The sequence below is a fragment of the Cervus canadensis genome, chromosome 21 (assembly GCF_019320065.1).
Source record: "Cervus canadensis isolate Bull #8, Minnesota chromosome 21, ASM1932006v1, whole genome shotgun sequence".
NCBI classification, from domain to species: Eukaryota; Metazoa; Chordata; class Mammalia; order Artiodactyla; family Cervidae; genus Cervus; species Cervus canadensis.
Window position 1 is genome coordinate 33,482,887 of NC_057406.1, and position 288,358 is coordinate 33,771,244.

General features: G+C 39.7%; 2 protein-coding genes and 1 non-coding gene across 10 annotated transcripts in view; 2 read left to right on the forward strand and 1 right to left on the reverse strand.

Moving 5' to 3' along the window:
* Positions 1-5,029: 5,029 nt before the first annotated feature.
* BCAT1 (branched chain amino acid transaminase 1) lies at positions 5,030-129,035 on the reverse strand. Of its 5 annotated transcripts, none has more exons than XM_043440241.1 (11): positions 128,751-129,035; positions 82,760-82,831; positions 64,253-64,453; positions 55,301-55,411; positions 52,172-52,291; positions 31,241-31,404; positions 26,198-26,340; positions 20,234-20,319; positions 17,519-17,659; positions 14,773-14,847; positions 5,030-6,089 (listed from the first exon to the last, which is right to left on the reverse strand). In XM_043440241.1, exons 1-11 carry the CDS (start codon positions 128,754-128,756, stop codon positions 6,048-6,050), a joined length of 1,161 nt encoding a protein of 386 aa, XP_043296176.1. In that variant the 5' UTR covers positions 128,757-129,035; the 3' UTR covers positions 5,030-6,047. The 5 variants fall into 5 exon arrangements, with proteins under 5 accessions (XP_043296176.1, XP_043296174.1, XP_043296173.1 ...); XM_043440239.1 differs by lacking the exon at positions 128,751-129,035 and adding an exon at positions 86,919-86,970; XM_043440238.1 differs by lacking the exon at positions 128,751-129,035 and adding an exon at positions 83,933-84,612.
* A 69,982-nt stretch (positions 129,036-199,017) lies between these two features.
* IRAG2 (inositol 1,4,5-triphosphate receptor associated 2) overlaps positions 199,018-288,358 on the forward strand; it is a 96,246-nt gene continuing 6,905 nt past the window's right edge. The window contains exons 1-34 of one of the 4 annotated variants that reach the window (XM_043441320.1): positions 199,018-199,582; positions 201,469-201,582; positions 207,765-207,948; positions 209,749-209,828; positions 209,921-209,999; positions 212,574-212,732; positions 215,902-216,019; positions 217,184-217,234; positions 220,871-220,948; positions 223,291-223,347; positions 224,767-224,826; positions 224,931-224,995; positions 225,810-225,909; positions 228,055-228,189; positions 229,784-229,885; positions 230,901-231,064; positions 241,137-241,251; positions 241,682-241,844; positions 249,147-249,205; positions 250,302-250,384; positions 251,286-251,383; positions 253,291-253,438; positions 254,200-254,281; positions 266,180-266,226; positions 266,335-266,399; positions 266,903-267,010; positions 270,119-270,179; positions 271,090-271,099; positions 273,053-273,110; positions 276,366-276,420; positions 276,506-276,533; positions 276,796-276,936; positions 279,490-279,624; positions 287,787-287,934. In XM_043441320.1, coding sequence (XP_043297255.1) covers positions 199,018-199,582; positions 201,469-201,582; positions 207,765-207,948; positions 209,749-209,828; positions 209,921-209,999; positions 212,574-212,732; positions 215,902-216,019; positions 217,184-217,234; positions 220,871-220,948; positions 223,291-223,347; positions 224,767-224,826; positions 224,931-224,995; positions 225,810-225,909; positions 228,055-228,189; positions 229,784-229,885; positions 230,901-231,064; positions 241,137-241,251; positions 241,682-241,844; positions 249,147-249,205; positions 250,302-250,384; positions 251,286-251,383; positions 253,291-253,438; positions 254,200-254,281; positions 266,180-266,226; positions 266,335-266,399; positions 266,903-267,010; positions 270,119-270,179; positions 271,090-271,099; positions 273,053-273,110; positions 276,366-276,420; positions 276,506-276,533; positions 276,796-276,936; positions 279,490-279,624; positions 287,787-287,934 — 3,715 coding nt within the window. Of the gene's footprint in view, positions 199,583-201,468; positions 201,583-207,764; positions 207,949-209,748; positions 209,829-209,920; positions 210,000-212,573; positions 212,733-215,901; positions 216,020-217,183; positions 217,235-220,870; positions 220,949-223,290; positions 223,348-224,766; positions 224,827-224,930; positions 224,996-225,809; positions 225,910-228,054; positions 228,190-229,783; positions 229,886-230,900; positions 231,065-241,136; positions 241,252-241,340; positions 241,845-249,146; positions 249,206-250,301; positions 250,385-251,285; positions 251,384-253,290; positions 253,439-254,199; positions 254,282-262,670; positions 262,717-266,179; positions 266,227-266,334; positions 266,400-266,902; positions 267,011-270,118; positions 270,190-271,089; positions 271,100-273,052; positions 273,111-276,365; positions 276,421-276,505; positions 276,534-276,795; positions 276,937-279,489; positions 279,625-287,786; positions 287,935-288,358 lie in introns of those variants that run through there. The other 3 variants (XM_043441324.1, XM_043441321.1, XM_043441322.1) reach the window with 3 other exon arrangements.
* Positions 282,637-282,708, forward strand: TRNAY-GUA. Its single transcript has one exon. It is a non-coding gene; the product is annotated as a tRNA-Tyr (tRNA).

Sequence of the window (288,358 nt, forward strand, 5' to 3'; positions counted from 1 at the left end):
CCATTCAGTGATGTGTAACAAGGAATCTAGCCATTGCAATAGTGAGCGTGAGGAGAAATCTGTCAGTGAAAATACGTTTAAATTCATTGTCATATCACAGTTCACAATTTTTACCATCCCAACAGTGGATTCCATAGGTAAACATGATGTAACTCAAGTTTTAGACCTTATTAATTGGGCCTACTGTGGTATGAAAACTATACTTACTTACCTGAAACATCAATACTTGAATCCAGCAGACTCATTTGCTAAGACAACTTCATGCCTTTATCATTCACTAAAGCAAATATATTTACATGTATCTGAATTATTTACTCCAAACTCTTCATTATCATATCCTCAGATGAATATCTGGTACGTATGCTGAAGATGGAAAATAAATCACTTTCTTCTTACATTTTTAAATTTTTTTTCTTTTTTGTCTGTACAACTTTCAGGATCTTAGCTTCCCAACCAGGGACCAAACTCCAGCCCCTGCAGTTCACTGCACCAAGCTCAAACCACTGGACAGCCAGGGAATTCCCTACCTTTGTGTTTTTAAAACAGCTTTCTGGCAATGATTTTTTTAAAAGTAAAAAAATCTCCTTGCAATATTTTAAATGGTCTTTCTTTTAAAACCTCAAGCTGTGAAAAACTGTTGTGTTAAGTCCTCCACCTGCTATTTTCCGAGTAGCTGTAATCCATCATTTTCAAGCTAAGTCTAAACAGTTTGATTCATAATTGACATTTTCCAGAAAAACTCACTCTAGAAACATTTTGTTTATTTCAATAATACCTGACTTTGAGTTTAAGCAAGGATGCTGTACTTTGAAGTGTTCTTTTGTTAGATGTACCACAACAGCTTAACATTGCTCCAAAGGAATGCAGTTAATAAATATACCAAGTTGGTACAACAATTATACCAATATGCAGTATGCAGAATTGTGTGTGTGCTTGGTCTCATCCGACTCTTTGAGACCTCATAGATTCTAGCCCATCAGGCTTCTCTGTCTGTGGAATTTCCCAGGCAAGAATATTGGAGTGGGTTGCCATTTCCTACTCCAGGGGATCTTCCACCCAAGGATCGAACTCTTGGCAGATTCTTGAGTCACCTAGAGAGCCCAGTAAGCAGTAAACCAGGAGGTAATTCCTACCTCCTGCTAAGTACTAATCTACTATGCAGTTTCCCATGAGAGGAAAGAAAGGAATGGAAAAATAGGACATATTTCTTCTAAAAATGAGATGAAAATGTTCATTGTGATTTCTTGATAACAGATGTGCTCTGGCCTTTGCTTCATTATCTAACTGTATTATTAATAAATACTACTTTTATACCCAAAACTTTAAATAGGAGAGTACAAATGCCATGAGGGTAATGTCTATATACTACTTATTTTCTAATCCCTACTGTGAGTTGTTAGGCACATTAATCGCCAAATGAACTCATCATCAAATTAACTATAAGCTTTTGTGATCTTTATCAGTCAATACGTTAAGCTTATTGAAAGAGTGACTCCTTTTGTGGGGAGGTATTCAGAAAACAGACACCTGAACAAATTCTACCTGTGGCAAAACAAAATGTTAGGTGTTGTTGTTGTTTAGTCACTAAGTCATGTCCAGTTCTTTGTGACTCCATGGACTGTAGCCCACCAGGCTCCTCTGTCCATGGGATTTCCCAGGCAAGAATACTGGAGTGGGCTGACATTTCCTTCTCCTGTATCAAGGATCTTGCCAATCCAAGGATCAAACCAGTGTCTCCTGCACTAGCAGGATTCTTTACTGCTCAGCCACCAGGGAAGCCGGATAGGTGTTACATCTACTAAAATTACTTGCCAGGATTACTATTTACAACTTAGTTATCACACTCTCACAGAAGAAACCCACATTCCAGGAATATCAGGGATCCTCCTTATAATGTTTCTCTGGGCTGTGTACTGTGCTTAGTCGCTCAGCCAGATCTGACTCTTTGGACCCTATAGACTACAGGCCCCCAGGCTCTTCTGTCCATGGGGATGCTCCAGGCAAGAATAATGAAGTGAGTTGCCATGCTCTCCTCCAGGGATCTTCCCAACCCAAGGACTGAACCCAGGTCTCCCTCATTGCAGGCAGATTCTTTGCCATCTGAGCCACCAGGGAAGCCCAAGAATACTAGAGTGGGGAGCCTATCCCTTCTCCAGGGGATCTTCCCGACCCAGGAATTGAACCAGGGTCTCGTGCATTGCAGATGGATTCTTTACCAGCTGAGCTATCAGGGAAGCCCAACGTTTCTCTAACCCCTGTCTAAGCTTTAGTGCACCCCACGAATATTTATTGCTCTCAATATTATAAAAACTACCACTCACTGAAAGTAAACAAACATTGTTTTCTGCTTAAAATATTCTTTTCCCAATCATAAGGGTAAACTGAACATATAATTTTAAAAAGGAACTTTTTAAGGAAAAAGAATACAGTGATTGTGTGGGAATGGGGAAAATAAATAAGCTTATGTCAGCAACTGATTTTATAGCACCAACTCCCTAAAACAGAGCTGAAACTGCAGCTTTAATAAAAGGTTCCTACAATTCTTTTGACCAAGATATATTCATTAATTGCCTTCAAGTGGGCACCCAATGGGAAGAGCTGACTCAGAAAAAACCCTGGTGCTGGGAAAAATTGAAGGTAATAGGAGAAGGGGGCAGCAGAGGATGACACGGTTAGATAGATAGCATCACCAACTCAATGGACATGAATCAGAGCAAACTCTGGGAGATAGCAGAGGACAGAGGAGTCTCACATGCTGCAGTCCATGGGGTCACAGAGAGTCGGGCATGACAGAGAAACTGAACAAATGCCCCAAAGTGTTCTGATTTGAGGAATGCCAGACTCTAATACTTTGGCCACCTGATGCGAAGAACTGACTCATCAGAAAAGACCCAGATGCTGGGAAAAATTGAAGGCAGGAGGAGAAGGGGATGACAGAGGATGAGATGGTTGGATGGCATCACTGACTCGATGGACGTGAGTCTGGGCAAGTTCCAGCAGCTGGTGATGGACAGGGAGGCCTGGTGTACTGCAGTTCATGGGGTCACAAAGAGTCGGACACGACTGAGTGACTGATCTGAACTGAACTGAGACCACTTGTTTGGGTACAACTGTATCAAGCAACAAAACTGATATGATGAAGAGTTCTCATCCAGGGTATATAACGTACGTCACTCAGATCTTCAGAAGGCTAACACTGCCGAGTCATATAACCAGCGTGACTCTGCAATTTCTTGTAGCTACTGCAGATCTTTTTTTTTTTCTCCCTAGTGACAACCTTTTAAGAAAAGAATAAAGAGGGTTTACTAGGTAGGAAAAAAAAAAAGAGATTCTCGAACAATGTTTCCCAGGCATTTATTCCTTTTTCCCTTTTATTTTTCCTCTGTACTTTTGGAAGTAAAGGTTTTATTATGAGTGTATTCATTCCTGCAAGTTCTGGGAAGCACAGTACCTGTCCCTGAAATGGACCCATCTTTTGGTGTATTGTGAGCTGACTCCTTGATAAATGACTGCAACAGAGAAATTCCTAAAAGCAAACAGCTTTAGGAAATGTTCAGGTCACTTCTAATGCCTGAACACTTTGTTTTAAGATCTTGGTTTCTACTGATTTTGTTTTGAAAAAGGCTGATGAACTCGGTCTGAAATGTAAAAATGGGGGAAAAAAAATGGAAGGAAGAGAACATGCAAAATAAGTTAATCATTATCATTTTAAGTGCCACCAGTTCTGTTTATAATCATGCACATGTGAATTGCTGAATCTCATTTGATCAACCCAATTAAACATTAAATAATTGCAGCCAATTATGCAAATATCAGCAACAATATTAATTTGTTGATCTTTTTGAGCAGATTAGCCTCACATGTTCCTAATGCTAGACTATCTTATGCCTTAAATGATCAATTAGCGTTACGATAACTAAGTCTTGAAGAATGGATAATTGCCTAGTTATAATGCGTCACTCTTGCTGTATTAATCCACTGCAATTAAACAAACAGTGCACAAGGAAAAAAAGATGTGCAGATGTTCCTTTTAAATCTATTTAACAAGTTAGTGTCAAGGTCAATTTCCTGTCTTATTACTTAAATGAGAATGGCAGATTGTGTTCGCTGTTTTAGGAGACTTGGTTCCTTTAAATGTATATCCTTTGTCTTCATGAAGTCTGGTTTTTAAGGGCTTAAAATGCTCTTAAGGTTTGATGAAAGAAATCACACAGACATAATGTCAAGACATATTGTTCCCAACTTTTACGAGGAACATGTCTAGCCATACTAAATTTAGAGATGCAAAGTATAAAATGTATTTGTGGCAAACAAATGACTTCCATTTCTCATAGGAATGTTGAGTGTGATTATTATGTGCTACTTGACAGGTTAGAATTACCTTAGGTCATTTCTAGACTGCAACATTGAAAGCGAGGCCACAAGGTTTAGCAAAGGCAAACGCATAGCCTTAGAATGCTACTTGGTGAACGACGTGCAAGAAGGACAGTTAAAGCATGTCAGACCTGAAAAGAACAGACTCTCCCAAGACTTCAGATTGCCAATTAAGAGCCCCCTAAAAAAGATATTTTTACCATTCCTTTTCATCTTCTACTTTCCTCATTTTCATTTTACCATTCCTATCTAAAAAGACCCTATGGCCAAAAGTCTTGGAGAAGAATCAAAGCCCCATTTGCTATGTGCTGCTAAATGCCTTAAGGAAATTTTTCCAGCACGTCAAACTTTTAGAATTTTTTTCCTTGCTCTGAAAAGAGAATGAAATATGATCAGCAAGATGAAAGTTATTAGGACTGAAGGAAACCAAAATAAAATGTCTGAGAGTTGACCTTCCAAGGGTAAATGTTTTCTATCAAGATTTGACTTTCCCCTAGATAAACCAGGATACTACAATTTTAACTCACGGCTCCCGAACAAGGAAAATATCATCTATAATCACTCTCCCTATACCCTAACCATGTGCTTATCTAATCCCCTCAACAGGAAAGAGCACCTATAAAACCAGAGTATAAAATCCACAGTATATTCCTCTCTTTCTACCAAAAAACTAAATATGATTTATTTTGTATTTAACACTTAAACATTTATGTATTTAACATATAACATGTCATTTCCATTTGGTTGGTATGATATCACCATCTTTCTAGAACTATTACTTTAATTCCAAGACAGTCTTCAAATAAGAAATCATTCCTCCAACAAACTACAATCAGAGTATCTCTGATGACTTGGCAGTCCATGGAAGCTAAAGAGACATGAGGTAAATATAGATAAAATCAGAACCAATCACAAATTCTAATAAAGAGGTTTCATAATATAGAAACAAAGAAGGTACACTTCTATAGAAGCTAAATGTTCATTCATTCCTTACTATGGGCCAGGCTGGGGGTTGCAAAGATCTATAAGGCACAAGACCCTCAGTCCTGTAGTGAAGCCGGCCCACGAATTACAACACAGTGTGGAGACAGCAGGGGTGGTCTTGTAGACTACCAGTGGAGCCTGGTGCAGACTGTGATGTCAGGAAGGAGGAGAGATTCTCCCTAAGATGGACTTAGGGGACCGGGAAAGAAATCCAGTTTCTCTAAGTCTTGATTTATAAACAACAACAACAACAACACACTTTTCTGAGGATGGAGATGTGGCCCGGGAAATGGTACCTGTGAAATGTACTCAGATCAGCTTTCAAACACAAAGACACTCACTGGTTGAGAAGCAGGACATAACTTATGCTAAAGAATAAAGATTTTTTAAAAATCTGAGTGAAGCCCTAAGGGAGGCTCTAAGATTATGGAGGAAAATTCTACACTTAGATGGCTTCCATAATCAACTCTCTAGAGAAGGTAAGGAAAGCTTCTAGGAGCAAATTTAGAAACTACCATTGGATGATTGTGATTCATCTTCTCTGGCATGAGGAAACAATCGCCCTGGTAACACAGATAATATGAACAACATGATGCACAACTAAAATCAGGTAGCCAAAGACATTTCTCATAATTCAAATGCAACAGTCTGTCCCAAGCGCACCCAAATGATATCCTATTCTTTTCCATTCAGGCTACTGTGATTGTCCAGTCGCTCTCTTCTCTTCCGTACTACAAGAAAAGCAAGAAAACATGTTTCAGTGTTAAAGCTAACAGCACAGGAACAGCTTATAAATAAACTTAATGATATAACCAACGTTGAACAAAAGGTTCACTTCTGTTTTGTACATTAAAAGCAGGTCCATATTGAAAATAAGACTATGTATAAGGAACCAGTCAAATACCTGGGAAGAATCATAGATTTTATAATTATAGTTGAGCTCAAATTTATAGCTGGTATAGGTTCCTTACATATGCCTTTTCACTGCTATTCTGTATTTAGTTTCTCAGATCATGTACCATTTTCGCTTGAATCGCTTCTTTAGTACTAATATAACTTCAGTTGAAATAAATACAAAACATTAGAATTCCTGAATTGGAAAGAACATTACAAATTGTCTAGTCTGCAGAGAATGAGCCAAATAAGTATAGTTCTGGATTTCACTTCAGAGTAGTTCCACTTCTATTGGTTTCATATACTGGGATTCCAGGAAAGGTCTCTTTTGCAGAAAGTTCTAAGGCTTAAAAAATCAAGTGTGAAGAGCAATAAACTTTTAAGTCCAGCTTCTCATTTAAGGACACTAAGGCTCTAGCAAACTCTGTTTTTAAAATTTTCTTTTATTGAAGTATAGTTGATTTACAATGTAATGTTAAGTTCTGCTATATAAAGTGATTCATACATGCATATGCATACATATATACATGTGTGCATATATATACATATACATGTCTATATATACATATGTGTATATATACACACATATACATGTCTATATATACACATGTGCATATATATACACACATATACATGTCTATATATACATGTGTGTGCATATATATACACACATATACATGTCTATATATACATGCTGTTGTTCAGTTGCTAAGTCATGTTCTACTCTTCGCTACCCCCATGGGCTGCAGCACTCCAGGTTTCCCTGTCCTTCACTATCTCCTGGAGTTTGCTCAAACTCATGTCCATTGACCTGGTGATGCCATCCGACCATCTCATCCTGTCGCCCCCTTCTTACAGTCTTTTCCAGTGAGTTGGTTCTTTGCATCAGGAAGCCCAAGTACTGGAGCTTCAGCTTTAGCCTCAGCCCTTCCTATATATATATATGTGTATATATATATTCATCAGAAGGGCCTATGTATATAGGCTTCCCCGATAGCTCAGCTGGTAAAGAATCCACTTGCAATGTAGGAGACCCTCATTTGATTCCTGGGTCAGGAAGTTCCCCGAGAGAAGGAATAGGCTACCCACTCCAGTATTCTTGGGCTTCCCGGGTGGCTCAGAAGATAAAGTATCTGCCTGCAATGCTGGAGACCTGGGTTCAATCCTTGGGTTGTGAAGATCCTCTGGAGGAGGGCATGGCAACCAACTCCAGTATTCTTGTCTGGAAAATCCCACGGACAGAGGAGCCTGGCAGGCTACAGTCCATGGGGTCGCAAAGAGTTGGACACAAGTGAACAACTAAGCATTGCACAGCACATATATATGTGTAAATATATACATATATATGTTTCCATATTCTTTTCCATTATGGTTTATCACAGAATAGGAGCCTGCATGTACCACAACCGGAGGAAGCCCCCATGGCACAGTGAAGCACCATCACAGCCAAAAATGAATTAATTTAAAAAATTTAATTAACAAATTAATTTTTTAAATGGAAGAATATAGTACAAAAAGAAAATATTAGCAGGAGTCAGGGTAAAAAAATTAAAAAAAAGAAAGAAACATTACTAAGTATGTACTATGGCACAGATGCTGTGAGAATATTGGAATTACAAAAAGAGAATAAAATAACACCCACACTCAAACAACCATGGAACAAAGGTAAGTGTGTGACTAATCAGAAAAGACTTTAAAAGTCCTACGTGATCATCCAGAGGCTATGGAAAATGGGGAAGAAGCAGCAGTTAAGTGGGTGAATATATGTTTGTACTGAGGAAAGGGGATGTTATTCCAGAGATTTAAAAGATTCTTCAAGGAGATGCATCTTGAAGAAACAACCAACATCTTATCAAACAGGCAAACTGTAGAAGATACAGGAAGGCAGGAAGGACGAAAATAGAGCAGAGCATACTGGAGGACAGAGACCCCCAGATGGCAGAAGCTGATATGATGGTAACAGGAACAGCAAAGAGCAATGGGAGAGCGAGGGATATGGTCAGCATGGTGATGTTCTCCAAGTTCAAGTCTGGTTAAGTATGAACACAGAAGTGCTTTTTTTGGTTTTTTGTAACATTATTAAAAAAAAAAAAGAAGAGGAAGGGACTTCCCCGTTGGTCCTGTGGTTAACAATCCACACAATGGTTCAATCCTTGGTCAGGGAACTAAGATCCTACATGCCAAGGAGCAACTAAGCCCACAGGCTAGAACTAGACAGTCCATGTGCAATGAAAGATCCCGAATGGCAATGAAGATCCCACATGCCACAACTAAGACCCAACACATTCAAATAAATACTGAAAAAAAAAAAATCACAAAATCAGCCTGCATTCACTGATTAAAAAAATTGGAAAAGAAAAAGGGGAAAACTCTAAAACCTTGTCATTTGAAAAGTTTCCCCCCAAGAGGTAATTTGAAGAGCATTAAGACCCAGGGAACTATATGTCTAATTAGCCAAATGGGATGAACACTCAGCTCAGAGATTCTTGCTGATGTACAGAAATATACAAGTTAAATGAAAATCAGATCTGTGGTTAAGAAGGAATTCTCCCCCCAGAGAAAGAACTGGCAAGAATCTTGAGGATTCTTTGGTTGCTACTGCCGCTCCTTTTCAATTTCAGAGAACTTGGGAGGAAACGTCATGTTTCCATGTAAGTCAAAGAAATCAAATGTAAAACATGGTGCAATTCTATGCTTTTTCCTCAGTAATTACTTAAATTATTTTTCTTGGAGAGAAACAGACAATTTAGTAGCTTGGCTGACAGCATCAATTTGCCATCTTGTAAGAGAATAATTCTGAAACTGTAGGTTTATGCCCACAGGCACAAAATAATTGAAGAAGAAAGAGGTGGTCTTAGATTCCAAAGGGATGGTCCTGAGTTACTTAACAATTTGGAGCAGATTTGGTGCTTGGTTTGTGGTTTAATTCAGAATCTCATGTATTCCTGGGCTTCCCAGGTGGCTCAAGCGGTAAAGAATCTGCCTGCCAGGAAAAGCAAGAGACAAAGATTCGATCCCTGGGTCAGGAAGATCCCCTGGAGGAGGGCATGGCAATCCACTCCAGTATTCTTGCCTGAACAACTCCATGGACAGAGGGGCCTGTCAGGCTATAGTCCATGGGGTCGCAAAGAGTTGGACATGACTGATCAAATGCGTGCTTGCACCCCTTTGTTTCTTTGTTCAGTACAGAGCTCTTGAACTCATCATTAGTTTTTTAGTGTTATTACCATTATACTTTACCACCTAAGGTAAAAAGAGAAATTACTAACTTCTTAGCCAAGTTATAAAGAGAATACATACAAGTAAGAGAAAAATATTGTATTTCTCCTCCTTTTCTACTTCATATTAGCTTTTATTTTTAAACCTTTTGATATGGTCTCAAATTTAAATAGAATAAAAATGTCCTGCTATATCAGTTTGCTCTGACTTCTCCAATTTCCTGGTCACTTTCTCCACTACTCTATTCCCGGGCATCTGGACCAGCCTCTGGCATACAGTGTGTGTTCAATATAATTGTTGAATGAATGAATCAAAACCATTCACTTCTGTCACCTACATTCCTGCCTTCTGCAATCTTACTTCTAAATATGCTCTTTCTCACAGGGAACTCTGCTCAATTTTATGTGGCAGTCTGGAAGGGACTGCGTTTGGAGGAAAATGGATACAAGTATGGTTGTGTCTCTCTGCAATCCACCTGAAACTATCGCAATATTGTTAATTGGCTATACTCCAACATAAAGATTTGACATAGATACACTACCAAGGGTAAAATGGACAGTTAGTGGGAAGTTGCTACAGAGGGAATCCTTCCGGTGAATATTCAGGGTTCCCTTTAGGATTGACTGATGCTGAAGCTGAAGCTCTAGTGCTTTGGCCACCTGATGAGAAGAGCTGACTCATCGGAAAAGACCTTGACGCTGGGAAAGACTGAGGGCAGGAGGAGGCTATGACAGAGGATGAGATGGTTGGATGGCATCACTGACTCAATGGACATGAGTCTGAGCAAACTCCGGGAGATAACAAAGGACAGGGAAGCCTGGCATGCTGCAGTTCATGGAGTTGCAAAGCGTTGGACACAACTTAGCAACTGAGCAACAACAGGGAGTCCAGCCCAGTCCTCTGTGGTGACTTAGAGGGCTGGGGTTGGAGGGAGTAACAAGAGTGAGGGGATACACACACACACACACACCACACACACACACACAAACATGGCTGATATGCATTGTTGTATGGCAGAAACCAATACAACTTTGTAAAGCAATTATCCTCCAATAAATAAACAAATAAAAATGCTCTTTCTGAGACCTTTTGCAATGGCTTCCCATCTTGTCCCAAAGTTGCCTCTGGACTTCTTTTATTCATACCTTAGGGTTTTGGGGCATATATGTAGTCACCATCTCAATGGAGATGATACTCATTTCTGCTTTTGCCTTCCAAAGCTTCATGATAATGCTGGCTGAACACCGCTACTTAGCTTTTTCTTCTGATTCATATTTAATAGAATTTAATTTTCCCTCGGCCTTTTTGACTTTTTCTTCTAACACTTTACAACCAAATCCAATTAGTTTAAATTTTCTTATTTCATATCATTTCTAAGTGGTAGTACTGGAATCTATTTTGTGTGTTAACTGCTATAGACTGAAACGTGCTCTTCTGTACAATTTGTTCAAGAAAATTCTCCAAAGTAATCTTTCCTTATCACTGTAGCCACACTTCTTCCCCTCTTAAAAATCTTTTAAGTTCTGTTTTGGATAAAGGCTTTCACAACTCAATTATATATTTTTTTGTTCAATTTATGCTTTTTACTTGAGCAAACACTAATAACTTATCTACCTTCATCAGATTTACTCAGATAACTCTAAAAAACAAAAATATAAAACTATTCTAGCAGAGGGTTGGAAACACTAGGAATTTGGGATTAACATTAATACACACCACTATATATAAAACTGATAAACAACAAGGACCCATGGTATAGCATAAGCAACTACTAATGTACTCAATATCTTATAATAACCTGGGGGCTTCCCTATTGGCTCAGATGGTAAAGAATCTGCCTGCAATGCAGGAGACCTGGGTTCGATTCCGGGGTCAGGAAGATCCCCTGGAGTAGGAAATGGCTACCCATTCCAGTATTCATGCCTGGAGAATTCCATGGACAAAGAAGACTGGTGAACTACAGTCCATAGAATCACAAACAATCACATGACTGAGTGACTAACACTTTCACTTCCACTATAATAACCTAAATTGGAAAAAAAACAATTTGAGAAAGACATCTATTTCTGCTTTATTGACTATGCCAAAGCCTTTGACTGTGTGGATCACCACAAACTGTGGAAAATTCTGAAAGAGATGGGAATACCAGACCACCTGATCTGCCTCTTGAGAAACCTGTATGCAGGTCAGGAACAGTTAGAACTGTTAGAACTGGACATGGAAAAACAGACTGGTTCCAAATAGGAAAAGGAGTACATCAAAGCTGTATATTGTTACCATGCTTATTTAACTTATATGCAGAATACATCATGAGAAATGCCAGGCTGGATGAAGCACAAGCTGGAATCAAGAATGCCGGAAGAAATATCAAGAACCTCAGATATGCAGATGACACCACCCTTATGGCAGAAAGTGAAGAACGAAAGCGCCTCTTGATGAAAGTGAAAGAGGAGAGTGAAAAAGTTGGCTTAAAGCTCAACATTCAGAAAACTAAGATCATGGCATCTGGTCCCATCACTTCATGGGAAATAGATGGGGAAACAGTGGAAACAGTGTCAGACTTTATTTTTTTGGGCTCCAAAATCACTGCAGATGGTGACTGCAGCCATGAAATTAAAAGACACTTACTCCTTGGAAGGAAAGTTATGACCAACCTAGACAGCATATTAAAAAGCAGAGACACTAACTTTGCCAACAAAGGTCCATCCAGTCAAGGCCATGGTTTTTCCAGTGGTCATGTATGGATGTGAGAGTTGGACTGTGAAGAAAGCTGAGCGCTGAAAAATTGATGTTTTTGAAGTGCGGTGTTGGAGAAGACTCTTGAGAGTCCCTTGGCCTGCAAGGAGATCCAACCAGTCCATCCTAAAGGAGATCAGTCCTGGGTGTTCATTGGAGGGACTGATGCTGAAGCTGAAACTCCAATACTTTGGCCACCTCATGCGAAGAGTTGAGTCATTGGAAAAGACCCTGATGCTGGGAGGGATTAGGGGCAGGAGGAGAAGGGGGCGACAGAGGATGAGATGGCTGGATGGCATCACCGACTTGATGGACATGAGTTTGAATAAACTCCGGGAGTTGATGATGGACAGGGAGGCCTGGCATGCTGCGATTCATGGGGTCACAAAGAGTCGGACACGACTGAGAGACTGAACTGAACTGAACTGAAAGCTCAACATTCAGAAAACTAAGATCATGGCATCTGGTCCCATCACTTCATGGGAAATAGATGGGGAAACGGTGGAAATAGTGGCAGACTTAATTTTGGGGGGCTCCAAAACCACTGCAGACGGTGACTGCAGCCATGAAATTAAAAGACGCTTGCTCCTTGGAAGAAAAGTTATGACCAACCTAGACAGCATATTAAAAAGCAGAGACATTACTTTGCCAACAAAGGTCCGTCTTGTCAAGGCTATGGTTTTTCCAGTAGTCATGTATGGATATGAGGGTTGGACTATAAAGAAAGCTGAGCACTGAAGAATTGATGTTTTTTGAAGTGTGGTGTTGGAGAAGACTTTTGAGAGTCCCTTGGACTGCAAGGAGATCTAACCAGTCCATCCTAAAGGAGATCAGTCCTGAGTGTTCATTGGAAGGTCTGACATTGAAGGTGAAGCTCCAATACTTTGGCCACCTGATGCGAAGAACTGACTCATTGGAAAAGACCCTGATGCTGGGAAAGATTGAAGGCGAGAGGAAAAGGGGACGACAGAGGATGAGATGGTTGGATGGCATCACCAACTCAACAGACTTGAGTTTGGGTAAACTCCAGGAGTTGGTGATTGATAGGGAGGCCTGGCATGCTGCGGTCCATGGGGTCACAAAGAGTCAGACATGACTTAGTGACTGAATTGAACTGAACTGATATATATACAAAGCAGAATCACTTTGCTATACACCTGAAGCATCATGAATCAACCATACATCAATTTAAAAAAAGACTCACTAAAAGAGAAATACCTGAAAAGTTTTATTAAATTTCTTCAAATTACTTTTGACTGTTTTTACATAAAAAAGTAGAAAACAACTCTAAGTTTTAAGTCCTCTAATATTAAGATATTCCTTTAAGGTTATAGAAAATTCCTATAGACAACTTCTATTGAAGAGTAGAAGTAAGACAACTCATAAATTCAAAACCCACAATCTTTCTTTTATTGTTATAAATTTTGCACAAAAGTTGCTAAGTCTTCAAAAAATAACCTATTTTATCCAAAGTCTTCAATTGCTCTGTGGGGACCTGTTGCTTTCCCAATCAACTTTAATTATTTGCTTAGTTTTTAAGACCCCACACCATTTGATGTCACCCAAAATTAAACTTCACTTTACATTTCAATCTGAATCTCGGCTCACTTTTCACCAACTGGCAATGATGGCATCTAGGCTCCCCAAATTTTGAAAAAATATCTTTTACAGGTGAGCCAGGTTTACCGAGTATATTATCTGCCTACCTAGAAAGAGGCTTAACTGCCTGATGATATTACTGTAGATTATTTCTCAGAAAAATAAAGACAAAACAAAGTTAGCAGTACTAAAAAACAGGTGTGCATGCTCTTTGACACGATAATTACAATTTCAGGAATTTATCCTAAAGAAAAAAATTAAAAATACACTGTTCATAACAGTGAAAGAATTTCCAACAACATAAATGTTCAACAATAAGATTTCTTTAAAAATTTTTCGTTAGCAACATAGTGGAGTTCAATTAAACTTTATACATGAAATTTTAAAATTTACTGATATCAAAAAGCAAATGATTTATTAATTTAAAAAAGCAGGTTAACAAAATTATATGTGATCCCATTGTTAGAAAAACATCTATCTAAAAATATATAAATGCTTACAAAATATTGAAAATCAAGATATCAAAAATTAACAGTGCTTTTATCCTTGGTGGAATCACAGGTAATATTATTTTTTCTGTGCTTTCTTCCACTTTAAAGATTTTTTTTCTTTTATAAAAGTATGTTACACTTTTCAATGAGATTTTTAAGTGTTATCAAAATTTACTGAATATATTTATTTTTTAATGTTAAGTAATTGAGTCTCTGACTCTCTGACTGTGTATGTATATGTGTGTGTGTGTGTATCTTTTTCCCCCTTCTTTCCTTCCTTCCTCTTTTTTTTTAATATGCATCTTTTTTCTCATTTCCACTTTTCTCATGCCCACACATACTATCAGGAACATCTTCCTTAAATTTAGTTTGTTGACCTCAAATGACAGTACTTACTCTCTTCTCTCCACAGAGGTAAGATCTGGTTCTAGGCTTTGAAATAAATAAATAACATATTAAAAATAAATACTCTTACCTGAATATCAGTCAGTTTTTCTAAGATGCGGCTTGCAAGCTTAGGACCATTCTCCATAGTTGGAATGTGTATAGTCTATAAAAGAAAACCAGACATGAACTAATTAGAGGATATTCATGTAACAGCGACAACAAGTAAGTAACTAAGCAATTTTACCAAAATAGGGAATGGCACTATGATAACCTTGTTACATATGCTAACTTCTATGCCAAATATTCTTATTCTTAATTTGAATAAACACAATCTAGTCAATGCTAGGTTGTTCATCTCCTACCAGCTGATTTCAGGGCACAATGGTTTATATGCCAATCTCCAGGTTGATCTGAAGGACCAATGAGAAGCCAGGGGTACCCAGAACAGTGGCTAAACTTAAAGAACCCTACTTCCTCCAGCATCCTGAGAATCTACAAAGGTGAGATATTAGCCTCCACATCTAACCCTTTTGGCAGGGAATGAGAACTCAAAAGATATGCTGCCACGAATTAAAGCAAGCCATTTCAGGGACATAAGCTGCTTTTGTGGTTGTTGTTTGTCTTCTGGCCTTGTTGTTCGGCATACAGGATCTTAGTTCCCTGACCAGGGATCAAACCTGTGCCCCCTGCAGTGGAAGCATGGAGCCTTAACCACGAGACCACCAGGGAAGTCCATCAGTAACATAAATGCAAACAAGTCTATGTCTTCACAAAACAGGTTGCTAAATCTGTCGGTTCTAAGCCAAGCTTCCAAGGGCCACAAATTCCACAAAGTTGCACAGATGGCTAAAGTCAGGGCAAAGAGATTTTATGACCCTAATCTGTATTTCGAGTCATGCCTACTCATGCCTTGCTAGGCTCAGGCTTTTGATAGTTTGATTTTAGTAGACAGTCTATACTCCTACTTTTCTTATTATACTCTTTAGGATAACAAGATAATTAGATATGCCTTTTGGCTCTGATTGCTCCCCTAAAACAAGACCACAAAATGTGTTAAACTTTATAAACTTACTTCTAGAGATGAAGTACGGAGAAGGCAACGGCACCCCACTCCAGTACTCTTGCCTGGAAAATCCCATGGATGGAGGAGCCTGGTGGGTTGCAGTCCATGGGGTCTCTAAGAGTCAGACACGACTGAGCGACTTCACTTTCACTTTTCACTTTCATGCCTTGGAGAAGGAAATGGCAACCCACTCCAGTGTTCTTGCCTGGAGAATCCCAGGGACAGGGGAGCCTGGTGGGCTGCCATCTATGGCGTCGCACAGAGTCGGACATGACTGAAGCGACTTAGCAGCAGCAGCAGAGATGAACTAACAACTGGACTTTAAAAATCTGACCCATGGACATCCCTGATGGTCCAGTGACCAAGAATCCACCTTGCAGGGCAGGGGAAATGGGTTCGATCCCTGGTCATGGAACCAAGATCTCATATGCTGTGGAGCAGCTAAGCGTGTGTGTCACAACTAGAGAGACTCTGTATGCCGCAAGGAAAGAGCCTGCATGATGCCGCAAAGACCCCATACAGCCAAGTAAATAAATAAATATTAAAAGAAACATGTACTAAAAAAAAAAAACTGACCTAATGACAACTTTAGTTCATTTAAGTGTAGACCAATAATATATTATCTAGTTATTACCACGGTAAAATGTGAAACAGTAGCTTTATAACCAGTACAAGTATCCATATATAATAGAATAATCCTTTTCCCTTGAAATCATCTATCTGTTCACGCAATTATGTCAAGTTTTTGAAAATCCCAAGCAATGAAGCAACCACCATTTAAATCAGCAGAAAAAAAATCAGTTCACCCAGTTGAGGAAACATAATTATAATGTTGAATTTAAAAACCAATAGAATTTGCATTTACTATTATGAATAATTTAAGCCAATTATATTATAAAAACAATGCACCTATGCCTCTGAATTATGAAGTTAGATGAGGACGGAGCTATGTTGTTATAAAGAAGAAAGAAAAAATAACAACAACAACAAAAACACTGACAAGAAATGGAAATACAGCATATATAAACAAGATTAATTTAATAGGAGAAAATGTCTTCCAACTAAAGGCTTCTGGAAGTAAATGCATCATGTTTACCAAATGAAAATTTTTTACGAAGTGGTTTAATTAACGATGATGATGAGGATGAAAAAACTCACTCATCATTCAAACGAGTTTTCCTTAACAATTTGCTATTCCTCCTCCAGCAGTTAGGAAGTACTTTTGGAAACCAGAGACTGAAAGCGACTACTTGTAAATCCTCCCCTGTGGCTTCCCTGGTGACCCAGTGGTAAAGATGAACCTGCTCATGCAGGAGACTCATGTTTGACACCTAGTCTGGGAAGATTCCCTGGAGAAGGATATGGCAACCCACTCCAGTATTCTTGCCTGGAGAATCCCATGGACAGAGGAGCTTGGCAGGCTACAGCCCATGGGGTAGCAGAGTCAGACCCAACTTAGCGACTAAACAACAACAAGAAGACCTTCCTTAGCGAGATGCTAGATGAGTGTAAGCCTATTAGCATACTTAAGGCAGGCATGATAACCAAGGATGAAACTGTTGGAGCTTTCAGAAAACCACTGGAAAGATGAATAAGTCATTTGCTAACACAGGTTCATAAAGACAACTGCCTCAGTTAACAGAATATCAAGTTCTTTAAAAAATCCTTTGCATCCTGAGGCCAACTAGCATTTTGTCCATATATGTATCCAAAGAGTTAAGTTATAGGCAAATGTTTGAAAATGACAGGAAGTGAAGAAACAATGTCTTACCTCACCCTTGTACAGTATAGTCGAAACAGGGCAAACCACACAGGCGGTACCTGAACCAAACATCTCCCTCACCCGGTTCTCCTCCACAGCTGTGGTCAAGTCATCCATGGTGAGGTATCTCTCGGATACCTTAAATTCACCCTGTTTGGAATAGAAATAAAAACAAATATAATTCAAGAGGGAGGGGACAGATGTATACCTAGTGCTGATTCATGTTATTTGGCAGAAAAAAACAGCAAAATTCTGTAAAGCAATTATCCTTCAATTAAAAAATAGATTTTATATATATACACATACATATATATATACATTTAAGGAAAAAGACATGCAAAAAATGCCCTGAGGTACAGACCTTTCTACTTTACCTTCTGACTGAACTGAAATAATGTCATAATCATGTTTAGAAGAAAAGCTGCAAAGAGTGACATCATCTTTTGGGAAACACACCAAGATGCTAAGCAACCTACTCCAAGGTCACAGCATCTCTAAATGAGATGACCAGAATATAAAATATAAGATGAGCATGATAAAGTATACGGTATATTCTAACACTTGCTTTCTTTTCTGCCTTTTGTTTGTTATCATGGCCAAAGTTTCACAAGCTGATACACTCCAGTGTTACTTAATGTGTGTTCCAAACCTTCTTTATCATACAAAGTACATTATTATCTAATATTAGTAATTAGAGCCACTATTTAGTGAGCATCAGTTACACACCACGTTCTCTAATTTTTAAGGTGGGTACTATCACCCTATTCTACAGATGAGAAAATTAAGGTTCAAGGACATTGAATGACACCCCTGAGACCTCACAGCTAGGAAATGGCAGAAATTGGATTTGAACTCAGGTCTGATCTGACTGACTCCAACTCTAGTCCTCTTCCTACCGTGTCTTTTACAGAGTAGAACCAGGGGCTGAGTTTAAATATTTGAAATACTTCATTATTTTAAAACATACATAGATAGCATATTTGAGAAATTACACTTGGTGTTTTTTTTCCCCTAATTTCACTGATTCAGTTGACTTTACAGCAGTAATCCTCTTCTTTTTCTCTGATGCCATTTTAAGTTGAGTTTCATCACAGAATTATTGGTATACCCTTTCATCAACTTCCTCTGAATTATTTGAACATCTGCTCAAGGATAGGAAGTGGGAAAAAAAAAACACCTGATGCTTTTAAGCTGTGTTTAAACTAACTGTTTCATACTCATTCTTTAATCTGTTTAATTCTCATTCTTTGTTAGTAGTTAAAGCTGAAAAAAAAAAATAGCTGGTCAAGAGGCTATTTGAATTAAGGGCAGCAAAGCATGGATACTTCAAGTAAGAAGAGAGCATTTTTTTTTTAATGTACAAGTCCACAACAGATACAAATGGAAATCACAGCCCTTGGCAAGATTTAAAGCATTAGAAGAAGACTGCTTCATGCTATGAGTATATTCGGAAAGATAAGAAAAAAATATGCCTGCCATAGAAATTTGGCTTTTTGTAAGTTTCAATGTATCTCAGTCTGCAACTGCAATTAAGTCATACAAAGGTAAGTAAATAAATAAATGAATAAACTCCAGAAAATCAGCCAAGTTAAAGCTGAGTTCTGTGTTCTGGAAAAGAAAAAAAAAATAATCTCCTGTAAATAAACAGAATTGTTTTTCCTCTCCTCACCCTCCTTTATCTTTGGACAATTTCCCCCTGTCTGGCAAATACTGGTAACCCCCCACATGCCTCTTGGCGTGTATGTCTCACAGTTTTAAAAATAAATTATAGCTAAGGAGTCAAGAAAAAACTTCCTCCATAATAACCTATTTTTCATGCGAGCAAATCATTAGTGTGGGAAAGCATTTCCACTTGCAACTTGTCATCAAACCTTCTGTACTTGGTTGATTTTTCTCTTTAATGAAACAAAAATTACTGAGCTTGGAAAATACATCTTTCCAATTGCAAACATATTTAGGACAGGGCAAGCTGTTTGAAATTATACCAACAGTTTGTAAATGTCATGCCCAATGTGCCAGCCAGCATGTGGCAGTTGGGTCTTGTCTACTTCAGGGTTTTGTAGAATTATTTATAGCACATTTTCTCTACTTCCAAAGCCTTTTCCAAAGAAACTGTACTCTCCTAGATATGTGTATTTCTAAACATTTGTCCTATTAACACTGTTTGACCACAGTACGTTCAAAGCCTTTTCTTGTCCCCTGGAGACCATTTCAACACATGGGTCAAAAGTCCCATCCAAGAATCTTTGCCAGATTAACCAACTCATTCAATATTCATCTTGAATATGCGAAGTCATTTCCAATACCGAATGGTTTAACAGACTTGTCTGTGTCATGTGAATCAGAAGGGCTACTGAAAACAACTTTACATTTACTTGAGTGTTTAGATTTTAAAAGGCTGGCGAAAAGAAAGTACACGGAGGATAAACCAGGTGAATTGATAGGAGACACCTGGCATAAAGCTTGAGTCTAGTACTAGAATACTTCTTTAGTAGGACAACTTGCTAAACTGGTTTCTGCCTGCCCTTCCCTATAAACAGTACTTATTTGACAGTCTTGCCAAGACAGTCCTTCTAGAAGAGTTTTTTTCACTCAAGTTATGATTTAAAGATAAGATAATGTTAGTTGGAACTACAGGATATTATTTCAACACTAAGCTGGACTTATTCTGATTCCTTTTTATTTCATGCTTTTATAAAAGGGGTTCATGCCGAAGGTACCCACCCACTTGTGTGCCAAGTCCAGGATGCTCTGCCTCGTCACTCCTGGAAGAATGATGCCATCTAGCGGAGGAGTTGCCAGTTCTTCTTCTATCAATTAGAAATTGGAATAGTTTCAAACTTTATTAGATGCTTTTTTAAACAACAAACACTTCCTGTTATTTTTTAAAAACACTTCTTGTTATTTTTCTGGTAACAAACACGAAAAGGGGGGCACTGTTCTGTACTGTCAAAATTTCCAAATCAACTCATACTTCAGGTAGATCCTTATGTTTTCTTTAAAAAAAAAAAAAAGGCAGAAAAAAGAAAATGAAAGAAAATCAGTCATCCTTCTGCTGTTTAGTCACTAAGTTGTGTCCGACTCTTTGCAACACCATGGACTATAGCCCACCAGGCTCCTCAAGGTCCCTGGGATTTTTCAGGCAAGAATACTGGAGTGGGTTGCCATTTCCTTCTCCAGGGGATCTTCCTGCCCAGAGGTTGAATCTGCATCTCCTACATTGTCAGGTGGATTCTTTATCACTAAGCCATCAGGGAAGCCCAAGCAGTCGTCCTACCACCTTCAATTTATTCTTAACCAGTGAAAAATGAGATGGTTTCCCACTAACAAAGAATAAGACTTATAAAATACTCCAAAGAGCAACATTCCAAAAGTCAAAAAACATTCCAACCAAAGAGGAACAATCCAAAAGTCAAAAACATTACAAAGTCAAAAGATTAAGGCTGGTTGTGATTAGGAAAATGTAGGTAGACTCTTATCCAGAAACACTGGGCATTACCAAACCTTCTAAGAGTACTGTGGGGTAACCCTGTCCTAAGAGGTATGCATGCCCACTCAGGCTGTCACCGCGCCCACGCTGGCCTTGACAAGTCTATCCAGGGTGACATTCAGCCATGGAGGAGCATCACATCAAGTATGGAGATGTTGACTTCACCCTCTGAAATTCGAATGTAAGCATTCAGGGAGGGCTCAAGCATGTATATGCCTAATAAAGAAAACATAAAGAAAGAAGACAAAAAGAAATCCAAACAACAAAATAACACTCCAGGGGTGACCCACAGGGCCAAAGCCAAGACATTGGTCTACTAAGAGAATGACTGCAGACACTCCCAACCACAGTGCAAGCTGGCATGATGACCTGTCTACCAGACTCGGTGTGGGGCTTCCCTGGGGGCCTAGCAGTTGAGAATTTGCCTGCCAATGCAGGGAACATAGGTTCAATCCCTGGCTGGGGAAGATCCCACAAGCCATGGGACAATTAAACTAAGCCTATGTGCCATGACCACTGAGTCCGAGTGCCACAACCACTGAAGCTCATGAACCTAGAGCCCGTGCTCCACAACAAGAGAAGCCATCCCCTGCGAGAAGCCTGAGCACTGCAACAAACAACCCCCGCTGCAGCAACAAACAACCCCCGCTGCAGCAACAAAGACCCAGTACACCCAAAAATAAATAAATCTTACAAAGAAAAAAAAAATGTAGCACACCAGCCACACAGTCTCCTTACAAAAGGATGCCTCTGGTACTCAACATTCCTCCTCACCTCTGGCACCCAGCAAGCTGAATCTAGAGAGAAATTCGAGCCTTAAACCATCGCTTTATATAGATGTTGAACCTTAGAACAGATGTGTTGCTTGTCATGTGTCTGCAGAGGACGTCACAAGGGATGTTGGAAAGGACCGCTGGGTAGCAAAAGTTGGGTAGAAATCAGTCTTTGAGCTCCAGAGCCACTTGATGCAGCCTAAAAGGACTTTAGCAATCACCCAGCACAGTCCTGTTTTACAGAAGGAGAAACTGAGGCTGAAGAAACATGTGACTTCCCAAGGTTGGTGACACTGGGGAACACTGTCAGCACTCAAGCCTCTCAACACTGTGGCCACCGCCCTTTCCTTTTGTAGACTGTGCTCTGGACTCATCCACTCCACTGTGGCCATGTGAGACGTCCCCAACAACAACACAGCTCTCTGGAATGCCAAGACTCTGTGTTTATTCCTATGTCCCCAAAACTCAGCAACATGCCTGGCCCAGAGTGGTATGTAATACATACTCAATGTTTTTGAGTTAAAAAAAAAAAATCCTCTTTGCTAGGGTACGATTTCTTCTAATTTTGAATCAAAAAATCATCTGCTGAAAACCACTATTTCAAAAGTAAATTTGTTCTTGGCAATGTTTTGGGGGCTACTTTGATCTCAAAATAAACGTGTGTTTTGCAATAGCAAGCAAGCTGGATACACGGATGTACAGATCTATATGTGCATGCACACACACCCCTCACATATAAACAAACACTTCTAGTGCCCCCATACTGGACCTCCCCTAAAACTTGCTGGGCTCTAAGACTGCATGTGCTAAGTCACTTCAGTCGTATCCAACTCTTTGTGACCTCATGGACTGTAGCCCACCAGGCTCCTTTGTCCATGGTATTCTCCAGGCAAGAATACTGGAATGGGTTGCCATGCCCTCCTCCTAAGACTGCATAAAGTTCAATGAAAACAGTGGCCCCGCCTGTGCAAATGCAGTTTTGTGAAACATATGTAACACCCAAATCTGTAACCACTAGCCTGAGGTCAAGGAACAGAACATCTGCTTCTCTGGTTGCCAGACAGAGATGATGACATGACAACATTTGGGTGAGAAATATTCATTTTCCTCTGCAACCACAAACAAGCTTACAGGAGCCAGAATGAGCTCCAGATTGCTCAACAGGAGGAAAACAGAGCCTACGAACACAGCTTGTTTTTGACAGAGAAATCATTTGGGGGAGATGAAGAGTTTAGAAGCAGTAACAGCAGGATTCATCTGACTTCCCAAATTCAAGCACTAATGGGAACCAGGAATGTGGGTTTCTGTTAATGACCCAAACACCAACAGCACAATCATTCATTCATTCAACAATATATACTGAGCATCTATCAGTATCAGTGTCAGCATCAGTGCTGTTGGCCATTCTAAGTATGAAGGACACAGCAGTGAACAAAATCAATGTAACTCCTTGCTCACTTTCTAATGAGCAGAGGCAAACAATTATATTAAATAGCATGTTAGGTGATGAAAGGGGGGAAAAAGAAGGTGATGGGGAGTGTTGGGAGAGAGTTGAAGATTTGTATTAAGGTATCCAAGAAAAGCCTTACTGAGAATGGGGTGTGTGGCAAAGACTTGAAAGAGGTGAGTAAGCAGCCACCTAGCAAGGGTACTCTGAGCAGATCTGGTGTAAATGCATCCCAAACTCACTCTGAAACTCAGCCACGACAATCCCATCCTACTTTCACAGTAGTTCCAGTGTCTAGTGTTAGATAATACTGCTTTCTCAACAGTGAACAGCAAGTGTGTATGTCATATGACTCATCAATGAAATAAAGAAGAACTGGGGGCCATGTGATCTTACAATCAGGGCTGTGGTTATGGAATTAAAACCCACATGAAAAGACACTCAAAAAGGACCTACTGTATACACAAGGAACTCTACTCAGCGTTGTGATAACCTATAAGGGAAAAGAATTTCAAAAAGAATATAAACATACACATACACTGAATCACTTTGATATACACCTGAAACTAACACAACCTTGTAAATCAACTATACTTCAGTTTAAAAACAAAACCAAAAAAACCCATGAGTTCCAAGCCAAGTGCCACAAAATAGGGCACAGCACTGTGGCAGCAGCTACCTTGGCCCAAAGGAATGGGGAGAGTGGGTGCTCATGGAAAGAACTCTGCTTGTAACTCTTATTGGAAAGCTTTTTGGGGAAAAAACTCAACATTTTGCTGATTTTCAACACATTATTCTTTGTCTTTTCCTAAAGCCACACAGTATAAATCAAAGTTACTAGAGTTACTGCAATGTCTGTTTTCTTTTTAAGCCCAAAGATTATTCCTGACATTTCCCTCACTTCTCTCAGAGTACTGCTCAAACATTTGTTCCATTTCCTTTCTCCTTACTTTAAATTTTATCTGATCTGTCAGTGAACACCCTCAAACTGAAGGAGCATCTTCACATTAAAACTATACTTATCTCATAACCTGAATAGGAACTCTCAAGGTCTTGTATATTTTAGAAGAGCCAGAAGACAAATTCATTCAATTCTCTTCTGACCTTTAAAAGCCATGGAAATGGTTCATGATTATTGTTTGCATAAGGGGTCATTTTTCACCAGGACAGTTTCTGGTATTTCTGGTTAAATCATGTAGCTCTGATTCAGACTGTGCTTAAATTCTGACATCTCCCATCCATAAATAAGGATGGTGCCACTTCTGTCTGTATGATGTCACTGGTTTTGTTTGGGGTTGCGTGGGTTTTCTTGGCAATGGGGATGGCAGTGGGTAGATGGAAAGAATGAGCTGAATCAATTTATTATCTCCTATGTACAGAGTTCAACAGTGGCTGTCAACCTTCAGGCACAGCTTTTGATATATGTCATATGCAAAACTCCAAATTAGAAATCACAAATATTCCAGTACAAATTTTGTTTTTCAAGAGTGTCAATTACAACCAGCCAGGTATGGAAGGACAAACATAATCTATATCTGGCTTTTCATATGCCAAGAGTTACCAAGGATCAATCCCAGAACATGGTGTACTCACCACACCTTCTGTTTATTCTCGCTGTGACTGGAATATAAGGCTCATCTTGTAATTCTCTGAAAGCAATGCTCAAATTAGCTCTGAAGTCAGCCACATCTGAATCACCATTTCCCTCTAGTTGTAGCCAAATAACTAAAGAGCAATAGAGGCTACTGTATCTGCTTTAAAATTAAAATTTCATTTAACATCTGAATTAAAACCAATACCAAGATTTCAGCAGTATTGGGTTGGCCAAAAAATTGTTCAAACTCAACTCAATTTTTGGAAACTTATCATTTTACATTTGGGCTTTCCCTGGTGGCTCAGACTGTAAAGAATCTGCCTACAATGCAGGAGACTCGGGTTTGATCTCTGGCTTGGGAAGATCCCCTGGAGAAGGGAATGGCTACCCACTCCAGTATTCTTGCCTGGAGAATCCCATAGACAGAGGAGCCACATTTGGAAACTTAGCATTTTACATTTCTAGTCTGTGGTTTCTGCCAACTAATTTAAAAAAAAGAACTGCAAAGAAGGAAAGTGAGCATTCAGGATATTAAAGGTAATAAAGACGTACTGATTTTTGTAGTAGATATATGTTAATGGTCTTAAATGAACCACAATCTAAATACAATCCCCAAATAAGACCAATTTGTCCTAAAAATGGTGTCCTTTACTCAAATAGAGCTCCAGTGTAAATCTGGAAGGCTTCTAATGTATTATCAAAATATGTAGAAAGGGCAATGATTGTTAAATGAATTACAACAAGAGAGTGTACTAAATTTCGTATCAGTAAAAGCAGTAGACTATGTTTAACACTACAGTGTCTTATACATAGTATATGATAAACGACCACAGGCTTCCCCAGTGGCTCAGACGTAAAGAATCCACCTGCTATGGAGGAGAGGTGTGTTCAGTCCCTGGTTTGGGAAGAGTCCCTGGAGGAGAACATGGTAACCCACTCCAGTATTCTTGCCTGGGAAATGCCATGGGCAGAGAAGCCTAGTGGGCTTCATGGATGGTAATCCATGAGGTCACAAAGAGTCGGACACGGCTGAAGCAACTGAGCATGCATGCATGCATAGTAAATGACCACTGAAATAATCAGATAGGAAAAATGATAAGATAATAAAAAGGATAAGGCAGCACATTTTCAAATAGTGGAGATTTAAAGTCCTTAAGTTGACAACTCAAAAGTAAGTACATCTAAAGCCAAAAAACAAAGCCAAAAATCTTTGTAAATACTGTAAACTTAAACTCATGTATACCTGGACAGTGAAAGCACAGAAAATCTTAAGTTCTTGGAAGTGTGCTACTCGTTCTCTTGTTCTAAGGTTTTAGTTCTTTTCTCTCCAGTCCCACTGAAAATGATTGAAAAATAGCAGAGAGCTGAAATCTGAGTGGATTACCTCCATCTTCATTTATCCAATAAAGAAAAAGATTCATAGTTCCAACTTCAGTTATTTGATTATCTTCTCCATAGAGCCACAGAACCTGCTGACACGCATTTTCCACTGCTTCGCATTGGGCAAAAAGAGATGAGCCATAATTCCTTTTAAGAAAGAGGAAACACATGATTATGAATATACTTCAGCCCCTACCTCCCAGCAAGTCTTTAATTCAAGCATGGTTCTTAATTATACATCCTCTCCAGTTAACTGCATAATATTAGAGGAAACACATTAGAGAATCTAGATGGTCTAACTGCATTCATTTGAGAGAGAGCAAAGAAAAATTGCTGCAATTCTAACTTGAAAAGAGAGAACACAGGTGAAGAGCCAAGTTAACAACACTTAAAAGTTATTGAGTATTTTTTTCACTTGCCAATCAATTTTACATGAATTATTTCATTTTGGAGGTGTGCTACTTTTTCCCTTGTTCCAAGGTTCTAGTTCTTTTCACTGGAAAAGACCATGATGCTGGGAAAAGATTGAAGGCAAAAGAAGAAGAGGGCAGCAGAGGATGAGCTGGTTGGATAACATCACTGACTCAATGGACGTGAATCTGAGCAAATTCTCGGAGATAGTGAAGGACACAGAAGTCCAGTGTGGGCAAGCAACTAAGTTGCTCCTAAGTTCTTCTTTGAGTTTACTCACTCATTCATTTCAATGTACAAAAAAACAAACAAACAAACAAAAAAAAACCCTTTGAAAGATGTATTTTCTCCTTTTGAGAATGGTGGCAGCTTGTCTGCTATGATGCTGGGTCTCTTGTACCCATGATCACCAGCATTCAAAGGAGAAGACATCTGAAGTAGGAGAGCCTTAGGCTAACACATAGCCAGAAGTTTTGACAAGAGATGGGGGAAGGATGGAAAGAGAGGGAAAAGGAGGGAAGAGAGAGACTGGGGTGGAAGTAGCATGAGCAGGACATATTCAAAGGCAAAGCAACCTGGTGACAATGATTTGAGTTCTTATCAAGCTACCATCCTACTAACATGAGCCAGTCACTCCCTTCTCTGCTCAAGATGGATTGAGCTAGTCTTCTGACCCGTAACTCAAAGACTAGTGACTAATAACTGAAGTATTCTAGAAAGCTATGGGAAGTAGATATCATACAATCTGGGGAATGATGAGATTTACTTACAGCAAGGTGTTCAGATTCCTTTAAAAGACCCTCAACATGTATACTTCAAAACACAGGCAATGAAATGTAAGTTACTAGCCAGTCTGGAGATGACACAATTCTAATATTCAGGAGGCTTTCATTTTTAAGGACCATAAAACGTCAGACCACCCATATTCAGAACTAATGGCAAATGCGCAGTAACTGGGTTCAATTACGAAAACTTTTTAAGGAGTATACACCCAGGGGGAGTTTGGTAGACAGAGCCTGGCTGTGGAGCCAACAGGCCCAGATGCAGCTGTTTAATATCTATTTCTTGTTATTTAGTTGCTAAGTTATATGCGACTCTTTTTTGTGACACCATGGACTATAGTCCACCTGCCTCCTCTGTCCATGGGACTTCCCAAGCAAGAATACTGGAGTGGGTTGCCATCTCCTCTAGGGGATCTTCCTGACCCAGGGGTTGAACCTGCATCTGCCTCACTGACAAGTGGATTCTTTACCACTGAGCCCAGGGAAGTCCATTTATAGCTATGTTTTTCCCTGAATACAAATGTGTATCAAAATTCTCTCTCGGGTGATGTCCACTGGGTTATTGACACTTTGGTAATATACTTGGGCTTCCTTCCACATGCTGCCAATACTAAGAAGGAAAACACATGTCCTTGGAGGAAACAGGAAAATGAAAAAGTGGGAAAACTGTCTACATATAATTTTAACGTAGAATCTGGGAGACTAGGAATATTGAATACATCCCTCCAAAAGAGTAAATCCTATTGTGTGCAATCTGACTGATTGTTCCTAGGAGAGAGTCCAGGAGGTAAAACCAGAAAGAAAGAGAGCCTCATAATATAAACTATTTGTTGAGACAGTACCACCTACCAGGCAGGGTACTAGGTTCTGAACCCCATTATTCAACAAATTGTCTTAACACAACCCTAGATGTTATTATACTTTTGAGGACTTGTAGGGAGAAAGGACTTAATTGCATAAGACCATGCAGATATGTGCACGGTTTGTGGGTATCTCTGATTCCCAAGTCCACACTGGAAACTGCTAGGTTCTGATTCCATACTTGTTGAGAGCTCCCTAAGTGCCAGCCAGGATCCTAGGCACTTCACATTGTCCTCCTTCATCCTCACAGGTAAAGTGGGCATTATTACCCTCACTTTATCAATGAGCAAACTAAGGCTTAGAATTTAAATTAATCTAAGTTTAAAAGTTCTAAGATTAAAAATTTAATTTTAGAATTAAAAAAAAAAAAACATATATTCTCTCTCTTCCTCAGATTCACTTAGACAGAAAGCAGAAAATTCTTGAGCTTGTGAAAGTCAACAGACATTTAATAACTACCAATTGACTACAGGGATACTAAAAAAAGATTAGAAGGTAACTATTGAATAAGTTGGAGGAGGGCATGGCAACCCACTTCAGCATTCTTGCCTGGAGAATCCCCATGGACAGAGGAGCCTGGCGGGCTACCGTCCATGGGGTTGCAAAGAGTCAGACACGACTGAGCGACTAAGCATAGCACAGCATTGAATAAGTTAGGTCTAGGAAAAAACAATAATACATAAATCTAAGGTCGCCGCCAAATGCCTTTGTTAACTAAACTGAATGACGGTAGATGCAAAATCATTTGTTTCCCTGTGATCCTCCAGGTTGGGAGCACAGGAGCAGAGAGCTTTGAAACTCTTGGAAACCACAGGCGGGTGTGTGACAAATCCACCCTCTGCTTCACGCCTGCCCTCTTGCCAATTTTGTTTTTATGTATGAGGCTCAATATTCTCTTCTCTAAGAAATTTCAAGTCCACTGATTCTGGTCCACATGAGCCTAATGAGCCAAACTAGTAATTTATTTTCTAGTTCGCTTTATTTCTTAGAGAAGTTTCAGATTACAGAAAACCTGACCAAAAAACAGAGCTTCTATAACTCTTATTCCTCAATTTCTATTTCCCTTCTTATTAACGTCTCACACTAGTGGGGTACACTTGTTATAACTGATGAGACATTATTGAAATACTTGTTCGTAGTAACACCGGAGTTCAGTCTTTGCGTTGTACAGAAAGTATTGATTTTTAATTGTTTTTTAATGATTGTATATTCTATGAGACTGCCTCAATATCCTCTTTGTAACAAATAACCATCTGCCCAGACACCAAACTAAAGGATTCCCTGCAATTTCTGCATCCCCATATTATCTTTTCCCTAGGCAGGTAGGGGGAGCTAGAGAGTAAGATTTTTTTTTTTTCCCCTTCTTTTTTTTTTTATGGTTGGCATCTTTTTTTTTTTTTTTTTTTAATCAAGTGTGAAACAGATCGCCAGTCCAGGTTGGATGCATGAGACAAGTGCTCAGGGCTGGTGCACTGGGATGACCCTGAGGGATGGGATGGGGAGGGAGGTGGGAGGGGGGATCAGGATGGGGAACACATGTAAATCCATGGCTGATTCATGTCAGTGTATGGCAAAAACCACTACAATATTGTAAAGTAATTAGCCTCCAACTAATAAAAATAAATGAAAAAAAAAGAGATGATTTAAAGAAGAAAAAATTTTAAGTTATCTCTTCATCAAGACTGTTGCTTTACTGCAATGTGTACTCTGACAGAAGTCTTAATAGAGTAATACAGATATGCTCTGTGAATAAGTCTGAAAAAATAAAAAAGCCATCAAGAGAGCAAACAAAAAGTTTTCGACCTGGCTAGCCTAGGACTTAGGAACGAGATCTAACAGGGAAAAAAGTGACTTAGTTTATTTAATGAACTCCATCAGAAATTTTTTTTTTTCTGGGCTTCCCTCATAGCTCAGTCAGTAAAGAATCTGCCTGCAATGCAGGATACCTGGGTTTCATCCCTGGGTTGGGAAGATCCCCTGGAGGAGGAAATGGCAACCTATTCTAGTATTCTTGCCTGGAAAATTCCATGGACAGAAGAGCCTGGCATGCTACAGTCCATGGGGTTGCAAGAGTCGGACACAACCTAGTGACTAAGCCACCACCATCAGGATTTTTCTGACCCGATGAGGGACTGCAGTTAGTGAGTGAATGCCAGTAGGGATGACAGGACAGAGCATTTTACCACCACGCCTTTTTGCGGGTAGAAAAGTGAGAAATAGAGAAAGTCTATGGAGGGTTCAAAGCCAGCTGTCAAGATCTCTCTGGCATGTCAGCACCACATCCTTCCTCTCTCCCAGGGCTCTGAGACTCTACAGTTTGCACCAGGGCCCAGAAGACTGCCACTGAGTCAGCTTGCAGGCCAGCTGGTGCTCTTCCAAAGGAAGAGCCACGCTGGGTAACCCGGCTAGCCTTGTTCACCCGTCGGGGCATTCCCGATTCACGGCCAAGTCCACCCCTGAAATCGTCTAACGCTTTCAAATGCTCTTTTATTTCCAGCCAGCTACATATGGCCTATGAGACTGGCCTGACCGAGCCAAAGCAGGGCTGTCCCACAGCCAGTTGGCAGCAGATCGGGTTGCAATCTGCGGGAATGAAGACAGCACTTCAGTGAAGCAGCCACCTTCTCCAGACAGGACTCCTTGGAGCCGACTGAGAGCGTGGGCCCCGACACCAGATGCTCTCGAATGCCAACTGTCAGCCCGCGGCCAGGGACCAGCATCCCGGGCAGTTCATCCAAAGCGCTGATTTCATTCCTGGTGTAGTTACTTTAGTTCTTGCTTATGTGTAACGGTCAATGTTTCTCTCTTACAAAGGGCCGCAGAGGTTATCCTTCAAACAACTAGCACATTCAAACCACTGAAGACTAAACACAAAATAAAAATGAACATTCCAATGTGAATACTAATATATATATTTGTATTGAAGTGAAATGGCCATAACTAAATGGTCAGAAGGGACTCCATCCTTTAGAAAGAAACACAGACCAACTTACCCTCCCATTTTGCAGTCTCCGGTTCCACCTTTCCAGGCTCTGACATACTTCGGGTTGGCCCACAGGGACACAGGATTAAAGCTTCCACTGGAAAAATAAGGTCCCACTGGGCTCAAGATTACAAAGAGCAGGGCTCTAGTTGGCTTCTTGACTCCCAGAGAAGGCTGGAAGATAGTAAAAGTACACACAACTGTTAATCGAAAACACAGATGCCAGTCTCAAAGTCTAGAACAGATCAGTAACATCTCCCAGAAGCCATCAAATGACAGCTGTTACTCCTGAAGCTGAGTTACACAAAGCCTGATGGTCTCCTGAGAAGAAAACACCAAGACTTAGTTCCATTTTGCTTTGCTTTCAGAGTTATGATTTTAAAGGAAAGGCAAATTTGTCTATTGTTTTAGTGGTAGGTTTTTTATGCATGCTCAGTTGCTCGGTCGTCTGACTCTTTGTGACCTCATGGATGGTAGCCCGCCAGGCTCCTCCGTACATGGGATTATCCCAGGCAAGAATACAGGAGAGGGTTGCCATTTCCTCTTCCAGGGGATCTTCCTGACCCAGGGATCAAACCCACGTCTCCTGGGGCACCTGCATTGGCAGTGGATTCTTTACCACTGAGCTACCTGGGAAGACCAGTACATTGTCAACTAGCCATATATTTTTGACAACTAGCCATATAATACCTTTCAGGATTGCAGTGATTATGAACTGAAAAAGGAAAGAACCTAGACATGATTTCAGTCTTTGGGTTTGAAACCTAATATTTGCTTCTCTAACTTGCCCCTCTACTTCATTCAAAACACTCTGGTGCCAGCAGACTTGGGCTGGGGAACGTGCCATTAGCACATCCAACGGTGACAGATAACAGACACCAAGAGTGTAGCTTCACTAGAAGCAAAGACATCAGACAAAACAAATCCCCGCCACCCAGGCCCCTGCCCACCAAAAGACAGAGGATGAAGGACTCAGGAATTCATATAAGGAATGACAGGGAGAGAAAACGGCCTTCCCCACAAACACTGAGAAAATCACAAGCCAACAATGCAATCGTAAATTCCTTCAGCACAAAAGTAGTTACCCTCAGTTGTTTTTTAAAGAGGAAAATTGAGAGACTAAAAAGTTTTGAGGGTTACATATTCTAAAGGCATTAAAGGTTGCTGGGCTATCCTGTACAGTTTCAGGCCACGCAGGTAAGAAAACAAATTAAGACTATTATATTAAGTCATGGTCAATAAAATACATACGTTGAGTCTTCGAAAAAGAAGCCTAGTCTGCCTGGATGGGGTAGCAATCTGGTGTGAAAATAATGAGAAGAGACTCAAATTCAGCTAATTTGTGACTTTGGTAATATTTAATATTTAATGAAACTGGCTAAAAGTGGACCTGGGGCTATATTTTTTTCCCTGAATTTCAATTAAATCTCCTCTGCTACCTTTTAGCTCATGAGGCCTCACCCACTACTTATGCCCAGATGAAGAATGAGGTAGGTAATAAGCATAATAAAATGTGTTTGTATAAGAGGCTTAGGAAATGGGAAGCTGAGTCCGTTCACACAGCATGTGAACCCGAGGGTCACACAGGGCTTGGTTGGCCCCAAAGGAAAAGGATAAAGAGTGACAGGTACCAAGTTAAAGAAATGAGTCAGTTCACAGACTTAGAGAATACACTTATGGTTGCCAGGGGGGAAGGATGGGGTGAAAGGATAGTTTGTATGTTTAGGATTGACAAGAACACGCAACTGTATTCAACAAGGATCTAAAGCATAGCACAGGGAACTCTGCTCAACGTTATGTGGCAGCCTGGATGGGAGCGGAGTTTGGGGGACAATGGACACGTGTATATGTATGGCTGAGTCCCTCTGCAGTCCACCTGAAGCTGTCACAACATTGCTAACAGGCTATACTCCAATGCAAAATAAAAAGTTCAAATTAAAGAAAAAGATTAAAAAATGAGTCAGTGGTAGGGAAATTAAAGTCTTGTTTAGGCTTCAGAGACAAAGCAGCGCAGGCCTCCGACCTTGCTTCTGACCTACATGGATACAGCCCTGACTACTGCTGTGGGTGTCAGCCACACCTGCTGTGAGTGTGAGAAGAGAAACACAATAGATAGAGAGGCAGCAGATCTTGGAATTTGTCAAGTCCCTTGAGGAGGTCTGGCCTACCACTCCCAGGACTTAGTAACATTCCAAGGTTTGCATAACAAAGCAAGCGTTAGTTGCTCAGTCCTTTCAGCCTCTGTAGCCCACCAGGTTCCTTTGTCCAGGGGTTTCTCCAGGCAAGCCTACTAGAGTGGGTTGCCAATTCTTTTTCCAAAAAAGGAAACAGCATTGTAAAAAAATAACATAATACCAGAGCTGCAGTTTTGCTGACAGATTGATGATGATATATCAATAGCCTCAGATATGCAGATGACACCACCCTTATGGCAGAAAGGGAAGAAGAACGAGAGTCTCTTGGTGAAAGTGAAAGAGAAGAGTGAAAAAGCTGGCTTAAAACTCAACATTTAGAAAACTAAGATCATGGCATCCAGCCCCATCACTTCATGGCAAATAGATGGAGAAACAATGGGAACAGTGACAGACTTTATTTTCTTGGGCTCCAAAATCACCTCAGATGGTGACTGCAGCCATGAAGTTAAAAGACACTTACTCCTTGGGAGGAAAGTTATGACCAACCTAGACAGCATATTAAAAAGCAGAGACATTACTTTGCTGACAAAGATCCATCTAGTCAAAGCTATGGCTTTTCCAGTAGTCATGTATGGATGTGAGAGCTGGACCATAAAGAAAGCTGAGCGCGGAAGAATTGATGCTCTTGAACTGTGGTGTTGGAAAAGATTCTTGAGAGTCCTTTGGATTGCAAGGAGATCCAACCAGTCAATCCTAAAGGACATCAATCCTGAATGTTCATTGGAAGGACTGATGCTGAAGCTGAAGCTCCAATACTTTGGCCATCTGATGTGAAGAACTGACTCACTGGAAAAGACCCTGATGCTGGGAAAGACTGGAGGCCGGAGGAGGGGATGACAGAGGATGAGATGGTTGGATGGCATCACTGATTCGATAGACATGAGTTTGAGCAAGCTCTGGGAATTGGCGATGGACAGGGAAGCCTGGGGTACTGCAGTCCATGGTGTCTTAAAGAGTTGGACACGACTGAGCAACTGAACTGAACTGAACTGAACTGATGATGATATATCAATTTGCATCCTGGGATTATAAGTGGGAGAAATGCAGTCTTTGAAGTCTCACCCACAAAGCGGATGTGCTGCCTGGGACCTTTGCCTAGTTGGAACTCCAGACTGCTGTCACACGAGACATCCCAGTGCTGTTTAAGTCCGGATGCTGGCAAATCCAATTTGGCGATGTAGGTACTATTGCTCCCCTCTGCTGTTTCTATTTCTTTTTTCTTTTATGTTAGAATATTGAAAGTAGACTAGATAGTTCTGTTAGGGGAAGCACACTGGTTGAAACCACCCACCCTGGCCAGGTACCATAGTAACCATTTGCATGAGTTGTTTTATGATAGGAGATCCTGATAAGGAATAGGGAACTAATAAGTCACCACCAAATAAGCCACCACCCACCAGAAAAGAGTTCGGGAAAGGTCGAAAGGAGACACCACGTGTCCGTCCACTTGCCAGAATCCCTCTCACTAGCATCCATCTTGGCTGAGCGATGCGTGCGCCACCAGGAAAGACTCTGAATTAGAATGATTGGCCAAAGACCACCCGGAAACTAATCCCATCACCATAAAACCCAAGACTTCAAGCCATGTGGCAGAGCAGTTCTCCTGGGTTCCCTCACCCTCCTGCTCTCCACCCAGGCGCCCTTCCCCAATAAAATCTCTTTCTTTGTCAGCACATGTGTCTCCTCAGATACTTCATTTCCGAGTGTTAGACAAGAGCACAGTTTTGGGCCCTGGAAAGGGTCCCCCTTCCTGCAACAGTTCTCTAAGAAATATTTGTATTGTTTATTTGTATATAACGAGTGACTTATTTTGTTAACAAATCCTCTGGACCTGAGACAAAAGTGAAAACTTTCAGCAAAACAGCCAGCAAGCAACAACAGGTTTTGGTTTTTTTGCTCATTTGGGTTTGCTCTTTAGTGGGGGCTGAAGAGGACACCCCTACAAAGAATGAGGAGACTTAAACTCCATTTGCTTTTATTGGTTTCATTATTTGGAAAAAGAAATTCCCAGAATAACACACGCATCTGCTTTTCTTCCAAATTTTGATAAAAATTGACTATCTTATCTCTGTACTTTTATCTACTTGTCAGTTAATTAAGTACACTTCATATCAGGGGGGCTTTGAAGCTTTACATTAAAAAAAAAAATTATTGACCATTGTAATAAGGAATTAAGCTTCTCAACATAATTTAGAAATACAATATGCAGGACACAGTATCAATAATGTATCTAGCTTCTAATGTTCTAAATAAAATACCTTATTTATGGATAAGCTGATAAGCATTTTATTACTGACATCACATGAATGCCTGGACTTTTTTCACTCTTGTATTTTTTGCAACCTACACTACTAAAAAAAAAGTAACAATAACTCATCATCACAGATAAATCTCATGTTTTAATTTCCTTCCCTTGATTTTAATTAACAGGTAAACTTGCATTTAATCCACTAGATGGCAGTAGAGAGAAAACAGATGGAAAACAGAGGAACACTAAATCTATTTCTAGAGAAGGAGATCCTGATAAAAATCTTTAAACAATATCTTTATCCCTGGGTCAGGAAGATCCCCTCGAGGAGGAAATGGCAACCCCTTCCAGTATTCTTGCCTGGGAAATCCCATGGACAGAGAAGCCTAGTGGGCTCTACAGTCCATAAGGTCGCAAAGAATCAGACATGACTAAGGGATTAAACCACCACCACCATTCTTAGCAAGCAGGTAGATTACAGACTAGAATTTTTCAATGCTGAGAGAAAATGTGTTTATGTGTACTAACTTTCATTTCTGAAATTTAAGCAAGGTCAACTCATATTTTGCAAGGACTTTGAGTGTTGGTGTTAATCATAGCTCAGTCACCTTCATCCTTAAATAATTATTTATGTCAAATATCTTTCTATGAAAAGAACTATGACTTTACTGAAAATGATCACACTGTTTCATAAGTGAGAGTAAATAAAATGTAACTTTTTGGATCAGGAAGGGAACCTGGTGATTGGATCTGTTTCTCCCCTCTGAAACCAACATTTGTTCCTCAGTTCTCCCTTCTTTCCCGGAAAGCAATTTAAATTCTGCACTACTCCTACAGTAAAGAGTAGTTTATGATAGCATAATAATAATCAAATGGCAATAAACAACATTCTATGATCACAAGATCAGGAGTCTGGTTGAAATAAAATAAAAGCCACATACATAAAAAAAAAAATATGGATAGTAACAGCTGATAAGTTATGTAGACCAGTTTCAATGTCTTGTTTTGATTGATTTTTAAAAATACTTCTCTACTAGTTTCTTGGATTATTTCAATACATAAAGAACTGAAAGGGGCTTTTAAGAAATCCCTTGGAAAATGAGAAATACAAAATTATAGATGCAAAGTTTATAATGTCTCAAGGGACCACATTGACTTTGAAGTTGAAATTCTGTTATATTAAAAAATATACTCTTTTAAGTTATACTCCACGAACAACAAATAAATATATATATGAGCATTAAATGTGGGTACATTTTACACAAAGTAACAGGACAATTGAGTGTGATGGAAAATAAAGACACATTTCACAGTGGAAATGACCACTTCTGGGTCACTTAGAAAATTCCTTTATAGAAAGGCAGGACTTCTAGGGTGATCCGTCTGCAGCGGGCATTCAGCAAACTGAGAAATGTACTACTTAATAGTCCATGTTTTGGCCTGGAATGCAGAGAAGCACCGCAGCCATGTAAAGGCTTGAGAACGATTCTGCTGGGCAAGGCAATTAAGGGACAGAAGAAAAAATATAATTAGAAATAATTGGGGAACATTTTTCAAAAAGAAATTTTTAGGGTGCTCCAAATTATTTTTTTGATCCAAAGAGTAGACTAATTTAGAAAAAAAAAAATTCCGTCAGTTCTTAAAAAAGATTAGTTAAAGGGGACAATTGACAAAGAATACTGAACTGGGACTTCCCTAGTAGGCAGGTGGTTAAGAATCTGCTTTGCTGGGACTCTGTGGGAGAAGGCGAGGGCGGGATGTTCTGAGAGAATAGCATTGAAACAAATATACTATCAAGGGTGAAACAGATCACCAGCCCAGGTTGGATGCATGAGACAAGTGCTCAGGGCTGGTGCACTGGGATGACCCAGAGGGATGGCATGGGGAGGAGGCGGGAGGGGGGATCAGGATGGGGAACACATGTAAATCCATGGCTGATTCATGTCAATGTATGGCAAAAACCACTACAATATTGTAAAGTAATTAGCCCCCAACTAATAAAAATAAATGAAAAAAAAAAAAAAGAATCTGCTTTGCAATGCAGGGAACACAGGTTCGGTCCCTGGTTGGGGAACTAAGATCCCAGATGCTGTGGGGCAACTAAACCCTCACACCCCAACTAGAGAGTCCATCTGCCGCCATGAAAAGTCCCCATCGGCCTCAACTAAGACAGGTTAGCCAAGTTGGTTAATTAATGTTTTTTTGGTTAAGTTTCTATCTTTAAAAAAAAACAAGAACAATGAACTAAGGGGATACTGTAAGAAACACAGGACTGACCAGTGACCCATGTAGGGTTTCAGTGTGAGTCACATAGGCGAGGGACACCAAATTCATGGAATGTGTTTATAGGAAAAACTAGTTGGTCTGATTTAAGAGTAAAAACTAATTAGCAACCCTCAATAATTACACGGTACTTTCAGGTTTCCAAGACATTCGATAGCCATTATCTCAGAAAATTCAACAATCCGGGAAGTTAAGAGTTGTAATTCCTATTTCTAAGTTAAAGAAACTGAGGCTCAAATGATTCACCCAGAGTTTTCATTATTAAGTTCTGGACATCCTTCTACTTTTAGTCCAGAGCTCTTTTTCTGATATCAAAATTTGAGAGAGGGGAAAAGAAAAAAATTCGGTGAAATTCTCGAGATTTCCTAATGTGAAGAGAGTTCAAACCAGACCTTCCTTCCACCCTCAGCCTTCACCACAGTCTCATATTCTATGCACCCTCTGCTCAAACCATATGGAATCCTTTTAGATTCCTCCTTGCTTTCCTACTCAAAATATATAAGTAGAAGGCCTAACCCCTGATGTGAATGTATTTGGAGATAAAGCTTTAAAGGAGGTAAAGTTAAATGGGGTCAAAAGCCTGGCAGCATAGTCCCAATTCTGTTGGTTCTGTGGGGCTCTATGTGTGTTCGGTCATGTCTGACTCTTTGCCACCCCATGAACTGTAGCTCTCCAGGCTCCTCTGTCCATGGAATTTTCCAGGCAAGAATACTGGAGTGGGTTGCCATTTTCTCCTCCAGGGGATGTCCCTGACCCGCAGATCATACCCGAGTCTCTTGTGTCTCCTGTCTGGCAGGTGGATTCCTTACCACTGAGCCACGTGGGTAGTCCTGTTATCCTTCTAAGAAGAGACACCAGAGCATATGTGCCCTGCGACCTCCCACTACAGAGTGACAAAGTGGACCCCTGGAAGCGAGGAAGTGAGGCATCACCAGAGACCAACCCTGTTCGCACTTTGACTATGGGCTCCCAGCCTCCAAAACTGAGAAAATGAATTCTGGTGTTTAAGGCACCTAATCTTTGGGACTTCCGTGGTGGTCCAGTGATTAAGACTCTGCACTTCCACTGCAGGGGGCAAGTATTTGATACCTGGTTGGGAAACTAAGATCGCGAGTGCCTCATCTTTAAAATCCTGTTGTGGCACCAGGCTTCCCTGCTGACTCAGGTAGTAAAGAATCTGCCCATGATTCAGGAGATGTGGGTTCAATCCTTGAGTTGGGAAGATCCCCTGGAGGAGGAAATGGCAACCCACTCCACCAGTATTCTTGCCTGGAGAATTCCATGGACAGAGGAGCCTGGCGGACCACAGTCCAGGGGATTGCAAAGAACCGGACTTTGCAAAGTTTCTGTGGCAACTTTTGCAAACTTTGCAAACTTTCTGTGCCACTTTCTGTGGCAACACAAACCAATCAAAACATCCCCTCTCTCTAAGTAATACAAACCCTTAAATCTCTATTTATATGTCATCTAACTGTCACTTCAGGAAATGCGTTCCAGTTACAAGCCTAGGTGCTTGTGTTACACGGTATTATAGCATCCTCAAATGTAGATAAAATACCCATCATGCTTTCTTACAACTGCTTATTTAATTCTCCACCACTCAGTCATCTGTGCACTCCATGAAGTGCAGGACCTTTGCCTCCTACACAAAGCATCCTCTGTTGTTTGATATACCAGGTACTGATTAGACATCGGTTGAACTGTTGGCCATCTTAATAAGACATTTATGGAAAAGCGCTATGAAACTAACTTAGATGACTACTTAGGAAATTTGAATTATTTTATTTAAAAAAAGCTGATGTTAATCCTTATCTGTTGAGTTGATGCCATAGAGAAAATGTTCCTGTCTCCTGCTTCATTTCCTTTAGTGCTGGCCTTCAGACTAATGGGTAATTAATATATAGACACTGAAAGAATATCATGGGGAAAACAAAAGCCAAGCATTTTCTGAGACCTGCTATAAAACAGGTAGGGGACAGGGCTGAGTTTGTTTCTCAGTCCTGTTCAAAGAGAAAGACTATACATTTAACATTAGACAGAAAGGCTAACCACTCAGCTCTGTTTTTTTTTTTTAATTTTTCCAATAAAAATGATGTTAAAATTTAAAAAAGAAAAAGATGGTTAAAAGAAAACTAAAGCTCAGGTGAGAGCACTTTACAATCTAATATTATGTAAAAGCAGTGATAATGTACTGGGTTAGAATAAGGATTAAATTAGATATCTGTTCAAAGTTCCCAGGGTCTGATCTTTTTTATGCATCCAGTAAATACCAATTTTTACTATTTTTAAATAAATAATACCTGATAATAGTAATAATGGTAAATAAATTCAACATGTACCAATTTACGGGACATTCAGATGACATTAAAATGATTGTAGATCTGAGCACTGAACTAGTCAATACTCAGTGTTAGAACTGTGGAGAACGAGTTGGTCCTTGGAAAAAAGACGAGGATTCCTGTACTGATGATGTGGAACATATAGGTTGGTAAATGTGAAACATAAATAGAAATTTCAGCATGAATTATTAAGCAAATGGCTAAGAATATGAGATGAGGAAGTACCCAGGGAGAGCCAAAATGAATCACTCTTAGGAAAGCCATGCTTCATTTCCCTTCTAAAGTAACTCAGGATCAAGGGTCAGCAAATTTCAGCCTGCTGCCAGTTTTGTTTTTAAGTTTCACTGGAACATATTCTTTCATTCATGTGTGGCCTATCGCTGTTTTTGTGCTACAAAGGCAGAGGTGAATAGTTGCAAGGAACACAAAGCCAAAAATATTTAACTACCTGGCTTCCCAGGTGGCGCTAGTGGTAAAGAACCCACCCACCAATGCAGGAGACATCAAGAGACGTGGGTTCAAGCCCCGGGTCAGGAAGATCTGGAGGAGAGCGTGGTAAGCCAGTATCCTTGCCTGCAGAATCCCATAGAGGAACCTGGCAGGCCACGGTCCACAGGGTCACAAAGAATTGGACACAACTGAAGACACTCAGCATGTACACACACCTGGCCCTTAACAGACAATGTCTGCCAGCCCTTCCTCTGGATGCCAGGAAAATGCCACAGGCTGGTATCACCTTAGAACCAGGGTCTTCTCCCTGACCTAGCCTCAGTGCTCAGACCTGGACTGCGGGATTCCATCCAGATTGGTTCAATGAACTGGGCCAAACAAGCCTCTGGGCTTGGAGGAGAGCAACAGGTAAGACCAACACAGGCAGCTGGCAACTGCAGCAGTCTCAGCCTGTGAGCTGGGTGACGAAGGGGGAAGGATGCTACACTCACGAAGAGCCCTCTCTGTGACATGAATGTCAGGTGGAGAACCACAAGCCAAGGAGCAAGGCGGGGGTACTTGGATGTCCCTCCATCCCGTATATGTCACTGCCTGCTGACATTGTCACCTTCAGAAGTAGATGCATGATAGAAGTAGAATTTGGGAAATCTTGTGACTCTCTGATCAGTTTCCTCTTCCTTCTTAGACCATTGACATCAGCTTAGAAACACGCCATAACACCTCCAGTCTCAAAAAACCATTCTCCCTTTCTCACCCGCCCCACTCCAAGTACCCACTCATCTCTCTGTTCCACTGCAGAGCAGAATTCCTCACAAGATTAATGCATACTCACAATCACAACCTCCCTCCTCTCATCCTCTACTGAGTCCATGACATTCAGGCTGTCAGTCCCACTACTGATGTTTAAGATCACCAAGGACTCCACGTTGTCAAATCCAATAATCAAGTCTTGGGCTTCATGGCACTGGTCCTGTGGGTGGGACTTGCCACAGTTCATTGCGTCTCCATGTTCTCCATTTGGCTTCCAGGACACCAAGCCCTCTTGTTTTTCTTTCTACCTTCCAGGCTGCTACTTCTCAGACCCCTTAGCTGACTCCTCTTCCTCTCCCTTTCTCTACATGCTGGCCTGCCTCAGATCTCATTCCTTGCCTTCCTTTCATCTCTCTCTACAGCTATCTCCTTGATAACCTCATCCAAGCCCCAGACTATAAAGGCATTTTATACTAAAGACAGGAATGTAGCACTTAAACTCCCAAATCTCTCCTGAATTTCAGTCTGGTGTATCCACCCACCAACTTGATATCACGGGCTGAAATTCCCACAAGACTGAACTCTTCATTCTACCCATCGTCACTCCAACAAATAAAATCCTCTCCTTCACTTTCCCCCATCCCAACAAATGGTCACTAACCAGCAGTAATAACTCCAAAGCAAAACTAGACATCTTTCCTCTTACTCTCATAAAGATCTAAGCAAATTTTGTGAGCTGTAATAAATATCCTTGAATGTCTGTCTTTATGTGCACCCGGGGATATGTCTATAGCATAAATGCTGTAAAGAAAGTCTGCATTTTTTAAAGATCCAAATTCAATTTTTCCTACACTTCCCACTATATTAATTACAGTTCTTATGTCTGTTATATTGACAATATAATGGTTGATCAACAGGAGACTGGTTATATAAATGACACCATTCTTTCACAGATTCTAAAATGTCTACTTTTTCACATTTAATGTGTCCGAAATCTGGGCTCAGCATTTTATAATTGCTGTTGGCTAAGCAGCAATCATGGGAAAGTTGTTCAGACTTAGAAATGGCTGTTCATACTGATGGCAGTTCCAATAGTCTATGGGCAATGGTGAGGCTACAAATGTTGAGTAGGCCATATAGAATGTCTTCAAAAAACTACATTCTGATTTAGCACCAAAAAATTACTACAAGGAAAAAAGCAAAAACAGGAATGGGACATGTGTTTGTTATTAGTGAAACAAAAATGTGTATTAATATTAAACAAGTGCAATTCAATATTTTCTTGAAAAGCAATAACCAAGTCATCTAATGGGACCTATGGTCAGCAGAAATTCATAAGATAATGTTGTTAGCTTTTGTTATTAAGATACATGTAAAAATAAATATGCCTGTCACAAGTGGAGTAGTGCATCTGATGGCAGGAGAAACTACAGATATTCTCAGAGAAAAATATGCATTTCAAAAAATAAAAGACAGGTATGACTCATTCACAAGTCACTCAGGACTATCTAGAAAAGTGCTGTATCACGGTGTAATTGGCAATGTCTTTCCATATCAGTGAATAAAACAATGCTGCCTCATAATTTATGGTATCCTGTATTCAACTAAGTATGGCATAACATACAATGAAATAGCTTACAGTTAGGAAAACGAGGGCAAAAAGTGGACAAACTGATTTTTTAATGGTAAAAGACTCGTAAAGGCACTTCACAAAAGGATTTCTGACAGTCAGTATGTGAAAAGGTACTCAACATAATTTGGCCTCAGAGAAGAGAAAATTAAAACCACAAAGAGATAAGGCAAAATGGGCAAAATTAACAAGATAACACCAATGTTAGCATGAATATGAGGCAAATGGAACTTTCACACATTGCTGGTGGGAGTGAAATGGTACAAACACTTTAAAAAATGGCAGTATTTAGTAAAGATATAGATATATTTTTATATATCATATATAATTTCTATATATATGTGTATGATAGCACCTCTGGCCCAGCAATTCATCTCCGAGGTTAACACTGAAGAGAAGTATGTATGTAAGTCCACCTTAAGATACACGCAAAGATGTGCACAACAGCTTTAGTTAGAACAGTTGGAAATAACTCAAATGTCCATTTGTAGACATTTGGCCCCAGGGGAGGAGGGATGGGCGCGTGACTGTACTGGGGAGGGGAGGAGAGATGACAGGAAAGGATATAAAAGAGTGTCAAGTGTCCTAGCCATATTTTAATCTTAACAGGGTGTTGGGTCCACAGATTTTCATTTTTATCCTTTAAAACCTTGCGTGTGTGGGGGTGGGGGCAGGGTGGGTGGGAGTAGGTGTGTTTCGTGTAGTTTTTAAAAATCTTGATTGCTGGCAAAAATTGAACAAAGAATTACTGTCATTTTATAAAAAGGAAGGCTAATACTTAACGTACAAACACATGTAAGCAGGTATGGGTGTGTATATTTATCAATATATATCTCTAGAAGGATATGAGAAAACTGGCAGTAGGAATTGCTTAGAAGAAGGTGAACAGTGGACTCTGGATCAGAATGAGAGTAGGAAGGAAACTTTCTTTTCATTGTATGCTTTTGGTACTATTTTCATTTTTACCAAGTTTTTCCTTCCCTCAAATCCCTCCCTGCTTAAAATTCCAGAAATACACTGGCAAGTTGCATGTGAAAATTGCTATTCTTAAACTCAGAAGCATTGTGAATGAACTTTAGACTTAGTGTGACTGTACATGTGTGTTAATGGATACATGTTACATATTGTAAAATACACAGTACAATATAGAAAATCTGCAGCGATTATTGTCAAATATAATTGAGAGCAAGAAAGCTGATAGCTCAGGGAAGGAAACAAAACAGACACAAAGGCAGACTTAACACTATTACAAGATGGGGGGCAGGGGGACGCTTCCCTTGTGGTTCAGTGGTAAAGTGTGTTCACTTTTGCCAATAGAAGTGTGTTCACTTCTGCCAACACAGGACACACAGGTTCAACCCCTGATCCAGGAAAATCCCACATGCCTCGGAGCAACTAAGCCCGTGTGCCATAACTATTGAGCCTGTGCTCCAGAGCCGTTCTCTGCAGTTTGAGAAGCCAAGGCAATGAGAAGCCCGTGCACTGCAACTAGAGAAAAGCCCATGAAGCAACAGACCCAGGATGGCCAAAAATAAATAAATTAAAGAAAAAAAAAAAGAAAAGATGGGGTGGAGGGTTAAACTGGAGATTGGGATTGATATACACACCCTACTATATACAAAATAAACTAAACTAATAAAGACCTACTGTATATATAGCACAGGAAACTATACTTAATACTCTGCAATGGCCTATGTGGGAACAGAATCTAAAAAAGAGTGGCGATATATATACATGTATCCACTTACCTGGTGGTTTCCCTGGTGGGTCAGGGGGTAAAGAATCTGCCTGCAATGCAGGAGACCCAGATTCAATCCCTGGGTCGGGAAGATTTCCTGGAGAAGGGAATGGCAACCCACTCCAGTATTCTTGCCTAAAGAATTCCATAGACAGAGGAGCCTGCTGGGCTATAGTCATGGGGTCACAAAGAGACGGACATGACTGAGCTCCTTAGGCACACACATGCTCATGTATAACTGATTCACTTTACTGTATAGCAGAAACTAACACATTGTACATCAACCATACTGCAATGAGAATTAATTTTAAAAAAGATTATACTTTACCCCAATGGACTGCATTGACATGCTTGTCAAAATAAGTTACCATAAAAAAGAAAAAAAAAATAGGAAAGAAATTATTAGTCCCATCTGAGTTATATTTCCATAAGCACTCTTATTGAACCACGCACCCATTTCTTCACAAAAGTGACCTCCATCTACCAATACATTCATTCATGGATCTGACACTCCACAAGCTCCATGAGACACTGACTTCCACGAAGGCAGGGAGGTGCTCTTGCCTAGCATCGCATTCCAAGACCAGCACGTAAGGGAGGCTGCAGAACAGAGGCAGGAGAAAAGGGGTTCTGATTTCACCTCTGTAGGCTAAGTTTCCTGTCTCTCAAGTGATGCCAACGGCACCTCCTCACGGGGCGGCTGTCAATTTCTGCAGGGAGAGCCCTACGCGTAGCGCCCAGCACTTAGGAGAGCTTCACAATGTCAGGTGAAGAGTGCAACAGCAGACTGGACCACTGTGTTTCATCAAAGAGAACCAGGATTTCCCTGAATGAAAGGAGGCAAGACTTTCTTGAGATTGAAAAGTAAGATGAGCCTGGGGTATCTTTCAGGGAAACAGTAACTCATTCAACAATTCCTTAAGTTATGTATTTTCAAACTGCTCATTGCAGTATCATATAAGTGGACAGGGAAACGGAATCCCAGTAAGAGAACTAGGACAAAGTGAAGTACATGTCCAGCATGGGGAACTGTATAGCAGTTAGAAGTCATGGACTGTCTCTTCCAGAATAATGGAAATAAAATAAAAAATAAAAGGGACCTACTTAAACGCAAAAGCTTTTGCACAGCAAAGGAAACACAAAACAAAAAGACAACCCACAGACTGCGAGAAAATATTTGCAAATGATATGACCAATAAGGGATTAGTCTCCAAAATTTACAAACAGCTCATGACGCTTAACAGCACCAAAACAAAGAACCCAATTGACAAATGGGCAGAAGACCTAAATAGACATTTCTCCAAAGAAGACACACAGATCGCCAATAGGTACGTGAAAAGATGTTCAACATTGCTAATTATTTGAGAAATACAAATCAAAACTAAAATGAGATATTACCTTACACCAGCCAGAATGGCTATCATCAAAAAAATCCACAAATAATGCTGGAATGGGTGTGGAGAGAAGGGAACCCTTCTCCACTTTTGGTGGGAATGCAAATCGGTACAGACACTAGGGAGAACAGAATGGAAGCTCCTTAAAGAAATGAAAAAAGACTCACCATATGACCCTGAAATCACACTCCAGGGCATATCCAGAGAAAAACATGACCCCAAAATATACATGCATCCCAATGTTCATTGCAGCACTGCTTATAATAACCAAGACATGGAAGCAACATGCCTATGGAATGGATAAATGACAGAGGAATGGATAAAGATGTGTGTGTGTGTGTGTAAGAAAGAAATTTGCAGCAACATGGATGGACCCAGAGAATATCATTCTGAATGAACTAAGTCAGACAGAAGGAGAAATATCATATAAGATCCTTATTATGTGAAATCTGAAAAGAAGTGATATAAATGAACCTACTTTCAAAACAGAAACAGATTTACAGACTTTGAGAATGAACTTCGGGTTGCTGGGGGGAAGATGGGAGAAAGGGACAGCTAGGGAGTTTGGGATGGACATCTACACACTGCTATATTTTAAATGAATAACCAACAGTGACCTACTGTATAGCACATGGAACTCTGCTCAATGTTATGTGGCAGCCTAGATGGGAGGGGAGTTTGGGGGAGAATGGATACATGTATATATATGGCTGAGTCCCTTTGCTGTTCACCTAAAACTATCACAACATTGTTTGTTAATCAGCTATAGCCCAATACAAAATAAAACATTTTTTAAAAAAGGTGGTGGACTGGACCTACACATAATAACCTGGATAGAAATGAGAAACACAGCATGGAGGGAAAACATTAAGAGACACAGTGAGGTGTGTGGGACGAAACCATTTATATAAATTTTAATTATGGGGGTCCAAGGTAATAAGAGACACTTAAAACACATATAAACCAAAAGAATGTTCATTCAATACATGAGAATGATTTCCAGAGACTGAAAGAAGGGATGGAAAAGGGAATAAAAAACCCAAGAGATGGTCACATTCTGCCCCAAATGCTAAGTGGTATGAACTGAGGGGTATCATTATTAACTAAGTGCACCAACACTTCAAAGTAAAAATAAACAGAATAATAAATAACTATCATCTCCTGTGATAATGTTGAAATGAACAAGAACAGCCTCAAGAAGATGTGGCATGATAATAGCAAGCTGATCATCACAGACCAAAATCAATGCAAACAAGCTGTATCTCTAAAAACAGATAATTGACATTTGAAGATACAAAAAAGGGGGCTATTAATATGAAACATGTTAACAGTTATGCAAGTAAGATTTTAAGATGGTTTATAGCAACTGAACGAGATACATATATAATCTCAAAAAGGACTGCAAAAGAATACATTAAAAGTATGGACAAAACCCAAGTGAATGATTACAAACTGCTGCTCTGATAACCAGTTTTCAAATCTGTTGAGATTCTTTCATTTACAGGCTAATTGTGAAGGGAAAAGATGATAAGACGTATAAGCATAAATAAACCAGGGCTATGAATAAAGAGAATTCTTTTCATGGAAATTGTTATGACTATAGGTAAAATTATGTATGGAATACAAAGACTTTACAAGGTGATAAAAGGAAAAGAATGACAGGTCTATGAATTTTTTTTAATTTAAATATGATTTCAGGTTTTATCTAATTTCTAATTAACAATCAGCAGCAGTTTGAAACACTCCAGCTTTTAATTTCTAAGCTTTTAACTGCTGCTGCTGCTAAGTCGCTTCAGTTGTGTCCGACTCTGTGCGACCCCATAGACGGCAGCCCACCAGGCTCCCCCGTCCCTGGGATTCTCCAGGCAAGAACACTGGAGTGGGTTGCCATTTCCTTCTCCAATGCATGAAAGTGAAAAGTGAAAGTGAAGTCGCTCAGTTGTGACCGACTCTTAGCGACCCCATGGACTGCAGCCTACCAGGTTCCTCCGTCCACGGGATTGTCCAGGCAAGAGGACTGGAGTGGGGTGCCATTGCCTTCTCCGAAGTTTTAACTACGTGTAAATATTTCAGAAGACGTTGATTTAAATGATGCTGAAATTCTCTCTTTTTTTACGTTTATTTTTGGTTATGCTGGGTCTGCATTGCCACGCGGACTTCTCTCTAGGTGTGACAAGCAGGGCTTCCTCTCTAGGTGTGGCGCGCAGGCTTCGCTGTGGTGCAGAGCCCGCTGTGGAACACGGGCTCTAGGGTGCATGGGCTTCAGCAGTTGTGGTCCCCGGGCTCCAGAGCACGGGCTCAATAGTTGTGGTGCACAGGCTTTGGGATCTTCCCAGATCAGCGATTGAATCCAGGTTTCCTGCACTGGCAGGTGGATATTTTTACCACCGAGCCACCAAAATTCTCTTTTAATATCAGAATATGTTTGGGAAAATGAATGATCTTAGTCTCTATATTTTACAAAAAGCTTATGTAATACTGTTCAGTATTTTGTTTAATAATGTAAACTTTAGAAAAAAAATTTTTTTTCAACACTCTCTACTCACTGGCTATTTAATTAGTTAATCAGTTATTAATACATGTCCCAATAAATACTCCTCTGTTTATTACCATCCTAAATCTCAAAGGATTTTAGTAATGAATCCAATTATTATCAAAGAAGGCCAGAAGACATGAAGAATTACACAAAAACGTTGGTACATAGGTATTAGGACTTCCCCATAGCTCAGATAGTAAAGAATCTGCCTGCAATACAGGAGACCCAGGTTCGATCCCTGGGTCAGAAAGATCCTCAGGAGAAGGGAATGGCTACCCATACCAGTATTCTTGCCTGGAAAATCCCAGGGACAGAGGACCCTGGCAGGCTACAGTCAGTGGGGTTGCAAAGAGTCAGACTTAACGTAAAACAACTTAAAAAATGAAGAAGCTGTTGATTATAAGACCCGTAAAGAAGCACAGTACCTTTGAAAACGTAATGAAATCCATAAGTTGGTGTCAGAGTTACTCTCAGATTATATGGCAGCTACTAAGCCTTCCTGAGTGTGAGAAGCAGTAATTAATAACAGACTGTCATGTCACACCTCAGGAAAGTGAAAACACTTCTGCCCTTAAGATGAAGTGAAATTTTCAAAGATAAAAATATTTCCACCTTGGTACTAGTTTGCAGTTCCTGGAGGAAATAAAGTGTTAAAGACTGCTAGACATACTTTTAATTCTTTCACAAGACTTGGGATGGCAATTCTATTGCAAGTTTTTAAAAAAAATCTCTGGAGACTTTATTTAAAAGCAGAGTGTTTGATCTTGGATCCACGGATTTAGATTATTTGGGTTGAGTTGGGGCCCAGTAGAAATATGTCTATTGAAGAATACAGAATATTCTCTATACACAAGTGAGTGCCATACCAGAGACTACAGACCTAGTACATGTGAGCAAGTTGATGGTTACATCTTTTTAAAAATTACCCAACTCAAAGTAACTCTTGGATAAAAGACCCACTTAATCAGTTAAGATAACCATGAAAAGAAGATGAAATGACAGATGTAAGCCAGATGCTGCACACAAGACCAAAATATCAGATAACAGATACAGAACTGCCTGCAATTCTATGAAGGCAGAGACAAGACAGAGCCATCAGAGAACCAAGTAACATAAAAAGGCAAGGAAAAGTTAGTCATCCCAGATGGAAGAATCCCACTGATCTGGAACCCATGGGCACCAACCAATCCTCCAGCCTTTATCTCGTGTATCAAATGTAGATACCATGGAAAGGCAATGTGTGATCATTACCAGACTGAACTATACAACATTTGTGTGGTGTGCAAATGTTTAAATCTACATGCTTTACTGAATGCTATTTGTAACATGCTCATTCTGAATGCCTGGTGATTTTTTTTTTCTGCCTGTACCATGAATTAGAAGATTCTAGTTGAGAATTCCCAGGGACAGGGGAGCCTGGTGGGCTGCTGTCTATGGGATCACTCAGAGTCGGACACGACTGAAGTGACTTAGCAGCAGCAGCAGCAGCAGTTGATATAAACATAGCAACCAAATATAAACAATGTTGACATCAAATGGTATCAGACTTTTCTTTCAATTCTTAGCTTACTACTTGGAAAGCAGATATTTAAAAATTCTTGACTCTGAGATCCAAAGTATGATCAAATATATAAGCTGATAGAGTGCCATGGGAGGGGACTACTTGGCAGGATTTTTGTCACTGAAGTTCTTAAATTTGGTTGAGCAACAGAATATTCAACTGGAATATCTTGGGATTGGTATAAATACGTGTATTTTAAACACTATCTGGGTAATTCATACAAAAAGATTTGAAGACCATCAATAAAGTAAATTATTGGGAGTATCAGTCAGACTATAAAATCAGACTTAAAAGCTTGTTTAACTCTACATTACATTACAGAATTTCAGGAGCTTAAAGACTTGACTAAATCACAGAACTAGAAAACTAAAGACCAATAACTTTCATAAGCACTGACACAAAAGTCCTTAGCAAAATATTTGCAAAATGCATACAGCAAAACATAATGTGAATTATTCACCATAATCAAGTAGGATTTAGCCCAAGAATACAAGTTTGTTTTAACATATAAAGATGAGTTAATATAATACATTATAATAGAATGAAGGACAAAAATCACATTATCATGTCAAGACATTTAGAAAAAGCATTCAACAAAACCCAGCCTCCATTTATGACAAAAACTCTCAACAAACTAAGATGGGGAAGAATCAGGTCTTAGAATGGGAAAGCACCCCAGATCACTAGAAGGTAGTGTTTTGAAAATTTAAAACTGCTTCTTCCTAAAGTTAAATAATAATATTTTAAAACTCAATAATATTCATATATCAGAAACTTAAGGAGAAGATGACTCTTTAAATTGTTCCAATTCTTTAACAGTTATTAGGAAGACTGCAATTTATGAAATTCATTATCCAGATGCTTAAGTCTTTCAAAAGGCATCAAAAGAAAGCCAAAGGACCACTTAGGTACCTATCCTCTGGCCTTATATATTTCTCTATTGCTTACATTCATATGACGCAGTGGAAAACCTGGTAACCATACAATTACCCCAGAGAGAGCAAATTATACTACAGCAAATGCTCTGTCCCATTTTCCATATGCCACACCTTCCTCATCCACCATCTACAATCAATCTCCCCCCTCACATCACCCATTCTCCATAGGGCTAACCCTGCTCAGTAGAGGAAGGAGACAGGGACAAAGTCTTAATATTTTATACCACATACTCACCCACACAGATGGCTGTGGTCACTTAAAGTATGTCCTTCTTTTGAAAGGTCACCAGCCAACAGACTGAACTACTGGGAGATCTTATAGCCATGTTGTTTAAACCTGCCTCTCTAGCTCTCAAGTATTTCCCTAATACCCACTGTGAACTTTATTTACAATATTTTCTATGGAAGAAGAAGGTCCTTCACTCCCACTCCTTACCAAGTAATCGAAAGACTTCAAGAAAATGAAGATTAAAAAACAGGAGCTCTCTCTCCTCCAAATTTCAAAACCATTACCACTCTTACCTTGGAGGAGAACTACCCAGATAGAGGGCATTAAACCGGTAAACTGAGGAGATGCGGTTAGTCTTAGGGAAAGGCAAACAGCCTCGGTCCTTGCTTTACTCATTTATGTTGATGGCTGTGGCTGTTTGTACCACATAGTGGCGCTGAGTACTGTCAGAAACCATATGGCTCACAAAGCTTAAAATACTGACTATCTGGCCCTTTAAAGAAAATGTTTACAGTCTTAATGATCAAGGGAAAGGAGCATTAGTGATGCTACTGGGGGGTTATTTCAAACTACCTACTAGAAGCTTCACACAAGCATAAACAATGATAATCGCCCACCAAAGTACCCCGAAATAGGAAGTCGGTCTGCACCTCAGTTCCAATGAACGTAGGACGAATATATAGACTCGCAGATGTTGAGTAGGGGACCCATTCCTCATCCAATTTCACAAGCTGCTGAATACACTCTAAAAGCTCTTTCTTGTCAAATGCCTGAAGGAATGAAAAACACAATGAATAATGCAACGTTTTTCCACTGCAGCAGTAAGAAATGATCCTCATGAGAGCTTTGACTGTTAAAAAAGTACTAAGAAGGAAATCCCTGGAGGTCCAGTGGTTAGGACTTGGTGCTTTCACTGCAGTGACCCAGGTTCAATCCCTGGTCAGGGAACTAAGATCGTACAAAGCCACATAGTATGGGCAAAAAAAAAAAGTACCAAATAAGTAAGCAAATAAATAAGTAAAAATTTATAACTAATAATAATAAAACCAAGCAACTTTTTCTGTGACTTTCCCCCCTCAAATTGTGATGGAATGATAAGTTAGTCACATAAGGAAGATAAATAAGTGGTTCCCTACCTCTTACCAAACCCAAATACCAACTGTAGTTGATGACGTACTTAAATGTGAGAAAACATTAAGATTTCTATTAAAAAAAAATACAAAGCATCAGTGTCACCTTAAAGCAGAATTCTTAAATAAAAGATATAAAGCATAAATCATTAAGGGAAAAAAATGGACAAAATTTGACTATTTAAAACTTAAGGCCATCCAACCATGAAAATTATTTGACCTAAAAACAAAACTAATGAGTTGTAAAGCAAAATACAACATGCTTTTTATAAAGTATGTAATTGAAGTGACTATAATCCAGTATTGATCCCGTCAAATGGCGTTAAGTTGCCAGAAAGATACTATGGCCTGGGATATAGGTGATGGGTAGATTTTATTAAAATAAGACTTATGTGTGAATATCTTTAATACATTTGATTAGGTTTCTAAATCTTCAGTCTAATAAAGTTGAAATGTTTTAGAATATTGGTTTTAATAGAGCTGAACAGTTATGTTCAAAATGTGTTCAAAAAGAAAGCATGTTTATATTCAGATAAAGGGAATTTATACTTTACAGTTAAGCCTTAGACTTAAGTAAATGTTAAGGGCTTATCTTCCCTCATTATCATTAATATTAATGAACTCTTGGATTAAATTCAGTAATACATTTAATGTAATGCTTAATAATCAAAATCAGGACTTCAAATATTTGATGCTTTTTATTCCTTCCAATATAAAATTCCAGTATTTAATTCCTATGTGGAAAAATTGAATTGGTATAAAAAGTTAATGACATGTGACGAATTCTTTGCACCTCTCCCAAGTGTATTTAAACATAAAACTTCTAAATAAAAGCAGTGGTCCCAATATTTAAAAAAATAAATAAATAAACTTAAGACCGTCTATTCTTCAAAAGATAAAAAAAGTTACACTGGGTGAAGTTTTTTGGTAGTATAACCAACAAAGGATAGTAACTGGAAAATGTTAAGATAACCTGAAAATCAGTAAGAGACAAATGATACAATAAGAAAATGGGCAAAAGCAAAGAGTAATTTATTTCATGAAGTTGAAAAAGGGTTTTATGTACTAAATAGGTGATAGCTTGTAAAATAAGTAGTTTCTACTTACTTGGCAGAGAGATGGGATGGGTTATTCAAGATAGACATGAGTCAGAAACACACGTGAATAGAGTTCATGACGTCAGGGTTTGGCTACTGAAGTACTAACTTGTAATAGCAATCACAGCGTAGCAGAGTTACAGAAATCAGGACTGCCAATCATCTAGGACATCCAATCTCCCTGTGTCAAGCACAGGGTTTCTGTTATTCCTGTCTAGAGGTAAGATTTAGTGGCAAGAACTTGACTAGGGATTTAAAAACTTACATCCAAGTTCTTACCCTGTCCCTTTATTCTGTGTGAGCTTAGGCAAGTCATCTCATCTCTCTGGGCTTAAGCTTTTTACCATCTGAGTCACCACGGATTTCTGGGCTTAAGCTTTTTAATCTGTAAAAAGGTGCTGCTAAAATTTACAAGGCATACCTTCTTGACAGTGGCTCACTACTACGATTAAAAATGCAAAGGATGTAAAACCACATAATGCAGTTTGTGGCAGAGTTGATGTCCAATAAATGTTACTTCCCTTTTCTTCTGTCCCCATTTTAAAAGGATTTCCCAGTGGTTTGTCTGTAACGGGTAAAGAGTAGAACTAGGACTGAATCAAAAGAAATTACCTGAATGTTTCTTCTGCTACTATACTATGGCCTCTGAAGAAAGTGGGTGAAGCATGGGTTCCAAAAGGAAGAAGAAGGAAGAGCTTCCCTGGTGGTCCAGTGGTTAAGAATCCACCTTCCAATGCAGGAGACGTGGGTTCAATCCCTGGTAGGGGTACTAAGATCCCACACACCATGGGGCAACTAAGCCTGCATGCCACAACGAAGAATCCGTACAGCCAAAATAAAATAAAAAGGAAGGAGAAGAGCCTGGCTAAAAAAAGAGTCATCACCTAGGTTTCTTCAGGTGAAGGTCAGGGACAAATGAAATACCTCAATGGAGAAAAGACTTCTTTCAGTTTAGAAAGGCAGCCTGTTAAAGTCTCGGGGAATGAAAGTAATCTAAGTTACCTCCTACCTAGGCATGAACCTTAGGGTCTTCCAACCCACCTCAGAATGAATTCTGCTCCATAACAAACAATGGTATAGTCAGGACCCAGTGGCTATGAGAAAACATTTTTACATCCTTTAAAAAAAAAAAAAGTTAATAAAACTTGGGGTAAAATATCAAAACAACTAATTAAATCACTGTATACTTATTAGTAGTATCTTAAGCAATTAGGGAAAACACTCCTTAATTATCTGCACAGTACACCATATTTCATACTACAATTTCATATAGTCTTTAAATTTTATTATTTCAGTTTGAGGCATATTTTTCTTCCTTATCCTGTTATGTCCCACATACACATTAAATCCTCACAGACACTCATAAAGAAATAGATTGTGGAATTGCCAGATGGTTACGTCCTTGCATTTTTACCTCACTGATTAAAAAACCGACCAGAAATAACTTCAGTGCTCATATGGTTTATAGTAAATACTGACCTAAATACTCAGTAATGTTTCATTTGGTGGAATTCAGTGACCCATTACAAGAGAAATTCCTAAATTTACGTACCGGCAGAGTGGCCCTCATAGCAGATCGGTACATCCTATCCATGTTGAGGTTTGGCCGAAACAGACGAATTTTATTATCTACTCCCCGAAATGCCTTCAATCCTTCAAATAACTGAAGATAAAAGAAAAATATTTGTTAGAAGGTAAATAGATGAAAACAATCCCCATGTTCTGAAGACTGACTTTTCTATGGCTCTTCATCACCCTTACTATGTAAAGCTATTGACACAGACCCTAAATCTAGAAAAGCCAGACAGACTGGTTTTAGTCACTAGGATAAAAAGGAAGTCCCTTTATCACCAAGATCTGGAGGGAATTCAGAGTTATGCTTTCTACTACAGAGCTGGATGGTTAAATAACACATCAGTAGAGGCTGGAAGAAAACATGTCTACACAACGTGGACTGACTGCCTACAAAAAAACAGAAATGGCATCAAAGACGCCACAGTACCCTGCCCCCAATCCATCCCAAAACACCCATGTAACTTTTCATTTTATCTGGCTCCTATGAACTCTGAAGAGTGGATATCTAGATGTGACTGGAGGTGGGTCAGCCTCCCAAGTCACAGAAATCAAGCAGCTCAAGACTCTTGTTAGGGCAATGCCACCTTCTTAGGGTAAGGCCACAAACAAAATATGAAAAGACTTTGAAGTCAGTGCATATTGGTAAATATATAGAAAAGAGGAAAAATCGAACATTTTAATAGGAATTTTTTTGTGTGATAAACTATTTGAGAATCTAAAAAGGATGAATGTATGTATATGTATAGCTGAATCATGATGTTGTAGACCAAAATCTAACACCACATTGTAAATCAACTATACTACAACAAAAATTTTTTTAAAAAGGGAAATTTCTACCACAGGTTCTCTAAGTGATTGATACAATAAACAGGTTAAAACAAAGTAAAGATATGGATGATTTGAACAACAGGAACAACAAACTAACCTAGTGGACACAAAGCCCTGCACATACCACCTGCAGAAGGCATGATCTTTGCACATGTTTAAGATAAGCTAGATAGCAAAAGCAAAAATATAACCATAAGATATACACATTTTGGAAAAAAAGAAATCCATTACTTAATATTAAGTGTGAGTTAAAGAAGAAAAATAATGGCAATTAGCAAATATGCTAAGCTGAATGAGAATGAAAAATAGAGCCTTCAGATGCTTAGAGCCTCAAAGCTCACCAGAGAAAAGAAATACAAATTTTGGAGCACAATTAAAAAGCACAAAATGAGATGTTTTGTTGAAATGCAAATATGTGGCTAATTTATTAACTGTAATAAGACTAGAACTTTGGTTAAAATATATGGTTGTCAGATTAATTCAGCTGATAACATCTGAAACAAAAAAGCATAAAAAGCAATGTCATATAAACACTTTTAAAAACGAAGCCGGTGAGGTTATATTGCTAAACATATAACAAAACAAACTTTCAGACAAGAAGCACTGCTGGAAATAAAGAAGGTAAGTAACTTTATAAGGTTCAACTTATTTCAGTTTAAAAATTGTACACATTTGATATAGGTTCAAATTTACATAAAGGTTATATGATAATGCCATTGAATAATGCATATGCAAAATATACAAAGGATAATGGTCTAACTAAGCTGGATTTATCCCAAGAATAGACATTGGTTTAACATTAGAAAATATATGAAATTCATATATTATATTATATGATTATTATATTAATAGTTTATGTGAAAAAAACTATATATCATCTCACTGATATAATAAATGCGTCTGATAAAACTGAACATTCATTTATGATTTAAAAATAAAATTTCCTCAATAACTAAGGAAAAATATAATCTTCCTTAAGTGATAAAGGCTTTCTTCAATAAATTGGCAACAAATATTATATTTAAAATGGCAATTTTTTAAAAAGTATAGTTGATTTACAATGCATTAGTTTTAGATATGCAGCAAAGTGATTCAGTTTTATATATACATATATATATTCTTGTTCAGACTCTTTTCCATTATAGGTTATCACAAGATATTGAATATAGTTTCCTGTCCTGTATAGTAGGTCTTTGTTGTTTATCTATTAAAGTGATAAAATTTAAAGATTTTCTTTCAGATTGAGGCCATCACACATTGCCTGCTGTAACTAAAAATACTTTAAATCAATATTGTACTACCAATAAAATAAAGCAAGGGTCATGAAATAACTCTAGGGGATCTCTCTGACCCAGGGATCAAACCCACATCTCTTATGTCTCCTGCATTAGCAGGAGGGTTCTTTACCACTAGCACCACCTGAGAAACCCTGAAATAGAAGTATAAAGTTAGGAGAAGAAAAAAAACTGTCATAGATCTTGAGACACAGAAAAAGATTAAATGTAGAAAATCCAGAAAAACTGACATAATCTTTTGAAATTACCTGTTTAGGCAAGGTAACCAGATAAGAAACTATATTCCCATGTAACAGCAGCAGTTAAAAAATAAAAACACTACTTAAGGTAGAATTAAAACCAATTCCTAGGTGGGGAAAATGTAACATAAGTGAATGACATAAGGAAAATATAAAACTTACCAAGTCATTAAAGACCTAACTAAAGCAGAAAGCAATCTCATAGTCATAGATTGAAAGATTCAATATTATAAAGACTGCACTAATGTACAGGGCAGGTAAGTCTGCTCAGTGTTATGTGGCAACCTAAATGGGAGGAGAGTTCAAGGGAGAACGGATACATGTATATACAGGGCTGAGTCTTCAGTTGTCCACTTGAAACTATCTCAATATTGGTAATTGACTATAATCAAAATCAAAAGTTTAAAAAAATAAAATGCTTTAGGATTAAAATACATATACATATAAAGATGCCGATTCTCCCACAATTGACTCATAAAATGTAATGCAATCCAAATGAAAATCATGTCAGGACATTTATTTTTCTTGCAACAAACTGAATCACAAAAGTTGGACTGACATAATAAACTGAATCTAAATTATAAGAAAAAGTAAAAGAACAAGAAATATCTAAGGCACTCTTGAAGAGTGAAACAGAAGGACTTGTCCTAGTAGACATTAAGACTCCTTATTAAAAAAAAAAAAAAAGACTCCTTATAGTGCTTTGGAGATAAAGACAGTGTGGCTTTTGCCCAGATAGACAAGCAAAACAATGAAACAAAAGAGAGATCCAGATAGACAAGACAATGGAAGACAAATGGAGGTCTAGAAGCAGAACCTCATGTACAGGCTAAGATGTGCTATGATGTATCAGAAGGAAAAAAGTCTTCTTTAATGGTGCTGGGACAATTGCGTATCCGTAGGGAAACAAAACAAACAAAAAGTGAAACAGATCACCAGTCCAGGTTGGATGCATGAGACAAGTGCTCGGGGCTGGTGCACTGGGATGACCCAGAGGGATGGGATGGGGAGGGAGGTGGGAGGGGGGTTCAGGATGGGGAACACATGTAAATCCATGGCTGATTCATGACAATGTATGGCAAAAACCACTACAATATTGTAAAGTAATTAGCCTCCAACTAATAAAAATAAATGAAAAAAAAAATAAATAAAAATTAAAAAAAAAAAACAAAAAGAAAAACTGGACCCCTACTTCATACAAACATCAACTTCTGAAATTAAAGACCTAACTGTCACGGATAAAATAAATAATACAGGAAGATGTCTTCATAATCTAGGAGTAGAAAAAGACTCTTTAAACAAGACACCAAACCAAACCTAAAGTGAAGATTGATAAATTCAACTTTTAAAAATTGAAATGTGGAGTTCCCTAGTGGCCTAGTGGTTAGAATTCTGGGGTTTCACTGCCTCACCCTGGGTTCAATCCCTGATCGGGAAACTAATAATCCACAAATTGCATGGTATAGCCCCCCATCTCCCCAAAAAGTGAAATTTATTTCTTGTCATCAAAAATTTATGGGGAGAATAAAAAGTCAGAGTGTGGAAGAAGATATTTAAAACACATACAAATGACATAGGACCCATACGCAAAATATATAAAGTACTTCTACAAATCAAAAAGACAACACAATAGAGTGAGCAAAAGATGGAAACAAGCAGGCACCTCAAATAAAATGAAATCCAGTTGACAAACATTTGAAAATGCGATCAACCTCTTCAGAAGTGGCAATTAATATCACAATAACATGCAATTTTATTAATAAGCTAAAAATTTAAAGTCAGGCTATAAGAACTGGCAAAGTTGATGGGTTGTGATTGAACGTATTTGCTAATTCATGGCTAGTGAGTATAAAAAATGGTAAAATCACTATGGAAAAGTTTCCCTTTTCTCAGAAAATTTAAGATATATTCAATACTAGTAGCACATTCCTAGATATACCCTCAAGTAGAATTTCTCAAAGTTTTTTGGTATCAGGTGCCTTCACACTCTTAAAAATTATAAAGGTCTCAAAGAGCTTTTATTTTAAAAGTATTCTATCAATATTTACCATAGCCATAGTGAGAAATTGTATTTATTAATAATAATAGACTATGACGTTAAAATATTTTCATTCACATTATCTATATTTTCCAAGAGGATTAATATTAAATGTGGCCCTGTTTTACATTATTGCCAATCTTTAATGTTTGGCTTAACAAAAGACAACTGGATTCTCCTATCTGCTTCTGCATTCAGTCTCTTGTAATAAGAAATTCTGGCTGAAGCACACAAAGAAAATCCAGTCTCATATTGATATATGGTTGAGGAAGAAAGTACTTTTGATAACTTTTTCAGATAATCGCGGCTATTAATCTCTGATACTCCTCTAAAACTTGACAACTGGTGGTCCCTTATAGCTTAGCTGAACCGCAGAATCTGAAAGCCCATCAATGAGGTTTTTATACTCCGTTAATTTCTTAAAAGCCAATGGTCTCAGTCAGGGTTCCACCGAGAAGAAACAGAACCAGGAGAAATATATACAACATTTAGAGATCTATTAGAAGAAAGTGCCCAAAGCATCTGTGGAGGCTGGCTAAGCAAAGTCCAAAATCTGCAGGATAAGCACCGAAAAACAGAAGGTCACAAGCAGGCTGGACCAGGAGATGTGCGCTGCAGCCCATCCCCAACTGACTCAGGAAGGGAGAAGCAGAGCAAGAGAGTGAGTGTATGTGAGCAGCCAGACCTACACAGATGTCCTGAGGTCAGGCTCACTCACAGTCATCTCCCTCTGGATAACTTCAAATCAACCCATCAGGGACTTTAACCACATCTGCAAAATTCCTTCAAACGCCACCCAGATTAGTGTGTGATTGAAGAAGAAGAAGGCTGTGCACACTACAAAACGATCACTGCCTCCCAAAGTCCTCCCAGGCTCACGAGAGAATGTCCTTGCAGTCCATCCCCAAAGGGAAATGAAAAATGGAATTTTAGGGACCTCAGTTTACATAACCAAACTGACACATCAAAAGTCCTATCTTGCACTTGAATTTTTTTTTTTTTTTCATTTTAAAATGTACTTCAGGGATTTTTGGTTTTTGTTTGTTTGTTTTTTAATTTTATGGCTGCAGCAAGCAGGATTCAGTTCACTGACCAAGGATCGAACCTGTGCCCACTGCAGCAGAAGCATGGAGTCTTAACCACTGGGCTACCAGGGAAATCCTGCACTTTGAATGAATCTTTACTCATACATAAATTTGTAATATCATGGAACACTCATTTGGAAAAATACTGGTTGCCTGAGTTACACAGATCTTTCAAAAGGTAACTCCTTTTAAAACCACCAATATCATTAAAACATTGGTAACCACCAATATAATACAAAATAAGACCGCTTTAATAGGAGGAAAGGGTGGTGGATACAAATTTTCCAAAAATTCCAATTTTCACTTGAGAGCTAGAATTTTATCACTGCCAATAAATATAGTCCATTGTTTTACTTGAAGTGACAGGCTTATTTGATTCATTTTCAAAAAAACACACACAAGTTTGAAAAACTTTGTTCTTTCCAGGAACAATGGCGCCAGGTACAAAAAGTAGCCAGTTGAGTTCACCACACAAAAACAATCATGTGGTTGCTTTTCCTTGAGGCAATCATTGCATTTCAGTACAACAGAGTGCTTCATGTGAAATGGATGTTTTCTCACACAGAATAAAATGTTTATGTAAGAGTCAAGATTTAATAAGCTCAATCATTATTATACTTCATTGAGAACATTAAGTAAAGCTGACATTCTTTTTATACTGTAATGCACGGCAATAAACAATATAATGACTAACAGAGGTTGGGTGGCAAAGCGTTATCTGGTACAAATGTCAACACAATGAGGAAGAAAAATAATACCTTGGTACTACTGTGAAGAGTTTTACCTTAGGCAGTCTCTTCAAAGGGCAACCTAGGGGGTCTATGGACCACACTTGGAGAACTGCTGACTTAAAGAAACATGGAAACAAGTACACCAGCATACTATTTTCTTTCTCTTTTTTTTTCATTTATTTTTATTAGTTGGAGGCTAATTACTTTACAATATTGTAGTGGGTTTTGTCATACATTGACATGAATCGGCCATGACTATTTTCAAGAATGTTCACAGAAGGAAACTAAACAAGTCAACAACAGACTGAATATATTCACATAATATAACACTACTGCTACAAGGAACACATGATGTGGTACCTACCACCCTGAGACTCGGATAACACAGGTCTCTGCCCTGAGTTTCACACTTACGAGGGCCTCTCACCTCTATCTTCCCCCAGTTGTGATCTCCTTGGAGCAAGCAGTTGACTGGACCCTTTTCCAGACAGACTCCAAATACTCAGTTCTAGGGATTCCCTGAATTCCCTGCCCAAATGGCCCTGATTCTATTTTCAGGGTCTGAATGGGCCTCCATAGGTTCATCCTCTTAAAAACAGATAGGATCACTAGGGTGCTTGCATCTAAGTCCAAGGGATAGCCAAGGGTCATCTGTTTGCAGGTGGAGTGGGCATCTATGTGCATGTGCAAAAGGCCCCTTGTGGTACAGGATAAGCCAGGATTGAAATAGATGGACAGGGTGGACTATGGGATGTCTCTGTTTTTACTTTTGTCCCAGACCCCACAGACATTAGGATGGATAGATCTCACACAATATTGAGCTCAAATAATAGATATGTGTGCACGTGCACACACATGCAATATATATGTTTATATAATTCCACTTACACAAAGTTCAAAAAGAGGCAAAACTGTAGTGTTAGAGGTACACATAATCCAAGTGAAAAGCGAAGAAAAATCATCATAAAAGTAAGAATAACAAATGCCAGAAAATAAAGGGTTTATGACATAGAAGGGGCACAAAGAAGGCTTCTGGGATATTCAAGCTGTCCATTTCCTTGCCTGGATGGTAGCTATTTGGGCACTCCTTTATAAGAATTCATTAAATAGTATGCTGTCCACTTTTTCAAATTATGCATTATGTCACTAAATATTTATCTCAACCCAAAAATGAAGTACATGTTGTAAAATTCCATTTTCTTTCATCCAGGTTCCCTACTCACACTTCCATTTCTCTCCTTTACTATGTGAAAGTGTCACTATTTATGGTCGGGAGATCCACTGAAGAAGAGATAGGCTACCCACTCCAGTATTCTTGAGCTTCCCTTGTGGCTCAACTGATAAAGAAGCTGCCTGCAACGCGGGAGACCTGGGTTCGATGCATGGGTTGGGAAGATCCCCTGGAGAAGGGGAAGGGTACTCACTCCAGTATTCTGGCCTAGAGAATTCATTGTATAGTCCATGGGGTTGCAAAGAGTCAGAAATGACTGAGCAACTTTCATTTTCACTTTTTTTAATCAAAAAAATACGTTTGAAATCAACAAAACCACATGTAGTTTTAGCTCTAAAAACAAAAAAAAATGGGGCTGATGAGTGGAGGAGAAAGATGTCCGAGGAGACGATATGCATGTTGATTTGTGGGTCAAAATAATATGACTCTAGATAGGATCTGAACCCAGGATGTTTAATTCCAGAATCTGAATGATAAAACTACATTTTTCTCACTTAAAACAATTAGAAGAGCTGACCCATATAAGGTACCCAGTAGAGGGTATATTGCAGGATTTCAATAAACAAATATAGTTATTTTATCAATATCAATATGAATATTTACTGTTTCCATCTTTCAGCCCCTTAAATAATAGACTGTTGCTTGATTCTTGAATCCCAATATTCTAGGAAAGATATCCAAAACATTAAAAATGAGTGCACCAGTCTGCAACACTTCTCTGTCCATGGGATTTCCCAGCCAAGAGTACTGGAGTGGGTTGCCATTTCCTTCTTCAGGGGATCTTACCTACTCAGGGATTGAACTTGGGTCTCCTATATTGCAGGCAAATTCTTTACCACTGATCCACCAGGGAAGCCACACAGGGAACAGGGAGTATATTGTATATCTGGCTAAGTGTGTATCCTAAGAAGGACCACAGAAAGCATCTTCTATTTAATATTTAATGCTTATAATTATTCCATTCATGCTTGAAGGCTGATATTTAATTAAATGTCCCTTAACATGCATAACAAGTTATTGCTGTCATAAAACCATGCAGCTAGCATTAAAATATAATACTGTACCTAATGATCTGTTCTCAATCATTAGAAGATCTAAGAGCAGTGACACAGTGAGATATTAACAGTACAGGCTTTTTGACGGCTAATTTTCTTGCCAACTCTCCTTCCCATTTGCTCCAAATAATTTTCTGATAATATTATAAGCCAATGTTACAAGTTTCATGTGCAAAACATTATATTTCTATTCTCTACACCCTACAGTGTGCTTACCACCTACATGATTTTTCAATTTTAAAAATTCAAGATTATCTGAAAAATTAGTTAAGACTCACCTTCAATCCAACTGTTTATAGACACTTATGATTGCCTCTAGTTAATATGGTAAAGCCCACACTGCCCTAGAGCTCTTTGAGCAGGGGAAGCTACTTAGTAACCACAGAGAAGACCAATATGTCACCATCATTAATTTCCAAGTACTTACTTCCACAGCATAGTGGAAAGCTGATGAACCCGGATGCAGTGAGAGGTTTTGAAGAGGTTTGATGCGTGGTTTCTCCCATCCAAGCTCCAAGGACCACTCCACTGTTAGCATATGATCCGTAAAAACCGTTCCAAAAACCAGAGTACTGGGGTCTGGTTTTTCCTTTAAAACGGTGGCTCGTGTGATTATTAGATCTTCAGCCTGGGGAAAAAAGTCAGCATCATTAAAGAAAAGTAACTGAACTAGAACTGAACTGAACTGAACTAGAAAGAGGAAGCAGAGAGTAAAAAGACAGAAGTTAAGTCACTGGCCATTAAAAAGTGAAATCATTTGACGTTTAAATGTTGGCAACAAACTCAGAAACTTAACAACACTGGTGAGCCAAGCAAAACCATGCCTCCATTCAGAATCTGTTGTTTCAAATCTCTGCAAAGTAGGGAATTCCCTGGCAGCCCAGAGGTTAGTTTGGGAACTAAGATCCCAGAAACTGCAAGGTGCAACCAAAAAAAAAGACAATTCTTTGCAATGTATACTACCAAACAGAACTAAAATTTTTCAGTGATGTTTAGAAACTGGGACGAAACAGTAGATGGAGTGAAATCATCCTAAAAGAAGAACATATCTCTTCTTCACTTCCATCATCAGACCTGTGTAGAACATTCGGGAAAGAAGACAGGCGGGTCTCAGAATCAAAACAGCAGCATTCACAATGACTTACTAAACTAAAAAGAATGTCACTAAGAAATGAACCTCTTGGAAAAAAAAAAGAAATGAACCTCTTGGGATGGTTATACTCCAGCTCCCCCAAAGAATTATTGGCAGGAGCTTCCAAAACCCTCTGGGTACATGGTGGGAGACAGGCAGCAGAGTGAAGCAAATGTTTTTCTCGTTGAAAACAGAAATGGAGATTGAACACTAAGATATAAATCCTCTATTCTGTGTTGAGGAAACAGTGAACAAAGGACCCCTTATTCAAAGAAAGATAAATAAGAGTAATAGGAAACGACTTCACACAGCCCCGTCGCACCAGCTCTCCACAGCCGGCTTGCCCATTACAAATGACCACCACAGAAGCATCCGGAACCCAGACAATAGCATCACTAACTTTACAATAACTGTGAAACAGCTGACACAAACCACAGGGGAAGGAGCACTCAGATGACTTAAGCACAAAATGAACCAAGGACAAGTTCAGGCTGTGATCAGGCTGTTAGGAAGGTCAGACTTCATTTTTTTCAATACACAAAGTCGTCATTTCCCCACCCCCACAAAGCAAATACAGAGCTTCAGAACTTCACTTTGTATCATCACCTCTTCTCATTATTTTTTGAATGACCTAGTTACATCTGGTTAACTCACTGCTTTGCAGCCACCTTTGTAGTTTGATATATTATGAATAATAAAAAATCATTTAAGTTTAGAGTAATATTTAGGTCCAAAATGTTATTTATTTTAAAACAATCAGAAAGCTTCCATTACAAAGAAGCATAAAGCATAAAGGACAACATGTGTGCGTGCTAAATCGCTTCAGTGAGTCAACTCTTTGCAACCCTATGGACTGTAGCCCGCCAGGCAGTCTCATTCACTTCCATAGCTTCATTTATCACCTGTGGTGGTGGTGGTTTGGTCACTAAGTCATGTGTGACTCTTGCGACTCCCTGGACTGTAGCCTGCTGGGCTCCTCTGTCCATGGGATTCTCCAGACAAGAATACTAGAGTGGGTTGCCATGCCCTTTCTCCAGGGGATCTTCCTGACCCAGGGATCGAACCCGTGTCTCCGGTATAGCAGGCAGATTCTTTACCACTCCAACATATGTATACCTATGGCTAATTCATGTTGATGTATGGCAGAAATCAAACCAATATGTAAACCAATCATCCTTCAATTAAAAAGAAATTAAAAAAAAAAGAAGTTTGTCAGTCCATTGAGACTGTTTAGATAAGAACTCTAGCTAGAGTACCTGCAGTTAAATATCCAGCCCCAGCATAGTGTCTGGCACACACAACAGTAAAGGTTTTCTTAAATGCTGAAGATAGCATTTAGTTGATTTCAGCTGCACTTCATAATGAATGACAGACTCATTCCCAGAAGATGGCCAGGATTTAAAGTGAATGAAATCCTAACATACACTTTTTATTACATGAATGGTTTCACAGTATTCTTGTACAATGAAGCACTTATGCTTTTGCTTTGGTTAGCTTTTTTTTTTTTTTTTAGCAGCTAGGGGGATCCTGGGCTAAGAAATATCTGGAACTATAGCAATACAAGAAGACAAACTCAACGCAAATTTTCACTTATTAACACCATTAACAAAAGTTTCTTAATAACCGGGGAGAGTAGTAAGATACACAAGAAAAACAGAAAGATGAAAGTAGATGAAAATGGGGTGGAGATACTGTGAGTAGAAGGGGTGAGTTTTTTATCCGTGATTTCAGGATACATCTTAAACACTGCAAAGGCAACAGACATCGGCTTTTTCTTTTTTTCAAAGACAAAACCAATGATTTGCCTGGTTCTTCAAAAGTAAAATGACTAAGGAAAAATTCTAAATTGTGTGGTTTTAATAAAGCAATTTAATTTTTAAAAAGAGTAAAATGAAGTTCGACTTCCTATCTGCTATTTCTAATATTAGGTAGTCAGTTCTATCATTAGTTAATCAACAAGAAGCCAATCACACAGGGTCTTTCTACCTTTTGGGATTTCTAGGTTTTCCAGTAACCCTACCTGCCATGAAACCAACAGGCAATGGAATATATACAACTTTCTTCCAACAAACTACAATGCAGGAGACCAAGTTTGATCCCTGGTCAGAATGATCCCCTGGAGAAGGGAATGGCTACCCACTCCAGTATTCTTGCCTGGAGAATTCCATGAATAGAGGAGCTTGGCGGGCTATAGTCCATCAGCAAAGAGTTGGACAAGACTGGGCAACTAACACTCCCATTAGTATTTCAACAACAATCTGCATAGAAACTTTTAAAAACAAGACTGTGGCTTTGCCACATATCAGACTGTAGGGTGATTTCTTTTCCTTCCCTTACTCTTGTTTCTTCCTTATCTGCTTTATTATTCTTGGTATTTTGCCTTTTTGTTCACTCAGTGGGCACTGCACTAAGCAAGCACAGGAGCTACCAAGAGGCAAGGGTTCAGTCTTCCTTCTCTGCCACACTCGCTGCCAGTCAAGGACAAGTGGCAGCCTCTGTGAGCAAGTGTTACTCATTCAGTTACCAAGGTTGTTACCCAAAATCATCCCCCTGCCCCTCTGTTAAACAGAAACCAACAGAAACTTATCTAAGTTTCAGGAGAAAGCTACAAAGAGGAAAAAAAGCAGAACTGGTTAAAACTAACTAGGACCAAGATGGCAGAAGATTTGACTTCCACTAGACCTTGGGCCTCATTGTACACACATTGTAATACATTAGCTAAATGACACACCCACCAGCGCCATGATAGCTGACAGCCGCCATGACAACAGCAGGAAGAGCCACATCCGGGAACTGGAAAGCAGAGTTGCATCAGTTCCGGGTCCAAACCACACTCCTGTTCTCAGATAACGCGTGGATATTATAATTCCCACCCTTTCCAGTTTCCTCCCTTATACTTCAATCCTCTTATACATTTGGTGTCTTTGCCTGATTGGGGTTGAAAAGTTGATCTGTGAGGGTTCCCACATCACCACTGAATAAAGCTTGTGCTGCTCCAGGCTCAGCTTCAGTTTTGTTATCCGGCACAAATTTGACCAGAAAAAGAACCTCCCTGGCAGACACAGGGGTCTTGGGCCAGAATAGAACCCTAGCATAGGTCCATTCAACCGATTCAGTACCAAGTTAACCTGACAATTTTTTGAGCTACTATGTACCTGTATTGAGCCAGGCACAAAGAAACTCAGGGAATGAAATAAGTCCTCTTCTCTTAGTGAGGGGAAAAACAGTATAAAGAATAAGTGATTTGGGCCAGGGGGATGTGCCAGTCTCGAGAGGAGGGGGTTTGGGGGAGAATGGATACATGTATATGTATGGCTGAGTCCTGCTATTCACCTGAAACTATCACAGTACTGTTAATCAGCTATAATCAAACACAAAATGTTCTTGGTATTAAAAAAATTAAACTACACTAAAAAAAGATTTTTAACATTAAAAAAAAAGAAGGCAGGCATATTATGCTTATAGATAACAAATACCTGGAAAATTCAGAGCTGGCATAATTACCTTGTGGTGTTTTTCTACTGTTTTTGTAAAATCCCTTCACAAATGGCACTTTTCCCCCTCATTATAAACGCAGTATGTGTTACTTGTCAAATATTTGAAAAAGACTGAAGAATTATAAAGAAAAAAAATAAAATCAACCACAATCGCAAAAGCAAACAAAAAAGAGTAAGGGAATAAATAGATGTCAAGAAGTGATCAGTGCTATGAAAAAAAGGAAAGTTTAAAGGGATAGAGTGGGAAAGAGAAGGCTCATTTTACATGGAAGGGTTAGGGAAGGCCTCCCAGATGAGGTGACATTTGAGCAGAGACTTGAATGAAGACAGTAGGTTACGTAGAGATTTAGGGGCAAAGTACTTCAGGCAGAGGAAACAAGTGCAAAGGCCCTGAGGTGGGAACACACTTGGTAGGTACAGGAAACGCAAAAAAAGAGTCAGTGTGACAGGGATGCAAGGGAAGTGAATTGACAGGAAAATCTTAGAGGCACTGTGACTTCTGGAGTAGGGAAAGGGAGGGGCCAAGAGAACCAATTATCCCATCGTCTGTGTGTGTGTGTGTGTGTGTGTGTGTGTGTGTGCGCGTGCGCGCTAAGTCACACCAGTCATGTCCGACTCTTAGTGACCCTATGGACTGTAGCCCGCCAGGCTCCTCGGTCCATGGGATTCTCCAGACAAGGACACTGGAGTGAGTTGTCATGCCCTCCTCCAGGGGATCTTCCTAAAAGCTCGAACCTGTGTCTCTAGAGTCTGCATTGGCGGGCAGGTTCTTTACCACTAGCGCACCTGGGAAGCCACCCCATTGTATACTGATTGACATTTCAGTTCTCCATATATCTGCCTCTATGCAACCAAGATTGTACCCCATCTTTCTTATTTCCCCAGGACCTTTACCATAGACATTGCTGGCAGTTGAGGTAACCTGAGTTTATCTCTCCATTCCTGGTAATTTGAAGGAGCCATTAAGGCATGGCTACCATGTTTTAATTTCTTTCTGTTTTTATGAAGCATGAAGGAGCAAAGTTGAAAGAAGGAGGAGAGTTTCACTGGTAAAATCAGAGAATCTGGGTGATGTTGAGCTTTTTCTTTGAGCCTCTACACTTCCCCTTTGGCATCAGAGATTCTCAATCCTGGAAGAACGTTGGACTCAATTGTGGACATTTTTAAAAACACAAAGCTGGACACCATTCTAGAATCCCAGAGGGATGGAACAGGACTGTGTTTGTTTGTTTAAGTTACCCACGTGGATTCTAACTACAGGCAGGGCTGAGAAACATACCATAACATTTCTCCTGAAAATTTCATCAACTTAAATAGCAATGGTTCCCAGCATCAGCTACTGAGTTGATTTACCTGGGAAGTTTTTTTGTTTTTTTTTTTTAAGAAAAATACCAATGCCCAAGCCCTACCATAAGATCAGTGAAAAAGAGATCAAGAGTGGGGCTCCACATCAGTTTTAGTTTAAAACTCTCCAGGAGAGGTTAGTGCACAGGAAGGATTGAGAACCAGCAACAGAGATTCAGATCTCACGGATCTGTGAATTCTTATAGAAAGTCACATACTCTCTCACAATCATATGAACTCGGTCATCTCAAAGTGAATATGTCCAAAATGAAACACATAATATTTCCTTCAAAATTGGATACCTGTGTCTGATATTCATATTGCTTTCTACTTCCTGACTTCTCCATCCTTAATTTATTCAAAAAATTCTACAAAAAGAAGGAAAGAAAAATGAGAAGTAAAAATCTCTAACCTTTACCTGGCAATCACATTTACACTTTCCAGAGATGACCTCTGCTAGCTAATTCATTGTGTGCATGCTAAGTCGCTTCAGCCGTGTCAGACTCTTTGCAGCCCCATGGACTGTAGCCCACCAGGTTTCTCTGTCCATGGAACTCTCCAGGCAAGAATCCTGGAGTGGGTTGCCATCCCCTCCTCCAGGAGATCCTTCCAACCCAGGGATTGAACCCGCATCTCTGCATTGGCAGGCGTACTCTTTACCACTAGTGTCACCTGGGAAGCCCAAGGATCTAACCAAAGTCCAAAGAAAGGGGAGGAAAAGGACAATACCAGACAAATCTGTACCCTTTGATCACAAAAGCAAAAATTCTCAGAAATTCCCCTATGTCTTATTGGTTAGAAATGTATCACACTGATGTCTTTAGTTGCAGGGGAGGTTGAAATGCAGGTTTGTCACTCAGGGTTGGTCAGAGAACTGCAAACAAAACCAGAGTTATGTTAATAAGGAATATGTCTGGGGCTGTGTATGAGGTTTCTAAGGTGGCTCAGTGGAATCTGTTGCCAATGCAGGAGACACAGAGATGCATGAGACACACGTTCGATCCCTGGCTCAGAAAGACCCCCTGGAGGAGGGCATAGGCAATCCACTCCAGTAGTCTTGCCTGGAGAGATCCCATGGACAGAGGAGCCTGGCAGGCTACTCTTTTGCCACGGAGTTGCAAAAAGAGTCAGAAACAACTTAGCAACTGAGCACTTCTAGGGCGATATTGGGTGTACACCTTAGCCCAGTGCCTCAGCCCTTAGGAATTCTTGTGTATATTCTTTGTCTAACATGGGAACAGATAGAAGGAATAAAACTCGGCTACAGATGCCTTCCCACTCTCACCTCTTTTTTTCCATTATTTCTTCCACATGTAAAATTGAACATAAGGCACCTCCAGTTTATCTCAACTCCCTCCCTTTTTCTCCAGCAGTAAGTGTGGAAACTAGAACCCCTACCCAACCCAGTAGTCTGGGGTATCCTCTGCTTTCCAACCACCAATCACTTGCCTTACCCATGTCTCATGCAACCCTTCATATAGACAGTTCACTCTCCCAAATGCTTGGTTTCCTCTATAAAGTCCCTTGGATTGATTTAAACAATTGGGAAAGAGAGTCATTTCTCTTGATCACATTGGCCTCTCATTTAGCACAGTATCATATCAAATATGTTTGACTAATTCTGTTCTAAACCTCACTAAACCTGGATTGATCTTCATGGTTTTGGATACCTCAACATAATATACTTCTATAATAAAAACAAAACTGAAAACAAAAACCTATACTTACTATAAATCATAAAAGACTTTTTTGTTGTCGTGATTTCAAACCCTCATAGAGTCAACTTGAATAATAATCTGGGCCTGGTATATACTTTTCTGAATCCTCTCTTCAAAATACTTCTAACACCACCCCATAATGGGTGAGACTCACTGTTAATGGCAAACTTTTTTTATGTTTTTATGTTCAACTAGTACTACTGTAATAACTTACTAATACTAGTTAAGTTGCTAGAAATAAAAAATAAATGATTATATTGCTAGGTATTAGTTTCCGTTCAGTAAACGACTGCATCTTCTTATAAGACGTGTAATTTGTTAATGAAGTGAATTGCAATTCTCTAACATTCTGATTTGTACATGAGGATTGCTCCTACATGCAGCTTTGTAAAACAGCACACTAATAGGTGCCTTCAGAATTTCATCAAGAAATCCAATTTTCCTTTATTGACAAAAATTCCTGCAATTCTGGAAACTAAAAATAACAAGAAAACTAAATCTAAACAACAAGGTGACACAGTTGAATGAAATTCAAAAGTAAGCAGGCAGGAGGAGCCAAGATGGAGGATGAATAGGACGGGGAGACCACTTTCTCCCCTACAAATTCATCAAAAGAACATTTGAACGCTGAGCAAACTTCACAAAACAACTTCTGACCGCTAGCAGAAGACATCAGGCGCCCAGAAAAGCAGCCCATCATCTTTGAAAGGAGGTAGGACAAAATATAAAAGATAAAAAGAGAGACAAAAGAGCTAGGGACAGAGACCCACCCTGAGAAGGGAGTCGTAATAGAGGAAGTTTCCAAACACCAGGAAACACTCCCACTGGCGGGTCCTGGGGAAGTTTTTGAATCTCGGAGCGCAACTTAACTGGGAAGAAAAATAAATAAAACCCACAGATTACATGCCTAAAAGCAACAACCAGCAGAAAAGTACTCCAGATGCCCGCATCCTCCACCAGCAAGTGGGGTCGGAATGGAGAGAAGCGGGCCGCATTGCTTAGGGCAAGGACCGGGCCTGAGTGCCCTGAGGGCAATCGGAGGGAGCTAACCTGAGATAGCAACTTAAACTGTGGGATAGCAAGAGATAGAGGGAAAATTAACCAGCCCGAACACACTGCCGGCCGTTCGCAGAACAAAGGGAGAACTGAGCGATCCCAGAGAAGAGCTAGCCAGCTGCGGACTGGCCCATCCCGCGCTGGAGGCAGGAGGCAGGGGGGAGGGGAAAGGGGCAAACTTGGCCGCAGAGACGGCACCCCTACCAAACTGCAAACAGGCCTCCAGTTTCTAATCAAAGACTTCCTGAGACTCTGGATGGTCGACATCCGCTGGGAGGGTCACAGCTAGAGGCCAGCTCCCGAGAACAGACACAAGGCGCACCCAGCTGGAGCGCGGAAACTGAGGCTGGGACCGTGGAGGGGAGAAGGCGCACCACACCAGGGAGAGTGCACCTGGCAAGCTCCTGGCTGCCTGAGCAGCTCGGGCGGGGAAGGCACAAAATGCAGGCCCAACCGAGTCCGCGCTTTTGTGGAGAACCCGAAAACTGGAACCGCAGGCAATGCAGGGCCCGCTCCCTATAGAGCAGCTGGGAGCCTGAGCAGTGTAGACGGGGAAAGCACACACCCGTGAGCGGGGGCAAACCCAGTGTGGCCGGATCACTGCGAGTGCTCCCCACACAGGCCAGTGACATCTGTCTGCAGCGCCCCTCCCTCCCCGCAGCGCGACTGAACAAGCGAACCTGAACAAGAGACCATCTCCACCCGCCTGTGTCAGGGCGGAAATTAGACACTGAGGAGACCGGCAAACAGAGGCCAAATAAACAAAGGGAACCGCTTCAGAAGGGACGGGTGCAACAGATTAAAATCCCTGTAGATAACACCGACTACACCGGAAGGGGCCTATAGATATCGAGAAGTGTAAGCTGGAACGAGGAGCTATCTGAAACTGAACCGAACCAACACTGCCCACAGCAGCTCCAGAGAAATTCCTAGATATATTTTTACTTTTTTGTTTGTTTGTTTGTTTTTTTAGTTAAAAAAATTTTTTTTCTTTTCTTTTTTTTATTTTTTCTCTTTCATTTTCTTTTAAAATTCCCTATTACTCCTCTATTACTCCTTAACTTTCATTTTCATTTTCATATATTTTTACTATTTTTTTAATTAAAAATTTTTTTCCTTTTTTATTTTTTTCTCTTATTTTCTTTTAAAGTCCTCTATTACTCCTCTATTACTCCTTAATTTTCATTTTCATTTCACTATAACCTTGCAAAAAAAAGAAAAGGAGAAGCCCTATTTTTAAACCGAACTTCATATATATTGCTAAAACATTTTGTGTTTTTGTTTTTAATATTGTATTTTTAAGAGTCTAACCTCTACTCTAGATTTTTAATCTTTGTTTTTCAGTATTTGATATCAATTTTGGACATTTAAGAATCCAATATTCAGTATCCATTTTTACTCAGGAGTGTGTTGATTACTCTCTCCCACTTTTGACTCTCCGTTCTCTACCTCAGAACACCTCTATTTCCTCCTTTCCCCTTCTCTTCCCAATCCAATTCTGTGAATCTCTGTGGGTGTCTGGGCTACAGAGAACACTTTGGGAACAGAGAACTGCGTAGATCTGTCTCTCTCCTCTTGAGTCCCCCCTTTTCTCCTCCTGCTCATCTCTATCTCTCTCCTCCCTCTCCTCTTTTTCATGTAACTCTGTGAACCTCTCTGGGTGTCCCTCATGGGGGAGAATCTTTTCACCATTAACCTAGAAGTTTTATTATCAGTGCTGTATAGTTGGAGAAGTCTTGAGACTACTGGAAGAATAAGACTGAAATCCAGAGGCAGGAGACTTAAGCCCAAAACCTGAGAACACCAGAAAACTCCTGACTACAGGGAACATTAAGTAATAAGAGACCATCCCATCCAAAATCCTCCATACCTACACTGAAACCAACCACCACCCAAGAGCCAATAAGTTCCACAGCAAGACATACCACGCAAATTCTCCAGCAACGCAGGAACATAGCCCTGTGCATCAACATACAGGCTACCCAAAGTCACACCTGACACATAGACCGATCCCAAAACTCATCACTGGGCACTCCATTGCACTCCAGAGAGAAGAAATCCAGTTCCATGCACCAGAACACCAATGCAAGCTTCCCTAACCAGGAAACCTTGACAAGCCAATCATCCAACCCCACCCACTGGGTGAAACCTCCACAATAAAAAGGAGCCACATACCACCAAAAAACAGAAAGGCCACTCCAGACACAGCAATATAAACAAGATGAAAAGGCAGAGAAATACCCAGCAGGTAAAGGAACATGAAAAATGACCACCCAGTCAAACAAAAGAGGAGGAGATAGGGAATCTACCTGAAAAAGAATTTAGAATAATGATAATAAAAATGATCCAAAATCTTGAAAACAAAATGGAGTTACAGATAAACAGCCTGGAGACAAAGATTGAGAAGATGCAAGAAATGTTTAATAAGGACCTAGAAGAAATAAAAAAGAGTCAATTAAAAATGAATAATGCAATAAATGAGATCAAAAACACTCTGGAGGGAACCAACAGTAGAATACCGGAGGCAGAAGATAGGATAAGTGAGGTAGAAGATAAAATGGTGGAAATAAACGAAGCAGAGAGGAAAAAAGAAAAAAGAATCAAAAGAAATGAGGACCTCAGGGACCTCTGGGACAATGTGAAATGCCCCAACATTCGAATCATAGGAGTCCCAGAAGAAGAAGACAAAAAGAAAGGCCATGAGAAAATACTCGAGGAGATAATAGCTGAAAACTTCCCTAAAATGGGGAAGGAAATAGTTACACAGGTCCAAGAAACCCAGAGAGTCCCAAACAGGATAAACCCAAGGCGAAACACCCCAAGACACATATTAATCAAATTAACAAAGATCAAACACAAAGAACAAATATTAAAAGCAGTAAGGGACAAACAACAAATAACACACAAAGGGATTCCCATAAGGATAACAGCTGATCTATCAATAGAAACCCTCCAGGCCAGAAGGGAATGGCAGGACGTACTGAAAGTAATGAAAGAGAATAACCTACAACCTAGATTACTGTACCCAGCAAGGATCTCATTCAGATATGAAGGAGAATTCAAAAGCTTTACAGACAAGCAAAAGCTGAGAGAATTCAGCACCACCAAACCAGCTCTTCAACAAATGATAAAGGATCTTCTCTAGACAGGAAACACAGAAAGGCTGTATAAACACGAACCCAAAACAACAAAGTAAATGGCAACGGGACCACACCTATCAATAATTACCTTAAATGTAAATGGGTTGAATGCCCCAACCAAAAGACAAAGACTGGCTGAATGGATACAAAAACAAGACACCTATATATGCTGTCTACAAGAGACCCACCTCAAAACAAGGGACACATAGAGACTGAAAGTGAAGGGTTGGAAAATAATATTTCACACAAACGGAAACCAAAAGAAAGCAGGAGTCGAAATACTCATATCAGATAAAATATACTTCAAAATAAAGGCTGTGAAAAGAGACAAAGAAAGACACTACATAATGATCAAAGGATCAATCCAAGAAGAAGATATAACAATTATAAATATATATGCACCCAACATAGGAGCACCGCAATATGTAAGGCAAACGCTAACGAGTATGAAAGAGGAAATTAATAGTAACAATAATAGTGGGAGACTTTAATACCCCACTGACAACTATGGATAGATCAACTAAACAGAAAATTAACAAGGAAACACAAACTTTAAATGACACAATGGACCAGCTAGACCTAATTGATATCTATAGGACATTTCACCCCAAAACAATCAACTTCACCTTTTTCTCAAGTGCACACGGAAACTTCTCCTGAATAGATCACATCCTGGGCCATAAATCTAGCCTTGGGAAATTCAAAATAATTGAAATCATTCCAGTCATCTTTTCTGACCACAGTGCAGTAAGATTAGATCTCAATTACAGGGAAAATATTGTTAAAAATTCAAACATATGGAGGCTAAATAACATGCTTCTCAATAGCCAATAAATCATAGAAGAAATCAAAAGAGAAATCAAAATATGCATAGAAACGAATGAAAATGAAAACACAACAACACAAAACCTACGGGACACTGTAAAAGCAGTGCTAAGGGGAAGGTTCATAGCATTACAGGCTTACCTCAAGAGACAAGAAAAAAGTCAAATAAATAACCTAACTGTACACATAAAGCAACTAGAGAAGGAAGAAATGAAGAACCCCAGGGTTAGTAGAAGGAAAGAAATCTTAAAAATTAGGGCAGAAACAAATGCAAAATAAACTAAAGAGATCATAGCAAAAATCAACTGAGCTAAAAGCTGGTTTTTTGAAAAAATAAACAAAATTGACAAACCATTAGCAAGACTCATTTAGAAACAAAGGGAGAAGAACCAAATTAACAAAATTAGAAATGAAAATGGAGAGATCACAACAGACAACACTGAAATACAAAGGATCATAAGAGACTACTACCAGCAGCTCTATGCCAATAAAATGGACAACTTGGAAAAAAAGGACAAATTCTTAGAAAAGTATAACTTTCCAAAATGGAACCAGAAAAAAATAGAAGATCTTAACAGACCCATCACAAGCAAGGAAATCGAAACTGTAATCAGAAATCTTCCAGCAAACAAAAGCCCAGGCCAGATGGCTTCACAGCTGAATTCTACCAAAAATTTAGAGAAGAGCTAACACCTATCTTACTCAAACTCTTCCAGAAAATAGCAGAAGGTAAACTTCCAAACTCATTCAATGAGGCCACCATCACCCTAATTCCAAAACCAGACAAAGATGCCACAAAAAAAGAAAACTACAGGCCAATATCACTGATGAACATAGATACAAAAATCCTTAACAAAATTCTAGCAAACAGAATCCAACAACATATTTAAAAAATCATACATCATGACCAAGTGGGCTTTATCCCAGGAATGCAAGGATTCTTTAATATCCACAAATCAATCAATGTAATACACCACATTAACAAATTGAAAGATAAAAACCATATGATTATCTCAATAGATGCAGAAAAAGCCTTTGACAAAATTCAACATCCATTTATGGTTAGAACTCTCCAGAAAGCAGGAATAGAAGGAGCATACCTCAACATAATAAAAGCTATATATGACAAACCCACAGCAAGCATTACCCTCAATGGTGAAAATGGAAAGCATTTCCCCTAAAATCAGGAACAAGACAAGGGTGCCCACTCTCACCACTACTATTCAACATAGTTTTGGAAGTTTTGGCCCCAGCAATCAGAGCAGAAAAAGAAGTAAAAGGAATCCGGATAGGAAAAGAAGAAGTGAAATACTCTCTGTTTGCAGATGACATGATCCTCTACATAGAAAACCCTAAAGACTCTACCAGAAAATTACTAGAGCTAATCAACGAATATAGTAAAGTTGCAGGATATAAAATTAACACACAGAAATCCCTTGCATTCCTATACACTAACAGTGAGAAAACAGAAAGAGAAATTAAGGAAACAATACCATTCACCATTGCAACAAAAAGAATAAAATACTTAGGAGTATATCTACCTAAAGAAACAAAAGACCTATACCTAGAAAACTATCAAACACTGATGAAAGAAATCAAAGAGGACACAAACAGATGGAGAAATACACCATGTTCATGGATTGGAAGAATCAATATTGTCAAAATGACTATACTACCCAAAGCAATCTATAGGTTCAACGCAATCCCTATCAAGCTACCAACTGTATTTTTCACAGAACTAGAACAAATAATTTCACAATTTGTATGGAATACAAAAAACCTCGAATAGCCAAAGTAATCTTGAGAAAGAAGAATGGAACTGGAGGAATCATCCTGCCTGACTTCAGACTATACTACAAAGCCACAGTCATCAAGACAGTATGGTACTGGCATAAAGACAGAAATATAGATCAATGGAACAGAATAGAAAGCCCAGAGATGAATCCACGAACCTCTGGACACCTTATCTTCGACAAAGAAGGCAAGGATATACAATGGAAAAAAGACAACCTCTTTAATAAGTGGGCTTGTTAAAAAGAAAAACTGATCAGTTACTAGAAAAACTGATCAACCACTTGTAAAAGAATGAAACTAGAATACTTTCTAACACCATACACAAAAATAAACTCAAAATGGATTAAAGATCTAAATGTAAGACCAGAAACTATAAAACTCCTAGAGGAGAACATAGGCAAAACACTCTCTGACATAAATCACAGCAGGATCCTCTATGACCCACCTCCCAGAATATTGGAAATAAAAGCAAAAAAAAACAAATGGGACCTAATGAAACTTAAAAGCTTTTGCACAACAAAGGAAACTATAAGCAAGGTGAAAAGACAGCCCTCAGATTGGGAGAAAATAATAGCGAACGAAGCAACAGAAATAGGATTAATCTAAAAAATATACAAGCAACTCCTGCAGCTCAATTCCAGAAAAATAAATGACCCAATCAAAAAATGGACCAAAGGACTAAACAGACATTTCTCCAAAGAAGACATACAGATGGCTAACAAACACATGAAAAGATGCTCAACATCACTCATTATCAGAGAAATGCAAATCAAAACCACAATGAGGTACCATTACACGCCAATCAGGATGGCTGCTATCCAAAAGTCTACAAGCAATAAATGCTGGAGAGAGTGTGGAGAAAAGGGAACCCTCTTACACTGTTGATGGGAATGCAAACTAGTACAGCCTCTAGGGAGAACAGTGTGGAGATTTCTTAAAAAACTGGAAATAGAACTGCCATATGACCCAGCAATCCCACTTCTGGGCATACACACAGAGGAAACTAGATCTGAAAGAGACATGTGCACCCCAACGTTCATCGCAGCACTGTTTATAATAGCCAGGACATGGAAGCAACCTAGATGCCCATCAGCAGATGAATGGATAAGGAAGCTGTGGTACATATACACAATGGAATATTACTCAGCCATTAAAAAGAATTCATTTGAATCAGTTCTAATGAGATGGATGAAACTGGAGCCCATTATACAGAGTGAAGTAAGCCAGAAAGATAAAGACCAATACAGTATACTAACACATATATATGGAATTTAGAAAGATGGTAACGATAACCCTATATGCAAAACAGAAAAAGAGACACAGATGTACAGAACAGAATTTTGGATTCTGTGGGAGAAGGCGAGGGTGGGATATTTCGAGAGAACAACATCAAAACATGTATATTATCTACGGTGAAACAGATCACCAGCCCAGGTTGGATGCATGAGACAAGTGCTCGGGCCTGGTGCACTGGGAAGACCCAGAGGGATCAGGTAGAGAGGGAGGTGGGAGGGGGGATCAGGATGGGGAATACATGTAAATCCATGGCCGATTCATGTCAGTGTATGACAAAAGCCACTACAATATTGTAAAGTAATTAGACTCCAACTAATAAAAGTAAATGGAAAAAATAAAAAAATTTTTAAAAAAGTAAGCAGGCAATATGCAGGTGTGTGACTGGTTTGAGTAGATGTGAAGTACAGATCAAAGAGGAAAAGAGCACTCATGTAAAAGAAACTAATTTTATGCACAATTTTCATCAGGGTTCTTTAGAAGCCATCTTTGTCCTATAGTTCCTTTCTAAAGATGGATAGGATAATAATATTTGTAACATGTTATTTTCTCCTTCATGATTACTCTGTCTCTTCCTAATGCTCCAATGTTCTCCAATGATTTCGAAGTCAGGATGTCTCATACCATATGCTTGTGGAAAAATCTGGAAGGCCACAATGACTGGGCTGTGAAACGACATGAAATATGACAAAAATAGGGCATATTAAAAAACAACCATTTCTTGATGCAAAATGTGTGGTTAGGGAACCATTCGCTCCAGGATGGGGAAGCATGCACCAGACTAGTGCAACTAGGTTAAGAGCCCCTGAGGGCTATTATTAGCTCGGAATTCAAGCAACATCCAATTGCCATCAGTACTTCTCTGAGTTGGCACTTAAACTTTCAAAGGCTATCTCTGGATTACACCTGTCAGGACTTTCCAGGCAAGAATACTGGAATGTGTTGCCATTTCTTCCTCCAGCGATCTTCCTGACCCAGGTATCAAACCTGTGTCTCTTGAGTCTCCTGTATTGGCAGGTAGATTCTTTATCATTGTGCCACCTGGAAAGCCCTTAGAAATTGCATAACTTTAAAACAAGGGCATTTGTCTTGCTTTTCTTGGAAAGCCATGGGTGCTACATTTGTTATCATTTAGAGACACGACTGAAGCGACTTAGGAGGAGGAGAGACACTTTTTAAAAATCTAATAAGGAAGTTGTATGGATGGGAGTGTTAGGGCTGTGGAGAGAATTTGGGCTGTGGAAGGAGAGGGATGGGGAAGAAACAGACAGTTGACCTCCTTGAAATGAAGATAACCCTGGAGTCCACAGAAAGATTCCCTACGACTTCCCAGTAATAAGGCACCTCATTACCGGCCTCTCGGAAAATGGTTTCCTTATTTTAAAATTACTGGATCAACATGTATATGTGTGAATGAGTCCTTTTGCAGTCCACCTGAAACTATCACAGCATTGTTAATCAGCTATACTCCAATATAAGATAAAAAGTTTAAAAATAAATAAAATGACTGTATCAAAATGGGAGAAGGGATACAATATGAAAACTATCCATGAGAGATCAAAAGGCAATTTAAAGTTATAAATGAGGTGGTCAAGAAGGAGATAGAAAAAGTCCAAAGTCAACAGGGTCCTATAAAATCCACCATTTTTCCCCCCACAAATTACCAGTTTCATTTTTCATTTGCCTCATCACATTGCACTGTGAATCCAACCACCATTACCACTGATGTTTTGATATGCAAACACATAAGTATAGAATATCAATGGGCTTCCCTGATAGCTCAGTTGGTAAAGAATCTGCGTGCAATGCAGGAGACCCTGGTTGGATTCCTGGGTTGGGAATATCCCCTGGAGAAGAGAAAGGCTACCCAATCCAGTATTCTGGCCTGGAGAATATCAACACTCTCCTTAACTATAATCCAAAATATAGAAATTTAAATTAACAAAGAGAAGATTATTTACATGATGAATTAACCCTTCACTTTGCAAACACTTCTTCTATGTATAAAAGTATAAAAGCCTTTTGGGAAATTTTTTCATTTATCTATAGCCTGTGAAGAATTTACTATATAAGATGACCTTTAGAGATTATCAAGTAGGAATCCTTTTTATTTCATTCTTTCAAGGATCCATATCTCAACATCTACATCCCTAAAATGTATTAGAACTTAGTTTTCATAGACTAGCAGAGTATATCGACTGTTGGGTTAGAGGACACTATCTTTAAAGGACAAGGAATAACACGAACAAATAAAATTCACAAACATTTTAGTAAGGAAATTACTATATCATATTTTGATTTTTAAAAAAACCTGAGAGTAGAGATCTTACATTAAATTTATCTTTGGATTTCCAATGCCTAGTACAGTCCCTAGCACATAGTAAGAGCTGGGTATGTTTGAAATTGATGAGCAAGTCTCATCCGTCTCTGAACCCTGCCAGGATGTGAGATCATTAGGACATGCTGTGCTATGGATGACAATTGACAGTGACTGAAACAGGCAGCAGAAGAACAGAACGAGGAAAAAAGAAAAGCCACGGAGGAAAAAATCTCCACGGCCTGGAGGAGTCGAGTAGGTGGAGATAAGAATTAAGGAGAAAATGATAATAAACCTTACCTTTATGTTCTTATGATTTTTAAAAATACTTTACAAGATTCTTTCTCTCTTGCTTCTCACTATTCCTCTGTGAAGTATGAGGTTATTTAATATATATAAACCCCAGAATTTAGAGAGAAATGAAGGAAATACAACCATTTTTTTTTCTTTTTACTGTAAAATATTAGCTGCGGCTTAAAGAGGAAACAAATGAGTTTAGCTTTTTCCACAGATAGGGTGAAGGGTTAAAAGTATTATATAATCAGATAAACCTCAAGGTGAAAGTCATGAACTGGTTATTTTCCAAGAAAACTTTTATAATTCATGAAATAAGCAATTAACTGCCCGGTAATTTTATACGACTGTCCTACACTGCTCCCTATACGACTTTTCCCCCAGAAGAGTGGAATTTAAAAAGCATGGCAGGTTATTTAAATTATTGTATAAACCTGTGCTGAGAAAACTGCCCCAAATCTCAACAAGAAATGGCTGTATTCAACTGAACTCCTGTTTCACTTAGCCTCTGGCAAGTAACTTACCTTGAAAGTCTCCACCGCCTCTTTGGATCCGCCTTCTCCAGTACCTTCTGCGGAGCATCCATTATTGCAGTCCTTAAAGAAGAATAAAATCCATTAAGTAAAACTAGGTGTCTCACTGGGGTCTGGGGTAATCAATATCACTCACCATCACACCCTTCGCTGCGCTCGGGTCTGGTCCCCAAGCAAAAAGAGGATCAAACACCCAGGCACTAGCCCCAAAGGAGAGCTTCCTGCGAGAGCTGTCCTTCTCTTTCTGCCCTGTCGGAGGTCGCGGCAGTTTTTTTCCTTCACCGCTGGCTTCGAGCAGACTGGTTAAATTCCAGATTCGCCCTGCTGCGCCAGGGTTCACCAGCAAAGAACAAGAAAGTAATTGTCTCCCTATTATCCGAGGAAATAGTCTAGATTAGGGCTTAAAGCCATTAACAGAGAAATCTCCTGGGCGCACTCAGCCTCGTGGTCTTGTCGATCATGGGCGCACAATAGCAAGCCTGGAAAAGCGATGGGGACCAGAGTGAACCATTTCCTCCACGGGTAGGGTCCTCCAATGCAGGCGCAAGGACACCCATTAAGGACAGAACTCATGGAATAAGGGCGTAAAATTATAAAAACACTTAAGGACGCAATGGAAACAGGTCAAACAGGAAAAGGTACTGACCTTCAAAAAAAAAAACAAACCTAATATGCTACATCACTAGGGGAAAGAGGAGGAAGAAAAGGATTCAGGGAGGCAAAAGGCTACGGGCAAAATATTTTGGGGTAGCGAAGGCACGCAGGATGTGGCTGTCAGTTCTGGCAGCCCCAAAATTCCGTTCCCTCTGCTCCCCCACCCCGCCCCCACCTCTTCCACCAAAGCGGATTCCATGGCGGGGACCCTCACGTTCCCGGTGGCTGTCCGCGCCTCGCTCCGGAGCAGGTCACCGGCGGGACTTTCAGATCTGGCTGGCGGGGGCCTCTCCGAGGCGTTCGCAGACTGGGACTCTAGATTTGAGGCAGGGATGGGGAAAGAGGAGACTCCCGGATGGAGACAGAATGGTGGTGCAAGGCGAGGCAGGATGGTGCGGGCAACAGCAGCTGCGCGCCCGGCCAGGCCCGTGGACTTCCGAGAGCCTGGGGTCCAATCTGCCCCACCCCTATTCCTACTCCCACCCCCGAGAAAGCCTGTGGTCTGGGTACCTGAGGGGCGAGGGCCGCGGCGGCGGGGGGCGGGCTGGCCATTCGGAGCCTCCCGGGGCGCGCGGCAGCGGAGAGCGGCGGCGACGCGCTGCACCCGGCTCCACGAGAAAGCGGGTGGCGCGGCCAAGCCCCAGGGCACTCACCGCGCGGAACCGGCCGCCACCGCCCGGGTGCCCCGGCCACCCGGCGCAGGGAACAGCGCAGCCCCTCCATCATGCCTGGGGGAGAAACTGTCTGATCCTCCAGGCGGGAATCTCCAAGCCCTAGTCCCAGCCCCCTGGGCACGAGAGTGCCGAAGCGCCTCTCAGGGGGAGCCGGCACTGAGCAAGCATTCTTATTTACCAAACCACGGCACGGTGGGCCTGGAAACGCCCCTCTGCCCGGGGGAAGCCACCTCTGGGAAATTAATTTTCTTTAGGACAGATTTTCCTTTCACAACCCCACAAAAGGCAGTTTCTGCTTCCCTCCGCCCCTCCTGCCCGGAGAGCTTACGACTGGGATTGCCCATTATGCCTGGGCAGTTATCTGCCACTGACCCCCAGCGCGCAAACTGAAGGAGAACTTGAATCCGGGCTTTAGATTTCTTTTCACCACCAACCAAGTCGGATTTGCAAACTTGGGGTGTTAAGGGGCTGCTAGGCTCACAGCCCCTAAGACCTTTTTCTGCCCAAAGACCTCAAGGCCACTTAGACCCACTTACCACCCCGCCACCCCCATACATCGGTTTCAGGCAAAGTAGACCAGGAGCTCCTAACCAAGCGGCTTTGACAGTTTTTTGATGTCGGCGTGTGATAAAAACATTTAGAAACAGAGCTGGGAAAGTGACATCGGAAAAGGAAAAGGAAGAATGTAATGGCTATTGTCTGCTGTGTGCTCCTGGAGCAATGTCAGACTAAATTATGAGCCTTTCTGGGCTTTTAAAGGAATAGGAAGTGGTGACTTGCGCTGATTTGATCTTAGAACGTGAGAGGGTGGTTAAACCCAGTCTGGTTTTAGAATTGATTTTATACAGCCCTAAAGTCAATATAGCTCTAATCTTATCGCCCAGAAATTGCATACACTTCTCCCTTCCTCTCTCCCCTTGGTACTAGACATAGAAAAGCCTCTTATGCTGGGGTGGAATCCTAACAGGTCACATGTCACTGGCAACCAGAGTCTCTTGTTAAACAGATGTAAAATTGAACAATTGAAAGAAAATACAGATTAAGTGTACTCAAGTATACTTTTGACAATTAAAAGAAAAATAGATTAAGTATACTCAAGGATACTGTTGAACTATTGAAAGCAAATACAAATTAAGTGTACTCCTACCCCAAGCATAAAATTAAGAAACGCGTAGTTGAAGAGTTACAAACAAATTATTTGCATTCAAAAGTCTGGTTTAAATGTGTATGGGGATTCCCAGGTGGCTGAGCAGTAAAGAATCATCTGCCTGCCAATGCAGGAACCGCAGGAGACTGGGATTCTATTCCTGGGTCCAGAGATGGGGAAGATCCCCTGGAGAAGGAAATGGCAACCCACTCCAGTATCCTTGCCTGGAGAATCCTGTGGACAAAGGAGCCTGGCAGGCAACAGTCCATGGGGTCACAAGGAGTTGGACACCACTGAGCAGCTGAGCACAAATGTCTATACCTTACTATTCATTCAAAGCCTGTTAGTATTGTTTTATAGGTAGATACTAAACAGCTCTGATTTCCTGTTATTATTGTTTTATAGGTAGATACTAAACAGCTCTGATTTCCTTGCCATTTTAAGGAATGACCTGTAAGTGACCTTTTAGTGACCTGTAAATCCTCCCTATTCATCCAAGAAAGCCTTGGATATTCATACAAGAATGATGTTATTAAAGAATTACTACAAGGCCCCCCGACCTTTCCTCTTTCCTCCTGTTCAGAGCCAGACTCTGGTGGGCAATCACCATCTGTATTAACTGCTGCTACTTCCTTCCTTTTCAAGTGACTATAATTTGACTTCACTTCAATTATTCCACAGAAGCAAGGTTCCTAGTAGCCTTCATTTTGCTCAACCCAATGGTTTTGCTTCATGAGCATTTTTATGGTTCCACCTATATGCTGATGACTCCTAAATACTATTTTTTCAGTCCGACCCTCTCGTGATCAGTAATGTGCTTACAATCAAAAGTCTAAAATATTCATTAAGTGTGTAACATTTGTGCCTGCACTGGGCTAAGTGCTGGAGATGCAGTGTGAGCACACCTCCATCCTGTTATCTAGCATTGTCTCCAGCCAAATAGAAAAATGTTACTTGTATTGAAAAGTGTTAACTAATCCCTGCAAATGTGAAATTGCATATGTGGCTAGTGCTACCTGTGCTTAAGAGCCTCTAATAAAGAGATGTAACTGACTTAGAAAGGTCCAGCGAGGAATCCTTAAGGAAAGATTTGGAGGATAAAAAAATTCAACTACAGGAAGAAAGGATGAAGAACGGTCGGGGATGAAAGTGAGTTCCAGGCAGTAAGGACATCTCTAAAAAGGGAAGGAATGTGGAGCTTACAAAAGAGGGTGGGCTTCCCTGGAGGCTCAGCCAGAAAGAATTCTCCTGCCAAGGCAGGAGATAGATACTGGTTCAGACCCTGATCTGAGAAGATCGCACATGCCTCAGAGCAACTAAGCCTTCCCGCCACAATTACTGAGCCTGTGGTTTAGAGCCCATATTCCACAAGAGAAGCCACTGCAGTGAGAAACTCAAGCACAGCAACTAAAGAGTAGCCTCTGCAACTAGAGAAAAGTCCTTACAGCAATGAAGACCCAGCATAGCCAAAAATAAAAAAAAAAAGATGAAGGCTGAAGGAGACACCCGAGGAGGCTGATCCAGCTAAGGTGAGCCTGGGAGGGTAGGCAAAAAGCCAACCAGGTAGCGGCCATTGGTAGTGCCTTAGAGAGTTTGTTGTTGTTCAGTTGCCTAGTCGTGTCCGACTCTTTGTGACCCCATGGACTGTAGCATACCAGGCCTCTCTGTCCCTCACCATCTCCCGAAGTTTGCCCAAGTTCATGCCCATTGCATGGGTGATGCGATCCAGCCATCTCATCCTCTGATGCCCACTTCTCCTTCTGCCCTCAATCTTTCCCAACATCAGGGACTTTTCCAATGAGTCAGGTGCTAATTATCAGATGACCAAAATACTGGAGTTTCAGCTTCAGCATCAGTCCTTCCAATGCGTATTCAGGGTTGATTTCCCTAAGATTGACTGGCTTGATCCCCTAAATGTCCAAGGGGCTCTCAGTTCAGTTCAGTTCAGTCACTCAGTTGTGTCCGACTCTTTACAACCCCGTGGACTGCAGCACACCAGGCTTCCCTGTCCATCACCAATTCCTGGAGCTTACTCTGAAGAAGGAATTCATAGGGCCTGGACTCCATCTGACGCCTGTCCATGCTGATCGTGCTTGGCCACTTCTCCGGTGGACTCTGAACTCTCTGCTTAGTGCCTGTGGGAACGACAATGGAAGGATAAGACCCCCTCCGGACAGGGGAACCTTGAAGATCGTATCCAGGTTACTCATCGCCTAAGAGAAAACAGACACTAATCACCTCTGCCTCTGGACAGTATCTCTCAGAATGTAACCACAGGGTTATCGGTTATTAACTGGTTGGAATGTAACCTCAGGCTTATTGATTATTAACTGTTTGAACACATAACACGTGAATGATGGGGTTATTGTGATTGTATTTACCTTTCCTTTGTAAGCCTCAAGGGATTTGGGGTGGTGGGTTTGGCCACGTACACATGGGGTATAAAAGATATTCACAAATGCTGGTCTGGGTCCTTGGCTAAGAGGAGACTCTGCCTTGGGCCCGCCGGTGTAATAAACTGCACTCCATTATCTGCATTGTCCTTCTGAGTGAGTTTGTTTCCTGGAAAGCGTGGCTATAACAACTCAAACCCATGTCCATTGAGTCGGTGATGCCATCCAACCATCTCCTCCTGTCATCTCCTTCTCCTCCCACCTTCAATGTTTCTCAGCATCAGGGTCTTTTCGAATGAGTCAGCTCTTCACATCAGGTGGCCAAAGTATTGGAGTTTCAGCTTCAACATCAGTCCTTCCAATAAATATTCAGGACTGATTTCCTTCAGGATGGACTGGTTGGATCTCTTTGCTGTCCAAGGGACTCTCAAGAGTCTTCTCCAACACCACAGTTCAAAATCATCAATTCTTTGGCACTCAGCTTTCTTTATAGTCCAACTCTAACATCTATACATGACTGCTGGAAAAACCATAGCTTTGACTAGACAGACCTGTGTTGGCAAAATAATGTCTCTGCTTTTTAATATGCTGTCTAGGTTGGTCATAACCAAAGAGTAAGCGTCTTTTAATTTCATGGCTGCAGTCACCATCTGCAGTGATTTTGGAGCCCCCAAAAATAAAGTCTCTCACTGTTTCCATTGTTTCTCCATCTATTTGCCATGAAGTGATGGGACCAGATGCCATTATGTTGAGTTTTAAGCCAACTTTTTCACTCTCCTCTTTCACTTTCATCAAGAGGCTCTTTAGTTCTTCGTCGCTTTCTGCCATAACAGTGGTGTCATCTGCATATCTGAGGTTACTGAAATTTCTCCTGGCAATCTTGATTCTAGCTTGTGCTTCATTCAGCCCTGCACTTCTCATGATGTACTCTGCATATAAGTTAAATAAGCAGGGTGACAATATACAGCCTTGATGTACTATTTGGAAACAGTCTGTTGTTCCATGTCCAGTTCTAACTGTTGCTTCTTAACCTACATACAGATTTCTCAGGAAGCAAGTAAGGTAGTCTGGTATTCCCATCTCTTTAAGAATTTCCATAGTTTGTTGTGATCCACACTGTCGAAGACTTTGGCGTACTCATTAAAGCAGAAGTAGATGTTTTTCTGGAACCCTCTTGCTTTTTCAATGATCTAACAGACAATGGGCTTCCCTCATAGCTCAGTTGGTAAGACTTTGCCTGCAGTACAGGAGTACCAGGTTCGATTCCTGGGTCAGGAAGATCCCCTGGAGAAGGAAATGGCAACCCACTCCAGTATTCTTGCCTGGAGAATCCCATGGACAGAGGAACCTGGCAGGCTATAGTCCATGGGGTTGCAAGAGTCAGACACGACTTAGCAACTAAACTATCACCACCAGCGGATATTGGCAATTTGATCTCTGGTTCCTCTGGCTTTTCTAAATCTAGCTTGAACATCTGGAAGTTCATAGTTCATGTACTGTTGAAGCCTGGTTTGGAGAATTTTGAGCATTACTTTGCTAGCATGTGAGATGAGTGCCATTGTGCAGTAATTTGAACATTCTTTGGCATTGCCCTTCTTTGGGATTAGAATGAAAACTGACCTTTTCCAGTCCTGTGGCCACTGCTGAGTTTTCCAAATTTGCTGGCATATTGAATGCAGCACTTTAACAGTATAATCTTTTAGGATTTGAATAGCTCAACTGGAATTCCATCACCTCCACTAGCTTTATTCATAGTGATGCTTCCTAAGGCCCACTTGACTTTGCATTCCAGGGTGTCTGGCTGGAGGTGAGTGATCACAACATTGGGTTATCTGGATCATTGTAACACATTAGTATGCTAAGTGACACACCCACAGGTACAATGACCATAAACATCAAAAGTGGATGGTGGTCCCATTCCTGGAAAGCCTCACCACTTCCCAAAAAAGCTGGAATTACTCCTCCCACTCATTAGCCTATGAAATTTTTATTGTTGTTCAGTTGCTAAGTCATGTCCAACTCTTTGTGACCCCATGGACTGCAGCACACAGGAGTCCCTGTCCTTCACTATCTCCTGGAGTTTGCTCAAACTCAAGTCCATTGAGTTGATGATGTGATCCAACCATCTCATCCTCTCTGTTCCCCTTCTCCTCCTGCCCTCAATCTTTCCCAGAATCAGGGTCCTTTTCCAACGAGTTGGCCCTTTACATCAGGTGACCAAAGCATTGGCGCTTCAGCATCAGTCCTTCCAATGAATATTCAGGACTGATTTCCTTTAGGATTGACTGGTTTGATCTCCTTGGTCTCCAAGGGACTCTCAAGAGTCTTCTTCAAAAGAGTCTTCACAGTTCAAAAGCATCGATTCTTCAACACTCAGACTTCTTTATGGTCCAACTCTCACATCTGTACATGACTACTGGAAAAACCATGGCTTTGAGTATACAGACCTTTGTCATCAAAGTGATGGCTCTGCTTTTTAATATGCTGTCTAGTTTTGCCATAGTTTTCCTTCCAAGGAGCAAGTGTCTTTTAATTTCAAGGCTGCAGTCACCATGCACAGTGATTTTGGAGCCCAAGAAAATGAAGTTAACCACCCCTATAAAACCTGATAACCCTATACCCTGGCACCTCTCTAGCCTTCTGAGTTGGCCCACACTCTGTCTATAGAGTGTGTTTCTTCCCTGTATAAACCTTCTTTCACTTTACTATGGCTCACTCTTAAGTTCTTTCCTGTGTGAAGCCAAGAACTCAGACTTGGCAGCCGTTTGAGGCACTCAGATGTGACCCAGGAAGTGACCATCCTCTCACACCACACTCTCTTCCCTGAAACATTTCCTTTCTCAGATTACTTACTAGCACTTCCTTGGGGAAAGATCCTTGAGCCCTGTCGAGGCTACACGGGCCCCTGGCTATTTCTACAGAATTCTTTCCACTACAAAATAACTGAAATGCCTTATTCTAATTATTTGATTAAAGTTACTCTACTTTTGATGATGGGAAAGTGTGTCTATTTTGTTTGCATAGCAAGCTCCCCTCAACCAATGCCAGGCACACAAATGAGACTTTACTACCTGTTGAATTGCAGCTCTCAAATATTTTAAAAGTGTGTCTTTAATATATTTTGAAATTTTAACTACTAAAGTTTACAAATGTAACAGGGCTACTCTATCACTAGATCTAGACTTCTTTCTCCATAAAACTGTTCTAAATCTTTCTCCTTCCTTTTCCTCTCTTCTCTTCCACTACTTCATCTCTTCTCTTAACCAGCCATCCTATGGGCTTTCAACGTATTATGACTGTTAAGGGATTGGATCAATGCTTTCCAATGTGATGATGGAAACATTCTGTCTCTGTGCCAAGTCATGTGTGGATATTAAACAGTTGAAATGTGGTTAGTGTGCCTAAGAAATTGAAGTTTTAATTTTGCTTAATTTTCATTCATTTGCATTTCATTTAAATAGCCATGTGTGGCTCTGGTCTTAGTGCAGTTTGGGAGCATTGTAAACGTTTGATCATAGCTGAGGGTTGGTAGCCTGGCTTTATCACTTATCAGCTCTATGATCTTGAGCAAATGACTAACCTCTTTCGAGTTTGAAGAGAGCTATTTTTTAAAAAACTATCCTTTTTCTTTTTAAATTTATTTTTAGGAACACTGGGTCTTCATTGCTGTGCATGGACTATTCTCCATTTTCAGTAAGCAGAGGCTGCTCTTCATTGGGTTGCATATTACTCTTCTCCCCCAGCTTCTCTCCTTCATCGCTGCCCCTCTCTTCTGGCCACAGTCTCACAAGAGATCCCCCCACCCCCTCCATTTTTGACCTCCCATCTCCTCCCTGCTTTCCTACATCCACCATGCTATCATCAAAGTGCTCGCTCTGAAAAGCTTTTTCCAAACCAGTCACTCCCCAATTCAAAACCATAATGATATCTGCTGCAGGTTGAGCCAGTTACAAAGTTCTGGGTACACTGTAACCCAATGAAGACCTGCTGGGGCCTTCCCAAGAGAGACCCCCCCCCCCATATTCTCTGCTTTAGCTCCTCTCTGAAGTACCTAGATAATCGTATCTAATGCATATGTCAAGTTGTTTTACAGAGGCTAAAACCACCACCAAATGGGGGAAGTTAATAATTGACAATCATGAGCATGTAGTTCCCAGACCTATCAGTTCCTAAAGATTGATGCTGTGAACCCCTATTACTTCACTATCAATCCATCATTATTGTGCACCAGCTGATCACATAGCCTTGAACATCCCTCCCTGACCTGGACTTTAGAAAGGCTTTGTTGAAACCCACCAGGGAACTTGGGTGCTTTGAGCACTAGCTGTCCTGGGCTCCTTGCTTGGTGCCCTGCAATAAACATTGAACTTTCCTTCCCCACAACCTGCTGTCAGTAGACTGACTGTACCATACATGGGCCAGTGGACTCAAGTGTGGTTCTGGAACACTTTGGGTACACATTTTCTCATCTAATATTCCAAAGAGCCCCCTTCACCCCTCTCCCCCACACACCACCATAGGTTCTACTTTCTGGATTTTTAGTGATTCAGAGACATTACTTAAATTTCCCAGGATGAAACAGCTGTTAGTTAAGTCAATTTGTCCACAAGGTTGTGATCTCACCTACAATTGTGTCTTGTTCCAGTGGCTCCAGGTTTTATGACTGTAAACACATCAGTAAAAATTGCAGCATGTGTAAACACATCAGTAAAAATTGCAGACTGTGTTTTTCAAATATTAGCCACAGAATTTTCTCCCATGCATATGCTCTTCTGCTCAACCCCATCAAGCAGTGGAATTTCCCCCCCACCCTTTTGAATCTGAGATTGTTTTTAACCAATAGAATAGGACAGAAATAGAGAAATGATGCTGCTCCTGTTTTAGGCATGTACTGTAACTGCCCTGGAATCTTCTGTATCTTCCTCTTGGAAGGTGCTTGGGACTCCCGCACCTGGCACCCAGCCACCATGCTGTAAGGCTCACTAATCAACAGTCCCAGATGAGCTCCCAGCCATCATCCAGCATCAGCTATCAGCTGTGGGAGTCGTCATCTGGAGCATCCAGCCCTGTTGAGCATTCAGATGACTCAAACCACATGAGAAACCTCAGGTTAAAACTACTTTGCTGTTCTTGAAGCAATTATAGATGATGGACCATCATCCTTCAGGATCCCATAAGAATATGGGAGTAAAATCTCTGAGGGAGGGATGAAACAGGAGGGAAGAGGGCAGGGTCTAACTTTTGAAAGAATGACATAGCATAAGGACACAACATAAACTGATTAGAATCAAATGGGTCCAAGATGGCAGACAAGTCAACTTGACTTGATCCTCAATCAGCAAGCTAAATGACACACCCAGAGGTGACATGACAGTTTCAAGGCCCAATTCCTGGAAATCTCCATCCCTTCCCCAAAATCATTGGAATAATCCTCCTACTTATTAGCCTATGAAATTACCCAACCCATAAAAGCTAACTACACTACATTTTGAGGCTGCTGCACACGCCCTTTGCAAACTGCTCTGCTGCTACAGACTTAGAGAACAAACTTATGCTTACTAGGGGGGAAGGGTAGAAGGGAGGGATAGAGAGTTTGAGATTGACAGGTACACACTGCTATGTTTAAAATGGACAACCAACAAGGATGGATTGTATAGCACAGGGAACTCTACTCAATATTATGTAACAACTAAATGGGAAAATAATTTGAAGAGTTCAAATGTATGTGTATATACATATACCTGTATATATATAAGTGAATCATTTTGTTGTACATCTGAAATGAATATATTGTTAATCAACTATACTGCAATATAAAATAAAAAGTTTAAAAAAAAAAAAGCCTTACTCTACTGAGCCCAGATAATCTACAGACTGTGGGAGATGATAAAACATTATTTTAAGTCACAGAATTGTGGGGTAATTGGTTATATAGCAGTGTTAAACAAAATAGCATGCAAGCCTAACATATATTTATATAGTTATTTATGAAAATAACTTAATACATAATGTCATACACAAAAATAGGGATAAAAAAGATGAGATAAACATGAAATAATTAGCATTTTAAAATGTTTTCTGAATTATGGTTGTTTTCTTCTACTATCCTTGGTTCAAGGCCAAATATACAGAAGGGCTAAGTAATCAATAATGACAGTTGATAGAATTCCCTTTCAAATAGCCTTCTTGATGATACCACAATTCTGTGCTCCACTGTTTGTTAATTCTGATTAAATCATCAATATTTCTATCTTGGAATATGGATAATGGAGAAGTTGTAGTAAGAATTGGAAAAATAGTGCTGTTTTGATTTTGTTATTTCCTTATTTTTATTTCACTAATACTTTATTGTTTTTCTAAATTTAACTATGGTAGTTAGTGTTAGTCACTCAGTCATGTCTGACTCTTTGTGACCCCACGGACTGTGGCCCACCAGGCTCCTCTGTCCACAGAAGTCTCCAGACAAGCATACTGAAGTGGGTTGCCTTTCCTACTCCAGGGCATTTTCCTGACCCAGGGATCGAAACTGAGTCTCCTTCATTGCAGGCAGATTTTTTACCATCTGAGTTGATTTATTAAAATATTGTGTTAGCTTCAGGTATACAGTTTCAGATTCTTTTCCCTTATAAATTATATCAAGATATTGAATATAGTTTCTATGCTGTACAGTATATCTTTGTTGTTTATTTTATACATGGTAAGGTGTATCTGTTAATCCTGTAATCCTAATTCATCCCTGCCCCTTCCTTTTCCCCTTTGGTAGCCATAAGTTTGATTTCTATGTCTGTGAGTCAGTTTCTGTTTTGTAAATAAGTTGATTTGATTGCTTTTTAGATTCCATATATAAGTGATATTATATAATCTTTGTCTTTCTCTGTCTGACTTACTTCATTTAGTAAGAAAATCTCTAGATTCATCCATGCTGCTGCAGATGACAAGCTTTTGTTCTTTTTATGACTGAGTAATATTCCATTGTGTGTGTATATATATATATATATATCTCCACATCTTTTTAAACCAATTGTCTGTTGATGGGCACTTAGAGTTGTTTCCTTGTCTTAGCTATTGTAAATAGTGCTGTTATAAACACTGGGGTGCATATATCTTTTTAAATTATTATTTTTTTAAATCTCTTTTGGATATATGCAGGATGAGGTTGCTGGATCAAATGTACTATTTTCAGTGTCTTATGGAAGCTCCATACATTCCCATCAACAGTGTGAGAGGGTTCCCTTCTCTCCACATCCTCTCCAGAATTTATTATTTGTAGGCTCTTTTATGATATATGCATTGACTTGTTTGTGTTTGTTTTCTTCTGTTTGCAGAAATCTTTTCAAGTTCGTTGTCCCTTTCTGAAGGATCTTCAATGAACACTGGCTGCCATAGTCTGTCTGCAAAGCCCCTTCAGTTTAGTTCAGTTCAGTCGATCAGTTGTGTCCGACTCTTTGCAACCCCATGGACTGAAGCACGCCAGGCTTCCCTGTCCGTCACCAACTCCTGGAGCTTACCCAAACTCATGTCCATCTAGTTGGTGATGCCATCCAACCAACTCATCCTCTGTCCTCCCCTTCTCCTCCTGCTTTCAATCCTTCCCAGCATCAGGGTCTTTTCCAATGAATCAATTCTTCACATCAGGTGGCCAAAGTATTGGAGCTTCAGCTTCAGCATCAGTCCTTCCAATGAACATTCAGGGCTGATTTCCTTTAGGATTGATGGGTTGGATCTCCTTGCACTCCAAGGGACTCTCAAGAGTCTTCTCCAACACCACAGTTCAAAATCATCAATTCTTTGGTGCTCAGCTTTCTTTATGGTCCAACTCTTACATCCATACATGACTACTGGAAAAACCAAAGCTTTGACTAGATGGACCTTTGTTGGCAAAGTAATGTCTCTGCTTTTTAATATGCTGTCTAGGTTGGTCATAGCTTTTCTTCCAAGGAGCAAGCATCTTTTAATTTCATGGCTGCAGTCACCATCTGCAGTGTTTTGGAGCCCAAGAAAATGAAGTCAGCCACCGTTTCCACTGTTTCCCCATTTATTTACCATGAAGTGATGGGACCAGATGCCATGGTTTTCATTTTTTGAATGTTGAGTTTTAAGCCAGCTTTTTCACTCTCCTCTTTCACTTTCATCAATAGGCTCTTCAGTTCCTCTTCGCTTTCGGTCATAAGGGTGGTGTCATCTGCATATCTGAGGTTATAGATATTTCTCCTGGCAATCTTGATTCCAGTTTGTGCTTCATCCTGCCCAGCATTTCGCATGATGTACTCTGCATATAAGTTAAATAAGCAGACTGACAACAAATAGCCTTGATGTACTCCTTTCCCAATTTGGAACCAATCCTTTGTTCCATGTCCAGTTCTAACTGTTGCTTCTTGACCTGTGTGCAGATTTCTCAGGAGGCAGGTCAGGTTGTCTGGCATTTCCGTTTCTTTAAGAATTTTCCACAGTTTGTTATGATCCACACAGCAAAGCCCCTTAACCCAGCTCATATAAATTGCCAGTCACAACCCACTCTACTGAAAGAGGGTGAATCCTTGAGGCTACACAGGAGACTCTCCCCTTTCCCTCAGGACACTCACTGCTCAGAGTTGGTGACAGTATGACCATCTGATGGACTGAGTAGAGGGTGCCCATGTCGATTCATGTGAATTAAATATTAGTACAATTTCACTTTTTCCTAGATGTTAGAGAAAACATAATCAATGCTTCTGACACCCTACTTGCCTCTGTCCACATTGTGGGTGTGCACACCCACTTTACCTTCACTGAGCTTGCAGACGGAGTGCAGTCCCCTCAGTGGGTTCTGCATGTCCTGAAGTTCTTGCTTTCTCGCCCTTCCCGCCCTTCCCCTCACTCTTCTCCCTTTCCTTGATACACAGAAGAAACCCCTAGCATGGCAAATCTCTACACTAGGGTCACCTCCACATACTCTAAAAAAGGAGTGACAGGTGGACAGAGAAACAGACACCTAAAGATTCCAGGCAGAAAGATTAGAAATTTCATTTCATGTTTGGAAACAATTACGCTTATCATGTTGCATTTTACAGAAATAGCACCACATATCAACTTCTGAGGGAGAAATTAATCCTAAATAAATGAGGTTTGCTTTTTAAAATCTAAGGTATTATATCCTGGATTGTTTTAGAGAACATTTTGTTTTCCACCAAAAGCAGCTGCTCCCTTTTTTAAGAGCACAAGTTAATCTACTTTGAGGAAATTAACAGCAGAAAGAAAAGGCGTTGCTTGGACCACGACCAAGGTAGATGTATTAAGCTTTAATCATGATTCTTAAGTACTAATTACAGTAGAATCCACAACATACTCCCATTAAGATAAACTACTTTTAATAAATGCATAGGTAAATAGGAAAAAATGAGAAGTGGTTGATGATTGACCTAAGCAAAAGTACAAAACAGAGGAAAATTAGATATTTTGGAATACAGTGAATGCTTGGAAAAAGTTAATGAAAGTGCCTTTCCTGTGAGTATAACATATGTTCAAGAAAATACAAAATACTAGCTTCTTTCAGATATGTCCCTTTTACTCTAAGAAGTGCCTTTCCCTATCAGAACTGTCAACAGGGCACTTATCACCACCTGCTCTTTGAGATCATTCCGAGTATGCAAGAGAAATGCAAACAAGTGGAATGTGAGGCTGTCAAGCTTTTTCAAGGTGAAAAGGCCAAGGGCATGCCTTGGATATCTGTCATTTACAACAGGCTTTTTATAAACCTCAAATCCTCTAATTTTAAAGTGAAGAGATTAAAAGACAGACATGTGTGTCTGTCACCTGGAAAAACAATGGCCTACTTTCTTCAGTGTTCCTCGCCAGCCCAGATGATTCAGTAAACAGAGTCAGGGAATGGAAGAGGCAAGCCCTTTCAACAAAAGTTGTCATTGCTTCTGTTGCCTCGACCTTAAACATGGTCCAAATTCAGACTATCACAACACACACCAAAACTTCCTGCTCCCTTTTTTTGTTTCCGACATGCAACAGGAACCTAGTTCCCCAACCAGGAATTGAACCCACATCCCTTGCATTGAACGTGCAAAGTCTTAACCGCTGAACTGCCAGGTAAGTTCTAAAACTTCCTGCTTCTAATGCCATTCTCCATTCAGAGTGAAAAACAGCAATAAGACAAAGAAGTGAAGCCCTGCAGTAAGTTTATGGTGACTTAAGGTTAAATGGCTTTATTGACACAATCATCTGAACTGTCCATTTCTTTATGCTCTTGTGGTTTGCTGGGTGATTTGGAGTGAACGAAAGAAAAGCTTTTCTTTTGTAGCATGGGAGAAGGGCTGTTGTGAGAAGGGAAGTGGAAAAAGAGAACCAACAAGCTGCTTGCTCCTCAGATGTAGGCAATTCCTGTTTCTTCAGGCAGAACTTGGGAAAGACTTAAATAAAGGCTGAGGATCTGAAAGTTAATTGTCTCTGGTGCTGTTTTGGAAAGTCTTCCTGGGCCCCCAGTTGGAAGATGCTAGTTTAAACTATATTTATTAGAGATGTTATGACACTTCACCACAGCTTTCTCTCGTCTGGGCAGTGACTTCGCTCTCTTTTGGATTTCCAGTGATTAGTGCACAGCCAGACAACTATGTGAACCTCAAAAAATATCTTCTGAATAAACTGATTGAATATATAAATCCACCAGGTTTTTGTTTAAATTTTAAAAATGATATAACGGATGTTAACGAAACTTACTGTGACAATCAAAAAAAAATGGACAAATAAGCTGAGGTGTTTTACACAAACATGCATATAAGGAGAGAAGGAGAAAAAGTAGAATACAGATACCTAAATAAACTCAATTGTGTTAGGCATTAAAGAATCAAAGATTTTAAAGAGGCTGTTTGTTAAAGCTCCCTGTCATAGATATAATGAACCTTGTAAACCTTTACCTGTTTACAAGATATTTTGCCTATGTCTAACTTCCAAACATTTCTGAATAGAAATGTCCCTTGGAACTTTTTCTGAATCTAAGTCATGAGTTCCAAGTTCATTATAGGATTTTGTTTCAACCTCTAGCTCCCTTATCTAGGAGATCGATAACCTTGGGCAAATCACCTAATATCTCTAAACCTCACATTAATTTCTTTTTTTTTTTAATTTATTTTTAACTGGGGGAAAATTGCTTTACAATATTGTGTTGGTTTCTGCTGTTCAACCACACAAATCAGTCATAATTATACATAAATCCCCTCCCTCTTCTTCCTCCCTCCCCTTCCCCCAACCCACCCCTCTAGATCATCACAGAGCGGCAGGCTGGGCTCCCTGTGTTACAGAGCAACTTCTCACCAGCCATCTATTTTACACATGACAGTAAAATACACACGTCGACGCTACTTCCTCCATTCGCCTCACTCTCTCCCTCCCGCACTGTTTCCACAAGTCTGTTCTCTATATCTGAGTCCCCATTCTTCCCTGCAAATAGATTCATCAGTACCATTTTTCTAGATTCCATATATACGCTTTAATATATGATATTTGTTCTTCTCTTCCTGACTTTGTATAACAGGCTCTAGTAAACCTCACATGAATTTCTGAATCTCAGCTACTTTCTCTACAGAGGTAAAAAGGAAATAAGTAAGTTAAAGCATTTTGCAAACTTAAGAACAGACTATATTGGAGCTGTTTTTTTTTTCTAACATAAAGTTATCAAGTTTATAGACAGACCCTATAATTCAGTCAGAAGGCAAGCAAGACTCTGGAGTAACTTTGCCAGCCAGATTCAGTGGCTCTGCAAGCATCGTCTAGTTGCTTAACCTTTCTGTGTCTCAGTTTTTCCACTCATGAAATGCTAATAAATAGAGCTTTCATGAGGACTAAATGAGGTAATTCATGTAAGGCCTGTGTTGGCATGCAGTAAGCCCTCACTGTTGGTTATAATTATTGTGGTGACAACTCATATTGAATCTTCATATTTGAGAAAATTTGGCCTCAGTGAAACTGAAATTATTTCTAATTTTAGAGAGATGAAAGGAACCATAGGACTTTCACCTTGCTACAAATAGACCTTGTGGTCTTTACTCAGTCCTGCTGTTTGGCTGAGAAGTGGGAGTTTCACCTCAAATGCCCCTTAAATCCTCTTGGCAAACTGACCACCCTAAGTGGTCAGCACTTCTACCATTGTACTAAGAGGTCCACTGGCTTTTTAGCCTTCCCTCAGATTATTGGAGCAACATAGAGAAGACCAGTTTTCCATTACTGCTTCAATGCTTGGATTTGGTGCAATTCTCAAGTAAATTAAAACTTGCTTCAAAAAGTCTGGTTAATTTTTTTCTCTGCTTTTAAAAAGTGGTATGGAAGCTCTTTGGCACTCATGATGACAGTATACATTTTCCCCACTAAAGTAAGTCCAATATATGATAGTCTCAATTTACAAAACAGATATATTATAGGCTTTCTACAGTGCAAACTTTTACCACAGATGGCTTTTAAGTAGCAATTTACTGTGTGCATTTGAGTACGATTAGTTTACAAAATATAACTTTACAATAATGCACCCATCTACTGTATAAAAATAGGCTCGACAGTAAAGAATTGCACTTCTCATACCACTCTACCTTCTGCCATAGAAAAAGGTGGTTTTAAAAGTGTGAGCACATGTATCTTATACTTACATATTTTTTAAATTGAGGTATAATTGACAGATAACATATTAGTTTCAAGTGTACAACATAATGATTCTATATTTGCATATAGTGTGAAATGATCATCCAGTCTACTTAACATCTGTCACCACACATAGTTACAGAATTTTTTTTCTCCTGATGAGAACTTTCAAGATCTGCTCTCCTAGCAACTTTCAACTATGTGGTACAGTGTCGTTGACCACAGCCATCACGCTGTACATTATATCTACAGTTAGTTTTATAACCAGATTATTGTACCTTTTGACTCCCTTCGCCCATTTTGCCCAGCCGCCAACCCATCTCTGGCAACTACCAATCTGTTCTCTGCATCTACAAGCTTGGTTTTGTTTCGTTCTTTCTTTGTTTTTAGATTCTACATATATGAGTGAGATTATACAGTATATGTCTTTCACTGTCTGACTCAATTTTACATTGCATAATGCCTTCAAGGTCCATCCATGTTGTTGCAAATGGAAAGATTTTTTTTTTTTTTTCTTTTGGCTGAATAATATTCCATTGCATATGTATCTGTACATACTACAATTTCTTTATCCATTCTGCTGATGGACACTTAGGTTGCTTCCATGTCTTGGCTATTGTAAAGAGTGCTGCAGTGAACATGCTTCTGCTGCTAAGTCGCTTCAGTCGTGTCCAACTCTGTGCGACCGCATAGACAGAAGCCCAACAGGCTCCCCCGTCCCTGGGATTCTCCAGGCAAGAACACTGGAGTGGGTTGCCATTTCCTTCTCCAATGCATGAAAGTGAAAAGTGAAAGGGAAGTCGCTCAGTCATGTCTGACACTTAGCGACCCCATGGACTACAGCCCACCAGGTTCCTCCATCCATGGGATTTTCCAGGCAAGAGTACTGGAGTGGGGTGCCATTTCCTTCTCCAGGAGATCTTCCCCACCCAGGGATCGAACCCAAGTCTCCCTCATTGTAGACAGACGCTTTACCATCTGAGCCATCAGGGAAGTCTGACAATGAACATAGGGGTACATAAATCTTTTCGAGTTAGTGTTTTCATTTTTTTAGATAAAGATCCAGAAGTGCAATTGCTGGATCATATTGTAGTTCTATTTTTTAATTTTTTTAAAGGAGCCTCCATGATCTTTTCCCTAGTTGTTGTACTGATTTGCATTCCAACCAATGGGTCATGAGGGTTCCCTTTCTCCACATTCTCACCAACACTTGTTAGTTGATGTGTTTTTGATAATAGCCCTTCTGAAAGGTGTGAGGTGATACCATTACATGGGATATCATTCTCCCAACCATGTATAGAGTGGGTTGAAGCAGGAGGAACTGAAAGAGGGGAGCCCTTTGGGGAGTGTATTCCACCATCTGGGGCCTAACCCAGAAAAAAGGTACAGACAATCAATGGTAGAAATTCTGGAGTCTGCAGATTGAGAACTGACTGGATGGCAGACCAGGGAGGGAGAAAAACAGTTTTTACTCTAAAGTCCATCATGTTTTATTTACCCATCGTGTTTTATTTCTTTCTTTATTTTTTGAAATGTGTTTTCTGCATGACATAATTTTATTTTTTTCCTGGCTGCTCCATGCAGCTTGAAGGATCGTAGTTCCCTGACCAGGGACGGAACCCACATCTCTGGCAGTGAAAGCTTGAAATCCTAACCACTGGACCATCAGGGAATTCCCCTACCATGTTTTAAATACAAAGCATTAATGAACAGTTCTCAAGGATGGATGTTCAATATGAGACCATTCTCAATCTGAAGTTAAAGAACCAAGAGCCAATACTATTCTGGAATCCTGCCTTTAATGAGTGTGATTTGTGTTTTTCCCGAAAATCAGCTTTCATGCAGTGTGGTGGGTGTTTGTGGTGTTGAGGCACGTCACATACCAGCTGGGATGCGTTCTCCATGGTTTGCTCTCTTGATTGTAAGAGATATAACACACCCTGGAGGTCTCCAGATTATTTAATGAGACATTCAGCAGCATCTCCTTCACTTCAAGGCAACCAAAGCACAAACTCTGTAACAGCTGTGGTTGTAGAGGGAGTGAAGATTGATGATGTATCCTTAGTACATTTTGTTTTCATAGTTTCCATTAGTCACAACTTAGTCAACTGTAAGCGCCTTCCCAGGTGGCTCAGTGGTGAAAGAATCTGCCTGCAATGCAGGAGACACAAGTTCGATCTCTGGGTCTGGAAGATCTACTGGAGGAGGAAACGGCAACTCCACTATTTCTGCCTGGAAAATCCCTTGGACAGAGCAGCCTGGTGGGGTACAGTTCATGAGGTCGCAAAGAGTCAGACATGACTGAGTGAGCGCATAATGCACAATAAACTAAAGTTCTTCTCTAAATCCATTCCATGCCCCTTCCTCACTTCTGTAACTTTCTATTGTTAGAATACACAATGCGTGCTCACGCTACAGATTGCCAGGGGCACATCAAAAGAAAGCATGAGAAAAAAAGAAAGAATAGGAAAGAAAAATTGTCTTAGTTCATTTGGGTTGCTCTAACAAAGCAACAAAACACAGCCCGGGCAGTTAATAAACAAGAAACATTTATTTCTCACAGTTCTGGAGGCAGGAAGTCCAGGGTGATGGTACCAACATGGCCGGTGAGGACCTTCTTTGGGGATGCAGACTTTATGCCCTGTCCAGTGTGGCAGAAGGGGCAAGGGATCTGTCTGTCTCTTTTCCAAAGTACTAACCAAGTGTGAGAGTTCCATCCCCTTCCAAAGGACACACTTCCTAATACTATCACCTTTAGGAGTTAGGATTCAACATGTAACTGCTTGGAGGGTGGGGGCGGGGGGAGATACATTCAGATCATAAAAAAGCCCTCAAATTATTTCACATTTGTTAGGTGATAAAACACACCCACACACATACATACATTTTAGTGAAAGAAGCAGGTGTCTTTATAAGTTGGCATGTGAACCTGTTGTTCTCATCAAATGAGTCATCTCAGGTTTGAGAGTTAATTTACGTGAGTGGATGTGTCAGTGTTACTTTGACAAAAAGACATGAACACACACAAAACACAAGATGTTGCTAATGTAAACAATGAACATACTGCATAATAACAATCACCCTCTATCAGATACATCCTACATCAGGCCTTTAATTCCACTCATGTTTCATACAACCACACTATAAGGTAGATATTATTGTTATTATACATTCCATTTTACAGGTGAGAAAACTGGAAATTGTGCGATGATTAGCTAGGATGATGTGCAGGACTCAGTGCTCACAGCTGTGATTTATTACAGGATGATCAGCAAAGGGAAAAGACACAGGGGACAAAGCCCAGAGAAAACCAGACACAAGCTTCCAAGAGTCCTCTCCCAGCAGAGTCACACAAGATGCACTTCATTCCACCAGCAACACGTTGCAACAACCCATGTGAAATTTACCCACCAGGGAAGCTCATCAGAGACACAGTGCCAGAGGTTTGTATTGGGGGTTGGCCATATAGGCACCCTCTACCAGCATAACAAATTTCAGACTCTTAGAAAGAAATAGATGTTTGGCAGAAAGCACATTGCTTGTACAAATAATTTGTACAAGCGGGCACAAGTGGGCACAGTGACCCGCTCTTATCTGGGAATTGTGATAAGTCTCTGAAAATTCAAGTTCCCAGACACCAGACAAGGGCCAGGCTTGCCAGCAGATCTTTCCAAGATGAGCCATCCCAGGCTTACTTTGTTAATGCTTTTTAACTCGACCAATTGTAGAGAGGTTGTCACTGAGGACAAAGGGCATGAAGCATCCAAGTAAAGTTCTCATGCTCACTTTAGAGATAACCGAACTGCATCTCAGGAAGGTTGACTGCCCTGATCAAAGTCACATCTGTAAAAGGGCAGTGCTGGTACTAGAACCCAGGTCTTCAGACCACACAGAGCACCTGACTGACTGTCGTTGTCATTTAGTCAATAAGTTGTGTCCGGCTGTTTGTGACCCCATGGACTGCAGCACGCCAGGCCTCCCTGTCCTTCACCAACTCCCGGAGTTTACTCAAACTCATTTCCATTGAGTCGGTGATGCCATCCAACCATCTCATCCACTGTCACTTCCTTCTCCTCATGCCCTCAATCTTTCCCAGCATCAGAGTCTTTTCCAGTGAGTTGGCTCTTCGCATCAGGTGGCCAAAGTATCAGAGTTTCAACTTTATTGTGGACGTTTCACCCAGTGGGTGGGGTTGGATGATTGACTTGTCAAGGTTTCCTGGTTAGGGAAGTTTGCACTGGTGTTCTGGTGCGTGGAACTGGATTTCTTCTCTCTGGAGTGCAATGGAGTGTCCAGTAGTGAGTTTTGAGATGGGTCTATGTGTTAGGTGTGACTTTGGGCAGCCTGTATGTTGACGCTCAGGGCTATGCTCCTGTGTTGCTGGAGAATTTGCGTGGTATGTCTTGCTCTGGAACTTATTGGCTCTTGGGTGGCGGTTGGTTTCAGTGTAGGTATGGAGGCTTTTGGATGGTCTCTTATTACTTAATGTTCCCTGTAGTCAGGAGTTTTCTGGTGTTCTCAGGTTTTGGGCTTAAGTCTCCTGCCTCTGGATTTCAGTCTTATTCTTCCAGTAGTCTCAAGACTTCTCCAACTATACAGCACTGATATTAATACTTCTAGGTTAATGGTGAAAAGATTCTCCACCATGAGGGACACCCAGAGAGGTTCACAGAGTTACATGAAGAAGAGGAGAAGGAGGAGGGAGATAGAGATGAGCAAGAGGAGAAAAAGGGGGACTCAAGAGGAGAGAGACAGATCTACGCAGTACTCTGTTCCCTAAGTGTTCTCCATAGCCCATACACCCACAGAGATTCACAGAATTGGATTGGGAAGAGAAGGGGGAGGCAGGAAATAGAGGTGATCTGAGGGAGAAAACGGAGAGTCAAAAGTGGGAGAGAGTAATCAACACACTCCTAAGTAAAAATGGGTACTGAATATTGGATTCTTAAATGTCCAATATTGATATCAAATACTGAAAAACAAAGATTAAAAATCTACAGTAGAGGTTAGACTTTTAAAAATACAATATTAAAAACAAAAACAAAAAATTTTAGAAATATATATGAAGTTTGGTTTAAAAATAGGGCCTCTTCTTTTTTTTTTTTTTGCAAGGTTATAGTGAAATGAAAATGAAAATTAAGGAGTAATAGAGGAGTAATAGAGGACTTTAAAAGAAAATAAGAGAAAAAAAGAAAAAAAAGAAAAAAAAATTTTTCTAATAAAAAAATAGTAAAAATATATGAAAATGAAAGTTAAGGAGTAATGGAGGAGTAATAGGGAATTTTAAAAGAAAATAAAAAGAAAAAAGAAAAAAAATTTTTTTAATTAAAAAAAAAAAAGTAAAACTATATCTAGGAATTTCTCTGGAGCTGTTGCGGTCAGTGTGGGTTTGGTTCAGTTTCAGATAGCTCCTCGTTCCAGCTTATACTTCTCGATATCTATAGGCCCCTTCCGGTGTAGTCGGTGTTACCTACAGGGATTTTAATCTGTTGCACCCGTCCCTTCTGAAGCAGTTCCCTTAGTTTATTTGGCTTCTGTTTGCAGGTCTCCTCAGTGTCTAATTTCCGCCCTGACACAGGCGGGTGGAGGTGGTCTCTTGTTCAGGTAGCTAGTTCAGTCGCGCTGCGGGGAGGGAGGGGCGCTGCAGACAGATATCGCTGTGTGTGGGGAGCACTCGCAGTGTTGCGGCCACACTGGGTTTGCCCTGCTCACGGGTGTGTGCTTTCCCCGTCTACACTGCTCAGGCTCCTGGCTGCTCTATAGGGGGCGGGCCCTGAGTTGTGTACAGTTCCCGTTTTCGGATATTCCACAAAAGTGCGGATTCGGTTGGGCCTGCCTTTTGTGCCTTCCCCGCCCGAGCAGCTCAGGCAGCCGGGAGCTTGCCAGGTGCATTCTCCCCGGGTGCGGTGTGCCTTCTGCCCTCCGCGGTCCCAGCCTCAGTTTCCACGCGCCAGTCAGGTGCGTGCGCCCTATGTCTGTTCTCCGGAGCTGGCCTCTAGCCACGACCCTCCCGGAGGACGTCGACCATCCAGAATCTCAGGAAGTCTTTGGTCAGAGACCGGGAGCCTGTTTGCAGTTTGGTAGGGGTGCCCTCTCTGGGGCCGAGTTTGCCCCTTTCCCCTCCCCCCTGCCTCCTGCTTCCAGCGGGGATGGGCCGGTCCGCCGCCGCTGGCTAGCTCTTCTCTGGAATTGTTCAGTCCCTTTGTTCTGCGAACGGCCGGCAGTGTGTTTGACCGGTTAATTTTCTCTCTCTCTCTCTTGTAATCGCACAGTTTAAGTTGCTATCTCACTTTAGCTCCCTCTGATTGCCCTCAGGGCTTTCAGGCCCGATCCTTACCCTAAGCAATGCCACCCACTCCTCTCTGTTCCGCCCCCACTTGCTGGTGGCGGATGCGGGAGTCTGGGGTTCTTTTCTGCTTGGAGTTGCTTTTAGGCATGTAATCTGTGGGTTTTATTTATTTTTCCTCCCAGTTAGGTTGCCCCCCGAGATTCAAAAACTTCCCCCAGACTCGCCAGTGCGAGGGTTTCCTGGTGTTTAGCTCTATTACGACTCCCTTCCCGGGATGGGTCTCTGTCCCTAGCTTTTTTGTCTCTCTTTTTATCTTTTATAGTTTGTCCTACCTCCTTTCGAAGATGATGGGCTGCTTTTCTGGGCACCTGATGTGTTCTGCTAGTGGTCAGAAGTTGTTTTGTGAAGTTTGCTCAGCGTTCAAATGTTCTTTCGATGAATTTGTAGGGGAGAAAGCGGTCCCCCGTCCTATTCCTCCGCCATCTTAGCTCCTCCTCCGAGTTTCAACTTTAGCATCAGTCCTTCCAGTAAATATTTAAGGCTGGTTTCCTTTAGGATTGACTGGTTTGATCTCCTTGCTGTCCAAGGGACTCTAAAGAGTCTTCTCCAGTACCACAGTTCAAAAGCATCAATTCTTCAGCATTCAGCCTTCTTTTTGGTCCAACTCTCACATCCATACATGACTACTCAAACCTGACTGATAACGAAAGTAGAAAGCAGTCTATGTAGCCCATGTCCATCTCTGCAACTACTGGGGATCCCAATCAATTTGTTTAATTTTTACTCATTCACTGTCAGATTTTATTACAAAACAAACACAAAAATACAAGTTGATTTTGACCAGGTGGCTTTTTAATCTACCTGTTGGCATGATTATTTTCAATCAGGTATTTGTAACTTACTGTCTCATTTCCTCCCTTTCCTAGACTGGGGAAGTTGCCCTTAATTTATTAAAAAATATTCAGTTCAGTTCAGTCGCTCAGTCATGTCCAACTCTTTGTTACCCCACGGACTGCAGGACACCAGGCCTTCCTGTCCATCACCAACTCGCAGAGTTTACTCAAACTCATGTCCATTGAGTCAGTGATGCCATCCAAGCATCTCATCCTCTGTCGTCCCCTTCTCCTCCCTCCTTCAATCCCACCTAAAAAATATTGCAATTCTTAATAACTTAAAATAATAATGAGAGAGGAGGGAGAGAAAAGGAAACCTCCTTCACAAGAGAATGCTAGCTAACCCAAGCTGAGAGTGATATAATTAGATCATTCAAGGGATGCTAAAGTCATCAGATAAAAGTGACTGGAGAATGAGATATTCACAGTTTCAAAGAATCAGGTCACAAATTAAGTTTGAATTAAAAAGGAAAGAGGGAATTCCCTGACGGTCCAGTGGTCCAGTGGTTTAGGACTCAGTGCTTTCACAGTTGTGGCCTAGGTTCAATCCCTGGTTGGGCAACTAAGATCCTGCAAGCTGTGTGGCACAGCCAGAAAAAAAGAAAAAAGGTTAAAAAAAATCAAAACAAATTGAAAAAAGCTTCAGCTCTTTGGTGATGAGGAAATGACCAAAAATCCAGTTATGGGGGATAGAGGGATAAGAGGAGAATTCAAGGTGATTTATATACACAAGCTTTATGTAACAGTACTGGGAAAACTGAGTATGTTATTATTAATATTTATCCTGAAAATATTTGCTTGAGATTCCAATTAAACATGGTGGAATATATGACCATTTTTGCACTGTCCTTCCAGAAACTCACTGAGACAACAGTCCTTTTTGTTTTTTTTTTTTGGCCACGCTGCGTGGCATGTGGAATCTTAGTTCCTCAACTAGGGATTGAACCTGCACTCTCTGCAGTGGAAGCACGGAGTCTTAACCACTGGATCACAAGGCAAGTTCCTCAAAGATGTTTTTTAAAGTACAATCCACAGAGGAAACAGCATGGGAGACAAAGCAATAGTACTGAGTGATGTAAACCCGTTCTGGAAGGCAGAAAGCCAAGAGTGGAGAAATTACCAATTCTGCAACTTAGGAAGAACTAAAACCACAGTGCCCAAAGGAGACACTAATGAAAACCTGATTTCCCTCGTAGAAGCTCAGAAAGACTCAGAACAAAGGCACCAGGGACTTTTAAAGGTGAGGCTGAAGTAGGGAGTTGTAATAAAAATCTGCATAACCATTACTGTAATGGCATTAACCCAGGAGAGTACAATCAGCAAGCAGTTCATTTTTCTCTCACCACCACCATCAATCTCACTTAAACCTACCTCCCCATCTGGAGATGACCAGGCTGATCCTATTGTGTTCCAGTCACATTTAAGTATGAGTTCAAGCTTGTTTTCAAGTATTTGAAAGACCCAGAAAGAACTGAAATGAAACTTTCACATCACATTGATGGCTGTTTCTCTCTGATCAGGCCCCACCTCAACCTCAGGAGCTGGAATGCAGCATTTTACATTTGGTTTTGTTTTGGTTTTTTACCACCTTCCTTGTTCTATCTTCTCTCTACTCCCCTGCTGCTGTTTCTACATCCCCCAGGGTCATGTGTACCAGGAACAAGAGGAAACAGAAATAGACTTGCTAGGACTGTTACAATTGCCTCCCACCCCCATCTCCCAGGGCAAATGGTCAAATGCTGGCTCTTTATAAAATCACAGTGCATTTATGGATACTTCTCACACCTGTCTTCTCATGCCCCATCACCAAAGGAGAGCCTCTGCCCTGCATGTTCTGCCTCACCTCCGAAAGGACCCCCGTAGCTCTGACTCCAGCATTACACCCTCTAAGCAGGTGGTATAAAGCAGGTCCTTTCCAGGTGATTCTAATATGGCTCTTTTCCTAAGAGCCCACATAGCCCGTGGCATCTTTGCCTCACGAAACACTGGAATTGTAAACTGCATCCTCTGAAGACCCCTCTCTTGACTCTCCCATCACAGGCAGCACCAGTCAGCCAAGTTATCCCAAGGGAGAGTCACACTCTGGCTCTGGTATATAAGAGCTCACCCATATGAGATTCATATACTCTTACCTCTGGGTCTCCACACCCACCCAGCACAGCCAGGTAACTACTTCCTAATTGTAGCAGGAAATGAGAGATTTATTCCCTGGAGAAATGGGACATAAGTGATTCAGGCTTGAAGGAATCTAAACACTTTTCTGGGTAAATATGTGAAAATTCACACACTAAATGATGGAACCTTTAGTTCCCTTTGAATGTACTGTTAATCGCTCAGTCATGTCTGACTCTTTGCGACCCCATGGACTGTATCCCACCAGGCTCCTCTGTCTATGGAATTCTCCAGGCAATAATACTGGAGTGAGTTGCCATCCCTTCTCCAGGGGATCTTCCTGATCCAAAGATCAAACCACAGTCTCCTGCATCGCAGGCGGATCCTTTACTGTCTGAGCCACCAAGGAAGCCCAACATAGGCATGAAGTCCTATGCAAACTGGATAGTTCTCCCTCCAAAAAACTACATAAGACTCTGAAAACAGAGCTAGAATTAAGACTAGTTGGGAGTCCTCCAACGAAATAGCCTAGTCACTCCCGCATGCTCATAAAACTTTGAAATGGACCAGAGAAGGCCCTAAACATGTACACAGAGCTTCCTAGAGGTTTCTTACTGCCCTAAGTATTAAACGTAAATGAGGCGCCACTGGTCAACAGATATTTGAGGAAAGCCTCCTACATGAAAGGCAACCTGCTTGGCCCCTGCCCTAAAATACAGAAATAAGAGGTGTGGGGGAGGACTAATACAGAGAGTAGAAGAAAAATGGCTTAAATATAATTGATTTTCTCAGAAATAAAAGATATTTCATCCATGAAATAACATGATATTATATTAATAATTAGAGAATTTTTAAAGATCTTAGAAATATGAAGACTAAAATTTTAAAATTCAAGGAAAAGCTTGGGAGATAACATTGATAAAATATCCCCCTCCTAAAACTGGACATTTGGGGAGAAAGTTTTTAATTAGAGAATCAATCAAGGTGGGCTAACAATAAATTGATAGGAATTTAAGGAAAATAAAACAGAGGAAGAAGAAGAGAAGAAATTATCAAAAGATAAATGACCAGAAAATATCCTAGGATGAATATGGATTCATGTTATCATAAAGTTTTTTGTTTTGTTTTTTTAGTTCTACCAGTTTATTGCTACCAACCCATCTCCCTCCACCCTCATGCACACATGCTCAGTCATGTAACCCCACGGACTGCAGCCCGCCAGGATCCTCTGTCCATGGACTTTTCCAGGCAAGAATACTGGAGTGAGTTGCCATTTCCTTCTCCATATCATAAAGTTAATAACAGATCCTTAATGCTTCTGGAAAGAATAAAAAGAGGTTGCATATAAAAAGGATCTGAAATAAGAGTGCCCCTTGACTTCTCCTTTGTGCCACAGGAAACTAGAACATAATATTGTAATTCCCTTAAAATTTGGATGCAAAAGTCATTTCTAATTCAGAAAGCTGTTCTCAACCAAATGTCACTCTAGCCCAATAGTAGAACAAAAGCATTTTTAGGCATGCAAGGAATCAAAACATTATCTCTCGTATACTGTTCAATTGGCCACTACTGAAGGATATGTTCCACACAAATGAGGAAGTAAACTAAGAAAGAGGAAGCCACAAGATTCAGAAATCTTGGGACCTTACACAGAGGATACAGGATGCCAAGTAGAAGTCTTCGAAAGAGTTTTACAACTGGCCTGTAGAGAAACCAACACAGACTGAAACAAGAACAAAAAGAGGGGCAGAAAAAAAGGAGTCCAGGAAAAAAAAAAGGACTGACAGATAAATGGATACATTTGATCTATGCAAAATTAGAGGCTATTGGAGAGTTGAGAATAATTCATAATAAATATATAGTAAAGTAAGCAAATGGAAGATACTAAGGCAATGATTAACTATAGGAAAGACAAAAAGTTGTGTAAGAAAAAAAAAAAGTCACCATAATAAACTATTTGACCCACAGTGACTTTTTAAAATGGAATTCGATCTTCTGCTCAAATGATCCACTACACTTTGAATAAAATCCACACTCCTTCTCATGGCTTAAAGGAGTATTCATGATGTTTCCCCTTGCTCACTAAACTCCGGGAAATTTAGTAAGCTAACTCTGCTGCTCACCATGTATGGGACGCCACCTCCATGTCCCATGGTTTGCCATGGTACTCAGGACTTAGTGCAAAGTTTATCTCCTCTGTGAGGCTTTCCCTGAGTAGCCAGTACAACTCAGTACTGGCTTCCCCTCAGTTCTCTCACCATAAAATCACTTCATTTTATTTTCTTCCTACTGCATCACTAATTGAAATATTTTATTTGTTAGCCTTTGAGAGGACATTAGAATAACCTTAGTTGCCCTCCTCCAGGGGATCTTCCCAACCCAGGGATCGAACCCAAGTCTCCTGCATTGCAGGTGGTTCTTTACCATCTGAGCTACCAGGGAAACCATGGATAGAAGGGCTTTACATTTGTTATTTCATTCAATCTTCACAGCATCCTTGTGGGGTAGGTACTGTTATTTTCTTTATAGATAAGAAAATGGAGGCACAGTTAAATAACTTGTTGGAGATCACTTGAGAGCAAAGTTGAGAATCACACACCAGCAGTCTGGCCCCAGACTGTCTTCATAATCATCACGTTACTTGGCCTTTCCCTACAAGTGCCATGAACTGTGTCAACTGTCCCTACTCTTCCTCCTCAAAGCTTCAAGACCTCGAGAAGTGCCTAAAGCTTTCACGGAAAGGACTCTTCACATGTTCGTTCAAGAGATGCATTACAGGACTTCCCTGGTGGTCCAGTGGTTAAGAATCCACCTGCCACTGCAGGGTTCAATCCTCAGTCTGGGAAGATTTCACATGCTGTGCGGCAACAAAGCCCATCGGCCACAACTACGGAGGCCCACATGCCCTAGAGCCCATGCTCTGCAACAAGAGAAGGCACCATGATGAAAAGCCCACACACCATAACTAGAGCATAGCCCCTGCTCTCTGCAATCAGAGAAAGCCCGCTGGCAGCAATGAAGACCCAGTGCAACCAAAAATAAATCAATATTAAAAATATAAAAAAGAAAAACTTTATTAAAAAAAAGAGAGAGAGAGAAATGCATTACAGTAATCTGAAGTCATCACCCTGAGGAAAATGAAAAGGAGGTGGATGTTTTTCCTCCTTTGCTATTAGTTGTATCACTGCCCACATCTCAGCTTTGTTTTCCTTTCAGCACCAATGGTTTCTGGTTCTTCTAGGTTTCGGACCTCTTGCTCAAGAGATTTCTTTCTTCCTGACAGGCTTTGGGTCATTTGGTGGCTCCATCACTTTATTATTATCTCTCCTTTCTCTCTAATCCTGTTAGTTCAGTTCAGTTGCTCAGTCATGTCCGACTCTGTGACCCTATGGACTGCAGCACGCCAGACTTCCCAACACATCACCAACTCCTGGAGCTTGCTCAAACTCATGTCCATCAAGTCAGTGATGCCATCCAACCATCTTATCCTCTGTCATCCCCTTCTCCTCCCACCTTCAATCTTTCCCAGCATCAGGGTCTTTTCCAGTGAGTCAGTTCTTCACATCAGGTGGCCAAAGTATTGGAGCTTCAGGTTCAGCATCAGTCCTTCCAATGAATATTCAGGACTGATTTCTTTTAGGATTAACTGGTTTGATTTGCTTTCAGTACAAGGGACTCTTAAGAGTCCTTTCCAACCCCACAGTTCAAAAGCATCAATTCTTCAGTGTTCAGCTTTCTTTATGATCCAACTCTCACATCCATACATGACTACTGGAAAAACCAAAGCTTTGACTAGATGGATCTTTGTTGGCAAAGTAATGTCTCTGCTTTTTAATATGCTGTCTAGGTTGGTCATAGGTTTTTTCCTAAGGAGCAAGTGTCTTTTAATTTCATGGCTTGCAGTCACTATCTGCAGTGATTTTGGAGCCCAAGAAAATAAAGTCTGTCACTGTTTCCATTGTTTTGTCTAATCCTGTTAAGACGGTATTAACTCATCTGCTACACAAGGACTGAGGACAAGGTGGCCTCATCCTCTGGTCTGAGCCCAGGGTGAAATGGGGGTGATGGTGACTGTGTCTTGGGCCAAGAGGATCCAGTGAGTTCCCTAAAGGGCATCCAGAAGACTCATTGGTGGAGTGGCAGGGGAAGAACAAGAAGCTAGAGGCCACTCTTCACTGGACCTTTAATCCAAGGAGAAATCCAGAGTGCACACAAGCAAAAAATGGTAATTTGGTCCCAAGCAACACTAAGACAGAACACTCCAGAGAGGGTTTACAGAGAGGCCAGACAGTTCAGGTGGCCAGGAAAGGGAGCACTATAAGAGTATAGCATCTGTTTCCACTTAAGGCCCAAATGGACCCTAAACAAAGTCCCAATAAAATCAACTCATCCCCATCTTTTTTCACACCTCACACCACCACCACTCCCAATAATCCTAGCATCATCACCTCTCCTTGCATGTCGCTATAATCTCCTAACTCAGCCTCAGCTGCCTCACCAAAGCAGGCTTTCCTAATGGTGAATCTCCTCGTGTGAGCATCTTACTTTATAATCTGGAGAGTCTGATAACTTTCTAAACAATCAAAACCTGCCTCCTAAAAGAAAAAAAAAAAACCTGCCTCCTTGGGGCTTAACAGTTTCCCCCTCAACTTTTCTCTTTCCTCTTGCATTTTATTATTTATAATCAGAAAGAAGAAACCTTCAGACCGTTGCTTAGAAATCTCAACTAAATCTCAGTTAACTACTTCCAAGTTCTGTTTTCATATAGCTATAACCCACAAGTCCACTAAGCTTTCTTCTGCTATATCATAAGGATTTTCTCTGGTTTCCTTGAATGTCTTCCCCAATACTCTCAGAGCCCTCATCAGTAGTGCTTTTAACATCCATATTTCCAACAGCAATCGGTTCAAGACAATCTAGGCTTTTCTTTCTGTGATCCTCAGATTTCTTCCATCCTCTGTCCAATGCCCAATTCAAAGCCACTTCCTTATTTTCAGGTATTTGCTACAGTCAGTACCAAAATTCATATTCATTTTCTGTTGTTGCTGTAACAAATTACTATAAATTTTGTGGCTTAGAAATAACAGAACTCTATTATCGTAGAATTCTGGAGGTCAGAGTTTCAAGTTAAGTGAAGTGAAATGAAGTGAAAGTTGCTCAGTTCTGTCCGACTCTTTGTGACCCCATGGACTATAGAGTCCATGGAATTCTCAAGGCCAGAATACTGGTGTGGGCAGCTTTTCCCTTTGCCAGAATTTAGATACTAGTCAAATTCTCCAGGGGATATTCCCAACCCAAATATCAAACCCAGGTCTCCTGTATTGCAGGCAGATTCTTTACTATTCGAGCCACAAGGGGAGACCAAGAATACTGGAGTGGGTAACTTAGCCCTTCTCCAGCGCATCTTCCTGACCCAGGAATCGAACCAGGGTCTCCTGCATTGCAGGCAGATTCTTAACCAGCTGAGCTACCAGGGAAGCCCCTCCAAGTTAAGGTATAGAATTTGTTTCCTTGCTTTTCCACCTTCTAGAAGCCACCTATATTCCTTGGCTCAAGGCCCCTTTTCCATCTTCAGAGCAAGCAGTCTAGCATCTTCAAATCTCACTCTCTCTCTCCCTCCCTTGTCCCTCTTTCCCCCTAACCTCTGCTTCCATTGTTGCATCTCTTCCTGTGAGCCTCCTGCCTTCTTCTTGTAAAGACCTTTGCAATTAAATTGATCTGAGCCAGAAAATCAAAGATAAACTCTCCATCTCAAAATCTATAACTTAGTCACAAAATTTCCTTTACCATAAAAGTTTCAGGGGATTAAGCCACTGGCATCACTGAGAGTTCATTATTCAGCCTACCACACTTACCAACCACCTATCCTGGCCAAGTATTGGACTTCATGTGTTTGCACAGTGGCAAAAAACTGAATATGCTGTCCTGAAGAAATGTAGGATCTAGTAGGAGAGTACATAAGAGATCAATCCGCAAACTGAACAGATAATCACACGCATGCGTGGGTGTGTGCATGCTCAGTTGCTTCAGGCATGTCCAACTCTTTGAGATCCTACGGACTTTAGCCAGTCAGGCTACTCTGTTCATGGGATTCTCCAGGTGAGAACACTGGAGTGGGTTGCCATGCCCTCCTCCAGGGGATCTTTCCACACCTGAGTCTCCTGCATCTTCTGCATTGCAGGTAGATTCTTTACCCACTGAGCCACCTGAGAAGCCCAATCACACCCATAAATAACTGTAAATTGCAATTAGGGCTCTAAAGGACTTGGAATCACAGAGGATCATAAGATCAGCTGTGAAGTAGTGACATTCAGTCTGAGGCTGGCAGGGTGGTAAGGTGCTAGCTTGATGAGGAGCAGGGGGAAGGCCTCCAAGGCAAAAGGATCAGCCCTGAAGAAAAGTTTGGGGGGGTGAAGGAAGCTAGAAAGATGAAGTGAGGCTGGAGAGGTAAGAGTGATCAGAACTTCTGGTGCCTTCTAGAGCATGGGGGAGACTTTGGCTTTTAGTCAAAGCACAAGAGAAAGGGTTGAGGAGCTTTTTAAGCCAATGACAGATGTGATCACTCAGCTTTGTGGAGAACAGACTGGGGTGGGGGTTTGGATAAGCTAGAGGTGAACAGAAATAGAAACCTATTAGTATTTACCCACTTAATATCCATTTGTTATATATATATACCCATATATATTATATACCCATATAATATAAACCCGTTGACTAGAAGAGAGTGGCTTGAACTGGGCACATGGCAGCTAAAATGGAGAGAACTGCAGAGATGTAAGATGTATCTTGAACCAAAAACAATTGATGGGACTTGGTATAATTAAATGTCATTTAAAAGTCTGGGATGTGACCATAGGTATGGGTGGATTATGAGGAATATTGTGTATTAATGGAGATGAGATGCAAGAAAAGGGAACGGACTATCCATGAACCTTGAAATAATATGAGAAAATAGGACTTAGGATGGAAGAGAGAATCAGGAGCAATTGCTAAAATTTTCAGTGGATAAGTTTGACAGCATGTGATAGTTAAGAGGCAGAAAGAGATGGCACAGATTTCTGGACTGAGCAGTGGAGACAGGATTTTAGGAGAAGTCTGATGTGGGGACAGAATGGGCAGGGTGAAGGAGATCAACCCCTTCTAACTCAAGAGGGAAGAGAGTACAGAAAGTGAGCCCCCTCCCCAGGTGACAGAAGTGACCTCACCTGAGGGCTGGAGGGGTGGAAGCATTTAAGGAAGGAGTCGGGGGGTGGTGCTAATACTGAGTTGTAAAGGGTCCTGTGGACAAGTTTGGGTGGGAGGTTCCAGTGAGGGTTGAGACAAGAGAGAAACCCAGAGCATCAGGGGATAGTGAAGAATGGAGATACTGTGAGCAAAGTGTGATGTGGTGAATTTAACTAGTCCCTGGGTTGCCAGTGTTGTGAGTTCTCATAGTTCATTCCTTGAGAATGTTGGGTACACGGGGCCCTGTATTTACCAGTGGCCTGGAAGAGAGGCCAGGCACACGTTTCCTCATGGTCTTTTACAGCAAAGGAATGGGTGATTGAATCTAGGTCCAGAAGTCTGGAGTTGGGTGGGAAGTCGACCACGTATGTGCCTAAAATGCTCCTACTTCCTTGTTCGGCTGGCCTTCTCTCCTGCTTCTGCTCAAACATCACCTCCACTGTAAATCCTCCTTTGACATCTCTGATCAGACTTTTTCAAATATAGAAATGTACACAGTTAAAAGGATCATGGAGATTTTCCTTTAATCTGTATATAGAGAGCTTACTCATTCTTCCCTCCACTAGTTTTTGTGTTTGTTTTTTTAAACCTCATTCTTTTTTACATCTGTTGGATATGTGGGTGACTGCCAATCTTTTGTTATTACAAACAGTGCTGCAGTAAATTCTCTGATTTGGATGCCATTTCACACAGGTACAAGTAAATACAAGTCACTTCTAATTAAACATTAACAATGATGTTGAACTATTAAATCTATCTCAGTGTGTAGTTAAGTTCATGTGGTTGCAAAGGACCCCTCATTCCCAGCATCAAAATGTTGTCTTTTAACATCAAATTGTAGACCAATGGGCTACTGTGAATAAATGTTCTAAGAACATCAAGAGGAGGAAAGGTACTTGGTTGCCTGGTGGACTAGCAGACACAATGTTTTTTTGTTTTGTTTTGAGACACAATGTTAATGTAAGAAGCAAGCATGAAGTCATTAAAGTAGCATAAACATTATTGACATACGATATCCACATATTCATTAAATTACTTACACTACTAATTAGAGCAAATAGAATACAGACCCAAAAGAAAAGAAAAATAAGTTAATTTTCAGGAAACTTTTATTTATTTATTTATTTTTCAGGAAACTTTTAAATAGTGACTATATTAACCAGCAAAATTGTTCACAGAAGATATGAGAAGTCTTGGTTCTTGAGGTATTTGCATGAAATAGAATTGAAAGCTCGAAAAATAAACTTAAAACAATCCTTATTTAGCAGAAGTAAATGCCTAAGATGACCTAAGAGGTTTTTTTCTTTCAAAATTCCAGTGTTCAGTGAACACTGCCTCTAACTGCCTCTTTTGTTGGATTTGTTTGCCAGCGTATGCATTAATTAGTTTGCTTAAAAACTGCTTTGTTTGCAACAACAACAAAAAATCCCCATGTTAAACAGTATGAGAACTAGTTAACATTCCTAGACACATGACTTTGTTCTAAATTCTAAGTCAGTTCCTTGGGGTGTGGCAGGGACCCTTTCTCTTTACATACTGCCTAAATCTGAAGGCAGTAGTGCTTTAGTGAACCGGCATTATTGAGTTTGTTTCTTATGATTTTCATGGGTCCAGTTCATATCGTTATGTAGCATCTTTTTGAATGAACTTTTCCAGAAATGTTTTCAATGTATGCTTACAATCTATGTTCAGTTTCACCACTGACACTCTAAAAACACCATTCAGTAGCTGTATGAAATGAATCTGGCAATAGGCATAAAAACACGAGTTTACTGTTGTCTGTGTTTTTATAACCCTCTATATTTTGGTAGTCAATTACAGTTCTGACATCAAATAAATTCTGATGTGGAAAAAATTTATCTACAGTTTGAAAACAAAGAAATATAAAACAGAATCAATGAATCTGAATCTAGGAAGTCCAGAAAGAGGATGTTGATTTAGCTCAACCAGTATCTGTAAAAGCACCACTGATGGTACAGGGTTCACACAAAAGAGGAAAGGTGAGTGCAGAGATTGTAGGCTATGTTCAATATCTTATTTCCTGACTCCAAAAGGAGACTCTACTCTTAACCTTCCCATCTGTCATGTTCTTATTCCACTGTAAAACAAGTCACTGTTTTACACTCCACTGTAAAACAAGTCACATGAGAACATGGGGGTGAGCCACATGATGAGTGGCATCATGGAGGGGACAGATGGGAAGAAGGTATAAATGGGAAGGAAGGAATTTTTTTGAAAATTATTTATTTTAATTTTGGCTGCTGCTGATGCTAAGTCACTGCAGTCATGTCCGACTCTGTGACCCCATGGACTGCAGCCCACCAGGCTTCTCTGTCCCTGGGATTCTCCAGGCAAGAATACTGGGGTGGGTTCCCATTTCCTTCTCCAATGCATGAAAGTGAAAAGTGAAACTGAAGTCACTCAGTCGTGTCCGACTCTTTGCGACCCCATGGACCAACCAGTCTCCTCCTGGCAAGAATACTGGAGTGGGTTGCCATTTCCTTCTCCACTGGATCTTTATTTCTGTGCACAGGCTTTCTCTAGTTGAGGTGAGTGGGGGCTACTCTCTAGTTGTGGTACACTTGCCTTTCATTGCAGTGGTGTCTCTAGTTGTGGAGACACAACTAGATGTTCCCTTTGGGCAGGAACTTATTAATGAAATGGGAAACCTAAGCACCCAAAACTACTAAACTCTACTAAGAAATTATTTACTAACCCTTTTTAATGAAATGGCCATGTATACACTTCAAAATGAGATGAAGATCAAATAAATTAGGGTGCAGCTTGCATGAATTAAGTTCTGCTCTTGACTATTGTAGAGGATCAAAATATGATATCCCAAAATATGCCACTTTGGGATAAGGCTCTAGAGCACTCAGGTTCAGTAGTTGTGGCTTCTGGGCTCTAGAGCAAGGCTGAGTAGTTGTGATGCACGGGCTTAGCTGCTCTGCATGTGGAATCTTCCCAGACCAGGGATCAAACCAGTGTCTCCTGCATTGGCAGGCAGATTCTTAACCACTGGACCACCAGCAAAGTCCAGGATGGAAGGAGTTAGACATGCATATATGGAAATGTGAAAGCTCATCTTGAAGAATAGTAAATCCTCCACTATGACTGGAGGAGCACATACACATAAAAGAGAGGATAGATTAGAAAAAGACTTCATGCACTAAGTTAAATTCCATAGACAATGGGAAAGTCATAGAGGTATTTTGAGGGAGTAACATAATCAAAATAATGCCTTAGGAAAATTTTTAAAAATTAATCTTGATACCAACTGAAAGACTTTTGAAATAATTCAAGCAGGAAATAATGAGAGCATAAATTGTCGTTACACCAGCAGTGGGAAAGAGAGAACATATAGAAACAAATAGAATCCGTAGAATATGGTATCTGATTGGAATGGAGCAGGGTGAGGGGGATGAGAGAATAAGAAAGAAATGAAAAATGGTTGGACTTGGGCCAAATATGCTAAGGCAGGGGTCATCAGGTAGCAACACAGCCATGTAGATGTTCCCTTTGGGCAAGAAGTTATTAATGAAATGGGAAACCTAAGCACCCAAAACTACTAAACTCTACTAAGAAATTATGTATTAGCCCTGTTTAATGAAATGGCCATGTATACACTTCAAAATGAGACGAAGATCAAATAAATTAGGGTGCAGCTTCCATGAATTAAGTTTTGCTCTTGACCATTGTAGCAGATCAAAATATGACATCCCAAAATATGCCACTTTGGGATAAGGGTTATTTTAAGCTGAAGGCACAAGAGAGCCAACAGACGCAGCAGGAATCCTCCCTGGAGCCTCCCTTTCACTGACTAAAAGTAGAAACTTCTGAGAAATGAGGACTGCCCAAAGTCTCCTCTCCTGCTGAAGATTTACAGCCACAAAGGAGCCAGAAAGTCAGTGCTGAGATGGACCTGAACAAACAAATCTTACCCCCATTAGTATCCCTTGTATATTTACCTCCCCACAGATTGCTGCCTTTGGCAATCTAAAACGTTTGCCTTTGCCTCATCAGTTCTCTACAAAGGTGTTTTTCTTTCTTAGGATGTTATATAAACCCACATTCTAACCACCCTGTGAGTTAGTCATCACTGAGTTTCTCCTGTATGTATGCAAGCTGCAGAGATAATCAACGGTTCTCCTCTTCTTACACTGTCTTTTGTCAGCCTAATTTGCAAAACACCAAGAAATGAACCTAAAAGATAGAAGAAAATGTGTTTTCCTCTCCTACACTCTACACCTTGGGTCTTTATGAGATAAGAGAGAAAGAAGAAACTGATAACATGTATGGTTAAAAATCAAAGAAAATATTGGTTGTCTTTCTGTTTGGTCTAAAGACAGACATTTTCCTTTTTAAGAAAAATTGATTTATTTATTTGGCTGTGCCAGGTCTTAATTGTGGCATCCAAGATCTTTCATCTTCGTTGCAGCATGCGAGATCTTTTAGTTGTGACATCAAACACTTAGCTGCAGCATGTGGGATCTAGTTCCCTGACCAGGGATTGAACCTGGGACCCATGTATTGGGAGCTCAGAATCTTAGCCACTGGACCACCAAGGACGTCCCTAGAGGCAGATATGTTGGATATTCAAAGAGCAGTATGGAGCTCTTGCTTATATTTCTAGCTGATTACAGGAGCAAGAACCAATAGCTCTCCACTGCTGTAAAAACTAGGTTATTTCAGCATTTTCCACCAGTCTCCCATGCTATATGGACTACACTGTCCTGATTTTAACAACAAATAATTTAGATATAAAGTTTTGTGCCTATTTGTACTTTTTGTTGGGGGAGATTGTACATTCTTCTAAGATTTATAAAGTGGTGTGAGACCCCAAAAGGATTAGAACACCAGTGAAGGAGACAGCACACTGGACTAGGAGTCAAAATAGTTCCTCATCATGTTGTGCTATTTATGGTCTTAAACAATTTAAGTAAGTTTTCTGATCTTCATTTTCCTTATCTGTAAAGTAGAGGAGTTAATAATATAATTGTCATGCTTTCCTCATATGAAGATTTTGAGGTTATAATTCAATGTTATGTAATTTATATAGCATTCAGAAATATAAAGCATCTCTACGTTTGTTAAGCAAAGAAGTCCTTCTCAAAACCTGGATGTGTTTCCTTTATAAACATCAAAACTAACCTTGCAAGTATACAGACCATTCACCAACCATGAAATTCCTCATAATGCATTATTATGCTTTCCCAAGCAGACCTTACAACTCCATTTTAACTCTATCTTTTATCTTCAAAGTTCAAAGAAACATTCATTGTCATTACAGATTCCTGCACTAATATCTAGCACTAAAATCCAAACAATACAACTCTGAATCTAAATCAGCTAAAATGAAATGAAAGGTACTAGGCAAAACTGCCCTTTACCATAGGGATGGAATGTTAACAACTGCTGAGTGATCACCGTGTGCAAATCCATATTTGGCCTTAAGCCCAAATTCCATGAAGGTCTTTGTTGGTCACATAAGAGACATTCGTGGCATGTTTGGCCTAGAACATCCAAACAGGTGCCCCTTCTATCAAGATTTATAAGGAGTCAGAATTTGAACTTTCATGTCCTAGAATTCTTAACCATTTCCAGTCAAAATAGCAAAAACATTTCTCAGACAAGGGATGCAATTGGTCACATATTCAGATCCACAGAGAAAAATAAAAAAAACCAATGAATTAGTTTTTTCAGATGAAAAATAGAGCTGTTAATGTAACTAGCCAAATTTTACAAATATTTCACAATTTTTCAATCACAAAGAATCACATGTTTTCAGTACAACTCTTCCAGACCTTTGCTTATTGTAATGTAATTTCCTCTATTTTTTTTTAACTTGTCTTCCTTTTTCCTCTTTTCTTGACCTTTTCCCTATATTTCCAGGGTGTGATTATCTCTTTCTTTAACATTTTCTTTCTCCCATTAATCATTGAACATGAGAGAAATATTTTGCAAAGTGGTTTTTCCTACAAAAAGGGCATGGCCTATATATGACAATAGGAAAATATGTATATGCTATGCTATATTAATAAAGTGATCTAATTTCTAAGTTATTTTAAGGATATAAGTACTCAATTTCTAGAGGTAATTCAGCCTGTAGACTTGAGAAGACAAATGAGAAGCACAGGTGCAGTTGTGTGTGATAGAAAAGACTTTCTGCTTTGGCTTCATACTCACCGTTGATACTGTCAATCATAGACTAGATCTTGTGATAAGAATGTTTGCAATTGCAAAGTTAGATTTAAGAATCAGAGCATCCCCAATACTCCATTTTAAAACATTTAAAGCACATTGCACCTTAAGTTGATGTTATACAGTGTCCAATTTTAGTGGACTTAGTTGAATGGCCACTGACATGTATTACCAAATGGGCTGCAGAGGCTCAGGAAAGCCCATCAGTAGGAATTTTTACCATATGTCACTTTAAATATTTAGAGCATTTGGACAGCTGTTAAGGGGATAAAGTTACGACACAAAGACTGCCATATTTACAACTGTAAAATGAGCAGATTGGCCACAGTTTCCTCCTGTGCTCAGAAAGAATGATAGTATTATATAGAAAGTAGAAGACGCCTGGGATAATGATGTCCATCTTGGAAGTTACCAAATTCTTATTCTAATATGGTAACAAAATCCCCTCGGGCATAATAAGGCTGACCATTCCACTAGGTTTGTCTAGAGTGGCATCTGTTAGAGGAATAACAGTTGCCAAGCCTAAAATAAGCTAGAGAAAGCCCTTCATTTTCATCTTCTTACCCCCACTGAGAATCAGACAACCTGAAATCCCCAGAGATATAACTAAACCAAACACGCGAGGTACCCACAGTTCAGAAATAATTCTTCATTTATGCACAGAAATAGCTTACTCATAACCCTAGACCTCCCAGTTTATACTATCCAGATGCGCCCTTCTTTAAAAAAATTTAAAACTTTAACTAAATGATCCAGGAGAACAGAAAAGGGAATTCTCTAGCCCCAGACCCACAATCAGCAGAGTCCAAAAAGAGGAAGAAAGACTCCAGCAACAACTCACTGAAAAGCCACAGACTCTGTTTATTATGGCCCTCCCAATGTCCATTTCCTCTCTGTAAAGACTTCTCCCCTTGCTATGCAGAGACTTGCTGTGTGTGCCTGGCCTTGGTTCAGTTCAGTTCAGTTCAGTCACTCAGTCATGTCTGACTCTTTGCGACCCCATGAATTGCAGCACCCCAGGCCTCCCTGTCCATCACCAACTCCCGGAGTTTACTCAAACTCATGCCCATCAGGTTGGTGATGCCATCCAGCCATCTCATCCTCTGTCGTCCGCTTCTCCTCCTGCCCCCAAACCCTCCCAGCATCAGGGTCTTTTCCAATGAGTCAACTCTTTGGATGAGGTGACCAAAGTACTGGAGTTTCAGCTTCAGGATCAGTCCTTCCAATGAACACCCAGGACTGATCTCCTTTAGGATGGACTGGTTGGATCTCGTTGCATTCCAAGGGACTCTCAAGAGTCTTCAACACCATAGTTCGAAAGCATCAATTTTTCGGTGCTCAGCTTTCTTCACAGTCCAACTCTCACATCCATACATGACCACTGGAAAAACCATAGCCTTACAGACCCCAAATTTTATTTTATTTTATTTTTTTGAATGAGCATTCAAACATGCAATTTATTACAGAAATGCCTATTAAAGAAGTTAAAATAATAGCCCTAACAAAAGTGCCTTTCAAGCATATTTACTCCCATGAAAAAGCATTTCTCTGAGGGATAGTATCTCAGTGTGGTTTTTATTTTTTTTATTTTTTCATTTATTTTTATTAGTTGGAGGCTAATTACTTTACAATATTGTAATGGTTTTTGTCATACATTGACATGAATCAGCCATGGATTTACATGTGTTCCCCATCCCAATCCCCCCTCTCGCCTCCCTCTCCATCCCATCCCTCTGGGTCTTCCCAGTGCACCAGCCCCGAGCACTTGTCTCATGCATCCAACCTGGGCTGGTGATCTGTTTCACCCTTGATAGTATACTTGTTTCAATGCTGTTCTCTCAGAACATCCCACCCTTGCCTTCTCCCACAGAGTCCCAGAGTCTGTTCTGTACATCTGTGTCTCTTTTTCTGTTTTGCATATAGGGTTATCGTTACCATCTTTTTAAATTCCATATATATGCATTAGTATACTGTATTGGTCTTTATCTTTCTGGCTTACTTCACTGTATAATGGGCTCCAGTTCCATCCATCTCATTAGAACTGATTCAAATGAATTCTTTTTAATGGCTGAGTAATATTCCATAGGGTATATGTACCATAGCTTCCTTATCCATTCGTCTGCTGATGGGCATCGAGGTTGCTTCCACGTCCTGGCTATTATAAACAGTGCTGCGACGAACATTGGGGTGCACGTGTCTCTTTCAGATCTGGTTTCCTCAGTGTGTATGCCCAGGAGCGGGATTGCTGAGACCCCAAATTTTAATTCTCTGCTGACCTCCAAATAAACCCATCTGTGTCAGAGAAATATTTGCTGCAGTCTATTTGTTTTAGGTCAACCCTTCCCTGGTCTATTATCTCGACATCGGAAATAATGCACTTAAGGGGAGCAGAATAGACCACCCCCAAAATATGCCTCTTTAGCATAAGGGCAATTTTGAGCTGATCATTTTTGAAAAGCTGTAGACACAAAAGAAAATCTGAAAACAGAGGATAAGTTGCATTTATAAGGGAAATCTCCATTTGGTAGGGTGTCTCCCTCTCTGTATCAGGAAAGGAAGGATAATAAAATCTCTAGAAACTCTTAACAAGGAGAAGGTACTGACTTAAACGTGCAATTTATTCCTGTTTTCTGTGTGTTGTTTGATAACCTCCCATAACTAGCTTGCCCCAAACCTCAATATCTTTCTTTAGTCTTTAGCTGAAGATGATATTTAAAGTGGTAGCTTGGATCATTTCAAGGAGTTACTCAAGTTTTCCTGGATATCTTCGATGTACACAGGAGGTATACATGTTATTAAACTTGCTCCCCCTGACTCCTCCCCCATTAATCTGTGTTTTATTATGGGGATGTTTCAGCCAAGAGGGCTTCTCTGGTGGCTCTGTGGTAAAGAATCCGCCTGCCAAAGCAGGAGATATTGGTTCAATCCCTGGGCTGGGAAGATCTAGAGGAGGAAATGACAACCCACTTCAGTATTCTTGCCTGGGAAATCTCAGGGATGGAGGAGCCTGGTGGGCTACAGTCCATGGGGTCACAAAAAAGTCGGACACAACTCAGTGACTAAACAACAGTTCAGCCAAGAATTGAGAAGTATAGAGGGAGAATTATTTTTCCTCCTCTATAGAGCTAAAAGTCCTGACCTGAACTAAGAGGTAACATCTGAAATTATGAAAATAATTGGGAGATACACAATTACTGAAAGAAACCATAACTTGATTTTAATTCTTTGCATAAATCTCTGTAATAATCAACTATTTTCAACTTTCTTTCACAAGATTTTAAGCCCATTTCAAATATTTAGACCTTCTTAAATTCAATGACCCAACAAGCAAGAGAAATTCTTGCATTACAAATGGAAGTTTTCTTTTTTTTTTTTTCCATTTATTTTCATTAGTTGGAGGCTAATACTTTACAATATTGTAGTGGTTTTTGTCATACACTGACATGAATCAGCCATGGATTTACATGTATTCCCCATCCCGATCCCCCCTCCCACCTCCTTCTCCACCCGACCCCTCTACGTTCACCTGACAAATGGAAGTTTTCTTAACTCACCTTCCTTTCTCTCTATAGTTCTAAAGTCAGATGAAATTATTTATTACAGAGACTCACTAAATGAAATACTGGCCAAAATGAAAACTCTCATCCTTTGTTCTTGCTTTTTCTTTTTTTCTCACCACCTCAGGTTCTACCAAGGCCCTTTTGTTAGGCTGCTTAACTAGCTGCACTTCTCTGAGCCTGGCCTGAGGGGCCACATCCTGTGTCTGGAATGTGAATCCCCACCCACTCCCTGCCAGGCCTCTTGTTTGGCCCCCTGCACACACACAAACAGCCCTCTTCCTTCACTTAACCATGCACCCCTGACAAAGACTTCTTGTCTCTGTCCTTTTAGATACACGTCATCTCCACTTTCATTCAGTAAATTATAATAGGTACTTCCCACTTTTATACACATCTTATTCAATGTATATGCAATTTTTCTCACTCAGTTGCTTGTTCTGTATGTGTCCATCTTAAAATAACAGCTCCCAGGCAAGACTATGTCTGGAAAATTATCTGAGGACAGAACTTATCAAGGGCTTCCCAGGTGGCTCAGTAGTAAAGAATTCGCCTGCCAAACAGGAGATAAGGGTTCCATCCCTGGGTTGGGATGATCCCCTGGAGAAGGAAATGGCAACCCACTCCAGTGTTCTTGACTGGCAAATCCCATGGACTGAGGAGTCTGGTGGGCTACAGTCCATGGGGTGGCAAGGAGTTGGACATGACTTGGTGATTAAGCAGTGGCAGCAGCACAGCAGCATCTTATCATGGTGCCGTGTGCAAATCACATTTTTTAAAAGGATGATTATGATAGAAACACTGAGGGAAAAGGTGAGTAGAAAGGTTTTTGAAATAATAAAAACATCTTAAAGGAACCTTACATACGCCTTAGACCATGCCTAGGACACATAATCATTTCTTTCTTAATCTTAGCAAAATATAAGAAAACAGAGATGAGACTACTTGAAGAGATCCTCCAGTTTCCTGTGTAAAGGGCCGGGGGTTTTATACTCATGCTAAAGCACCCATGAATTTACAAAAATGCATAATCCACTAAGTTCCACCTGGGACAGGGGAAAGCTGAAAAGTAAGACTGTTTATCCTCATAATTTTCTCCTTTTAGTCACTAATTCGATACTCAGAGTATATTTTTCATCTGAAATTGACAAACACGAGCAAGTCAGAAACAGAAATCTCTAGAGACTTTTTTCGACACAGCACATTTGCATGATCCCTTTTAATACAGAACTACATTTTCCACTCATTTCCTGCTAATCAGAGTGGAGATTTTTGTTTGGTGAAAAGACACCATTGATACATCCTTTCTTGTAAGCACAGTTGTAGACCAGGGTGGGTTGTGGATAAGCCCAGTCAGCAACTGTACTTAACGCTCTCCTAGGAAACTATGAACTGTGGCCTTTTTTCTCCTCAAAGTTCAGACTGTATATAGGATTTGCCTACTTCCAGGATATTGGATAGCAATAGTACTTGCCCATGCTTTGCTTTGCTTTAAAAAAAAAAAAAAGCTACTCTTCAGTTTTAAAAATAATTGCAGTTTTCCAACGTGGGAAAACAGAACTCTTAAAAGGGTTCATTTCTACACCTTCCTAAGTAATAACCAACTAGGCGCTTTATCCTTGATTAGCATAAGAATAAAAGTCACTAGGGTGCTCTTGAATAAAAAAAAAAAATGCCCTTAGGCTTATTTGATGATTTGTAACTCCTAGAAGCTTGAATTTCCACAAGGAACAGAATAAGAGGAGACTTCTGTTTTTAATAGAGATGGAACAGCTTCCTTCCATCTCCCACCGTCACTTAGTTCTGAACCTTTGTAATTTACAGCCAGCAAAAAACCGCCATGTACCACCAGTAACACCCCCAGACCTCTTCAAAATCCCCCACCTCCCGTGCATCTCAGAAATTAAGAGCTTCCTCTCCCTTTCCGGACTTCAAAAGTGGCAGGGGAAGGAGCTGCGTGCTGCCTTTTATCTCGGTTCACAAATAAGCTGTGAAAAACCTTGAGGCGGCATATCCTGTGAAGGGTTGAGCCGAAACCTGAAGAGAAAAATGAAGGGAAGGTCCGGTCCGAGCTTCATTGATAAAGAAGATGCTGCAAGCGTTTGCATGGCAACAACCCAGGCGGTTCTTCCTCCATCCCCTGTCTGCCAACTCTGAGGAATCGCGGGCTCAATTCACACACACGTTGTTGTACACGCACAGTCAGAAATCATAAGCGGTTACCTTCATCGTGGGGCCAGAACTCGAACACAGCAGCTGGAGGTGAGCCGAGGCAGAGGCGCTGCGTCCCGGGCGCTCCGGGCAGCGCGGGTCTGGGGAAGCGGCCGGGGAGGCGGCGGGCACACGTGGCGGCCGCGTCGCAGACTGGCCCGGGCAGCGGAGTCTGCTGGCTCTCCTGCAGATTGCATCAGCAGGAAGAGTCTTGAGGCTGTGTTTCCCCCACACTGCCCCCAGAGGGTAGCGTTTCTTCCAACACAAATTCCTCCCCGGCACCCAGTTCAGACCCTTATCCAGCGCTCAGCTCACCCCTGGGGTTAGAGGAAGATGCTAGCGTTTCAAACACGTTACCCTTGGATTAGTGCCTGGGCGTGTGTGTATCTTTGATGTGAAAATGTAGCATGTCAAGGAGGAAGAAACAAAACAAAACAAAACAGATCACAGACCTTGATTGCCGTTCCCTCCTGAGCCGCCTGCCCACCTGACTTCCGACTCTCCCCAGAGCAACTTTCCCGCATGCCCTTGCTCAAAATTACACAGTGGATCCCCGACATCTAAAACAGAAAAATGTAAATGTTGTTTTTTGCATAGTAGGGAGCACATGCATGGTTTTTGAGAGTTTGCCCAATCTCGATTTCTCCCACCCCCTTACTCTAGTCCCACAGTCCCTGCTCAAACTTTTTTATTTTTGGTCAATTTCTTTTGTACCTGGGAAAATCATTTTAATTGATTGAACATGTGAAATTCTTTCTGATTTGAACATTGCCTGCTAGACCAGTTCATCCTCTCCGGGTCCTCTCTTGTCTTCTATAGGAAAGCTCCAGCCATTGCTACTTCTCCATGTCTCAGGTCAGGCTCCAGGATTTTTTGCTTAAATGCCCCTCTCGTTGACCGCAACTCACTCTGTCAATCAGGCAACTTCCCTTTTTTTGTAACGATCAGCTGATATCTTTACTATGAAATCAAAGCTGAATCCCTCAGGCAGAACTGAGCCCTTGTCTGTACACTGCGCTTTGTCTACATCCCTTATTTTAATTATTTGTTTGCATGGATGTTCTTGTCTGGGAAATCCCATGGACAGTGGAGCCTGGCAGGCTGCCGTCCGCGGGGTGGCAAGGAGTCGGACAGGATAGCGACTGAGCATGCATAGACGGTGTTACATCATTAGATTATGAGATTCCTGAGGGTGGATCCTTTGTGGTAGTCATCTCCTAAAGCTAATGTGAGGCAGGAGGCAGATACCTCCCCACCCCACAGCATCAAGCAATTGAAGATTTACCCCCTATGAACTGAAACTCTAGAATAAGCAGGACAATTTAGGGAGGAGGCTGGGCCCTGCCCAGACCACCACATATTTCTTTTCTTGAAGTCAGGAGATCTCCCCAACCACACAAGTACAGAAAAGGTTCCTTGAAGGTCAAAGGGGGAGTATGTCAAGGGATGTTCTACACATACGCCTTTTCAGTAAAATCTATTTTGGCTAAGAGATGCATGTGTACACATGGAAGGATCCTGAGATATACGGGTAAAATCTATTTTGGCTAAGAGATGCGTGTGCACACATGGAAGGATCCTGAGATATACCAAATATGGACTGTGAACCAGGCAAATCAGAATGATTGGCCAAAGGAAACCCAAAAGAAATACCACATAAAAGTAATTCAAACTGCCACAAGGACATGACTCAGCAACACTCTTGGAGTCCACCTGTGTGGCTATCCACAAGTATTTTACTTTTTTTCCCCTCTTAATAAATACTTGATTTGGTTCATTACTTTCCATCTTTGTGGGAATTCTTTTCTGCAAAGCCAAAGAGTCAGGGCCCTTGTCACTAACCACTGGTCTAGTGGCTAGGATCTGGTGCTCTCCCCGCTGCGACCCGGCCTCAATCTCCAGCTGGGAACCCAAGCCCCACTCCAAGCCATCGCAGGCCGAGGCCACCCGAGATCATATCAATCACCCTGGAGAGGGGGTGTTCAGCACAAATGTGTGTGTGGATGCTTAGCTAAATTTGGTTAGGTGAATGAATGATTAAATTGCATGAACATAAATCAGGTAGCAAAATGTCCATCAACTGCTGAATGGATAAATAAAATGTGGTATATTCACACAACAGAATATTATTTGGTAGTAAAAAACAAATGAACTACTGATGCATGCTGCATTTAACCTTGGAAACATTACACGAAGTGAAGGAAGCCAGTCACAAATGATCACCAATCGTGATTCCATTTGTCTGAAATATCTGGAATAGGACAGAAAATAGATGATTATTGCTAATCTGGGGTGAAAGGATGGGGAAATAGAGTCACTGCTAATGTATATTGAGTATTTTGTGGGGATGATGAAAATGTTCTAAAATTAGATTGTGGTGAGGGTTGTACTACTCTGTGAATATAATAAAATAGAATTATACTCTTTAAGTAGGTCTTCCCTGTAGCTCAAATGGTCAAGAATCTGCCTGTAACACAGGAGATCTGGGTTCCATCCCTGGGTTGGGAAGATCCTCTAGAGAAGGGAATGGCAATCCACTCCAGTATTCTTACCTGGAGAATCCCATGGACAGAGTAGCCTGGCGGGCTACAGTGCATGGGATCGCAAAGAGTCGGACACAACTGAGCAACTAACACTACTACTATACTCTTTAAAAAGGTAAATTGTGTGAGGTGAATCACATCTCAATGAAGGCATTTTTTAAGAAATCAGGTAGCTAGTAGAAAACTTTATGAGAAGAAATAAAGCATGGGAAGGTGGTAGAGAGTGATGGGGTGACAGACCTGAACGAATTAACGAGCAGATTCTGAACCATGCCTGGCAATGACGTCTAGATCCAATGACTTTCCCATGAAAGGATTCTTTCAGCAATGAAGGAAGAGAGAAGGTGGTATAAAGGCAAAGGGAAGCTAGAAGTAAAGCGAAAGAGGAATTGGGGGAATTAACATCTACGGGAGGACATGAGAACCATCCGGCTGTGGCTGTGTTTGTTCTCCCATTTCCCTCTGGTGTTGAGAGGAGGGTCCCACAGATCTCCCTCACTGTGACATGCACATGTTTCCCAAACTTCCCTCCCAGACACCAAAATTTCTGTTCTCAAATGAAGAGTGTCATCATCAGCCAAGACTGTCATTCTGTCAGTGACTCAGGAAAGTCACAGTTAAAAGGTATTGAAGGAAGTTGGATTCTTCAAACTTAATGTAGTCCATACCTGTATTCATAGGCAGTGGTTTTTTGGTTTGTTTTTGTTTTTGCTGAACTTGAAGAAGAGATAGAATTTCTAGCAGTCTCCAGAGACACTAGCTTTGAAGGGGACTTCAGAGCCCCAGAAACCCCGCTCCATTTTGTCATCAGTGTTTTTAAAAAATCTGCTATTGAATTCTTTATGAAGATTATATGCCAGCTATGTACCTGCAGAATTTCTCTCATGTATCTTACTAAATCTTCTTTAGAGGAAAGAAAAGTCACATTTTCTCAATTTCTGGGACATGGTTCAGGAGAACTAGCAGAAAATAATGATGCTTTCTGTCATAAAGAATAGAGGAGGACTTCCTTGGTGGTCCAGTGGTTAAGAATCCACTTTGCAATGCAGGGTTTCAAACTCTGGTCATGGAACTAAGATCCCACATGCTGCAGAGCAACTAAGCCCGAGTGCTAGAACTACTGAGCCCAAGTGCTCTGGAGTCAGTGAGCCACAAATAAAGAGGAGCCTGCAGTGCAAAAGATCCTGCCAAGTAAAATAAGATAAATAAATAAGTATTTAAAAGAAAAAATAGAAGCACATCTAGTCTAGGATTCTACTCTACAAATTCAGAAAAAGACTCCTTTTCTCTAGTTTTCAAAATGAAAATTACTACAAGGTTTTATCTTTTTTATATTCCCTCTAATACTTGCAACTATTATATATCAGTCAGTCAGTCAGTTCAGTTGCTTAGTCATGTACAACTCTTTGCAACCCCATGGAATGCAGCACACCAGGCCTCCTTGTCCATCACCACCTCCCGGAGCTTACTCAAACTCATGTCCATTGAGTCAGTGATGCCTTCCAACCATCTCATCCTCTGTCTACCCCTTCTCCTACCTTCAATCTTTCCCAACATCAGGGTCTTTTCAAATGAGTCAGCTCTTTGAATCAAGTGGACAAAGTATTGGAGCTTCAGCTTCAACATCAGTCCTTCCAATGAATATTCAGGACTGATCTCCTTTAGGATGGACTGGTTGGATCTCCTTGCAGTCCAAAGGACTCTCAAGAGTCTTCTCCAATACCACAGTTCAAGAGCATCAATTCTTTGGTGCTCGGCTTTCTTTATAGTCCAACTCTCACATCCATACATGACTACTGGAAAAAAATATATATATATGTATATACATACATTAAATTTAATACTCAAAAATTCATTTATACTATACTTCATGGGAAGTTTAAGAAATTTTCCAGGAAAAATTGAACTAAATGGATTTACTTTTAGTCTTCTTCAATTTTTTTTTAATAAAACATTTTATTTATTTATTTATTTATTTTTGGCTATGCTAAGTCTTCGTCGCCGCGCTGGGGTTTTCTCTAGTTATGGTGAGTGTAGGCTACTCTCTAGTTGCAGTGTGCAGGTCCTCACTTCAGTGGCTTCTCTTTTTACAGACCACAGACTTCTAGGGTGAGCGGGCTTCAATAGTTGTGGTGAATGGGCTCAGTCGTTGGGATTCTTGGGCTCTAGAGAACAGGGTCCATAAGTTGTGGCACACAGGCTTAGTTGCTCCAAGGCAACTAAGATCTGGGATCTTCCCTGATCAGGGATTGAACCTGTGTCTCCTGCATTGGCAGGTGGATTCTTTATCACTGCGTCACCAGGGAAGTGCCTACTTTTAGCTTTTTTATATACATGAAAGTGAAAGTGTTAGTTGCTCAGCTGTGTTCAACTCCTTGCAACCTCATGGACTGTAGCCTGCCAGGCTCCTCTGTTCTATAGAATTCTCCCAGATCAGGGAACGAACACAGGTCTTCTGCATTGCAAGCAGATTCTCTACAGACTGAGCCACCACGCATACTAGAATCTGAATTCCATGCAAAATTAGACTCATTGTATCAGAGAGTATCGACCAGCCCTATCAAAATTGGAGGAGGGGTAGCAAGTTAAATGATGTGTGCCCCCGGGTATTGATAGCCTAAGATAGAAAGGGCTCAATAAGGATTTCTTATTGAACATGGAAGATGTAGTAACCCCAGCTGTTCCTAAATAAATTAATACTCTGTGGGTCAACTGTCCCAGGACAAGATAGAGTTTTACAACTCCTTTACACTTTCTTTTGATCTGATTCTTCTGCTTTAATAAGTTAGCTTACTTTTTAAAATGTTTATTTATTTGGCTGTGCTGGGGTTTAGTTGCAGCTTGCAGGATCTTTAGTTGTAGCATGTGAGATCTAATTCCCTGACCAGGGATGGAAACCAGGCCCCCTGCTTTGGGAGAGAGAAGTCTTAGCCACTGGACCACCAGGGAAACCCCTTGATCTGATTCTTTATTCTTGTCCCTCATGGAGCAAACAGACTCAAGCCTAACTCTGTATCTCTAAACTAAGTTAAGAGAAGGCTTCCCTGATGGCTCGCCTGCAATTTGGGAGATATGGGTTCGATCCCTGGGTTGGGAAGATCCTCTGGAGAAGGAAATGGCAACCCACTCCAGTTTCTTTCCTTGGTAAATACCAAGGACAGAGGAGCCTAGAAGGCATCAGTTCATGGGGTCAGAAAGAGTCGGACACAGCTTAGCAAGTGAACAACAACCAAAGGCACTTTTTCATGAATAGTTATCAAAGTGAAAGTTGCTAAGTTGTGTCCAACTCTTTGCAACCCCATGGACTATACAGTCCAGGAAATTGTCCAAGCCAGAATACTGGAGTGGGTAGCCTTTCCCTTCTCCAGGGGATCTTCCCAACCCAGGAATTGAACCGTCTCTTGCGTAGAAGGCGGATTCTTTACCAGCTGAACTATCAGGGAAGTCCAACACAAATTAGGGAAAAGCACTGGCTTTAGAACCAGATCTGAATTTGTATCCCCAGCTTCACTAATTTGTAATGTATAACTGTTCATGAAATTATTTAATCTCATGGAAACTCAATTTCATTTTTTAACATCACTAATACAAAAAAAGGAGTACCCACCTGGGAGGTATGTTTTAAGAGAGAAATTAGTTATTACATGTACAGTGCCCATCACTGGAGGCCCACTCTGTTTGCTCCATAGATCTCCTGTGAATCCTTCAATCCCAATCACTTAGAGTAAGTAATAGCCAATCATTTCCCATAAGGAATAAGTGAAGAATACGGACTGACGGTGCAAGAAAAGAAATTCTAGAATCTTAAAGAAATATCTTAACCAAGAAAAGAATTCCAAGAGGGAATTTATGGAATCTTTCTTCTGAATCCTTTAAAAATAAGCTAACACCCATCTGTCTTGAAAGGATGTTGTAAACCTTTCTGCTAGCTTTCTATCATGTCTCAGGGCGCTTCTTACCCTGACTCACAAAATTGGCTACTTTTCCCTTGAAACTCTTTCCTTCCAAGATACTAGGCTACCCTGGACCCTCTCCAGTCTCTCCAGCAGGTCCTTTCCCCCTAATTATGATAATACTTCTTTCTTCTCCTGCCTTCTAGATGTAGGCAAGATAGCCATCCCACCTTAACCTGGCCCTGACACCCTCTTCCTAGGTGTCTCAATTGTCACTTCTAGTCTGATCGTCTCCAAAATTATGCCTCCAATTCTAATCTCTCTCTTGATCTCCAGACTTTATTTCCAAAAGCCCATAGTTTCCCTCATAGCTCAGTCTGGGTTCGATTTCTGGGTCAGAAAGATTCCCTGGAGAAGTGCAGGGAGCCAGCACACGAGATCCCAACCATGACAAGGTCATGAGGAGAAGGCCTGACAAGCAAGACGGATCAGGACTTCAGGGATTTCGAAAAGCTGCCCCGGTGCTCACCTTAAAGATGATCTCTGTCTTTCTGATGCTTGCTATATTAGACTACTCCCTAATTTCTGTGACACAGGTAGAAGGCCTTGCCCGATCTCTTTCCAAACAGAATCAACTTAGAACTTTAATCAATATGTCCCCCAGAAGGTGGTATCCTATAAGATTATCCAGGATGAAAGGAGTGTTTCAATTTAAACTCCTTTGCTGGCATTTTAGTTTGTTTGGCAAATACGTTTATGCCCTCGGTACTAATATGCATGACTGCTCATAATACCCTAATCATAAAACAGCATAAAGAACCTGATCATGTAAAGGCCCTAATAGGCACAGAGCCCTTCAGGAGGTGAGGAAGCCCTATTAGAGAACACAAAAATATTATTCTATAAGTGGTTATAGTTAAAGATTTAGAAAAATAAGAGTTTAGAATTGTTCATTTTAACCAGGAATGCTAAACAGAGGCTGCCTCACCGGAGCTGCAGAGTCTTTGTGTGGTAAACCTTTTAGATAAATTTAACTGATAACTTCTGCAAAAGGACTGACCTTTGTGTTCAACAAAGAATAGATTACGGAAAACAGCTTTGCATTCACCTAGGTCATAAAATGTCAATCGGCCCCAAGGCCAGAAGATAATGTATAAGACTCTCACAAAGAAGTATGCAGAAAACACCCTGGTTTCATGAAGGATAAGCTGATGTAATATTAAACTATCGTCCCCTTAAAAATGTACTAACTTAGAATATAAAAGCTACAGTAAAAAATAAAGATTTACCAGACTCTGCTGCACACCCCCAGTCTGGTCTCTCTCTGTCTCTGTGTCTGTCTTTGTCTCTGTCTCTGTCTCTCTCTCTCACAGACACCATTCATCCTGAGGGTACCCCTGGGTCCTGCTGAGGCTGGACCCCACACACACGAGATCCCACCCATGACAAGGTCATGAGGAGAAGACCTGACAAGCAAGGCAGTTCAGGACTTCAGGGATTTCGTGTGCTGGCTCCCAGCAGAGAAGGAAATGGCAACCCACTCCAGTATTCTTGCCTGGAGAATCCTATGGACAGAGGCGCCTGGCAGGCTACAGTTCATGGGGTTGCAAGAGTCGGGTACAACTTAGCGACTAACCCACCACCATAGCTGGTTCATCACTATTATTTCAAGCCCAGTTGGTCCAAATCCAAGCACACAATCTTCCTTCTTAAACCTGTTTGTCCTGCTGTCTTCCTTCTCTCCACTGATGCCATCAACATTCTCCCAGTCATCCAGGCTGCAAACTTCAACATAATTCACATCTTCATGTTGTTATTGTTTTGTCACTAAGTCAAGTCCAATTCTTTGTGACCCCATGAAATGTAGCCCTCCAGGTTCTGCTGTCTCCATGGGATTTCCCAGGCAAGAATACTGGGGTGAGTTGCCATTTCCTTCTCTAAGGGATCTTCCCAACCCAGGGATCGAATCCAATTCTCCTGCATTGTCAGGTAGATTCTTTAGCGCTGAACCACGAAAGAAGCCCTTCATGTCTTCATAGATAGCATTTAAAGTAGGAAGGAAAGACACAAGCCTCTCATATCCAATTATCACTAAATCTTCCCAGTTCTATTTTTACAAGACCTCTCATAGCCCTCCTCCTTCTGTTCCCACTCTCATTGCCATAATTTAGTTGTTTATTATGCCTTCACCTTGGATTACTGTTATTCCTGGCTTTAATCTCTTTTTGCCACAATCCACCAAATGCACAGAAGGCAAATAATCTTCTTAACCCTTGGTTCTGGTGAGATTTTTCCCTACTCTAAAGAATGTAACTTGCACTCACATGCTCTCATATGTGCCAGACAAGAATATCTGCTGTGTGGCAAGGACACCTGAAATCTTCCATCATTGTGTTTGCACAATGTTACTTGAAATTCTCCTCCACCATACACAGATTTATCTAAATGATATCCAGTTTTCAAGATCCATTTTAATTGTCCCTTTGTAGTCTTTCCTGAAGTGTGTTCTTGCTGTGTAGACTAGTGGTTCTCAACTGAAAGCAGAGATGGGGAATGGGGGCAGTGAGGAGAATTGCTACCGAAAGCTAATGGCACAGACCAGGGTTGCTGCCAAACATCTTACAATACACAGGACAGCCCCCCAACAAAGAATTATCTGGCCCAAAGTGTCAATAATGACAAAGTTGAGGACTGCTGCTTGTAGACCCATATCAACTTTTGTGCTCTTTTGTTGTCTGAGTCCTTCTCTAGGGCACATCATGAGAGGACAGTGAGCCATCACCTCTGCGATGGCTAATTGGCTAGCATGGTGTTAGCCCAGTGACTACCTTTCAGACTACTCCTTCTCAATCCCTTTCTGTTCCCTTCTACCTCTTAAAAGGTTTTCAGATACTGTCCTCCCTCTGGGTTTTATCCTCTGTCCTCAATGCTTTTCTCATTCATTTTGTTTAATTTTGTTTATTTATCTTTTTGGCCATGCTGCACAGCATGTAGGATCTTAGTTTCCTGACCAGGAATGGAACCCAGTGCCCCCTGCATTGGAAGCTCAGAGTCTTAACCACTGGACAATTTTTTTAACCACTGGACCTTCTTATTTTATTTTTCTTAAGACTTTTTTTTTTTTAATTCAGACTTTTAAAAATCTTTATCGAATTTGTTGCAATATTGCTTCTGTTTTATGTTTTGTGTTTTTTTTGACAGAGAGGCATGTGGGATCTGAGCTCCTCACCCAGGGACTGAACCCTCACCCCTCCATGGAAGGCGAAGTCTAAATCACTGGACCGTGAGGGAAGTTCTGCTTTTCATTCATTTTAAAGCTGCTCCATGGGTGAGTTCATCTACCCTTTGACTGATATTGCTAGGTTATCTGCCAAGAGGCCACTTCTCTTCCCTTTCTTCTTCTAACTAGGGTGGTGGTACATAATATGCCTAGTCTTGGGGGGAGTGGATGATAATTAATCTCAGGGAGTAATGATGATCTCATATTATTTTGCTATAGACCCGTTTCCCCACACTCTCTTGAGCTAGGGATGCCCAGGGAATCAAGTTCTAACCAACGAGACTTAAGGGGAAGTTATTGGAGGGACTTCTAAGGGGCTCACCTTCTGATTGGGGAAAAAAAAAGTCAGGCAAGAAGTCCTTGCTGGTGTCACTCTGTTCTTTTCCTGTTTTAAATGCCATTTATATATCACGTTTCAGGGAGCTGCCAACAGCCATCCTGCAAGCATGAGTGACAAGCCCAAAGTCCGAAACTAATAAATTGAGGATGGGAAGGCAGAGAGAGACAGCAAGTGCTGGGCTGTGGATAACATCGTTGAACCACCTTGCCAAAGGTGGAATCACCTACCTTCAAATTTTTTGTTATGTGAGATAATTACACATCTTTTTTGCTTTGCCTCTATTGGTCAAGTATTTTATTACTACTCTTGAAAGCATTTCTTGGCTTCAATAACACCTATACTTCAGTACCATCTGACTCAAGAACTGTACTCATATTTCGGATGTACATTCATTCCCATATGTTTGAACCAAAGGTATCTCCTCTCCAACTCAGTAAGAAATTTTTATTTTATGTATCATGAACTTATATTTTCTCTCAGATCCTTTTCTCAATAAAATCCTTTTCTCAAGCACACACACACGTTTCCCATATGCTGCATGCTTTGTAGGCTCCTCTTGTATTTCCTATATCTCTCTCTTTTCTTTAAATTTTTACTTTTTGGCTGTACTGTGAAGCATGTGGGATCTCAGTTCCCCAGAGACTGAACTCTCGCCCCCTCCATTGGAAGCGTGGAGTCTTAGCCACTGGACCACCAGGGAAGTCCCATTGTATAGCCTATCTTTCTTATTGCAGTACTCTTTAATTAGTAACCCAAACGATAGCCAAGTCAGCTTCAGATCCTACTTTTCTTTCACTCTCTACCAATTTAATTATTTATAATTTTGTAAACTTTTCTATTTATTATTTCTCAAATTTGTCTTTTGCTCTTCATACTCTTTAGACTGCCTTATTTCAAACCATCATCATCTCTTAGCTGGATATTACCTTCTTAACTGGGTGACATTTAAATAAATTAATGTATCTTGACCTTATTTTCCTTACCTGTGAAATGGGAATTAAAAACTCCATGGCTTTCACAAGGAATAAAAAAGCTGATACAAATTAGACTAGTACTTACCACATAGTAAATACTCAGTAAATATTAACTATGATTATTACCTTTAATTTCTTCTAACTTGCTTCATTTTTTTAAAATATATATTCTGTGGTGTGTTTTCCTGTAACATAAAGCACTTTTCACTAACTCACCACTACCCAAATGCTTTCTACTTCAGGCAAACAAATTTATTGGCAGTTCTAAAGATCTTGCTTAGAGAACATCAACTTAGGTTCAAGTCATTCTTGTATGTCTTCACAACATATCAATTATGCCTGCTTAAACAATGTTGTTTTGTATTTCTTAAATCTTTGTTATATGGCACCAGGAAAGAATTTAGGGAAGGCTGATTTTTTTCCCTCTATGAGGCAATATTCTTCTGAGTACTATATGTAACGTCCCATGTATTACAAGGTTTTCCACTCTGGCTGGAGGGAATGACGGCTCTTCTAGGCTCTGTATGATGTTCCCTGCTTGTCCTGCCCACTCATTTCGGATGATTCTTCCCCGGCTTTGAGTAGTCTCCTTATACAGGTGTGATGCTGCTGTTGCTGCTTTTGTTCAGTTGCTAAGTTGTGTCTGATTCTTTGTGACCCCATGAACTGTAGCACGCCAGGCTCCCCTGTCCTCCACTATCTCACAGAATTTGCTCAAATTCATGTCCATTGAATTAGTGATGCTATCTAACCATCTTATCCTCTGCCACCCCTTTCTGCTTTTGCCTTCAGTCTTTCCTAGCATCAGGGTCTTTTCCAATGAGTCAGCTTCAGCATCAGTCCTTCCATTGAATATTTAGGGTTGATTTCCTTTAAGATTGACGGGTTTGATCTCCTTTCGATCCGAGGGACTCTTAGGAGTTTTCTCCAGCACCACAATTTGAAGGCATAAATTCTTTGATGCTTAGCTTTCTTTATGGTCCATCTCTCACATCCATACATGACTACTGGAAAAACCACAGCTTTGACTATACAGACCTTTTTCAGCAAAGTGATGTCCCTGCTTTTTAATATGCTCTCTAGTTTTGTCATAGCTTCCCTTGCAAGAACAAGCATCTTTTAATTTCATGACTGCAGTAACTATCTGCAGTGATTCTGGAGCCCAAGAAAATAAATCTATTACTGCTTCCACTTTTTCCCCTTCTATTTGTCATGAAGTGATGGGACCAGATGCCATGATCTTAGTCTTTTGAATGTTGAGTTTTAAGCTAGTGTTTTCACTCTCCTTTTACCTTCATCAAGAAGCTCGTTGGTTCCTCTTCATTTTTTGCCATTTAGAGTGTTATCATGTGCATATCTGAGGTTGTTGCTATTTCTCCTTGCAATCTTGATTCCAGCTTGTGATTTATCCAACCTGGCATTTCATATGATGTACTCTGCATATAAGTTAAATAAGCAGAGTGACAATATATACAGCTTTGTACTCCTTTTCCAGTTTTGAACCAATCAGTTGTCATGTCTGGTTCTAACAATTGCTTCTTGAACCACATACGGTTTTCTCAGGAGACAAGTAAGGTGGTCTGGTATTCACATCTCTTGAAGAATTTTCCACAATTTGTTGTGACTCACACACTCAAAGGCTTTAGCGTAGTCAATGAAGCAGAAGTAGATGTTTTTCTGGAACTCCCTTGCTTTCTCCATGATCCAACTAATGTTGGCAATTTGATCTCTAGTTCCTCTACCTCTTCAAAACCCAACTTATACATATAGAAATTCTCGGTTCACATACTGCTGAAGCCTAACTTGAAGGGTTTCGAGCATAATCTTGCTAGCATGTGAAATGACTGCAATTGTACAGTAGTTTGAACATTCTTTGGCATTGCCCTTCTTTGGAATTAAAATAAAAACTGATCTTTTCCATTCCTATGGCCACTGTGAGCTATTCAAATTTGCTGACATGTTGAGTACAGCACTTTAACAGCATCATCTTTTAGGATTTGAAATATCTCAGCTGAAATTCCATCACCTTCACTAGCTTTGTTAATATTAATACTTCCTAAGTCCCACTTGACTTTGCTCTCCAGAATGTCTGACTCTAGGTGAGTGACCACAGCATAATGGTTATCTGGGTCATTTAGACCTTTTCTGCATAGTTTTTCTATGTTTTCTTGCTACCTTTTCTTAATATCTTCTGCTTCTGTTAGGTCTTTCTGGTTTCTGTCCTTTTGCATGCCCACCGTTGCACAAAATATTCTCTTGATATCTCCAATTTTCTTGAAGAAATCTTCAGTCTTTCCCATTTTAGAATGTTTACTGAACAGAGAGGAGGAACCCACTGCAGACCCACAGCATACCTTCTACCGTTCAATGCCTGAAAACCACTGTTCCATACAAATTTTCGCAGTGTTTTAGTTATTTAAGGCAAGAGGGTTAATCCAGTCCTCTTACTCCATCTTCTTCCTTTACAGAAAGAACTGGTAGTATGGAAAAGGTAATTTAGAATTACTTGTCATAAATAAGCATTTTAGTATTAAAACAAAGCTCATGAGCACACATAATATGACTCCTTATCATCAGACATAGTGCTTTTATACTTTTTTTAAAACTTGAGCACATTCACATGAACATAATAATGCAAAGTTACTGTTCATGAGGTTCTCAAGGCAAGAATACTGAAGCCGTTTGCCATTCCTTCTCCCTTCTCCTAAATCCTAAGCGAAATCAGTCCTGAATGTTCATTGGAAGGACTGATGCTGAAGCTGAAACTCCAATACTTTGGCCACCTGATGCAAAGAGCTGACTCACTGGAAAAGACACTGATGCTGGGAAAAATTGAAGGCGGGAGGAGAAGTGGATGACAGAGAATGAGATGGTTGGATGGCATCACCAACTCAATGGACATGAATTTGAGCAAGCTCTGGGAGTTGGTGATGTGTCAGGAATCCTGGCGTCCTGCAGTCCATGGGGTCGCACAGAATTAGACATGACTGAGTGACTGAAGTGCACTGAATGGAAATAGTCATTCTACCTCATATGAAAATAAGATGCAATAGTAAGTGTTGCTTTCCAAAATTATATTTTGTGATCAATATTTCAATATTTTATTTTACTTAGAAATTGTCCAGCTATCCAAAGATTATACATTAGTTAACACAATTTAATATTAGTTTAAATGTTATGTTAACTAAGAATTTTGGATATTATGCTTATTCTAACACATTACAAAATATAACTGCTATTGATATGAAAATGCTTCTTGGTATTATAACTCAATATCACTGATCATATTATTTTGTATTTTCAGTGGTTGTAAACATTATGTAGAATAAAGTTAATCTACCTAATCTGTAAATAGTACAAGAATTTTAGGAAGCTTAGATTAACTATTAGAAAAGTCAGTCTTGCTTTTAAAAATTAGACACTTGTGTTACACCCCACACTGGTAAAATTGGAGAAAAGACATATTATTATTTTTTTTAATTTATATTCCAGTTTTATTGAGATATAATTGATATAGCATTCTATATGTTTAAGGTGTACCGTATAATAATTTGACTTACATAAAAAATGAAATGATTATCATAATAAATTTAGTGAACATCATCATGTCCTATAGATACAAAAATAAAGATATAGGAGACAATATTTTTCCTTGTGATGAGAACTCCTGGGATTTCCTTTCTTAACAACTTTCATACATAACATACAGCAGTGTTCATTACATGTATCATTATATATATTACATCCCTAATATTGATTTATCTTACAGTGGAAATTTGTACACTTTGACTGCCTTCATTCAATTCTCCCCCTCCCCTCCCCCCAACCTCTGCCTCTGATAACTACAAATCTGGTCTCTTTTACGGGTTTGTCTATTTATTTATTTATATATTCATCTATTTGGCTATGTCAGGTCTTAGCTGCAGCATGCGGGATCTTTCGTGTGGCACTCAGACTCTCTAGCTGTGGCTTGCGGGCTCCAAAGTGCCTGGATTCAGTAGTTGTGGTGCAGGGGTTTAGTTGCTCTATGACATGTGGAATCCTAGTTCCCACACCAGGGATTGAACTTGTGTCCCCTGCATTGCAAGACAGATTCGTAACCACTGGACCACCAGGGTTTCTTTGCTTTTGTTTGTTTGCTTTTGAAGTATAACCAACCTTCAGCATTATGGTAGTTCCTATCACAACATAGTGATTTGATGTTTTTATACATTTCAAAGGGCTTCCCTGGTTGCTCAGCTGGTAAAGAATCTGCCTGCAATGCAGGAGACCCCAGTTCCATTCCTGGGTCTGGAAGATGCCTGGAGAAGGGATAGGCTACCCACTCCAATCTTGGGCTTTCCTGGTGGCTCAGACTGTAAAGAATCCGCCTGCAATGCAGGAGACCTGGGTTTGATCCCTGGGTTGGGAAGATCCCCTGGAAGAGGGCATGGCAACCCACTCCAGTATTCTTGCCTGGAAAATCCCACGGACAGAAGAGACTGGAGAGCTACAGCCCATGGGGTCGCAAAGAGTCAGACACAACTCAGCGACTAAGCGTAGCACAGCACGCACATTTCAAAATGGTAACATCATTAAGTCTAATTACCGTGTGCCACTGTGCAAAGATATTACATAGTGACTGACTATATTCCCCACACTGTGCATTTCATACTGTGACTCATTTATTTTGCAATTGGAAGTTTGTACCTATTAATCTCAACTACCAATTTCCTCCTCACAAAGCAATCCCCTCTCTGCATCTATAGCTTTGTTTCTATATTTTTATGTTTGCTCATTTGTATTCTTTTCTAGGTTCCATATAAGTGAAATCATGCAGTGTTTGTTTTTCTCTGTTTTACTTATTTCGCATAATGTCCTCTAGGTCCACCCATGTTGTTGCAAATGGCAAGATTTCATTTTTTTTAATGGCTAATATTCCACTGTTTTAATAAACTATAACAAATAAAATAAACCATAATTAAACCATATGGTTAATAAACCATAACTTCTTTATCCATTCATCTGTAATGAGCATTTAGGTTATATCTATATCTTGGCTATTGTAAATGATGTAGCAATAAACATGAGGCTGCATATATTTTTTTCGAATTAGTGTTTTTGTTTTCTTCAGATAAATACCCAGGAGTAGGATTGCTGGATCATATGGTATTTCTGTTTTTAATAATTGAGGAATCTATATACTGTGTTTCAGAGAGTGGCCATGTCAATTTACTTTCCCACAAGCAGTACTAAAAGATTCCCTCTTTTCCACATCCTCACCAACACTTATTTGTTACCTTTTTGATAAAAGCCATTCTGACAGGCGTGAGGTGATATCTCATTGTGGTTTTGATTTGCATTTGATGATTAGTGATGTACATCCCATTGCTGCAGTCAGCCCACTGGTGAGCAATGCTAGATCCTGGGGTGTGTAGTTGAAGGGTTCAAGGGTTCTGGGTACTGGTGTCTGCCTGCTGATGGGTAGAGGCAAGCCCTGGGGTCTCTGGCTGCAGAGCCCAAGGTGTCCTGGAGCTGGGGCCTTCCCTCTGCTGGGTGAGGCTGGACTCAGGCTTAGTGTTCACCCTCTGGTCTGTGGGGGCTTCCCAAGTGGCTCAGCAGTAAAGAATCCACCTGCAATGCAGGAGACTCAGGTTTGATCCCTGGGTAGCAAAGATTCCCTGAAGGAGGGCATGGCAACGCACTCCAGTATTCTTGCCTAGAGAATCCCCCTGGACAGAGGAGCCTGGTGGGCTGCAGTCCATAATTTTGCAAAGAGTCCAACACGACTGAAGTGACTTAGCACGTGCACACTCATGTGTGCAGCCAGGTCCGGGCTCTCTGGAGTAAAGGGCTGGTTCTGGGGAAGCTATGGGTACCAGGGGTCTTAAGGGGGCCAGCCTGTTCATCCGTTGACCAATGTCCCTGCCAAGCTAGTTGCATGGCCTGACATGTTGCAGTAGTGGTGTAGACAGGCTGCTGGGCGGGGCTGAGTCCCAGCGCTATTGAGCAGGGGAAGGATGCTTGCCAGCACCAGTATCCTCATGGTAGAATGAGCTCCCAAACAGCTGCTACTAGTGTCCTTGTTCCCCGGGTGAGCTCCAGTTGCCTCCTGCCTCTCCGAAAGACTCCTCAAGATCAGCAGGTAGGTCTGATCGAGGCTCCTTTCAAACTACTGCTCTGCCCTGTGTTCCAGAGCACGTGAGATTTTGTGTACACCTTTTAAGAGTGCAGTCTGTATTTTCCACAGCCCTCTGGCTCTCCCAATAGTAAGCCTTGCTGGCATCAAAGCCAAGTGTTCTGGGGGCTCATCTTCTTACTGCAGGACGCCCAGGCTGGGGAGCCCAGTGTGGAGCTCCAACCCTTGTTCTTTGGGGAGAAACTCTGCAATTGTAATCATCCTCTTATTTGTGGATCACCCACATGGGGTGTGGGTCTTGACTAAGTGGCATCTCTGTACCTCCTACCCTCTCCCTGTGGTTCCTTCTTTGTGTCTTTAGTGGTAGATCTTGTTTCCTAGTCTTCCAGTCTTTCTCGTCACTAGGTGCTCCGTAAATAGTTATAATTCTGGCATACCTGTGGGAGGGGGTAAGCCTAGAGTCTTCCTACTCCGCTATTTTGGTCACAATGTCATTAATGTTATTTATAAACCAAAATGATAAAACTAGACCTGTCCAAGGATTCACATGCTGTTTTGAATTTGGCTTCTTATATCAAAATGTTTCAGAGCAGAACTTTCTATGAGAGTTTCTTTTTTTCCTGAAAAATTGGCACTCACAGAGCACTGCATTAAAAGTTCCATTTTTTTATTTTCAAGAAAGTTTGGGGATATTAGACATATATTAGCCCTTTCTATTCTCTGTAAGCCAACAAAAACAGGTCTCAGACTTTTGAAAGACTTTATTTCCTCGGAGAAATTTTTGGTTTACAATAAAATTGAGAGGAAGGTACAGAGCTCTCCTTATATTCTCTCCCCCTATGTATATATAACCTTCCCCTTATCGACATCACTTATCAGAATTGTGCTTTTTTTATTTTAACGAATGATAAACCTAAAGTTGGGCTTCCCTGTGGCTCAGCTGGTGAAGAATCTGCCTGCAATGCGGGAGACCTGGGTTCGATGCCTGGGTTGGGAAGATTCCCTGGAGCAGGGAATGGCTACCACTTGAGAATTCCCTGGACTGTGTAGTCCATGGGGTCACAAAAAGTTGGATACAACTGAGCAACTTTCACTTTCACTTTCAAACCTACATTGACACATAATAACCACCCAGTGTTCATAAGTCCATACTTTATCCAAGGGTTCAGTTATGGTTTTATTCATTCTATCCATTTAGACAAATGAATAATGACATATATACATCATTATCATATCACACAGAATATTGTCACTGCCCTAAAAATCATCTGTCCTCTGCTTATTCGTATCTCCCTGCCTCCTCCACTTGACTTTCCTTCTCTCCTCACCAGACTTCTGATCTCTTTATTGTCTCCATCTTCTTGCCTTTTCCCAGATGCCACAGAGTTGCAATCATATATTATGAACCCTTTTCAGACTGACTTCTTTCACTTGGTAATATGTATTTAAGATTTCTCTATTTCTTTTCATGATTTGATGGCTCATTTGTTTTTGGGTGTGCTCAGTCATTTCTGTCGTGTCCGACTTTGTGACCCCATGGACTGTAGCCTCCCAGGCTCCTCTGTCCATGGGATTCTCCAGGCAAGAATACTGAAGTGGGTTGCCATTTCCTTTTCCATGGGATCTTCCTGACCCAGGGATCAAACCCATGTCTTCTGTGTCTCTTGCACCTGGGAAGCACCCATTTGTTTGTAGCACTGAATAATATTCCATCTGCATATTAAAAAGCAGAGACATTACTTTGCCAACAAAGGTCCGTGTAGTCAAGGCTATGGTTTTTCCAGTAGTCATGTATGGATGTGAGAGTTGGACTGTGAAGAAAGCTGAGCGCCGAAAAATTGATGCTTCTGAACTGTGGTATTGGAGAAGACTCTTGAGAGTCCCTCGGACTGCAAGGAGATCCAACCAGTCCATCCTAAAGGAGATCAGGCCTGGGTATTCATTGGAAGGACTGACGCTGAAGCTGAAACTCCAATACTTTGGCCACCTCATGCGAAGAGTTGACTCATTGGAAAAGACTCTGATGCTGGGAAAGACTGAGGGCAGGAGGAGAAGGGGACGACAGAGGATGAGATGGCTGGATGACATCACCGACTCGATGGACATGAGTTTGAGTGTACTCCGGGAGTTGGTGATGGATGGGCAGGCCTGGCATGCTGCGATTCATGGGGTCGCAAAGAGTCAGACACGACTGAGTGACTGAACTGAACTGAACTGAATATTCCATCATTTGAATGTTGTTATTGCATGCATGCTCAATCGTGTCCAACTCTTTGTGACCCTATGGACTGTAGCCCATCAGGCTCCTCTCTCCATGGGATTCTCCAGGCAAGAATACAGGAGTGGGTTGCCATTTCCTCCTCCAGGAGAGCTTCTCAACCCAGGGATTGAAACCTCATCTCCTGTGTCTTCTGCACAGAGGCAGATTCTTTACCTGTTGACCAATTTAGGGAAGCCCTTCTGAATGTCCCACACTTTATCCATTCACCCACTGAAGATATCATGATCGCTTCCAAGTTTTGGCAATTCTGAAAAAAGATGCTAATAAAAATCCATGTGCAGATTTCTGTGTAGACATAAGTTTTCATCTCCTTTGGATAAATACCAAGGAGAGCAATTACTGGATCACATGTTTAGAGCTATATGATCACATACAATGTGGAGCATCTTTTTAGATGAAGAGTCTGTAAAAGTCTTTGATCATTTATTAATTGCTGTGTGCTTAGTCGCTCAGTCGTGTCCAACTCTTTGCAACCCCATGGACTGCAGCCTGCCAGTCTCCTCTGTCCATGGGGATTCTCCAGGCAAGAATACCAGAGTGGGTTGCCATGCCCTCCTCTAGGGAAACTTCCTAACCCAGGGATCGAACCCAGGTCTCCCGCACTACAGGAGGATTCCTTTATCCACTGAGCCATCAGGGAAGCCCATTTATTAATTAGGTTGTTGGTTTCTATCGTTGAGTTTTACGGGTTCTCTGTGTATTTTGGATACGCCCCTTATCAAACTGTGTCTTTTGCAAACATTTTCTCCTAGTCTGTGATTTGTCTTCTCATTTTCTTGACAGTGTCTTTCATAGGGCACAAGTTTTTAATTTTCATGAAGTCCAGTTTATCAATGTTCAATCTGGTTTTAGAAAAGGCAGAAGAACCAGAGATCAAATTGCCAACATCCACTGGATCATTGAAAAAGCAAGAGAGTTCCAAAAAAACATCTATTTCTGCTTTATTGACTATGCCAAAGCCTTTGACTGTGTGGATCACAATAAACTGTGGAAAATTCTGAAAGAGATGGGAATACCAGACCACCTGACCTGCCTCTTGAGAAACCTGTATGCAGGTCAGGAAGCAACAGTTAGAACTGGACATGGAACAACAGACTGGTTCCAAATAGGAAGAGTATGTCAAGGCTGTATATTGTCACCCTGCTTATTTAACTTATATGCAGAGTACATCATGAGAAACGCTGGGCTGGAAGAAGCACAAACTGGAATCAAGATTGCCGGGAGAAATATCAATAACCTCAGATATGCAGATGGCACCACCCTTATGGCAGAAAGTGAAGAACAACTAAAGAGCCTCTTGATGAAAGTGAAAGAGGAAAGTGAAAAAGTTGACTTAAAGCTTAACGTTGAGAAAACTAAGATCATGGCATCTGGTCCCATCACTTCATGGCAAATAGGGAAACAGTGGAAACAGTGTCAGACTTTATTTTTTGCGGCTCCAAAATCACTGCGGATGGTGATTGCAGCCATGAAATTAAAAGACACTTGCTCTTTGGAAGGAAAGTTATGACCAACCTAGACAGCATATTAAAAAGCAGAGACATTACTTTGCCAACAAAGGTCCACCTAGTCAAAGCTATGGTTTTTCCAGTAATCATGTATGGATGTGAGAGTTGGACTATAAAGAAAGCTGAGTGCCAAAGAATTGATGCGTTTGAAGTGTGGTGTTGGACAAGACTCTTGAGAGTCGCTTGGACTGCAAGGAGATCCAACCAGTCCATCCTAAAGGAGATCAGTCCTGGGTATTCACTGGAAGGACTGATGTTGAAGCTGAAACTCCAATCCTTTGGCCACCTGATGTGAAGAGCTGACTCATTTGAAAAGCCCCTGATGCTGGGAAAGATTGAGGGCAGGAGGAGAAGGGGACGACAGGGGATGAGACGGTTGGATGGCATCACCAACACAGTGGACATGAGTTTGGGTAAACTCCGGGAGTTGGTGATAGACAGAGAAGCCTGGTGTGTTGCGGTTCATGGGGTCACAAACAGTCAGACATGACTGAGAGACTGAAATGAACCGTTTGTCAATTTCTTCTCTCATGGCTTGTGCCTTTGGTATTGTATTGAAAACGTCATCACCATACCGATATATAAGTCTAACTTTTCTCCTACCTTTTCTTCTAGGAGTTTCTATAGTTTTGTGTTTTACATTCAGGTCTATGATCCATTTTGAGTTAATTTTCGTGAAAAATATAAGATCTGTGTCTAGATTCATATTGTTTACATGTGTATGCCCCATTGTTCCAGCACCATTGTTGAAGAGACTGTCTTTGCTCCATTGTATTGCCTTTGTTCTTTTGTCGAAGATCAACTGACTGTATTTGTGGGGGTCTATTTCTGGGCTATCTATTCTGCTCCACCAGTCTATCCTTTTGCCAGTATCACACTATCTTGATTACTGTAGCTTTACAGTAAGTCTTAAAGTCAGGTAGTGTTAATCCTCCATCTTCAATCTTCTCCTTCAGTGTTGCCTTGGCTATTCTAAGTCTTATGTTTCTCCATATGATCTTTAGAATCATGTTGTCAATATAAATAAAATAACTTGCTGGTGTTTTGGTTAGGATTGCATCCAATCTATAGATCAGGTTGGGAAGAACTGATTTGAAGTATTGAAACTTCAGATCCAAGAACATGGAATCTATCCTTATTTATTTAGTTCTTTGATTGTGTGTGTGTGTGTGTGTGTGTGTGTGTGTGTGGCTGCACTATGCAGCATGCAGGATCTTAGTCCCCAGACTGGGGATTGAAACCTCATCCCCTACATTGGAAGAGCATAGTCTTAACCTTTGAACCACTGAGGAAATCCCTGAGTTCTTTGATTTTATTCATCAGAGTTTTATAGTCCTTCTTATATAGATCTTGTCTATCTCCTCTTAGATTTATTCCTAAGTACTTCATTTTGGTATGGTGTTAATATAAATAGTATCATGATTTAAATTCCAAATTTAATTTGTTTATTGTTGTATATAGGAAAGCTATTGACTTTTTTTACATTAACCTTATGTTCTGAAATCTTGCTAGAATATTTATTTGTTCCAGGAATCTGGGGGGGGGGGGGTATTTTTTTTTTCTATGTAGACTATCATGTCATCTGCAAACAAAGACCATTTCATGTCTTCCTTCCCAATCTGTATGCCTTCTATTTCCTTTTCTTGACACATTGCATTATTAAGGGCTTCTAGTAATATGTTGGAAAGGAGCGGTGAGAGGAGGGGTTCTTGCTTTGTATCGGGAAAGCTTTGTCAACAAAAATTCAGTTAGCCATCAAGTTAAGGAGAAAAAGATAAAGGCTTTTTATTCAAATCAAGCTAAGGATTATAATCCTGGAAGCAGATGCTCAAAGCTCTGAGAACTGTTCTCCTGTTAGAAGTCAAAGGCACAGTTATATAGGTTTTTGAGACAAATGATAGTATATCAAAATGATGTACAGATAGTTTGCCAAGGATACATTGTTCAGATAAGCAGTACAAAGCAAGCAGCAAATCACCATGACCCCTTAAGATCTGGTAAAGAATACTATTCTTTTAAGAAGCTACAATTCTAGCGTCAGAAGAAAGAAGAAACATTGATCTTTATGGTTGAGCAGTCTCTCCCAATGTTGAGGAGCTCTGGTTAATGTGTAATATATATAATATGTATACTGTATATTAGAGAGGGAGGAGGCCCAAGCAAACATAGAGAGGAAATTTTATGTTTAATGTTTTTCTTGTTCTGCCTTAAATTATAGATTTTATTTAATCAGATTCATGTTTCTCACAGTTAAATACAATGTTATCTTGAGATACTTTGTGGATAGTCTTTATCAAGTTGAGAAAGGTTACCTCTCTTCCTCTCTCCCTAGTTTACTGAGAGGTTTTTTTTTTTTTTTCTCATGAATAGTTATTGAATGTTTTCAAATATGTTTTCTGCATCTATTGGTGTGGTAATGTGATTTTTATTCCTTAGTTTATTGATGTAATGGATCATACTAATTGATTTTCAAATGCTGTAGCAGTCTGTTTTTATCAGGATGAATACTACTTGGTTGTGGTATATAATTCTTTCTGTACTTTTTTTAGATTTGATTTTTTTGAGGGCTTTTGCATCTATTTCATGAGAGATACTGGCCTGAACATTTCTTTTCTTGTAATATCTTTGTCTGGTTTTGGTATTAAGATAATACAGGCCTCATAGAATGAGGTAGGAAGTATTCTCTCTGTTTTTACACTGAAGAAGCTTGTAGAGAATTGGTATATTTTTTTCCTTAAATGTATGGAAGAGTTAACCAGTGAACCCATCTGGGTATATCATTTTCTATTTTGGAAGATGATTATATATTCAGTTTCTTTAATAGATACAGACCTTTACATATTGGTTTCTTTTTTTTTTTCCAAGTGTGAGTTTTGGCAGATTTAGTCTTTCATGGAATTGCTCCATTTTCCTTTTTAAAGACACTGTAATTTAATGTATTAGTTATTTAAAATCTAGTTTACTAGTATTTTGCCTTCTGTCAAAAGAGGTAAAAGCCGTTCTTAATGACAGACACACAGGTATCAGAGAATTTGTAGCTTCAATTCTCATTCACAGATCAAAAGTCAATACAGAAACATAAAAGCTCTCTGGCCATATCTTAAAGAGCTGTTCTCCTTCCCAGTGAGCACAAAATATTGTCTTAATTGACTTGTGCTCACAAATAGACAAATACAGAAACAACAAAGCCTAGTAGGCCATATTCTTTGTCTGTCAGTTCAGTTCAGTCGCTCAAAGTTGTGTCTGACTCTTTGCAGTCCCATGACCTGCAGCACACCTGTCCATCACCAACTCCCAGAGTTCACCTAAACCCATGTTCATTGAGTCAGTGATGCCATCCAACCATCTCATCCTCTGTCATCCCCTTCTCCTCCTGCCTTCAATCTTTCCCAGCATCAGGGTCTTTTCAAATGAGTCAGCTCTTCACATCAGGTGGCCAAAGTACTGGAATTTCAGCTTCAACATCAGTCCTACCAATGAACACCCAGGACTGATCTCCTTTAGGATGGACTGGTTGTATCTCCTTGCAGTCTAAGGGACTCTCAAGAGTCTTGTCCAACACCACAGTTCAAAAGCATCAATTCTTTGGTGCTCAGCTTTCTTTATAGTCCAACTCTCACATCCATACATGATTACTGGAAAAACCATAGCATTGACTAGATGGACCTTGTCAGTCATCCAATGTCATCTTCATCCAGTGGAAGATTGGTCCTCATCATTCTCAGAGATCACCAAGGGAGCAGAAAACAGAGTCAGATTCTCGGTTATTGCAATTATTGCTGCCACCAGTGAGGAGTAAGTCATCCACTATGTGCATTCCGGGGAAGGGACGCCTGAAAGCCCATTACACATGACTTCCCGGACCACACTGTAGAAAAAATGTAGCCCAACCACTATTTCCTAAGGACCCAGGAATATACAGGGTGTTCTTTCACTTACAAGGCCGAGACCTGCATCTCGGTCCAGGACCAGCTGTGTGTTGTGGCCACTCCATGGGCTCACTAGAGCCCTTTGCAGTAGGGACTCTACATTGGTAGCTCATCGTTGGCCATATTCAAATATTTATACCACAGAAGTTAGTAGATGCTGAAATCAGCCACTGTGCCTTCGATGAGCCAGTTGTTAAACATTTTTACCAGCACACCACTGTCCTTTATCCACTAGTTCCTGGACACAGGAATGGAAAGAGAAATGGCCCAAATCACAAGTTAGAATGTAAACAGATGAATCGATTTGGCCAAGAAAAGAAATAAATACACGGAAGTGAAACAAAAAAGAATCTGAGGAAGAGAGTCAGCAGAGGGAAAATTTTTTTGACACATGACTGGGTGTAAGTAGCCCTTGAGGTGCACCTCTAAGGCAGGTACGTTGATCCTGGCAGTTGAGTCCACTTGGACATCTCAGACTTCCAAAGCATAAACTGCAAAAGCTGGGGAGGAGGAGCTAAGATGGTGGAGGGGTAGGACAGGGAGACCACTTTCTCCCCTACAAATTCATCGAAAGAACATTTGAACGCTGAGCAAACTTCACAAAACAACTTCTGACTGCTAGCAGAAGACATTAGGCACCCAGAAAAGCAGCCCATTGTCTTCGAAAGGAGGTAGGACAAACTAGAAAAGATAAAAAGAGAGACAAAAGAGCTAGGGACGGAGACCCGTCCCAGGAAGGGAGTCGTAATAGAGGAAGTTTCCAAACACCAGGAAACTCTCGCACTGGCGGATCTGGGGGAAGTTTTTGAATCTCGGAGGGCAACCTAACTGGGAGGAAAAATAAATAAAACCCACAGATTACATGCCTAAAAGCAACTCCCAACAGAATAGTACCCCAGACGCCCACATACGCCACCAGCAAGTGGGGGCGGAACAGAGAGGAGTGGGTGGCATTGCTTAGGGTAAGGATCAGGACCGAATGCCCTGAGGGCAATTGGAGGGAGCTAACGTGAGATAGCAACTTAAACTGTGGGATAGCAATAGAGAGAGAGAAAATTAACCGGTCAAACACATTGCCGGCTGTTCGCAGAACAGAGGGACAGAGCGATCCCAGAGAAGAGCTAGCCAGCGGCGGACCGGCCCATCCCCCGCCGGAGGCAGGAGGTGGGGGGTGGGGCGGGGGGGGAGGGGCAAACTTGGCCCCAGAGAGGGCACCCCTACCAAACTGCAAACAGGCCTCCAGTTTCTAACCAAAGACTTCCTGAGACTCTGGATGGTTCACATCCGCCAGGAGGGTCGTGGCTAGAGGCCAGCTCCTGAGAACAGACACAGGGCAAACGCACCCGACTGGCGCGCGCAGAAACTAGGCTGGGACCTCGGAGGGGAGAAGGCACACCACACCGGGGAGAGTGTGCCGAGCAAGCCCCAGGTGGCCTGAGCTGCTCGGGCGGGAAAGGCACAAAACGCAGGCCCAACCGAGTCTGTGCTTTTGTGGAGAACCCAAAAACTGGAACCGCACGCAATGCAAGACCTGCTCCATATAGAGCAGCCGGGAGCCTGAGCAGTGTAGACGGGGAAAGCACACACCCGTGAGTGGGGCAAACCCAGTGTGGCTGGATCACTGCGAGTGCTCCCCACACACAGCGATATCTGTCTGCAGCGCCCCTCCCTCCCCGCAGCACGACTGAACTAGCTACCTGAACAAGAGACCACCTCCGCCCACCTGTGTCAGGGCGGAAATTAGACACTGAAGAGACCTGCAAACAGAAGCCAAATAAACAAAGGGAACTGCTTCAGAAGGGACCGGTGCAACAGATTAAAATCCCTGTAGGTAACACTGACTGCACCGGAAGGGGCCTACAGATATGGAGAAGTGTAAGCTGGAAGGAGGAGCTATCTGAAACTGAACCCAACCCACACTCCCTGCAACAGCTCCAGAGAAATTCCTAGATATATTTTTACTTTTTTTTTTTAATTAAAAAAATTTTTTTTCTTTTCTTTTCTTATTTTTTATTTTTTTATTTTTCTCTTTTATTTTCTTTTAAAATTCCCTATTACTCCTCCATTACTCCTTAACTTTCATTTTCTTTTTCATATATTTTTACTACTTTTTTTAATTAGGAAAAAAGTTTTTTTTTTCTTTTTTAATTTTTTTCTCTTATTTCCTTTTAAAGTCCTCTATTACTCCTTAATTTTCATTTTCATTTCACTATAACCTTGCAAAAAAAAAAAAAAAGAAGCCAAATTTTTAAACTGAACTTCATATATATTTCTAAAATTTTTTGTTTTTGTTTTTAATATTGTATTTTTAAGAGTCTAACCTCTACTCTAGATTTTTAATCTTTGTTTTTCAGTATTTGATATCAATATTGGACATTTAAGAATCCAATATTCAGTACCCATTTTTACTCAGGAGTGTGTTGATTACTCTCTCCCACTTTTGACTCTCCGTTTTCTCCCTCAGATCACCTCTATTTCCTCCCTCCCCCTTCTCTTCCCAATCCAATTCTGTGAATCTCTGTGGGTGTCTGGGCTACGGAGAACACTATGGGAACAGACAACTGCGTAGATCTGTCTCTCTCCTCTTGAGTCCCCCTTTTTCTCCTCCTGCTCATCTCTATCTCCCTCCTCCCTCTCCTCTTCTTCATGTAACTCTGTGAACCTCTCTGGGTGTCCCTCACAGTGGAGAATCTTTTCACCATTAACCTAGAAGTTTTATTATCAGTGCTGTATAGTTGGAGAAGTCTTGAGACTACTGGAAGAATAAGACTGAAATCCAGAGGCAGGAGACTTAAGCCCAAAACCTGAGAACACCAGAAAACTCCTGACTACAGGGAACATTAAGTAATAAGACACCATCCAAAAGCCTCCATACCTACACTGAAACCAACCGCCACCCAAGAGCCAGTAAGTTCCAGAGCAAGACATACTACACCAATTCTCCAGCAACACAGGAGCATAGCCCTGAGCGTCAACATACAGGCTGCCCAAAGTCACACCTAACACATAGACCCATCTCATACTCACTACTGGACTCTCCATTGCACTGCAGAGAGAAGAAATCCAGTTCCACGCACCAGAACACCGACGCAAGCTTCCCTAACCAGGAAACCTTGACAAGCCAATCGTCCAACCCCACCCACTGGGTGAAACCTCCACAATAAAAAGGAACCACATACCACCAAAAAACAGAAAGGCCACTCCAGACACAGCAATCTAAACAAGATGAAAAGGCAGAGAAATACCCAACAGGTAAAGGAACATGAAAAATGCCCACCAAGTCAAACAAAAGGAGGAGATAGGGAATCTACCTGAAAAAGAATTTAGAATAATGATAATAAAAATGATCCAAAATCTTGAAAACAAAATGGAGTTACAGATAAATAGCCTGGAGACAAAGATTGAGAAGATGCAAGAAATGTTTAATAAGGACCTAGAAGAAATAAAAAAGAGTCAATTAAAAATGAATAATGCAATGAATGAGATCAAAAACACTCTGGAGGGAACCAAGAGTAGAATAACGGAGGCAGAAGATAGGATAAGTGAGGTAGAAGATAAAATGGTGGAAATAAATGAAGCAGAGAGGAAAAAAGAAAAAAGAATCAAAAGAAATGAGGACAATCTAAGGGACCTCTGGGGCAATGTGAAACACCCAACACTTGAACATAGGAGTCCCAGAAGAAGAAGACAAAAAGAAAGGCCATGAGAAAATACTCGAGGAGATAATAGCTGAAAACTTCCCAAAAATGGGGAAGGAAATAGTTACACAGGTCCAAGAAACCCAGAGAGTCCCAAGCAGGAGAAACCCAAGGTGAAACACCCCAAGACACATATTAATCAAATTAACAAAGATCAAACACAAAGAACAAATATTAAAAGCAGCAAGGGAGAAACAACAAATAACACACAAAGGGATTCCCATAAGGATAACAGCTGATCTATCAATAGAAACCCTTTAGGCCAGAAGGGAATGGCAGGCCATACTTAAAGTAATGAAAGAGAATAACCTACAACCTAGATTACTGCACCCAGCAAGGATCTCATTCAGATATGAAGGAGAATTCAAAAGCTTTACAGACAAGCAAAAGCTGAGAGAATTCAGCACCACCAAACCAGCTCTTCAACAAATGATAAAGGATCTTCTCTAGACAGGAAACACAGAAAGGCTGTATAAACACGAACCCAAAACAACAAAGTAAATGGCAACGGGACCACACCTATCAATAATTACCTTAAATGTAAATGGGTTGAATGCCCCAACCAAAAGACAAAGACTGGCTGAATGGATACAAAAACAAGACCCCTATATATGCTGTCTACAAGAGACCCACCTCAAAATAAGGGACACATACAGACTGAAAGTGAAGGGCTGGAAAAAAAAATTTCTCACAAACGGAGACCAAAAGAAAGCAGGAGTCTCAATACTCATATCAGATAAAATAGACTTTCAAATAAAGGCTGTGAAAAGAGACAAAGAAGGACACTACATAATGATCACAGGATCAATCCAAGAAGAAGATATAACAATTATAAATATATATTCACCCAACATAGGAACACCACAATATGTAAGGCAAACGCTAATGAGTATGAAAGAGGAAATTAATAGTAACAATAATAGTGGGAGACTTTATTATTTTTTTTTTTTTTTGAGTTTGAAAATTGTAATTTATTGATGAAAGTGAAGTTGCTCAGTTCTGACTCTTTGAGATACCCCATGGACACCAGGCTCCTCCGTCCATGGGATTTTCTAGGCAAGGGTACTGGAGTGGGTTGCCGTTTCCTTCTCCTATAGTGGGAGACTTTAATACCCCACTGACAATTATGGATAGATCAAGTAAACAGAAAATTAACAAGGAAACACAAACTTTAAATGACACAATGGACCAGCTAGACCTAATTGATATCTATAGGACATTTCACTCCAAAACAATCAATTTCACATTCTCAAGTGCACACAGAACCTTCTCCAGAATAGATCACATCCTGGGCCATAAATCTAGCCTTGGGAAATTAAAAAAAATGGAAATCATCCCAGTCATCTTTTCTGACCACAGTGCAGTAAGATTAGATCTCAATTACAGGAAAAAAAAAAATATTAAAAATTCAAGCACATGGAGGCTAAATAACACGCTTCTGAATAACCAACAAATCACAGAAGAAATCAAAAAAGAAATAAAAATATATGCATAGAAACGAATGAAAATGAAAACACAACAACACAAAACCTATGGGACACTGTAAAAGCAGTGCTAAGGGGAAGGTTCATAGCATTACAGGCTTACCTCAAGAAACAAGAAAAAAGTCAAATAAATGACCTAACTCTACACCTAAAGCAACTAGAGAAGGAAGAAATGAAGAACCCCAGGGTTAGTAGAAGGAAAGATATCTTAAAAATTAGGGCAGAAACAAATGCAAAAGAAACTAAAGAGACCATAGCAAAAATCAACAAAGCTAAAAGCTGGTTTTTTGAAAAAATAAACAAAATTGACAAACCATTAGCAAGACTCATTAAGAAACAAAGGGAGAAGAACCAAATTAACAAAATTAGAAATGAAAATGGAGAGATCACAACAGACAACACTGAAATACAAAGGATCATAAGAGACTACTACCAGCAGCTCTATGCCAATAAAATGGACAACTTGGAAGAAATGGACAAATTCTTAGAAAAGTATAACTTTACAAAATGGAACCAGGAAGAAATAGAAGATCTTAACAGGCTCACCACAAGCAATGAAATCGAAACTGTAATCAGAAATCTTCCAGCAAACAAAAGCCCAGGGCCAGATGGCTTCACAGCTGAATTCTACCAAAAATTTAGAGAAGAGCTAACACCTATCTTACTCAAACTCTTCCAGAAAATTGCAGAAGAAAGTAAACTTCCAAATTCATTCTATGAGGCCACCATCACTCTAATTCCAAAACCAGACAAACATGCCACAATAAAGAAAAACTACAGGCCAATATCACTAATGAACATAGATGCAAAAATCCTTAACAAAATTCTAGCAAACAGAATCCAACAACATATTAAAAAAATCATACATCATGACCAAGTGGGCTTTATCCCAGGAATGCAAGTATTCTTTAATATCCACAAATCAATCAATGTAATACACCACATTAACAAATTCAAAGATAAAAACCATATGATAGATGCAGAAAAAGCCTTTGACAAAATTCAACATCCATTTATGATTAAAGCTCTCCAGAAAGCAGGAATAGAAGGAACATACCTCAACATAATACAAGCTATATATGACAAACGCACAGCAAACATTACCCTCAATGGTAAAAAATTGAAAGTATTTCCCCTGAAATCAGGAACAAGACAAGGGTGCCCATTCTCACCACTACTATTCAACATAGTTTTGGAAGTTTTGGCCACAGCAATCAGAGCAGAAGAAGAAGTAAAAGGAATCCGGATAGGAAAAGAAGAAGTGAAACTCTCTCTGTTTGCAGACGACATGATCCTCTATATAGAAAACCGTAAAGACTCTACCAGAAAATTATTAGAGCTAATCAATGAATATCGTAAAGTTGCAGGATATAAAATTAACACACAGAAATCCCTTGCATTCCTATACACTAACAATGAGAAAACAGAAAGAGAAATTAAGGAAACAATACCATTCACCATTGCAACAAAAAGAATAAAATACTTAGGAGTATATCTACCTAAAGAAACAAAAGACCTATACTTAGAAAACTATAAAACACTGATGAAAGAAATCAAAGAGGACACAAACAGATGGAGAAATATACTGTGTTCATGGATTGGAAGAATCAATATTGTCAAAATGACTATACTACCCAAAGCAATCTATAGATTCAATGCAATCCCTATCAAGCTACCAATGGTATTTTTCACAGAATTAGAACAAATAATTTCACAATTTGTATGGAAATACAAAAAACCTCGAATAGCCAAAGTAATCTTGAGAAAGAAGAATGGAACTGGAGGAATCAACCTGCCTGACTTCAGACTCTACTACAAAGCCACAGTCATCAAGACAGTATGGTACTGGCACAAAGACAGAAATATAGATCAATGGAACAGAATAGAAAGCCCAGAGATAAATCCACGAACCTATGGACACCTTATCTTTGACAAAGGAGGCAAGGATATACAATGGAAAAAAGACAACCTCTTTAACAAGTGGTGCTGGGAAAACTGGTCAACCACTTGTAAAAGAATGAAACTAGAACACTTTCTAACACCATACACAAAAATAAACTCAAAATGGATTAAAGATCTAAATGTAAGACCAGAAACTATAAAACTCCTAGAGGAGAACATAGGCAAAACACTCTCCGACATAAATCACAGCAAGATCCTCTATGACCCACCTCCCAGAATATTGGAAATAAAAGCAAAACTAAACAAATGGGACCTAATGAAACTTAAAAGCTTTTGCACTACAAAGGAAACTATAAGCAAGGTGAAAAGACAGCCCTCAGATTGGGAGAAAATAATAGCAAACGAAGCAACAGAAATAGGATTAATCTAAAAAATATACAAGCAACTCCTGCAGCTCAATTCCAGAAAAATAAATGACCCAATCAGAAAATGGGCCAAAGAACTAAACAGACATTTCTCCAAAGAAGACATACAGATGGCTAACAAACACATGAAAAGATGCTCAACATCACTCATTATCAGAGAAATGCAAATCAAAACCACAATGAGGTACCTTTATGCGCCAGTCAGGATGGCTGCTATCCAAAAGTCTACAAGCAATAAATGCTGGAGAGAGTGTGGAGAAAAGGGGAACCCTCTTACACTGTTGGTGGGAATGCAAACTAGTACAGCCTCTATGGAGAACAGTGTGGAGATTTCTTAAAAAACTGGAAATAGAACTGCCATATGACCCAGCAATCCCACTTCTGGGCATACACACTGAGGAGACCAGATCTGAAAGAGACACGTGCACCCCAGTGTTCATCACAGCACAGTTTATAATAGCCAGGACATGGAAGCAACCTAGACGCCCATCCCCAGACGAATGGATAAGGAAGCTATGGTACATACACACCATGGAATATTGCTCAGCCATTAAAAAGAATTCATTTGAATCAGTTCTAATGAGATGGATGAAACTGGAGCCCATTATACAGAGTGAAGTAAGCCAGAAAGATAAAGACCAATACAGTATACCTACACACATATATGGGATTTAGAAAGATAGTAATGATAACCCTATATGGAAAACAGAAAAAGAGACACAGATGTACAGAACAGACTTTTGGACTCTGTGGGAGAAGGCGAGGGTGGGATGTTTCGAGAGAACAGCATAGAAACATGTATATTATCTAGGGTGAAACAGACCACCAGCCCAGGTTGGATGCATGAGACAAGTGCTCAGAGCTGGTGCACTGGGAAGACCCAGAGGGATCAGGTGGAGAGGGAGTTGGGAGGGGGGGTCGGGATGGGGAATACATGTAAATCCATGGCCGATTCATGTCAATGTATGACAAAAACCACTACAATACTGTAAAGTAATTAGCGTCCAACTAATAAAAATAAATGAAAAAAAAAAAAAACCTGCAAAAGCTGGTAACATGACTCCATACAAATATGCAATGAATATGTGTAAAAAATTTACTTCATTCACTAACCAGGTGTCAACATGAGAATAAAACTGATTCTGAAAAGTATAGGAGAGACAGTATTTGTAGTCAACAAAAGATAGGATGCAGGATAAGATGACAAACTTAGATACAAACTTGACTTCAGAAAGGAAAGGAAGAAAATATTTATTGTTGTTGTTTAGTCACAAAGTCATGTCCCACTTTTTGGACTGTAGCCCATCAGGATCCTCTGTCCATGGGATTTCCCAGGTAAGAATGCTGGAGTGAGTTGCCACAGCCTTTTCCAGGGGATCTTCCTAATCCCTAGAGAAGGAAAGGAATTGAACCTAAATACTGTGCATCTCCTGCCTTGGCAGACAGATTCTTTACCACTGAGACACAGTGGAAGCCACAATATTTTTTATGACATAGATAAAAAAAAAAAAAAAGAAAGAAAGAAAGAAAAATAAAATAATTTAAAATAATGTTAATATTAATTGGAGTGATATGAGCAAAAAAGCAAGAGAGTTCCAGAAAAACATCTATTTCTGCTTTATTGACTGTGCCAAAGCCTTTGACTGTGTGGATCACAATAAACTGTGGCAAATTCTGAAAGAGATGGGAATACAACCACCTGACCTGCCTCTTGAGAAACCTGTATGCAGGTCAGGAAGCAACAGTTACAACTGCACATGGAACAACAGACTGGTTCCAAATAGGAAAAGGAGTACGTCAAGGCTGTATATTGTCACTTTGCTTGTTTAACTTATATGCAGAGCACATCATGAGAAATGCTGGGCTGGAAGAAGCACATGCAGATGACACCACCCTTATGGCAGTCTGTGAGGCAGACAGTGAAGAAGAACTAAAAAGCCTCTTGATGACAGTGAAAGAGGAGAGTGAAAAAGTTGGCTTAAAGCTCAACATTCAGAAAACTGAGATCATGGCATCTGGTCCCATCTGGTCCCATTTCCCACTTCATGGGAAATAGATGGTGAAACAGTGGAAACAGTGTCAGACTTTATTTTTTTGGGCTCCAAAATCATTGTGGGTGGTGATTGCAGCCATGAAATTAAAAGACGCTTTCTCCTTGGAGGGAAAGTTATGACCAACCTAGATAGCATATTAAAAAGCAGAGACATTACTTTGCCAACAAAGGTCTGTCTAGTCAAGGCTATGGTTTTTCCAGTGGTCACGTATGGATGTGAGAGTTGGACTGTGAAGAAAGCTGAGTGCCGAAAAGTTGATGATTTTGGCGGTGTTGGAGAAGACTCTTGAGAATCCCTCGGACTGCAAGGAGATCCAATCAGTCCGTCCTAAAGGAGATCCGTCCTGGGTGTTCATTGGAAGGACTGATGTTGAAGCTGAAACTCCAATACTTTAGCCACCTGATGTGAAGAGCTGACTCATTTGAAAAGACCCTGATGCTGGGAGGGGTTGGGGGCAGGAAGAGAAGGGGACGACAGAGGGTGAGGTGGTTGGATGGCATCACCAACTCAAAGGACATGAGTTTGGGTAAATTCCGGGAGTTGGTGATGGACAGGGAGGCCTGGCTTGCTGTGGTCCATGGGGTTGCAAAGAGTTGGACATGACTGAGTGACTGAACTGAAATGAACTGCTTTACAGAATTTTGCTGTCTTTTGTCAAACCTCAACGTGAATCAGCCATAGGTATACATATATCTCCTCCCTTTTGAACCTCCCTCCCATCTCCCTCCCCATCCCACCCCTCTAGGTTGATACAGAGCCCCTGTTTGAGTTTCCTGAGCCAGACAGCAAATTCCCATGGCTATCTATTTTACATATGGTAATGTTAGTTTCCATGTTACTCTTTCCATACGTCTCATCCTCTCCTCCCCTCTCCCCTTGTCCATAAGTCTATTCTCTATGTCTGTTTCTCCACTGGTGCCCTGTAAATAAATTCTTCAGTACCATTTTCCTAGATTCCGAATATATGTGTTAGAATATGGTATTTATCTTTCTCTTTCTGACTCACTTCACTCGTAAAGTAGGTTCTAGATTCATCCACCTCATTGGAACTGACTCAAATGCATTCCTTTTTATGGCTGAGTAATATTCTGTTGTGTATATAGCACAGCTTCTTTATCCATTCATCTGTTGATGGATATCTAGGTTGCGTCCATGTTCTAGCTTTTGTAAATAGTGCTGCAATGAACAATGGGATACATGTGTCTCTTTCAGTTTTGGTTTCCTCAGGGTATATGCCTAGGAGTGGGATTGCTGGGTCATATGGTGGTTTTATTCCTAGTTTTTTAGGGAATCTCTATACCGTTTTCCATAGTGGCTGTATCAATCATTCCAGTATTCTTGCCTGGCGAATCCCATGGACAGAGGAGCCTGGCAGGTTCAGGGGGTCACAAAGGGTCAGACACGACTTAGTAACTAAACAACAACAACAACAACAATAACACACACACACACACACAGAGTGAAGTGAGTCTGTCATGTCCAACTCTTCTGAATAAAGAAGCAAAGTGTTCTGGAAGGTTAGAAAAGAGAGCTAGTTGTTCTTTCAGTGCAGGACATTTCACAGTAGACAATGTTTTATTTGTTGAAAGGAAAACTTTTAAAATATTTATCTATTTATTTGGCTGTATCAGGTGTTAATTACAGCACACAGGATCTTTCTTGCAGCACGTGGGCTCTTACTTGTGGTGTGCAGGCTTCCCTAGTTGCAGTACATGCATTTCTCTCTAGTGGTGGCAAGTGGGCTCTAGAGCACACAGGCTTAGTAATTGCAGTGTGGCCGCCAGGGCATGTGGGATCTTAGTCGCCATTCAGGGGTTGAACCTGGGTCCCCTTCATTGGAAGGCAGTTTCATAACCACTGGACCACAAGTTCTTGAAAAAATATTTGAATAAGTTAATTCTGGCTGACAGTCACTGAGCACTGTCTCTGTGACTGGTACCACTTTAAGCACTTGATATGTTTTAAGTCATGGAATGTTGACGAAATCTCTTCATATTGGTAGCATTATCACTATTGTCTTCCTGATGCTGCTGCTGAGGCACACCTTGCCCAGGGTCACACAGCTAGTAAGTAGCATAGATGGGATTTGAAACCAGGTGATCTCCTCCAGTTAGGACTTTTAGCCACCGTGCTCTGCTGCCGAGGAAGGAAGGGTGTTACAGAAGGAAGTGGAATCAAGGAACTCTGCATGAAGGAGGTGGTCTTTCAACTAATTCTTTCTACAAAAATGAAATCCTGTGTGAGAGAGTAATTTTTTTTTTCCAGAAAAGATAGAATTATGTCCTCATCATCGTGTCCCATATCATTAATGTTTTTCATGAGAGGGTTTATGGGAAATTTGGAAAGTAAGTGAAGAGCAAGGAAAGAGATAATAGCAATTTATCATCACAGTTGTAGAGATGGTAATCTCCTGGAAGGCAAGCCTAAGGTTCTATTCACTTTTGCTCTCTCAATTCCAGGACAGAAGAAAAGCTTCCATATTAGGTACACATCTGTGTCACAAAGTAGGTAACTAGAATATTCTGATGTCAGGTAATCTTTCTTAATTTTTTGGCTAACTTTAAAAATTGAAGTATGGTTGATTTACAATGTTGTGTTAGTTTCAGATGTACAGCAAAGTGATTCAGTTACATAAATATACACCCACAAATATATTCAGACTCTTTTTCTTTAAAGGTTATTATAGAATATTGAGTATAATCCTCTGTGCTAACAGTAGGCCCTTGTTGGTTATCTATTTTATATATAGTAGTGGGTATATTGGAGAAGGCACTGGCACCCCACTCCAGTACTCTCGCCTGGAAAATCCCATGGACGGAGGAGCCTGGTGGGCTACAGTCCATTGGGTCGCTACGAGTCGGACATGACTGAGCGACTTCACTTTCACGTTTCACTTTCATGCATTGGAGGAGGAAATGGCAACCCACTCCAGTGTTCTTGCCTGGAGAATCCCAGGGATGGGGGAGCCTGGTGGGCTGCCGTCCATGGGGTCGCACAGAGTCTGACACGACTGAAGTGATTTAGCAGTAGCAGCAGCAGTGGGTATATGTTAACCCCAAACTCCTAATTTATCCCTCCCCCAATTCCCCTTTGGTAACCCTAAGTTTGTCTTCTATGTTTGTGGGTCTATTTCAGTTTTGTGTATAAATTCATTTGTATCAATTTTTAAGAAAAGATTCCTCATATAAATGACATATGATATTTGTCTTTCTCTGCTTGGATTAATTCACTGAGTATGTTCATCTCCAGGTCCATCCACAAGCAACTTGAAAAGTAATCAAATGCAGCACTGTCAGATAGAACATTCTACGTTGGTGAAAATGTTCTCTATTATGCTGTTCAATACAGCCACCACCAGCCACATGTGGCCATGGATCACTTGAAATGTGGCTTGTGTGTCTGAGGAATGAAAGATTAAATTTTTTTGTTTTAATTAATTTAAATTTACATAGCCACATATGGGCAACATAGTCACTGGAGTTCAAATTTTTCCAAAATCTCCCATGTGGTTCCAGATAATGGGTGGTATGTAGATTGGTCATTCAGGGTCTTACCAACTGCAGATTTTGGGGCAAATGTATTAGTATAACAGAGAGGATCTGCTTTCAAGCAGGAAGTGGCTTGCCATAGCAATTTCCTCAAGTGTAGAAAATATGAAGCTGGAATGATACACTGGCAGTCATATTTAATTCACTTTTAATTAACTTTTACCACTGGGGAAGACACAGTTAAAAATAGGCAGCATTTCAGACATTATGGGTCCCCAGAAGACTTAGAATCAATCCCAAACCTAGAAAGATATATATTCTTAGTGATCTCAGTTGGACTGTGGATTCTGAGAGAGATTAAATTGTTACGGTGTTCTGAAATAGAATACGCTGCATATAAAATGAACTTCTCTCATAGCTCAGTCAGTAAATCATCTGTCTGCAACGCATGCTGTGAAGGAAATTTCTAGGTTTGGATGTAATAGATTATTCAAGGATAGCTGAATTTCAGCTTAGTTTTCTATAATGCATTTTGACTGCCCATTGGTATTGAAAGTCTAGTATGGAAAAACTCTGTTTAAAACACACACCATACACACAAATTCACTTTATTTTGGAAATATTGGAAATTGAAGAAAAGTCAAACTTTACTACTCAGAATTTCCATTGTGAATAATTGGGGTTTACTTTGTAGGTTTTTTCCCCTTTTCCCTTTATACAGTTGAGATCATAGTATATATAATTTGCTTTTATTTACTTGAAAATTTTAAGATTATTTTTGTACTATTTCCACTTTACCAGCTTTGGGTATCCCCCGCCTTTTTAGTTGTATTTGAGAGTTAACAGAAGATCAACTCCTCAGAACTCTGTGCAGCAGAAATGCTACCACAGCTTTTTGAGCTGCCAAAGAGCTTTACTAAGTCAACAAAACACTTTCTCAGCTTTGAGCCGTTGTGCAGTGAGATTCAACACAGACATTCCACTTGTCTGGATTTTCCATTTTGAGGCTCATGTATGTTAGAAAAATATGTAAGTTCTACCATTTTCTTTCTATTATTTCTTTTATTTGTAGCCATTTTTATAAAATAAGAGGTTTTCACAGATGTAGGACTTTGGTTCAACTTACAGAAAATCTGAGAGGAAGGTGTTTTAAAGTGTGGATTTTACTGTAAAAAGCTTCAGTGTACTTGGCATAATATTATGTACATGCCAATTAGTTGAAGCTGTGTTTCCAGGGGTGACCAATTGCCCTGCTCTCTAATATGCTTCGGATTGATATCTAGCTCAGCACAGAGAAAGCCAGCTCTCTGCTATCCCAGCTCCTCCATCAACCTTGACAATTTAGCATACTGGATGTTAAATATGGGTTTTTATTGCCAAAACTCATGCCTGTTTAGAAAAAGGATAGGTGTTAGAAGCTGGTTCTCACTGGGGAAAATCTCTCTCTCTTGATATACGTATGTGCTAAGTCGCTCCATTTGTGTCCGACTCTTTGAGATCTTACGGACTGTAGCCTGCCAGGCTCCTTTGTCCATGGGGTTCTCCAGGCAAGAATACTGGAGTGGGTTGTCATGCCCTCCTCCAGGGGATCTTCCCAACCCAGTGCCACCTGGGAAGCCCTATAGGCAAAATAATTTGGGGGAACTCTCTAACTCAACTTACAATTGAAAGTATGGTAGGTTCTCCCCAGTGACCTCTGCCTCTGTGTAATCTCTGAACTTAAGTGTGGGCCAGATTTACTGACTTGATTGTAATGAATAGAACATGGCAGAAATTATGGGATATCACTACCAAAATTAGGTTTTAAAAGACTCTGCTATTTCTTAGTCTCTCTCTGTGTGTGTAAATTCTTCATTTTCTTTCCCTCTTTGTCTTGGATTCCTTACCCTGGGGAAGCCAACCCCAAGCTGTGAGGCAGTCATGCTGAGAGGCCCATGTGGTGAGGGACTGACACCTGCCAAAAATTACAGGCGTGATTTTGGAAGTAGAAACACCAAGCTACTTGGTCCCAAATTCCTAACCCGCAGAAACTGTGAGGTAATACAGTTTATTGATCTGGGCTTCTACATCTCAGGATGCTTTACTTCCCAACAATAAACAATTAATAAAGATGGATAAGAGCTAGAGAAGCTGGAAGAAGCTACTCAGGGGGTCCAATACATTTTTGACAATAATATAGTTAACATTGTACTCCCTCCATTGTGCTAAGCAGTGTTCTGCATACCTTTACATATAGCAATTCATTTAATCCTCACTTTGATCCTGATATTATTACGATTTTACAGACAAAGAAACTGCCACAGAGAGAGGTTAAGTCCAAGGAAATCTAGATCTTGAGTCCATGCTCTTAACCACTTGGCTGTCTTGCCCTTCTGTGGTTAATTTTAGTGGGGAGAATGAAGCAGGTTCAGTCAGAAGGCCAGTCCAGCCAGGGGTGGAGGGGGAGCGTAAGCAGAAACAAGAAGTTGGAAAGGCTCCCTGAAGTCTAACTTTGATTCCTAGTGGCTCAGATGGTAAAGAATCTGCCTGCAATGCAGAAGATGCAGGAGACATAGGTCAGGAAGATCCACTGGAAAAGGAAACAGCAACCCATTCCAGTATTCTTGACTGGAGAACATCGCGTGGACAGAGGAGCCCATGGCTACAGTCCATGGGGTCACAAAGAGTCAGACACAACTGAGCACACACATGCATTCTGTGTTTCTTCGTTGCTTTGTGCAGGCTTTTGTGAGCAGAGGCTACTTTTCCTTGTGGTGTGCAGGCTTCTCCCTGCTTCTCTCAGTATGGAGCACGGGCTCTAGTCTCAAGGGCTTCAGTAGTTGTAGCTCTCAGGTTCTAGAGTGAGGGCTCAGTAGTTGTGGCCCATGGACTTAGCTGCTCTGAGGTATGTGGTATCTTCCCAGGCCAGGGATAAAACCCATGTTCTCTGTGTTGGCAGGCAGATTCTTAATCACTGCACCACGAGGGAAGTCCTAATTGACTTTCTTAAGCATAGTCTATATGAGTATAGTCACCCACCCCTTTCTCCCACTAAGAACAACTAGCAGACTACGAGGAAATCTGCCTGTTTTGGGAGGAAGAACACTTTCGAAGAGTTGGAGAAAGTCCAAGACTTTATCAGTGCTGTTTTGCAATAACGTCTTTTTTTTTTTTGGCCATGCCTCACTGCAGTAAAAGAGCTGGCCATCAGAGAATAATTCCCTGGGATGATGTCTGTTTGCTCAAATAAGTTAACATACCCACCCCAGCTGACACTCAGAAGGCATAAACCCATCAACAGATTGACCAGTCTAACCTTCCTCCAAGATGATCTTTTACTTTTATCTAGTTTGTTTCACTTTTCCTATTTCATACTCAGTGTTTCCATTTCATTTAGTTTATGTTTTCCAATTTCATCTCTTTTTTTTTTAATGTTCTTTCTCAAGGCTCTATCAAGCATAATAGAAATGCTTTTGTATACATGTATATGAATAGTATGTATAATATGTATGTTTTAGAAAATATGAATTTTTGGTGAAAAAATTTATGACATTTTGATTCCACTTGTTTGACTTAGTATAAATAGAACGCTAGATTTCTAGTTTAAAATATAGATATGCAACCAGCAGCAAAGAATTGGAAAAGGAAATGGCAACCCACTTCAGTGTTCTTGCCTGGAGAATCCCAGAGACGGAGGAGCCTGGTGGGCTACAGTTCATGGGGTCACGAAGAGTTGGACACGACTGAGCGACTTCACTTTTCACTTTCCACTTTCATGCATTGGAGAAGGACATGGCAACCCACTCCAGTGTTGGCCTGGAGAATCCCAGGGACGGCGGAGCCTGGTGGGCTGCCGTCTATGGGGTCACACAGAGTCGGACACGACTGAAGCGACTTAGCAGCAGCAGCAGCAGCAGCAAAGATTTACTGTAGCACAGAGAACTGTGTATACGTATAACTGAATCAGTTCACTGTGCACCAGAAATATTGTAAGTCAACTATACCTCTGTAAAATAAATATATTAAGAAAAAAAAAGGTTGGAGAAGGAAAGAAAAACTATGCTATTGTGATTTTTCATAAATTGAAAGTCATAGGCTATTTTGCCTGCTTTTTCTTCTTTTTCACAGTGATCTCCATGCACCTGTATTTGGCACTTAAAATAATATGAAGGGAGCAGGTCCTGGGGTTCTCAGTAGAGCCTCAGATACACTACACTACCCTGTATGACATGGGCTTGTCCATGCAGAGGACACCAAGAGATCCTCAGTGCCTGTGCTGTGAGCATTATCTGATTGATGAAAAAACTAAAGCCCCAGCACACTTTGGTGGTTGTTGATAAAAATGCTTTGTTGAGTGTCAGGAAATGAAGCCCAGTTGAGTTGTCCCAGCAAGATAATGGTAGACAATAGGTAAACAAATTATAGGAAAGTGCTTTATTATATTTTATTTTTAATTAAAATTCTTTATTGGCGTATAACTGCTTTACAGTGTTGTGTTGACCTCTGCTGTGCAGTGAAGTGAATCATCTGAATGTATACATATACCCCTTCATGTTGGATTTCCTTCCATTTAGGTCACCGCAGAGCACTGTGAGAGTTCCTTGTGCTATACAGTAGGTTCTCATTATGGAAGGAATTTAAATGAAAGTGTAAGTATTGATGATTCCCTCTTAAGACCTATATGGTGCTGACATCTATCATGTGGGTCAAGATCGTTCTACCCTTGTCATGGTTTTAAAACCTGGCTGCTGATTTTCAAGAATAGAAGCTCTTGTCTGAGAAACTTCCTCCCACAACACAACAAAGCTGAGCTTGTTGACTGGGTATGTGGAAAATGCCTAGGTTTTACACCCATGTATTTGATTTATTATTCAACTAGGTGTGCTAGTTACTTCGTGAATAGTTTTATGGGGAAAAAGTCATGGTGAATAAGTGATTGCATTTTGCATGTCATAAGAATAAGAAAGTGGATGGAATATTTATGTAACACAAACTTAACACTAATTCTTTCCTGCCAGGCAAGAAAAATAAAACATGTTTGTCTTGCAAACTGAATAGAGCTCTAGTTCAAGTATTTATGATTGCACATTTGGGAGGAATGAAATTCCTCTTCCATTTAAAAAATATGGTTATGTGTTCTATTTGGTATTCTAGTATATAATATGGAAACACGAACCATTTGAAGGTTTATTTTTGAAAGTATACCACAGGTTGATATATAAAATATAAATAACTCAGTCACTAGAGCTCTACACAGCTTCTTCTTGGAGAAAGAACCTAAACTTTGGGTTTACATAATTACTAAAACACTCAACCACTCACTGCCACAGCCATACCCTTGACCTTGTTATTATCAATAGACAGAGCCCTGTCATATCCCAGATTCTGGGTTCCATTCTGATTGCCATCTTCTACCCCATCTTCACCATATATATATATATATTTTTTGGTTCATTAGGATGTCCCATCTACAAACTGTATTGCTGTTGCATCATCCTGAATCCCCCCACTGATGTCCCGTGTTCTCTCCCTGCCCAGACTAAATCCCAGTTGCGTCGACAGAGTCACTGCTTCACACAGTTCCAATTCCTTCTCAATCTCACATCAAACTTGCTTGGATAAATCATAACCCTAGTTAACTCTGATTTTCCACCTACTCTGTGCCTGCACTCACACAGCTAAAAATCATGCAACTCTACTAACTGGTCTCATGTGAGATTTGGGACCACGAATCTTGAGAGTCGTGGGAGTCAGCATGAAAGTGTGAAAGTGAGAAGTGTTAGTCACTCAGCCGTGTTTGACTGTTTGTGACCCCATGGACTATAGCCTGCCAGGATCCTCTGTCCAAGTGATTCTCCAGGCAAGAAATCTGGGGTGAGTTGCCATTCCCTTCTCCGGGGGATCTTTCCAATCCAGGGATCCAATCTGGGTCTTCTGCATGGCAGGCAGATTCTTTACCATCTGACTGCTGACTCTCATACTGTTGTGCAATCCCACTGTGTTTCCCTATCCAGGTTTTCTCATGCTTTCTCTTAGATTCTATGTTTTCCTCTCTTCTCAAACTTCCAACACTATTTCCCTTTGCAGAGATAACTGAAGCAATCAAAAGAAAATATTTACCACCCACCGCCTGTACCTACCTACCAACCTCTATGCCCAAACTCAGTATCTTCCCTGTACTATGGACGGGCAGTCTCTGTGGCTACTAAGCCTGAGCCCTTACTGGGTATCAAGCCTCCTCCTTCAACACATGGTCACTCAGTTTCTACCATTCCCAACTCTCTCTCCTGAAACCTTAGTTTTCCTCTCTGGATCCTATTATTCCCATAAACGTGCAAGCAAACTGTTATTTCTCCCAACTAAAAGAAACCCCAAAGCACTAAACTCCTTTGACTCATTTCTTTCTCTGCTATTGTCTATTTCTTTCCTTTTTTTCATAGAAAATTCTTTTTTTTAGCAGCTTCACTGAAGTTGAATTAATATACAAAAATGCAACACATGTTTAATGCACATAATTTGATGAGTTTGGACATACACATACACCTAGGACACCATCACCATCATTAAGGTAATAATTACATCCATTACCTACAAAAGTTTCCTCATACCTCTTTGCTTTTTCTTTTAATGGTCAGAATACTTAACACAAGATCTACCTCTTAATAAACTTTTAAGTCCCCTTTATGGACCATAACCTTATGATGAAGGGGCTTGCAAAACTCAGGGAAGTGATAAGCCATGTTGTGCAGGGCCACCAAGACAAATGAGTCATTGTGGAGAGTTCTGACAAAACATGGTCCACTGGAGAAAGGAATGGCAAACCACTCCAGTATTCTTGCCAAGAGGACCCCATGAATAGTATGAAAAGGCAAAAAGATATGACACTGGAAGATGAGCCTCCAGAGTTGCAAGGTGTCCAATATGCTACTGGGGAAGAGCAGAGGGGAATTACTAATTGCTCCAGAAAGAATGAAGCGTCTGGGTCAAAGTGGAAATGACACTCAGTTATGGATGTGTCTGGTGGTGAAAATAAAGTCTGTAAGGAACAATATTTCATAGGAACCTGGAATATTAGGTCCACGAATCAAGATAAATTGGATGTGGTCAAGCAGGAGATGGCAAGAGTGAACACTGACATCTTAGGAATCAGTAAACTAAAATGGATGGGAATGGGGGAATTTAATTCAGGTGACCATTAAATCTACTATTGTGGGCAAGAATCCCTTCAAAGAAATGGACTAGCCATCCTAGGCAACAAAAGAATCCAAAATGCAATACTTGGGTGAAATCTCAAAAATGATAGAATGATCTTAGTTCATTTCCAAGGCAAATGATTCAATGTCACAGTAATCCAAGTCTAGGCCCCAGATACCGATGCTGAAGAAGCTACAGTCAAACGGTTCTATGAAGATCTATAAGACCTTCTAGAACTAATACTAAAACAAGATGTCCTATTTATCATAGGGGACTGGAATGCAAAAGTAGGAAGTCAAGAGATACCTGGAGTAACAGCCAAGTTTGGCCTTGGCATACAAAATGAAGCAGGACAAAGGCTAACAGAGTTTTGTCAAGAAAATACACTGGTCATAGCAAATACCCTTTTCCAGCAACACAAGAGACGACTCTACACATGGACATCATCAAATGGTCAATACCTAAATCAGATTGATTATGTTCTTTGCAGCCGAAGATGGAAAAGCTTTATACAGTCAGCAAAAACAAGACGTGGAACTGACTGTGACTCAGATCATGAACTCCTTATTGCAAAATTCAGGCTTAAATTAAAGAAAGTAGGGAAAACCACTAGGCAGTTCAGGTATGAACTAAATCAAATCCTTTATGATTATATAGTGGAGGTGATGAATAGATTCAAGCATTAGATCTGGTAGACAGAGATCCTGAGAAACTAGGAACAGAGGTTCATAACTATGAACAGAGCGCCTGTACAAGAGGCAGTGACCAAAACTGTCCCAAATAAAAAGGAATGCAAGAAGGAAAAATAGTTGTCTGAGGAGGATTTACATAGCTGAGGAAACAAGAGAAGCAAAGAGTAAAGGAGAAAGGCAAAAAGCAAAGGAGAAAGGGAAAGATATACCCAACCAAATGCAGAGTTCCGGAGAACAGCAATGAGAGATAAGAAGGGCTTCTTAAATGAGCAATGCAAAGAAGTAGTGGAAAACAATAGAATAGAAAAGACTAGCGGTCTCTTCAAGAAAATTTGAGATATCAAGGGAACACTTCATGCAAGGATGGGCATAATGAGTGACAGAAATGGTAAGGATCTAACAGAAGCAGAAGAGATTAAGAAGAGTTGGCAAGAATACATAGAAGAACTGTACAAAAAAGTTCTTATGATCTGGATAACCACAATGGTATGGTCACTCACCTAGAGCCAGACATTCTGGAATGCGAAGTCAAGTGGGACTTAGGAAGGATTACTATAAACAGAGCTAGTGGAGGTAATAGAATTCCAACTGAGCTATTTCCAATCTTAAAAGATGATGCTGTTAAAGTGCTGCACTCAATATGCCAGCAAATTTGGAAAACTCAGCAGTGAGCTGGACTGGAAAATGTCAGTTTTCATTCCAATTGCTAAGAAGGGCAATGTCAAAGAATGTTCAAACTATTGAGCAGTTGTGCTCATTTCACATGTTCATGAGGTTATGCTCAAAATCCTTCAAGCTGGGCTTCAGCAGTACATGAACCAAAAATTTCCATATGTACAAGCTGGGTTTAGCAGAGTAGTGTTAGCTGCTCAGTGGTGTCTGACTTTTTGCGACCCCATGGACTGAAGCCTGCCAGGCTCCCCTGTCCATGAGATTCTCCAGGCAAGAATACTGGAGTGGGTTGCCATTCCCTTCTCCAGGGGATCTTCTAGGCCCATAGATTGAACCCAGGTCTCCTGCATTGCAAGTAGATTCTTTACCATCTGAGCTACAGGGAAGGCCTTGTAGGGGAACCAGAGATCAAATTGTTAACATTCACTGGATCCTAGAGAAAGCCAGGGAATTCCAGAAAAATGTTTGCTTCATTGATAATGCTAAAGTCTTTGACCCAGTAGATCACAACAAACTGTGGAAAACTGTTCAAGAGATGGGAATACCAGATGACCTTACCTGACTCCTGAGAAACCTGTATGTTGGTCAAGAAGCAACAGTTTGAATCTTACATGGAACAACTGACTGGTTCAAAATTGGAAAAGGAGTATGAAAAGTTTGTATACTATTACCCTGTTTATTTAACTTACATGCAGAGTACATCATGTGAAATGCCGGGCTGGATGAATCACAAGCTGGAATAAAGATTGCCAGGAGAAATATCAACAACCTCATATATGCAGATGACACTACCCTAATGGCAGAAAGTGATGATGAACTAAAGAACTTCTTTATGAGGGTGAAAGAGGAGAGTGAAAAAGCTGACTGAAAACTCAACATTCAAAAAACAAAGATCATGGTATCTGGTCCCATCACTTCATGGCAAACTGAAGGGGAAAAAGTGGAAGCAGTGACAAATTTTGTTTTCTTGGGCTCCAAAATCACTGCAGATGGTGACTACAGCCATGAAATGGAAAGACACTTGCTCCTTGGAAGGAAAGCTATGACAAACCTAATTGTTGTTCAGTCCCTCAGTCATGTCTGACTCTTTGCGACCCCATGGACTGTAGCATGTCAGGCTTCCCTGTCCTTCACCATCTCCTGGAGCTTGTCCATAGAGTTGGTGATGCCATCCAACTATCTCGTCCTCTGTCATCCCCTTCTCCTCCCGCTTTCAATCTTTCCCAGCATCAGGGTCTTCTCTAATAAGACAGCTTTTTGCATCAGGTGGCCTAAGTATTGGAGCTTCAGCTTCAGCATCAGCCCTTCCAATGAATATTCAGGATGATTTCCTTTAGGATTAATTGGTTTGACCCTCTTGCAGTCCAAGGAACTCTCAAGAGTCTTCTCCAATACCACAGTTAAAAAGCATTGATTTTTTGGCATTCAGACTTCTTTATGGTCCAACTCTCACATCCATACATGATTACTGGAAAAACCATAGCTTTGACTAGATGGACCTTTGTTGGCTAAGTAATGTCTCTGCCTTTTAATACGCTGTCTAGGTTTGTCATAGCTTTTCTTTCAAGGAGCAAGTGTCTTTTAATTTCATGGCTGCAGTCACCATCTGCAGTGATTTTGGAGCCCAGGAAAATAAATTCTGTCACTATTTCTATTGTTTCCCATATATTTGTCATGAAGTGATGGAACTGGATGCCATGCTCTTTGTTTTTTGAATATTGAGTTATAAGCCAGCTTAAAACTCCTCTTTCACCTTCATCAGGAGGCTCTTTAGTTTCTCTTCGGTCTTTGCTATAAGGGTGGTGTGATCTGCATATCTGAGGTTATTGATATTTCTCCCAGAAATCTTGATTCCAGCTTGTGCTTCATCCAGCCTGGCATTTCACATGATATACTCTGCATATAAGTTAAATAGCAGGGTGACAATATACAGCCTTGATGTACTCCTTTTCCAATTTGGAACCAGTCATTGTTCCATGTCCTTTTCTAACTGTTGCTTCTTGACCTGCATACAGGTTTCCCAGGAGGCAGGTAAGGTGGTCTGGTATAGTTTGTTGTGATCCACACAGTCAAGGATTTCTGTGTAGTCAAAGAAGCAGAAGTAGATGTTTTTCTGGAATTCTCTTGCGTTTTCTATGATCCAGTGGATATTGTCAATTTGATCTCTGGTTCCTCTGCCTTGGCATATTAAAAAGCAAAGACATCACATTGCCAACAAAAGAAGAGTCAAAGCTATGGTTTTTCCAGTAGTCATGTACGCATGCGAGAGTTGGACCATAAAGAAGGCTGAGCACCAAAGAACTGATGCCTCCGAATTGTGGTGCTGGAAAAGATTCTTGAAAGTCCCTTGGACAGCAAGGAGATCAAACCAGTCAATCCTAAAGGAAATCCTCCCTGAATATTCATTGGAAGGACTGATGCTGAGGCTGAAGCTCCAATAGTTTGGCCACCTGATGGGAAGAGTCGACTCATTGGAAAAGACTTTGGTGCTGGGAAAGATTGAGGCAAAGGTAGAAGAGAGGGACAGAGGATGAGATGGTTAGATAGCATCATTGACTCAATGGAAACGAATCTGAGCAAACTCCAGGAGATAGTGGAGGACAGGGAAGCCTGGTGTTTTGTAGTCCATGGGGTTGCAAAGAATTGGACATGACAGCAACTGAAAAATAACAACAAAACTTTAAATGTACAATATAATTTTGTTAACTATAGGCACAATATTGTATAGCAATCACAGTGAGCTCCTAAAAGCAGGGTCCAGGGGCTTCCCTGGTGGTCCAGTGGGACTTCATGCTTCCAAAGCGAGACATTGGGTTCACAAAATTTTCTCCTGAAAATGTCTAACTATCTGAAAGCCTGTTCTGCCAGTTTTTTTCAGAATGCAGAGTGCCTCATTCCTGATCTCTGCCCTGAATTCCCTTCAGGGTGTGTTAAGTGTCAGAGACTGCAGAGGCTACTGTCTTCATTCCTATAGAACCAGATAGTTAGCAACATTCTTTAGTCTGGAAGATGAAATCACTCTGTCCCTTCTTGCGAATCCAAAGTTATTTCCTAGTCCTCATTTTACTTGATTGATCAGCACTTGATCACTGTGTCTTCCTTGGAACTTTCCCTGCCTGGCTTTGAGGACACAGCGCTCACTGGATTTTCCTCCTTCTACCTCTCTGCTGCTCCTTCTCAGTCCCCTTTGCTGGTTCCTCCTCATCTCATTCCCCAGACTAATAAACATTGACATGCCATAGGGCTCAGGCCTTGGACTTCTCTTCCCCACTCTCCTTCACTTTCTGGGTGAACGCCATAGGTCTCATGGGCTTATATGCCACCTTTATGCTGAGGACTTCCGGATTTATGCTATCTCTAACGCAAACCTCTCCCCTGATCCAGACAATACGCTCAACTGCCTATTTGATAAACTCCACTTGAATGTTAAATAGGATCTTAAACTCAACATTCTGAAACTGAGTTCCTGATACTTATCTCTCCCTCTCAGTTCAGTTCAGTCGCTTAGTCGTGTCCGACTCTTTGCGACCCCATGGACTGCAGCAAGCCAGGCCTCCCTGTCTATCAACAACTCCCGGAGTTTACTCAAACTCATGTCCATTGAGTTGGTGATGCCATCTAACCATCTCATCCTTGGTTGAGCCTTTCTCCTCCTGCCTTCAATCTTTCCCAGCATCAGGGTCTTTTCAAATGAGTCAGTTTTTCATATCAGGTGGCCAAAGTATTGGAGTTTTAGCTTCACCATCAGTCTTTCCAGTGAATATGCAAGGTTTATTTCCTTTAGGATGGACTGGTTGGATGTCCTTGCAGTCCAGGGGACTCTCAAGAATCTTCTCCAACACCACAATTCAAAAGCATCAATTCTTTGATGCTCAGCTTTCTTCATAATCCAACTCCCACATGCATACATGACCACTGGAAAAACCATAGCCTTGACTAGATGGACTTTTGTTGGCAAACTAATGTCTCTGCTTTTTAACATGCTGTCTATATTGGTCATAGCTTTTCTTCCAAGGAATAAGTGTCTTTTAATTTCATGGCTGCAGTCACCATCTGCAGTGATTTTGGGGCCCCCCAAAATAGTCTGTCACTGTTTCCCCATCTATTTGCCATGAAGTGACGGGACCAGATGCCATGATCATAGTTTTCTGAATGTTGAGTTTTAAGCCAACTTTTTCACTCTCCTCTTTCACTTTCATCAAGAGGCTCTTTAGTTCTTCTTCACTTCCTGCCATAAGGGTAGTGTCATCTGCATATCTGAGGTTACTGATATTTCTCCTGGCAATCTTGATTCCAGCTTATGCTTTATCCAGGCCAGCGTTTTTCATGATGTACTCTGCATAGAAGTTAAATAAGCCTGGTAATAGTATACAAACTTGTCTTACTCATTTCCCAATTTGGATCCAGTCTGTTGTTCCATGTCCAGTTCTAACTGTTGCTTGCTGACCTGCATACAGATTTCTCAAGAGGCAAGTCAGGTAGTCATCTCAACTAATGGCAACTACATTACTCTAGTTGCTTAGGTCAAATTTTTTTTTTAAAGAATGTATTCTTTAAAATTTTAACCTTTTTACTTTGTATTGGGGTATAGCTGATTAACAATATTGTGATAGTTTCAGGTGAACAGAGAAGGGACTCAGCCATATATATACATGTATCCGTTCTCACTCAAGTTCCCCTCGCATCCAGGCTGCCATATAACATTGAGCAGAGTGCCCTGTGTGCTACAGTAGGTCCTTGGTGGGTATCCATTTTAAATATAGCAGTGTGTACATGTCCATCCCAAACTCCCTAAATATCCCTTACCCACTGGCAACCATAAGTTCATTCTCTGAGTCTGTAAGTTTCTTTCTGTTTCGTAAGTTCATTTGTATCATTTCTTTTTAGATTCCATATGTAAGGGATGTCATAGGATCTTTCTCCTTCTCTGTCTGAGTTACTCCACTCAGTATATCAGGTCAAAATCTTGAAGTCATTCTTGAGTTTTCTATTACGCTCATATCCCACATTCAGTCTGCCAGCATATCTTGTCTCATCTAAGAGCATCTATCTATCTATCTATCTATCTATCTGTCTTCATCATCACCATCTATCCATCTATCTATCTTCATCATCACCATCTATCCATCTATTTGTCTTCATCATCACCATCTATCCATCTATTTATCTTCATCATCACCATCTATCCATCTATCTGTTTGTCTTCATCATCTGTTGGTCCTTTAATGGACCAGAACCTGGTGGTCTGGAATTGGAGAGGGTGTGGAGAAAAGGGAACCCTCTTACACTGTTGGTGGGAATGCAAACTAGTACAGCCGCTATGGAGAACAGTGTGGAGATTTCTTAAAAAACTGGAAATAGAACTGCCATAGGACCCAGCAATCCCACTTCTGGGCATACACACCGAGGAAACCAGATCTGAAAGAGACACGTGCACCTCAATGTTCATCACAGCACTGTTTATAATAGCCAGGACATGGAAGCAACCTAGATGCCCATCAGCAGATGAATGGATAAGGAAGCTGTGGTACATATATACCATGGAATATTACTCAGCTGTTAAAAAGAATTCATTTGAATCAGTTCTAATGAGATGGATGAAACTGGAGCCCATTATACAGAGTGAAGTAAGCCAGAAAGATAAAGACCAATACAGTATACTAACGCATATATATGGAATTTAGAAAGATGATAACAATAACCCTATATGCAAAACAGAAAAAGAGACACAGAGGTACAGAACAGACTTTTGGACTCTGTGGGAGAAGGCGAGGGTGGGATGTTTCGAGAGAACAGCATCAAAACATGTATATTAACTAGGGTCAAACAGATCATCAGCCCAGGTGGGATGCATGAGACAAGTGCTCGGGCCTGGTGCACTGGGAAGACCCAGAGGGATCGGGTAGAGAGGGAGGTGGGAGGGGGGATCGGGATGGGGAATACATGTAAATCCATGGCTGATTCATGTCAATGTATGGCAAAAACCACTACAATATTGTAAAGTAATTAGCCTCCAACTAATAAAAATAAATGGGAAAAAAAATTAAAAAAAAAAAAAGAAAATAAGAGAGAGAAAGAGGCTGACTTCCCCTGGTTTACGCAGAAAGCCAATAGAGTCCCATTCTTAGGGCTCACGCTGCTGCACGTAGGCACCAGGCGCCCTCTCGAGTGGGTGAAGGCACAGTGCGCCTTCTCGAGAGGGTCTTAGAAGCCCGGGCAAGAAAGTGAGCTCAGCGGGCCTCCGCGCTCCCAGGAATTAGCCAGAAATAGAGAGATAGAGAGAGAAAGAAAGACGCGGGGACCCAAGCTCTGATGGAGCAAAGGTGTTTTAATCAACATGGCGTGGGCATATATACTGTCTTACAAGGTGGTTATTCTCAGCAAAGATAAAGATTAAAATTCCCAGACTTATAAAACATAAGACAATCCCTATCAAAGAAAGAGTTGCAGACAATCACCTTTTCATAAGAAGGAAGAGGGTACTTGTCACTGTAATGAGAAATGCCTGGATTCCTCAGCCCTGGCAAAGTCGTGCCTCTCCTCTTAATTCCTGAATATTCAGGAATTAGTAAGGGCCAGAGGGTACCTGACAGATCCAAAACAGCACACAGGAAGCCTCTTGTTAAATTCTTCCTGACAGCCATCACCATCTATCCATCTATTTATGGCTTCTTGTCTTCATTTCTCTTCCTGGATTCTTGCTATAAACATCTAACTAATCTCACTATTTCTACCCTTGACTGCTTTCACTTGATTCATATATTCAGAGCGCATATCTGCTCTCCTTAAAATCCTCTAATGGCTTCCCATCTTGCTTGGAGTAAAAGCCAATATTTTTCTGTAACTCCGAGGTCTTACACAACTTACTCTCCCCAGTTAGTGCTCCAACCTCATTTCCTATCTTTCTCCTCTATTCTTTTCACTCCAGCAACACTGGCTGCCTCGCTGTTACTCAAACATGTAGGGCAAGCTTGTGCCTCAGGATTTGCACTTGCTCTTCTGCCTGGTTGCATTTTCTCAGGTATCCCCTGGCTGGCTTCTTCACTTCCTCCAGGTCTTTATTAAAATTCACACTCAGGTGAGCCCTTCTTTGGCTGTGTGTGTGCGTGCTCAGTCAGGTCTGACTCTTTGCAACCCCATGGATTATAGCCCACCAGGCTCCTCTGTCCATGAAATATTCCAGGCAAGAATACTGGAGTGGGTTGCCATTTTCTTCTCCAGGGGATCTTCCTGACCCAGGGATCGAACTTATGTCTCTTCTGTCACTTGAATTGGCAGGAGGATCCCACTGAGCCACCTGGGAAGCCCCACCTTCTTTGGCTGCCTTATCTACAATTGCAGCCTTCCCTCCAAACTCATTCTTCACATTCTCTTTATTTTTCTTTCTTTAGCATTTATCAGTCCAAAACAAACTATGCATTTTTGTCAATTATGTTAATTTTGTCTCCTTTGGTTGGAAGTAAGCTCTGTGAGAGCAGGAATTTTGTCTATTCACAGTGTATCCTAACACTAGGATGGGCCTGATACATACTAAGTACTCAGTATCTGTCGAATGAACACATTCATGAACAGTTGATGAACATGATGAAGGGTTTCCCAGGTGGCGCTAGTGGTAAAGAATCTGCCTGTCAATGCAGGAGATGCAAGGACACTGGTTTGATCCCTGGGTTGGCAAGATCCCCTGGAAAAGGAAATGGCTACCCACTGCAGTATTCTTGCCTAGAAAACTCCATGTACATAGGAGCCTGGCATGCTACAGTCCATGGGACTGCAAAGAGTTGGGCACAACTGAGAAAGTAAGAAGCAGCAGCAAAACAAGATGAAAATATACAGCCTTATCTGTATATTTTATATACAGCTTTACCTGTATAAAGAGAAACATACACAGTGTTGCTTTCTTTTATACACATTGGTGATACCTATTGTTAAATTGGTGATAGTTATTGTTAAAAGCAGTTATTATTTTATTCTCAATATTCCCATATCATCAAAAGCAGAATTTGATTCTCAGACAACAGATACAAATCTAGAATTGTGAACTGCTACAAAAAATGTGTAATTTTTAACTTTAGGAAACTCCCACCATGATTTTCAAGAATTATGATATGAATATTATCACTCATGATATACTGAGTACATGAGAGAACTGTAATCACAAAATAAAACATAAAATAGGTTTATTAATGATTTCTAGGTCATTGAATTTCAACTGATTACCAGCAGAGGGTACTACCGATCCACCTTTTTTACATCTATGTATAGAAAGTGTTTGCTGAACTATGAGGCAGTCTTTAATGATATAAATAACCTTATCTTATAAAACTACATAACATGGTAATGATTCAGTCATCAAAAATAGAATAACTTGAGTTTTTTTAATCTATTATTTTCTCTTTTTATTCTTTTATTTAAACTGATGATCTTGTACATACAGTACAAAAAATATAAAGAAATAATTAAATCTCTACCCCTGTTTCTAAGTACCCAGTTTCTCTCCCAAAGGTTACCATCATCTCTAGTTTTTTCTGTATCTATGTGTACCTGTGTTTTGCTTTGGTTTCTACTTTAGCTATATTTTTTAATGAGAAATAATAGAAATAATGTTCTTCACATTACGGTTGATTTATATTAACAATTTGACCATATAATTTTGGGATTCCATATAAATCCTTGGAGAACCTATTTTAACAGTTGTATTTTATCTCAAAGTGTGAATAAACTGTAATTTATATAACCGGTCCTTATTGAAGGATGCAAAAGTTTTTTCACCATTTTGTCATTCCAAACAAAACTATAGCAAGTATATTTTGGGAATTCCCTGTTGGTCTAGTGAGACTCTGTGCTTCCAATGCACGAGGCGTGGGTTCAATCTCTGGTGAGGTCCCACATACCTTGTGGAGTGGCCAATATACATATCATTTACAAAGATAAATGTTTTATATATGTATAATGTTTAATATGGGCTTCCCTCATAGCTCAGTCAGTAAAGAATCTGCCTGCAATGCAGGAGACCCGGGTTTGATTCCTGGGTTGGAAAGATCCCCTGGAGAAGGAAATGGCAACCTACTCCAGTGTTCTTGCCTGGAGAATCCCATGGACAGAGGAGCCTGGCAGGCTACAGTCCATGGGGTCCACAAGAGTTGGACACAACTTAGTGACTAAACCAAAGCAAAACAAATGTTTAATATATATGTATATATTAAGTGTATGTATTAATGCATAATATGTACATATATAAAACATTTATCTTTGTAAACATGTGCAAGTGTATCTGTAGGATAACTTTCTAGAAAAACCCAGTAGACATCTGAAAAATAATGAAGGCAGAGTCCTATTTCCATACACACCAAAATAAAGTCTAAATGTATTGAATTCTAAAAATAGTAGAAAAGAACATGGGAGAATGATTTATGAGTTTAGAGTCAGGAAGAACTTTCTAAGTCTAACAAAAACTTGAAGCCATAAAGAGAAGTTTGAAACCCGAGTTTAATTTTTTTAAAATATCTGCACGGCAAAAATGTCATAAAAGAAAAGTAGAAATGACCCATTGTACAAATGCATTTCTAATACATAAAATACAAACAGCTAGATTTTTTCCTATGTAAAGAGCTTTTGTAAGTTGGTAAAATCAAGTCTCTGTTGAAAAACGACCAAAGAATACAAACAAATAGAATATAGAAATGGAAGCACAAATATTAATAGCTTTAAACGCATGTGACCATATACATAAGGAGAGAAATGCACATTAAAATCAGGAGATGCTATCTTTCACTTATCAGATTGGCAAAGATCAACACATTGTGTTGATGAGGGTGTGGGGAACCAAGCAGGCTCACGGATTGTTGGTGACATAGTAAACTGATACAGCTGCTGTGGAAACCAACGTGGCAACAGCTATCAAATTTTCCAGAAGAAAGTTTGTGGAGTGTTTTGGCTTTAGGTTTGTTTGTTTTTGTTTTTTTTTTTTTTTAATCAAATCTCTTTCTTTGAATTAGTCACATGTACTAAACCGGCAGGAAAGGCCACCAGAGTTTAAAAATAAAAACAAAATAACTTAAGGTATTATGCCCTTTGTGTAAAGTTGGATAGCAACCATATTGGGCTATGGAAATTCAAATGACAATGAAAAGAATCTCTAAGTGTATATCAGTCAGTTAACAAACAGAGGGCACATTTTTTTAAACGGGAGACAGAAAAGAATTTCAGTTCCGAAGATGTGGGTAGGATTAAAGGAAATAATGAGGAGTGGGGAGCACCCTACGGTGCTGGCATCCTGGATCTAGGGAACCTATCCTAGCAAGGGCTAAGGTAGGGAAGTTCAGAACCAAGTGAGTACTGTCACTTTAAGAGAGGGTTGCCTGGAACTTCCTGGTGCTCCAGTGGTAAAGAATCTGAATTCCAATGTAGGGTACACCTGTTTGATCCCTGGTCATCCCTAGCTGGGAGCCAAAATCCCACATTTGGAGGGACCCACATTTGGAGGGACCACTAAGTCCATTCAGTCTAGAGCCTGTGTACCATAACAAGAAAAGCCCTCAAGCTGCAACCTGCAACTAGAGAAGGTCCCAGTGCTGCAATGAAGACCCAGTGAAGCCAAAAGAAAAAAGGGGGGCTGCCTGACAGGTGCCATAAAAAAGCATGGACCACTGTCAGACAGGGCTGGCAGGGTGGGATCCAGGAGAAAACTATCCCAGGCTCTTTCTGCTCATGCCTATTTTATGCAGGTGCCTGGTACTGACTAAGTTCAATGGGAAATCAGAGGGCAGCAAAGTCAGACTGATGCCATCCATAGACGCCAGTCTGCTGGAACACAGAACAAGAACAGGTAGATCTTGTTTTAATTCAGGAGGGTTAACTTGGGAGGGCAATGGGTGATTGTCATTCAGCTAATACATATCTTATAATATCTCCAGGGCCTTCATTTTAACTTGCCTCCAAAAACATATTACCAATTTTTCTTCCAAAGTATTCACTTCCATGTTCCGTTTCTTTTAGAATGGAACCCATAAATCACTAAAATTTCCAATCCCTTTCTTTCTGGGACAGTATCTTTATGAAAATTGGCTTCCTAAAGACACTGCCTTTGCTTAATAAAGCTTAATTAACAGAAACCAATGAAAAGACAATGGCACCTAGAACCTTAGGGTGCTACTATAAAAAAATAGTGCATTTAAAAAATAGTACATTTTATGTGCAGCAGGTTTTAAAAAGTAAAATGTATGTTACTTGGACTTCCCTGGTGGTCTAGTGTTTAAGAATCTCCCTGCCAACACAGGGGACACAGGTTCAATCCCTCCTCCAGGAAGATCCCACATGCCATGCTACAGCTAAGCCCGTGAACGGCAAGTACTGACACCCTCAGGCCCAGAGCCTGTTCTCTGCAAGAAGAGAAGCCAGCACAGTCAGAAGCCTGCACAGGGCACAAGAGAAAGTCCATGTGCGGCAACAAAGGCTCAGCACAACCAAAATTAAATAAATTAATTAATAATAAAATTTTAAAAACATATGCTACATTTGGCCATGCCTCGCATGAAGGAAGATTCTACTATCTGGTTTTCTTTTTTCCTTCCTTCCTTTCTTCCAACAGTGCCCCTCTTCCCCTCCAATCTACTTTTGATCAGATAAAATGAGTCCCTTAGATCAACCAGAGCTTAATTCCAGAGATCCTGCTACTGGCTAATGTCTAACAACATTAAAGACTGCTTTAGAGGGACTTCCCTGGCAGTCCAGTGGTTAAGGCAGTTAAGACTCTGAGCTTCCACTGCAGAGGGCATGGGTTTGATCCCTGGTCAGGGAACTAAGATTCCACCTGCTGTGCAGGGAGGCAAAAAAAAAAAAAAAAAAGTATCATTAAGAATTTTTTTTAAAAAAGATTGCATTAAAGAGAAGGCGATGTTATTTAAATAGATTTTTTTTTTTGCCTATTTACAAAATATTTAATTTTCTTGAAATGTTATTTTGAAGAGTGGGGATGGCATTTCTTAGAGGTTCCCTAATTATAGCAAGACAGTTGCTTTCAGGTCTGGCAATATCAGGGGCCCTCTCTGGTCAACCCACCTTAAAGGGAAATGACATAGCGAGGAAACAATATGTTTCGGTCCTAACAGTAGTTTATTCAAGAGTCAAAGCCCCATCTTGACTTTCTGGGGTAAAGTCTATATTTTATCCCTTTGTATTCCTTCACATGTTAACAAAACATGTTTTCAGGTCTGGAGAAAATGTTTGTGCTGTGCTATCACTTCAGTCCTGTCCGACTCTGGGACACTGTGCATCGTAGCCTGCCAGGCTCCTCTGTCCATGGGATTCTTCAGGCAAGAACATTGGAGTGGGTCGCCATGCTCTCCTACAGGGATCTTCCCAACCCAGAATCGAACGCCAATGTCTCTTACATCTCCTGCATTAAGCAGTGGGTTCTTACCACTAGGTGCCACCTGGGAAAACCAGAGATGTTTGGTTATATGCAAATACATGCATTTGAAAAAAAATTTTACTTTGTTTGCTTATTTTTGGCCTGCCTTGGTCTTCATTGGCTATGCACAGACTTTCTCTAGTTGTGGCTAGCAGGGTCTACTCTGTTTGTGGTGCATGGGCCTTCTCATTGCAGTGGCTTTCTCTGTTACAGAGCATCAGGCTTATATTGGGCGGAGCTCCAGTAGTTGCATCTCATGGGCTCTAGAGTAACAGAAATCAGTGGCGTTCAGTAGCCATGGTGCACAGGCTTAGGTCATTCAAGCATGTGGGATCTTTCTCACCAAGGATCAAACCCATGTCCCCTGGCATTGGCAGGGGGTTTCTTAACCAGTGGGATCCACCAGGCAAGTTCCTATGTCATTTATATAAGAGAATTAAGATCACAGATTGGGTATCCAAGGGAGTTCTTGGAACAAATCCTCATGGATACCAAGAGGCTATGTAATTCTGTTTAGAATCAGCCTGAGGCAAACAATATAAGTGATGAATAAACAACTGATAATAATGAAATAAGTGATGATATAACACATTCATTTGATTCAATTGATGAAGCCACTGGAATTTTATTCAGGTTTCTGAATAAGTTCAGGAATGCTCGTTTCACTGCTCTGGGAAATATCACATATGATACATTCATTTGGAGAAGGAAAAAAAGTGTATAGTTTGCCAGACAGGCGATATAGTCTAGTGGATTCAGAATTTGAATATTATTTCTGGCTCTGCCGCTGTCTTCCTTTATGACTAGGAGGAAAATCTCTCTGGGTGTTGCTAGTTTCGGTATCTGGGGATTGATAAGAAGATCATAAGCAGGGATGTTATAAGAGAGTTCATTTCATGGGAAATTAAACAGAGCAAATCTAATGAGAGACATGGGTTTACTAGTTATTTCTTTCTAGTGCTATTTTGTGTTTTAAGAGGACATTTAACACCAGAATAAATACACTGAGCTTCAGAAAATGTATCATGCATATGTTATCTCATTTAACCCTTGAAATTAACCCAAGAGGTCATTCAGAATATTGATGCAGTTTCACAGAAGAAGAAACCGAAACACAGAAAGTTACTTTGTCACAAAATGAGTGAGCAGGGACACCCCTGGTGGTCCAGTGGTTAAGGTTTCGCCTTCTATTGCAGAGGGTACAGGCTCAATCCCTGGTGTGGGGAAATAAGATCCCATATGCCTTGTGGTCAAAAGCACAAAAAGCGGACAAAAAAAAAAAAAAAACACACAGAAGTAATATTATAACAAATTCAATAAAGATTAAAACAACAACAACAACAACAACCAAAAAGCAAAACCCTAATGAGCAGAAAAGCTGCAATATGGCCCAGGTTATTTGAATCCAGAGCCCCAATTCTTAGCTACGACATTTCTCCCTCTCACCTGGGGACAGAGATAATGATGACCCACAGGAATAGGAGTATATATAAAAATCTTGATATACCAAAAATAGATTTTCAGACCACCCTATGCAGGGGAGGGGGGAAACGAGAGAAGAGGGGAGGGGTAGGAAATCACCGATGCTAAGGTCTGAGAAGCATGTGATTAGGGGCTGCAAGGCCTGGCTGGAGAAGCCCCATGAGTAGTAAGCAAAACCGCCAGTTTGAGAAAAAAAATGTTCCAGGTATGATGCTTCCAGTTTGGAACCCAGATTTTGGTTTGCTTTTCTGTTTTTATGGTGATGTGTTTGTTTTGTTCTGTTTCTAAGATGCTTGTCACAGCTGAGTATCATTTCCTTGGATGGGAAATGACACTATATGAAGTTTCAATTATTTCTGAATCTGCCTGTATCCTCGCTACTTAAATTTACATTTTTTTTTCACTACCCCACCCCCTCCCACCTTTCTCATGGTTCCATCAGACTGTGTACACAGTGCTGCTAAAATAACAGGCTTAGTCTCACCACTAGGCTTTTCTCAGTCTCTTCCCACCTCACAGGTGTGTCCATGCCCCTATCTTTGCATAATACTTTATTATTTATAGCCCAGCATATGTCCCAGCTACTTTATAATGGCTTCTCACCTCACATGGAATACACCCTATCCTGACCTCCCATGGAGCTTAATGTACCACTCATCTAATTCTTTGCTTAATTTTTGCACTCTGCACAATTTATATGCTGAGTCTCCCAAACCAGATCAGATCCCATAAAAGACATGATGATTAATAGCATTGATGTCTGAGAAACCATACAGCATTTGGCCAAATAGAAGCATATGAAATTTAAGTTAAAAAGTGACTTTTACTAGTATGAAATATTAACAATTAAACAATAAGCTTGTTTTTAGAATACATTTTATTATTAAAAGCTTTGAAATAATATTGTCTCTTAGACTTTCATGGGCTTCACAAATTTTAAATATTTTGCAATGTCTACATGATATTTCTATTACAATTTTTAAATTTTAAATATTTAATAATAACCATGGTATGTACTCAATAACTTGTTTTGTACATTCTTTTCTAAGTGGAGAGATTCATTAAGCCAAGATAGCATAGAGCTGAATAGAAGTGGCAAAGAGAAGGGAAACTGGAATTGTCAAAGGGGCTGCAGTTTGATATTTAGTGGTATCACATTTTAAGTGTTAGTTGCTGGCTTGAAAATTCTCCAAGAAAGTCTTTGACCAACAGGACAATTCATTTTCAATAAAAGACTTCCTTCCTACTTCATCAATGGGATTAAGGCTACACATCGTGATAGTTTTTCCTGTTTTTAGATCTAACCCCATAAACAGAAACAATGGTAACAAGAAAAGTGACTTTCCCTGATTAGAGAGTATATTCTGGATGATCTTTATTTTGTAGTAACACTGGGATGGCATGTTAGTGAGCACGCCAACATCCTCTCCCAGCAGCTGACTGCATCCTCCTGTGTACCTTTCCTCACACCCCTACGCCTGTGGGCCTGGCTGAACCCCGGAGGCAGGTGTAGATGATGAGGGGCTTCCCTGTTCTCCAGCCTTTGTCTCTCACCTGGCCCCGGACCACTCTGAAGACGTCCGCTCCACCCGCATCATCTGGTCCTCAGGACCTCTCTCTCCATTCCGAGTTTTCAGAAGATGGTTCTTGGATGCCAGGGAAGTGACAGTAAGGTGGTGAGTTTTCCCCAAACAAATAATTAAACTTTGGCTGATGGTGGCTCTTAGTCACTGAAGGTCAAGAAAATCTTCCTCTGAATGGGAAAAAGGCAACTTTAGGAGTCGCTCTTCTGTTGTCGCCTGTTCTAACTTCCAATTCAATGTGTCTGTTGTGAATGAGACAAACCTCCATAATTGATATAAGGGGGTTCAGTGGAGCTCTTTGAAAGTTTGAAACACCTCTAGGAAAAAAAATCCAAAACACTGAAAGAAATTGGGAGAAAAAGCTGAGTAGCTAAAAGTGATAAAGCTAGTTACCCTTAAAATGTTGCTTTGGAGATCCCAGAAGTGTTTTATTGAAGGCTTTTGGATAGGTTAAAGCACTGAATTGTTGTTTCCAGTCTTGGCTTTTTGGAGTGTGTGTTAGAAGAATGTAGTTTTGTGGTTTTGTTGACTGTAAGAATGTGGGAGCACCTGAGTTCTTGGAGTTAAGATTTATCATAGGTTTTTTTCCTGGTCTCTGAGAAGAAAACCAGACTTCACATAAGAAGAAGTGAAACAGAAGAACACAGTTTTCAGAAGCATAATGTGTGACTGTGCTATTTCAGGAACTGTTCCAATATGAGATGTTTATAATAAGCTTGGTATGACCCAGCCAAGGAGCTTAATATAACAAGGTTAACTGAGTGGTGGGAGGAGATGGTTCCAGCTTGCAATTATTAGTAATGAAAAAGGTTTGCAGATGACAGATTCACTGAGCATTTACTAAATCTGGGACTTGTGGTTTGCAAATCATTTTGATTAACAGCTGCTACCATGATCTGGAGAGGGCAGGAAAACGTGTTGCTATTTTATCACATTAAATACTAGTCAAAGAGAGACTAAAACAGTGTAATTTGGCAAAAATAAAATTTACTGATTGAGTAGAAATCCATGCTCTGCTCTCTCACTGGGCTGCTAAAGATGAGTTCCCTGGGAACATCTCAGTGAACAGATGTTTCTTCTTATGTGTTGATGAAGAGTTTACTGGCGTCTGATTGTTACTGAAGGACTCTTTTGGCAAAAGGAACCCCTTGTTTATCTATCTACATATACATATATACTTATATTTTTTACATACGTTAATTAAGGGCTTTGCATTAATTAAACCACCAAGTGGGACTCACTTGGGTGAATCATGAAGGATTTCATAATTAAGTAACAAATGATTCTTAAGATAAGCCTACTTGATCTTAAGTTTCGAAGTTCAATGTTCAAGCTATAACTATTAGTAAAGGGAGAAAAAATGTAAATGGTTGGTGAAGAAGAGATAATTACATGGTCAACATAATCTTTCTTTAGTTAGAGTTTGATTCAGAAGGTTTTCTAAAATTCTTCAAGGATGCTATTTTTGTATCTCTGTATAAATCCTAATGTCTTTCTTTGAGAAGAAATCCAACTGTTTCTTAGTTATTGAAGAATATGGATATTTAAAACACAAATTATGCCCTAATATTATAAGTTCCTATGGAATATGAGATATTATCTATATTATACATACATGGTGAATTTATTCTAATCTACTGAAGACTTCTTTAGGAAGTCCAAACAGATAACTTAGTGTGGGACTCTGTAGTTACATCACTGATGAAAATAACCTTACTTTAGATAAGAAACCACATTTGTTTTATAGATGTTGCTATTCATCAGAGGCTTTTAATTATTGCTTTATAGTTTTAGATCAGAGAGATGATTGAAAAGTGTTGATTCAAGACCTTGAATAGGTACAACAAGGCAATTCAGGCAATAATAATAATGAGACTCATTCTAGAAAGGACAATGGGTCATAGGTCAAACAATAGGAGAAATAAATAAAATTAGTGAAATAACTTGTTTGGATAATCTCTAACATTATTTTATATTACATTTATCTAATGTGAACTCAGATAGAAATCTGCTGTAGGAATATATATCTGGATATAGATGTAAATATATAGATATAGGAAATGGCATCCGGTCCCATCTCTTCATGGCAAATAGATGGGAAACAATGGAAATGGTGACAGAATTTATTATTTTGGGCTCCAAAGTCACTGCAGATGGTGACTGCAGCCATGAAATTTAAAGACGCTTGCTCCTTGGAAGAAAAGCTATGACCAACCTACACAGCATATTAAAAAGCAGAGACATTACTTTGCCAACAAAGGTCCATCTAGTCAAACCTATGGTTTTTCCAGTAGTCATGTATGGATGTGGGAGTTAGACTATAAAGAAAGCTGAGCACTGAAGAACTGGTGTTTTTGAACTGTGGTGTTGGAGAAAACTCTTGAGAATTCCTTGGACTGCAAGGAGATCCAACCAGTCCATCCTACAGCAGATCAGTCCTGGGTGCTCATTGGAAGGGCTGATGCTGAAGCTCCAACACTTTGGCCACCTGATACAAAGAACTGACTCATTTGAAAAGACCCTGACGCTGGGAAAGATCGAAGGCGGGAGAAGGGGACAACAGAGGATGAGATGGTTGGATGGTGTCACCAACGCGATGGACATGAGTTTGAGTAGGCTCCGGAAGATGGTGATAGGGAAGCCTGGCATGGGCAGTGCATGGGGTCCCAAAGAGCTGGACATGACTGAGTGACCGAACTGAACTGAGGGAGTGGAAAAGGGATTTTTGATTCCACTTCTTAATTTTCTGTTCACAACCTTAGATGTAGCAAACAATATATATAACATTATGCATAGCGTATGCCACATAATAGATGCTCCAATTTTTCTCTATCCTTACTCCCAAACTAGAATAACCCCTATTATATTCTCTCACAGCCCTGGCACTTTTCTTTCCTAGTGTGTAATTATTTATTATTCTAGGCTTTAGGGTTGCTAGATTTAGCTAGTTAGAACTGCCAGATGCCCAGAGAAATTTGAGTTTTAGATAAACAACAGATAACTTTTCAGTATAAGTTTTTCCTGTGCAACTTTTTGATGCACACGATGGACTAAAAAAATTAGCCATTGTTTATTGGAAATTCAAATTTTATTTGGCATCCTGGGTTTTTTTTTTTTTTTTTTTTGGCTGCATCAGATCTTAGTTGTGGAGCATGAACTCTAGTAGTGGCATGTAAGCTTACTTGTCCTGTGGCCTGTGGGATGTTAGTTCCCTGACCAGTGATCAAACCCTAGTCCCCTGCATTGGAAGGCAAATTCTTGCACACTGGACCATCAGGGAAGTCCTGGGCATCCTAGATTTAATCTGGCAGTCTTAGTAGCTTCCTTCTTTATATGTGCATCTCTCACAGACCAAAAGTTTTAGGAGAGCAGATATTCTGTTTTGCTCATGATTGTACCCACTGTTTCTACTAGGTTTAGCACATTTTAGGTAGTTAATGGACATTGATTAAATGCCTAAAAGGATGAGTGGTATAGAGTACAATAAAGGTTCAGAGAATTTAAAAACAAAAGAAACCAATGGAATTTCTACAAGTGTACCATCTTTACATAGTAAGTATTCAATCAACAAAACAGATAAATAAGGGAATTTTTTGTAAAAGACAGACTCCAAGCACCTGATTCTACAAGTACAATTAACCTTCAGTTTTTAATTTTCAGTTAGTACTCTTTCAAAGACAGTTATTGAAAGCAAGTCAGACTTGTGTTTTTCAGTGTTATGGCAGATTGCAGTGGATCTAAAACTAAAAAAAAAAAAAAAAAAAAAAAAATTGGACAGGATGGACAGGAGATATTTCCATGCCATATATGGAGAAAGTGGCACAAATTTTGAAATCTTGATCATCACATCTTACTTATTGAACTCCCACAAATGTTCTGCTCTATATTAGAAAAAGCAAAACAAGTTAATCTTGTGAGCTCTGTTAGCTCATGAAGAGCCAGTGCCTTAAGTGTGCTTTTTCTAAGGTTTGGTTTAATAATCCATGGAGCAGGGCTTGCTTAGGTGAGTCATGGAAGTTTAGGAAACAGATGGTAGGAGGAGAAAAATGCCTCAGAAAAGCAAACAGAAATGTGGTGTCTTATATGCTAGGAACACATTCATCTGGACCCATCACAGATGCCCACGAGTGAAGCCTTTCACTGGGGCTTGAACAGCAACCCACACTGAGGTTCACAGATGTTCCCAGGGAGATTGATGGGTCTGGGAGTCTGAGGTTCCATCCTAGGGCTCCTATTAGCCTCAGGCTCAACCTGCCCCTTGATTCACTGGCTGTAGAAGAGAAAAACAGTCACATTACGTTGAGAACACTGACAGATACTCCACTGTTGTTCAGTGGCTTAGTTCTGTCTGACTCTGTGCAATCCCATGGACTGCAGCACACCAGACCCCTCTGTCCTCCACTTTCTCCCAGAGTTTGCTCAAATCCATGTCCCCTGAGTCGATGATGCTATCTAATCATCTCATTCTCTGCTGTCCCCTTCTCCTTTTGCCTTCAATCTTTGCCAGTATCAGGATCTTTTTCAGTGAGTCAGCTCTTCACATCAGGTGGCCTAAGTATTGGAGCTTCAGCATCAGTCATTCCAATGAATATTCAGGGTTGATTTCCTTTAGGATTGACTGGTTTAATCTCCTTTCAGTACAAGGGATTCTCAAGAGTCTTCTCCAGCACCACAGTTTGAAAGCATCAGTCCTTCAGTACTCAGCTTTCTTTATGGTACAAATCTCACATCCACACATGACTACTAGAGAAACCATAGTTTTGACTATATGGACCTTTATTGGCCAAGTGATGGTTCTGCTTTTTTATACATTGTCTAGGTTTGTCATAGCTTTCCTTCCAAGGAGCAAACATCTTTTAATTTCATGGCTGCAGTCACCATCCATAGTGATTTTGGAGCCCAGGCAAAGAAAATCATTGCTTCTCACTTTTCCTCTTTCTACTTGCCATGAGTGATGAGACCAGATTCTACCTTGGTTTTTTGAATGTTGAGTCTTTAAGAAGGTCGTTAATTGACATGGGGAAGTCAGGTGGCTCCTGCCGTGTCCCCATCACAGTCAGCTGTAGATTTGGAACGCGTTGTATTCCCAGGCAGACTCTCTTCTGTCATTACCATTGCTTCACTTCCAACCTCCTAGCTGAGCAATGAGAAGCTCCCATTTTGCCAGGGGAAATTTTCCAGAAAGAGTGGTAGCTACAAGTCTTTGAGAGCCAACACTCACTACAGCTAGGGAACAAGTCCACAAGCCTTGTGGATTATCAATGCTGCCAACAGTAATATATTATCTAAAAGAGAATCATACCATGGCTTTTGTATACAAGAATTAAAAGCATTTTTGAGGAGGCAGTGAGTATACACATTTGAAACAGTCCAAGAATAGAAGGCAAAATCCAATTAAATGACAGAATGTACAGTACAATTATACATCCTTGGAGAGAACCGAAAGCTTGAGTCAAGTGCGTATACACTGATTCCAGAATTTCAATAGGAGAATGTGTTTTAGACTTGACATTGAAAGATTAGCCTTGAATAGAAGGATTGTAGTGACAGCGTAAAGATTCAAAGATAATTGTTACCTTAAATAGTGAAGGGTTCTGTTGATGGAAACTTCATTAGCTGGAACTGGTGGCTATTATCTTGAGGTACAATGAACCAGACTGAGAAGATCTGGAGCGCCTTCTTCCCAGTCTTTATAAATGCCCCTTTGTTCATTTTCTATTAGGGGACTTTTTAAAAAGAGCCACAAACAGAAGTTCTTTTTTAAAAAATTATTTATTTTAATTGGAAGCTAATTACTTTACAATATTGTAGTGATCTTCACCATACATTGACATGAATCAGTCATGGGTGTACATGTGTCCCCATCCTAAACCCTCCTCCCACCTCCCTCCCCATCACACCCCTCAGGGTCATCCCAGTGCACCAGCCCTGAGCACCCTGTCTCATGCATCGAACCTGGACTGGCGATCCATTTCACATGTGGTAATATACATGTTTCAGTGCTATTCTCTCAAATCATCCCACCCTCACCTTCTCCCAGAGTCCAGAATTCTGTTCTTTACATCTGTGTCTCTTTTGCTGTCTTGCATTTAGAGTCATCGTTACCATCTTTCTAAATTCCATATACATGCGTTAATATACTATATTGGTGTTTTTCTTTCTGACTTACTTCACTCTGTATAATAGGCTCCAGTTTCATCCACCTAATAAGAAAATAGAAGTTTTTGTTAAGGTTCTAGAAATAATAACTTTCAAACTCTTTGTAACTATTCAACTATTTATAACTATTCAATTTATTGTAACCCTTTGCATAAATTAAATGTACCAGTTTAGGCACAATTTTGGATTTACTTCCAAGTTCTTTAGTTGCTGTCTTATAAGAAGTTGAGATCATGCTTTTTAAAGATCATATACGCTACCATTAAACAAAATTCTGCTGAAGTCAGACACTCCTTAGCACAGATCTTAGAGATGTGACCATCAGCAAGTTACTTGACCTTTTTGAGCCTTAATTTTATTATCTGTGAAAAGGGGATATTTCTACATATCTGACAGGGCTTGTGTGAAGTTTGGACATTATATATGCAAGATGCTTAATGAAAGAGATATTTATTAAGTTCTCAATAGATATGAATAAGAGTAGCTACTCAAATGGGAGCTTTCATATCATCACCATCATCATATTTGATGTATAAATGAAGAGCAATGTTATCTACCCTCTCAAGCAAGACTGCATGGGTTCAAATGTGGACTCCAGCACTTATCTACAGTACTTTGGGTGTGTCCCTTAATCTCTTTGTGCCTGAAAAAGGAGATAATAGCAAACTTGCCTCATAGACTTGTTTTAAGATGTAATGAGTTGATACATACAAAGAACTTAGTACTATGCCTGACTCATGGGAAATACTTTCTATTTGTTAGCTATTATTTCTAGAAATTTGAGTCCCAAAGTTAAACATGTGGAAATCTGTTTAAAACGATTGTTTAAGTAAACAAAGACCTACTGTATAAAGCACAGGGAACTATATTCAACATAGTGTAATAACCTATAATGGAAAAGAATCTGATAAAGAACATATGATATATTTTAAGTTGGCCAAAAAGTTCACTTGGATTTTTCTGTAAGATGTTACGGAGAAGCCCGAATGAATTATTTATTCATTTATTTGTTTTTGGTTGTGTCGGTCTTTGTTTCAGCATGTGGGCTCTTCTCTAGTTGCTGCGAGCAGGAGTTCTCTCTGGTTGCATGCTTGGGCTTCTCATTGGGGTGGCTTCTTCTGTTGTGAGCACAGGCTCTAGGGTGTGTGGGCTTCAGTGGTGAGCTCAGTAGTTCTGGTTCCTGGGCTCTAGAGCACAGGCTCCATAGCTGTGGTGCATGGGCTTAGTTGCTCTGAGACATGTGGAATCTTCCCGGCCAGGGATTGAACCTGTGTCTCCTGCAGGTGGATTCTCTATCACTGAGTCACCAGGGAAGTCGCCAGACAAACTTTCTGGCCAACCCAATGGATGTGTAACTGAACCACTTGGCTGTCCACTTGAAACTGACACAACATTGTAAATCAACTCTACTCTGTTTTTTAAAGCAATTGTTTTAAAGATAGTGGTTTAAAGACATCTTGACAAATGGATAAGGAAGCTGTGGTACATACACACCATGGAATATTACTCAGCCATTAAAAAGAATTCATTTGAATCAGTTCTAATGAGATGGATGAAACTGGAGCCCATTATACAGAGTGAAGTAAGCCAGAAAGATAAAGACCAATACAGTACACTAACACATATATATGGAATTGAGAAAGATAGTAATGATAACCCTATATGCAAAACAGAAAAAGAGACACAGATGTACAGAACAGACTTTTGGACTCTGTGGGAGAAGGCGAGGGTGGGATGTTTCGAGAGAACAGCATCAAAACATGTATATTATCTATAGTGAAACAGATCACCAGCCCAGGTGGGATGCATGAGACAAGTGCTCGGGCCTGGTGCACTGGGAAGACCCAGAGGGATCGGGTGGAGAGGGAGGTGGGAGGGAGGATCAGGATGGGGAACACATGTAAATCCATGGCTGGTTCATGTCAATGTATGACAAAAGCCACTACAATATTGTAAAGTAATTAGCCTCCAACTAATAAAAATAAATGAAAAAAATAAAAATAATCATCACAAATTGCAAAAAAATAAATAAATAAATAAAATAAATAAAGACATCTTGATCCCCCCAAAGTTGGTTTGGGAATAAATAGCCTATTGCTCCATTATTGTGAGGACAGTGCTAACTGAAAAACATGTCTACTTTTTGCCTGTACTTTAGCCACTTCCTCTGTCTCACTGGAGGAAAGTCAGCAATGGCCTCTGCAAAGAAGGTCGCTGAGAAGCGGCATAACCCCGTGGAAAGCATCTGTAGAAAACTGCGAGCCATCCAAAAGAGAGAAGACATTTCTGATCCCATCCGACAGATTATCAAATACCAGTCTAGCAGTTTTGACAGCCCGCAGACTAACCCCAAGAAGGATTTTGAAGAGGTGCTGAAGAAAATGATGGCTGCTCACATCCCTCTGCCCGACACGCTCTTCTCGAGTCCTGAGAAAGATGGCGCCTTCGCTTCCCAGTCTCAGATAGTGTCTCCAAGAACCCCATCCATTTCTCATCTCAGCTCTCCTGAGAAGGCAACATACCCGCTTATCCTCACAGGTTCTGAAAATATCTCAAGGCCAAGATCACAGAGCTCCCAGAATTATACATCTTTGATGCCGCAGATCACAAAAAGGGAGCTCTTTGCTGACAAGGATTTGACTAACTGTTGTAGTGGAAATGATTTTAGTACCTTAGCACTTGACTTTGATTCCACCTCTGATCAGAGCTCTACTCCTCAGGATTCCGTGGTGAAAAAATTATCTCCGAAAGAAGAGGGTAAATATTCATATTTTAATATTTGTTCTTCCAGTAAAGCAAGGAGCATTGACTATGACAGTGCCTGATCTAAAATGAAGTATGAAACTTGATTAAAGCATCCATCTTTCCCTTAAAATTTTCTTTCTCTCAACAAAAATCTTATATCTGAAACATCAGTGTTTTCTATGATTTCAAATATAAACCTGGTAGAAATTCTAGATTATATTTTCAATCATAATCATTGGTATTTTTCTACTGACCTGAAAACAAACTTTCTCCTGGGCAAATTAGAATGTCATGATAGGAATACATACATATATGGGAGTTAAAATTCATATACTTCCAACATGCCTTACTGAAAATTAACATTTTAACATTTTTCCCTCTGTGTGTGTGAGAGAAATATGTAAGAAAGTATAGCGCCAATAAGGTCAACCAGGGAACAATGTAAATTCTGTAGGCCAAGTTCAATGAAATTTTGGAATTCTACTTAGGGAATTGCTTACAGAATCCCATATATGGTAGGCCCTAAAAAACGATGTAAAATGATACATTTTCTGTATAGCTAGTGTTTATTTTCCCTCTGTTTTCCTTAAAATATCCCTATTAGTGTTAACACTATTTGCTTTTTCACAGAGTGCTTTTTTTTTTTTTACAGGTAAAGATAGCTTTATTTCCCCCAATTGCATTATATTAACTGAAACCTATCCATTGTGGCACATGAATTTATTCAAACATATATTCTTCATAGGACTAAACTGTCTTAATCCATTTAGCACCTCATTATATTATATCACTTCCTTCACAGTGCCAGAAGTTGTAAGCAATAAAATTAAAGTAATATCCAGAAATAACAACTTTTTTACTACAGGTATTTGCATACATTTCCTTGTATAAGTGTTCAGTTCTCATCAAAAATGAAAAATCAATTTGATCTATTTCACTGTTCCAGTCATATAATGTCAATCATTATTAACCTGTCATAAAATTGCACAGTGGCAATATCTTAGAGATGAAGGTACCAGTACCGGCAAGAATAGGGATAACACACTGCAACCCATTCAACTTTCTCTATCAACTCTGCCAATGAAAAGTACCTACACACATAACAGAAATGAATCTCAATTTTGCCTTCTCTCTCACTTCACAGAGTGCTTTTACTATCACAGGACAATACAGCTCAGTTCCCTCTTCATCTTCTCTCCTTTTATTCCACATTTGTAAAACTTGAAAGGAAAAATGAATAATCAAAGATACTTCAAGACCACTTTTTTCTTGATCTATTCATGTTAAGTAACCAGTATTTTTCCAGTGGTCATATGTGGATGTGAAAGTTGAACTATAAAGAAGGCTGAGTGCCAAAGAATTGATGCTTTTGAACTGTGGTGTTGGAGAAGACTCTTGAGAGTCCCTTGGACTGCAAGAAGATCCAACCAGTCCATCCTAGAGGAGATCAATCCTGGATGTTCATTGGGGGGACTGATGTTGAAGCTGAAACTCCAGTCCTTTGGCCACCTGATGCGAAGAGCTGACTCATTTGAAAAGCCCCTGATGCTGGGAAAGATTGAGGGCAGGAGGAGAAGGGGATGACAGAGGATGGCATCAATGACTCGATGGACATGGGTTTGGGTGGACTCCAGGAGTTGGTGATGGACAGGGAGGCCTGGCATGCTGCGGTTCATGGGGTTGCAAAGAGTCAGACACGACTGAGTGACTGAACTGACTGACTGAACCAGTATTGTGGGCTGCTCTTTATTTTAATAGTTGAAACATACCATATATGTAACAGTATATGTTAGCCACTCAGTCATATCTGACTCTTTGTTAAAATTTTTTAAAAAATGAGAAACTAAGCATGTTAGCACATAAAAGCATCTGGATTTGCAAACTTTTTCTTCTGATAGGGTGGAAACAAGGAATTGATGATGCCAAGGAAGATGTAACCTATAGCAACAACAGGACCTATGAAGAAGAGTTACTTAGGAGTATTTTTAACATATGTGACTCCAAACGCAGAGGTTAGTTGAAAGTTTTCTGCTCAGATTTTCACTAATACTCATCCACTCATTGTACTTTCTGTTGTGAGAGAAAGGGAAATGGTTTATGTGTGGAGATCTGTGTATCTGTGTCTTTACACATGGCAGGTGCAACCTAATTTGGGGGGGGGGATGGCTGTTTAGATGTTGGTTAATTTCTTTCTACCTGTTTTATATATTTTGCCAGAGTATTAAATGATTTTACTGAGCTTATCATCGATTTTACCAGCTGTAGTCATTGACTTGAACTATTTACATCTCATAGGTGTTGCCTCACAAAAAATACATACTTCATATACATAAAACCACTGTACAAATTTAGCTCCAATTTTTAAGTCAATTTTAGACTTTCACTTCTGTTTTTCTTAGAGACATGCTTTTTTAAAAATTTCCGCAAGTAATGTTTAGCATGTCAATGGTTCATGATCACTGTAACAAAATTAATAATATGGAGGAAAGAAAGGAAAAAAGAACTCCTCAGTTATCCTGTTCCCCTGAGTAACCGCTGTTAATGATTCATTGTATAACCTGCCCCGACAAATTCCTCAGTCAATGTGGTTTCCTTTCATTTGGATTAAAACTTTTTATTATAGAAACTTTCAGACATATACAGAAGTGGAGAGGGTATCATGACCCTTATATATATGTCATAAATGATGATGTCTCATTTTTCCTCCACTTCCCTCTGCTCCACTCTGGACTGTTCCTGTTGTTGTTCAGTTGCTGAGTTGTGTCCGACTCTTTGTGACCCCATGGACCGTAGCCTGCCAGACTCTTCTGTCCTCCACTATCTCCCACTAAGCCTGAATTAGTTTGAGGCAAGTCCAAGACATCATATTGTTTCTTCTGTAAACATTTCAGTACATTCAAAAGATAAGGACTGATTTTAGATACAGCTATACAGTGTCTTTTAAAAATTTTTATTTTTAAATTATATTATTGGGGTAGAATTGTTTACCATGTTGTGTTCATTTCTGTTGTACAGTGAAGTGAACCAGATATATGTACACATATATACCCTCCCGGTGGTGTCTCCCTCCCACCCCTACTCTCTAGGTCACTGCTGGGCCCCGAGCCGAGCTCTCGTGCCATACAAAACTTCCCACTAGCTGTCTATTTTACACATGCACAGTGTCATTTTTATGACCAAAAATGTAACGTAATTTTAAAATATCAAATACCTTACCAACATTCAAGTTTTCTTATTTGTATGAGAAATTTCTGTTTTCTTAAACAGTTGATTTGTTCAAATCAGTATCCAAGAAAGGGTTGTTCATTGTTATTGGTTATCTGGCTTATCCCTCTGTTCCTTTTTCATTCTTTTTGTATTTTAAGTTGTTTGTTAATGAAACTGGCTCTTTTATCTGCCTTTTCGCCAATCTGAATTTTAGTGATTGTGTGGCCATAGAAACACAACCTGTTTTTTTGTCCCCTACATTTAGAGGCTTGAGCAGGTAAATGTTTTATATCTTTTTTTTTTTTTTTTGGCAAGACTCTGTATAGATGGTGGATTTTGGTGGGTTTTTTTTTTTTTGCTAAATCAAGTGGCAGGCATGTGGGATCTTAGTTCCTTGACCAGGGATCAAACCCTCACCCCCTGCATTAGAAGCATGGAGTTTTAACCACTGGACCACCAGAGGAGTCACAGTATATGTAGTTTTATCAAAAGACAAAACTATTTGAGAGTAAAGTCCTAGATTTATTCTTTCATTAGATGTTGTGAAGGTTATTAGTTTATCATTCCTTCCTAGTTTATCAACTAGAATATCTAGAGGATATCTATAAAGAGAAACTCTATGCTGCTTATCAGTTTTATAAGGCTGTGGCTAAGTCTTGTTTCCCAAAGGAAAGGCCAGATAAAAGCTTGATGGTGTTTCTAGTTGAAAATAAACTCCAAAAAAAAAAAAAAAAGAAAAGAAAAGAAACTCCAGATATTGTGTCTCTTTACCCTGAAGTACATCAGTGTGTATTTCCTACAAAGAACATTTGCTTGCATAGCTGCAGAACAATTATCCAAATTAGGATATTTAATGTTGATATGATACTGTTGTCTAATTTAAATGTCTGTATTCAAATTTTGTCTATTTCCCCAATAATATTCTTTATAGCTTTTTTGTTTCCTGGTCCAGAATCAAATTCAGAATTACACATTGTGTTTAGTTTTCATATCTCTTCAGTCTCCTTTTATCTGGAGTAATTCCTCAGACTCCTTGTCTTTTACGACTTTGAAATTTTTGAAGACTATATGCCAGCTACTTTGTAGAATGTCTGCTATTTCCTCTTGATTATTCAGGCTGTACATTTTCACAGGCACACTACTGATGTGATGTTATGAAGTGACGTTATGCTCTTCTCAGGACAATGTACCAGGATTTTTAACTTTGATCCCTTGATTAATGTGGTGTCTGCCAAATCTCCATCTTGTAAAGTTACTATTTTCCTTTATAATGTCTGTACAAAATGAATCAGTTGATCTAAGAAAGCAATGGAAAATTTTAAGCCAAAGTGAGGACGATAATACAGGGACAGCCTTTCAGAAAACTCGGAGAACCATTCGGCCTGTTAAAAGTCGGAGCACATTTTTGAGACAGAAGGCTGTACATTAAATGGTGTACATATTATTAATAGTTTACACAATCCAGATCTAAGCATATAAGGTGAGTAGTGAGTCATGGGTCATCCTAGCTCCTTATAAAAAGGAAGTTTATCTTTCTAGGGTCGTCTTGTTGATGCTGGGATAATGTTGCTCTTTATGGTTGAGCAGGTATTTCTGCTGATGGGGATGTTTGGTTGATGCAAAATGCAGATACACAATGCATAGTAGAGGGGAGAGGGGAGGACAAAGAGCAAAGAAAATGTTTAGTGTTTAAGTTTTTCTTGACTAACCTTAGCAGTTTCCTCTGTGGCTCAAGTGGGGAGTGATCTGCTTTACGTGGCAGAATTCGTTTCTTGCTCTTATAGGACTGAAGACTTCAGAGTCTTGCTGCTGTCAGCTAGACAGTTTCTTGCTAGTTGTACCTCTGAATATAGGAAGTCCCTAATATGGCAGATTTGCTTCTTCAAAGCCAGCAAGGGAGTGACTCCAGCAAGATAAGTTTGAAAGTGTTAGTAACTAAGTCGTGTCCAACTCTTTGGAGACCCCATGGACTATAGCCCGCCATGCTCCTCTGTCCATGGGATTCTCCAGGCAAGAATACTGGAGTGGGTTGCCAGTTCCTTCTCCAAGGGATCTTCCTGACTCAGGGATTGAATCCAGGTCTCCTGCATTGATAGGCAGATTCTTTACTGCTGAGTCACCAGGGAAGCCCTAGCAAGATAGGCACTGTGATCTCATGTGAGTTAATCACACAACCAGATACATGCATATCCTGTCCCCTTTGCCATATTCTACCGGTTAGAAGCAAGTCCCAGGTCATGCCCACACTCGAGGGGAGGAGGCTACACCAGGGTGTAAACATTAGGAAGCAAGGATCATAAAGGGGAAGCCTGGAGTCTGTCCACCTCACTGCCACAGTATGGTTGCAAAAAATGGTTTAAGACCTTTTTTTTGGTCATTATTTTCTCCTTAAGGTTTATGCAATATATTCCCTAAGTGTATATGGGAATGTTTCCAGACTTGCTTTATAATTTGCTTTTTCTTACTTATTAATTCTGAGTACTTGTCTATGTCAATAATATATATTTTCTCTGTATATTGTACTTTAGGGGGATGTAATGTAATATATTTAAATGATATGTCTCAATTGGGTATTTTTTCTCTATTATGAAAAGCACAAAAATAACCATAATGAACATTCTTATAACAAAACATTTACCTGTACTCTTAATTATATCGGTAGGATGAATGGGACTTATTTATTCCTGGTAAGCCTCTCTGCATGGACAGGATTTAAGGAATTGTTTCCCAGAAGAAAATAAGGAAACTCCATTAAAGGGAGATGGGAGATGTATCAGAAACAGAACCAACAGGGGGAGTGTGTGTGTGTAAAATATATTAAGAGATGTATTAGAAGGAATTGGGGCTTCCCTGATGGCTCAGTGGTAAATATCCACCTACAATGCTGGAGACACAGGAGATGTGGGTTCGATTGTTGGGAAGAAGAGAAGCAAATGGCAAACCCACTCCAGTATTCTTTCCTGGAAAGTTCCATGGACAGAGGAGCATGGCGGGCTACAGTCCGTGGGGTCGCAGAGTCAGACATGAGCACGCAGGCACACATGCACAATTATAAGGAACTGGCTCATGTGGTTATGGAGGCAGGCGTGTTCGAAGATCTGCAGGGTAAGTGAGCAAGCTGAAGACGGAGACCCAGAGAGCTTTTGATGGTGTCCTTCCAGTCAGTGTCCAAAGGCCTGAGAACCAGGAGACAACCTGTCCAAAGGTCAACAGGCTGGAAACTGAAGAAGAGCTGATGTTACTGTTAAAGTCCAAAGTTAGGAAAAAAGATAAGTCTTGGGTCCAAGGCAGTCATGCAGGAAGGATTCTCTCTCACTTGGGGAAGGGTCTGCCTTTTTGTTCTATTCAGGCCCACTTGCATTAGGGGACAGCAGCCTGTGTTATTCTATCAATTTAAATCTTAATCTCTTTCTAAAACACCCTCACAGAAACAACCAGAATCATATTTGACCAAATAACTGGGCACTCCATGGCCCAGTTTAGTTGACACATTAAAGAAACATCTCAGGAGATCTTTCTGGTTTTGAGGTATAAAATCAGATTTTAGAGCTTTAGTGGAGGAAAATGAGATATAAGGTATTCTCTTTGACTTTCCAATTCTCCAATTACGCAAACAGGAGTAAAAATCGTCTTTCTAAATAACTACAAAAAATTTATTTCTGTTTCTTCCTGTCACAGCCTAATGACATTTTCCATTAAACTAATGCATTCTTTAAAGTCATTCAATTTCCTTTACAGCTCTCTTTTCCAAATTATGTACTAAGCTTATTCTTTTATTTAAAAAATATTTAAAAAAAATATTAGTGTCTCTGTTTACCTCCTGGGGTAAGAATCTTCACCCTATCAAACTTCAACTTCCTTTTCCTTCCCTCTTTAAGCTGCTAGCCCAAGGCAGGCCTTAGTTAAGAGTAGAAAAGATGTCTTATGCTTGAGAAAGACTGATGTGTTAATTGCTAACGCAGTCTGTATGACTTTAATTTAATTTCTGAATGTGATAGTAGGACTGATTATATCTAAGAATGATTTTTCCACCCCTCCCTCTCCACCCCAAAGAGTCAAACTACTTACATGAGGCTGAAAATTTTGTCTAGGGCCAAGGAAACCCTTTCTTCACTGAATGGTTTTTTAAAATACTTATTTATTTACTCGTTGCGACAGGCAGGATCTTCCCTGTGGCTCGTGGGCTTCTCCAGTTGCAGTGTGAGGGCTCAGTAGTTGCTGCAGCTCGAGGGCTTAGTTGCCGCACAGCTTGTGGGATCTTAATTCTCTGACCAGGAATTGAACCCGAGTCCCCTGCATTGGAAGGTGGATTCTTAACCATTGGATTACAAGGGAAGTCCCCACTAAATGTTTTTTAAAGAAAGAATGGAAGAGAAAAATAAAGTGGCATTTTGACCACTTCCCACAAGTGATTATTGATTACATGTGTGTGTTTGTGTGTATGTGTGTGTGCTCAGTTGCTTAGTCATGCCTGACTCTTTGCGACCCCATGGACTGTAACCCATCAGGCTCCTCTGTCCATGGGATTTCCCAGACAAGAATACTAGAGAGGGTTGCCATTTCGTCCTCCAGATGATCTTCTCAACCAAGGGATCGAATCCTCATCTCTTGTGAATTGCATTGGCAGGTGGATTCTTTACTGCACCATCTGAGAAGCCTATTGATTACATAAATCTTTCCTATTTGAATCTCACAACTCTGTGTAGGAGGCATCATTTCACAGATGAGGACACTCACTCAAAGAGACTGAGTAATTTCCCCAGAGCCACACAGCTGGTACAGTCCAGAGCCAAGATTTGACCCCAGTTGGTTAGACTCCAACCTAAGGCCAGTGCTCTTTCTACGTTATGACAACTCAGCAGGATTGCGAGGGTTGTAAGGCACATTTCCAGGACCCAAGAGACTTGAACGAGTTAAGCACCTCACTTAAAAAAAAAAATAATCTTTTGCCACCTTTAAAAACTAACTTGACTTTCTTCTTCCTAAGGCTTAGTCAGAGTCACCAAAATAATAGATTATCTGAGACAGACAACTAATCAAGGTTCTGAAGATGATGGCCTTGAGGAGCTGTGGATCATGCTTGATCCTGGAAAGAGAGATGTACATGTGAACCTGGAAACTTTCCAGGCCACTGTGAAGGAATGGATGATGGCTCACTGCAGAAACAAATGGTAATCATAGTCCCAGCAGGATGCGTTTTCAGGTTCTGATTTAACAATTGATTACAATGAATGTTAATCACTGTTTTTTGCACTGATAGGAAATACTATCTGATAGTAATATCAGTTTAACAAAGGTTTAGAGGAATGACTCTATCCCATGTTGTCAGGGCGGGTGGAGAAATAGGCCTTCTCCTTGTTGGTAATAGTGCAAGTTGGCACAGCTTTTCAAGGGCAGTTTAGGAATGTGTGACTTCCCAGGTGGCTCAGTGGTAAAGAATCTACTGACAATGCAAGAGACGCAGTTTGATCCCTAGGTTGGGAAGATATCCTGGAGGAAGAAAATGGCAACCCACTCCAGTATTCTTACCTGAAAAATTTCATGGACAGGAGGGGGCTGGGGGGCTATAGTCCGTGGGGTTACAGAGAGATAGACACCAGTGAGCGACTGAGAACAACATGAGCATCAGAGCCTTAGAAATATACAATGTGGTCAAATTATGTAACTTCAGGAAAGACAGCCAATTGTATACTCTATATGCAGAATGTTGTTTATGATTATGATAAATGTAAGCAAACCAAATTTTAATAGTAGGTGGCTGGACAAATAAATGATAATACTTCCATACTCTAGAATCCTAATTAGTCACTCAAAATTATAATTAAATAAATATTTGACAAGAGAAATATTCATATGTATTTATTTTAAATAATCGGCCATAGATCTGTAAATGTAGTACACTCCCATATTTGTTGAGAAATGAAAATATGCACAGGAAAAAGTGGGAAGGAATATATTCCAAAATGATTATCTTTGCATGAAGACCTTAGCTTCTTTGTCTTCTTTTCTTATGAATTTTCTACTTTTCCTAAAATATTTAGGCTTGATTGTATAATACAGATATCAATAATCCATGGGTAAAGTGGAGTGAGGGCAAAAGAGAAAATTTATTTTTATGACAAATATAAAGGAATAGAAAAAGAACATGGGAGATATAAATATAAAATATAAGAACAGAAACTCAGAAATGGTGATGGGTGTGGATCTATTAACAAGAATAGTGAGAGTGATGACTGAGCTATTCTGCTCAGTCATCTTCTGACAACATCTCATGTTGAAACACAATAGGATGTAAATACTAGTCTAGAGGCTTTTGTAGCTGCTCCGAAGAGATTATCTAAGGGTTTGGCAATTGCTAAGATTAGGCAGCAAAACTGAAATCATAATGCAAAGACTCTTGGAAAAGAAATAGTTGAAGAGTTAATATGTTTATTTGGGGGTGTCCTGGGCAAAGGCCTGTGAATAGGGTTCTCCAAATATTAGGAATGATATGCTCCAAACTACAATTAGTTCAAGTTCAACTTGGTTTTTTATGAGAAAGAGAAAAGAGCACCTTCAATGTACCCCAAATTATTAGCTGTTCATGCCTTTTCCTTCCTAATTCTCTAAGGCCCAATGTCTTGCTACCTCTACAAGTGTCCACTTGGTCCTCCAAATCATGTCAGCTTCCTAATCCATTGAGACTCCCATTGCCTAATTATAGCTATGTACATTATCACCTACTTATTTAAGCATTCATATTCTTTTCTTCATGTTAGATTAAAGTTTATAGGAGGTAGAGACAATATGTTTCTATTCTATGACTCTGTTTAAGAACAGTGTTGGACTCCCAATTGTGGCCAAATGGATAGATGGTTTTAAAATTCAGAAAGACCAACATCAATAAGAAAATACAGAACACATCTGAAAAATTGGCTAAGCTTTGGTTTGACAAAGAATCCTAGCTCACTGGTTTTATTTTTTGGCCACAGGGAAGGAGAGAATAGTGGATCAAGCAGCAGAATGGTTAATTCTGCTTTTGAACAGGACAGCATAAAATCATGTGAAGCAAGTATGTATCTGTTTCTTTGGGGTTGTTCTGCCACTTGATTGTGGTTTGGAGAAATGGATTTTTTTTATTAAACTCTCTTGTGTGTGTTTCAGTTAAGATGACCACAGATATAACAGAGTCTTCATCATGGAACTTCAAGGGGTTGGGTGGAGACTTGCCTAAAGGAGTCTTGTAAGCATTCTTACTTGTAATATTTTCTCAAGTGCCTCAACTTTTCTTATGGATTTTCTTGCTTTATAGATCTATGTATTTTATTTTATTTCTGGGCTTCCCTGCTGTCTCTGACAGTAAAGAATCTGCCTGCAATGCAGGACGTCAGTTCAGTTCATTTCAGTCACTCAGTCGTGTCTGACTTTTTGTGACCCCATGAACTGCAGCATGCCAGGCTTCCCTGTTCATCACCAACTCCCAGAGCTTGCTCAAACTCATGTCTATCGAGTTGGTGATGCTATCCAATCATCTCATCCTCTGTTGTCCCCTTCTCCTCCTGCCTTCAATCTTTCCCAGCAGTAGGGTCTTTTCCAATGAGTCAGTTCTTTGCATCAGGTGGCCAAAGTATTGGAGCTTCAGCATCAGTCCTTCTAATGAATATTCAGGACTGGTTTCCTTTAGGATGAACTGGTTTGATCTCCTGGCAGTCCAAGGGACTCTCAAGAGTCTTTTCCAACACCACAGTTCAAAAGCATCAATTCTTCGGCACCTGGCCTTCTTTATGGTCCAACTCTCACATCCATACGTGACTACTGGAAAAAACATAGCTTTGACTAGACAGACCTTTGTTGGCAAAGTAACATTGGCAAAGCAATTCAGGAGACCCGGGTTCAATCCCTGGGTCTGGAGGATTTCCTGGAGAAGGGAATGGCAACCCACTCCAGTATTCTTGCCTGGAGAATTCCAGAGACAGAGGAGCCTGGTGGGCTATAATTCAAGAGATCTCAAAGAGTCAGACATGACTGAATAACTAACACTTTCAACTTTTTCATGTATTTTATTTATGGTAAAGTCACTTAGCTCTACTTGTGTGCATGTGTGGTAGGGCTAACATAATTTATTTTTAACTCTTAGCTATTATATCCCAATTGCCTTAGAAGTAGTTTCACTAGGAACACAAATTATGAAAGATTATGAAGTGTCACATCAATGAACATTTTCTTACTCATGAAAACTTTATCCTTCTTTGACTTTATGTGTTTTCCACGCCTGACAAATTCCATTGTAAATAGAGTTATGACATTGACCTTAAGCTCTTTGGGGGATTGCTTTTTTTTTTTCCTAGTTGGAGTGTAATTGCTTTATAATGTTGTATTAGTTTCTATTGTACAGTGAGGTGAATCAGCTATAGGTAGACCTATATCCCTCCCTCTTGGCTGTCCCTCCCATCCCACTCATCTAGGTCATTTTAGAGCACCAAGCTGAGCTCCCTCTGCTTTATAGCAGGTCCCCACTAGCTAGCTATTTTATACATGGTAGTGTATATATGTCAATCCTTATTACTTCTTCAATAGATACTTTTAGATATGAATGAGAAAACCTGTTTTCTGCTACATATGCGTTTAGATATTAAGGAGAAGTGACTCTGTTCTTTATTTTTATTAAAAAAAATTTTTTTTGGCTGAGCCAACATGTGGCTTGTGGGATCTTAGTTCCCTGACCAGGGATTGAACCCAAGTCTCTGCTTTGGAAGCTCAGAATTGAAGCACTGAACCTGTCCTTCCTTATTTTATCTTTGCCACTTCAGGTTTATCTGTGCAAAAAATGTGCACTAGGAACCATGTAGCCAACCGGTGCTAAACTCTAGGAAAAGATGGCAAAGAAGAGGAGGCCTGGGACTCCTTGAAAAACACAGCTCAGACTCTCAAAGGGTTTAGGATCAAATGTCAGGGCAAGCGTGACAGCCACAAATATTAACAAGCTGTAGAAAGTACTAGGAACAATGAGCACTAAATTGTGAGCTACAGGCTGCAATGATAAAACTCTAGGAATTGTTTCCTAGTTAAAGGCCTGTTGAAACCTGCCAAGATTTCTGATTGAAAGAATCCAGTGTCAATTTATTTCAGGATTTTTCCATAACCCAGGCAGAAGTGGGAACTCTTCAGTGTAGATAGAGGCAGAAGTTGGGAGCAAAGTGAAGAGGAAGAAATGAAAGCTGTAAAAATCAATTTCACAAGTGGCAGATGCTAAATATCTGGCAATTTTGGAAAAATCTGTGGTGTTACTGTAATAAGTGCTTGAATAAACACTGTGTATGTGAACTGTGTTTATGAGGGTGAATGAAAATAAAGTAGAAAATCTTCTTTATTCATTTATTTTTGGTTGTGCTGGATCTTCGTCGCTGCAAGTGGGCTTTCTCTAGTTGCGGCGGTTGGAGGCTACTCTTTGTTGCGGTGCATGGGTGTCTTACTGTGGTGGATTCCTTTTTTTTTTGCACAGCAAAGGCTCTAGGCAAGTGGGCTTCGGTAGTTACAGCATGAGAACTCAGTAAGTTGTGGGGCGCGGGGCCTAGGCTGGGAGGGCTTTGGCAGTTGTGGCCTACAAGGCTTAGTTGCTCTGCAACATGTGAAATCTTCCTGGACCAGGGATTGAACCTATGTCCCCTACACTGACAGACGGATTGTTAACTATTGGACCAACAGGGAAGTCCTCACAGGAAGATTTAAGCTTGTTTGGGCTTACCCATAAGCCTTACTTTGACTGGAAGGGATTAGTGATGTTGAAGTTTATGCTCATTCATCCTTTTACCCACAGAGAGGTGCCTGATTTGATTACCTATATAGCAGACCTGCATTTCAACAAGCAGAAATTGGAAGAGGAAAATAATAAATTGAAATTGGCATTGGAAAACTTGGAAGAAGCAAACAGAGAGTTATCAGAGGACTGTACTGAACTGCGCCTTCAGGTAAAAAGGTGAGCCTTGGTGTGGGTACTGTGTGCTGGGAACTTTTAGTTCCTTTTCCTTTATTTCTTTTTTTTTTTTTAAATAAATTTGTTTTTTATTGAGATACAAGTCACAAAGCAGAAGAGTCACCCTGTTGAGGTATACAATTAGTTTAGTGTTTTTTAGTATATTCACAAGTTATCACGTGATCTAATCCCAGTTATTCCCAAGTATATCCACATGATGTATTCACATGATATCAAGTATATTCACGTGATCAAGACATTTTAATCACTCCAAAAAGAAATCCCATACTGATTAACAGCCACTCCCCATGTCCTCCCCTCTCAGCCCCTGTCAACCACTAATCTACTTTGTATCTCTATGGATTTGTCTATTCTGAACATTTTCATATTCATGGAATCATACAGTATGTGACCTTTGTGTCTGGCTTCTTTCATTTAGCATCACATTCTCAAAGTTCATCCATGTTGAAGCACATATTGCTACTTCATTCTTTTTTATGACTGAATAATATTCCATTGTATAAATATACCTCAGTTTGGACATTTGGGTTAGCACCACTTTTTGGCACTTAAAAAAGCTGCTGTTATGAGCATGTATACTATCTATGGTGAAACAGATCACCAGCCCAGGTGGGATGCATGAGACAAGTGCTCGGGCCTGGTGCACTGGGAAGACCCAGAGGAGTCGGGTGAAGAGGGAGGTGGGAGGGGGGATCGGGATGGGGAATAAGTGTAAATCTATGGCTGATTCATATCAATGTATGACAAAACCCACTGAAATGTTGTGAAGTAATTAGCCTCCAACTAATAAAAAAATTAAAAAAAATAAAAAAAAAAAAAAGATTAAAGTAGATAGAAACTAAAAAAAAAAAAAAAAGCTGCTGTTATGAACATTTGTGTGCGAGTTTTTATGAGGTCATATGTTTTCTGTTTTCTTGGTTATGTATCTAGGAGAGAAATTGCTATACTTTTTAAGACCTATACTTTGGTCTTTCCTGATAGTTCAGTTGGTAAAGAATCTGCCTGCAATGCAGGAGACCCCATTTCGATTCCTGGGTCAGGAAGATTCGCTGGAAAAGGGATAGGCTTTGCACTCCAGTATTCTTGGGCTTCCCTTGTGGCTCAGCTGGTAAAGAATCTGCCTGCAATGCAGGAGATCTGGGTTCGATCCCTGGGTTGGGAAGTTTCCCTGGAGAACGGAAAGGCTATCCACTCCAGTATTCTGGCCTGGAGAATTCCATGGACTGTATAGTCCATGGGGTCACAGAGAGTTGGACATGACTGAGTCACTTTCACTTACAACCTGTACTTTAGGGCTACCCAGGTAGCACTGTTGTAAAGAACTTACCTGCCAGTACAGGAGACATAAGAGACACAGGTTTAACCCCTGGGTCTGGAAGATCCCCTGGAGAAAGAAATGGTCACCCACTCCAGTATTCTTGCCTGGAGAACCCCATGGACAGAGGAGCCTGGCGGGGTACAGCCCATAGGGTCACAAAGAGTCAGACATGACTGAAGCAACTTAGCATGCATGCATGCAACTTATACTTTGCATTTTGAGGAACTGCCAAACTTTTCCAAAGTTCCAAAGTGACTTTGGAAAACAACTTTATTTTCCCACCAGTAAAGCAACTTTACTTTCCCATCAGCAACGTTTGTTAGTTCTTTTCTAGCAATGATGTTCTCTATGTCCTTCAAGTCTCTGTGTAAGACCAGTATGCATACAGGTCAAGTGTAAATCTATCCCGACATTCAGTGGTTCACTAGAACTCTTACTCTGTGCAAAGTTCCATGCTAAGTACTATGAGAGATTCACTGATGAGTCAGGTTTAAAATGTGCCCTCAGGGTACCTGTTTGGCCACCTGATGTGAACAGCTGACTCATTGGAAAAGACCCTGATGCTGGGAAGGATTGAAGGCAGAAGGAGAAAAGAGCAACAGAGGATGAGATGGTTGGATGGCATCACCGATTCAATTTACATGAACTTGGGCAAATTCTGGGAGATGGTGAGGGACATGGAAGCTTGGTATGCTACAGTCCGTGCAGTTGCAAAGAGTCAGACATGATTTGGAGACTGAACAGCAACAGGGTACCTGTAGCCTAGAAGGATGATAAGAACATTCATTACCTTAGCTTAAGCTAGAAAGGGATACTGGACCTTGAGGACGTAATAGATCAAGTGCAGACACTGGTAAAATAGATAAAGTGGGACAAACTTGAGCATCAGAAAACAAGCAACCTGGTTCTCACAAAGTCTGTGTATACAGGTGTCATAGGTGCTAAAATTCTGAACAGAAAAGTTCTCATTTAACTTGAAAAAGCAGAAAAGCATTCTGACCATGAACTCCTACCGTCACAATTTTTGACCATACTCCAAATCAATCTATAAAATTAAATATATACATGTATATGTATTTATTTGGTTGCACCAAGTCTTCATTGCAGAGTGTAGGATCTTCAGTTGCAGCATGTGGGATCTAGTTCCCTGATCAGGGATCAAACCCGGGCCACCTGCATTGGGAGTGCAGAATTTTAGCCATTGGACCACCAGGGAAGTCCCCCAATCTATAACTTTAAAAAAAATGCTAACCTCATGCTCTCTCCATTCCATTGTTGGCTTATGTATTTGAAATATAGTAACTCAAAGTTTTTTTAAAAAGAAAACAAGCTATGCTTTGAGTGAATGTGTGATGTTATTTAATAAATATTTGTGTAATTATATTAACTAATATTATGTCTTAGTAGTTGAAGGAAAGAACTGTGTGATTCAGCCAGTGATAGATTTGGAGAAGGAAATGGCAACCTACTCCAGTGTTCTTGCCTGGAGAATCCCAGGGGTGGGGTCACATAGAGTCTGACATGACTGAAGTGACTTAGCAGCAGCAGTAGCAGATTTCAGAGGAAGTATGCCAGTCTTTGTCTTCAGGAATATGTTTGTTTCCTTCTATCCTTTATCTCCCAGTGTACACTAACCGAATCCCTTTCCTTTCTAAGGACTGTGGAAGATCTTGAGTAAAAAAAAATTTTTTTATTTTTTACTATTGTTGGCATCTGGTTTGAATTTTCAGTGGTTTTCAACTTGGAGCTTAAAAACAGTCCGTGGCTTTAGTTAGTATCGTTGACGGTTATATTTGAGGTTTTGCTTATTGCCTTCTCTCCCCACCCCCACAGTGCCCACCAGTCTATTATGAGAACAAACCTGTTAAAAGAAGAACTGGAGGAACTGAAAATTAGTATGAATGCTTCAGAAGAGCAGAAGACCATGATTGTAGCCCAGAACAAACAGTTAGTAAGTCATCCAAGTACTTTGAAATTGGCGGATAGTTTATTTAACTGCAATCCAAGATGGTTTATTTAGAGGCAAAGATCGGAAATCAGTAGGCTGATGAATGAATTGGTAACCCCATAGAAAATTAAAGGCAAGTAGGATAAAAAAATTGTGTTTTCCTTTCAACCAGGATTAAAATTCTTTACAAATGTTACATTTGCAATGGTTTGTGAAGATCTAGAATGCCTTCTGAAGTTAACAGGTGAATTTATAAATATCTGACACTGAAAATCACATCTTCCAAAAAAAAAATTTTGTGTCAAACTTTCACCTTTTCCTTGGGTTTTTAAAAACATTCATTTTTTCAGCATGTACAGATTACTAATTAGCTCCATTAACCAGTCCTTAACACTAAAGAAGCCCAGGCTTATAATTTTTGGAGCAAAACATTATATAGACTAAGCTTCAACTACCAGAGAAGTAATTATTTTTATGGAGACTGTTAAACTATTCTCTGGAGCTTCAGTAATAATCTTCAAAATCCCTCTAGCACTATTTGAGCATTGTTGACCATGGTTGGGAGGGGGGTCAGCTGAAAGTCATTCAGACTGATTTATTTTTAGGTCTGTAAGTTATCAGGAAACTTGAATTTCAGGCCTGTGTCTTTCACTCATGACTTCCTACAACCAACACAGCTTAGCTTAGCTTTTGCCTCAACAATAAAATGTGGAGACTGGATTCACTATCAGGTGACTCTGCAAGTCTCTATGAATACGTTACAGCAAGGACTGAGTCTGGGACCACTAAGGAGCTTCTATGTGGAAGTCATCATGTAGAGCCCACCTTTGGGAGTCAGGCTGAAAACATGCAAGCCCTGTTTCTGAGGGCTGTGTAACTTTAGGCAAACCACATAACCTTTTTTTTGTTTTGTTTTGTTTCTCATCTTTCCTTCTCTGTCATAGTTAGATTGAGTCAAGGAGGAGAGTGACTTCTCACTGATCCCAAGAAACTGGAAGCCAAAGGCTTAACTCCATTATTGAGAATATTTTCAGACTAGGCTCATGTGCATTATGTCAGTGCTATATTTAAGGTTGATGAACAAATGTTGATAACTCTGGAAATAAATATTTGGTATTTTCATAAGCTTCTCAAATACTTTTAAATTATGTTTCTCTTATAAATCAGGAGACAGAAAACCGGGCTCTGATTCTTAAGATTCGGATTCTCCAAGAAGAGGTATGTTGAAATTGTTAAACAAACTATACAGATAAACATGGAAATCATACAATTGTGAGTCCTGACCCTGGGTTAAATAGAAATCGTGTGAATTTCAGGCTCCTGTGGGCAAAATACTAGGTTGCTTTGTCAAATGACAAGTGAGGAAGAGTAGACAGGATTTTCCTGTCTGGACAGAAGTATATTACCTTTGTAATCCCCCATGAGGAAATAGGATTTAAGAAATTCAGACTTAAGACGAAATGAAATTAACCCGTCTAAAAAGTATACAAATCAAGAAAGAAAGTATAGACGTTATTTAATAATTTTCCAATATTATTCCACAAAACTAGATGGCAAAGGTCATTGACTCTAAGACTCAGATCTTAAATTCTTTGACAGTCTGACTTTGGAAAGGCCATTTATCTTCTGAGGGATTAATAATACCTATTCCCTACAGTTACTTTAAAGGTTAAGATAATGCATGTGAAGCCATTTGGTTAACCATAATATACCTCATATATGTTAGGAAATATTAGTAAAATCTTTTAAAAGAAGAAAACTTTTATGCAATATGTGTTTTTAAGCAACAAATTAAAACGTTGAAAGAACAGGTAGAAAAGCTACTAGTAAGTTACTGTTTTGAAGAAAAATTCTTTATAGGTACCTTTTTTTTCTTTTTTTTTTATAGGTACCTTTTGAATGTCAATCATTATGTACAGGTTTTTGGTTGTGCTTTATAAAAGCTTATTACAGTTATTTATTAAGCTGCAGTGAATGATCTGAATAGTTAGCCAATTTGTGGCCTAAGTGGACATTCATGATGGATTGGAAAGGAACAGCTAAGGATTGGAAAGGAATCTTGTATTTTATTTAGATATATTACAGCTGCCAGGAAAGGTTTCCATGAAACTAGTGCTTTTGAAGTAAGCTCCCAATGTAAAATATTTTTCTTCTCATATTTAAGATGATTGACTCCCATCAAAGAATTATAGTATACCAATTTAGAATTGAGATAGGAGGAAGGAGACAGAACTCTTCTCCATGAGATGGCATTACAATGACTGACTTGCGTTAGAAAAGGCATAGAGATGCCACTCAGTTTCCTTTAGGTGGTAAGAATCTGATGCATTGTGAAGAGTGACAGCATGGCTTGGGCAATTATTCGATGGAGTGCTTAGTCACTCGGTCGTGTCCTACTCTTTGCAAACCTATGGACTATAGCCCGCCTGGCTCCTCTGTCCATGGGATTTTTCAGGTGAGAATACTGGAGTAGGTTGCCATTTCCTCCTCCAGGGAACCTTCCTGACCCAGGGATCAAACCCACATCTCCTGTGTCTTCTGAATTTGCAGGTGAATTCTTTACCCACTGAGCCATTGGGAAAGCCAATTATTCACTTACATGTGTTTACTTCTTATACACACATTCACTGGGAGATAGACTCTATTCTAAGTGAATACGGACTTAAGCAAAATAGCCTGTGTGAAACTAGCATGTTAAATGGGATTAATGCCACCAAGAGAAGAAGGACAGAAAACGGCGATTTAAACTAGGGTGATTAGGGGACTTCCCTGGTGGTCCAAGCGGTTAAGACTCCACCTTTCAATGCAGGGGATGTGGGTTTGATGCCTGGTCTTGGAGCTAAAATTCCACCTGCCATGTGGTCAAAAACACAAAAGTAAAGGTTTACTTTATAAACCCTAGTTTATTGGGTGGTTAGGAAAAGTAGAACTGTGAAGTTAATTTTTGGTTAAAAACTCTGAGGTTCATCTCAAAGAGCACTGATGGCAGAGGAAATAGCCAGTCCAAAGTCTTCAGCCTGTAACCTGCCCGCCATTTTTAAGGGATAGCAAGATCAGTGTGGCTGGAGCAGGGGAATAAGTACCACAAGGTGCTACAGAGAGGTGTGGGGACCTGGACCCCCAGGATCTCATAAAGCCATTGTTTGGACTCTGGTTGTTTATGCTGAGTGAGATGGGAGCTGCTGAACAGTTTTGAGCAGAGGAGTAACATCATATAATTTCAGTTTTACCAAGATTTCTCTGGCTCCTGGCTTTAGAATCAACTGTGGGGCAAGGGAAGAAGTGAGGAGACCAATTAGGAGGCTCTTGTATTAATAATAAAGCAGGCAAAAGTCAGTGAAGACTTAGACCGAAGCAGGAACAAAAGAATTGGATAAAGTATTCAGGTCAGCAAATGCTTTATAATATCCCAAAGTATTTATTATATATCCAAGTAATATGGAAAATTCACTTCTAATAGTTCCTATTAGAGAGCCTCTTGGACTGCGAGGAGATCCAACCAGTCCATCCTAAAGGAAATCAGTCCTGAATATTGATTGGAAGGACGGATGCTGAAGCTGAAACTCCGAAACTTTGGCCACCTGATGCAAAGAACTGACTCATTTGAAAAGATCCTGATGCTGGGGAAGATTGAAGGCAGGAGGAGAAGGGGATGAGAGAGAATGAGACGGTTGGGTGGCATCACCAATTCGGTGGACATGAGTTTGAGTAAACTCCAGGAGTTAGCAAGGGACAGGGAGGCCTGGTGTGCTGCAGTCCATGGGGTTGCAAAGAATTGGGCATGACTGAGTGACTGAACTGAACTGAATAGTTTTTAATGTCTCAGGGAAATACAGAGCAAAGTCATTGGCTGAGAGTGAGGATGTTAGAGGAGGTATTGGAAGTTCAAGGAGAGAGAAAGAATGAAATAGGCCAGGAGTTAGCAAACTTTTTGTAAAGGACATGATAGTAAATATTTTTAAACTTGCCTGGCTAGAAGGACTTTGTCACAACCACTAACTTCTGCTGTTGCAAGGTGAAGGCCGCTAAGGATGATCTGAAAACAATGGGCTCAGTTGTGTCTTAATAAAGCTTTATTTATAAAACCAAGTAGTCAGAGTTGGTCTCTGAGAATGGAGAAGGGCACTTGGTATATTTTGCAAATCCTTGCTTTAGGCAAATGGCCTTTTGAATAGGTATGATATAATCACCAGAAAACCTTGAGATTAAAGCCTACAAATTTAATGTGTGACCTATTGGTTTATTTGTATTTCTCTTTAACAATCGTTACTGGAAAACGTGCTGGCATGGAGTGGATAGCAATCTGAAATTAAGAAAATACTAAGAAGTAGGGGAGAGCCAAGAGAATTGAAGGGATGTTAGAAGTAAGAGATTGTAATGATTGACAATGGAAGAATTTAAGCTATCAAGAGGGGACTGAGTTCACGGGAAGGTGGGAGGGTAATGAGAAAGTAGTGGGATCATTGGATTGCAGGCTCCAGTGGGGACTGAAGGTTTGTTGATGCACAAAGAAGTAATCTGGAAAGACAAGAAGTAATGGTTGAAGAGGGAGATGCTTTTGCAATTAAGGTAACAGAAGGGTCCCAGTTGCTGTAATGACAAGTCTGAAGGTATGTCTAGGGAGTGAGTGGCCCACGTGGAATGGAAAATAAGAAGGGATTACTGAGAATATTCATGGATGATCACATTAAAAAGATTGTGTTATTTTTGGACAAAGTCTAAAGTTCTGTCACTTACTTTAAAATGGATTACGATGTCAATGATGAAAATATCACTTTCTAAAAAAGACTTTGTGATGTCCTTTTACATTTTTTTTGGGTCTAAATCTAAGAATACTATCTTATTTTACATTAGAATGCTAAGAACATTATGGATATGTATAAATTGGAAGAGAAGATTGAGGACTTGTCTAAGACTGAGAAAGAGCACCAAGTAAGCACTTCTCAAATACTGGTAAAATATTTTCTTGCATCAAATTAATATTACTTTATGAAGGTGTTTGTGACTCATTGACACAATGACCTTTCATTATAAATTTTGAAATTTTTACTCCTCTAGATGTCTGAGTTATATAAAAGGCAGTTTCTGCTTTTTTAATGTAGCAGCTTTACTGATACATAACACATATGCCATTAAATTCATTCAGAGTATACAGGTCAGTGGTTTTTAGTATTAAATATATTCAGAGTTGTGCAACCATCACCAAAATCAATTTTAAAATACTTTTATCATCCAAAAAGAAATCCCTTCAGTGGTCATTTTCCATTCTTCCCCAACACTAGACAAACACTAATCAGCTTTCTATCTCCATAGATTTAGCTATTCTGGACATTTCATATAAATGGAGTCATATACATTATATTGCCCTTTGCGACTGGCTTTCTTCACTGAGACTAGTGTTTTGAGAGTTCATTCATGTCGTAGCATATATCATTACTTCATTTCCTTGTATTGCTGAATAATAGTTCATTATAGGAACATAGCACATTTTGTTCATTCATCAATTGCTGGACATTTAAGCTGTTCCTACTTTTTTTTTTTTTTTTTACTATAATGAGTAATGGTGCTATGAATATTCATGTATAAATTTTTGTGTGGATGTAAGTTTTAATTTCTCTTGAGTATGTATCTAAGAGTCGAATTACTGCATCATATGATAACTATGTTTAACCTTTTGAGGAACTGCCAGATTTTTTTCCAAAGTAGCTATACCATTTTACATTTCCATTAGCTATGTATAAGGGTTCAAATTACTCCACATCCTTGCCACCATTTGCTATCATTTATATTTTTTATTATAGTGATAATTTCTAATTTAATAGTATCTAATTTTTCAAATTCATCAGGGAAAAGTTCAGTTATTGTACCTTCTTAATGCAAAAAGTGAAAGACGGGGAAAAAAGTCCATCTTGATTTTTTAATTCAACTCTATTGAATTAAGAAATTATATCTTACAAAAATGATTTTTTAATCTATATTGATAAAAGTATATTTTTATTATATCTGCCATTCTTTATTATCAGGAAACAGAAGGTAACTATTACTAAAGTCAGGAATTTGTGTCATGCTTTTTGTTATCTCTGATGGTTTATTTGAACAGTATTTTTTGCTTTAGTATATGTTTGAAATGATGTACTTAAAATTCATATCTATATGTGGAATTCTCACTTTTCTTAGCAGACACCCGATTCCATGTGTGTACATATATATATATTATAGCCATTACAATGTAGACATTAAACATTGATTTTATTCTGGGAATGACTATTTTGGAAAATATAACTGCCATAAACTAGTGGAAAGAGCCAGAGAAGATATGGATTCAAATCCTGTCTTCTCGACTTAAAAAATTTATGGCAGTAGTGGTTTAGTCACTAACTCTTGTCCAACTCTTGTGACCCCATGGACTGTAGCCTGCCAGGCTCCTCTGTCCATGGGGATTCTCCAGGCAAGAATACTGAAGTGGATTGCCATTTTCTTCTCCAGGGTAAAAGCTTTTAACCCCAAGCAATTAGTTAACTTCTTTAAATCTCAGTTTTTCCATCTATTAAATGGGTACATTTAATATATAACATTCCACAAGCTTGTTGGAAACTCAAATGAAAGGATTATGTGAAAATACCTTGAGAACTATAAAGGAATATCAAACATGTATGATTATGATGACAATTCTACTTCTGACTATGTTATTATTTTTCCAAGTTTTCCATTCAAACAATATACATTTTTCTCAATTATATCCTACTAAGAAGTCTATGCCAACAAGCTTGCTTTTGATTTGAATAAACTGATAATATCCTTAATATTCACTTTGCTAAAAGAAAGCTTGAACATTTTAAACTGCTTTTTAAAAGAGGAAGAGTCTTTCACATGCCCATATGGAGTCTGTGTTCATGTCCTACCTACATTTTTATTTTCACCAAAAAATGAACACACTCTATGTCCTTTTATTATGTGAAGTGTGAAACAGTGGGAGAGCCCTTAGCTGGGGTTGGAGACTCAGATTCTAGACTCTGTTCTGTCACTTACTAGGTGTGACCGGGCAAGTCTCTGGATAGTGCTGAGCTTTGATTTCCTTCCTGGTAGAGAGAGGGCAATGACCTTGGCTTTGAGGGTTGTTGTGAGGCTATTGGAAAGGCTCTTTATAAAGTGAAAAATGCATGCATATAAAAAGTGCTTCAGAAACATGTCTCCTGATTGTGCCATGATTTTGTGGCATTGTCCTTTACCAAAGCAATATCCCAGTGGCCTTCCCTAAATGTGTTTCTTTTCAGATGCAGTTACACATGTATGAAAACACTTTGCTTAATATAGATGCAAGTTTACAGAAGGTTGGTACTGTCTCTGCCTATGGAATCCTGGAGACTCCCTCCAAGTAATAGAGAAAGGCAATGACATTTGCATAACTCCACCCCTGTTAAAGTATCTGATTCTAATATTCTGTCACAAGGCATTTCTTTATTTGTAAGAATAAAAATTGTTCTTCTGAGTGAAGAATGTTGACTTTTCCACTTGGGATATTTTAACATATCCTCTATAAATTGTGGTGATAGCCATTCCTTTATTCAACAATATTAGTATGCCAATTTGCCAGTCACTGGCTAGATAGTGGTGATGCAGTGTTTTGTCTTGTTTGTCTTTTGTTTTTTAAGTTTTGGCCACACCTCGGGGCACTCAGTATCTTGATTCCTTGACCAGGGATTGAATCCATGCCCCTGCAGTGGAAGCATGGAGTCTTAACCGTTGGACCAACTGGAAACTCCCTGTGATGATGAAGTTTTAATTCATAATAACATTAATGAATGTACAGTCATTCATTTCAGGGAAGAACACTATATCCCGAGTTCTACCTAGTTTGACTGATTAATTTGATAGATAAATATTACCCTATTTATATTTGTCTCTCATGATCATAGCCTATTTGGTAACAAACTTTCCTGGCTACAGGGATGCTGGTTTGGTGGCTTTAAGAGACACAGAAGGACACAGCCTAAGTTAATAAGCTTCCACATTCAAAGACAGGAAAGGGAAGGAGGAGCAGTATTTCACTTCCTTTCCCTGCGGTTTATGACATTTCAAAGGCATCCTTCACAGCTTGTGGACATTGACCAGAATACTGACTGTGGTACCGGCTGTGTCTCCTCCTCATGGGCGTTCTCTCTCCCCATGTAGTGACATTGTAGTAGCGATGACTGCTCACTTCCTCCGTAACTTTAGTCCTTCCACCACTCTGCACTCCCTCCCCACACTCATAAGATACTTCCCATGCCCCAGGCACCATGCCATTCATGGGACACAGCGACAGGTCAGACTCTGACTGTACCCTCTGGTCTTGGAGTACAAAACTATGATTTTTAAAAGATATGGTTTGCGTACAATTGGATGCTTTCATAATTTATTAGTCATTTTGCAGGTAAAAATTGCCTTTTTTTCCCCTTAAATAGGCCATAGTAATAAAATTTTGACTTGGATTTAAAATTTGCCTTTCAGGGTGTGATTTCACCGGACCAGGCAGAGACAGAACATGACAACACCAGTCAGATATAGATGCCTTGCTGCCCCTTATGTTTTTCTGTAGTTGTAATCGCAAACCCAGACTAGCTGAATTTTCAAATCATGAGATTCGTAGAAGGTCTCATTACATCATTAGGCACTTTTAATTCTTCTTTGACTCAGATTGCTAGTCTACTAAATATGATTTGGTAAACTTATACATTTATTTGCTATTAATTCTCTCTCCTACTTTTCAGAAGGATGTAAGTATAGAAGAGCTTAAATCAACGATCATAGAATATGGAAGCATTATTGAGGTATACCATAATAATCTCACAGCTTTCAAGGTGGGGATTTCAAACGGAAATGTGAATGTCCCAGTAGAGTAACATGGGCAGCCTAATGTTGTATGTAATTCCAGAACTTACGAGGGGAGAAAAACAAGCTGGCTCAAGAGTTACAGCACTTACAACAGGAATTCATGATGTAAGTAGAAAGTAACCTCTCACTGACTCTCTGTCATGTGTCTCCCGCTCTACATTATTCACGTACTGAGCTGTGTGCAGTTCTTTGAACATGCCATGTTCTTTCCTTCTGTAACTTTGTGATGTTTTCTCAGCTTCTCTCCTAAGAGTACAAATTCCTTCACAAGTTTTCCATCAACCTCCCTCACTCAATCACCCTTACTTTTCTCATGCCTTGAGATTAAGTAATCTTTCTGCGTGCATGCATGGCATGTTGTTTTTACCTCTTTCCTGACACCTGATAACCTTATGTTATCGTTTGTCTCTGATTTTATATAACATGCTAGTCCAGAAACCCATAAGCAGCAAAATGAGTAAAGTCAGTGGGGTAAGTGCACATACTTATATTAGGGGGGTGAAAATGAGGAAAGTACATTATCCAGGTAAAGATGGGGTGTTACTCTGCTTAGCTCCAGATAGTTGTTACATCAAGAATATATGGACCCAGTGTGACGACATATTCTGATTTTTTAAAGAAAAGCAAGACGTCTGGATTTTTAGTGGAAATTTTAAAAATTCAACTATTAGTTCCAATTCTTAAAAAGAAAGTATGGCTTACCTGTTTGCAACTGCCTAGAATCACTAGTGTGTGCAGCGCCTGGAGGGCCAAGACTACCTCTGTTCCTCTCTGTAGTCTTAAGTACCTTATACAGTCCTTATACAGCGCGCATAAGTGCTTACTGTTTGGTGATAAATAAATCTTATTCTTGTGACTTAAAACATAAGGCATACCTAACCAGACCAGACTACTGTTGTTGTTTTTTTTTTTTTTTAAGAAATAGAATGCAGTTAAATATCGGTGGAAAGCATAAGAGTTTCGACTCTGGAGAGGTAAAATCTCTACACTGCGAACTCATTCTTGCTCAGTTTGCAGAGGTAGGTAATTACCACCAAATGGAAGCCTTTACAAAAATAATCAACATGTGCAATAGCTTGCTATTAAGTAAAGGTCTGTATCTTGCTGAAGATCACCCATGACATTTTGAGGGAATCCACTGATAGTTTATGGAACCTAAGTCTAAAGTTTCTTAGCATGGAAGAATGAATCTTTTTCAAGTTATGGCTGAAAACTATAGTGTGACTCCAGCATGGGGTGTGGAAATGTGTGTTCAGTGAATCTGGACTTTAAAAATCTTTATATATGTGTGTACACACACACAGCACACACACACACACACACACACATACACATATATTTGGCCACATGGCATGTGTGAGCTTAGTTCCCCAAGCAGGGTTCGAACTCAAGTCCTTGGCAGTGAGAGTGTGGGATCCTACGCTCTCCCTGGACTGCCAGGGACTTCTCAAGAAATCTTTACGTGTCTTGATATTATTCAGGACTACCTGCAGTGATCCCCAGCCTGGGGTCTGAAAGATTGTGGTAGAGATCATGAACTATTTTTAGTATTTCTTCAAGTCCCAAAGTAAATGTATCTACCAAAAATTTAGTTGTTTCATTTACATTGTTTCATGCAGAAACATGAAATTTCTTTGCTTGAGAATATAATTGTACCGACTTAAATTAATGACACTGATTATTATACTCTGAACATAAATTAGCATTTTTATATGTTTGGGGTTAATTTTAAAATAGCAAAATGAATTAGTGCCTTAAAACCTCCAGCCTGTTGGTAGTTCTTTACAACAGGGGAGGAAAGAGTCAAACGCCTTCTTGTGAATGAAATGTTGGAACCTGACTCCCTAGTATATTTTCGTTCCTTTGTACTTTCCAGTTATGTGCTTGGAATGCTGGGAAATGTTTTTTGGCAGGTTGCTTTCTTTCGCTACTTTGATGGTCTTCCCATGTTGGGTAGATGATAGATTTGTCCAGAATGTCCTCCTGTTGACAGCTGGGCTATGACCTTGAAAGGAGAGAATGTCCTTGGGGCAAGTGCCATTTGAATTTCTCCTGCCAAGGATGCAGGGCAACATATGTTGCTTCACCCAAGGCGTTCTCAGGCAGTCTTGAACATTCTGCTGAGGACTGTGCTTTCCTGACATTCTGTTGCAAAGATGCATCATTTTTTTTTTAGTGTGCTTTTGAAACCAAGCCAAACTGCCAGACTGAATGACATGGTGGCTAAATCTACCACAGCGATGTGTTGTTATCCCCTGTCCTCTGAGGTAGTAATGATGCCAAGATGCCAGCCTGTAAAGTTTTATAACTCTGAACAGGGGTTAAACAGCGGGCAACATTCTGGTGCTGAAGTTTATCCCACTAATGGATTAGGAAGTCTTTGCCTTCTAATTGGAATCTGGAATAAGAGCCCAATCACTTTTTTCCAAATGACAGCAAGAAGGAAGTTACATGTGTTGTTGTCATACATCTAAAGTATGAGAGGACACAGAGACTTTGAGAGAAGTATGAGAAGCTTGCTTTGTGAAACATCATCTGAGAGCATCTTCTATGAGTGGAAGAGAGACAAAGAAACCAGTCTGTTTGCAAAGGGGTTTCCTGAGTTCACCTTCCCTTGACCAACAGTTTTCTTTTTCTGAGAATTTCTTTCCTGTTCCTTCTTTTCATAAAATTAGAGCCATAGAAGTTTATATCCTGTAAATGTAAATGTTATCTATTAGATATGTGAGTGTCCCTTAAGAATGAGTAAATGTTAAGCTGAAGGCATCCAAGAGAGGAAATGAGCAGTTTGGGGGGATATAGGAGTAGTTCCAGGTGGCACTATTGGTGAAGAACCCACCTGCCAATGCAGGTGATGTAAGAGATATGGTCTCAATCCCTGGGTCAGGAAGATCCCTTGAGGGATGGCATGGCAACCCACTCCAGTATTCTTGCCTGGAGAATCCCATGGACAGAGGAGCCTGGCAGGCTACAGTCCATGGGGCCATAAAGAGTCAGACACGACTGAGTGACTTGGCATGTGCGCAGGAGGATTTCATAAGATAATTTAGAATGCTTGATGGGGATCATTACATTGACCCATGGGCATCACTTTCATAAAATAAAAATAATGGATATTCTTTATTAGGATGACAGGGTTGTGGACATTTTGGTAATTGTTTCAGAACAATGAAACTGAGTGGCAGTGCAGTGTAATCCGTTTGTCACCTCTGGACTTGATAATGGAAGAAGAAATGCCGCTGTTACTGAGACAACTTGAAGAAAACGGAGTAGAGTTCACAGCTGCGCTTCAGAATCTGGTATTGTATAACATCTGCATATTGTATGCTGTTTCACTGGCCAGGAAGATCTACAGATAACTGACCTACAGCCTGTTTGCTGAGCACAGGCGTATCTATGTGTTGAGAACAAAATACATCCTACTATGAAATGAAAAGATTTTTCCCAGATCTTCCTAATGTGCATCTTCTAATTCTGGGTCAATCAGGACTAACAGGCTGACCATTAGGTATAGATTGCTTATATTCCCTACAAATTAATCTTTAGTATCAGAGGGCTGAAGTCTATTGAACTCCTTCTAGCTAATGACTAGTACTTCCTTTTCCATTTTAATTTTTAAAAAACATTTCTTCATTTATTTTGGGGTGTTGGGTCTTAGTTGTGGCGTGTGGGATCATTGGTTGTGGCACACGGGCTTCTCTCTAGTTGTGGTACGTGGGTTCCAGAGCACGTGGGCCGTGTAGTTGTGGCAAGAGGGCTCAAGCATTGTGGTACATGTGCTGTGTTGTCTTGTAGCATGTGGGATCTTAGTTCCTTGACTAGGGATTGGACCCATGTCACCTGCATTGGAAGAAAAGTTCTTAAGCACTGGATTACCAGGAAAGTCTCTGTCTTGATTTTTGACTGAAAATCCTAGATGATCAGAGAAAGCAGAGAACAGCATTTTCATGTTGGTATTTCCAGTTCCTTTCACAGTTTCTATGTTGTTTAGTCACTAAATCGTGTCTGACCCGTTGCCTGCGGCATGCCAGGCTTCCCAGTCCTTCACTGTTTCCCAGAGCCTGCTCAAACACATATCCATTAAGTCGGTGATGCCATCCAACCATCTCATCCTCTGTTGCTCCCTTCTCCTCCTGCCTTCAATCTTTCCCAGCATCAGAGTCTTTTCCAACGAGTTGACTTTTTGCAGGTGGACAAAGTATTGGAACTTCAGCATCAGTCCTTCCAATGAATATTCAGGGTTGATTTCCTTTGGCATTTACTAGTTTGATCTCCTTGCAGTCCAAGGGACTCTCAAGAGTCTTCTCCAGCACCATGATTCGAAAACATCAGTTCTTTGGTGCTCAGCCTTCTTATGCTCCAACTCTCACATCTGTACATGACTACTGGAAAAATCGTAGCTTTGGCTATATGGACCTTTGTCCGCAAAGTGGTATCTCTGCTTTTCAATATGCCATCTAGGTCTGTCATAGCTTTTCTTCCAAGCAGCAAGCGTCTTTTGATTTCATGGCTGCAGTCACTGTCTGTAGTGATTTTGGAGCCCAAGAAAATAAAGTCTGTCACTGCCTAGTCTATAGTAGATAATATTTAGTTTAATGAATGAAAAAATATCCATGAAAATGCTTGCTTCCTTCTATTTGAGAGGGGAATAAAATGGGTCGGTTTTGTTCTGAAAAATAGTTTTAACTGATATATTCAGCATACATAGAGTAGAGAGTTAGCATCTTCTCATGGTAACATCCTGGGATAAAGGAAAGTCACTGGGTGACATTAGATAACAAGGAATTCTCTCTGATGGCTTTCTAAATTACCTATATTAAACCTTGTCTAAATGACTTCTTTTTATATGCTTTTCACTGAATTACTATTTGAAGGTATGGAATTCTTTTTCAGCATGAAGATGTTTCTGAAGTTGAAACACTAATTGATCATTTTCTGCAGTGGGTAACTAATCCAGAGATTACTGTGAAAGAACAGTGGGAGAACAAACTTACTGTAAGTGTTCTGAATTTTGTGACTTTCCTGGTTTATCTTCTTCTACTTTCTAAACCCAGGTAGCACTTATTATACACAGTATCATTTCATTGCAGTGTTATGCCTTCTCATTCTGAGAATGTGTGTAGAGTTTGTGTCTGGGGATGTGCTTGAGGTTGTGTATATGAGTGAGAGTAAGAGTGTGATATGAAAAGTGTGAGTGAGTGTGAGGATATGGAATATGCATTGGAGAGACAAAGAGTAAATAAGATGCAAATTAACAGTGTATTTCATTTGAATCCTTGTGATAACTGGCTGGTCTAAACTTGAATTTTTCCTTGACTTTTCAAAATTCTCTCTGATAGAATGATTATTGTGCAAAAGAATCTTATTCTTGAGACTTTGACAGTTTTATTATACCAGAAATTAGTGGAATATCAGAAATGGAAACATTTTAGGTAGCTATGCCCAGTTTTGTTAGAGTGGAAGCATATATAAAGAAATCTCTTAAATGTATCCATAACTTATTATCTGTACTTCTTGACTGCCGGACTACTTCCTAACATCTATCAGCACCCTAAGTTATGCTAAAGCAAGAAGTAAATGTTGAAAACTCTGGGGTATTAATATCAGCCCTTTTGTAAAACTTACCTTTTTTTAAAGCCTTTTAATATGGTTTTGAATATGGTAATCAACAAATACTGATTTTACTGAATTTCCTATTCCCATTCTATTCTATTTATAAAGCTGCGGTGATTATTGATGAAATGGTCACTTACCTTAAGAAAAAGAAAACAAAGCTCAATTTTAGGCACACTGTGTGTACCCAATATGTACTTGTTAAATTGGGATAATCAGTCCACAGTATCATCCATCTTTAGGCAACTGAGAATTGACATCTATTCAATTAGAATTTTAGAGTTCAATAACAGTGAGTGCTACTGGTGTAGGAATGTCCAGAGCATGTTCTATTGCCTGTTATTTCTTTATATTTAACATTGGAACAGTGGAACTTGTTTTGTGATTCTTCTTATAGGAATTCAGATACATCATGGAGGAGAAGCTAAATCTTTGCATCTTAACACTGAACAACTTGAGAAACCGTAAAGAATCCCTTGATAAAGAGTTTGCCAAATTAATAGACATTTTGAAGAGATTCAGGCTGGAATATTTTTATTTCAGAAAAGAATTTCTTTCCAGGTGATGATCCCTTATGTATAAGTGACCCGTGCTTTATATACATAACATGTTTGTAATTTGCCATGGCATTCGGTTTACTTTTTCTCAAGTTGTATACATTGATTTCAGGTGCCACTTTTTCAGGGGGGCCATTTTGTTTGACAATTCTGAATTGTGAAATAGTGTGAGATTGACCTATATATTCAAAATTGCAAGTAGTAAGCTTGAAATCTATGGAAACCCAAACAGTGAGTTATTTCACCTAGAGAAGGAGTTTGGAATCAGAATATAGAATTCTTTTAACCAGAAGGGGCATTAGAGATCATTCCAAAAAGCTGCATAATTTTATAGAGGACTGAAGCAAAAGAATATAAAGTGAATTGATCAAGATTTGAATTATTAATGGAAAACATATGGATAGCTCTGTAACCTCAGATATGCAGACAACACCACCTTTATGGTAGAAAGTGAGGAGGAACTAAGGAGCCTCTTGATGAAGGTGAAAGAGGAGAGTGAAAAAGCTGGCTTAAAACTCAACATTCCAAAAACTAAGGTCATGGCATCTGGTCTCATTCCTTCATGGCAAGTAGATGGGAAAACAATGGAAGGAGTGACAGACTTTATTTTCTTGGGCTTGAAATCACTGCAGATGGTGACTGCAGCCATGAAATTAAAAGACACTTGTTCCTTGGAAGAAAAGCTATGACAAACCTAAAGAGCATATTTAAAAGCAGAGACATTACTTTGCCAACAAAGGTCCATATAGTCAAAGCTATGGTTTTTCCAGTAGTCATGTACAGATGTGAGAGTTAGACCATAAAGAAGGCTGAGTGCTGAAGAATTGATGCTTTTGAACTGTGGTGTTGGAGAAGACTCTTGAGAGTCTCTTAGACTGCAAGGAGAACAAACCAATCAATCCTAAAGGAAATCAATCTGAATATTCATTGGAAGGACTGTTGCTGAAGCTGAAGCTCCAATCTTTTGGCCACCTGTTGTGAAAAGCTGACCCATTAGAAAAGACCCTGATGCTGGGAAAGATAGAATGCAGGAGTAGAAGGGGACAACAGAGGACAAGATGATTGGATGGCATCACCGACTCAATGGACATGAGTTTGAGCAAGCTCCAGGAGATGGTGAAGGACAGGGAAGCCTGGCATGTTGCAGTCCATGGGGTCACAAAGAGTCAGACATGACGGAGTGACTGAACAACAACAGCAGCAAATGAATAGCTCTATTATTGGAAGGACTTGCTGCTGGATCTGTTGACTCCTATCCCATTGGATTTTAAGTTCCAACTCGGTATACAATGCTTTGCATTGGGCCCTAGTCAATGAAATTTCAAATAAAAGAAGTCATAGGGAATAGAAGACTGTAAATATAAAATGACTTACAATCTTATCCTTCCTCTTGCCTTAATTCTTATGCTTTTTGGGGAAAACTCTTGAAATTTGTGCACTTTGTAAACTAAACATACTAAATACTAAACAAGGATAGGGATTAAATCTTTTGTTAATCACTATTTACATAGCTGCTGATACTTTACTGAGCATTCACTTAAGAAATGCAATTTTTGACTGGATGAATGAATGAATGTGGGTGTAGTTGAAATTAGAATAAATTAAAAGAAAAATATCATCAAATCACTGACTCGATGAACTTGAGTGTGAGCAAGCTCTGGGAGTTGGTGATGGACAGGGAAGCCTGGTGTGCTGTAGTCTATGGGGTCACAAAGGGTCAGACATGAGAGTAACTGAACTGAAATGAAGTGAAAAGAAAAAAGTGTACTTAGAGAGCATAGTTGCTTAAAGAGAATTGCAAGAAAAAATGATTTTATTCCCCCCAAATAAGGAAACTAGATATCAGAGAGAGGCTAATACCAGGAGGAACTATCAAGAAGATGATCTTTTGCTTTCCCTAAGAAGCCAGGAGCCCAGACTTCCCCATAGTGGTAAAGGCGTCGGTTAAGTAGATATGCAGTTTCCTTACACAGATACCATCTCCACAAAAAGGAGCATTGAACTTCTTCTGTTTAGCAACAAAGAGCTGTTTTGAGAGAGGCCTGCACTAGAGTCATCTTGGAGTAAGTGAATATTCTCTATTATCCTATTAGACACACAAAACAGCCCAGTTAAATCATAGTAAGTGTGCTTTGTCAAAAGTTCACTGTGTTCCATGTAGTGCTAAAAATTTGACATATGTTTATCTCCAGAGACGTCATCCTGGTGGAGTTAAGTGACAGCTGGGATCAGGCCTAGATATATTCTACTTCAAAACCTATGTTCTTTCAACTATTAATCCCCCACTATCTACTTGTAAAAATCGAATATAATATTATGGTTTCGCAGGTGGCACTAGTGGTAAAGAATCTGTCTGCCAGTGCAGGAGACTTAAGAGACACAGGTTTGATCCCTGGGTTGGGAAGACCCCCTGGAGTAGGAAGTGGTAACCCACTCCAGTATTCTTGCCTGGAGAATCCCGTGGACAGAGAAACCTGGCAAGCTACAGTTCATGGGTCTGCAAAGAGTCAGATATGACTGAGCATAATATAATAGTATTTTGCTCAACCTTGCATTGGAAAAAATAATACTCATCAATGCAAAGATGACTTAGCTCCTGCTTTCTAAACATAATTTAAAAGACACAAAACCACAAAGAGGCTACACACAAAATGATTTGGCTATAGGTCTTAACTGTGAATAAGGACATGAGTAAAGTATTTTGTGGGAGTGAGAGAGAATTCTATGTTTAGATGAAGTAGGAAATATTTATTAAAAGCAAGCTTTCAGAAGTTAATTGGTTGCTGAGGAGAATGTTTTCATTCAGGTGCAAGATAAATAGTTCCAGTGCTGAGGATCGGAAAGAGTTGAGTGAGGCAACAAGAAGCAGTGGAAAAAAAAAAAAGACCCTTAGAGGGCTTGGTGAGAAAAGAATGTGATCATTTGCAAATGCTTTTGTACGTCCAAGTGCCCCTTCTTTGCCGGACTTTTTCCCCCTCTAAATGCTAGGGAATTATAGAAAATAAGATGGAAATCTCTACCTCCATAAAACTAACATCTATTAGGGGACACAGATAATGAACAAACATGTAACTATATAGTACAATTCCAGGGAGTAGTAGGTGATATAAAGAGAATTAAAGCAGGATAAGAAGACCAAGACTGACCAGGGGCATAAAGACCTAATTTTAGAAAGAATGGTCAGGAAAGGTCTGTCTGAGGAATAGTAAGTTAAGTAGATAAATGAAGTGAGAAGGTGAGATATGTGATGATTTGGGGAGTATTCTAGGCAGAGGAAATAGTCAGTGGAAAGGACCTGAGGTTGTAATGAGCTTGGTATGTTTGAACAGCAACAAGGGGTCAGCATGGCAGGAGTGGGGTGAGTGCTGGGGAGTGGTAGGCGATGAGGTAGGAAAAATAAGCAGAGGTCAGGTCCTCAGCCTTGCAGATCACATTTAGGAATTGGGGTTTTATTTTGAGTAAATGGGAAGCCATTGGAAGATTATAAGCAGAGAAATAATATGACTTGTGTTTTGGAAACCCATTCTGGCTGCCAGGTAGAGAATTGTCTATAGAGGGCAAAAGTGAAAACAGACAAGTGAGAAGAGCTTTTTTCAATAACAGATCACCAATTAGGTATCTTGAAATCAATTTACTGGATTATGACCCTTTAAAGAAATAAACACAAAACATCAGAATACTTTGCATACAGTAAGTACTATTTAATAAAATTTTTGTTTCAGCCAGGTGCGTGTGTATGTGCTTGAGTGAAATATAAAATGTTTACTGAGTCATGGTCAAAAAAGCTATTGTGTTAGGTGCCATTGTAATAGTCCAGGTGAGGGGTATAATGTGAGCCAGGGTGATAGTTGTGAAGGTGATAAGAAATGGTTGGATTCAAACTGTGTTCTAAGGATAGATCAGATCTGACATACTAGTAAGTTAGATGTGGGAATGCAAGAAAGAGTCATCCCTAAGTGTTTTTGGTCTGAAAACTTTGTAAATGAGGCACTAGATGGTAAGATCTGGAGGAGACTCAGACTTGGTAAGAGTGAAAAATCAAGATTTAGTATTAGGACATGATAACAAGGAGAGTTGTTGAATTTAAACACACACACACACAAAGCTAAAGCTACTACACCTCTTAACATGATAATGAAAATCCCTATAGAAGAAAAATCTTCAAAGTTTCTGTTGAATACCTTTAATTGATATTCATCTGCTAAATGATACTATCTAATTTGTTAAAGCTATTTCTAAGGCTGCTGTGCTTCATATTTATAACATCAAAGTAAATAAATGTTATTGTAAACTGTTATTTACAATAACATTTATAGGTGTAAGTACACATAAGTCATGAAAAACTTTAGTATTATTAAGTATGGATTTCTGTTGGTCTTCACATTCCTTTTACTTTCCCTGGAAAGATAATGGATACTCTTGAGAGCTTAGACTATTCCTGGAAAAGATAAAAGTAGATAAAATTGATGTCTTAAAAAACAGAGGAGGTGATACCAGTAAGGAGATGGAATAGAAAGTAATGGATCCTCTTTCTTCCAATAGACACACTGACTCAACAGTAATACATGAACAAATTCCCTTTGTGAGAAGTCCAGCAACTACTTAAGAGGCTCTTATACCCTGGGTAACCATGAAATGAGCCACATCAATGCTGGTATGAAAATTCTAAATACATTTTCACCATAATTCCTGCTCCTGGCACAGTGTCATATGATCAGAAGGGACCCTCCAGTTCTGAACTTCTTTCTAGATAGGGCAAGAGTTGGACTGTTGTGTCCAACATTCCAACTTTGCTGAAGACTGCCCAGAATACTATCTTCTGTTTCATCTGTGTCAGAATGCAGACAGAACAGGGTGTACTCCAGAAACTGGGGGACACTGAAAACAAAGCAAGTGGTTTGTATTAGCACACAATCATTCATCATAGTCCCTACCCCTGGCCAGCATAAAATAGGCAGATGAAAAATTCCTGATCACTGCTTCTCCCTGGGGAAGGAAAGGGTTGGATCATACATACAGCATTGCATGTTTTCTGGGAGTTGCCTAAGAGATTGGCTTCTATCATGCCTGTATCAGCAATGATGGAAATCTCATATACTTAGGTTCCACTAAGAACAAAAATGGTGGGTTGAGCTAACACAGAGATTTTGAGGGATTATTCCTAGAGTCTCTGCTCAAAGTGTCTGGTAAGGAATTTTTCCTGTAAAAGGCTTGTCTGTAGATACTGGGAGAGGTGGTTCTTTTTTCTAATGTGAAGATACCAACACAGAGTCAAGAAAAATTAAGACATAGGAAAATATGTCTCAAATAAAAGAGCAAAATAAATTTCCCAAAACTGCACCTACTGAAAGAGATAAAATATTTACCTCACAGAGAATTCAAAATAACTGTCATAAAGATATTCAATGAGGATGGGAGAGAAGTGCATGAACAAAGTGAGACAAAGTGAGGCTATCAACAAAAAGACAAAAAAAAAATAAGACAGTGACAAACAGAAATACTGGAGGAGAAGAATACTGAAATTTTTATCAGAGGAGTTCAATAGCAGGCTAGATCAAGCAGAATAAAAGATCAGTGAACTAGAAGAGAGGTCATTGGAAATTTAGTCAGAGGAGTAAAAAAAAGAGTGAAAAAACTTAATGGACATCATCAAGTAGACCAACATATGTGTTATGGAGTCCCAGAAGGAGAAGAGAGAAGAAAAGAGACAGAGAGGTTATTCAGTGAAATAATGGTTAAAAACTTCCAGAATCTGGGGAAGGACCCAGGAGGCCTGAAGGATTTCAAGTAAGATGAACCCAAAGAAATCCACACTGAGACATGCTATAATCAAATTGTCAAAAGTCAAAGAGAGAATTTTGAAAACAGCGAGAGGAAGGTTTTGTCAGATAAAAGGGAGCAATCATAAGACTATCAATGGATTTCTCAGCAGAAATCTTGCAGGTCAGAAAGGTGTGGAATGATATATTTGAAGTATTGAAAGTAAAGAACTACCAAACAAGGGCACTGTACCCAGCAAAACTATCCCTCAAAAATGGTGATATATTTTCCCATACAAACAAAAGCCAAGTGGAGTTCATTACCACTAGGCTCGCAATATAAGAACTGTTAAAGGGAGTTATTGAAGTTGAAATGAAATGGACTGTAGCCCATAAGGCTCCTTTTCCCTTGGAATTTTCCAGGCAGGAATACTGGAGTGGGTTGCCATTTCCTTCATCAGGGGATCTTCCCAACCCAGCGATCAAACTGGTGTCTCCTGCATTGTAGGCAGATTCTTTACCGCTGTGCCACCTTGGAAGCCCTTAAACAGCAATTAAAAGTACACTAAGGTATAAAATTCACTAGTAATGGTAGATATATACAGTCCTAGCCTGAACAATTAGGCAAGAAAAAGAAATAAAAGGCCCTAGCACTGGAAAGAAAGAAGTAAATCATTTCTGCAGATGACATGATCTATATATAGAAAGCCCTAAAGACTCCACAAAAAGCAGTTAGAGCTAATAAATTCAACAAAGATGCAACATACAAAATCAATATACATAAGTCAGTTGCATTTCTATACACTAATAATAAATTATCTGAAAAGAAAACTGAGAAAACAATCCTATTTAAAGTAGTATCAAAACAATAAGATAAGAATAAACTTTAAGGAGATAAAGATCTATACACTAAAATTATGAGACATTGCTGAAATAAAGAAGATGTAAATTAATGGAAAGACATCTTGTGTTTATGAATTGGAAGACAATATTGTGAAGATGTTCATACTACCCAAAACAATCTACAGATTCAGTGCAATCTCTGTGAAAATTCAAACGGCATTTTTTACAGTAATTTGTTGTTATTCAGTCACTGAGTTGTGTCTGACTCTTTGTGACTCCATGGACTACAGCAGGCCAGACTTCCCTGTCCTTCACTATCTCCTGGAATTTGCTCAAATTCATGTCAATTCAATCAATGATGGTATCTAACTCTCTCATCCTCTACTGCCCCCTTCTTTTGCCTTTAATCATTCCTTTTCTAGTTAGTCGGCTCTTCACATCAGGTGGTCAAAGTATGGGAGCTTCAGCTTCAGCATCAGTCCTTCCAATGAATACTCAGAATTGATTTCCTGTAGGATTGACTGGTTTGATCTCCTTGAAGTTCAAGGGACTCTCAAGAGTCTTCTTTAGCACCACAATTTGAAAGCATCAGTTCTTTGGCATTCAGCCTTCTTTATGGTCCAACTCTCACATTTGTACATGACTAAGGGAAAAACCATAGTTTTGGCTAGATGAACCCTTGTTGGCAAAGTGATGTCTCTGCTTTTTAACATGGTATCTACTTGTCATAGCTTTTCTCCCAAGGAGCAACTCTCTTAATTTCAAGGCTGTAATCACTGTCCGCAGTGACTCTGGAACCCAAGAAAATAAAATCTATCACTGTTTCCACTTTTCCCCCTTTTATTTTCCATGAAGTGATGGGGCTGGATGCCATGGTCTTAGTTTTTTGAATGTTGAGTTTTAAACCAGGATTTTCACTCTCCTCTATCACCCTCATCAAAGAAAATTCTTAATATTCATATGGAACTACAAAAGACCAAAACAGTCTTGAAAAAGAACAAAGCTGTAGGTATCACACATGATGATTTCAAAATATATTACAAAGCTACAGACCAGTGAAATAGACTAGATTGTCTAGAAATAAACCCTCACATATATGATCAACTGATCTTCAAGTAGGGTGCCAAGAATACACAATGGGGAATGGACAGTCAACAAATGAAACTGGATATCCACATGTAAAAGAATAACAATGAACCTTATCATGTACCATATAGAAAAATCAACTCAAAATGGATAGAAAAGTTAAACATAAGCTTAAAACTATAAAACTCCTAGAAGAAAACTTGGGGGAAAACCTTCATGACATTGGTCTTGGCAATACTTTCTTGGATATAAAATGAAAGGCATAAGCAACAAAAGAAAAAAATATGCAAGTGAGTCTACATCAGACTAAAAAGCTTCCACACATCTGAGGATATAACAGAGTGAAAAGGTAACCTAGTGAATGAGAGAAAATATTTGCAGAGCATGTATTTGAAAAGGGGTCAATATTCAAAATATGGAAGGAACTTCTACAACTCAGTAACAAGAAAAACCCAATTTAAAAATAGGTAAAAGAAGTGAACAGACCTTTTTACAAAAAAAGATATAAAATTGACCAACAAGTACATGAAAAGATGTTCAACATCATTAGTCATCAGGGAAATGCAAATAAAAACCACAATGAGTCATTCACAATGATGAATGAATCACACCTGTTCGAAACGCTATTATATAAAAAAAAAATCCCAAAAGATACCAAGTGTTTGTAAGTGTGTAGAGAAATTTAAACCCTTGCATACTGTTGGTAGGAATTTAAAGTGGTGCAACTGCTATGGAAAATAGTTTGGAGGTTCTAAAAAAAACTTAAAAATAGAATTACCATATGATCTAGCAGTCCCACTTCTGGGTATATATCCAAAAGGATTCAAATCCAAAATCTTGAAAAGATATTTGCACACTCATAATCATTGCAGCATTAGTCATAATAGCCAAGATGTGGAAGCAATCTAAATGCTCATCTAGGATGAATAAATAAAGAAAATATGATATATACATACAATGAAATATTATTTGCCTTTTTTTTTACTCTTTTTATTTGCCTTTTTAAAAAAGAGTTTTTGAAAGCTTTTTGAGAAAAGAAGGAAATTTGCCACAAATCTTAAAAATATTATGATAAGTGAAATAAACCAGTCACAGAAGGACAAATATTACATGATTCCATTTACATGAAGTGTATAAAATAGACTTGTAGAAGCTGAGTGGAATGGTGGTTTCTAGGGGCTTGGGGAGGGGAAATGGGTGGTTGTAATTCAGTGGATATAATTTCAGTTGTGTAAGATGAATAAGTTCCAGAGATCTTTTGTATATCATTGTGCCTATAGTTAACAACACTGTATTGTACACTTTAAGGTATATAGAGTAGATCTCAGTTGAAATGTTCTTACCACAATTTAAAAAAAAAGAAAAAACTGACTGCATGCTATTATTGAACAATGCTCAATAGAATGTGTGTTTTGGTAGTTTTTATTTTTGGTTAGGGTTTTGTTTGCTGGCTTACCACAGTGGTAAAGCATTCTTTAAGACCATTTTTGTCTCTCATATGGTCCTTCTTGTAATCAAGTCTGGATTTATGCCAATGCACAGTAGGATTCTGACTATGTATGAACATTTGAGAGTCATGCAAAAAGCCTAAACCTGACCATGTCTTCCTCATTGTTTTGAAACTCCTGAAGAATATCATTCCTCTGCGCTAAGGTCCTTATTTAGGTCAAGTTGTATCCAGAGAGTCATTGATGTATTAGTACATAGCATGGTTTAAATAATCTCATTAGCTAACAGATACATTTGTATATATTTTGAGGTTTAGGATTAGATCCAAAAGAGAAGTAACATAACCACACTAAGAGATTTGGGGTGAGGAAGAAAGGGGGGGAAAGACTTTAGAAAAGAGAAGACTGCAGAGGAAAGACTAACTGCTCACTTTTATCTATTCTTGGAAACAGCCCTTCCTGTGTTCCTGGCATGTATTTATACCATAATTGACAGTTCTTAAGGAGAAAGGCTAATGTCATGAAGCAAAGTGCTTATTTCTTTTGTCCCCTCTTTCTTCTCTTCCCTTCTTCCTTTTTCCTTTCTTTTTTTTGAAAAAGCTAGATGTGATATGTAAATATTGCACCTGTCACAGTGACCTCATTGTGGTGCCAGTGTGGCTAAGAACCATGAATGTAGCTTGTGGGGAACTGAATATTCCAATGTAGAATAGGAAACTTTTTTTATCTGTAAAGTGAGGTTATCAGACTAAGTAAGCAATATAATTGCTTTAATTAAAGTTCTATATTTGTGAAGCACTTATCTGTATATAAATACTTTCACTTTTCCCTCTCATCTCTGAGGAACTGTATTAAATTTGAACTTGTCATAACTTCCGAGGGTTAACTCTTGGTTGAAATGTCACTGACAGCTTGTGGTTGGGACTTTTTTTAACTCCAGGCAGAAACAACTAGAAACCATCACACAACGGCAAAAGGTTGGTGTCAAGCAGGAAGCCATCTTCAGGAAGCAGGTCCAAGAAGCCAGCCAGTGGTTGGAGGAGGCAGAGAAGCAGGTAGGGTGGCCTTTGACTGACTACATTACAGGCACAGGAAGTCTCCTCAGATGTCCTTAAAACCCTTAAGTAAAAATGGAGGAGGAAGCAAAAAAACAAAGAGGAACTGCGAAGTTCAGTCCCTCTCAACTAGCAGTGAGCGGAGGAAGTAAAGGGGGAGTCGTAAGAGGCGGTGTCAACAGCCTGCTGATGAAAGAGGCAACTTTGCAGAAAGAGGCAACTTGACATATCAAGACTTTTGCCACTGTAGAAATAGCTCAGGCATACGAAGCCCATGCAAACACAGAATTGCAGAAGTTCAGCGGAGGCTTATCGCTTCCCTGAGAAGAAAAGCACATTTTCAGTTTCGTGTGCATGATCAGAGTGAGCATTCAGTTGCTTTCTTTCCCGGCCACCCTGCTGAAATCCAGCGTTCACTGTCGGTATCCAGGTGGAGGATGGAGATGGGGCAGCCCACTCTGCCGGGGAAGAAGCGAAGCCTTCACTGCATAAATTAGAGGAAGCAATTTCAGATCAACGAAATCTCCAGACTATAAATACCGAGTTAGTGAACACTTGCCAGACACTTGGGCAGAAGACAAGAAAACCGAAAAGTGAGTAGCCAATATTTGTCGTGTTCGAATTTAGTCCACTCTGAGGTGAGGGGCAAAAGGGCTACAGCCATTTGTCTAGATTCCAGCTACTGTATTATACTGAACTCACGGTGATGAAATGGCTCCAGAAGGCAGAGTTATGGGCATTCAGAGAGGTCTGCCTAGTGGCTAAGAGGAAGAATTTAACCATTAACTTTCCCTTTTTGTTATTTATGATAAGCTAGATTTTTTCCATGACTATTATTTCTTTAAAAATTAAACAAGTAGGAGGGAGGTCCAAGAAGGAGGGGACATATGTATACATATAGCCGATTTACATTGTTGTATGGCAGAAACTGACACAACATTATAAAGCAATTACCCTCCAGTTAAAAATAAAAAATTAAAACTTCTCAATATCTGTAAATGTAAACATGGAAAAAAATCTTGTATGCCTGAGATAGTTGAACTTGCAAATTATTTACATATTCTGCTCTGATTTTATTAGCTGGTTTGTACCCATCACATGGTAGAAAAGGCCTGCCTCTCTGTTTTTTTCTCTGTTTTTTTTTTTTCTTTTTTTTCTATTTTCTTAAAAGCAATTATTTTTGGGGTTGAGCAAAAATACTTATGAATTCAATGTGTATCAAAATATTACATATGTGTGAAAAGTCTTTAAAAATAATATTAAGGTGTTCTTTACATATATATATGTATATATATATATATAGCTTTAAAAATTAGAATATTGTAATTTTTCTGTATTACCTAGAAGTGGAGAAATGTTTACTGAGGATTTGGGTGAGAAGACAGTTGTCAAATGACAGATGTCAGATTATTTTTAAGCTTATTTTATTCTAGAAATATAGTTCAATAAAAATAAAGCATATATATATATATAAAACCATTTATCAGACAAATGCTTTTGTTCAACCAGCTTCTTGTTCTAGCTGTATAAAGGTTCCTTTTATAGAAAGTTATTGGTTTGGGTCATAACTAACTATAAGCCTAAGGTAAGCTAGAGATGGAAATTTTCAGACTTGTGTTTATTTTGGATTTATTGTACCCTTTCTGCTGTTATCTGAGAAAGCTGTTTAAGCATTTAAAGGAATTGGCTAGTTCTAAAATAGCAATGGTTGTTCAACACTTCATTATTATTATTATTTCTAAGCCTTGTAGCACTTGCTCATTTTCAGTAACTCTAAGTATCATTTTACTCTGCTTCACTGTCAGACAATGTAAAGCGTGCTTTAAGTTACATAATCTATATGTTATTTTTTGTATTGCTCAGAAGGCATTGGAAAAGGTCCCCTTGTGATTAGAGTTGTTCATTTTGAGACATGAATGTGCCTTCATTAAGGCATTTCAAAGTTGGTTTATAGTGTGTTTGCTTTAGATGCTGTGCTTTGAGGTCTAATCTTTTGATCCAGTTATATTTATCCTTTGGTTAAATCACTATTATACCTCACAGTTTTATAAAATGAAAAATTTATCCCCTCCTCTATTGGTCTATAGTACCTTCTTGGAAAGGCCAAGTTTTACAACTTATTCCAAAATATACATTCTTAATATTATGAACTTGCTCTTGTCTTCCCAGTGTATACTCAGGGGATAATTGGTCCAAATGTCATTTAAAACAGAATATGAAAGCTACCCTAGGTGGGATGCATGTATTTTTGTCTGGCTGGATAAAGTAGGATGAAAGCTTCCTTTCTGTCTTGAATTGCTCACTGCATGTGATACAGCATTGCTGTATCAGCTCCTTCACTTGCTAGTAATTTTTGTTCCCCTAAGAAGGCATGCCTATCAAGATTTTTCTCTGATGACCTTTTGCTTATGAAGATCTTTCTAATAATACCCTAAAAAATAAACCTTTGCAAGAAGAGGAAAATTTGGGTAGCACATATTTTCAAGATGTCTGTGGAGAAGATTTTCCAGATAGACTGTGAACAGATGTCAGTGAGCTAGGACAGTTATCACACAAACACATCCTCACACATTCCACCATGACCACTACTACCACATACTGTCTGAATTCTGACTCAGACGTTTGAATTCTGAGTCAGAAAACAAAACTATTTAAATACATTTTGTTCTTGTGAAACTGTCTGGTTAGCTTTATAAATTCATTAAATGTCATGGCAGTTGGTCTCTGCTGTACCTAACAAAGGTTCATTAGCAAATTGTGTGGGGATGCAGTTGTTTAGTCCAAAACTTTAGGTTAATGACGGTGTTCTCAAACTAGAAGTAGGAAATTACTTATGACATTTGATGAGATGCCCTGAATTTACTGTGGACTGAGAATATTGTTCAAGTTTTCAGTTGCCACCAGGACTGGACTGATTTATGAGGTAATTAGTATACACACTTGCCCTCCTGAAATATGCCATTAGAATTCTTAAATGTCTTGAATGGTAACATGCATCCTTTCTTCTGCTTTTTTGTATGTATCTCTTAAGTATCTTATTAACAAGGGCAATACTGGATGTGTAAATGAATGTTTGCTTTGAAAATGAAGTGAATAAAACTTCTTAGATCTAGGGTATGCATATGGCATATTAGGGTGAATCTGATGTGCAGGAAACAGAGACTAAATGATCTAATCCAAGCTATCATCCCTTTATTATTCATCCACTTTTTTACCCCATCTACATAAAATCTTCAGAGAGTTGCTCATACAGTAGACAATGAGTGAAACCATAAATAATTCCTTTAGAAGGCATAAATATTTCTTTGGGGAGAGAGCCTGAGAAGCTCCTGTATATTATAATTCTGTATAATTATATATATTGTAATATTTGAACAAAGAACCTGACATGAACTTTAGAGTAGGCTTTCACCTAGATGAGCTCACTGGAAATTCTCTTCCAGCTTCTATACTTAGCCTGGAGGGCATGATGTATGGGGCAGATAACAGTCTTACAGCTTTGAGGATGAATGTGGTTGTATACTGAGCAATTAAGACACAAGAGGGAAATGAGGCTGAAAGGGGAATTTAGGTGATGGAGATACTCAAAGATAGGTGTTGGGATGAGGACCAAGGAGATAACGAAATTAAAACATGGCTTGCTGGACAGTGCTGATGGGATGCGGGCCTCTATTGTCCCAGAGGAAAAATGCGTGAATGGATGAAATAATCCAGGAGAAAGTATTGCAGTGATAAAGAGCATAGGATTTGAAGTTAAACAAACCTATGTTCTGATTCTAAGTCTACAAAAAGAAAGTCAAGTCGCTCAGTCGTGTCCGACTCTTTGTGACTCCATGGACTGTAGCACACCAGGCTCCTCCACGCATGGAGTTTTCCAGGCAAGAGTACTGGAGTGGCTTGCCATTTCCTTCGCCAGGGGATCTTCCTGACCCAGGGATCGAACCCGGGTCTCCCTCATTGCAGGCAGACGCTTTACCGTCTGAGCCACCAGGGAAGCCCCAGTGTCTACAGACTTTGTTAAATTTGGGCAACTCTCTACCTCTCCAAACCTCAGTATCTTCTTCCAGAAAATGCTAGAGTTCTTAATTTATACTGTAACAAAAGCACAACAGTAGCTAGTGAGTTGTGGGCCATACTGGGTATGGTCTGTTCTGCAGGGGTATGTTTCTGTATGTAAACTACCTCATTCACAATTGACAAATGGGTGAAGACTTGTGAGAACAATATGGACGTTTCATTCAATTTGGGTATAGAATCTGGATTGGTAGGATGAGAACTATAACCTACAGCAGCAAAGGAAAAAAACCCTCAGCTTGGTTGCTAGCAGGCAGCAAGAGGCTTTCAGCTTTATTTTAAGAAAATTAAAAACAAGTGCCTGCACCTGGGCCTCCCTTGCCGAGGACCGCCGTCCCAGCCCCAGCAGAGCCCTGCTCTGGGGCAGACTGTATTCCCACCTGCATTTGTTTCAGCAGCCCCACAGCCTCCAAGTTTCACTTTCATGTGCATTTTCTCAGCACCCCACCAGCTCTGTGCCATTTAAAGTGTCATCAGCATTTCCACTCGATTGTTTTTGTGCATTCTAGGATTCTGGAAGTCAGCCTTTAGCCATTTTAAGGGGTATGTCTTAGTGATCTAAGTTACCTTTCCTGGTACTAATAGCAATTGTGTTCATTACTGCTTGGGTTACAATGTTGCATATACATTTTTAGTGGTCTCTTCCTAGCCCTATTTATCTCATAAGCTCCATTATTTTTGTTCTTGTCATTTTTATTTATTTTTAAATTTTATTTATTTTTGCCTGCACTGGGTCTTGCTTACAACATGAGGGCTTTCCCTAGTTGTGGTGAGCAGGGGGGCTATTCTCTAGTTGTGGTGCACAGGCTTCTCGTTCTGGTGGCTTCTCTTTTTTGCAGAGCATGGGCTTTAAAGCCCAAGCTTAGTTGTGGCCCGTGGGCTTAGTGGCTCTGTGGTTCATGGGTTGTTTCCAGACCACAGATCCAACTTGTATCTCCTGCATTGGCAGGCAGATTCTTAACCACTGGACCACTAGGGAAACCTTGTTGTAGTTTTTAAATTCTTAGTTATTGCTGAGTAATTAGTACATCATGAAACGTTGAGATCTTAAGTGTACTGTGGAACCAGTTTGACAAGTGCACATGGAAACACAGAACTTCAATAACCCCAGAAACTTCCTTTGTGTTACTTCCACTTCTACCTTCACCACCACCAGGAGGAACCACTGATCCGATTTCTATCATCAGTGGGTTCTAGATGGGTTCTAGAATTTAGGCTGTTTTAGAATTGAGTTGTATAATATAAACCTTTGTGTGCTTCTGTCTGTCTTCCCTTCAATGTGTTTATCAATGTGATGCCTTTTCATGGTTGAGTTACATTGTTTTGTAAGAACATTGCACAATGTGATTCTCTTTTCTCCTATTCTTGGACATCTAAATTATTTCCAGTTTGGGGTTTGTGTGTGGACCTGTGGGTTTTTTTAACCTAGGTTAACTATCTAGGAGCAGAGATTTTAGATCATAGTATAGCTGTAACTCTAACATCTTAAGAAACTGCAAACAGTTTTCATAGTGCTTGGAGCATTTCATGCTCCTTCCAGCAGTGTGCAGGAGTTCCAGGTATCTGATTTTAATTTATTGGGTTAATTGGCCATTGTTGTATTTCTTTGTGAACTACCTAAATCTTTTGCCCTTTTTCAAGTTAAGTCCCTTGTCCTTTTGTTACTGAGTTGTAGATTTTCTTTTCTTTATACATTTTGAATACAAGAACTTTGACAGATATACATGTTACGAATTATTTTCTTCTACTCTGTGGTTTTCAAAGAACTCTAATATTTTTAATGCACACTTTAATAGAACATTCAGAAATGCTATGAAGTCCATAGTCTGTAAATGTCAACGCTTGCTGATAACTAACATTATTATGGCTCAATATCATGGTCTTGATTTTCAACATCCAATTAATTGCAATGTCTTAGTGCATAATCATTTAGAAAGTTGTTTTATTTCAGCTTCCTTCAAAGGCTGAATGTATCCAAGACAACTGGTCTCATCCTACATCACAGATGGCAACAGCAGGGGATACAGTGGCCATTGTTTTTCTTGCTTCCATGTGAAACCTAAATGTCCTAGAGACATGGCAGGTTCAACTCCAAACACATAAAGAAGAATGCAAAGATTCATGCAAATTAAGGTCATAAGCCAGCTTGTTTTGCCTTATGAAACATATGAAAATCGTTGCTACCCATTGCACAAAACATCTGTTGAAATGAGGCTTACAGCTTGAATGTTTTGAGATTGACTGTTTCTAAAACCCAAGATTGCCTGATGGGAAAGCAGATGGGCAATTTAGACAGTCTTATACTAACTCGTTATTTCTTCTGAAACACAAACTTAATTTAGAAATTCAAAGACAGTGTATTAGATATACAACTTCAGAAGGATAATGTTGGGAACTGGTTAAGAGAACAGAGCCTTACTTCGAAACACTGATTAGGAGAACAGAGCCTTATTTCTTAATATAGTAAACACAGGGAATTTTAAAAAATTGAATCTACACTTGAGTTCTAAGTATTCAGAATTTAATTCTTTAAAATTACTTAAATATGTTAAAATAGTTTAAAAATATATTATCCTCCTTGTGGGCCTCATAAACACTGTCAAGCTTAGTTGAAAAATGTTAGTTTTACAAAAAAAATTCATATAAAATAAATTTTACATGGGTAATTTTCCACAAATTGGAGGTTTTCAAGCTTTTTTCCCTGGAAAATATTTATAATTAGATTTCGTACTTTTCACATGTATTAGCATTATTTTCTATGGCTCAGAATTTCTTCAGGCTACTGAGACATAAAACTGTTGGTCTTTAAAATAAGAAACACCAGATTTCGGTGTGTTTTGGACAGCAGAGTATCTGCTGTTAATTTTCCTGGCTCTTAGTAACTTTTTTTTTAAGTGGCAGCTATTAATATGCCTCCATCTAGCAGAGCTTCCTACCCTCATTTAATTTTTGTTTTTAATCATCTGTGGGCTGAGAAAACAGTCAAGCTTGTGAGAATTATGTATAAATTCCGAGCCCACTATCTGAGTGAAGTATAGGACTTGCCGCGTGAATAAAGGGCATGGATATCAACATCTATTTTGGTTGTTCCAATGATTTCAGCCTATTTTCTGGTTCTTAGCTACTTTTCAAAGGGTATGGATTTTCGAATAAGAAATATGCTACTATTTAACTTAGAAGTTAAATAGGTATTTTCCTCACTTTCATTATTTCACAGATGAGAATTTGGAAGTTGCTGGGAAGCAGATTTTCAGTTAAGTGGAGAGACAAATATTTTTAATTTCACAGAAGAGGATAGTGAATGGAGCCCTGTCCTGTGAGTCTGATCTTAGCTCCATGAATAGCCAGTTATGTACTTCAATCCTCTGGACATCAGTGTCCTCATGGTCTCACCACTACTTGTAGGATTCTGGGGTTCTGTGGCTGTTTCCAGGGCTTCCTTTCCTTGTAGCTTGAGCAGAGGCTTATTAAAGAGACAATTTCCCCATGGGTAGGAGGTTGGATGGAGTGACCTCTGAGGTGTATTCCCTTTTTAACATGAGTAATTCTGTGACTCACTTCTAGAAGGTAATTCACTTGCATTGATCAAAGTAAATTTTAAATACTCAAGGGCAATAATAGTTTAGCTGTGCCCACCTGTTTTGTTCTTCTGCTTTCCCAGTTTGATGAGTCTTGAGTTGAGAACATCATTCTCAAAAGCCATTGTTTTCTCTCTCCTTTCCTCAGGCCCCGGATTTAAAGCTGTTAAAAGTTTATGAAATGCATGAAGGGGGGATTTTTACAGATTGTCATATTAAGCTGGTTATACATTCTCTTTATAGCAACAATTCAGCCACTAAGAAAGAACTTAGTTAAAGGACAACTCCATGGCTTGCTGTTTCAGATAAAAAGCAAACAGAAAGACCCAAACCCCTGTGATATGTGTTTACTGTGGGGAAGTTGTCCAGTTGGTGTAAGATTTTGAAGCTAAGTTATAATATATAATAATTTTAGTCATAAAGTTAAATAACTGACTTAGAAAAAGATGCTCTGGTGAACTTTGTCCTCTCATGCATTTTTGAAAGCATTTTGCAAAACAGGAGAGAACACTCATCAGTGAGTGGTTCCTAATAACATCTTTTAGAGAGGAAGCACCTCAGAATTTACTGTATCTATTAGCAAAGGGCCAGTTTTCTAAGCTTAGTCACCTCCCTTCTGAGACTCTTGAGTAGGCTTTGGTGGTGGTTGTCGTTCTTTCCTGTTTGAACAAAGCTCTCAACTCCTTTCTGTCTGGATATCTCAGGATATCCATGGTGGAGTTAAATGTGTTTCTTTCCCTTATGACACTTGGTGAATTTCTCCTTTCTGTTCATAAATGAAGAACATAAGGAACAGCAAGATTGGCACTGGAGGGAAGGGGCTGGAGGAGGAAAGAGAGAAGGGTGACATTTGCATGTATCTGTTCCCAGGGCATAATGCAGGAACATCTGTTTAAGCAGAAAAAAAAATTCATGTCAGAGATTAAGCTAGGCAGAGTGCCTAAGAAGCCCCTTACAATAAGTTGAACAGGAAAAATCTCCATATCTAAATGTGTTTTAATCATCTCAAGAACACCAGTTTTCTATTATAATGCAACTAATAGATATGTATCTACATCTTCAAGGAAAGTCACAATTTTATTGCTGTAAAATTTTCACAGACACCATTTTCACTACTCAGAGTTATATCTCCAGTGAGCTTCTTTGGCCTCTGCCTGAAGATTTCAATGACAAAGCCATTTAGTTTCCTGTTACTGATCCTTGATTTCATTCCTAGAATAAGTAATGGGGGAAATACAATGAGAAGCTTACCATTATAAACTTGTTCCCTTAATGTAAAATACAAGATAAACAACTAGTCTATTTTCTCCCCCTCAGTTAACATCACATCTTTAACGTGTTTTGTATCTGTGACTCTTCCATCATCCTATTTTTGAATACACTACCATTTTCTCATGACAGAGCTGTTTAGATGAGGAATTTCCTCACTGTGATCCCTTGTCCTGCACAGAAAGAATTCACCAATTTCTCCAGGAACAGCTGGGAAGTTTCAGCTTTTTGAAACTATGTTTAAGTGCCAGTTGTGAACCTACTGTGTGTGTATTAGTAAGTCAGAACTCTATACTAGTTTTCTTGAGAGAGTATCAGGTGAAGCCAGATACCTATTTTCTTTTTTAAGGCTTGAATGCCTGATTTTACTTTCTATTTAGATTCATTTGTTATTTATTTTTGGCTGCGCTGGCTCTTCATTGCTGTGTACAGGCTTTCTCTGGTTGTGGCGAGCGGGGGAGCAGGCGTTACTCTTCACTGAGGTGTACAGGCTTCTCGCTGCGGTACCTCCCCTTGGGGCTTCCTCCAGGCTCTAGGTGCGAGGTCTTCAGTAGTGTGGCCCCCGAGCTGGGGTGCTGACCTGGTGCATGGGCTGAGTTGCTCTGTTGCACATGGGATCTTCCCAGATCAGGAACCAAACATGTCTCTCCTGCTTTAGCAGTTGGAATCTTAACCACTAGACCACCAGGGAAGCCCTATTTTTTTTTTTTCTTTATTATGTGCACACACACAACTCTGATAGGCCCTAGGAAATGGTACTATGGAAAACTTTTTGATTATAGTATCATAAAGAAGAATTATATAACCAAACTTGCCCCTCATATTTCTTTCCCCAAAGCCTTTGTTTATATGAAAGTGTTTATTATTGGATATTGGTGTTATCATTCTATTAAATTATTGAAGAGTAATTTTTAATAAATATTACATTTTACTCATAAAGTCTACCTCTCAATTCAGAGCATGAAAGCTTTGTTATTTTGGTGTCATTTATTTTCTTCTTGATCTCTCTTGTGGGAAGATGGTGATATTCTTTTAATTCTGGAGATGAAGAGAGTAGATTATGAAATATGTTACAGCCCTTTGGAAAGCTAATAGGGCTTGATTTTCTGTTCAGAAGCAGCATTGCCATAAAAGATGTAGTGGTCCAGAAGCAAGAATACATCAGCTACCCTTTGACTTCAAACACACATGCTGGTACACACCTCTGCTGGGTAAGCGTGGATGGCCCCTCTCGTATACCCTGGTAGACACCGATGGAGGTGGGGATCTTTTTTTTTGAAACAGAAAATAATCAGCTATTGGGAAGATCGCCTGGAAAAAGGAATGGCAACCCACTCCAGTATTCTTGCCTGGGAAAGCTCATGGACAGAGGAGCCTGGTAGGCTACAGTCCATGGAGTCTCAGAGAGGTGAACACAACTTAGTGACTAAACAATAACAACAATATATAGCAAAGGTTGTTGAAAGCTTATATGTTTATCCCTGAATTTAGTCAGTCAACTTATATTTGAGCACCTACTCTGTGTAAGGCACTGTATTATATATTAATATAATAAAGACTAATCCCTAAAATAGCTCACAGATTATGAAGGGAAGTAAGACTTGGGGTCAGAGAAGGCTCTGTAGAAGAAACGAGTGTTTAACTGGGCACCGAAAGACAAGTTGCATTTGGAAGAGCAAAAAGCATGGGAAAAAGTATTCCAGTGGAGAAAATAACATGAGTTGTGGGGAAAGAAGAATACAAAGTTGTAAGAGAAGAGTTCAAGCTGGACAAATCACTTTGGAAATAAGAGGACTTGGGTCAGGGTACAATAGAATGTAAGTCTGGAGCAGGTTCATATCAATGCCAGGCTAAGGAGAATGAACCTTATCTTAGGAGATGCTCAAAACTGGGGCATCTCTCATCACAACATAGGTGTGCTTTGAAAGTAAAAGTTAATGGTTGGTTCTGAAAGGATAAAAGAAATGGGATGATAAAATAAATTTAAGAAGGAATAAAAAGTAAGTAGAGTGATTTGTGGATCATTTCAACTAGAAAAGGGAAAACTGCTGCCAGAACTAACGAGTGACCAGTTCGTGTAGGACAATAGATGAGCACTTGCTTTCTAGGGATGATGTTACCCACAGGAACTCACTGATCATTACAAGGGCGCTGAAGGAGAGCCCCCTATGTGCCAGGCACTGGTCTCTGGCCCGAACATACCTCTTAATTCCTTTAATCCTCACTATATCCCTGTGAGGTAGATGCTAATGTAATTGCCATTTTAAAAATAAGGAAACAGGGACATTGAGTTAGGAACTTGCCTCAGGTCACGTGGCACTTTGTGTGTAAGTAAACTGGGGCTCAGAGTGGGTTAGTTATTTATCTGAGATCACAAAACTATATATGGCAGAGTCAGGCTTTGAATAGAAAATTGTGATTGATTCCAAAGTCTATGTTTTTTCTATTAAATTCTACTGCTTCTTGGACGCAGAAAAACATAACAAGACAGTTTCCACACCCAGAAAAGATTGCCATCCTATTTCCTGCACTCTTCAGTGGACAGGGAAGTCTGCTGTGCTGCAGTCCTTGAGGTCTCTAAGAGCTGGACACGACTTAGCGGCTGAACAACAAAAACAAACAATGTCGAACTAGTTTCTCTTCAGCAGTTGGTAAACTGTTTCTGTAAAGAAACAGATAGTAAATATTTGAGGTTTTGCAGGCTGTATGGTTTCTGCAACAACTACTCAGCTTTGCTATTGTAGCACGCAAGCAACCTTGGATGATGCTGGATGAATGGATGTGGCTATGTCCCAATAAAACTTTATTTACAAAAACAGGTGGCTGGCTGGATTTTGCTTGTGACAGCAAGTTGTTGTTGAAACCTCTACTTGATTACTGGGCAAGGGTTTGTTTCCCCTCCTCCACCTCACTCTTCCTTGAAAAAAGAAAGGCATGAAAACTTAGGGGATGGGGGATTATGTTAAAATATTAATAAAACTGAACTGATTTTTGCTGTCTCAGAAATGGTCTCATCAAAGAAGAAATTTTTGGAGAGTCCCTCCAAAGATTTTTAATTTTGTGGCATCTGCATTTGAACCATTGATTTCCATTTTTGTTTTTCTCTCTTCTAATGCAGATGCCTTGCATCTGGATAGTCTTTCAGCAATTCCAAGGCTAGAATTGACACCTTTCTCATGTGTGGCCAACCTAATCCATGCTTCACGTGAAAGGCCCAGATATGAAGAAATAGAGGATGGTGCTTTGGCTGTGACTGAAAGACACAAGTAAGCTAAAAGTGCAGACTATACTTATTCTGCTTTTCGGGGGTGGCCCCTTTCCATTGCCTACCCTTTTAGTCAGTTAGATTGTCATACCCTCAGATTGTAACACCTTTATCATGGAATTTTCATTGTGTAACTTGCCTAACTTTCTGAAAATCAATAATGTAAAACAAATAGTAATATAGTTTGCTCCATAGCTCTTTTGAATTTTGTAATATCCATCCTTAAAGTGTAAAAGATGAATTAGGCTATTTAAAATGTTTCCCAGTTTTTAGGAATATATTATGTACTGCTAAGTTAACTTATTCTGCTAGGTTTTGATCATAATTCTGTTCCTTCACACTCCAGGTGAACAAGTCTTTGAGAATCTACCCCGTGCCCCTCTTCCCGCACCCAAAGCTCCTCTGACTTCACTCAACTTTCTAAGTACACAGATTGATCTTCCTTAGGAAAAGTTCAGAAAAGTCAGTGGAATTTGTGAGCACTGTCCACTCCACTGAAATTTCCTATCTGTACCAAGGGGTCAGGAAGCAAGACTTTGAATTGCAAATACTTCATTTTCATTTGGAGCTGGATTCTCTGTGGTTATAACCTCTCTCTGATGAAGCTTGGAGCTCTCTTTCATCATGTCTCACTGAAGGCATGAACTTAATTAGAAATTTGGTAAAATTGGGGTGGGGAAGGGAAACTACATGATAGATTAGTATCTGCTAAAATTTGCAATTTTTCCACTTGTAGTAAGGAACTTTACTTTGTGTTGTCAGGTGTCCTGGCCCTTCAGCTGGTCTCCACCCAGGAACAGATCTTTCAGGTTGCATCAGGATGAATAATGACCTAAGTATGGAAGTGAGTACTGGACTATATTTCAGCTTCATTTTTTAGCTCTCCCATATCCTGATCCTCTTCCATGGGTATTCTTTTTTTTTTAAAGTATTATAGACTTACATCACAAAATTCAGATGCATAAGAAATGTCTGTCTACCTTTGATGGCAAATGGGGAGCTTTATACCCTCTTCTATAGTATAAACTCAAGAAAAGATAACAAAAGAATATTTTCATGAAGTGTGATGAACTTTTTGTTTGAAAGGTGGAGTTCGGAACTTAAATTCTCTATTAACTGCAAGAAGTCTCAGGTCTCATTGACTCTCTGAGAGTTGAGGTCAAGGCTAAATCATCTTTGAGGTGTTATACTTTGCTGTACAAAGTAAGGCAATGCCCAAGGAGCAATCACTGCCTCAGTTGGGGGTTCATAGTACTTCTTCTGTATCCAAGAAGAGAATACTAAGTAGCTGACGAAGTAAAAAAGTGAACATGATAGTGATTCAGTGATGTCCGACTCTTTATGACTCCATGGACTATAGCCTACCAAGTTCCTCTGTCCATGGGATTTTCCAGGCAAGAATACTGGAGTGGGTAGCCATTTCCTTCTCCAGGGGATTGTCCCAGCCTCAAACCTGGGTCTCCTGCATTTGTAGGCAGATTCTTTACCATCTGTCACCAGGGAAGCCCCAGGTCACTGAGGGCACTCAGGCAAATACCCCAGGTCATGGAGATGTGTCTGAAGCACCTTTCTCCATCAGCAGTCTGAGCCTGATGGAACATGATCTTCTCAACCAAATGAAATAGACAGATTTTCAGATTCTGAAACAGAAAAATCACTCTACTTTAAAAAAAAAAAGATTTATTGTGATATATTTCTCATATCAAACAGTTCATCAATTAAAATTGTTCAATTAAATGTTTTAAAAAATATTCAGAGTTGTGTAATCATCACCACAATCAACTTTCGAACATTTTGATGCTCCTAGAAGCATGACTATTAGGAGTCTATTCCTATCCCCGACCCCTAACCCCCACTCCTACTCCACCCACTCTCAGCAGCCACTAATCTACTTTCTGCCTCTCTAGATTTGCCTGTTCTGGCTATCTCATATGAACGGAATAATACAATACATGACTTCTTGTGACTAGCTTCTCTCACTTAGTATAATGTTTTTAAGGCTCATCCATGTTGTAACATGTTATCCACACTTCCTTTTTATGACCACATATTTCACTGTATGAATATGCTATGTGTTGTTTATCCATTCACCATTGATAAGAGTTTGAGTTATTTCTACTTTTTATCATGAACATCACTATGAACATTGATGTAAAACATTTTGTGTAAATATATGTTTTCGGTTCTTTTGAGTATACATCTGCTGTGGTGTGTGTGCTCAGTCATGTCCGACTCTTTGTGACCCCATGGACTGTAGTCCACCAGGCTCCTCTGTCCATGAAATTTTCCAGGCAATAATACTGGAGTGAGTTGCCATTCCTGCTCCAGGGGATCTTCCCAATCCAGGGATTCAACCTGTGTTTCTTGCATCTCCTGCACTGGCAGGCAGATTCTTTACCACTGTGCCACCTGGGGTACCCCATACATCTACAAGTGGAATTATTGCACCACACGGGCTTCCCTGGTGGCTCAGATGGTAAAGAATCCACCTGCACCGTGGGAGACCTGGTTAGGAAAATCCCCTGGAGGCATGGCAACACACTCCAATATTCTTGCCTGGAGAATCCCCATGGACAGAGGAGCCTGGCAGGCTACAGTCCCTGTGATCACAAAGAGTTGGACACCACTGAGCGACTAAGCACAGCACATGGTCACTGTATGTTTAAAACTTTGAGGAACTGCAAAGCATATTTCCAAAGCAGCTACACCATTTTACATTCGCACCAATAGTGTATGAAGATTTCAATTTCTCTATATTCTTATCAGCCCTTGTCTATCCTTTTTTCTTAGTTTACTTAGAAAATGCCTTTATCTTATACTAGAACATAGTTGATTTAAAACATGTTAGTTTCGGTGTACAGCAAAGTGATTCAGTTATACATATACATGTATCTATTTTTTTTTTTTTTGTCTATCTTTTTGATTATAGGTATCAGTGGATGCAAAGTGGTATCTGATTGTGGTTTTCATATGCATTTCCTTAATGACAAATGATGTTGAACATCTTTTCATGTACTCATTGGTCACATGTATATCTTCTTTAGAGATATGTAAACAGATCTTTTTTTGCCCTTTTAAAAAAAAATGAGTTTGTTTTTTAATTGAGTTATATGAGTTGTTCTTATTATCCCTTTTAAGTGTGTGTATCTGACATTTTTCTGTCCCTTAGTACCCCATCCTATTGAGTAGTTAAGGAAAGAAAAAGGAAATGAATCTGTTTTGCTATTACTTAGCAGTTCTTGTAAAGTTTTAATAAAGGAAGTTGAACTTGGAAGCTTACAGGATGTCTGGTTATTAGTAATTTCCCTTCTATCTGGTATTGATTTCACCAAGAAGGCGGAAGGAACCAACATTAGTTGTGTACCAGGTACACAACTGTAGGAAAACATTTCTATATACATATTGCTAATTTTGTCTACAACTTTGAATGGTATTCTCTGCTTCTGCCATCAAGGCAACTGAAATTCAGAGAGGTTACATAACTTAACCAGGATCACTCAACTAGTAAGTAGCAAACCTGGGCTGCAAATTCAGGTTTGTCAAGCTTCAAAGATTAACCGCTTCTTACAACTCCTCTTATACAACATTGAATTTAGACATTTCAATCATGATAATTACTCATAGTTACCTTGAAAGTAGTTTTTTGGCTGAGAAACAAACGTGCTTCCTTATGTATCAAAAAGGAGCTCCTAATCCATTCTTATTAGAATATGTGACCAAGTTATTTTGTCTTTTTATTTATTTATTTCCCATCAGGTGTTGGTTGTGTTATGTGGGATCTTTCATTGCGGCAAGCGGGCTTCTCTCTGATGGTGGCATGCGGACTCAGTAATTGCAGTAGGTGGGCTTAGCTGCCCCATGGCATATGGGATCTTAGTTCCCCGACCAGGGATGGAACCTACGTCCCCTGCATTGGGAAGCAGATTCTTAATCACAGGACTAGCAGGGAAGTCCCAGTTATTTTGTCTTGACACCCATGAAGAAATAGGAGCTAACAGCGATCACAGGTCAAATGTTCCTGGGGAAATATAGAGATTCCCTGAAGGATTTTCTGCTGCCTCTAAGCCATTTCTTCCATGGGCCCCAGGAACTAGTCTGTCAGATGAACACTGTGGCTGTTCTCAACTATTTCCACCAATTCCCTTTCCGTCTGCTTCACTGAAGAATCCCTGCAGCCTGTTCACTCCTTCATGCCTGTCCCCTGAGCAGATCCCCACCCCCTACCCTGTCATGGCCTCCCACACCCATCTCTTAAACAAATACAATGCTCTCCTTAGACAGTGCTTGTCAAAGCATTCTCATTAATAAGAATTAAAATTAAATATGAGATTAAAATTACAAAGCATATAATCCATGTTTATCCCAGTGACCCATAAATCATTGTGTTTCCTTAACTCTTCAGCTTCAAACTTTCAGAATTTCATCACTCTTGAGGGCCTTCAAAGCAAGCAACTTGCCCTGGTATTCAGGCTTTTCTCTAATCTGGCTGCAGTCTTAACTTTCCACCCTTTCCTCATCCCTGCCTTATAGTTGTCCCTAAATGTCAGCCAAGTCACTTGGTCTGCATTGTCGGAATATATCACACAAAGTTGTTTATGCTGTTTTCTCTGCCCCAAAGATTTACAATTCTCCATTTATCAAATTCCATGTGTCTGTCAAGGCCCATTCCAAAAACTTTTCTTGTGATAGTGAGAAATATTTGCAGTCAAGCATCTCTAGTCCTTTATCTTCTTTTTTTTAAAGATTTTTTTAATGTGGAAAATTTTTAAAGTCTTTATTGAATTTTGTTATTTTGTCCCAGTATTGCTTCTGTTTTATGTTTTGGGTTTTTTCGTTTGGTCCCGAGGCATGTGGGCTCTTAGCTCTCCAACACCCTGCACTGGACTGCCCAAGGAAGACCTCTTTAGTCCTTCTTGAGATCGAAATCAGTATGAATTAGAAGTTGAGAGATGAGGGTTTTCCCTGGTTCTCCCTCTCTGCAATTGTGGAAAAGTCTTATCATTCAGACCTCAGTTTCTTTGTTTCTCAACCATCCCACTTGGGAAAAAATAAGTTCACCCTTTTCTTTTAGACCCCAGTAACTGTGCACCTCTGGAGAAGGCAATGGCAACCCACTCCAGTACTCTTGCCTGGAAAATCCCATGGACGGAGGAGCCTGGTAGGCTGCAGTCCATGGGGTCGCTAAGAGTCAGACACGACTGAGCGACTTCAGTTTCACTTTTCACTTTCATGCATTGGAGAAGGAAATGGCAACCCACTCAATTGTTCTTGCCTGGAGAATCCCAGGGACGGGGGAGCCTGGTGGGCTGCCGGCTATGGGGTTGCACAGAGTTGGACACGACTGAAGCGACTTAGCAGCAGCAGCAGCTATCCTATTAATATTTGGTGAATGCCTGTTTCCTTCTTTATTCTTGTATCCCCTATACGGTCTATTTAAAACACTGAGAGTGAACACCCAGTGAACTTGTTGAACTGACAGTCTTGCCCTATTGCTTTCTGACTGGGGTTCCTGGGAACTGGACATTTATTTTTTATTCCTCTCCTGTATTCATAGAGATAGCTATATTCTAGCCTCTTTTGCAGAAAGCATAGCATGAGATAAGAGTGAGCATCAGTATTCATAGGAGGATTTTTGGGTGAGCAGAGGACTCTAGCAAGCTTAACATCTCAAGAAGAACATCTCTTAGTAAAATAATTTGGGGTCCAGTTTGGGACATTCTTGGGAAGAACAGAGCTACTTTACCGACTCAGTGAAATCTATTTATTTGGAAAATTTTAAAGGGGAAGAAAAAGAAATAAATTATTTCCAGTCCTTGTCTTTTAGAGACTCAGACTAAAATATTTATGAGAGAAATTTTTACAGTACCTGAGTCATACTTCAAAACAATGCTAGGGTAGTTTTAGTGGGTGACAGTGTTGATGAAACAAGATGGACCACAGGTTGATAATTGTTGAATCTGCAAAATAGGTACACAAGGGTGGTGTTCTATTCTGTCTACTTTCGTATTTATTTGAAATATTCCCCAGATGACTTAGAATTTTTAGCCACATAGCATAGGTTTTGGAATTAAGCAGGTGTGGTTTTAAACTGGCTCTGTTACTTATTATCTGTGTGACCTTGGACAAATGTCTCAACCTCTTTCAGTTTGCTTGTATCCCTTGTGAAATAGAGATATTATTTTGCAGAGTTCTTCTGAGAATTCAAATACGTACACATACATATATTATGCATATACACATACATATATATATATCTGCACATACATATACATATATTATGCATATACACATACCTATATATATCTGCAACTGTTCAGTTCTGGTCTAACCAGTCCATGGAAACAAACCAGGTTTGTTTAGAGAAACAAACTGTTCATATTTAGAGAAAAGGCAAATCTCAGTGCTCTGTCTCCTCACTTGCTGATGCATAGGAAGCTCTTTTTGTTTCATGAGGTCAACATGAAACAAAAGAACATTTGCTTTTCCAAGAATCTATGTTGATGCCTCGGCTTCCTTGGTGGCTCAAATGGTAAAGAATCTGCCTGCAATACAGGAGACCCTGGTTTGGTCCCTGGGTCAGGAAGATCTCCTGGAGAAGGAAAGGACAACCCACTCCAGTATTCTTGTCTGGAGAATTTCATGGACAGAGGAGCCTGGTGGGCTGCAGTCCAAGGGGTTGCAAAGAGTCGTACATGACTGAGCAACTAACCCTTTCATACTGATGCCTACCAGTATATCCCAGTGTCCTTCTGACCTCACCAACCAGTGGGTCCCAGGGAAAGGCACTTCACCTCCTGAGAGACTGTTGGAGAAGGCAGGTGGTTTCACCACTCCCATCTCTGCAGTCCTTTCTGTTTGTTGTCCTCACTGGCCACAGGCCCTGCCTGCTCTACTGCTGACCTCCTCAGAACACTGTGTCTGGACTTCTGGTAATCTCCTCACCCTGGTCAGTGGGGAGAAGTCTCTCCCTTCTTGTTCCAGCACTTTAAGGATCCTACTGTAGTGTTGGGTGGACTGCTTGTGACTTAGTCATTGAAACTGTCCTCTGCTTTTCAAGACAAATAGATAATCCAGCAGTGCTGCATGATAGTACAGTCTCCCACTGAATTGATTCTTGCTGCTCTCTTCCATAACTAGATCTAGCAGTTTATTAGGTCCAACTTTCTCCATTCTTCCTCACTCCTGGCAATTTCTATTTCTTTCAGGCCTAGATTGTCTCTCCTTATAATCTATCTTTCTTTCCTTATTCACTGCTCCCACCACTGAGTCTGAATAGCAACCAAAGGATTTCTGGGCCTTTGCAAAACTGCATTCATGATTAGGTACCTGTGTGTGTCCCCAAACACTCCAAGAATTAAGATGCTTCATGAAAATCCTGGGACATCCCTGGTGGTCCAGTGGTTAAGACTCCACCTTACTACTTCAGGGGGTTGCAGGTTCAATCCCTGGTCAGGAAACTAAGATCCTGCATGCCATGTTGTATGACCAGAAAAATTTGGGGGGGGGGGAGCTTCCCAGGTGGTTTTCCCTAGTGGTAAAAAACCAGTCCATCAATGCAGGAGATGTAAGAGATGAGGGTTCGATCCCTGGGTTGGGAAGATTCCCTGGAGGAGGCATGGCAACTCACTCCAGTATTCTTGCCTGGAGAATCCCATGGACAGAAGAGCCTGGTGGGCTACAGTCCATGCAGTCAAAAAGAGTCAAACATGACTGAAGAGACTTAGCACCATGAAAATTCTACGACAGTGAAACTGATTCTCCCCTCTACCTACCTGAGTCTTAGATTTTACCTCAACAGACTCTTTATAACATATTAAAGTACCTGGTTCATAGTAAACACTCAAGATAGCAACTGTAACTATCACCCAAAATCAGGATTATCAACAGCATGAAGCTCAGAGGATATAGGTTAAAGGATATGAAGATGAATTTTTGTTTTCCATTTTACTGTTAAACAAAAAAAAAAATTATACAGTAGATATTAAGTGTTTTGCTATCCCTTTGAGGTCTCCTTCATGTAATTACATGTTTTTGCCTCAGATGTACTATCACTAGAAAAGGGTGATTTATGAGGCAAAGTACAGAATCCATTGAAAAGTATCTCAGATTTTCTGGCCATTGTCTGTCCTGTTCTCTCAAGCTGTGTGTGGGTGCAGCTTTAATAACCTTGGAGAATAAATAACATTGCCAGTTGCAAAATTGGAACGTGTAGAAGTTGGCTGATAACTATATTACAGATGAACCTCAAAGTGGTGGGTGTGTCCTGTAGGTCTGAAGGTGTGGTGTCCTTTTAGTTAGAAACTGGAAAAAAAAAAAAAAACTTGTGAAGAAATTTAGTTTTATTTAGGTTACAGTGATTATAATCTTTTGACGTTCAAGCTTACATTCTTTTCTTTCTAGAAGATTGAAACTTTGACTCCAAGTCAAGGGCATTTTTTAAAAATTTAGAATGAAATAAGTCTATATAGACTCCTTTTGTTCAGTTTTTTTTTCTCAGAAAACGATATTTATTTACTTGAGTAGTGTCAACTGTCTAAAATGGATCTAAAAGTAAAAGTTAACATTGGTAACATGAATGTTTCTTAGTGGAAGGGTTTTTTGATCATAAAAATCTATGGGTAAAATAGCGTTTCGTCTAAAAGAGTAACCCGGGAAGATTATCTCGGCCTATTAATTGCCCTTACTGATACTGATAGCGCTTCCCTGGTGGCTCAGATGGTAAAGAAGCTGCCTGCAATGAAGGAGACTGGAGTTTGATCCCTGGGTTGGGAAGATCCCTGGAGAAGGGAATGGCTAGCCTCTCCGGTGCCCTTGCCTGGAGAATTCCATGGACAGAGGAGCCTGATGGGCTATAGTCCATGGGGTGGCAAAGAGTTGGACATGATTGAGCAATTAGCACTTTCACTTCACTTTCAATATCTTAGAAGCTATTTCTTCATATTTTCTAACTGAATATTGAAATAATGCTGCTGTGTGTGTGTGAGAAAGCTGAAGTGAGAGGGGGAATGTGTGTGTGTGTGTGTGTGTGTGTGTGTGTGTGCCTTGTATTTGCTGACCCAGCCTGTGGGAGAATATCTCGCTTTGTTCCGTGAGTACGTTGGCTACCCCACCCTTACCCTACATTAGACTTTTACTGTCAAAAGCAAATGGGCTGCACCACAGATTTTCATGTAAATGTTATGCAGGTTCCTATTTGAATGGCTTGAACAGGAAGAACATGCTTCCTGCTCCAGGCTGTCAGCATGTGTTAGACTCATTGATGTGAGCCAATCTTGTGCTGTAAGTAAGTCTCTCTCTTCTGAACTTTCTCTTTCTTGCATTTAGCCAGTTTCTTGATTTTCCTTGGTTTTAAGATATATCCAGTAAATTATCTTTTTTTATAATCTAGCTAGATCCTGCAGTTGTTATGTGTGTTAGATTCTCCTGTGGGCTCAGGAAATTGGTTTGAATAGGGGCGCCTTTTGAAACTGGAAGAAAAGAGCATAATTGTAGAAAGTGTTTGCTGAGTTACTTTTCCCCCCCCCCCCCCCCCGCCGTTCACACACACAGACACCCTGAGGGGCTATATCTCCAACTTGCATTAACTATAACTCTACATTTGGAAAAATAAAAATCTCCTTCTTCTGTCTGGCTCTTCTTCTAAGGAGGAAAAAATGTTAGCTGAATATATGAAAATCTAGGATTGAGGTATGTTGTGTATTAGGTTGTCTTTTTGATCAGTGAGATTTATAATGATTCATGAATTGGGACTAATATCCAGTAATATCCATTATCTTTGCAACAGAACAATGTAGTAATGTATGGCTACTAAATATATAATGTTTATCCAAAATCACAGAATTGTTACTTACTTAATCAATAAATATTTTATGTTTACCAAACAGTTTCACTTCTAAAAATTAGGATGAAAGAAGGGCTTTACACAGAGCATTGTGACAGATGAGACTCATTTTTAATATAATGTATTTTTGCTGTACTTATTAGTTTGATTTTAAATAATAGAATTTTTAGAAAAAAATTATAGAAATAATGTTTTCTCTTTCCTTTAATACTGGAAATCAGTTTAGTTCAATAGAAAATAGCTGCATTCTCCTTCACACCTCTTAAATTCAAATATAAGGTTTCATGTCTGATTGGTATAAAAAGGAATTTTTTCTGATAAAATTAGGTTTTTCGTTAGTGCAGTGTAATTATTGCATATATTGTTATTATTTATAACAGTAATAAGTGCTATTTCAAGTCACATATAATAATAGATTTCTATGTTATGAAGTGTTAAATGGGCCTGATTTTTTTTATTATTATTAAGGACTCAATGCTCATTGATTTTTATGGAGGACACTCAATGAAACTGAAGAATGTTTAATTTTTTCCTATTTTACAGCTTCATTTTTTTACATATGTATTGGTAGATAGTTAAATAAGCATGTAATAATTACTAGTACAATATATTTAAATATCTCAAGGGCAGAGTCAATATCATTTAACTACCAATGGTGTATAAGGTATAATTTCTCTTCAAACTTTAATGCACATATTTTCCCACTCTGTTCTGTGCATACTGTCCTCTATGCAATGCTGCTTATAATTTATGAAGTATTTGTTCTGCATATTTGTCTTTTTGACTGGCCCATGAGCTCCTCTGGGACAAGGACTGTGTTTCTGGTCTCTCTCAGGCTTTTGGTTTTGTGCCAGAAACAACGAAAGGCTGTTTCTGGCAACAAACTAGGCCTTTGTTGAAAGTTGTTGAATTAAACTGGTGCCACAAGGGACTTCAGTCACATATAGTCTGACACAAAGATGTTTAAAGCAGGGATAAAATGAAATAAAAGAGAAGATTGCCCAACATTTACATGTAAAAGTTGTTGTTATTATTGTTCAGTCACTAAACTGTGTCCCACTCTTTGCGACCCCATGGACTGCCGCATGCCAGGCTTCCCTGTCCTTCACTATCTCCTGGAGTTTGTCCAAACTCATGTCCATTGAGTCAGTGATGTGATTCAACCATCTCATCCTCTGTCGCCCCCTTCTCCTCCTGCCTTCAGTCTTTCCCAGTGTCAGGTGTAAATTCTTGCTGTGCAGGTTTGATTGTGGACTTTTCTTAACATTTGAGGTGAACATTTTGAAAGTTTATATTCAAATCATTTATCAGTCAAAGACAATCAATGGAAAGTCTTTGCCTCCCCAATAGCCTTAGGGTGTTTCAGAGACAGTTCTGTTTACAATGAAGAGGACACTATATTTAGTCTGATTGTTCAGCCAGTTTAGAGGCTGGCACTACCATTCTGAATGCTCCTGGGAAATTACTTTATTCATTGGCTTTACTTTCCTCACCTGAAATAAGTAAATCTTTTTTTTCCACTAAAATCTATTGCATAAGGTTGTGGAGTGAATTAAAGGAGATGGTATATAAAAGGACTTAATAAATTGTAGTGTGCTGTACAGATGTAAGCTGTTGTTTTTTGTATTGGATAACTATATATTCAGCAAACTCTTGCTAAACCTTTACCTTTCTGTGAAGTCAATCTTATCTTGGATAGATTCTCAATATGGTATATGATATACAGCAGCCCTCTATTGAAACCTATTGTATGTTGTGACACCTAATCAGAAGTTCTATGTTTGATTATGGGAATTTAAATATCTTTATTTTTGCACTGTCTGTGCAGATTTTGGATATGTCCAAGTGATTTCAGTTTTAATTTATTAAATTCTTATTTATTTTCCTAAATAAATCAAATAATAATAAATATATCTATTAGTAAAACTTTTTATGAAAGAGGAACCTGTGTTCCCACTATATTTTTTGAAAGAGAATAAGTGAATGTAGGGCTTCCCAGGTAGCTCAGTGGTAAAGCATCTGCCTGTCAAGCAGAACATGTGGGCTTGATCCCTGGGTTGGGAACATCCCCTGGAGAAGGAAATGGTTACCCACTCCAGTATTCTTGTCTGGGAAATCCCAAGGACAGAGGAGCCTGGTGGGATACAGTCCATGGGGTTGCAAAGAGTTGGACATGACTTAGCGACTAATTAACAGCAAAAAGTGAATCTATATTCCCACTGCTTTTTATTGGAAAGAGAATGAGTAAACCTAATCTAAAGTTCCCTCCAAACTAAGAACTCAATGGAGATTATGAAGCTCAATTGAGACTTTCAAATACTTGCCCTGGGAGACTGGGACCACAATTTTTTTTTGGGGTGGGGGGAACCACGATTTTGTTAAAGCTCTTTTTGAGCCCCAAGTAAGAGGAGCTGACATAGATGTAATCCCTCAGAACTTTGAGACTTGTATAAACTTTAAATGTGTTATGGATCTAGCTAGAAAATTGAGAACCATTTTTAAATCAACAGGTCAAGAATTTTAGGTTGAGTAATAGTTCCATAAATAGAAATGTTGTTTCATGCCCACCTAGTTCTATTTAAAGAAAACTTAAGTTCATGATAGAAACTCTGTCTGCCCTTTAAGATTAAAATTTGTTTTGCGCAAGAATTTATATTCTTTGAATATTGGACTTGTAAGTATAGTTAAAATTGGACTTTTTTTTGAAAGTACAGCTTTGAGTAAGTATGTATATCCATCTGCCCTATAGCATCACATTCCCATATCCTCTCCAAAAGAGAAAGCAAATATGGGTTCATTTAAAACTGTATGAAAATATTTGCTTAACACAACCTCTCTGGAATGGAAAATGTCAAATTGTTAAACTTATTTCTCTCTCTCTCTCTTTTTTTTTTCCTTAAGGAGAATGGTGTTGAATACTTATGTTCTGAGAGCCAGCCCCAATCCAGGTTTGCCTGTTTGTTTCTCTGTGTGAATTTGGATGCATATTCCATAATTTTCTAAGTGAATTCTTTGGACCCAACACTCCAAAAATACTACTTCTACTCTTTCGACAGGGAATATTCGACCCTACCATCTCCTGGTCACACTTCATCCACAGAGAGTACTGTAACGTCAAGTGGTAAGTAGATTAGAAAAGATATAAAAATAAGTCTGTTAATCTGTTATATTGAAAATGGGTAACCAACAAGGACCTACTGGACAGTGCATGGAACTCTGCCCAAAGTTTTGTGCCAGCTGGATGGGAGCGAGGTTTTGGGGAGAATGGATACATGTCTATGTATGGCTGAGTTCCTTTGCTGTTCATCTGAAACTATCACAACATGGTTAATTGGCTATACCCCAATGTAAAATGAAAAATTTAAAGTTTGGGAAAAAAATAAATAAATATGAGGAAATAGAAAAAAACTGAGGATATTCTACTAAAGATCCCATAACCAGAAAGCTGTACTCTATTTCAATAAATGGTATATTATTTAAAACTTCCTTTAAAAAATTAGAATGTTAATATTATAACCATAAGCTTGGCTATCTTGTGATCTCCTGAGGTGTATACAAGTGAAAAGGCCATAAGCAAATAATCTTTTGCATAGTATTCATGCTTTAGTTTCTTCCTGTTGATAGATTCTGGATCAGAAATTTTGCATATGGCTTCTGGTGACCTTGACTGTAAACCACTCTGTGAGAAAGAGGAAGATAAAAGATCAGCTTCTGCTGTGACAAAGATCCAAGGTAAGCTGTTGAAGGATTCAAGCATAGTTTCCATTCTAAAACATGAAACAAACCTGGAAGCTAGTAGAGTAACTATCATCAGTGGCTGAGTAATATTGTTTTATAAAAGAATTTTGAAGACATAGTCTGAAGAAAAGAACTCTAAGAGGTGACCATGGCCTTCATATATGACAATGTTACCAACTTTTTTCCAACTCTACATTTAGAATAAAACTTACAATGTATTTTAATGGGTTTTAAATATCTCCTTGTGGCCAAAATTTATTGAACACACCTGAGTCTCGGCTGTGATGCAGTTGTGAAATAACTTACTTAGGAAATTCTCAGAATCCTCATTAGAATTTACTGGGTTAAAAGGATGGACCAGGACTTCTCTGGTGGTCCAGTGATTATGACTCCATGCTTACACTGCAGGGGCCATGGTTCATTCCTGGTGGGGGAATTCAGATCCTGAATGCTATGTAGCATGGTCAAAAATTTTTTTTAAATAAAATTAAAACTGGATATTAAAAGAAAAAAGGATGGACCAATTAGCGATGGTCCACTCAGGAGGTAGAAATTAACTAAACAATGCATTAGATCCTCCTTTTCTGCCATTTGAGTCTGAAAATAAAGTGGTTATTCTCAACCATTTCCCGTTAGGCATCACTATGGCTGATACTCTTGGGAAACGTAGGCTTCCATTTCTACCTAAAGTGTCAATTAAGGAAAATTCATTGAAAGTTAAATTGGCAATTAAATTTGAGATATAGGTGCTAATTTAAAGGAGCTGTAAAATTGTAGAAATGGAATCCATTCCTTCATTTAACTGAAGAATATCTTTACATTCTATCTCACACCAAATAAGAAAAATTTTGATTAAAACTACACCAGGATACCATTTTTTACCTATCATGTAAACAAATTTAAAACAGTTTGTTGGCACACTTCTGGTAAGATTGTTGGAAGAAAAAGAATTCTCGTCCATTGCTGCAAGGAATGTAAATTATTATAATTAGCGTGGAGAGGAATTTGCTAATATCTACCCAAAATTTAAATGTATGTCAGTTCAGTCGCTCAATTGTGTCCAACTCTTTGCAACCCCATGTACTGCGGCACGCCAGGCCTCCCAGTCCATTGCCAACTCCCGCAGTTTGCCCAAACTCATATCCATTGAGTCGGTGATGCCATCCAACCATCTCATCCTCTGCCGCCCCCTTCTCCTCCTGCCTTCAATCTTTCCCAGCATCAGGGTCTTTTCAAATGAGTCAATTCTTCGCATCAGGTGGCCAAAATATTGGAGTTTCAGCATCAACATCAGTCCTTCCAATGAATATTCAGGACTGATTTCATTTAGGGTGGACTGGTTGGATCTCCCTGTAGTCCAAGGGACTCTCAAGAGTCTTCTCCAACACCACAGTTCAAAAGCATCAATTCTTCGGCACTCAGCTTTCTTTATAGTCCAACTCTCATCCATATATGACTACTGGAAAAACCATAGGTTTGACTAGATGGAACTTTGTTAGCAAAGTAATGTCTCTGCTTTTTGATATGCTGTCTAGGTTGGTCATAAATGTATGTATCCCATGATAAAATAATTGGTTTCTGGGAATTTATCCTGTAGATCTAAGTACACACACATACTATATGACATATATGGAAGTTTATTTACTGCAGCATTGTTTGTAATAACAAATAATGGAAACAAGTTAACTATCAGTAGAAGACTAACATATTTTGGCATGTCCAAGTAATGGAATACTGATACACATTTGTAAAATATACATAGAAGGGAGCTTTTTTCTTGGAAGAATATCAAAGAACTATTATTTCTTAGGGAAAAGCACTAGAGTACAAAGTATTATGTATTGCATGTAAATATTTGTGAAAAAAATAGAAAAAAGTTTTTGTACATATAATACATGTATAAAATATCTCTACAAAGCTAGACAGAAATTAGCAACATTGCCTGTGAGGCAGGAAACTGGCTTTCTGGTGGACATGATGGGAGAGAAAATTTTCACTGAAAAACATCTTATACTTTTGATTTAAGGACCATATGAATCTACTATCAGTCTTAAAAAATTTTTAAATATAAAATTTCCATAGGGAAGATTTTTGTGTCTTTGAAAATAGTGGTTACCATTTTGTTCTTACTTCCATATAAGTTTTAAAAATTGAGTACATCCTTTAGTTATTCTGTTTTCTTGAAAAGAAAGAAACAAAATCTAACTATAGCTGCTGACCTTTGTGCCTGGGCTGAACTAAATTCAGTACAATGGGTCATGTGAAGAGGAAAATCATTATCAAGTACATTACAGTACAAACAAATACAGGGAAATTACAAAAAGGAATGGCATAAATTAAAAGTGCATCTCTTTTTCTTAGTTGGATGACATTTTGCTTAGAAAGATACTGTGTTTTGGAAGGATATCATACTTTGTTATCAGCCCTGAATATATAATTTTTAAAAACATGTGTGTCAAGCTATTAAAAAAAGCTAGCTTCCCTGGTGGCTCAGTGGTAAAGAATCTGCCTGCCAGTGCAGGAGATGCAGGTTCAGTCCCTGGATCAGGAAGATCCCCTGGAGAAGGAAATGGCAACTCACTCCAGTATCCTTGCCTGGGAAATCACACAGACTGAGGAGACTGGCGGGCTATAGTCCATGGAGTCACCAAAGAGTTGGGCATGATTTAGTGACTAAGCAACAACAACTAAGTAATTGTTCATCCTTCTTTCATTCAGTTTCTATAATTACACTAGTAATGTGTTTGATTTAAAAAGCAGCTCAGCCTTAAAAAATAGTTTAAAAACCCTATTATTTGAAGGCCATACAAGTATTTGTATGGCACATTTGTATGGCACAAGTATTTATATTCACATTTTTAGTTTATGCCATTCCCTTTTGTAATTTCCCTGTATTTATTTGTACTTTAATGTACTTGATAATGATTTATACAAGTATTCATTTCTGTTAAGAAATTTTACATGGCTAGCTTCTTTGGGAACACATGTTAAACCCTTTGCCATTTAGGTGTCTGCCCACATTGCCACCCTCACTATTTCTTCCTCTTTTACTTGTAACCCTCCTTGCCCCACAATGTTTGGGGTGTTTCCTCCTTCTTACAGGCAGAAGTCCAGCTCCTGAAAAAATTGAACCGCAAGGCTCTGTGAGTGAAGAAAAGAGCATGTTGATTCAGGTAATATACACATGTTAACAATAAAAGTAATGATATATTACAATGGTAGAACTGTCCCTTTAAGTTTGCAAAGTACTCTTAAAAGCATTATTTCAATTTATCCTTTCAAAATATTATGAGGTTCATAAAATTTAGTTACAGCAATATTTTACAGATGAAGAAGTTGAGGCCAGAGCATCCAGGGTCACACAGTAGAGTCAGAGGTAGGACCCCCTGACTCCACACTGGTTTTTCTTTCATTCATTCTTGCATTTGTTCACTCACTTATCCATTAAAGGTCTACCTGAAACAAGCTAAATATCTATCTCTAAAGTCCTCTTACATAAATTAATGCATTAATAAATAAGGCTAAATAAAAGTGATACCTGTCTTAAAGATATGCTGTAATTAAGGGAAGAAATGTACAATTACTCAATAATTAGACTGTGGTTAGACTAACATTGTTTTAGTTCAGTCTATCTGATTATAAGAAACAGAGACTCATGTGACTGTTAATAACCCAGGTTGAGAGAAGGTTGCGACATGTATGCATTTGAAGTAATGAGGTAAAAATTTTATGCTAAAGGGAGTGGACTAATTGGATATGTGGTTTGGAATAATTCTTTGTGGTGTAAATTATACCTAAAGTGTAGTGTTAGCTAGCAGACATGCCCAAAATGGTTGCCTCTTGTTAAAAAATGGACAGAGGAAAATTCAAATCCTCTAGTCTTTCATAGTAGTCTTTCGAGAAAACATTTTTTTAATTCTCATTTCAAAAAGAAAAAAAATTTAAAAAAATAATGGATTAGAAAATGTAAAAATAAATAAATAAAAAGTAAAAAAAAAAAGGAAAATGTAGTAATGGAAGTAGGGGACTGGTTAGAATGCTATAGGAATAATTCAGGCAAGATATGAAGATAGTATGAATTTAGTGATAATGAAAAAAATGAGACTTATTTGAGAGATATTTAAGGAATAACATTCACAGTACATAGTGACTCATAATCAGGGGCCTGGGAAAAGGTAAATACTTAGGTTTACAGCTTAACCTACAGAATGAGTAGAACAACATGAGAGTCGGAAAGAGTAAGAAGAATTTGTGGGGTAAATTTAATTACTTTGAGATAAGTCAAGTTTCAGGTTGATATGTGATATCATCAACACCCTGTAAGGAGATGTTATAGATAGCTATATACCCATATTCACAAACTCATCAGTGGGACTTTTGGGACAGAGACATATTTGTGAGTTATCAGCAAAAAAACAAGCATGCGGATGAGATTTCCCAAGAAAGGAGGGAAGGGAGAGAGAGAGAGAACAGAGGATGGTGGACTCTTGATGATTCCAGTGTCGAATAAGAGGAGGCCAGTGGCAAAGGAGATGGAGAAGGAGCTATTGCAGTGATTGGGGTACATCAGGAAACGGAAGCCAAGGGCTGAAAAACCTTCAAGGAGGGGACTCTAGATCATTTTAGATGTTACAGTGAGCTTAAGTAAGATACTGACTGAAAATTATTCATTGGGTTTGGCAGTAGGGAGGTCACGGATAACTGGGGAGGGCACGTTCCTAGGAGTGTTGGCTGCAGGGGCAGAGTAGCTCACAGATCACAAATGGGAGATGAAGAACTGGAACAACTCTTCAACCGTGTCCAACAGTGGCCAACTCTTCCCAGAAGAAGCATAGCCAGGAAGCACAGAAGAGGAAAATGACATCGCTGGAAGACATTATAGGATTGAGAGAGGATTAAAAAACTTTAAGATTGTGTAAATATTGAGACAAATGATCCAGTGTTTTACCTGCATTATTGCATTTGTTATATTTTATCAAAATCTTAGTTCCAGTTGTCCAAAAATGACGTGATGTGGTATCCAGGGCCCTACGAAGGAAATTTGTCTTGGCCAAAATAAGGAAATATGGAAAATTTCTGAGAATGTTGAATAATAATTATCCTAAAATAATTGTAACCTATAGCTTCTCCTTTAGATTTCCCCAGGCAGTAGAGTACAACTCCTATGATGGTGATACTTGTTGTATGAGATGCTCTTGTAGGCAGTTGGTCATGACCTTAGAGTATATTCAGATGGAGGAAAAGTCAAACATAGCACCATCTTTTTTTTGAGGTATAATTGCTTTACGATGTTCTGTTAGTTTCAGCTGTACAATGAAGCGAATCAGCTGTGCACATACATAGATCCCTTCCTTCTTAGGCCTCCCTGCCACTCCTTCCCCATCCCACCTCCTAGGTCATCACAGAGCACTGAGTTAAGTAAGCTTCCTGTGTTACACAGCAGATTCCTTCCACTGGCTATCTATTTAACACATGGTCCTGTATATATGTCAGTCCTAATCTCCCAAGTCATCCCACTCTCCCCTTCTACCCCTGTCTCCACATGTCCATTCCCTACATCTGAGTCTCATTTTAGCAGTTCTTTTGTCATAATTTCCCCAACAACCCATTTGGAATGCTGCGTGTGAAAGTCCTAGATTACCACCCCCTTTTCATTCATTCAGTCCTGCCTCTCCCTCAAGCTCCAACTTGTTCTTTGCCTGCAGAGATATTCCATGCTTCTCAAGCCATATGTCTCTCTCCTTCCTTTGCAAAGCATATATTTGTATCTCATTTGGCAGGCACTTAATCCTAGTCTTCTTTGTGGGAATTGGTATCACATTTGCAGCTTTTCAGGTATTTCTGTTTTTTTTTTAATGCCTCAACTAGACTGGAAACCCCGTTGGAGCCAGTCGTCTTTTCTTAATCCCTAACACAGTTCTTGGCATACTTTGTTTTTGAACAGGGTAGGGCAGGAGAGGACAGGAAGCCAAGAAATGATTGCGTACGAAGGATTTCCACTCTCTGTACAGCAATAAAATCTCCTTATGTTTTTAGGAAGCCAAAAGGGAGCCAGAAACAATAGATGAGCACAGAAAGGAATGTGCCGCAAGAGGTAAGGAATCTTCTCTTCTAACCCCCCACCCGCATTAGCTTTTATTCCCTGCTGGTAGGTTTTATGGGAGAGATCTTTGTCAGTAAAGATATGGCAAGCCAACTCTTTATGACCCCATGGACTATAGCCTATCAGGCTCCTCTGTCCATGGGATTCTTCAGACAAGAACACTGGAGTGGGTTGCCATTTTCTTCTCCAGGGGCTCTTCCTGACCCAGGGACTGAACCTGAGTCTCCTGCATTGCAGGCAGATTTTTCACCATCTGAGTCACCAGGGAAGCCCCCTATAACTCTGCATCTGTAGATAATACCAACCAAACTAATTTTGATTCAATTTGTATCATTTTCAGAAGGCCATATTTACATTGCATTGCCTGTTGAGCCTAAAGGTCTGGTAATAACCAGTGCCCAATTGTGAACTAAAAGCTGTGCCAGTGTTGGGACTTCCCTGATGATCAGTGGCCAAAACTCCACACTCCCAGTGCAGGGGGCCTGGGTTCAATTCCTGGTTAGGGAACTAGATCCCACACAGCACAGCTAAGAGTTTACATGCCTCAACTAAACATACTGCATGCCTTAAGGAAGATCGAAGATCCTGTGTGCCACAACTAACACCCCATGTAGCCAAATAAATAAATATTTTTTAAAATGTCAATGTTAGTAGTGAATTCTCAGCAGCTCTAATATGAGATCTTTTTTATTGTCCCATCTAATAGCAAATAAGCCAGTATTTAAAGAATGAGTGTTAATTTACTTCTCTCCCCATCTCCCTATTAGGGTGGAATAGTGCATAGAGTTCCGCCTTTGGAAATCAAACACTATACTCAGTCACTCTGTTACTTGCTGTGACTTTGGAAAGTTGTTTAACCTGAGTCTTAATTTCCTCATTTGCACAGTGGAAATGATAAGTAAAAAACAATGTGGTCGTGGCTTAGTCGGTAAGTTGTGTCCAGCTCTTGCAATCCCATGGACTGTAAGGATTGCAGTCCTCTGCCCATGGGATTTTCCAGGCAAAAATACTGGAGTGGTTTGCCATTTCCCTTGTAGCCCGGCTGGTAAAGAATCTGCCTGCAATGCAGGAGACTCCTGTTTGATTCCTGGGTCAGGAAGATCCTCTTTAGAAGAGATAGGCTTACCCACTCCAGTATTCTTGGGCTTCCCTGGTGGCTCAGTTGGTAAAGAATCTGCCTGCAGTGCGGCAGACCTGGGTTCAATCCCTGGGTTGAGAAGTTACCCTGGAAAACGGAATAACTACCCACTCCAGTATTCTGGCCTAGAGAATTCCATGGACAGTATAGTCCATGGGGTCACAATGAGTCGGACATGACTGAGCAGCTTTCACTTTCATTTTCAAAAATCAATATATCCTTTATGAATAGACTGTGCTAAGTACTAGGCAAAATTGTTTATGTACATAGTTCCATTTAGTTCTCCCCAATGCCTGTTTGAAATAGGTATGCTGTGATTCAGTTTCATAGCCTATAAACTATAGGTAAGAAGAAAACCTACCACAGAAGGCTGGCTGTGAGGATTGAGTAAATGATGTAAAAAGCACTTAGAAAAGTGCCTGATGAAAGTTCTCATAAAAACTACCATAGAAAAATAGAAAAATCATCCTTATTTTGTGGATGGTTTGATGAAGTTGTGACTACTTGTTCCAAGTAACTTAGTTATAAGGATCAAAGTGTTGACTGAAAAAAAAAAAAGCACAACCTAAACTTTGAGAATTACAGGTTATCTGGTGGATTTATTAAGGACTTAAGCCTGGGATATAGCTTCTCAGCTCTGAGTAACTGCTCCAAAGAGGTAAAGGAAGAGACAGGATATATAGGAGTTTTGCCAAAAAGCAAAACAACAAAAAACTACCAGGCCATCCAACATTGAAAGACTACTGCTAATTGTAAAAAACCCAGACATCTCAAGTTAATGAATTTAGCACTTTTCTGTGCATGGAAAGATACAAGAGTCTGGACTTATTACAATCATTCTTTGATATGCACCTTAACTGTCTAGGGCCAATATCCTGCTTTTCTCCATCTTAAATCCCCTATGGCTTGATGGCAACAACATCTTTTGTTTACTGAAATGACAGGTAACATTCTTTGTCCACAAAAGCTAGGATTTAAACTAGGTTTTTTCAACTCTAAATCTAATGCTCTTAATAACTAATATTGTGTTCTTTGCAAAATAGTGGAGAGTATCATTAATATGTATAAAGAGTCTTGTTCTGGGACTGGCCTATAGTAAACCTGTGGGAAATGATTGGGATATCATATTTATACCGGTTGCCTATTGCGAAGAGCTGACTCATTGGAAAATACCTGATGCTGGGAAAGATTGAAGGAAGGAGGAGAACGGGGTGACAGAGGATGAGATGGTTAGATAGCATCATTGACTCAGTGGACATGAGTTGGAGCAAACTCAAGGAGATAGTGAAGGATAGGGAAGCCTGAAGTGCTGCAGTCCATGGGGTTGCAACGAGTCAGACATGACTTAGCCACTGAACAACAACAATCATGTTTATTCTTGCTGTTATTGTTACTGTTATTATTGTTATACTATTAATATTATAGTATTAATATATAATATAGTATATATATATTAATAATATATAGAATCATTACTCTTGTTGTTGCTGCTTTTAAACCCATGATCTGTAGGAGGACCCGGGTACCAGAGGAAGGTATGCATTTAACCATGGAATCAAATTAAATAAACATTCAAATACAGGAAGAACAAACTGGGCTGTCCCTTGACTCTGAGACATTTTCAGGTTTCAAAGACTATTCACATGCTGAAATGTGAGCCAATAATTTTAACATCCTCATAATCCCCAAAGCATAATGTAGTACAACATTATCTTATGTTAATATTTACGCAGATGTATTACTAGCTGAGGGACATCTGAGGTGGCTCAGTGGTAAAGGATCTGCCTGCCAATGCAGGAGACAAAGGTTCAATCCCTGGGTTGGCAAGATCCCCTGGAGGAAGAAATGTCTACCCACTCTAGTATTCTTGCCTGGAAAATCCCATGGACAGAGAGAAGCCTGGTGGGCTGCAGTCCATGGGATCACAAAGAGTCGGACACGACTGAACGGCTGAGCATGCACGCATGCATTATTAGCTGGCAAGCTTCGCAGACATATGTCAATGGAATACTTTTGTTTTTTGGAGCAAGGACATAATAACATTTGGTTGAATGTGCCCTTAGCTGTTAATCCTTTTTAACCAAATACTATTCTATTGTCTTTAATAGGTGCTGCTCTTTCCTCTCTTCCTGTGAAGTCGGTTAACTTTAGACAAAGTGACAAGTAAGTTCTTCCTCATACAGCATGCTCACATTTTTGGCGTTTCTGTTGAACTATGTTTGAATAAGTTCTTTCTCTTATTCTGTAGCACTTCTGCTAATGAGAAGGAGGTAGAGGTAAGTTTCAAGCAAATATTTTTTTGTTTAATAAAAAAAGTGTTTCAGAATCACTTGCCTACAGTCCCTGTATGCTTTTTCATAAGCTGTCCTACATGTGTTGTCTTTTGGCTTGGCCATGACAAAGTCCAGATAAGCTCATGCATGCCAGCATTATGTCACTGGGAGGAGAAACATATGCTCCAGTGTAATTTGGTATTAAGCTGAAATATTTGACTACATGCAACGTTCTCCCCTCACCTTCACATTATTTTAATAATAGGCCGAATTTCTCAGATTATCTTTGGGATTTAAATGTGACTGGTTCACCTTGGAGAAAAGAGTGAAGCTTGAAGAAAGATCCCGTGACTTGGCCGAAGAAAATTTGAAGAAAGAAATCACTAACTGTTTAAAACTGTTAGAGGTAAGAACCTTAACATTTGGGAACTATAGGTTTGTTATATTATTAATAAAGTTTTCAAAACTACATGACTTTATTTGTATAACTAAAACTATCACCAGGCACCAAACCCTGCCTGACTCAAATGTGAATTAATAGGAGGTAAGAAGTCAGGATCAAGCTAAGATAAAAGGCTCACCAACAGAAGGGTATAAGCAGTAAAACAAACAAATGTGTTTAAAGCAGTTATGTGACTCTTCTGCCATCTTTCTAGATCCTCAAGTAGATTTCAGGTAGAAGAATAAGAAAACAATTTTAAGCTTCAAAGAAGATAATCCAAAGACCATTTCCATTTAACTGAGAAAAGAGGATGGTGACTGATTTCAGTCTTGTTAGACAGTGGGCAGACCCTTCTGTTAGGTACACAGAAATGTAATAGCTACTATTCTTGTACTTTGTGAAGTCACCATAAATAAACAGATGGGTTGGAAAATTAAAATGGCTAATTTTTGAAACAAAATAAAAATAAAGAAACCATGTTCTGTTTTTACTCTGGTTTTAAAAACACATAATGTAAAATTTATCATAATAATCATTTTAAGTGTACATTAGTAATGTTGAGTATATTCACATTGTTATGAAACAGAGCTTCAGAACTTTCTCATCTTACTTACTGAAACTCTATGTCCATTAAACCATACCCCCTTTCCCCTTCTCTCAGCCCCTGGTAATGACCATTCTATTTTCTGTTTCTGTGAATCTGACTACTTTAGATAGCTCATGTAAGTGGAATCATACAGTATTTGTCTTTTTGTAACTGGCTTATTTTTCTTAGCATAATGTCCTCAGAGTTCATCCATGTTGTAGCATGTGGCAGGATTTCCTTCCTTTAAGGCTGAATAAAATATTCCATTGTCTGCATAGACCACATTTTTTTTATCCATTTGTTTATTGATGGACATTTGAGTTGCTTCCACCTCTTGACTGTTGTGAACATTGAACATTTTTGCTGTGAATATTGGTGTGCAAATATGTCTTCAAGACCCTGCTTTCAATTCCTTTAGAAATATGCCCAGATGTTGGATTGCTGGATTATATAGAGTTCTATTTCTTTAGTTTTTGAGGAGCCACCATACTGTTTTGCACAGGGGTTTCACCATTTTACAGTCCTACTAACAATGTACCAAGGTTCCAATTTCTCTATATCTTGGCCAACACGTTATTTTCTGATTTCTAATAGGTGCAAGGTGATATCTCATTGTGGTTTTGACTTGCATTACTGATGATTAGTATTTGAAGCATCTTTCATATGCTTACTGGCCATTTGTGTATCATTTGGAGCATGTCTATTCAAGTCCTTTGCCAAAATTAAAGTAATAGATATGATTTGCAAATATTTTCTCCCATTTCATGGGTTGCCCCTTCATTCTGTTGATTATGTCCTTTGATGCACAAAAGTTCATAAGTTTGATGTAGTGCTCTTTGTCTACTTTGCTTTTGTCATCTATGCTTTTGGTATCATATTCAAGAAATCATTGCCAACTTCATTGTCAGGAAGCTTTTCACTACAGTTTTCTTCTAGAGTTATCTTCTGGGGTTATATAATTTGGGGTCTTCAATCCATTTTGGATTGATTTTTGTATATAGTGTAAAATAAGAGTCCAACTTTACTGTTTGGCAGTTTTCCAGTATCATTTATTAAAGAGACTGTTTTTTCTCCATTTTGTAGTCTTGGCAACCTTGTCAAAGATCATTTGACCATATGACCATTTGACCATGTGTAGGTTTATTTCTGGGCCTGCTATTCTGTTTTGGTTACTATAACTTTGTAATGTGCTTTGAAACCAAGACATGGGGTACCTTTAGCTTTGTACTTTTGTTTTCAAAACTGTTTTGCTCTTCAGAGTCCTTTGAGATGCCATATGGATTTCAGGATGAATTTTTCTGTTTCTGCAAAAAAAAAAAATATCCACTGCGATTTTGATAGAGATTATATTCATTTGTTAATTGATTTGACCAGTATGGATGTGAGACAAATGGCTTTCCATCAGGAAAGCCTTAGGAAAGCCATCATCTTAGATCAATGGCACAGGTTTGAGATAAATATTCATAAGGCAACAAAGGCCTACTTACCTAACCAGCCTAGGCTCACCTTGTCATCAGTGGAAGAGCAAATATAGTGGTCAGAGTCAAATATAATTTGAGTATATTTTTACTACTTTTCTTAAAAATTCAAACTATGTTCTTCACATAGTGCATTTGTTTATAGAAATAATTTCTTTACCACTGCTAATTAATTATATCCCATCCCATTAATTGTAGAAGAAAGATATAAACACACATGAAGGAGTGGCAAATTTGGGAAGTTAAAGTAGAGGAGATCAAAATTGTATAACAGATTTTATGAACGCCAACAAAGATCATAATATTTCAGTAGCATTCATTATTTGTCTTTACTGCTGCTTTTCACCTTCCACAGAGATAATAGAGTCATCTGCATTCACAGCATAGTCAGTATTAGAATCACTTGCTGAATACTTGGGTTTGATACTTTCCAATACTTTACTTTCTGTGCAGTCTTTAACATCTCTTTGTGAAGATGACAGCCAGGCCCAGGAAATCATTAAGAAGCTGGAGAAGAGTATAACGTTCCTCAGCCAGTGCACAACACGAGTGGCCAGTAGGGCCGAGATGTTGGGAGCCATTAATCAGGTAATTTGTCTCCATTTCTCTAGTTACGATGAAATTACTGAAAGGATTTATTATCTGTAACATTATGGATTGTATTTCTAGGAAAATACTCTATTTGATCATTTGAGAATATTTTTGGTATTTTGTGCTTTTAGACAGTGCAGCAATAAAGATCCTTGTTTATGGATCTTCTCATACTTATTCAGAGAGAAGTAGATTTTTTTTTTTTTCAAAATTTCTTTGTGGGAAATTCTGGGGAAGATTTTAAGTTTTTGAATCTATACCTAAATTGATGTGTTATATTCATATCTCTAAATAATATGTCTACACTATCACTTAGTGATTTATTTACAGTTTTAGATATTTATTTGTTTCCTACTGCCGGGGTCCAGCCTCGGCAGGATCCAGGGGGCACCCTCGGGATGAACGGCGTCGGCGAGAGAAGACACGTGAGACCAGCCTTGATAGGGCCAAGTCTCAGGATGAACAGCGAGAGAGAGTGACCAGACGGGGGTGTTTGCAGAGTCTGGAAGGGTCTGGCAATGCTTTATTTTTTATCGTAGCTTTTATACCCTGACTTAGTACATTTCTGAGGGGAGGATAGTTTAACATTACATCAGCTTGTTCTTCACGAAACCAGGGTGTTTTCTGCATACTTCTTTGTTTATGAGGGTCTTGTACATTATCTTCTGGCCTTGGGGCCTATTAACATTTTATGCAGGTCAGGTGAATGTAAACCTATTTTCCGTTTCTGTGGTGACCTTAACTGAAAGGTAGCAGTCTCATAGGGCAACAGTACAGAGTAGAAGTATAACCTTGTTAACATAAAAATTAATCTTTCTGCAGAAGTTGTCAGTTGAGTTTATCTAAGAAGTTTACCCCACACTGACTCTGTGACTTTGGTGAGGCAGCCTCTGCCTAGCACTCTTGGGTGACAATTAACAACCATCTCATTGTTACCACACTAGGGCTAAGCTCTTATTTTTTTAGATCTATAACTATATTAACAATGGTTTCTATAACACAACCTTAGCACATTAAGAGCAAAAACACAGCAAGCAAATGTTAACCCAATAGCTACTTTTAGAATAATTTTTCTTGTGTTTTCTAATAGGGCTTCCTCACCCCCCAAAGGGCTCTATATCTATTAGGGCCTTTATATGATCAGGTTCTTTATGTTATTTTATGATTAGGGTATTATAAGCAATCATGCATATTAGTACCAAGGGCATAAACGCATTTGCCAAACTAAAATACCAGCAAAGGAGTTTAAATTAAAACACTCCTTTCACCCTGGATAATCTCATAAAACACCACCACCCGGGAAACTTATTGATTAAAGTTCTAAATTGATTCTTATTTGGAAAGAGATCGGGGAAGGCCTTCTGCCTGTGTCACAGAAATTAGGGAGTAGTCTATTGAAGCAAGCATCAGAAAGACAGATATCATCTTTAAGGTGAGTGCCGGGGGCAGCTTTTCGGAATCCCTGAAAACCTGATCCGCCTTGCCTGTCAGGTTTTCTCCCTCATGACCTTGTCATGAGTGGGATCTCGTGTGCCGGCTCCAGGCACCTACTAGGAAGATGAATATTTAGTTCTTTTATAAATCTCTGCTCCCTCACACCTAAAGTGTCTTTCACTTTATTGTTGATCTCTCTTCTTTCCTGACCAAGCTTAAATTCCATAGTCAAACACTATATTCACTCTCTTGCATGAACTCTCAACACTTTTACCTCTCTCATTTTATTCATTTAGAAAATCTACAATCTTGTTTAATATACTTCTTTACCTGCTCATGCCTGCATAGCTGGAAAACCTCACACCCTTATGCTGACTGAGTTCTCTTGAAATTCATCACAAATCTTGAGTGGTCCTTGAGGCTTCTCATCATTCACCCTGCTTCTCTTCTATATATCAATTTCATACTTTCCCTTTCCCCTGAAACCCCTATCCTGTCCTCTCCTCTCTTCTCTGTCAAATGATGACTTTGCTTCCTAATTCAATAGGAAATTTGAGGTAGTCAGAAGGAATCCACCAAAAGCTTTGAACCTACAAGCATCTAAACACTCAACATTGCCTTCCTTCCTAGTACCAAAGATGAGTTTTCTCTGCTCCTATCCAAGGCTAACCATCCCACCTCTATGCAAGAGCCCATCCCTTTCAGTTTGCTAAGAATCTGGGCCACAATTCTCCCAGCAGTCTTTCCTCTTCAGTTTTTTCCCACTCTATTGAATCATTCTCACCAGCACACAAATACTTAATTACTTTGTTTATAAGACAGGAAAAATAACACAAAGCAAACACAAAAAGTCTTTTACTTTCTCCTTTGGTTATCACCCTGTTTCTCTGTTCCCATTTTTAGCAAATGTCCTCAATAGAACTGAACTTACTGTTTCCAATTTCTCTCCTCCCTTCATCTCTGAAATTTACTCTAGTCAGCCTTAACCTACTCTTTTTTCTTAGCCTGTCTGCTATATTCAACATGGCTAAGCTCTTCCTCCTCCTGGGAACACTCTTGACATTTGGCTTCCAGGTACCCAATCCCCTGGTTTTTTTCTCCATATCGTGAATCATCATGGACGCTTCCAGGCTCCTTTATGGGTCCCACCCTTTCTCCCAGCCTTATTAATCTTGATGGACCCCTCGGCTTTACCTTTGCATGTCTGATCTCCATCATCACTCAATCCCGGTACTATCCCATCTAGTCAACTGATGACTCCCCAATTCACACACTTATCCTAAATATCTGCCATGAGTTTTGGACTAGAATCTGCTACTGTCAACATAGCACTTCCACTTGGAAGTTTGATAGACAACTTAAGCTTAACATGTCCAAAAAGAAACTGCTGATGGAAGGGAAGAAAATATTTGAAGATCATATACCTAATAAGGCTCTAGTTTCTAGAATATGGGCTTCCCTGATAGCTCAGTTGGCAAAGAATCTGCCTGCGACGCAGAAGACCCTCGTTTAATTCCTGGGTTGGGAAGATCTGCTAGAGAAGGGATAAGCTACCCACTCCAGTATTCTTGGACTTCCCTTGTGGCTCAGCTGGTAAAGAATCCGCCTGTAATGCGGGAGACCTGGGTTCGATCCCCAGGTTGGGAAGATACCCTGGAGAAGGGAAAGGCTATCCACTCCAGTATTCTGGCCTGGAAAATGTCATGAACAGAAGAGCCTGGTAGGCTACAGTCCATGGGGACGCAAAGAGCTGTACCTGACTGAGACTGCGCATACATGCACATGCATCCAGAATATGTAAAGAATGCTTCCAACTTAACAACAGAAAGATAAGCAATCCAATTAAAAATGCAAATAAGACTTGAATAGACATTTCCCTAAAGAAGTTATACAAATGGCCAATAAGCCCATGAGAAGATGCTTAATTGTTAGCGAATTGAAAATCAAAACCATAATGATACACCACTTCATACCCACTAGTATAGCTATAATAAAGGATAAAGAAAGGAAGGAAGAAGGAAAATAACTAGCATTGACAAGGATGTGGAGAAATTACAATATTTTTTTTTCATTGGAAGAAAATTGCTTTACAACGTTGTGTTGGTTTCTGCAGTATTGTTGTATTATTATTCTAATATTTAGCCACTAAAAGGAATGAAGTGTTGATACATGCTACAATGTAGCTGAATCTGGAAAATCTTATGCAAACTATAGATGCTAGACACAAGGGTCACATGTTGTGTGATTGTGTTTATATATAGTATCTAGAGTGGATAAATCTTTAGGGAAAGGTAGAAGATTGGTGTTTGCTAGCTTCTAGGGGAAGGAGATGAGTAGGAAGTAACTGCTTCATAAGTATGGGGTTTTATTTTGGGATGATGAAAATGTTTTGGGACTAGATAGAAGTGATGTTTGTATAACATTGTGAATGTACTAAATTTTTGTCACTAAATTGTTCACTTTAAAAAAGTAAATTTTATATTCTGAATCATAGTATAAAAAAATACAATAAGTATATATTTTTTCAGGTTCCAGTTCAAATAAAACTGTAAATAGATGTTTTTGAGACAGCTGGGGAAATTTGAATATGAATTAGATGATGTTAAGGTGTTTCTGTTTATGTTGTTAGATGTGATCATGGTATTATTATTTAAGGAAATATACTCCCATTTTTTAGATATGTATTAAAATGTTTAAGAGTTAAATAATATGATGTCTGTCACCTGTACTTAAAAAAACAGCATTCAAACTTTGAGATGAAACTTATATGCCAAAATGTTGACAATTCTTGAAACTGATTGATGGATATATGTGGATTTATTGTGTACTTTTTGTGTCCTGGAAATTATCATAATATAAACAATTTTAATTTTTTTAAAGTAGATAAATAATATTAGATCTGTATTATCTGTAAATATTATTATGCCCATGTAAGTTCTATTCATAGCAGATACAAGTATTCTTTTACGATGACTTTTCCTCCTTTGCACAATGTTTATGTTCTTTTTGGAGTTAATAATTTTACTTTGCCATGATTGTTATGCTTAGTTTTCTATTTACTTATCTCTAATTTATTCTTAACCTCTCCATGGAGTCTAGATTTCACAATAGATACACATTCATCAGGTATTCTGTCAATTTTTTCTTTGAGTTGTTGCTTCCAGAGACTTTTGACCTGTCAGTCTCAACTGGTGTGTGTGTGTGTGTGTGTGTGTGCTCAGTCGTGTCCGACTCTTTGCGGCCCTGTGGACTGTAGCCCACTATGCTCCTCTGTCCATGGAATTTTCCTGTTGAGAATACTGGAGTGGGTTGCTATTTCCTACTCCAGGGAATCTTCCTGAGCCAGGGATAAAACCTGCATCTCTTGCATCTCCTGCACTGGCAGGCAGAAATTCTTTACCACCACACCACGTGGGAAGCAAATTCTTAAATGAAGATTTCTTTCACTTCTCTCTTGAGTTAAACTCCATCTCCTGAATCCCATGCCTGCTTCTTTGCTGGTTTATTTATTTTTCTTTATTTTGATGGAACATCTCACCGAGTAACTTTCCAAGAAAAGAATGCCTCGAAGGTAAACTTTTTGAGATGTTATATAACTGAAAATTCAAGTCTTTATTCTTATGCATCTTTACACAAACTGGGTAAAGGATTTTAGATTAGAAATCATTTCCTTTAGTATTTTTCTTGTACTGCCTCATTTTCTTCTTAGCTTCTGGTGTTGGTATCAAATTTTTATGCCATTCTGACTCCTGAGCTTTTGTTTACAACATATTTTTACTTTTTAGAAGCTTTTAGAATATTCTCTTACCCCTACTGTCCTTCCCTGGCATGGGTTTATTTTCAACCACTATTTTAGGTCCTGAGTGGACATAAATTGACAAGTTATTCCTTGAGTTCAGAAATTTTCTTGAACTATTTCCTTTTCTACACCTTGTGGACTTTTTCTACATTTTCTATACTTGCATTCCTGTTTTTTGGCTGTTGGATCTCCTGAACTGGTCCTTTCTCTTCTCTTTTCTACCTTTTAGTCTTTTTGCTCTAGTTTCAGAGAAGTTTCCTCAACTTTATCTTGAGACTCTTCTCTTGAGTTATGTATTTTTGTTATATTTCTAACTTCCAGACTTTTAAAATTCTCAGATCCTAACTTTTTAATATCTTGTTCCCATTTCACAAATGTAATGCTTATTCTTCTTTGAAGATATTGATAGCTTCCTTGAAGTTTTCATTTTTCTATAGTTTATTTCTTTCAGCTTGTTTTTTCCCTCTGTATTTTTATTTTCTTTTCTCGTGTTAGAGACTTGCCTCTGACTAGTGATGGCCCATTAACTAGTCCCATTAACTGATTGGGAACTCAGAATGTGTTAGACAGGGAAGCTTTTTCCTGGCTCTGAGTTTCACACAAGCTAGGAGGTTTCACCAGCATCCTCTTAATGCCAATAGTTTTTTAAGACTTTCATCCTGCAGTGTTAAGATTCCTCAAAGAAAATTCCAACTGCCTATCTTCAGAGTATAATCCTGGCTACCAGTGTTTGGTAGTTAGAAGAAGAATAAGGTTTTGTATCTTAATATTCAACATGTATCAGCAACAGCCACAGGAGTGGAAAAGGTCAGTTTTCGTTCCAATCCCAAAGAAGGGCAATGCCAAAGAATGTTCAAACTATTGTACAATTGTGCTCCTTTCACATGCTAACAAGATTATACTCAAAATCCTTCAAGTTCAGTTTCAGCAGTATGTGAAGGAGAACTTCCAGTTGTACAAGCTGGGTTAGAAAAGGCAGAGGAACCAGAGATCAAATTGCTGACATTCATTGGATCAGGCAGAAAGTAAGGGAATTCCATAAAAGCATCTACTTCTGCTTCACTGACTATGCTAAAGCCTTTGTTGTTGTGGATTACAACAAACTGTGGGAAATTCTTAAAGACACGAGAGTACCAGATCACCTTATCCATCTCCTGAGAAACCTGTATGTAGGTCAAGAAGTGGCAGTTAGAACTGGACATGGAGCAACTGACCTGTTCAAAATTAGGAAAGGTGTATGACAAGGCTATTGTCACCCTGCTTATTTAACTTATATGCAGAGTACATCAAGTGAAGTTGCTGGGCTGGATGAGTCACAAGCTGGAATCAAGATTGCCAGGAGAAATATCAACAACCTATGCAGATGATACCACTCTAATGGCAAAAGGTGAAGAGGAACTAAAGAGCTGCTTGCTGAGGGTTAAAGAGGAGAGTGAAAAGGCTTTACTTGAAACTCAACCTGAAAAAAACTAAAATCATGGCATCTGGTCCATAGCAAATAGATGGGGAAAAAGTGGAAGCAGAGATAGAATTTATTTTCCTGGGCTTCAAAATCACTGCTGACAGTGACTGTAGCCATGTAATTAAGACACTTGCTCATTGGAAGAAAAGCTATGACAAACTTAGATAGTATACAAAAAAGCAGACATCCCTTTGGTGACCAGGGTCCATATAGTCAAAGCTATGGTTTTTCCAGTAGTCACATGTGGATGTGAGAATTGGACCATAAATAAGGCTGAGTGCTGAAGAATTGATACTTTCAAACTGTGGTGCTGAAGAAGACTCTTGAGAGTCCCTTGGACAGCAAGGAGATCAAACCAGTCAATCCTAAAGGAAATCAGCCCTGAATATTCACTGGAGGAACTGATGCTGAAGCTCCAATACTTTGGTCACCTGATGCAAAGCTGACTCATTGGAAAAGACCCAGATGATGGCAAAGATTGAGGGCAGGAGGAGAAGGAGGCGACAGAGAATGAGATGGTTCGATAGCATCACCAACTCAGTGGACATGAATTTGAGCAAACTCTGGGAGATAGTAGAGGACAGAGGAACCTGGCATGCTGCAGTCCATGGAGTCACAAAGAGTCAGACATGACTTAGGGACTGACCACCAACAATAGACTTTTGCTTAAATCTATTTTTTTCTGTAGGATCCATTCACCATCAACTGTTACTGCTCAATCCACAGACCCTCTGTTCAAATCTCTCCAGTTATCCACCATTTTTAGTCTTTCCCCAAAATGGTAGAGGGACTCAGCTGACCTGAGTAATGGAGGGTATCTGTGGATCTAATTGTTTTTAATACAGATTTTCAACTCTGTGTGTGTGTTACCTCCAAGCTTAATTCCAGACATACCACTACTTCTTGGGCATTTGTGGATTTCTGTGATTCAACCCAGGTTTCTTCCAGACTTTTCTTACTTTTTTTTTTTAGGGTTTGACTTTTCAGGTCTTTGTCATTTACCACTAGTCTGTCGACTTGGCAAGTGTTCAGAATTTGGTTGCTCTTCTGTCCTCTTCCATTCTGATTACCCTTGTATGCCTGCCTGCTAAGTTGCTCAGTCATGTCTAACTCTTTGCGACCCTATGGACTGTGGCCCACCAGGTTCCTCTGTCCAAGGGATTCTCCAGGCAAGAATACTGGAGTGGGTTGTTGTGTCCTCCTCCAGGGGACCTTCCTGACCCAGGGATCGAACCTGAATCTCTTTATGTCTCCTGCATTGGCAGGCCGGTTCTTTACCACTAGCAACACCTGGGAAGCCCTTACCCTTTTATACTCATGCCTTTAAAACACAACAGCAAAAAAACTTTTATCATCACTTTAGTGGGATTTATGTCTGAGATGAAGATAAGTGGATGTATCTTTTAACTGGGTGTTAAGGATAGTATTTTCAATGTAAATTTGGTTTTGTTTTTTTCCTGCTAGGAAAGCCGGGTTAGTAAAGCGGTTGAAGTGATGATTCAGCATGTAGAAAATCTGAAGAGGATGTATGCAAAAGAGCATGCTGAATTAGAAGAACTGAAACAGGTTCTTTTGCAAAATGAAAGGTCTTTTAACCCTCTTGAAGATGAAGGTAATAAAAGTTTAAGATAATAGTATCAGTTACATTTTTCTAACATTCTCCTCTTTCATTCTCTCTTACTAATTCTTATTATACACTGTCTTTAGTACAACACCCTTTATGTTAAGGTTGTATTAGAAGAATATAAAAAGGGTACAATATATAAAATAATATAAGAAGTAACTCATTCCTGTTATTTATATAGCCCAAAGTAAGATGTCAGCATACAAATTAGGAGACAAGTATTTTATGGTAGACACCAAAAATTCATTAAATTGTTGATATGAGAGAGTATATTTAATCCAATTCATTGAGTTAACCCCAGTGCTGTCCTACTTAGGAACTGGCTCCTTTGCCATACATAAAACAAGGCACCATAGTATCAATGAAGCACTTTCATTAACAGTGGTTTTGTATCCCTCGAAGAAGGAATGAC

Excerpts from the sequence above, each read along its gene's own strand:
- BCAT1 (XM_043440238.1), bottom strand. The coding sequence starts at position 84,148 with ATGATGGAGGGGCTGCGCTGTTCCCTGCGCCGGGTGGCCGGGGCACCC. Across the intron at positions 55,412-64,252 it reads CTTTCCACTATGCTGTGGAA|TTATTTGAAGGATTGAAGGC; the intron begins GTAAGTACTTGG and ends TTTTATCTTCAG. Across the intron at positions 14,848-17,518 it reads CTATACTGTACAAGGGTGAG|ACTATACACATTCCAACTAT; the intron begins GTAAGACATTGT and ends TTTCTTTTATAG.